Raw genomic sequence first — 286,395 nt, 5'->3', positions numbered from 1 at the left:
TAAAGCAGTTTCCACAGAACATCCCTCCAGGTCCTTGATCTTGGCTAGTTGACACATCCTCATTGATCCACAAATTGTCATTTAGCTGTAAAGGAAGAGGGCTCAAAGTTAGCACCCAAAATCACAAGATCTGACTTCGTTCCCCACATCTGGAGAAAAAAATCAGAAAATATCACTTGGCATGAGCTCATTCTTGCATCTCTTGCCTTGAAAAATGACTCCTTTCCCCAGGTAATGAATGGTACATCTGGAATCCAGGTGATGTGGACAGATCAGATAAACATCATCACAGAGTGTAAACAAGAAAGGAAAGCAAATATTACAACAGCAAAAAGATGAATGAGTTTTTTATTTGGTTTAAGAGGTTAGAGACGTACCTCCCAGTGAAAGCGCAGAGAACGAGAGGACGCCACACTTTCAGACGAATATTTGTTGCTCACGGACCAGGAGATTCCCAGTGGAGGAGCCCCACGGGTCGCCAGAGCGACTCTTGTGGCCGGCGCGGCGGTTTTGCTGGCACCTTAGTGCAGCAGTTTTGGTGCAGAGTCGGGAGGTTCCCGGGCAGAAAAGCACCATCAATCTTAACACCGCTGTTTTGGCTGGCGCAGTGGATTGCTCAGATTTCGGCACTGGGAATCAAAAGTTGGACATCCTCTCAGAGACCTACTTAGAAAGTCGGTAATTACAAAGACGACAGAGGGATAAATATATAATGAAGAGAAGAAACCAGCCTAAAAAGGCAGAAAATACTCAAAATCAGAATGCCTCTCCCTCTACAGGGGATCGCAATTCCTCATCAGTAACGGAACAAGGCTTAATGGAGAACGAGTGTGTTCCAATAACAGAAGCAGGTTTCAAAATGTGGGTGATAAACTTCCGTGAATTAAAAGAACTTGTTCTAAGCCAATGCAAAGAAACTAAGAACCTTGAAAAAAGGTTTGACGAAATGTTAACGAGAATGGACAATTTAGAGAGGAATATAAGTGAATTGATGGAGCTGAAAAACACAACACGAGAACTTCGCAAAGTATGCACAAGTTTAAACAATCGAATTGATCAAGCAGAAGAAAGGATATCAGAAGTCGAGGACCAGCTCAGTGAAATGAAACGAGAAGACAAGATTGGAGAAAAAAGGATAAAAAGGAATGAGCAAAGTCTCCAGGAAATATGGGACTATGTGAAAAGACCTAATTTACGTTTGATAGGTGTACCTGAATGTGATGAAGAGAATGAATCCAAGTTGGAAAATACTCTTCAGGATATCATTCAGGAAAACTTTCCCAACCTAGCAAGGCAGGGTAATATTCAACTCCAGGTAATACAGAGAACAAACACCACAAAGATATTCTTCAAGAAGACCAACCCCAAGGCACATAATTGCCAGATTTATTAGGGTTGAAATGAAAGAGAAAATACTAAGGGCAGTCAGAGAGAAAGGTCAGGTTACCCATAAAGGGAAACCTATCAGACTTACAGCAGATCTCTCAGCAGAAACCCTACAAGCCAGAAAAGAGTGGGGACCAATATTTAATATCCTTAAAGAAAAGAACTTTCAACCCAGAATTTCATATCCAGCCAAACTAAGCTTTATGGGAGAAGGAAAAATTAAATATTTTGTGAACAAACAAGTACTTAGAGACTTCACCACCACCAGGCCTGCTTTACAAGAGCTTCTGAAAGAAGCACTATACATATAAAGGAATAACCAATATCAGCCTTTCCAAAAATATATCAAAAAGCAAAGAGCATTAACACAATGAAAAATGTACACCAACTAATGGGCAAAACAGCCAGCTAGCATCAAATGGCAGTATTAAACTTATATATATTCTAATTGGATAAAAAGCCAAAACCCATCGGTATGCTGCATCCAGACCCATCTCACATGCAGCAATACACAAAGACTCAAAACAAAAAGAAGGAGGAAGAGTTACCATCCAAACAGAGAGTAAAAATAAACAAATAAACAAAAAGCAGGAGATGCAATTCTCGCCTCTGATAAAGTAGACTTTAAAGCAACAAAGATCAAAAGAGGCAAAGAAGGACATTACATAATGGCAAAAGGATCAATGTAACAAGAAGAGCTAACGATTCTATAGATCAACCAGACAGAAAATTAACAAGGACATCCAGGACTTGAACTCAGACCCGGAACAAGTAAACTTAATAAACATTTATGGAATTCTCCACTTCAAATACACAAAACATACATTACCACCTCACACCTATTCCAAAAGTGACTACATAATTGGAAGTAAATCACTCCTCAGTAATCGCATAGCATTTCATAGGTTTAAATGAAATATTGGTTGGCTGCTTGTTTGTTATTTTCTTCCCTTATTCCTTTCTGTCTACATCATTAAGTATAATTATTGATATAAAAGTGGTTTTCAATACCCATTACTAAATTGCATTCTAGCCTGGGCAAGAAAGTAATACTCCTATTCTCTCTCTCTCTCTCTTCCTTTTTCTTCCTCTTCTTCATTCTTTTTTTTTTCTAACAACAAAAAAAAAATTCTCAAAATGTTGCCATTGAGAATTTTCAGTTTTAACTTTAGCATCATTTTTCTACAATGTGCCTTTCTAATATAGTTCTCTCTTTAAGATAAAATCAGAATCATTATTTTCTCACACTTATCTCTTTGAATGATAAAACTTAATAGACAAATATGGATTATCTACCTATCCAAGGCAGTTTCTGATTTCTTAAAATTTGAAATATAGTATTTATTAAAGATGTGAGTTGACAAAAAGTGAATCAGTCCAGCTCACAATGAGTTATTTACAGTTCACTATTTCAATCAGAGCTATGTTAGTGAAAATTACTGTGTAGCTCTGAAGTTTACAAATGAGTTAATAAAGTAAATATAATTTAAAAAAAAAGAGGTTAGAAAAGGTGAAAAAGGGAATGTTGAAAAAAAAACAACAAAAGTAAGTAATTGAATATGTTACAAAACATTTATATAGAAAATGAAACAGTGGAATTAAACACTGTAGAATTAATTCTCCACTAATCCTTAACATAAATAGTTCTCATGAGAAGAGAGGCTGACTCCCTTAGGTTAATTCTAGACAGATTCAGCAAGTTATTTCACTGACTGCCAAACTTAAGAGTCTATCTCAGTCCCTGAATTAATGTCCTGTGGCACCTTCTCATACCCCAAATTAAAACACAGGACAAAGCAATGTCTGGTGTTTCCCAGTGTCTGGTTTTACTACACTTCCTTATGGTATTGTACTAGCTCATTGATAAGATGTAATGAACACTGATTTGTTCTCTCACATGGTAATATGAGCAACATTCTACTGGAAATGGCCTGGAGAGGAAAACCCATTGGTGATGAGGTGATTAACCTAATTTTTCAATAACAGAATAACTTCAAATTGTAGATTTTAATAGAAGAAAAGGAGACTGAATAAGAAGTGAGAATAGATCCCAAAAGGCATATTCCCACAGGACTAATTCCAAAGAGAATTTGAAAACCCAGGGAAGGTTTTAATAAAAACATCCTCGTAGCATTACATCTTCTTAAAGACCTTTAGAATCATTGTTGTCTACCTCTAACATGGTTCAGGCCACTTAGTAATACTGTCCTGTGCACTTTCCTTTTAGTAATTTGCAAAAGGTTACTATAAATGTCAGAAAGAGAAAGACTGGGGTGTAGATCTCTTAGTCTAGAAACATGGAATTTTACTTCCCTTCAGAAAAAAAGGAAAAGCAGATTGTAACTTCTTTCTGACTTGGAGAGAGAGCATTTTCTATAAATTTGAATAGTGCATTGTTTACCAAGACCTGTGGTTCCAATTCCATGCATCAGTTCTGATTGTACCTTCACCTTTAATTCATGAAGATTTTGACAATGTGTGTCTTAGTCCATTCCTGCTACTATAACAGCATACCTTAGACTGGGTAATTCATAAACAACAGAAATTCATTTCTCTCTTTTTTTTTTAGATGGAGTCTTGCTCTGTAGCCCAGGCTGGAGTGCAGTGGTGTGATCTTGGCTCACTGCAACCTCCACCTTCCACCTCCCAGGTCCCAGTTCAAGCAATTCTCCTACCTCAGCCTCCCAAGTAGCTGGGATTATAGGCACAAGCCACCATGCTCAGCTAATTTTTGGATTTTTTAGAAGAGACAGGGTTTTCCCATGTTGGCCAGCCTGGTCTTGAACTTCTGACCTTGTGATCCACCCGCCTCAGCCTCCCAAAGTGCTGGGATTATAGGCGTGAGCCACTGTGTCTGGCCAGAAATTCATTTCTCACAGTCCTGGAGGCTGGGAAGTCCAAGAGCAAGGTGCCAGCAGACCTGCTGTCTAGTAAGGGCTGCTCTCTGCTTCCAAGATGGCACCTTCTTTCTCCATCCTCAAATGGCGGGAAGACAAAAAGGATGAACACTGTGTCCTCACAAGGCAGAAGAGATGGAAGGGCTAGGTAGCTCCCTTCAATCTCTTTCATAAGAGCTCTAATCCCATTCACAAGGACTCCACCTTCACTTTCCAGAAGGCCCCAGCTCTTGATACTCATTGAGGATTAAGTTTCAAACTTGAATTTTGAGAGAACACAGACATTCAGACAACAGCAGTATATGAATCTGAAGAGCAATGTGAGAATAAGCAGGCACCTGTAAAAATATAATCCAATGAAAAGAGAGAAACTGAAATAGAATAGATTTTGGCTGATGCTTTTGGCAGAAAATTGCTGGTGCTGCTGTACAATGCCAGGAGCCCGGGAGTAGGCTTGGGTTTCTAAGGCAGAGCTGGAGGAGCGGAACAGAATGTTCTCTTTAACCACTGACCATGGCATAGAGCATGGAGGAAAACTGTTCCTTGGCCTCTTGAAGGTTCTCAGAGATTTTCATATAGCACAAAGCCAGCCAGATGACTGAGATTCTTTCTCTGAGAGAAAAGAAAGAACATTCAGGACATTTTGTTTGCTCTTTGCTTAATTCTACCACAGTTAACCTGGATCTTCAATCATTAAAGAGATATGTGATACATCTTACTCCTTTCCATTTGCAAAGAGTTGCTTATCTATTCAGGCAGAGCAGGAAAAAAAGTCCTTTTCATATTTGTTCTACTGCTTCTTAGGATGGTACAGGTCATTCGTTGTACTTACGTATAAAGTTAGGTCACACCATAACAAGGCTCAGGGGAGCAGATGGTGACTTTTACTCATCATTTCCCAAGATGAGGGAAAGGGATTGCAAACCTTTACTCTCTCAATGCCATCTTGGTTGTTGCTGTTATGACTGATGCTTCCGTCAGAGGAGATACAGATAAAGAAGAGAGAGGCTGAGACATCAGGCAGTCAGGCTGCCTCTCCATCCTGCCCCCATTACATTAATGTGAAAATGAGGTTCAGTTTGCTTTTTGCTGGACTTCAGTCAACAGAAGAGTAATTGCTTTATCCTAAATGAAAAACATGACTTCCTGATTATAGTAAATAGGGAGAAGGGGTAACAGGAGTAGGACAATCAGGTCTTTCACTGTAATCACCCAGCAAAACACTGCCTCCTGAGAGAGCTAGGAGCCCAGGGGCTGGTGGAAAAGAAGCTGAGGCAGCCAACAGGGCATTTTGAAGGTGAAAGTTGTCCCTATGCAGGAAGCTCCTGGTACACTGCCCATTAGGGTGGGCTGATCTGCCTCTGCCTGAATTTGGGGTAATTAAAAGAGTTAGAATGATATTTGTACTTTTTTCTTAAATGAACCCTCATTCAGTTAAGCATAATACCTACTTCGCAGTATTGTTAGAAAGCAGAGACAGTGCATGAACATGTTTCACACAAGTCCTAACACAGAGCAACTGCTCAACAGATGGCAGCTATTATTTTAATCTTTAAAAATGTTTTATTCTTGCAATTGTTTTTCCTTGACTAACTGGGACATTTGGATCTTCTTTCTGTCCTGCCTTTGATATTGCAGGGGTGACCTTACATGCTCATTGACAATGTCCCTAAAGTCCTGGCATCCTCAGAGCAAGATAAAAAGAGTAGGGGCAAGAGAAGGTAACCCCCAGTGGGGCTCTGGAAGTATGGAGGCCCCTCTCTTTTCTTTGTGTCTCCACCTCTGGCCAGCAAGGCAGAACTCACAGGCAACATCTGAACCTGGAGGAAAGTGTGGACACTGACTGAGGGCTTGCAAGGGTGTCCCTCTCTAGAAGGGTGCCCTTTCTGATACAGTGTGTCAGATGGGCCTTGGTGCACACAGGCAGGCACCCCAGGCTGGGGACATTCAGAGGGAGGCAGCAGTCCTCTCTCCTCCACTCCAGTGACTAATAAAAGCTAACATTGATGTAGCACTTACATGTCCCAGTCTCTGTATAATAAGCACTTTGAACATAGATGATCTCACTTAACTCTCACAACCATACTAGAGGGTAGGTACTATTAAGAGCTCCATTTCCATAAGGAGAACTCTGAGACTTAAGGAGGTTAAGTGATTTGTCCAACATCATCCATAAACACCAAAGCCAGGATTTAAATCCAGATCTATATGACACCTAAGTCCACGCTTTGATCACAATGCCAGTCCCCTATTTTAAAGCTGTTCCCATGGGGCTGGTTATCCAGAAACATCCAAGGAGCTGCTTACGTCATAGGTCTGGTTGGAGTGCCGGTGAGGTCCTCTTGAAGGGCGATCCCATTGCAGGAAAGCCACATGTGCTGTCCTATAGTTCATGGGAGAAAAATCAGAAATGATTACAGGCCTTGAGAAAAATTTTCCAGTTCCAAGATGCATCTATGCTGTGAGTAATCCTATTCAGAATCGAGAAAAATAGAACAGTTACCGAAAATAGGGTAAAAAGATACTCCCTCCATAGTGGAGAACTCCCTCATAAACAGTCATATGACCAAATCCAGGAACAGGCCATGAACATAAGAATGATGATTTGAATTTGTTTATTGCACAGGGTGTTAACCTGGCAACTCTGGAGATAAATAAGCTAGTAAAAATGATGTGTGGGCTGCTAGATGTTTGAATTATCTGCATTGTTGATTTTGTCTCCTGATACCTTCTTTCATAAGGTTGAATTAACTGATGTGCATTTCAAGTTCTCAGCTACCAGCAAGCAACTTAATGAATCTGGGAGAACTGCTGCTGTCACAGAGGCCAGAAAGCAGGTAGTTTCACTCTTATCAAAGTATCTCAAAAAAGAACAAAACTTTAGGATTTTTCAAAATATATATATTAAAAAGCACCCTACTGAATAAGCCCTACATTAGAAAGAACAATGTACCTCAAGAATGCATGTGGATATTCTGGGGGTGGGGTGGGGGAGGAGGGGTGTGGGAGGAGGGAAATAGTGGTGATTAGAAAACTAAAGAAAAGCAGGTGGTGGTGGTAGGGAAAAGGTTAAAGCTAAATTATTCAACTATTTCTAAGCATATCTGGACAAAGGCTTGGGTGGCCTCTATTTGCTTCACAGATTGAGAATCTTTCTGGGAAGAAGGTTTTGAGAGAGCTAGCTTGCTCACAAAGCAAGGCCTTAGCCATCAAACAAAGGGAAGGTTCTTAGCACAGCCTCAGGCAGGGCGTTCCTGTGTGCCTCCTGCCCCACTCATTCCCCAGCTCCCCAGATTCCCTTCCTCCATGAACCTGTAGCCAAATCCTATAGAAAGGAGGAGGCTATAAGTGAAACTTGGAAAATGATTTCACTCAAAGCTCTGTGATGCTCAGGCATAGATTCCACCCCTTTGGCACTCTTCTGACCAGATGGAATATATACAAAAGTAGGAGAGAGATGTGCTTTGGCACCTCTGGAGTTCCATGTTCTAGCAGGAGACTAGTGCCCAGAAGTGGTGGCACCCAGGAAAGTAAGGAGGAGCCCCAGTGGGAAAAGCAAATCTGGTGCAGAAACCATGGTAATAAGTTTGGATTTTGTTTTAAGAGCAATGAAAAGTATTTGTTATTAGAAGAGAGAATGATTTGATTTTCTGTTTTTGAAAGATCACTCATGGCCAGGTGTGGTGGCTCGTACCTGTAATCCCAGCACTTTGAGAGACTGAAGTGGGTAGATCACTTGGGTCAGGAGTTCAAGACCAGTCTGACTAACATGGTGAAACCCTGTCTCTATTAAAAATAAAAAAAAATTTAAAAATTGCCAGGTGTGGTGAAATGCACCTGCAATCCCAGTTACTCAGTAGGCTGAGGCAGGAGAATTACTTGAACCCAGGAGGCGGAAGTTGCAGTGAGGAAAAAAAAATCACTCAAGTAAGAACCGATTTAGAAGCCCAGATAAAAAGCAGGGAAATCAGTTTGGATATTGTTACAATAGTCGAGGGAAGAGATAATAGTGATTTATACACTAAGGCAGTGGCAGTGATGATGGAGGAAATGGATAGACTCAAGACATATTACGGGGGTAGAGTAAGAAGGCTTGCTGATATTTTAAATGTCAGAAGTAAGAAAGAGGGAGAAAACAAGAATGACTTTCCAGTTTCTGCTTGTATATCTGGGTAGGTGAGGAAGATTTAATGAGGAATAAATTTGGGGGAAAAAATCAGGATGTCTGTTTTGGATATTTTCAGTTAAACATGCCTAGGAGACAAGTAGGCAATTAGATAGAGAAGATAAAGAATCAAAAGAAGATCAGTGTTGGAGCCATGAACAAAAGTGTGCAATTTCCTAACGAGAAAGTGGTAGACAGAGAGAGAGAGGATGACCTGAGACCACGCTTTAAGAAAACCTCTCTTTAGAGGACTGGCAGAGGAAAATGAACTTGAGAAGAAAGCTGGCAAGGAGAAATCAAAGAAGCAGGAAACAAATCCAAAAAGGTATAGTGTCACAGAAACCAGGAGAAGAGCACCTGTCAGGAAGAGAGCATTCAGCTTTGATTAAGGCTCCTGAGTGTTCATGTGACTCAAGGATGAAAAACAGCCCATTGTGGCCGGGCGCGGTGGCTCACGCCTGTAATCCCAGCACTTTGGGAGGCCGAGGCGGGTGGATCACGAGGTCAAGAGATCGAGACCATCCTGGTCAACATGGTGAAACCCCGTCTCTACTAAAAATACAAAAAATTAGTTGGGCATGGTGGCGCGTGCCTGTAATCCCAGCTACTCAGGAGGCTGAGGCGGGAGAATTGCCTGAACCCAGGAGGCGGAGGTTGCGGTGAGCCGAGATCGCGCCATTGCACTCCAGCCTGGGTAACAAGAGCGAAACTCCGTCTCAAAAAAAAAAAAAAAAAAAAAAAAAAAAAAAAACAGCCCATTGGGTTGGGAACATGAACATCACTGGTGAATGTGGTAAAAGTGCAGTGGAGGGGTGGAGTCAGAGCCAGAGTGAGTGGGTTAATGAGTAGATGGAAACACATGCATCTCATTTTACTTGTTTTTGAAGCCAAACACACACAAACACTAAAGTGATTATCCCTAACATAAACTCATGAGGATGGTAAGAAGGGGAGATGACATAAATGCCACAAAATTTTGAAAGCTGGAAACCATTTGGAGAAGTTTTAACTAATGTAGTGGGCTGAAGAAAGCAGGATCCTAAGTCAGTAGTAAGGAAACTTAAAACCAACACAATTTACACCTCAAAGTTTTCAGTCTTAAGAGTTAGTGGCACCAGGAAACTTTAAAAGTGGAGGTAGGGCAAGGGGGTGAAAATTGGCATCAAAATAAGGAGAATTAGTTGAAAGCAATTTAAATTTACCCTACTCTGTTAAGAGTAGGGTAGGGGTCAGCAAATATAATTACTTTTAATTGTCCATCCCCATCCTGGCAGAAGACTGGATTCATTCTCTGTAAAAGATCAAACAATGAGTCTCTTGACTGAGATATCAAATAGGATGACTAAGAGACTGTGTGCCTACCTGTGCTGAGACTTTCAGGCTTCTTTCCCTCCTCAGGTAGGAAAGATTCCTTGGAAAACCAACCAGTCCATAGAAAACACCTAAAGATACATCAGGGCTATCCAAGGAAATAGTCAAGCCAGATTGACCTACTGTGAAGGTCACAGTAGGTAAGTTCCACTCAGGTGAACAAAGCTTTCAATCAGCTTTTTAGTTTCCACAGTCAAGGATAAGCAGACAGCAGGTATTAAAATATATCTGAAGAAAGCCTCTAATGCAAAAGAGCTGCTTGGAAAAAATAGAAACTATTTAAGAGGAAGAAAACTTCAAGAAAACTATATTTAATGTCCTCAGATCAGAAGAGTTGCTACAACCCTGAAAAAAGAACAGAATACAAATAAAATAGAACCTTTAGAGATCAACAATCACAAAAAGCCCTTGGAAATTAAATATATGATGGCAGAAGTAAAAAACTTAGTAGAGAGCTAGAAAAATGAAACTGAGGCATAAAAAGGCAAAACAAATAGAATATAGAAAAGAAAATTAGAGGATCAGTCTAGGAGGTCTAACACCCAAATAACAGGAATTCCAGAAATAAATAAGAGAGCACATAGGGGAAGAAACCACCGATGAAATAATTTAAGAAATTTTTCTAGAATTAAACTGTCAAATGGATTAAAGTAAACGTCCTCCAAAGAATGTCATCATAAAATTCCGGAAACTGGGGACAAAGAGAAGATCCTATAGGCCTCCAAAGAGAAAAATAGGTCACAGACATAAGATTAAGAATCAGAATGCCAGATAGGTATGGTGACAAGTGTCTGTCATGCCAGCTACTCGGGAAGCTAAGGTAGGAGGATCCCTTGAGCCTTGGAGTTCAAATCTAGCCTGGGCAGCATAGTAAGACCCTGTCTCTAAAAATAAAAAATAAAAGTCTTAAAAGAATCAGAATATCTTGGAATTCTCAGTCACAAGACTGGTGGCTAGAATATAGTGGACTGCAGTCTTCGAAATTCTGAATAAATTATTTTAAACTTATATATTTTTTATTCCTAGCCATCAATTAAGTGAAATATCCGAATAAAGGCAATTTTATTTGCAAGGTCTCAAAAATTTTACCTCACATGCACTTCTGCAGAAGTAACTATAAGATGTCTTTCATCAAACCAGGAAAGAAAAGTTTGGAGCCACGGCCCAGGCAAAGATGAAGGGAATTTCTAGACGAATAAAGAGATCTCTAAAGAACAGTGTTATATTCATAATAACAAAGACATAGGATCAACGTAAATGCCCATTAATGGTAGACTGGATACAGAAAATGTGGTACATACACAGCCATTAAAAAAGAATGACATCATGTCCTTTGCAGTAACACGGATAGAGCTGGAGGCCATTATCCTTAGCAAACTAACACAGGAACAGAAAACCAAATAACGTATGTTCTCAATTATAAATATGAGCTAAATGATGAGAATTCATGGACACAAAGAGGGTAGCAACAGACACTGGGGTCTACTCGAGGGTGGAGGGTGGGAGGAGGGAGAGGATCAGAAAAAATAACTATCAGGTACTAGGCTTAGTACTTGGGTGACTAAATAATCTGTACATCAGACTTCCATGACATAAGTTTACCCATATAACAAATCTGCACATGTGCTCCTGAACCTAAAATAAAAGTTAAAAGAAAAAAAAAGAGAGAACAAAACAAAGCAGTGCTACACCAGGTCTTGAGGGCAGTTTGGAGGAGGTCCAAATTGGAGAAAGTCAGAGGTTTTGGAAGAGATTCTTCAAGAGGACAAAACTAATAGCATAAATCTAGACGTTTTGAAGTTGGACTGGTAGTAAGTAGAAAACTAAGCAAATAAAAAGTCATTCCCAAGGAAAATTAAAAGTTGTGTAAGGAAGAATATGTAGTCTAAGTTTACTAGATGGTTTTGATCTCAGTATCACTATATAATAAAAATAAAGTAAACATGGATTATTGAACCAAGGAAAATTACGATGTAACCACGCAGGAACGGTAGGAGATGGGAAGAAAGTATGTGTGCACTGAGGAATGGGGAAAGGATGAGAGCTAAATCCTCCCCCTCTGTAGGCGCAGTCAGTAGCTACTGCTCACAATTGAGGGATCATTAGCATTTTATTCAGAAACACAGAGCTAAATGCCGAAAACGAAAAGCAGCTGAAAGAGTTATAAGTAGCTGTCTCTGATGGGGAAAGCAGAGGACCGTTGTTTTTCATAACAAGTCTTATAAAACTCTTGACTCTTTAAAATATGTGCAAATAACCTTGCTAAAAATAGAAACCAGGCCAGGCGCAGTGGCTCACACCTGTAATCCCAGCACTTTGGGAGGCCAAGGCAGGCAGATCATCTAAGGTCAGGAGTTCAAAACCAGCCTGGCCAACATGGTGACACCCTATCTCTACTAAAAACACAAAAATTAGCCAGGTGTTGTGGCAGTCACCTATAATCCCAGCTACTCGGGAGGCTGAGACAGGAGAATCACTTGATCTGGGGAGGCGGAGGTTGCAGCAAGCAAGATGGAGCCATTACACTCCAGCCTGGGTGACAAGAGTGAAATTCCATCTAAAACAAAACAAAACAAAACAAAACAAAACCATAGAAGCCAAATAAAAGCAAAGGCAAATGGAGAATAAAGAAGTAAAAGCGTCAGCTATAGACATATATTTTGAGAGATCTAGTTCTGAAGAGGAATAGAAAAGTGAATGAGGGTAGGTTGGGTCAAGGGTGGGTTTTGTTTGGTTTGGTTATGTTATGTTTTGAGACAGGGTCTTGCTCTGTCACCCAGGCTGGAGTGCAGTGCTGCTATCATGGCTCACTCCAGCCTTGACCACCTGGGCTGAAGTGATTCTCCCACCTCAGCCTCTCAAGTAGCTGGAAGCAGTGAGCAAGCAGAGAGGAGCAGAACTACCCTAACAGCAAGTTATGGTAGACGCACCATGATCCAGATCCTCACTCTTGGGCCAGCAGCTAGGAGGGGAAGTCAAACTTTAAGACCTTCATTAAACCAGAACTCACGAGGAGCTCTAAATGGTTCCAAGCTGGCAGTGACCCATGGCTCTCAGAAGCAGATGCAAATCTTCCCTAAAGAGAGCACCCCCAACCTAAGCCAGGAAGACTTCCACAGATGAAGAGCTAATAAATATAAGTACAGTCAGAGATCAGCAGGCCCAGGAGGGGCAACACCACCGTGAGTGAGAGTCGGCTGACACATTTTAAAGAAAAGATGGAAAAAGCAAATTACAAATGAAATAAAAAACCTATCTGTGGCTTTAAATATCACTTGAATAGTTACTAGAATGCACATTTCTGGGTCCCATTCCAGACCTACTGAGCCCAGAAATGTTTTAACACTCATTCCCCACGAAGGGAGAGGCAGACAGCTGGTCACACAGACCCGACTTTCCTTTCCACAATCATCTTCCTGTAGCTTTTGCAAAAGCAGCAGGCCCATCCATTCAAAGGCAAAAACAAAGCTAAGATTATAGCTACACAAGATAGCATTCCCTAGTGCCAGGAAGGTAGGAACCGACTTGGGTGGGTGCTCCCTGTCTACCGCAGAGCAGAGCTATGGCCCCAGACGTCCAGTCCACAAGCCCTGCAGGCATCACTGTGTGGGAATGAAATGTTGGTCACGCTTCAGTGACCACAATGCACTGTGATTGGAGATGATGGGAAGTCGGCGCCATAATAATAACGAATGTCTTAATAGCTTAAGGTAAACTGTTCACCGGGAATCTAGAAGTGCTTACGTAATCCATAGGAAACTGCAAAAGAGACCAAGAAGGGGCTGGGAAAAGAACTCATTTTTAAGAAAGAGAGTTTCAGACATGGGCTAGGTCCAAAGACAATGAGTCCATTCCAAATAGAAGAGCTAATTCTGAGTACAGTAGAGGCTGGTTTTAATTTACCTGGCCCAACCTCCTTGGCCCTTATCTTAGGGAGAGCACCTGACCAAAAAAAAAGGAAAACTGCAAACAAAGGATGCCAGTGCTTTGCAGTTCTGTAGCTTAAGGAACATGCTATTAGGCTAAGAGGAAAATGGGAAAAGGAAAATGCCTTGTGTGAAAATCGGTAACGACAGCCAGGCATGGTGGCACACACTTGTAATCCCAGCACTTTAGGAGGCCGAGGCGGGCGGATCACTTGAGGTCCAGAGTTCAAGACCAGCCTGGCCAACAGGATGAAAACCTGCCTCTACTAAAAACTACCAAAATTAGCCGGGTGTGGTGGTGCACACCAGTAGTCCCAGCTACTGCGGAGGCTGAGGCAAGAGAATAGCTTGAACCCGGGAGGTAGAGGTTGCAGTGAGCCAAGATCATGCCGTTGCACTCCAGTCTGGGCAAGAGACAGAGGAGAGAGAGAGAGAAAGAAAAAGAAAGAAGAAAGAAAGAAAGAAGAAAGAAAGAAAGAAAGAGAAAGAGAAAGGAAAAAAGAAAGGAAAGAAAGAAAGAGAAAGAGAGAGAGAGACAAAGTAAAGAATAACCAGTTGGCACCAGCCCTATCAGGCAGGTATTATTACTGTGGTTATGTTACAGATGAGCAAATGAGTTCAGAGAGTTGAGTAACTTACTGAACTTCACCCAGAGATAAATTGTGGAGGCATGCACAAGCACAGGACTTGCTCCACTTTATAGGTCATGTTCTTAATAGGTTTTTTTCTGATTTGATTGTTTAAAGAGGTGACTGAATTTCATGATTCAAGATTTAGGAAAATGATTACACAATGTTTAGTGAAAATTTCTTGTCTTATCACTGCCCCAGGCCCCCAGCTCCCCTCCTCATAGGCGACCAGCATCATTAGATGAGGTGTAATATTATCGAGATACTTTCTGAGTTTCACTTTGCTACACCATTCTGAAGCTCACATTTTTCACGTAGGAAAAGATCTTGCCAATCGCTCCTTATCAGTACACAAAGAGTTTCCTTGTTCTGTTTTCCAGCTGCAAGATTTCATTGTGTGTGGAGGGGCCATGATCCCACTCACCAGTCCCCAGTCAACAGACATTAGCCCCATTTCCATGCTTCACTTTAGCTGATGCTCTTTATTCTGAGAAAACTCCACTCCCTCCTGAGAGATCTGGAGAGTCTCCCATGACAATTAGACTCCTATAAGCTGCAAGACACGGCCACACTCTCGAGTTACTTTAGCCAGTGGGAGTGCATTGTGAGACACACAAGAACACAGACAAAAAAAGAAACAGGAAAGCAGCTTGACAAGGGCAGCGGAGAGCACCTCTGCCCGGGGCACCAGGCACCTCTGCCCATTTCCTGCCACCACCTGTGGCTGTGAGGGGCTCCATGAGTCACCCAGACACTGTCATCAAGTCTCCCGCCCCACCAGTTGCTGGGCTTCTGCAACTAATCAGCCTGCATCTAAAACAAGGTCACTTTAAGTGGGTTTCTGTGACTCTGGCCTTGCTTGCAGGAGAAGGGCAGGGTCTCTATCACATGGCCCCCTTGCTACCAGTGGAGGGTGTCCAGGTTCTTGGCATCTTGGACAAAGAATTGGACAAAACCACAAAGGAAGGAAAGAATGAAGTAACAAAAGCAGAGATTTATTCAAAGTGAGGTGGGAGTGGGCCCAAGCAGAGGGGCTCAAGACCCCAGTTACAGAATTTTCTGGGGTTTAAATACCCTCTAGAGGTTTCCATTGGTTATCTGGTGTACACGCTATTTAATGAAGAGGATGAAGTAAAGTTACAAAGACATTTACTGGGTTTATGCCCTATGTAAATGGTGCAGATATTTCCTGTAACAGCTAAAGTATTTCCATTTGATTTAGTGCTAGAAAGTCAGCATGAATCGGCCTTATGTTCCCTGCCTCCAGACCCTATTCTGTCTCACCCCAGGCAGGCATGGGGAGATGCTGGCTGGTCGGCTGGTCAGCTCCTCTGGGAACAGGGCCCATCCCAATTCCCACCAGGTGTAGCCAGGGTGGTGAGGTCATGTGGGAGAGAAGTGAGGGCCTGTGCATAAGGCCCGGCTTCCTCAGAAGGGGCTTAGGGCACTCAGGCATCAGGTACTGTACGTCCTGCCCAGGGACCCCAGAGCTGCCTGGAGGAATTTGAGCAGGCTGGAATTTCTGCTGAGCAAGCCATGCCAGAGACCCTCCTAAAGTGACCTTGCTTTTAGATGCAAGCTGATTCAGTGTAGGGAGAAAAATGACCACATGGAACCACTTATAAGGCTCTCTAGCTTAAAATGAACAACAACAACAAAAAAAACTATTATAGACCTTAGCTCACCAAAGTCTCAAGAAGCAGACATTATCAACAGCATTCCCATTTGGCAGATCAGAAGACAAGCTTACAGAGGTTTCCTGAATTGCCAGGATCACACAGCTACTCAGCAAGGAAGCTGAGACTCAAACCTGCGTCTTCTGACCCCACTTTGCACCTCCTTCTGACCACGCAGCCCTGCAGGCTCCAGAACCTCTCTCTTGCCGGCTCTCCTTCCTGTCGCCAGCTGCTGAATGGTGATGCTCCCAGGGTTCTCCGTTAGGGCTTGCATTTCTCTCCCTCTCCTCACTCTGGTTGTTCTCATTTACCTCCTTGCCTTGGTCTAATTTCAAAAATTCAGTGGCCCCTAGAACTCGCTCCAGCCCACATCTTTCTCCTGCGTTCCACACCCACATATCTAATGCCTTACTGGACACCTCCATGTGACTGTCCAAGTCACCTCAAGCACAACATTTCTAAATTGAAACTCATCTTTTTCTGTAAACTGCTTCTCCTTCTGCATTCCCCGAGTAGCAGTGACTTTCCACTTCTGAAACACAGACTTTGTTTCTGTTTCTGCTGCTGCCTGTGTATGCAGGTGATCCTTTGCTGGGTCTCTGAAATGGGTTCATTTTTTCAGAGTTTTTACTGAAATGATACAGTCCTCTTGTTGCACCTTGCAATGATCTAGGCCATCTATACTGTATTCCGATGAGCTACAGAAGAATGCCTGAGAGCCTTTCATATGAAAATAAAGACTGAATTATGCAATTACTATTGATAAGTCTACAGTAATCTATTGTGCAATTGTTTACCCAGTAGATTGTGTTTCTATTGTCTTTGGTACCATGTAATTTGTGACTTTTCATGACAGCGTAGCCAGTTAGGCCTAGGGTAGCAGGACTTCCGTACTGCTGAATCATGTATTACTCCACACCTCATTGAAAAGTGATTCATAAACTTTCCAAAACTGTTCAACAGAGAATGTAAGTCGTGCTCTGCCAACAAAGGATTCTGTTGTTGGGTGCCTGTCAGCGTATTAAAGGCTCAGAGAAAACCAGTGATGCAGAAACTAGAGCAATTATTCTCAGAAGATGGTTCTGTTCTGCGCATCCATTCATTAACATTTTCTGAAAGAGTTTTCCCTCAACAGAAGTTGGGGGAAGCATTGCGATAAAGTGCAGAGGCCCTGAATGCTTCTGGAATTTCTCTGACTCTGACATCAGGATGCAAGCACAGACCTACCACTCTCTGCCAGGAACACCACCTATGGGGCTGGTTAACTGTGTTATCCTTTAAGCCTCAGCTCAGATGTCACCTCTTCTGGGAAGCCTTCTCTGATCTGTCTGCCTATAGAAGAGTAAGTGCTCCCATGATACATTGTGTGCACCTCTATTTGTATGAGTGAACTAGGGTAGGATCTACCCTTTGCTAGAGGGTGGCTCCATCTCTAGCATTCCATGCAGGGCCTGGCATGCTGTGGACATTCAACACAATATTTGAATGGTAATGAATGGATGAATGCATGCATCATCATACACAAATGAATGCTTGCCTCTGGCACCCTGCCCGCCTCTAAACCCTTTCCCTTCTGGGTGTCTGTTCCATGTTTTCACTACCTACCTTCCTTCCTTCCTTCCTTCCTTCCTTCCTTCTTCCTTCCTTCTTCCCTCCCTCCTTCCTTCTTCTCTCCTTCCTTCTTTCCTTCCTTCCTCCTTCCCTCTCTCTTTTTTCTTCTTTCTTTTCTTTTCCTCGCCTATCGCCAGATGTCATTAAAACCTTCCAATAGGAAGACATCCTATAAAATCATCCTTAGTAAATGCAGATGGCCAATATGACATAGCATGTCTCCATCCACCAATGCCACCACCAATGAGTACTTTAAAAAAACAAAACAAACAAACAAAAAAAAAACCAGAACATACTCTTAAACCCAAAGGAATAAAACAATAATATTGGGGTTCAGCATCGGCTAGATCCATATAGCCTTGCTGGTACTGTCTGCTCACCCATCATGCTTCTCTGCTTCTGGAGGACAGGGCAATGGGTGTGTCAGGGTCAAAAGGGATGCAGTTACCCAGCAGAAAAGCAGTGAATATGGGAGCACTGCATGTGGTAGGGATTAGTGGTTGAGTGATCGGGGCTCTAGAGTCCCACTGTCAGGACTGAATTATGAGACTGATTATTATGTGACATTGGACAGATCACTTACCTTCTCTCAGGGTGGATAAAAATGCTTATCTCTGGGATAATCAGAATTAACTGAGGTAATCCCTGCAAAGCATTTAGCATAGTAAATCACTCCTCATCAATACTTGCCAAACAGTAACTATTGTATCCATTAGCCATTGCTACATAACAAATCAGCCCAAACTTAGTGGCTTCAAACCACTATTTATTATAATAAATGATGAAAATTTATTATTTATTATTACCTCATGAGGCTAGGACTGTAACTGTCTCATGCAGTTACAGTCAGATGGTGACTGGGGCTAGAATCCTCTGAAGGGTCCCTGGTGTGTCTGCACCTAGGATGGGAAGCCTCAAATAGCTGATGGCTGGACCTTCCAGGTTCCTCCAGCAACCCTCTCTATCTCTACGACATTTTGCAATGAAGACTATCTGGCACAAAGGCAGATGCAATATCACCTTTGATACCCAAGCATCAGAGGTCTCAGGTATGGCTTCCTTCGCGCTCTACCAGGGAAAGCAGTCACAAAAGCCCATCCAGTTTCAAGGGGAGAGGACATAGACTCCCCCTCTTTATGGAGATGTGGCAAGGTTTCAAAAGAATACGTAAAGAGGAAAAGATTACTAAGACCATTTCTGGAAAATACGATTGGACAGAGTATTATTAGTTACCATTTACTGAGCCACATGCCTTGTGACTTGCTTGTATTATCTTGAAGTATCTTAAAGCACTGGATTGGTTGGTTAAATTACAGATTAGGAGGGTATTTCTGAGCATGGAAATATACATAAGGCATGCATTCTCAAAGTCACAGAAAATAAAATCCTTTCTTTTCTACAGAAAGAAGAAGTGGGGATAGTTGTTTATTATCAAATACACAAGAGTTACACATAACCCCTAATTCAAATTACATGCAATTACTCAAAGCAACATTTAGCAAATTTTATTTCAACTGACTACTTGAGAAAATTAAACTAATTTATCTGTAACCAGCTACAAATAATTTGCTGTATTTCTAACAAATAGCGTCTGTGAAACTCTAGGGCTTTTTTGTTCTTTGTTTGTTTTATTTATTTATTTTTTTCACTCCTGAGCTCATTTAACTTTCCCAGTGGCCCAGATAAGAAGGCGTCAGAGGAAGAAGGAACATCCAAGCACCCATGTTTCTACATGTGAACAGAGGAGATGGCTATGTCTACCACATGAAAACCATGGGTTAGCTACTACATCTGAGATTTCCTCCATTTCTGACATTCCATAAAGGCCTGTCTAAGAAGTATGCTCATCTAAGCCAAGGAACTAGGTTATATGGGAGGGAAATATTTTAACTCACATATTAGGAGACTAGTTTATCTTACCAAAACCCGTGACCACTTATTGCTACCTATCAGAATGCAGTCCCTAGGGATATGAGTGATGGAATGGAAGGGGTGTAGGATTGGCAGAGAGGCATGGAGCCTGAGACATTGCATAATTGTGGTGGGTATCTGGGCATCAAGGCTCTGAAAGGAGTTATCTTGGCTCCAAGAACAAACTTTGTTCTTCACAATTTTTTCCACTGCCAGCTCTACATATGGTAATCAGGGATCTACATCAGTCAATAAAAAGGGATGTAGATTAGTTGGGGGCAAGTGAGGAAAATAGAAACCCCAGGAGTTGTGTTAACAGAAAATTAAAACAAGAATTAGAGGACTGAAAATTTCAAAAGAAAAACTGCGATTACATAGAGATAGTAAATGCAGGAGCAGCTATCATCCCTAAGGTGAAGGGAACAAAGAAAAGAGTTTGAAGTTGCCAGAAATTAAACGCTTAAAAGACAAACCCATACAAATGGCACAACAGAAAGAAGAAGGTCTGCCCAGCAGGTGCTGGTACCTCTAGAGGGAGAGTGTTGGAACAAACTGGAGACCAGACCACTTACGACTGTCAGGGGAGAGGCTACAGGGGAGATGCTAATGGAATGGTAAGCAAACAGAAAGAAGTCCCCTCTCTGTCCTTCAGTCTTCCAGTCTCCCTCTATTGCCCAAGTGGCAGAACCTAACAAGGAACTAGCTGGCAAAAAAGAAATGCAGTTTGCAGAATATCCACCCAGCATCACAGAGCAGAGAATAGAAGGGTGTTGGAGTGGGGGGATAAGAGATTAATAAACAGCCCAAGGTGAGTTTCAGGATATGTAGGTGCTGGCTGTTAGAGCCTCTTGCAGCATAATGTCACTACTCTTCAAGTGAGCAGCTCAGTTGACAATCCACCTGGTTTCCTCTGTGCTTTGGTAGACAGTAAACGTGGGGCTACACTTTGCTAAGTGAAAGTAGCCACCTTCAGATAGGATAAATTTTACTAGACTATCTTTAAATTCAATTACTTTCCGTTCTTTTCATCTCCATTCTGCTATTAAGCCCATTAATGACTTAATTTATTTCAAGTATGTATTTTTTCAGTTCTATAATTTTCATTTGGTTCTTTTTATTCTATTTCTCTGCTGAGATTTCCTCTTTTGTAAGTCATCACAGCATATTTTGTGTCATTTAGCTTAATTGTAATAACTGCTTTGAAAGTTATTTTAAACTTTTATGGGTCTGCTCATTCCAACATCTGGGTCATAATCTGAATCAACCTCACTAATTGCCTTTTTTTTCTTGAGAATGTGGCACATTTTCCTATTTCTTAGTGTGTTGCGTTATTTAGGGTGATATCATGGACATCGTGAATGCTGGGCTGTGCAGAGTCTGGATTCTGCTATATTCCTCCAGTGAAGGTTGATTTTCTTCTAACAAGGAATTAACTGCTTGACTGCAAACTCTGCCTCTTAGGGTGCAGCTCAAATCACAGTTCAATTCTCTTGCCCTTCAATGGGTTGCTTGAAATCTACATTATGTATGCATGATTTAATGGTCAGTCAGGAAATTGGCCAAAATATACAGAATTAGGGGCTCTCTGGCACTTTCCATTTCTGGATTTCCCTCCTTCACTTTTCAGGAGTTGTGGTTGCCCTGAATGTTATCATCTGATTCTTTAGGCCAGAAGGATTGTAGCTTTTTGATTGGCATTTTAGCTATCTGCTATGTGGTACAATGAGGCCTGCCTTTAGCTGAGAAGCCATCAAAACAAAAAACTCACCCCATGCTATTTCCATCTTCCAAGTCTTGTTGTCCAGAGTTTATAGGTACAATTTGTGGGAGGCTTGGTCTAATGAGAGCTTATTTTGCCAGTATCAGAAGCAGAACTGCAAATAGCCGTGCTTAGCCTAGACTCTTTTAGACATTTATCTCCCTGATGCCCTTCTTACTCGGTATTTGCTGTTTTTTGCCCTCATCTTACTGATTATATTTGTGCTGTTATAAGATGCCTTGAATCCTCTCCAAATGCAAATAGTATATACATAATTAATAAACAAATGGATAGGTTGTTAAAAAATTAAACCCTGCTGCTTTAGGGAGAAAACTACACATAAAGTAATTTCTTGCTCTAGGCCAATCGTTGTATGATTTGGTCTCAGACACGCAGACTAACTTGGTCGATGGGGAGAACAGTGGCTCACGGTGAAGGGATGTCATTTCGATTCCAATTCCAGGCAAGAAAGTGCCAACTCTGTGAATAAAGGAAAAAATGGGCGTATATTGGCTGAGGTAGCACTCTATTCCATCCCCTTCTGCTAGTTCCCCTTAGGGACGTTTGCCATTCTGTGAGGTCCTAATGGGACTATAGATCACTGTGCACCAGCCTCCCAATACAGAGATGGCCACGTCACTCAAGCTGGCCAATAAGAGCTTCCTATCTCTTGTTTCTGAGGTTTAATACCTCTGTGGACTCTGCCGAAACAAGCCTCCCTTTGACTGTGTTTGCTGAGCTGGGAAGAAGGGAACACGGGAGTCAGAGAGGACCAAAAGACATCTTGCACACCCTAAGAGAAAAGTTTGTTGAAATGAAGGGAAACATAACTAGCAGAGCTGAGACACAGAGAGGCAGCCCTATATTCAGCCATCTCTGAAAGCAAATTCACCCTTAGACTTCCCAGTTATATGAACCAATGCATTCTTTTTCAGCTCAAGCTAGTTTAAATTGGGTTCCTTTTACTATTAACCAAAGAAGTTCTGACAGATGCCAACAGCAGTATATATAAGATACAAGCACAAGAATTTGTGGTACTCAGAATACATCAGATTCTTTGTAAACTATACAGCTGTTCTAATAATATTCTATGATTTAATGCATTCCTATTCATTTCAAAGTGACTACAAACTTGTATGACATATGACACTGATACCTTAATCATAATCTCTTCCAATCATCTCAATTCACCAACCTCATGGTAAAGCACAATTTAAGAAGTAGTCTCATTTCCTTCTTTGAAGGCAAATAGCATTTCTTAAGTGGAGATTTGCATTTTTATTGCTAAATCAGGATTCAATCTAAATAAAAGTAATGAAGGAGAACAATGGCTTCTAATACTCCATATTTGATAACTGTTTAAAACATTTCCCTTAATTGAATATTCACTGGGCTACACAATCAGGAGAGTGGGCTCTGCTGATCCTTTCATTTCCGGGAAAGAAGGTTCCAAGGTTAACATTTACCTAACCACAACTTCCTTGTTGAGAGAGTAATATTCAGTAATGTACAAACAGAAAAAGTCTTGACTCTTTCTGACCTCTACCTCTTTGAGCAACTTCTCTTGCTTTTCCCTGCCCCTGGATGAATTCTCAGAAAGGTCCCAAAGCTTTTCCAGTCATCCCATTTATTAATGAATGATCTTCTTTTTCAGATACTAGAAAGTCCAGAATAGGGCAGAATGAGGCCCCATAAAACTATGGGATAATTCAATCTATTATGAGATATTTTGGTCGACTACCAAAGCTATAATCCCACATCCACTTCAAAACTCAGAACCAATTCGGGCTCAAAAACTCAACATATGGAAGGAGAAGCCTGAGGGCTTCTCTCCATTTCCTTGCCTTGCTCAAATACTCCACTGGCACCTCCAAATTTGGAGATGTGGATAAACAGCAGAAAGCTCCAGTGCAGTTTTTGATGACGCAGGTTTTTCTGGAATCAGCGCCCTGGGCAAGGCATGCCCACATGCTCACTCTCTCCCATGTGGTCTCCTATAGGTTCCTTGGAGGTCCCCGGTGATGCTCCTCAAGCTACATCATATATGACTCCCCCAGTCCCTGGCTTCTGAGGTCCACTCCCCTCTGAGTCACTCTGCTGGGATCACCTTGCCTTGCAGATGGTCTTTTGGGGCAGAGTCCCATTCAGGGTAACACAGCACCTGCTCTCTTCTGTGGGGTCCTCATCCAGCTGTGGGAAGCACCTCCTGCACCCTGTGGCTGTGAGTGCAGCTCACTGCATGCCCCCTCTCCTCATCCTGCCACCATAGGCCACTCTAATGAGGCTCGCCCTTTAGGATTTGAAATGTGGCTCAAGTATGAGCCTCTTTGTTCCTCCAACACCCAAGTGCACCTGTCAAGCTCTCTATGGGGTGTTTTGAAGCCTTAAAATCTTGCGAAGCTTGTTATGGGGGTGGGGGTGGGGACACAAAGGGGGCACGGGGAGATGCTCCTGCCTCATCCCTCCAACAGTTGTCATTCGAAAGAACTCCCCTCTGCCTGTCCCTTGCTCTGTCCCCCCAGCCTCTTCTTGTGTAGTCACCAGGTAAGTAAGGACCTCAAGGTCTCAAAATGGATGTTATAATCTCTTAGTATGTCTTGCATAGATAAGCAGCTATTTTTCTTTCCCTCTGGGGTCTCTGCTGAAACTGTGGAGTAACAGGGACGTTGCATCTAACATCTTGGTGGAAATGATTCACAACAAGCATCCAAACACAGGTTCCCCTGCTCCCACTCACACCCCGAGAGATGGATGGGCCAAATGTCATGATCATCCTCCCATGTGACACAGGAGCAAAGCGGCGATGCAAGTTACCTGATTAGAAATGGATAGACGGGGAGGCTGAACCCAGCTCTCTTGACTCAATCTGAATGTTCTTTCTGTGGCCAAAGGCCAATGTGCAGCTTGGAGTATCCCACAGTGGCCACTGGGGGGCAGTGACAGGCATGCTGGCCACAACAGCCCACAGCCCAGCCAGAGGGGTCATGGAGGCCCTCCCATCTTCTCACTCAGCACCGCCAGCCATGCCAGCCTTCCAATCTTTCTTCAGACACTCCAAGCCCTTTCTCATGCCAGCATTTATGATTAGCATCCTAAGGCCACAAACTGGGCACTTAAAACAGAAATCGATCCTCCTAGTTCTGGATGTATCTGAAATCAACATGTCAGCAGGGTTGGTTCCTGCTGAGGGAGAATCTGCTTCATGCCTCTCTCCTAGCATCTGGTGACAACAGGCAATGCTGGGTGTCCCTTGGCTTGTGGCTGCATCACTCCAGTCTCTGCTTTCATTCTCATGTGGTCATCTTATCTCTGTGTGTCTTTCTCCCCTTTTTAGGAGGACACCAGCTGTATTGGATTAAAAGCCTACCTTACTCCAATATGAAATAAAGTCATCTGCAACAATCTTATTTTTAAATAAGGTCTTATTCTGCAGGGAGTCGGGGGTTAGAATTTCAACTTATCTTTTGGGGAAGACACATTTCAAATCTTCTCTACTAGCTATTTTGAAATGCATAATACATTGTTGTTAACTATAGTCACCTACTGTGCTATCAAACATTAGAACATATTCCTCCTATCTCACTGCATGTTTGCACCTATTCACCAATCTTTCTTCATCTCCTTTCCTTCCCAGTCCCTAGTAACTGTGTTATCTGTTTCAAAACACTGAATTACAATTCAGGCCCATGGCTCCCTGCCCAAGCCCTTGTTGTGGGTGGGAAGCCCAGTCACCCCTCAGCGGATGGCATGATGCCCACAGGAGTGATGGGTCACATGACAAAGAGAGAAGCGAGTTTATTCTCCTTATCTGATAAACACTGACAAGAGTTAGGTGATTTTCCTACACATGACACTCTCTTGTTCTGAGAAAGGATTTGCCTTAACCAAATACAGCGCCTGACAGCTTTTTCTCTCAAGTGAATCAATAGGGAGGAGCTGAAGTGACTTTTTGTTTTTAAAGAAATGAAATATTTAAAGAGAGAGTTTTCTATTTTTCCCCTAGGAGAAGAGAGCCCTTAATATTCCCATCACCGATGACACATGTGAATCACAGCCCTTTCTTTCCTATAAAAGCATCATGATTCATCACAAACCCCGCCAGCTGTGGGCTGCATGTGATTCTCCTGACAGTGCGGCTTTCCCGGGAGAACTCTGGGAACACACCACTCCCGGCTGCGGGTTATTATGACCAGCTCTCTGCCCACATCTTTTCAGGGTTGGGGATGGGCTAGGGGTAACCCTTGTGAGGCACACAGAGGGCTCTGCAGAAGGGTCACTCTCCTGCCATCTGTGAACCAGGTCACCTTGGCTGAGAAAGCAAACTGCGTTTTGGTTTTTTTTATTTCAAATTTTGTGCATAGAACAAAAATGTACAATTGTTTGTTGAATAAGCTTTACAGAAGTATAACTTACATACAATCAACTATGCCCATTGCTGTGGACTAAATATTTGTGTTCTCCTCCAAATACGTATGTTGAAACTTAAGCCCCAGTGTGATGGTATTAGGAGGTGGGGCCTTTGGGAGTCGATTAGATCATGAAGGTGGAGCTTTCATGAATGGGATTAATGCCCTTGTAAAAAAGACCCCAGAGAGCTCCCCCATCTATTCCACCATGGGAGAACTTAACAAGAAGTTAAGAGGGCCCTCACCAGAACCCGATCGTGCTGGCACCCTGATCTTGGACTTTCAGCCTCCAGAACTGTGAGAAGTAAATTTCTGTTGTTACTAAGTCACCCAATTTGTGATATTTTGGGAGAGCAGCCTGAACAGACTAACACCCAATTTATGTGCACATTTTGAGTTTGCACAAATGATACATGTGTGCATCCTCCACCCTAACCAAGATATAGAACATTTCTGCCATCCCATAAGGTTTTCTTGTGCCCATTTGCAGTCAGTCTCTCTCACTCCCACCCTGGCCAACAACTGAGCTGCTTCCCCTCACTATAGCTTTGTTTGCCTGTTATAGAATATTACATAAAGGTGCACATGTATAGTCTTTTACACGCATGGACTCCCATAGTCTTTTACATACATTTTACATAAACGTGTGCAGTCTTTTGTGTCTGGCCTTTTTTAAGCTCAGCATGATACTTTTAAAATTCACTGATGTTATTGCATATATGTATAGCTAGTTTATTTGAGTGGCTGAGTAGTGTTCCATGGTATGCATATGCCACAACTGGTTTAGCCACTCGCCTGTTGATAGGTGTTTGGGTTGATTCCAGATTGGGGCTATCGTGAATAGAACTGCTGTGAACATTAATGAACAGGTCTTTCTGTGGACATATGCTCCCTTCTGTCTTGCACACATATTATACTTAGAAGTGAATCAAATATGATGATACAGAGCAGGAGCAGAGATTTGAGGGAAAGGTCAATATTCCAGGTGATAGAAAAGAAAACTATAATATAATAGAGTGGAAATCCATGTGGCCTGGGTTCCTGCAGAGTAGGTGATCAGGCAGCAGGCGCAGAGTGTCTTGCAGTACAGAGATTTAACAATTCCTTGCTTTTCTCCAGATTACGTGAGCTTAGACAAGCCCTTTACCTTCTGGGACCACCACAAAATGAAAATAATAATATCTGATTCTTCACCAAGCTTTAAGATCATCTCTTGGGAAATGTTTTGGTCCTTTACTTTAGCCAAGTTGACATACGATGTCAAATATGATGTAGCCAAGGTGACATACGTCGTACTTACAAATGTGGATTGAGTTCGGGAGACCGTACACAGAACAGACATATGTTAAGATCTGTTGGGGAAATATAACCAAAAACAAAATCTTCTCTCAACCCAGAAATCCTCTCCATAAAAGTAATAGAAAACAGAAACACTGAAATTATTGAATAAGCATGAAACCAGAATGTGGTGCGCATTGCAGGCGATCTGCTGAAAGGTTGCAAAGACAGAAAGAAATCTCATCCCTTTGTACAGTCAAAGAGGTATAATCCACACATACAAGTTTTCAGCATCAACAGTAACAATTGTCAAGTCAGAGGACTTGACAGAACTATTTGCCACACAAATTCATCCTAACCTTACCTGGTCATTGGAGTGACCATCTGTGTTAGTTAATTGGCTTTACTCAGAGGAAGAACAAATGTCCCTTATCTTTATGAGAGAAAGTGGTTTTGCAACTTGGAGCGAGGTGCCCACTGAGGTTAGGCCCCTCGCTTCCCTTGGAAACTGGGACATAGGGATACTACCTCCCTTGAAGATTATATTGCAAAGAGATGGCCTCCTGGTCCTTGAGAAAGACATTCCTAGGTCATAAAGCGGAGAAATGCCAATCTAGTCTTCAAAAGGATTTATATACATTTCAAAGAGAGAAGAAAGTATCTACAATGACAAGTTTTCTAAAGTAAATGCTCCAAGAAAAAGGAGGGGAGAGAAGTCTCTTATTTTTAACAGCGAGACTTAAGCCTCTTATTTTTTAATTTGTGTTTGTCCTTACAGTACCTGAGGAATGTTTCTTAAGATGATGCACACAAAATAAAATCATGTCTGGTTCCAGCTTTCAATCTGGAGCCTTAGGCTCTGGGATGAGCAAAGGTGAGGATGAAATTGAAGGCTCCAACCCCACCTCCCTCCCCTGCAACCTCTGTCCCGCAATGGATGCCACTCAGCATTTCTTTTCCTTTCCGATCCAATCCTTTCTCTCTCCTACTCATTTTTATTCACCAGGAAGCGGCTCCTAGGAAACCACTCTTGTGTTTCCCGCACTGCTAGCTCCAGGGCTTTGATTTTTGTTAGGGTCACTGCATTCCTTCAGAAGCCCCAGCAACTGACCCTTAACTGACCCTTTCCCTCTGGAGGTCCCCTGGGTTCAGGAAGGACACAATACTCTCCACTGCGCTGGGCATTGTTTTGGTTCCAGGAGCCAGCCCCCTGCACTGGTCACTTATTAGATCCAAACTGGGCCATGACCTGCACCCTCTTTCCTGGGCTCATTCCCTTATTGTTCTGTCTGGAAAAAGGCATCTGTAAGCTGCCCGGTCCAATTACTGCACTTCCTTTCTAAAATGCTACCCATTTCTAAATATTTTTAACTGAAATTGGGAGGCTTCCCTTTCTAATTAATTCAAATGGCCTCTTCCTTGATGGTGGTGGCTATAATTATAATCACTTAACTCCTAGAGGACTGTTTAAAATTTGAGGATGTGCAAGGTGACTTTTTAAAAATCACCCTTTGTTTACCTGGATTTGGTTTCTGGAGATGAGACAGCAAATTGCACAATAAATGTCATATTTTACCCTGTTGCTCAGAGAACTGCATGTGTTGGCTCCATTCATTTCAGCCCTGTGGAGAGTTGGGGCTGGTGAGTGTGTGTGTGGTGATGTGTGACACTGTAGGAGGAGGGAGATGATGATACTGTCATTATTTAAAATCACTTCCACCCACTGGGCTGAGTCACTGGAACGTCACTGCATGGAGTTTTGCATCAGTCCCAAAAATATACCTCTACGAAGCTTTCTGCTCTCTCTAGCATGACTTTTCCCTCATCAGACCCTCCTTAAAAGGAAGACTGCGTGCATCTTCTATATTGAGTGCGTGGATTCTTTGCCTGCGTCGTCCTGACCACAGTGATGCAGCACATTTGTGCAACACTCGATGTTGCCAACCTGAGCTCTGAGAGGAGCAGTGTGAGTATCTCCACATTACATGCAAATAAACCCCCTGAACATTCTAGGAGGCTAAGGATTTGACCCAAGCTAAGGAGAGAAGCCTGGGCTAGAATCCAGTTTCCTGCCTCCTGGCCTCATCCTGAAGCGACAGGAGAGGGAAAAGGACTTTGGGTCTAAAAACATGAACCTCTGGGAAAATGCCCCAGCAGTAGACAAAAACCCACTTTGGCTGAAAAGATTCTACATTCCATTCAATTTCAGATTTCAGAACAAATCAGACCATTTCCTTTTTTTCCCCCTTGTATTTCAGATCATGATACATATTCTCTCTCTGCTCCTCAAAATCCAAAACAAGAGTCTTCCTATAAGGGCTTGGCTGGTTTCCAGAAAACTAACTGTGCACAAGGAAAAGAGCGACTTTCCAGGCGTTAGGCAGCATGGCCTGGCCATTGGTTCTAAGAACACAGCTTTGGGGCCCAGGCAGGGTCGAGGAAGGTGACTTTGGGCAGGCGACTGTGATGCTGCATCTAGTTTCTCATAGTTGTTACCATCACAGCGTTGTTACAACAATGAAATGAGATGATGACTGTAAAGCACTTCTTAGCATGGAGCCTGCCACTCAGCAAAGCCTCTAGAAATGTGGGTGATAGCGATATTATGAACTTTTAATAATTATCATGCCACATATCTGGTAGATACTGGATACTGTAAGTAATTACTCTGGTCTCACTTTTTAGACAGCTTCTATAATGGCAGTCTTAAGATTTCCTCTGTAAAAGAATTTTAAGCATGTATCTTAAACTCAATGTCCAATCATGCTACCAAAACAAATTTGTAATGGAAACCTTTGCTTTAGATTTATCATGTGGGTGACTGGAGCCCCCTGCTGTCAGGGAAGCCATAATTACCTGTTTTGGGGAGGTTTTGTTTTGTTGTTTTGTTTTTTAAATCCAATTTCCAGATAAATTCTTGAGCGCCTTCTAGGAAGAGTCCTGGTGAGGTTCAGGAGGATTGATTAACCCATCAGGTCACAACCCAACAGGTCTCACACCACCAAGGACATGAGAAAAACTTCCCACTCCATAGTTACAGGGCATTCCCTCTAACAGCAGGGTAAGTTGGGATTTCTTGACACTTTTTGAGTATTTTAGAGTCCCCCTTCCCAAATAAGAATGTCCATCCTCCTCACAGAGATTGGAATCCTCTTACTGCCCTCTGTACAAAATGTGTCCTAGGGTTCTTTGCTATGTGGAAAGAACCAGAACAACCACGGCAGGTATCTCACTGTCCCTCTCCTGCCCTGCTCTGAGGAGGGTGGGGCCTGCAAGCCTCCCCCAGCTCCTACCCTTCCCGGATAAGTACTAATTGCAGGCTGCAGAGGGATCTAGTCATGTGGTATTGGCAAGGGTGGTAGCAGAGATGTGCCATCTGCCAAAAGGTGGCCTATATAGGATTCAGCCCAGCAACCCCACTGCTGATGAGCCACTCAGATGAAAAGCCTGGGTCCACCTGTTAGGTCATTTGGACCAGTAATCATCATAACATAACAACAATAAACAGACGTTTACATCGCACTTACTCTGTGCCAGATATGGTTCTGAGCACATTACATTGATTAACTCTTGAGTTCTGTCATCAGGCCCCAGAATAGACAGCATCTGAACTCCTTCCAGATCCTGGGGTGAGGAAGCATGCCAGGTAAGAGGAGGTTGGAAAAGAGAGAGCTTTCTCTGTTCCGAACATCTGCAGGCTTCAAGCCCTCCCCATCTCCTTGGAGATGTTTCTGCATCACCACAGTTAAGCTTTTCTCCTACTTCCAAACTCAGGCATCTCCAAAATATTTTTTCCTGCACTGACTGGGATCCCTTCCCAACATCTTCACCAGACCACCAGGTGGCCCTGGGGTCGCACTTACCTTCTCTGAGCCTCACTGCTTTTTAGATCATCGTCACCATCTCTAACCAGAGCTGCCTTCCTAACCTTTGGCCCCAGTAGAACATAAATATCCTCAATCCACAAGGAAAGGATCAAAATGGACCTTGGGGCTGGAGGATGAACCATCTTTTGAGCCCTTTCAATACTGCTAAAGAAAAAAACCCATGAGCTTCTTAGCATGGAGCTAAAAAGTTACAATATTTTCTTTTCTCTGTATCTCCTACAGCTAACAATGACCCCCACACAGCAGGCGTTCGGTAGATGTCTATTGAGGAATGACTGACATGATCATCCCACTCAGCACACTCAGATCTCCCCTAGAGAACACCAAGGTTTGGTATGTAGTTGATGAGCAGCTGGTGGGCATTTCTAACTAGAATACGGTACAAGTAATTAAGCAAATGTTAACTGAGCACAGAGATTGTGAAAAACAAAAACACTGACATGGTGGGATTATTCATTCCTTTGCCCATCTGCCAAGAACACTTTGAGGGACAGGTATGGATGATAAAGGCAGAAACAGGCTGTCCTAAAGAATCCCTGTTTATTCAAAGATTTTATATACCAGGTCAAAATTTCAGAGGCACTGCAGGTGGGGTCAATAGCAGACAATAGGAAAAGAAATGAACTTCTATCTGTTGTTCCCATCAAAGCTGCAGAATTCCCCAGCATGGCCTCCTCCCAGCCCTCAACCCACCTTCGGCAGACAGAGGCCCCTGCTGCACCATCATACCACCCAGGGGAAAGACCCAGTGTGACAAAATGCAAAGGGAGAGACGAACCAACGTAGGGAGCAGCAGGGCTTCCTGCTAAATCTGTTCCTCCACAAGAGAAGAAAAATCACCCACAGCGACATCCACATAGATAACAGACATGCCCTATCAATGCAGAGCAAAGAGAAGGGGCTACAGAAGCCAACCAAAGTGGTACGGTTTTTAAAGGATTGATGATAAGTGTATACTTTTGATGACATATTATTTTACCAAGATTTTAAAATGCAAACTTTGGTTTCCTTTTATCTGCAACAGCAAATATATACACATATGGCACATATTCAATGTCACTGTTGCCTCTGGAAGGAAAAATATCGCGAAAGAAGTGTGCCAGAGGGAAGGGGAGTGGTGGCTGCAACCCCAACGTGTTGGGAGGCTAAGCCAGGAGGACTGCTTGAGCCCAGGAGTTCAAGACCAGACTGGGAAGGAAGGAAGGAAGGAAGGACAGGCAGAAGGAGGAAAGGATGGGGGGAGGGAAAGAAAGAAAGGAAAGCAATAAAGAAAGAAAAAGAAAGAAAGAAAGAAAAGAAGGGAGGGAGGGAAGGAAGGGAAGAGAAGGGAGGGGAGGGAAGGGAGGGAAGGGGAGGGAAAGGAAGGGAAGAAAAGGAAGAAGAAAGGTGCCAGAGGCCGAGTACAAAAGAAGTAAACCAAATTCGATTGCCTAGTGCCTGAGGAAATGCCGTCTGATTTTTCAGGTTTCTCCAGAAATTCCTACACATCAGTTGCATGATGTGCAGGTGACTTTAAAATCAGCTCTCTTCTGCTTTGCTGTCTTGCACAGCATGGAATAAACCCAGAGGCAAGTTGGGACCTCCGACAACCGAAAGTATAGGATGTGGCATCAGTTAGCCAACCATTCAGAGGGAAGTAAACCAAGAGGCATTTTTCTAAGCTTCCCTTGCCAAAGCAGGGCCCTCCTCAGTCTGGCTGCCCATCAACTCTGGAACCTGGTCCCCTCCTACTTTCCCCTTGCCTGCTCCATTCCAGCCACACCAATATAAACTGTTTCATCCATGCTGGGAGGCCTCCTGCCCTGGGTATTTGCATTTGCTGTTCTCTCTGCCCGGGAGCTCCTATTCCAGGTATCTTCATGGCTTCCTCTTTCATCTCTTTGCTCAGCTTTCTCACTTTCTCAGGAACCCTGACATCCTGTTCAAAATGACAGCCTTCCCCCAGTGTCTTCTAGTGCTTCCTGGTTTTATTTCTCTCTTTCTTTCTCTCTTGTTTTATTTGTTAGTTGCCTTGCCCCTCTAGACTGTAAACTCCTTGATGGCAGGGATTTCTTTCTGTTTCATACACTGCTATATCCCTAGAACCTAGACCCTAGCACACAGGAGCTCTGCAACTATTTTTTTTTTTAATGATTGGAGCAAATGAAAGTTATTCATTGGATTTGAAAATGGCTTTGCCTTTCTGACAGATCACAAAAAGGAAAAGTCTGAAAGTTTTAAAATGTTATTTGTGAAATTACTCATGTCCTCCTCTAAATATTAAGACTGTGAATGTTCATGACAGGTGTCTCTAAAAAGACTAGTTTCACTATGGGAGGCCAAGGCGGGTGGATCATTTGAGGTTGGGAGTTTGAGATCAGCCTGGTCCAACATTGCAAAACCCCGTCTCCACTAAAAATACAAAAATTAGCTGGGCATGGTGGCAGGTGTCTGTAATCCCACCTACTTAGGAAGCTGAGGCAGGAGAATATCTTGAACCCAGGAGGTGGAGGTTCCAGTGAGCCAAGATTACCCCACTGCACTCCAGCCTGGGCAACAGAGTGAGACTCCATCTCAAAAATATATATAATAAAAATAAATAAATAAAAAAGCTAGAGTTTGAAACTGGGTACTAGGATGAAAATATTATTCCTCAACACTGTTTTCTTTCTGTTTTTTTTTTTCTTCTATCTGCCACATCCTCTGTCACCACCACCATGACCTTCGTCCACCCCACCCCTGTCCTCCTCTGCAATGGTATACGCATCCTCTTGGCTTTTTTGCCATTTAGGCATCTAGAATATTTTGTAAATTGAAAGATGCTATTGTAGGAAACAAAACAAAAAACAAGGTGTCTATTGGCTGGGCACGGTGGCTCACACCTGTAATCTCAGCACTTTGGGAGGCTAAGGTGGGGAGATCACCTGAGGTCAGGAGTTCAAGACCAGCTTGGCCAACATGGTGAAACCCTGTCTCTACTAAAAATACAAAAATTAGCTGGGCACAGTGGCAGGTGCCTGTAATCCCAGCTACTTGGGAGGCTGAGGCAGGAGAATTACTTGAACCTGGAGGCAGAGGTTCCAGTGAGCCAAGATTGCCCCACTGCACTCCAGCCTGGGCGACAGAGTGAGACTCCATCTCAAAAAAAAAAAATCCTCAAAAGAAGAGTCTATTATTAGTCCCAAAAGCGTAGGCTCTGAGAAAATTCAGAGCACAGAAAAATTATGATGAGTATGGGTCAGATTTCTACACCCCCAGACAATAGAGATTTCTTGGACTGTTGGAGGTAAGGACTAGGAGGGCAGCAGGGATGAAGGGAGAGAGGGAGAGGTTAATGGAGTCCAAGACAAGGGAACCTTATTCCTGAAAGAGCCATGGGTTCAGGAGCTGACTCAGCAGCCTCACCCTCCATCCTGGTAGGCACCAAACACCACCAAAGCAGAGAGCTTTCTGAAGGTCATTCCTACTGACTTCTTGTTACAATGCTTTTGGCTGCAAGTAACACATCTGTCTAAAGACAGCTTAACAGAGACAATTATCTCATAAGAAGTCTTAAGAAAGAGGTCTGAAGGTTGGTTTGGCAGCTTACTGTCATCAAGAACCCAGGCTCTATCTCCTGCTGTCTCAGAGGGATGAGCTTTCTCTTAGGCCGTCATCTCATGGATGCAAGTGGCTGCCACAGCTCCAAGCATCACACCCTCATGTAACTGCATCCACAGACAGAATCACAGGAGGAGGGAAGGAGTGCTATTCTTGTGCATCTTTACATTCAGCAAGGAGGAAAATCTTTCCTGGAAACTCTCAACTGACTTCCCCTTACATCTCATTGGTTAGGACTGGGTCACATGTGCCCTCCCCTATCTGTAATACAGCCTAGGAATATCTGGCATATTCTATCTCTATAGGGGGAAGTGAGTGCTACCCACAGGGATGAATAGAAAAGGAATGTGAAACTACTCTGTTTTGGAGAAAACCATCAATATATGCCACGACCCTTCTGATAGGTTGTCTTTCATCCACTAGCCATCCTCCAAGAGTGGCACCTGCCTGTGCCCAAGACTTGGACCCTTTCTGACTTACTTTTGATGTTGCAGGACATGCACAAAGCCTCTTTGAGGAGAAGAGGTCCCTAGAACCTCTCAGGGTAATGGCACAGGGAAGGGAAACAGCTCACACTTGTGTTTGAATAGGGCCAGCTGGAGGATTTGCTCTGGATTCAATTATTTGCTACCCCTCAAGCCAAGACAGTGGGGCACTCTGCAGCCCCCAACATACAAGCAGACAATCATAGTCGGATATCGAAGGTTCATAGCCACTTCAGGCCCTCTCACCAGAATGATCACTAGCAAAATACCATGTGAAGTGTGAATTCAGAACTGAAGGTTTTTTCCATCACAAGTCTACGGAGAATAGCCCAGGGAAATAGACTGGAAATAGAACTTGATTCTGAGAATGCTGGTGGGTGTGATTTAGTTCAGTAGTAAATAAGGCAAGGCTGGTTGTTGCTTTTCTATTTAAGACTTGCTGTTTCTTAGAGCTAAGTCAGCAGGCACACTGCTTCTATAGATAAATATAGATTTAAATAACAGAATCATCTATATATGGTTCCATTTCCTACTCTATGAAAAGGAAATAGCCTGAACACTTGCTTTAAAATTAAGAGTGGGTAATCAGACACACTAAATAAGAATGTGCTAGATAAGTGAAAACAGATTACCAAAAAGGACATTTTAAAAAATCACAACTACTCTATATATATACACACACACACTATATGTATACACACATACTACATACATACATAATGTAATGCATTATAAAAATAACATAATTGTGTGGGTTTATGGATTATTTGAATTGTTCTCTTCTGTGGGAAATAGAAAAGACAGAGAACTAAATTAATTCGGCTTTAGCCATACTGAAGCCAGAGTATCTCAGTGCCTCATTCACTCCCTCACGCTGAGGCTTCTCCAGCCCTGATTAAGAGCCTTGCACTGCAGCACATGCTTCTATGGCTAATGTGATCCGGCTCCAAGGGAAGATGGGTAAGGCAAGGTGACTGGACCCAGGGAAAGAAGAAGAGAAGACACAGTTACGTTTCCATGTTTAAACTTATGTGGTGTGTTCAGCTCAGAAACTTCTCTTATTCAACATATTCCATGTGATTAATACAATTCACTAGGTTTATATGGATATGTATAACTGATCATTGCACAACAAAGACAATATATGCCTTATCTTAGACAACATGACTTCAGAAAATCCACCTTCAAAATTCCTTCATCTAGATAATATGACTTCTAAGGGTGAGCGGGTGGGAGGGGCATGGATGATGAAAAGGTACTTAGTGGGTACAATGTGCATTATTTGGGTAATGGATACCCTAAAAACCCTGACTTCACCACTACACAATTTATGCATGTAACAAAATTGCATTTGTAATCCATATACTTATACAAATAATAAAATAAAATGGGGGAGTCATGTATTAAAAAAATAAAGGATCTGGTTGGAAGTAACAGTTTGAATATAAAAGTAAATTTTATTATCGTTATTTGAGACAGAGTCTCACTGTGTTGTCCAGGCTGGAGTGCAGAGGCGTGATCTTGGCTCACTGCAACCTCCACCTCCTGGGTTCAAGCAATTCTCATGCCTCAGCCTCCCAAGTAGCTGGGATTACAGGTGTGAGCCACCATTCCCGGCTAATTTTTTCTATTTTTAATAGAGATGGGGTTTCACTGTGTTGGCCAGGCTGACCTCAAACTCCTGGCCTTAAGTGACCCACCCTCCTGGACCTCCCAAAATGCTGGGATTACAGGCATGAGCCACAGCGCTCAGCCTAAAAGTAAATTTTAAAAAGGCAAATGGAAGGCAAAATAAGGCATGTGCTCTTTGAAAAATAATAATAATAATATGATTTCTGGGTTCTTCATTGACAAATCTGAAATATTCATGATTCTAAATGTATCTCTGTGATATTTTGCAATAGGAAATCTAGGCTAAAAGAAATTCTCGATGGATCATCTAGTTGCTGGCTAGTTTCCTCATTAGGTTAAAAAGTATGGTGCACTTTGGGGCCCAGGAGAAGCCTCTTAAATGCCTCACTTTGAGAGAGTCTTTGACTGTGCTAATGAGCCCAGGTAAGGGCAGAAAAGTTCATCCATCAACATTTACAATCTCTCCTAGTTCTGCTTTTCAAAGGTGAACTTAATGAGAAAATGGCAAGAATGAGCAAGAATAAACCTGCAGTGCTTTTTTTTTTTAGTGCTTGATTATTCAAGATAATGTACACTACAACTACACAAAAGAAAAATTCAATCTTGTTTTGCCACCTCGAAAAGTCAAGAAGAAAAGGGTTGAAGTCTGTGATTTTCAAAATTTTGGGGCCACAGCCCACAGCAAGAAATACATTTTACATCGCAAGGTTTTGCAAAACAATATTTGCCTTTATGGCTTGTATAGCATACCAATGCTTTTTATTTTATCGTATTCTCTTCTATTCTGAGGTCTTACTTACTTCCTCCTTCCCTCCTTTACTTTTTGTTTTTTTTTCTTGAGACATGGAATGCAGTGGCTGATCCTAGTTCACTGCAGTGTTGAACTCCTGGGTTCAAGCAATTATCCCATCTCAGCTTCTGAGTAGCTCAGACCACAGGGATGCACCACCATACCAAGTTACTTTTTTTATTTTTACTTTTGCAAAAACAGAGTCTCCTTATGTTTCTCAGGCTGGTCTCAAACTCCTGGCCTCAAGTGATCCTCCCACCTTGGCTTCCATGAGGCGGTGAGCCAGCATGCCTGACCTCTTTCTTTTTTTTTCTTTTCTTTTTCATTAAGGAAGTACTGATGGAAACCCCATACACTGGTCACACAAATAATAAATAAATCTAAGAATAATAAATCTAATAAATCTTAGTCTGCAGCTTGAAAAACACTAGATTAAATGGTAATTATAAATTAATGAGGATTGACACAAAGGATATTTTTCAAGTTAATTATAATCATTGTGCTGAGGAGAATAAAACAAATTTCCATGTTATAGAATATATTATAATAGCAGGTTTTTGTGATTTTTTATTCCTTCTTGCTTTACTTAAGAAAAAACTGTTTTGATTAAGAAAATAACACTAGACTTAAATATAGTGTCACTATAAAAAAACGCCCACCATACAGGTAGAGTAGAAGACCTTGCAGCCCTCTCCTCACTCCCACCCTGCATCTCTTCCCAGCAGAGAGTGCCTTCTGGGCCTTCCTTTCCTAGGCATTGACATACACATAAGTCTATTTAGAAAGATGGTAGTTTTGCTCTATGTTTTAATAAGTAGTTGAGGATCAGGATATGTTATCCTGAATTATGGCATCTTGGCATTTAAGAAAACAGCAGAAGTGGGAAGGTCACTCTCGCCTTCCTCTATCCTTCTCCCATGAAGCAAGCCATAAAAACCCAGGAAGGATTCTCTGATCTCCCCGTGAACACATAAGAGATGCCTTCCCTATCCTTGAAGGAAAGGAACATTCTTATCCCTGAAGACAAGGGGACACAGAAATGAATCTGAACAGCCCTTGCCCAATTTCCCCCAGTTCATTACCATTAGGTCTGTTGTAGGAATTATGTAAGAATCAAAATTCAATTCTTAACACTCTCTATATTAATAACTTCAATATCATTGGTGGCCTATGGCTGTTGCAGCTGGAGGCTATTAATTTGATCTCTTGTGTATAAACAAACCTCATTTTATTGCACCGTGCAAATGTTGTGTTTTTAATAAATTGGGGGCTTGTCACACTGCATGGATCAAGTCCGTTGGTGCCATTTTTGCAACAGTACATGCTTACTTCATGCCTCTGTGTCACATTTTGGTAATTCTCACAATATTTCAAACTTTTTCATATAATTATATCCATCACGGTGATCTGTGATCAATGATCTTTGATGTTACTGTTGTAATTGTTTTGGGGTGCCACAAACTGCACCCTATAAGATGGCAAACAATTGTAAGCAATGTTGTGCGTTCTGACTGCTCCACTGACCGGCTGTTCTCCCATCCCTGGATCTTCCTCTGCTCCAGCCTCCCTATTCCCTGAGACACAATATTGAAATTAGGTCAGTTAGTAACTTTACAATGGCCTATAAGTGTTCAAGTGAAAGGAAGCGTTGTACAACTCTCACTTTAAATCAAAAGCTAGAAATGGTTAAGCTTAGTGACAAAGGCTTGTTGAAGCTGAAAGCAAGGCCTCTTACATCAGTTAGCCAAGTTGGGAATGCAAAAGAAAAGTTTTTGAAAAAAATTTAAGGTGCTACTCAAGTGAATACATGAATCATAAGAAAGGAAACCGGGCTGAGTACAGTCATGCTTATAATGAATTAATCAAAACCAGTTACAGAATTCTTTGTTCCTTCTCCACTCCCACTGCTTCACTTGACATAAGAGAAATAGAGGGGAGGGCCGAGGGAGGGAGGAAGGAAGGAAGGAAGAAGGAAGGAAGGGAGAGAGGGAAGGAAAGGAGGGAGGGAAGGAAAGGAAGAAAGGAAGGAAGGGAGGGAGGTAGGGAGGGAGGGAGGGAGTCTTATTGTTCACATGGAGAAAGTTTGAGTGGTCTGGATATAGACCAAACCAGCCACAACATTCCCTTAAACCAAAGCCTAATCCAGGGCAAGACCCTAACTCTCTGCACTTCTATGAAGCTGAGAGAGGTAAGGAAACTGCAGAAGAAAAGTTGGAAGCCAGCAGAGGTTGGTTCACAGGGTGTAAGGAAAGAAGCCATCTTCATAACATAAAAGTGCAAGGCAAAGCAGCAAGTGCTGATAAAGAAACTGCAGCAAGTTATCCAGAAGATCTAGCGAAGATCATTGATGAGGGTGGCTACACTAAACAACAGATTTTTCAATTAGAAATCATGGCCTTCTATTGGAAGAAGATGCCATCTAGAATTTTCATAGCTAGACAGAAGTCAATGCCTGGCTTCAAAGCTTCAAAGGACAGGCGGACCTACTTGTTAGGGGCTAATGCAGCTGGTGACTTTAAGATTAAGCCAATGCTTATTTATTATTCCACAAATCCTAGGGTCTTTAAGAACTATGCTAAATCAGAGAACCAGGTACAGTGGTGTATGCCTGTAATTCCAGCTACTATAATTGCAACTACTTGAGAGACTGAGGTGGGAGGATTGCTTGAGCCCAGGAGTTTAAGACCAGCCTAGGCAACATAGCAAGACCACATGTCAAAAAAAAAAAAAAAATACACACACACACACTCACTCACCACCACTCACATATCTATTATATAGACTGGGCACAGTGGCTTATACCTGTAATCTCAGCACTTTGGGAGGCTGAGGCAGGAAGATCACTTGAGGCCAGGAATTCAAGACCAGCCTGAGCAACATAACAAGACCCTATCTCTACAAAAATCAAAAATAAACAAACAACAACAACAACAAAAAACAGTTAGTTGGGCATGGTTGCTCACACCTGTAGTCCTAGCTACTTAGGAGGCTGAGGAGGGAGACTCCCTTGAGACCAGGAGTTTGAGGTTACAGTGAGTTTTGATCACACCACTGCACCCTATCCTGGGTGACGGAGTGAAACTTTGTCTCACAAATAAATAAATAAATAAATAAGAACTATGCTAAATTCTGCCTGTGCTTCACAAATGGAAAAACAAAAATTGGATGACAGCACATCTGTTTACAGCATTGTTAACTGAATATTTTAAGCCCACTATTGAGATCTACTGTTCAGAAAAAAAAGATTCCTTTCAAAATATTATTGTTCATTGACAATGCGTCTGGTCATCCAAGAGCTCTAATAGGCATGTGCAAGAAGACTTAATGTTGTTTTTATGCCTACTAATACAACATCTATTCTGCAGCCCCCAGATCAAGGAGTAATTTCAACTTTCTAGTCTTATTATTTAAGAAATACATTTTGTAAGGCTACAGCTGCCATAGAAAGTGTTGAATCTGATGGATCTGGGCCAAGTAAATTGAAAACCTTCTGGAAAGAATTTACCATGCTAGGTGCCATTAAGAACATTTGTGATTCATGGAAGGAGTTCAAAATACCAGTGCCGGGTGTGGTGGCTCACCCCTGTAATCCCAGCACTTTGGGAGACCGAAGCAGGGGGATCACTTGAGCTCAGGAGTACAAGACCAACCTGGCCAACATGGTGAAATCCTGTCTTTACAAAAAATACAAAAATTAGCTGGACATGATGGCATGCACCTGTAGTTCCAGCTACTTGTGGGACTGAGGTAGGAGGATGGCTTGAGCCTGGGAGGTGGAGGTTGCAATGAGCTGAAATCACACTACTGTACTCCAGTCTGGGTGACAAAGTGAGACTCCCTCTCAAAAAAAAAAAAAAATCAAAAATCAATATTAACAGGAGTTTGAAATAAATTGATTCTAACCCTCATGGATGACTTTGACAGGTTCAAGACTTCAGTGGAGGAAGTAACTATAGATGTAGTAGAAATTGCAAGAGAACTAGCATTAGATAGAAGTGGAGCCTAAAGATGTGGCTGAATTGCTGCAATCTCATGACAAAACATGAATCAATGAGGAGTTGCTGCTTATGGTTGAGTAAAAAAAGTGGTTTCTTATGATGGAATCTACTCCTGGTGAAGATGCTGTGAACGATGTTGAGATGACAACAAAGGATTTAGAATATTAGATAACTTAGTCGATAAAGCAGCGGCAGGGTTTGAAAGTTCCACTACTGAGAATTCTCGGTACTTTCTTGCTACTTCTTGGCCTCTTTCCACTACCATGAAAGCCTCTCAATTGTGAAGATTGTAATATGACTGCCATTAATGAAATATATAACCCTACTGAGGAGATGGAATTGCATGTTTTATGTGCATCAGGGTAATTGGAGTAACTCAGAGAATTCTTGATAAATTAAGGAAGTATTGTGGAAAGAAAGCTAAATTAATACCTACAAATAAAATTGTAAAATAAATCTTGGCTTATGTTAAATTGAGTGTCATCTGAAAATAGTGGGAATCAGTGAACATATCCTCCTATAACTGCTCCTATTGATAAGACAGCATGGAAATGTGCTGCGACATGGTAAGTATTGTGAGAAACAATATCTAACACTAAGTCAGCTGATTCCATTTCTATGAGGCCTTTGACTGTAAATAAAAAGATAAACCCTAAAGGTCATAATATAGGTGGAGATCATTTAATGTTACCTCTGCATGGGGTTGCCAGTCAGCCGAACCGTAACTCCTGTGGGAATAGCAGTGATTATAGTGGCTGGTGTAAAATATGCTTGAGTGTCAATGTCTATCCCTATTGCAAATATATGATGAACCCATATAATAAAGCCTAGAAAACTAATTAATATCATGGCTCACACCATTCCTATATAACCAAATGGTTCTTTTCCCCCAGGATTATAGGTTATAATATGAGATTATTTCAAAGCCAGGGAAGGTAAGAATATATACTTCCAGGTGGCAAAAAAAAAAAAGAAAAATAATAAATAAACGTTGATATAAAATTAGATCTCCTCTTGCAGCTAGATTTTTTAAAAAGCAATATTAGGGTTTTAGTCTTTTAGAATATGGTTGCTAGTACAGGGTGGGAGAGAAATGATAATACAGCTGTGATTAGCACTGATCAGACAAATAGTGGTGTCTGAGACTGGGACGTAGCTAGTGGTTTCATGTCAATAATTGTTGTAATAAATCCATAGTTTCCAAGCTTAGTCGATGAGACACCAACTAGGTGCAATGAGAAAATGGCAAAGTCTACAGAGGCTCCTGCATGCCAAAGACTTTAGCCTAAAGGTGGCTAATCCTGTGCCAGCACTGGTTTCTACTTTTGAGGAAGCAAGCAGGAGTAGAAATGATGGTGGGAGAAGTCAGAAACATATTTATTCAGGGAGATGCTATATCAGGGCCTCTGATTAATAAGGGGACTAATCAGTTGCCAAATCCTCTCATTAAAGTAGGCATAACTATTAAAACGATTATTATGGATACAAGAGCTGATCAAAGTGTAAGCATGGAAGTGTAGAAGTTCTTCTATCGTAGGTGATATTGCATCTTGAAAACCTAATTGGAATGGGTATGCCATAAAGATATAGTGCCAGCCAGGCACAGTGGCTCATGTCTGTAATCCCAACACTTTGGGAGGCCAAGGGGGGTGGGTCACGAGCTCAGGAGATTGAGACCATCCTGGCCAACATGGTGAAACCCCATCTCTACTAAAATAGAAAAAGCAAACAAACAAAAAAACTAGCTGGACATGGTGGTGCACACCTGTAGTCTCAGCTACTCCAGAGGCTGAGGCAGGGGAATTGCTTGAACTCGGGTGGCAGAGGTTGCAGCGAGCTGAGATGGCACTACTGCACTCCAGCCTAGCGACAGAGCCAGACTCCGTCTCAAAAAAAAAAAAAAAAAAAAAAAGATAGAATGCCGACGACAGCATAAATTTAATTGTCACATAGCCAGGTGCAGTGGCTCACACCTGTAATCCCAGCACTTTGTGAGGCTGTGGCGGGTGAATCATCTGAAGTCAGGAGTTCAAGACCAGCCTGGCCAACATGGCGAAACCCTGTCTCAACTAAAAATACAAAAATTAGCCAAGTGTGGTGGTGTCATGCACCTGCAATCCCAGCTACTTGGTAGGCGGAGGCAGGAGACTTGCTTGAGCCCAGGAGAAGGAGGTTGCAGTGAGCCAGGATTGCACCACTGCACTACAGCCTGGGCAGCAGAGAGAGACTCTGTCTCTAAATAAATAAATAAATAAATAAATAAATACATTTGATTGCCACTTAATAGGACTCCTGGTTGAAATAGAATATATAGTGTCCCTATCTTTGTTGTTTGTTGAGAATGATCAAAGGTTAATGAGCATAGGTAGAAGATTAAGTAGCAGAGTAAGCATTGGATTGTAAATCTAAACACAGAGGTTGAACCCTCTTTTGACCCAGTCTTGAGGTGAATGTTCACACTGAATTGCCAATTCAAAGGAGCAGCTTTAATTCTGCCGGGTCTTCTGCCTTTTTTCCCTTGACAGAAGAGAAGTAGATGGAAGCCAGTTGACTAGGGTGTTTTAGCTGTTAATTAAGTTTTTGTGGGGTTGGATCTCACCAATCTAGTAAGGATTTCACTTAATTAAAGTGATTTTTTTTTGCATTCAATTGATATAAAAGTCTTGGGATCCTTATGTTTCAAGACTTAAGTATAGGGTCGGTATTTGCTTAGGGTTTTGACGGCTCTTAGTCTATCTAACCTAAATTGCCAGTTTGATGTTGAGAATATTGGTGAAAGTGGGAGGGAAAGAGTTGATAGTATAACACATGATGGGAGAAAGAATGTTTGTTTTACACATACATATTTTAATTTTTTTATTAAGACAGGGTCTCACTCTGTCACCCAGGCTGGAGTGCAGTGGCATAATCATGGCTCACCGAAGCCTGGATCGCCCGGGATCAAGTGATCCTCCCGCCACAGCCTCCTGAGTAGCTGAGATTACAGGCGCATGCCATCACGCCCAGCTAGTTTTTTGGTTTTTGTTTGTTTTTCGGTAGAGCCAAGGTCTTGCTATGTTCCCCAAGCTGTTTTATATTTTTCAATTGTCTTTTTGTTTTCATGTTGTTCATTGTTGGAAATATAGTTTTAATGATAAAGAATAATCATACATAAAAATATAAGTTGAGTAACACTATAATAGCTATGAGGGCAGGGGCAAGAAAAAAGAAAACAGTTAATGAATGTTGGCATAATAACATTCTTGAATGTTAATTCATTTGGGTAGAAATCCTGTAAGTAGGGGTAGGCCTCCTAAGTTATAAGATATATATATATATATATATATATATGATAGATAGATAGATATATGATAGATAGATATATATATAAGATAGATATATATATAGAGAGAGTTATAAGGATTACAGAAGTTATTAATGGTAGTTTATTTCATGTGTGCAATAGTGATAGTGTTGTGGTATTTATGTTTAAACTAAATATTATGAATATGGTAACCATTAGAATAATATAACTTAGAAGGTTTATGATTACCGTGGGAGATTATAAACAAGGATAGTTATTACTCAGCCTATATGTGCAGTTGATGAATAGGCTAAGAGTGTTCATAGTTGCAGTTGATTAAATTCTCCTCATCCTTCTATTAGAATAGATAATATGGCAATTATTTGTATTGTATTTAGATTAATTGATGATGATGATACTGAAAATATAATTGAACTTGGTCTCATTTTTGTCATGTTAAAGATTATGCTTGATATTAGTGAAATTTTTTGTGTTACTTCTGAGACTTAGAAATGGAATGGGGAGAGTTCAGATTTTATTATTAGTGCTATGGTAACTACTAGGGATGCTGTTTGGTTGGAAATTGTTATGACTGTTAATTGCCCAGAATATAATATGTTAATGATGCTGACTACCATTAGGGACATAGATATGGTTTCTTGTGTTAAGAAATATTGGGTAGCTGCTTCTGTGGATCATGGATTTGCTTTCTTCATTAAAATGGGAATAATGGCTAATATGTTTATTTCTAATCCCACTTAGATTATTAATCAATGTGAGCTAAATATTGTGGTTGGTTTCCTATGAGGAGAGTAAATAGAATGGCAGGAAAAATAAGGGATTAATTAGTATGGAAAGAATATAAACCAAAGTTTTTAGGGATATGGGCCTGGTAGCTTATTTAGCTGACCTTACTGCAGAATATGGTATATTAGGTAGCACAGAGATTTTTTGAATTTTTTTTTTTTTTTATATGGAGTCTCACTCTGTGTCCCAGGCTGGAGTTCAGTGGCTCGATCTTGGCTCACGGCAACCTCCGCCTCCCGGGTTCAAGCAATTCTCCTGCCTCAGCCTCCCTAGTAGCTGGGATTACAGACGTGGGCTACCACACCCAGCTAATTTTTCTATTTTTAGTAGAGATGGGGTTTCACCATGTTGGCCAGGCTGGTCTCGAACTCCTGACTTCAGGTGATCCACCCACCTTGGCCTCCCAAAGTGCTGGGATTACAGGCATGAGCCACCATGCCCAGCTGATTTTTTTGAATTCTTAAGAGTAAGTTTTTTTTACTCTTTTAATTTACTCTTAAGAGTAAATTCCTATCATTCTGGAAATAAGAGGATTTAAATCTCTATCATTTACTCTCTTAAATGAGCTATTCTATCAGACATATTTCTTACATGTGGTGGAATATGCAATGGTAAAACAGGTACTGAGATGTGTCATATGTATAAGGCTAGTTTGAGTGGTTAGAAATTTTTCACAGAAGGTACATGAGTTCATCATACTGGAATCATGGGTATAATGCTTAAAGTCAAGAACTCTAAGATAACAAAAGGGTGTTTATGATGAAGTTGAGTATGTGAATTTCTGGTATGTGAATATCTTGGGGTTCTTCTAGGTGATGGATAGTGGTTAGGGCATTTATTATAATGATGTTGGTATACTCTGATATATATATATATATATATATATATATATATATATATATATATTTAAAATAGGACAAATGGGCCTGCAGCAGATTGAATGTTAAAGCCTTGCACAAGTTCCGACACCTTGTGTCAAGTTGAACGAGGCTCCATTAGTTTTTGCTACTGTTGAAAAAATCATATTATGGCTAAGGATCATGATGGAAAAATTAGTCATATGTGTTCTCAGGTATCAAAGTTGGCAATGTAAATGATCTGCTTATTAAGAGAACTAATAACAAGATGATGGCTGGGATAACTTCATATAAGTTTGTTTGTGCTATTGCTCATAGTGCACCAATTAATGCATATTTGAAAACTGATGCTCATCCTGATTGAAGGATGGAATACATGGGTAGGCTTCATGTGGTTAAAATGAATAATGTCCCTATATTCATGTTAATTAGTTGGTACTGTAAGGTTAGTAAAATTCACATAGTAAGTGCAAGGGCCAGGGCCAGGGTTGATGCAATGGCTTATGATAGTGTAGAAGATGTTAGTGGTCGTAATGGTTCTTTAGTGAATAGTTTTATGGCATTAGTGAAGAGGCGATGTGGCCATAGGGGCCTATAATATTAGGTATTTTATGAAGCTGCATATAACCGAATACTTTTTATTCAGCTGTGAGCAATGCTATTGCAAGAGGGGGTGGGGGGGGGCGGGTAATAAGTAGATTAACTATAAACATGCTATTAAGAGGGGTTGAGCTGATGGTAAAGTTTTAAGTTTTATGCAATAACTGGGATCTGCCATCTTAATAAGTTCTTGTTCTCGGCAGGGCATTTAATAGTGTATTAGGTTGAGATTATATATCATCAAATTGAGGAAGCTTTTTGAAATGGGCTCTATTTCTCTTATTCTCTTGTACTAGGAGAAATACTAAATAGGTAGAAATGGATCTGGATTGCTCCAGTCTGAACTCAGACCATATATAGGACTTTACTTATTGAACAAATGAACCATTAATAGTAGTTACACCATTGGAATTTCCAACAACGAGGTTGCAAACCCTGTTGTTGATATGAATTCTAAAATAGGATTGCACTGTTAGCCCTAGGGTAACTTGTTCCATTGATCAAATTGCTTAGGTTAACAAGCGATTATGTTAGTCTAGGTTTTAATCATTTGGAGGTTGTATTGTACTCTGAGGTCACCTAAACCAAAATTTTTAGTCTGGTAGATTAGGTGTTATTCCTTTGAATAGTTAGCTTAAAGTTGTTTTATGTGGACTAACTAATTTAAGTTCCATAGGGTCTTCTTGTTTTATTTTAATATTCCTGCCTTTTTTGCAGGGACAAGAAGGTCAATTTCACTAATTGGTGTAAGGGACACTTGAACCCTCTTATGGTCCTTCATACAAGTCCCTATTTAGGGAACAAATGATTATGCTACCTTTGCACAGTCATGATAGTGCAGCTGCTAAACATGTCACCAGGCAGGTGACATACTAGTCTAATACTAGTTGTATGAGAGGTAATGTCTTCGTAAATAGGCAGCGTTTGTATTTGCTGAGCTCCTTTTAGTTTGTTTAATCTTTCCTTAAGTAGTGCAGTAGTAGTGCTTGCCTCTGCTAGATTAACAATTGGTCTTTTTTGTTTTTTAGAGACAAGGTCTCACTCTGTCACGCAGAATGGAGTGCAAGTGATGCGATGATGGCTCACTGCAACCGCCAACTCCTGGGCCCGAGGGATCCTCCTACAGTTTCCCAAGTAGCAAGGACTACAGGCACATGCCACCACACCTGGCGAATTGGTTTGTTTTTTGTAAAGATGGGGTCTGGAACTCCTGGCCTCAAGCAATCCTCCCACCTTGGACTCCTAAAACATTGGAATTATAGGTGTGAGCCACTGAACTCTGCAATATTTGATTAAATGAACAGTTGATTGATTGAATTTATTGAGTTGGTAACTATCAGCTAATATTAGGAATGCTATTTTATCTGGTATTAGCTTATGCAAGGATAAATTTTTTCTCATTACTTATATTAACAGAATAGCCTCTATTTATACATAGATTAATCCAGTAAAATATTAGGAGTTTATAAATAGTTGGAATTAAGATATGGATTGCTGAGCTTGAACACTTTCATAATCAGTAGCTGCTTTTAAGCCAACTGTGAGAATGTACTAATTTACATTCTACAAATGTTGTTTCCTGTTTCTGAAGAGTTGTACCTCTTTAGATGAACACTTAAATTTACATTGGGATTAAATATTTCTTTAGGTAAATTTAAGGTTGAAGTGAAATTCAGCTCTTACCACGCTCGATTGGCATTTTACCTCTACTCAAGGACCTTCTCACTATTTCACCGCATAGACAAGTTTCTTCTTATTACTTTCCATGAATAGCTCATCTGGTTTCAGGGTTTTAGCTAAAGTTCTCTTTGTAAAACTGATCTAGTTAATTCATTATGCAAAAGACATAAAGGTAAGCTTTGTTTTTTTGCAGTTTATTCTTTCATCTTTCTCTTACAGAACTTTTTCTATAGCATCTAAATAAATTCCTATCTCCTGTCCTCCCTGTTGTAAATAAATATTTTGGTTAAAATGTGTATGTAGTTGTTAAATTTTGTTAGTTTTGGCTCAAAGTGGTCAGATTAATATGAAATCTTCAAGGCGTAAGCCAGGTGCCTTGAGTTAAACTTCACTTTGGTTTGTCCAAGCACACTTTCCAGTACTCTTTGTTCTGACATCTCCTCTTATAGATGGTGTTAATTATAAACTTGGGTTTATTGAAGTATTTGAGGAAGGTAATGGGCTGTCTACGTGTGCTTCACAGCCTTATTCAATTAAGCTCTCTATTCTTAATTTACTACTAAATCCTCCTTTGGCCTGTGGTTTCATAAGGCTTAACATGGGTTGGGTGTACTTTAATTAGAAAATGTAAGTCATTTCTTCCCATCTCATAAGCTACACGTTGACCTAATGTGTCATGTAAGTACATGCGCTTATTTTATGACCTTTTTAGGGTTTGCTGAAGACGACAGTATATAGGCTGAATTGACAAGAAATGGTGGAAGTGAGGTTTATCATTGTTTATTATGAGCCAGGCTCCTCTGGGGGATGGAAGGCACCATACCACCAAGTCCTTTGAGTTTTAAGCTGTTGCTGATAATACTCTGGCGAATAACTTTATTTAGGTTTACGGCTAAACATAGCGGGGTATCTAATCCCCGTTTAGGTCTTAGCTATTGTGTATTCAGAACATATTAAAGTCATTTTTCTAGTTTACTTATATTTTAGCGGTGGCTTTTTGCAGCTTAGTTTAAATTTAGCCCCATTTGTGTATATCTGAAACACAAACGTGCTTCTCAGATTTTATTAATTTGGGTTTACGACTGTGGTGACTGACACAAAATTACTAACCCTAAGGAAAATTAGCATAGTTTAGTCAAACTTTCCGTTTATTGCTTTTTATCATTGCTGTTTCCTGCAGGGGTGTGGCTGAGCAAGATGTTGTGTGCTACCAATTAGTGTGCTTGATGCCTGCTCCTTTTGCTCTTTTGTTGATTACACATACAATGCAGATTCTTGCACATGGAATCTTACTAAGAATTACCAGAAGGGCCAGAACCAAACCTGTGGGTTTATGGAGTTACATAAACTCATCTAGGCACTTTCAATGCCTTCCTTTAGTGGATTGAGCTATATCTAGAAAACTCTCTCTTGGGGAAAAACTGCTAATTTTAAGTGCTATGTTAGTACTGGGGGCTGTCTTGGTAATCTTAGTAAGAAAAAAACTTTTAGACTAGTAAGCCTAATTTTTAATTTATGTTTGGATTTTTGAAAAATGCTTAAATTAGGAGTTGGGCTAACGCTAGATGAACTTTTAATTAAATTTGATAGCAGGTGAGTACGTATAGGAGCCTTAGCTAGCAGTCAATAGATACAAGGTTTCTTATTTGGGCAAGCTTGGCAAGAATAAAAGACTTATTCAGATACTATAATAGCTTAAGGAGGGTAGAGGGGTTTGCAAAGTTAATCATACACGGCAGGAAGAACTGTGTGTATGTGTCTGTGTCTGTATCTTGCTTTTATTATGTCCATTGAGCATGAATCAATTAGCACCATATGGTTTCTATGTGAGTAAAGAATATTCCATTTAAGCTCAGCTACAATCAAGTTGACTGTGTCAAGGCCTTGACGGCCATGTTGGATCACAGCACTCTCCAAAATTAAAAAAATACCAAGTGCAGGACACCACAGTTAGTTGTGATCATGTGCTAGTTATTCATTAGTCACCAAGATGTCTTTTTTTGGGGGGGGACAGAGTCTGGCTCTGTCACCCAGGCTGGAGTGCAGTGGCACAATGTCAGCTCCCTGCAACCTCTGCCTCCCGGGTTCAAGCAATTCTCTTACCTCAGCCTCCCAAGTAGCTAGGACTACAGGTGTGTGCCACCACACCCAGTTGATTTTTTGTATTTTCAGTAGTGACAGGGTTTCACCGTGTTAGCCAGGATGGTCTGCATCTCCTGACCTCGTGATCCGCTCGCCTTGGCCTCCCAAAGTGTTGGGATTACAGGCATGAGCCACCGTGCCTGGCCAAGGTGTCTTATTGAGATGGTTTCAAATCTATGCCCCTGAAGTAAGAACCAGATGCCAGGTATAGTTTCAAGTCTAGAAGCCCCCAAATTTTATGGGCCTAAAGCAAGAAGGACATTTCCAGAGCAGGTTTCTGGTTTCTCAAAGCTTGGTGGCAAAGAAATTTTATTGGAGGTGATAAGCATGTTGTTGAGGATTGATTTGACTTAATGTGCCATATATAATCAATGATATTATGTCCTGTGTAAAATAAAGGAATTAATGTACTGGACGATATCCATGTGTTGAATCTATTTTATGTAATCTTACAATATAACATGCTGTGCACTGTAATTAGTGCAATGTACATGTGCATATGCATGGAGAAATGGACCTTAATGCACAATAAAACATTTATGTACAATGTACAATCAGGCATGTATAGCACTAGTACATATTAGCAGGGCAAGGCCTGTAATGCAGTTGGAGGGCCTCTTTGGAGGTAAAAAGAATGAAGAATGTGGAGGGAAAGGAAAAGATAGGTAATCCCTCAAATGAGAGGGACACAGGGGGTCAAATAAAAGGTTTGTCTTTTTTTTCTTTTTTTTTTTTTCTGAGGCAGGGTCTGGTTCTGTTGCCCAGGCTGGAATGCAGTGATGTGATCCCAGCTTACTGCAGCCTCCACCTCCTGGGCTCAAGCCATCCTCCTATCTCAGCCTCTTGAGTAGCTGGGACTACAGTTATGTACCACTATGCCTACCTATTTTTTTGGTTTTTTTTAGAGATGGGGATCTCATTATGTTGCTCAGACAGATCTTGAACTCCTGGGCTCAAGCAATCCTCTGACCTCAGCCTCCCAAAGTACGAAGATTATAGGCATGAGCCATCATGCCTGGTGGGAGAGGTTTTTTTTAAATGAAAGAAACAGAACGGTGTTTATATAATGAAAATAAAAAGGAGGGAAATAAACAGAAAAGAGAAGAAAATTATAGGAGCAAACAAAGTGCCAAAGGCCTGTGTGCAGGGGTACAGGTGCTGGGTGGAAGATTGGAGCAGAGCGTGGCATGCAGAAGGGGCAGGGCATGCTGGCTGGAAAAGGACACACCCTCCCAGCATGAGGAGGACCCATGTGGGAAAGTCTGGGCTGTTTAGCATGTGGCACAGTGCCTAGCACCCAGCACCCAGCATCCAGCAGGCTCCCACAACTACCAAGACCAGCTGCTTCAAATTAAATCTCAGTCTTACCATAAGGCAGCTGTGTGACCTTAGCAAGGTAACCAACCTCTCCTATCTGGGAAGAGGCCAGATCTTAAGCAGACCATAAAGGGGTTGGAGTTTTGGGAAGGAACCCTGTGAAAAGGGGAGATGGATTCTTGTGAGGAATGGGAGACGGATGACCAGAGACCAGTAAAAAGAATGCGTACAAAATGTGGTGAAAAGGGCATCAGAGTGGTATAAATGTAAAAAATAATGCCACAGTTAGGAATTGAGATTTCAGGCCTTTTTCTTTTTCTTTGGGTTTAATTTGTTTATATATCAAAAAACAAATAACCCCGAAGCCAGAATTGGAGCCTGTTGTAACTGAGAAAGCAAAAGCTGCCTGAGATGTTCATTTTATGCATCAAGTGGACAGGGCTTCAGGGTGCCCAGTTGGTCAGACAAACATTATTCTGGGTGTTTTTGTGAGGGTGTATTAGACCGTTTTCACACTGCTGATAAAGACATACCCAAGACTAAGCAAATTACAAAATAAAGAGGTTTAATGAACTCACAGTTTCACGTGGCTGAGGAGGCCTCACAATCATTGTGGAAGGTGAAAGGTACATCTCACATGGTAGCAGACAAGAAGAACGAGAGCCAAGTGAAAGGGGTTTCCCCTTATAAAGCCATCAGACCTCGTGAGACTTATTCACTACCACAAGAACAGTATGGGGGAAACTGCCCTCATGATTCAATTATCATCTCCCACTGGGTCCCTCCCACAACACGAAGGAATTATGGGACCTACAATTCAAGGTGAGATTTGGATGGGGTCACAGCCAAACCATACCAGTGTTTTACATGAGATTCGCATTTCAATTAGTTGTGAATAAAGCAGACACAATGTGGGTGGGCGTTACCCAATCAACTGAGGCCTGAATAGAACGAAAGACTGACCCTGGTAAGACTGAACTCTCCTGCCTGATGCCTTCGCACTGGGACATCGGCTCTTCTGGGTTCTATAGCAGCTTCCAGCCTTCAGACTTAAAACAGGGACATCTGCTGTTGGAAACAGATGCTCTGTGCTGCAAAGAAAAATTAGCACTGAGACAAAGGATCACTCAGCAAAGCAATTTTTACTTCCTGCAGGAAGGGGACCCTCCCTAGCCATCTTGCCACGGAAGTACAATGAACAAAGGAAAAGCAGACATATTTATTCCTTACCCATTTGGGGTTGTCCTTACTGCTGTGTCTGAGCTCCGTTAATTGGAGCCAGACCTCAAAATTTAAACTAAAACCCGATTGGCTAACAACTTAAAACTTTTTTAAACAAGTTAAAAAAAGGAAGTCCAAATAAGGAAAGGGCACAGGCTGCGAGCTGGGACATGCCTGTGAGCATGTCCAGCACAAATATTTTGGTTAAAGTACAAGGACATAGAATGTACTACATGCCTGTAAGCATGTTTAACAGATACATAGGATAGGGCCTAACAAAGAGTTATTAACAAAAAGCAAGAAGGATTTATTTTTTAACAAGAAAGAAAACTTTGAAGAGGAACTTTTATACTTCCCACATCTGCTTAGCAGATTTTGGACTTGCCAGCCTCTGTAATTATGTGAGCCAGTTTCTTATAACAAACCTCTTCATATACTGACTCTTTTCTTTAGAGAACTCAGAACTCTGAACTCTTGTCTTTAGAGAACTAATACACTGTCTCACTGCATGATTTTATCATTTATTTTCCTCAACCTCATAAATTATTTGACATAGCTGCTTAGCTACATGAAGTTTCAGGCAAGTGGGCTTTCTTTAAAACTACAACCCTTGCAGGAAAAAAATGGCAGGTTCATTGGAAAGGAGTCCTGAAATGAAGCAAGGAAAGGGCAAGAAAGAATAAAAACAGAATTCCCAAAGTTAAAGAGGAACCAAAATGTTAAAAGAAAGATTTTGACCAACCAAAATTAAGAAGCAAAGAACAGAGGGGAGACTAGGAAAAGAAAACAAAGCCAAAAAAAAAAAAAAAAAAAAAATCAATGGATAAACAATGACAGCCTGGGCAACATAGTCTCTACACACACACACACACACACACACACACACACACAATTTTTTTGAGATGGAGTTTCATTCTTGTTGCCCAGGCTGCAGTGCAGTGGCACGATTTCAGCTCACCGCAATCTCCACCTCCCAGGTGGAGATTCAAGCTTGATTCCAGGAGAATCAAGCGATTCTCCTGCCTCAGCCTCCCTACAAGGACTACAGGTGCCTGGCTAATTTACAAAAAGCTTTTTAAATAGCTGAGTGTGGCTGTGGTCCTGCCTACTCAGGAGGCTGAGGCAGGAGGACTGTTTGGGCCTGAAAGGTTGAGGCTGTAGTGAGCCATGATGGCACCACTGCACTATACTCTGGGTGACAGAGCAAAACCCGATCTCAGAAAAAAAAAAGCGGGGGGGGATTAAAAAAATGAGGGATCTAATAAATGTTACTGTCTCCTTGCAACTCTAATGTGGGATTTATTGAGTGTTCAAAAGCTGCCGAGCAGGGACAACATTGTGTACCACCATGTAGCTGAAGAGTTAACTTTCTTAGGAGGAACTGAAGCTGTGTGTCTGGTTGTAAAGATAAGAGCCATCCAAAACATTTATTTTAGAAAAGAAAGTCTGACTCGAGGGCAAGCAGCCAATTAAAATCTGGAAAGCTGTGACTATGGAAAATTTTACATTTCCTTTCAGCATAAGTACCTAATGGCACAGGCCCCCATTCCAGAACTAACACTAACACTTCTCAAGCAACCAATTCATCTATTCCCATGTTCACGTCTCTCTAAAGTTGCTGTATTTCCCCTGGAAAATGAAAGGAATCCGATATAGCTACCCAAACTAATACCTTAAATGACTTAAGTAAAGGCAGGGACAGAGAGAAGTTAGAGCAGCGACGATTTATATGATAGACTTATTACAGGGTGGAGATCATCACCTCTTGTCTCTCAGCAAGCCTATAACAGTTTTCAAACCGCTAAAAGACAACCCTCCCCTCTAAGAAAAGTGGAAGTGAGAAATATGACATATTGGAAAAATGAAAAGGAAACCAGAATGGTCCCCACCCCCACATGCAAAATACAAAAAAAAACCCCAGAAAACTCTGTTGTCACGTGTTGGCTATTATCAAAAGACTAATGTGTGACTGATTTGCGGCTGTGGAGTCAGCCAGTTATGTGTCAAATATTATTTAAAATGTCAATTTGATAAACAGGTAATTGTGAAGTAATCAAGGCAGTTGCAAAAGAATTTAATAAATTTTACAAATCACTAAATTCTGCCTGGATCTTCACAGGCATTTGCAGGAAAGCATTCAGTATGTTTGCAAAACACTTTTAAAGTGTGAGAAGCTGCAGAGAACTGCCGCGTGCAGAGTCCAGCACAGTTCCGGGTTGAGTACATTCTCCGTGAATTCATCCGCCAGGTTCTTAGCCAGAACCCCGCGCCTGCTCTGAACGTGCCAAGCACGACGTAAGAAATTGGGGTTACAAACACACAAGTATGACCACTGCCGGGGTGATCCTTGAAACAGGCAAATGAGACTCTAAAATGGGTTCTCTTTGTTATAAGAAAAACGTCTGAGTTCTTCACCACGTTCTGGAAGACCCGGCCTTATGCGCATTTGCTGCACATCCACGCCCCTCACTCACCCAGCTGTTGCCATGCTGACTCTCTGTTACCCAACCTCTCTGAGCCAGTTCCTTCCCCTAGGTCTTCACGTGGCTGGCATCTTCTGGCGTACAACTAGACACCCCTCTGAAGCAGCTCTTCCCACCCATTCCCAGCCCAGATCAGTTCTCAACGGCCTCACAGGTGCAGAGGACGAAAAGCCTTACCTTGTTCACTATGTTTATTGCGTATTGCCCACCAGCAGGTAAGCTCCATGCAGACAGGGTCCCTTTTCTTATTTGGTTGCTCCTGCCCAGCTTCCAGGTATTCAAAAATTACTAAGTATTCACTAAGTGAATGAGGATTCTACCCTCAGTAAATGGTTGCTGAATGGATAAAGGAACTATGGGCACTTTTACCTAAGCCAGTTGTCAGTGACACATGTACTGAAACGGCAGAAAGATAGCATCAGACCAGCAAAGTTTCAGCCAGCCAGCCAGCTCTCTTTTCTTCAGGAACTGCTGACATGAGTGACTGCTAATGTGATAACCAGTGAGATGAGCTACTCTGGGACAGATTTGCAGCCTAGCCCCCAGGTGGAGGAGGCGACTGCAGATGGCTGCAGCCAAGGCCAGCTGAGGTGCTGAGTGGACAAACGAAAACAACAAAAAAGGCAAACGGACAGAATCGCCAGCAAGAGCACGGGACGGGGTGAAACCCCAAAGGGCAAACTCCTTACCATTCGTAAAAGGGAATTCAAATTAACTGTTAAAAACTATATCGATATAAACATATAAGCAAAGCATTAAGAGAATTTGTAGAAAATTTGAGCTAATTCCTAGGTTTTTTAAATTGAGAAATCATTCACCATAAAATTCACCTTCTAAAGTACACAATTCAGTGGTTTTTTTAGTGTATTCATAAAGTTGTGTGATTGTCAGCTCTATCTTAACTCCAGAACATGATCACCTCCAAAGAAACCCTGTATCCATTGGCAGTCACTACCAAATCTCTTCCCATCCTGGTTCCTGGCAACCATGAATCTTCTTTCTATACCAATTTATTTGCCTATGCCTGACATTTCCTACAAGTGAAATCACATGTGACCTTTTGTGTCTGACTTCCTGCACTTGGCACAATGTTTTCTAGGTTCATCCATGTTTGTGGCATGGGTCAGTACTTCATTTCTTTTTATGGCTGAATAATATTCCATTGTGCGAATAAACCAGATATTGTTTATACACTCATGCATCAGTTGATGGGCACTTGGGTTGTTTCCAATTTTGGCTATTATGAATAATGCTGTTATGAACTTTCACGTACAGGTTTTTGTGTGAACATACGGTTTCGGTTGTCTTGGGTTTACATGTAGGAGTGAACTTGCTGGTCATGTGATGCCAGCAGGTTTTTAATGGAGAATCTGCCTCCTAAACAGATGCAGTTAAAGGGGAACTAATTTCAACTCACATAAGATATGAGGCAATAGGCAAAAAAGAAACACAAATCACGTAGCATGGAAAAGGATAATACTAACAATAAGAACAGCAGTTAATATGTTGAGACCTTCCTCTGCGCCATGTACCTTGCTAGAAAATTTGGACCTGCGATTTAATCCTCATTCTCACAATACTCCTATAGTGTTATTCTAATTTTCCTTCTTCTACAGAAGGAATGATTCAGACCCTGGGATACTAGGCTGCCCAAGATTACACCCTGAGAGAGCACAGATGTGAAGCTGGCCCATGTGGCCCGCTTGGAGGAAGTAGAAAAGGAGACTACTGGAGCATCCCTAAGGACCATCTATAATCTAAATTCCTCCTCCAAAGAGGCCCCCATCAAATCAACAAACAGTAAACGATATTCTCCTTTCAGAGAACACATAGAGAAGCAATTCTAATGGGGAAAAAAATCCAGTTTGAACACAGACTGTATCCTGAGGACAAGTGAGCAGCTCTCCAGGATTTGTGAGCAGTGACTTGCCACTCCTCTGGCCCCACAGCCAGGGTGAGATGAAGGTGACCAGAGACTGGGGACAAGTGGCCAATTAGGAGGTTGTCAGAATAGACTAGGAAAGAAATATGGCCAGTGGGCAAGGCAAAGGAAGAGCCAGGAGTGCAGGATGGGTAGGGGGAATTCCAGAAAGCTTCACAAGCCTGAAGGCAGAGGGTGGCCAGCTGACAGAAGGAGGTAAAAAGCCATGTCACATGTCACTGATGGAAAACAAGCCTCTGACAGAGGGCTCTCCCTTTCTCATTTGCCTCTTTCCAGGGGCAACTGTGAGTTGCTAGACTTCTCAAACAAGGCCTGAATGTTTCATGAACCTCTTAAACTTCTCAGTCAATAGAGACAAATCATGTCATTCAAAAACTCGTGGTGAGCATCTCCCTGATGTCTCCATGCAGAGGCTGGAATAGTGAATGCCCTGCACACAATGGATGCTAAGTGAGCACTGATTGACAGAAGAAATTATATTCCCATTAGAACCACACAGCTGTGTTTTCAATTCTGCTGATTCAATATTTCCCATCAGAAACAGCTTTTGGTCTTTCAGTACGACAACCGGTTTACTCTCACACACATCAATACACAAAGTATATGTAGTTCTTTTGTTATCAGAGATAACAAAATGCTGTCCCGCATAGCAATCTGAGGCACATCAACAATGATTCCAAGAGCAATCCTTTCCTTTCTTTCTCGAGCTTGTGGTGATGTTAAAATCTGGCAAAGTAAACAGAAGCAAGGCTGGCTCTTCCCATCATAGAAACAAACAAAAAAGCCAAAGGATATGGGGTATATTAGAAACTCAAAGTTAAAAAGGCTTATTGGCCAGGTGTGACCAACTAGACCTGTATGCCCAGTGCAGTAACCGCCAGCCACATGTAGCTATTTAAGTTAAATAAGATTGGTCAGGTGTGGTGGGTTTTGCCTGTAATTCTAGCACTTTGGGAGGCTGAGGAGGGCCAATCACTTGAGCTTAGGAACTCAAGACCAGCCTGGGCAACATGGTGAGGAGTCTCTACCAAAAAAAAAAAAAAAAAAAGATAGCCGGATGTGGTGACGTGTGCTTGTGATCCCACCTACTGGGGAGGCGGAGGAGGGAGGATGTCTTGAGCCCAGAAGGCAGCCTGGGCAATGATGCCAGACTCTGTCTCAAAAAATAAAAATAAGATTTAAAAAATTCAGTTCTTCAGTCATACGAGCCACAGTTCAAGTGATCTTCAGTCACACGTGACTAGGGGCTAACCACATTGGGTAGCAGAGGTACAGAATGTCCATCATCACAGCAAAGTCTTTTGGACAGTGCTAAGCCAGACCGACTAAGTGGTCAAATGTGAAAAACAGATAAGTCTATTCTTTAACTCACTGACTGATACCAAAAGTTGACTTTTCTGGACAGATACCCTTAAATCGGTATATTTTCAGACTGTGGATTTCACAAATCAGTAAAATCCTCTTCCTAACTTGCGGCTGCTGGGTTTGTGTTTTGTCCAGTAAGACTGCCACCAGATCACCAGGCTGCATGCCCCATCAAGGCAGGTAGACACTGTGCCCATCTGACTGCTCGCATTCAATCCCCAGTGAATAACACAATGCCTGGTTCACGGCATATACTCAGTAACTATCTGCAGAATAAGTGCTTATATATGCACACACACATGCACAGACACGCATATATCCTTACCTTTTTCATTTGATCTTCAGTGAAAACTATCACTGGCTGGCACCGGTCTGCAGAAAGGTGTGTGAGTTTTATGCACACATACAGAGGCTAGATTGTTACAAAATAAATGAGTCGTCTAACATTTTTTGAGAACTTTATATTAATAAACGCTTGTAACAAAATATACCAAACCAGAATGCAGTGGAGTGTAGGCTTCTCTAAACTGACTGTCAGAACCAAAAATGCGGGGCAGAGAAACTACCTGTTTGCTTTTCAATGGCACGAGTGCCCTCTTGTGGCAAAATATGGTACCTGAGTAGTCACAATTTCTATTTAAAAAACAAGTGTCTTTATGCTTTTAACAATGCATAAAACCTGTACTGACCTATAAAGCACTCTAAGAAACAGCCCAAATATGTATCTAAATAGTTTATGCAAAATAGGACAAATTTGTCGCAGGACTATATGGTGAGGTCATCCACATCCTAGGAAATAACAAAATACATAAAAGCTGCTCTTGGGATTTGATATTCTAAATACTTCATCTTCTGGCTGAAAAACAAAAGACTTTCAAGTTCAAGGTGGCATCATACAGTTTATTCCTTCCTTTGTCCAACACCAACAATAACCTTTGCTGCCTCCAACTCCTTTTTTCACTTTCATCTTAACAGCCCTTTCCTGGCGGGGATGGGGGCTTCCTCACAGAAACCATTCTTTCAAAGTCTGTTTTGGTTGTTCCTTTTTACACTTTACAAGCAGTGATAAATCGTGTCCAGAAAGAGTTCTCAATTAAAAGATGAAAATGTGACCCTGATCATTTTAGAGTTTTTGTGAATTTCAGCTTGATATTCTACGGCCTTTCAAGGGCAAAAGACATCTTTATTGATCAATTTCTGCTGAGACAGAACTCTCCAGTTCTACTGATTTAACAACATGGAATATTTCCTCAAGTGACAGTAGGAAAAGCTGATTTACTCATGATGATTCTAGTAAGTGTGATCTCTGTAAACAGAGAAGAATCACTATTTGAATGAGACCTCAAGATGCTTACAAATTCTAAATCAACACCCCAATCTGAGGGTTCAGAAGAAGAATCTTTAAAAGGTAGTATCAGATTATAATTGACTAACCCCTAGCCTCTGATTCTCCTGGGTATTTGTTTAAAATGCAGGCAACTCCTCAGATCTATTTAAGACTTTAAACCACATCTCTATGGAGTTTGGTAATGAGCATTTTTATTAAATTCCCCAAGTACAAGCCTCGGTGTACATAATAACCAATTCAGTTTTGAGCAACTGCCAGGGAAGGAATGTCCCCCTTTGTGTTTGCTGACTGCCTTCTGGTTTGTTTTAAATCTTTTTTCTTCTTGCATTATCTTGACCATTCCTGGTGTGAAGGATGTTGCCATGTTTCTCCTCAGTTTCATCTCCTGCAGCAGCAACAAGGCCAGGAGGCAGTCTCTCACTGCTCGTGGCTTCCACGGCTTTACTCTGCTGCCTTTTTCTCTCACAAGCCATCAGCTCAGATCAAAAAATACTCAAGGGTAAATCCATTGGTGAATAAAATGGTTCCAATGTGCCATATTCCTTTTTTTAGAAAGCAAGAATTGCCTGCATATATGAATCTAAAGCATTAATTGTTATCTATGCTAGAAAAATAAAGACCATGAATAAGACTACAATATTGAAATGGGTGAACATCAATTTAGAGACAAGTACTAAATTAGGAAAGCTTTTGCTAGGTTTTCTCTAGAACATAATACCATTTATAGACCTTCTAGGACAAACCATCTTTTATTGACGTTAACAGGAGATGATAATCACATTTTTTATAAAGGCAGGCAAGGTTTTCATTATAAGTTGTTCCACAGCATTTGTATGTGATTTTTAAACTTGTGCATATGCTACTTTGATTTCTTCTTAAAAGAAAGGACAGCTGAGAATGAAGGAGAAAAACCTCATATCTAGACCAATGTCTTTTATTTTATTTCCAACATTTGGGACTATTTAATTTTGAAGTAAGAGCAAATAAAGGTTCACATTTGCTGAGTATTTGTGTACAAAGCATTACTTTAAGGGTACTACTGGATATGTACTCATTCAAAAAGCTGGACTAAGTTCCACAAAGATTTTCTGCTGAAGAACAACTTTAGCAGGGTAGTGTGAGAGGTAGAAAAATCTCCTAGGTTGAATAACTGAGGCTACTGACATTAGCATGCAAACAACTAGACACATTATCTAACCCATCGTAGAAGAAGCATTCTGGACTCCTGGGTTCCTACTAAATATAATAGCAACACAGGCCAGGCGCAATGGCTTATGCTTGTTTGTAATTCCAGCACTTTGGGAGGCTGAGGCGGGAGGATCCCTTGAGCTCAGGAGTTCGAGACCAGCCCAGGCAACATAATGAGACCTCATCTGTGCTAAAATTCAAAAGAATTGGCCAGGCATGGTAGCGACACCTGTATGCCCAGCTGCCTGGGGGGCTGAGATGGGAGGATTGCTTGAACCTGGGAAGTTGAGGCTGAGGCTGCAGTAAGCCCTGATTGTGCCACTGCACTCCACCCTGGGTGACAGAGTGAGACCTTGTCTCAAAAACAAAACAAAACAAAAACAAATAGCAACACAAGTTAACATCTGATTCTCCATATCTAGTATCTTTCCTATGCCACTGTCCATCTTGGACTCAGGTTAAGGAATGCGTCTGGCTCAGTGAGTGTAGGTAGGGAAGTATGTCACCCAGCAGTCAGAAACCTTAGGTTCAAATTCTGACTGGCTCAAAATTTGTGACTCAACAAAGAATTCACTTCTTTGACCTTAAGTCTCCATACATTAAAATGGGGACTGCCAGTCCTCCCACCATAACAACACAGGGAAGGGACGAGAGGATGATGTGGCTGTGAATGGTCCCTGACAGAAGCTCAGTAAATGTTTAATGAGTCTGTTATCTGAGCACTATCCTCGAGGAGAACCAGCAGACTCCTCGGGAAGGCAAGTGGCCTGGGACAGTCCCTTCCCAGGAATGGTGACCGTCACCAACAATATCAATAATCCAGCACAGACCAGAGCTCGAGGACACAAACTGCTCTAATGTTACGTTAGACACAATGAATTCCTTCTAACCTTCAGACTCTACAATGATGTGGACCTGGAATTTCCCAAATTAAACACAGTGAAAAGGAACTACATCTGTTCCCCAAGGGCTAAGTACCTACACCAGCCTCTCACCAGGCACCACTCACAGCACTTTCTGGCACGTGGAATCGCACTGACTCACCTCAACGTCCCTAATGAGGTGGGCACTCTAATCATGCCCATTTTAGAGAGGAGGGACTGGAAATCGGAGATCACTCTGCCCAGGACCACACAGCCCATCAGCAGCAGAGCTAGGGCCTGGCCTAGGAACACAAGCTCAGCCACTCTGCTATAATTTCCCTGGTGGAAACCACAGTTAAAGTCCCGTAGTTTCAAACATATGCTGGGATTTTAAACCTTACGCAGTCTCTACCTGTTCTCATGAGAACAACAGTAAAGTCTAAAACCTTAGAAGTCACTGTGTGGCTGAGCTTCAGGTTAGTGAAAAGCTTTTCTTAAAAGTCAATTTATTGTCAAAACATACCTCCGTATGATAGAGTAGCCCCATGTTACAGATACTAACACTCAAAGAACGTGCAAAAGAAGACAAAAAACCAGAATTTTCTGATATCAAAATTTTTTCACAGCTTCCTCTTGTCCAAGGAAAAACTGAAGATAAATCCACATTCCAAACATGTCTTTAGTTTAGAATTCTGACAGATGACTTGGCAGTGAGTGTCAAAAACTTAAATGTACATAACCTATGACCCTACACATTCCACTTCTGGGATCTTACAGAAATACCAATACAAGTATACAAAGAAATCTGTGCAAGGATCCTGACTGTAGCAGTGTTTGTTAAGAGCAAAAACTAAAAACAAGCAGACTATCACACGGCTGATGGCAGACACTCGATGGAATACCATGCAGCCGGTTAAAAGAATGAGGTAGCTCTAGCTTCACTGACATAAAAGATTATCTTAAGGATACTCTTAAGCAAAAAAAAAGCAAGTGACAGGATGTGTGTAGTATAATCCTGTTTTATTAAAAATAAATTCTGTGTGTGTATATGTGAGAGAGAGAAAGAGAGAGGGAGAGAGAGAGAGAGAGAGAGAGATGTAAAGATAGAAAAGGACCTAGAAAAATATATAAACTTCCCTTGGGAGGTGGAAATTGAGGGAGGGGATCTCTCATGTTCTACATTGTGGACATCTGTATTTGTTTGAAGTTATTTATGAAATAATATTAAATGTTGAAATAAAAAATTTTGGAGGCTAATTTTCTAAAGGAAATAGCATAGCTTAGAGATGCCCCTAAACTGAAATGTAAACTTCTTTTTCCCATTTGTAAACCTGTGAGTGCACAGTAAGGGAAGAGCATTGCCACAACATCCTCTTTTAAAAGCTCTTTCAGGACACTAAACTAATTCATTCATTTCTGAGACTAAAGGCCAACAATGTCTCTATTTTCAGACTACGTCACAAATGATATAAATGCCAAAATTATAGATCTTAAGAAGAAAACATGTAAAATACGGATTTAGACAAAACAAATGACTAAAGCTGCATAGTTCTGCTAGACTTTATCCAAAACCAGCCCTGCTTCTTAATTATTTGAGAGAACTAAAAGTCTAGTGTTCAAATGTAAATACCCATCATACACTGAAAAATAATCTTCAAATTTGTGTTCTGACCCAAATCGCACTGACTCACCTCAACGTCTCTAATGAGGTGGGCACTCTAATCATGCCCATTTTAGAGAGGAGGGACTGGAAATCGGAGATCACTCTGCCCAGGACCACACAGCCCATCAGCAGCAGAGCTAGGGCCTGGCCTAGGAACACAAGCTCAGCCACTCTGCTATAATTTGGCTCAATGAAATCATACGAAAGTCAGACAACACAAATGGTTACACCTCAGCATATAACAAAATCCTGGAAGCAGCATAGCAAGTTAGCTATGACATCACTTATTAAACTCTCAAACTGAACTGTAATCTTAAGTTACACACACCACAATACACCTTTGCACAGGTAATTTTATTCTCTCCTGTGGGTGTTGACAGTGCTCATTGATTGAAATCTGAAACTTTCAGAAAGCCCATACCTGCATATTGTCACATATTCTTTACATCACGATTCAATAACTATTCAACAGCTATGTCTACTAAACACAGTGAACAAAACAGTATAAATGTTTACACCATTCCCTTGTAAACAAGGCTTTGTGCACAATAGTAACAAATGGAATTAATGCATACCATGATATCAATAAGGAAAAGACCTTCTCTTTAAATAAACTATTCTGTTTATAAATAAACTCTGATTTTTTTTAGTACACATTTACAGACCTGATCAATAAGAAGAAACAATATATATATTTTTTCCTTTAAAAAGAAAACGAGATACAGACCACTCTGTGGGAGAATTCACCTAGGAAAGGGGGTAGGAAGCAAGCAAAGGATTCTAGAGCTAAAAGTACGACCATATTGCAACTTATTTCTGTTAGCACACACCAGCACAAGGACAGGATTGTCTGGGGAGGAGGCCATTTTTACTTGAATTCCAGCAAGTTGCAATCAATCTTGTAGTACACATAGGGGTAGTATTCTTGCTGACTCAGGTTTAAACCTGGAATATCCATAGGAGCCTATGGAAAAATAGACAATTATTCAATTATGTATTTACACAACTCAAAAAAAGAAAGCAAGTATTAACATTTACCTTTTTATTGAACACCTACTCTGGGCTAAATGTATGCACTTAAGGCTAATTTATCTGAGTTAGACATTATTATTCCCATTTTGCAAATGAGGAAACAATCTCCAAAAGACTGACTTGTCCTAGGAAACACAGAGAGTGAGTGGTAAAGCCAGGTTCAAGCATTCTGACTTCAAAGCCGGCATATGTATTCAGCATGATCCCACCAACCTTTTTTATGTATACTGTAAAAACTTAGTTTTTAAATCTTGGGCCTAGAATACTGAGTTTACGGAATACCAAGTTTACAAAATGAGGAGTAATAATAAAGCACGTATGATTTAAAAGCAACACTTATTCTATAATCTCAGCACTTTGGGAGGCAAGGCCTTAAGCTCAGGATGAGTTTGGGCAACATAGTAAGACCCCATCTCTACAAAAAATAAAAATAAAAACATTAACCAGGCATGGTGGTGCATGCCTATAGTCCCAACTACTTGGGAGGATGAGGTGGGAGGATCACTTGAGCACAAAGGTTGAAGCTGCAGTGAGCCATAATCATGCCACTGCATTCTAGCTTGAGCAACAGAGCAAGACCTGATCTCAAAACAAAAAACATGCAAGGATATAACACTTACTATATATGCATGTTACGAGAACTTACTGGTAGAACATTTGTGTATCAAATAGTTAGACCTCTTATTCATCCACAATTCCACCAAAGTGTAGCAAGTCATTTCCTACAGTTCCTTCTATCAAGATAAACTGTTTAATGCCTATGTGAGATACTACCATCCACCCTTAACTTTTTAAAGAGAAAAAAAGTCAGCAAGATATTTGAAACCAAAAATATAAAATAAAAGCCCATTACAATTTTAAACAGCAACAACAACAACAAAAAAAAACTCAAGTAACTCAGTTTATATATTCTTTTGTTTAAAGGTAACACTTTTGTTTAAAAGAAGATATAAACACACATAAATATATTTTTGTCAGTCTGTTTTTTTTTCTTTTTTAAGATGGGGTCTTGCTATGTTACCCAGGTTAGTCTTGAAGGTCTCGGCTCAAGCGATCCTCCCACCTCAGCCTCCTGAGTAGCTGGGACTACAGGCATGTGCCACCACACCCAGCAATACCATTTTAGAAAAATGATACCTACCTTGAAAATACTCATCTATTGATGCTCTCGCTTCCACTAAATAAAATTAAAATAACTGTTTATTTTCTGCCTCTCTGCAATTTATAGTTTTTGTAAATAACTAGTATCCACTGGTTTCTGTATTTCTGTAGCTATAAACATCTGATACACAGCAAGATAATTATCAGCTTGTAGAAATGCCAAGAAGTAAAACACAGCTATAATTAGCATAAAACAGGTAAATAATGTAAATTACTATGTTTATATAACAAGTTGAGAACCTCAAAGTAATAAAAAATAATTAAGTATCATATTTACTCTCCCTTTTCTTTCTGTCTATCTTCTTTCAATAATTTTTTTCTGAAATTCATTTCAATTCTTACTCTACTGGGCTATCTAATAATATATACTTAATATATATACTTGATAGTATAATACTTACATCAATAATAGCTGCTGCACTGCTGTCTAGATGTTTATACAATTCATGTAATACTTCTCTCAGTTTCTTCATAGTTTTCTTATTGGGCTGAAGGAGCATTGCTTGGAAGTTCACTGGCAAGCCGTACCTTACAAAGGAGCAGAAATAACAGTATGCCACAGAAGCAAACATGTAAAGAGATTTTCTTATCAAAGCAAATATTCTCATACTCTTTAATCATGGTTCACAGGGAGAGAGTATCTCACTTTACTTTTACAAGTTCAACTAATCTATATAGAAACTTTAATATACACAAAAAATGTTAATATAAATAGAAACGCAAACCTTTGGTCCTCACTGTCTGATAGAAATCTCTCTTGAAAATGAGCCGATTACCAGAAATTACTTCAATTACCATTCAATTTTTAAGGTAATATATGAATAGCCTCAGGAAATAATTACAGTAAGGTTAGTAAATACTTTTATGGTAATAGCATGAGCTTACCCACATCTACTTTGAAAATTTGAAGAAACATAAAAATAGTGAGCATGGTTATATATAAGTTTTGGGTTTTTAAAAACTATTTCTAATATGAGCAACACACACACAGGACCAGAATATGATTTTTTAAGTATCTCAAAATACTAAAATAGTTTAGGTTAATACAAAATGATTTCAATAAGTCATTAGTATATTATGTATCCAGTGACATGTAAAAACATCTGAAAGATCTTTCTTTTAAACAAATACTGGCTAATATTTAATCTACTTTTAACTTAAGTAACTACACAAGAGATTAACACTAAGGATACGGCAGCATTAATCTCTTTTTCTAAACTTGCTGTTAAACAACAAGACTAATATGCATTTCATAAGCTGTGTGATACTGACAACCTCTGTCTCATGATTGGCCCTTTGGTATCTCCAAACCAATTTCCTATTGCTGGACTGTGTAATGTAAGGAATCTATAAACTCTTAAGTTCCAAGTTTGGCAATTAACTTTCTTTACCTTAAAACAGACTCAACAAAAACCCGTAATGCTTTCACATGAATCCATGCAATAAACGCTTCACTAAAATTCACTTTCAGCCACCGTACAAGTGGTCCCTATAAAAAGAGAAAAAAATTACCATAAATCTGGTCTTAGAAATAGAAATTAGATAGACCAAATATATTTTTTTAAATGACTACCTATTAGGAATCTATAAAAGAATTAAGTCACATAATTCACTTTCTACATGTCTATTATTCTCATTATCTCAGATACTTCACCTTACATTAGATTATAAGGTTAGCCACTACTGGCTGATCTCAACAGACACTAAAATGCACTGAACCAATTCACTAGCACAGAAAAAGGCATATATTTTCATCAAAGTAGTTTAAACTGGTACAAGATATAGAAATGCCTTAGGTTTGAAAATCAAAATATAAAGATCTGAATTTACTACACAACACTCGAAAACATTTAATACATTTAAAATGAAATTCAACTTACAAACAACTTCTTAGTAACAAAGATAAACGGTTATGTAGGCAAGCCATTTAACAGCCCTAGCTCTTAGTTTTCCCATCTTTAAAAAAAGGGAGTTGGTCTGGATATCTAAAACCTCTTTACATTCTAATTATGTAGTATAAGTTCTTCGTAAACTTCAAATATTTTGTAGGATTAAACAGATTTCAAATACCTCCTCTTTCCATACTTAAAAGACATACATTGTCAGTTCTGTTAACACTTACTTGGATAACATTATTAGGCTCATTAGGATGTACCAACCAATTAATTTAAGCAAAAAGGATAGCAAAATGAAGTGAAAATCTGTGGTCAATCTATCTATTCTTTAAAAGGATTTTAGGTTTCCCCTAAAAAGCTGGTTATTTTGGACATTACTTGGTTAGAATTAATTTCCTTCTAGTTGATATGATATGACTTAAAAAGTATTTGGAACTAATTTTCAATATCGCCCCTTTATTTCCTCTCATATTATTAAGAGAAACACATTTTTACTCACTATATTTCCCTTTCCAAACAAGCTTTTAGTCTTCACAGTAACCCCACACTTGAAGATGGCAAGTTAATACCATCTCTTTCATTTTCACAATTCCACTCATTTCCCATTACATCTAGAATACACCAATTCTCCAATAGTTTCAATACAAACTGCTTCAATAAGAGATTGAGGCATGAAAAACACCTGCCTCAAGAAAGTGAAAATTCTTACTGAAAAGAACTTTGTTACTTAACTAAAATCGCCCTTCACGTACAAGGACATTAACCAGAATACTGCATTTAAAATTAATATCTGATATGGATTTAGGTGGAGTAATTTATTTTTAAGTATGTGTTTTAGGATAACTATTCTATCTACTTAAGATAGACCTAGAAGAAGCTTAGGTCTATCTTAAATAGAATAGTTATCTTTAGAATAGTTAAGCTTTAGAAGAAATTCATTCTAATCAATTAAAAAAAAACTAAAATCAAATGTCTTAAAACCAAAGCAGATTTTTACTTTCTTTTAAATCAAAGGAAAGCAATATCACTTCTTCTGCTTAATCAAATAATAGTAAATATTGAAAACACATACAAATTGTTTTTTCTTATCAGTAGAAAGCCTGTTCATTTCTTCTTTATCTGCTTTCATCTCCTCTTCATTATACTGGAAGTCACGAACAATGAATCTACATTTGGGGAAAAAAAACAAAATTGTTCACGTTGTATACAGCTGATGTAACAAAGTAAATAAACAAAAAATAATAATAATCTTACTTGTTTTCCCTGGCTTTGTGTCTGAAGTCATCAACTGCCTTCCTAAACAAGGTGACATTACACAGGTAACTATCTTGGTCCTCTGAGAGAACACTATGAAAAAAAAGTCCATTTAAAGATTTATACATATTGCTGTCTTTCATATTAAGGGCAAAATTCAGAAAGAGGTGGAAGAGAAAAGTGGAGTATAATGGCCCTTCCCAAATCACCTCAATGCTTTTCGATCTGGATTGCCTCAAACACTGAAGATACTTAACGTTTATGATATATTTTGCTTAAGCTACCTTAACAGTCTAATTACATTTATTTCTTACTAACCAACAAAATTAGACATTAACTCCAGTAGAGTATCCAAATGGTAAGAATCACACTTTTCAATCACTATCAGCGCCAGGCTCGTGTGTTTCCAGTGTCTCCTTGATAAGTACGCTCTTCTTTTCTGGAAGCCTAATTCTTCCTTTCTCCAGGCCAACTCAGCCCCACTGAGGCCCAGGGTAGCCTCTCTGCATTACCAGCACCTCAAACCTTGGATCTTTCCTTTGCTCCCATGATACCTCTTAATCGAAAACTGACAGGCTGGATGTGGTGGCTCATGCCTATGATCCCAACACTTTAGGAGGCTGAGGCAGGTGATTGCTTGAGCTCAGGACTTTGAGACTGGACTGGGCAATGTGGCAAGACCCTGCCTATATGAAAAATACAAAAACTACCTGGGCGTGAAGGTACATGCCTGTAGTCCTAGCTACTCAGGAGGCTGACGTGGGAGGATCACTTGAGCTGGGGAGGTTGAGGCTGCAGTGAACTGAGATTGCGCCACTATACTCGAGTCTGGGTGACAGAGTAAGACCCTGTCAAAAAAAAAATGACAAACACAACTGTCTAAATAATCTCTGAATAAATGTACTTGTGTGCACCTCATGGCTCCATTTTAGGCTTTTTCTAAAAGCCCAGTGAGGTCAGAACTTCGATTCAGTCACAGCTCCATGGACATCACTAGAAAGACCTTTCCAGACATAACTGCCAAGAAATTTTAATAGTCATATAAATCTGTAATACCTTGGGGGAAAGTCCACTGTTTGAAAGGTGAATGGTATAGCTTGTGTACAGTATGGTCCAAATTAGGCTTTAGGAATTTACCTACAGTGCCTCCTGTATAGAAGCTGAGACTGCACAGTACCGGCTCCACAGTAATAACCTTGGGGCAGGGGGATGTTACTGAGAGGAGTCTCTTCCCCTTTCTATCTTTCACATATTGGAGATCTTCTAATGTTTAGTTAGTGTTTTTTAAGCAGCTTTACTGAAATATAATAGTTATACAAAAAACTGTACTCATTTAATGTCTATAATCCAAAACGTGGACATATGCATGAAAACATCACCACAATCTAGACAATAAACATGCCCATCACTACCAAAAGTGTCCTGTGCCCTGTTGTTGGTTGTTTTCTTTGTTTTTTAGAGTTTAGTTTTTATTTACAATGTGGTATTTCTGAAATCAGAAAAAATAAGTTTTACAAAACAGAAAAATGCTTGTGGAATTTAAAGATACTATATTAAAATTTTATAAAAAGCATGTGTAGTTTTTCCTGATGCCTAAGAACCACCTGGTTAGCCAAGTAAATTCAGTAGGCAACTACAGTGTTTAATCACAGAATGGCTTTAAGTACTGAATCTACCCCGCTCCTGGTCAGCCAGCCAGCCGGGCCACCTCCCTACTGTATGATCAGCACACACCACTGGAGTACTGATCACTGTAATCGCTGACATGCAGAGAAAACTCACCTACTCTGGATTTAGAACATTGAAACCTCCTGTTAAATTGTGTCTTCTCAAAACAATTACCCTTAGTTCTTGCTCCTGGTGCCCATCAAACCAAATGAAGGGCAGCTACCAAGTGGACAGAGCTTGATTAAAAAAAAAACCTTTTAAGGATCTTCTGCTTTTGCCAAGATTTACTCAGTGATGTGTGAACTGCCTGAGATCAAAACAAATCCAAATCTAACTTGACAAGCTATTTCAGAGCCACAAATAATGTTATACCATTATCATATTAATCTTTTAAACTTATCCAATACTTGACTGTTTTGAAAAACCTTCCAAAAGCATTTGGTGCTTGACATGGCCCTGTGTTGATGAGCAGGTTACCTATTAAGCAGGTTCCTACCTATTGTGCAGATATCCAGGACATAGCAAATTCCTATGGCTTACCCAAAATCCTGATGGTGACAAAGGCCAAGATAAAACTTCCATCTTATCTTATAACTAAATCCTACTATGCCACATTGTTAAGAAAAAACAAATGCCACTTGCTTTCCCTCTTTCCCCTATGGAAAGGTGTTTCTTAAAGCTGTATAAAAAATAAATCACAGGTTATTACTATAATGGACTTTTAGTCATTTAACATGTACAGAGACTCTGTAATGCAAGCACTTGCTAGATATTAGTATAAAACTAAGACAGTATTTCCCAATCTCAAGGTATGGGTTTAGTAAAGGAAACAGACATAAACAGATAACTGCAATACAGAGTTGTAAGTGCTGTAATAGAAAATATATGTGATACACTGGGGAATTAGTAACTTTATCTGAAGGGATTCAAAGGACTTTCACCAAAGAGGTGATACCAGGTGGAAGTTTGAAAGAAAGGCAAAAAAGAGAAGAACATTCCAGACAAAACCCATATGCAAATAAATATAGAAATGGAATAGCACGGTGCATTTGAGGAATTACCAAAAATAAGTATAGATGGGGCTGGCCATGGTGGTTCACACCTGTAATCCCAGCACTTTGGGAGGCTGAGGTGGGCAGATCACTTGAGGTCTGGAGTTCAAGACCAGCTTGGCCAACATAGTGAAACCTCGTCTCTACTAAAAACACAAAAATTAGCCGAGTGTGGTGGCACATGCCTGTAATCCAAGCTACCTGGAAGGCTGAGGAGACTCACTTGAACCCAGAGCTTATGGTAAGTGGAGATCACTCCTCTGCACTCCAGCCTGGAGAGAGAGAGAGAGAGAGAGAGAGAGAGAGAGAGAGAGAGAGAGAGAGAGAGCGAGAGAGCGAGAGCGCGTGTATGTGTATGTGTACCTGGAATATAGGGTATAAGAAAGGTGTGTGTGTGTGTGTGTATGTGTGTGTGTGTGTTGAGGGGAGGGACAAGCAGGGTTTTAGACAGGGAAGTAACAGATCTATATGTTACAAAGATGAAAATGGCACCAATGTGGAAGACTGATGAGAGGAGAAAATACCAGAGAAAAGGAGACCGCTAAGGTCAATTACCATGGTCCAGGCAAGGGACGAGGGAGTCAGAGCTGGAACAGTGGCAATAGGTCTGGTGGGAGTGGGAAGAGTAGATTTAACCATATGAAATTGTTGATATTTGACCACAGGTTGATATTGAATATTTTACAAATAGTTATATTTTGTGAATTTTTGCATTCTTTCAGGTTTGAGGACAGTTAGAAGAATAGATTGAAAAATATTAGATTGAATATTACAGTGAATATTTTTCAATCTATTCTACCTCAAAATTACACTTTCATCTTCAGTGCTCCCAAGAATAATCACTCAAGTTATCATTCCAAAAAGTAATGTGTTACTACTACCTATAATTAATTAACTTAATTTGTGTAAAGCACGTAGAACAATGACTAACTCATAGTAACTACTCAAAAATGCTGATCGTGATAAGCCAAAAATTCAGCATCAAGTCATTGAGATCTTTCCTAAATAGCAGACAAAATTTCAGGCTCACCCAAAAAAGCCTATCTGCCCCTACATGAACTGCACATACTCTTCATGGTGCTATTTGGGCTAGTGCCATGTTCTCTCTAACTGAATTTAAACAGGTAAGTCTTTGAGTCAGTGATTTCAAATGTACTTTGAACTGAGAAATTGGTAGAACAGATGTTTTCACTGAGCAAGGAAAGGCTAGGAGCTCTCAGAAGGTTAGTGTGCACTTGCAAGTCATTTGCAAACAAGTCTTGACTGCATTAAACTGTTCCCTACCTGAAATCTTCCCCTTAAACTACTAAATTGACCATCCAAATATGTAAATTTCTGATGGAATATTTAAGTCCTCCTATCAGAGTAAATCTGAGCTTACGTAATAAGCCTACACACCATCCCCCTGGATATCTGGCTTGGCATATGTCCACCTCTGGAGGACATTCTGTATGCACAGGGTCTTCACTCTCCTCCTCCACCTGCCTCCTAGACACAGAGTCAACCTCTATGGCTTTAATGCCCTATAGATCTGTCAGTATCAACAGCCTAAGTGAGAAACTAATATCAAGACACAACTGTAGTCTTCAGTTTACCATGTGAAGAGCTGGCATGAGTGAAAGGTATTCCCTCAAATGAAAAAAAAAAAATTCATGATGAGCACAAGTTTGTTGTTTAGTTCTCAAAAGATCAACATTTGTGAAAATATAGTAACATTATCTTGTATTTTGAATACTCCATTAAGCCTTAAAATAACTTTATAATATATACAAGGAAGGTGCTATGCTCATTTACTGACAAAGAAAATGAGGCCCAGAGAAGTTAAAAGACTTACCCCAGGTCACACAGCAAGTTGGTAGCAGAACTGAGGCAGGAGAATAGAGTCTGGAGGCAGGGAACCTAAGGCTGTTTCACCCCGACTTCCTAGAACTAAATTGAAAGGAAAACCCTAACTTTCCATGCCTAAGTAACAAAAGGACCAGAGGCTACTCCCTTTGACCTTTCCTGCATGGCAGATGGGAAATTGGCTGTCTGCAACAAATTAGACTGATTGCCAAATGATTTTCATTTTCACATAAGTATAACTTTGTAACTTCACCCTAGCCTCTGACTGCTTTGCACAGGAGTGTGACCTTTGTAACTTCACTTCAGCCTCTGGTTGGCTGTTTTCTGCAACCAATCAAACTGACTGTTGGCTACCACTTCATTTACATGAGGTGAGCATGCGGTAGCCAATGGGAAACTTGTAGGAGTTATTTGGACCCAAGAAGATTCTGTATCTGGGCCCTTGAGCCACGGCTCAGGTCCGATCCCACACTGTGGAGTGTACTTTCTTTCATTTTCAGTAAATCCCTGCTTTCGCTTTTGTTGCTTCATTCTTTCTTTGCTTTTCTGGGCATTTTGTTCAATTCTTTGTTCAAAACACCAAAAACCTAGACAACCTGCAGTCACAACCCTACCAGTGACAGACCCTACCAGTGACAGACCCTACAGGTGACAGACTCTACCAGTAACAGAACCAGCAATAGAAATCAGATCCCTGGGTCCAGAACTCTTTTCATTATACTAAGCTACCTTCCATGTGACATAATGACTTTGAAAAAGAAAACATTTCATGTGCCTGACCTTACTAATTCCACTTCTTTATTGCCTCCTGTACCTTCCACATTGCTGCCTCCCCTTGAAGCATAAATATATAGATATAGTTATAGATGAATTATTTGGGGTAGAGATACATTGTATTTATATTTTCTCAAAGAACACCTGGTGTGGCAATGGCAGAAGATGAAAAAATGACATGGAATAGTATTAAAAGGGTACAGGACCCGGAGCTAAAAGATTTTGAGTTCTACCCCTAACTCTGCCACTCAACACTTTACACAGCCATATGCCTCAGGCAACTATTCAAGCAACTATTCTGACTTCTTCTATTAGAACAAGAATGATAACTGCCCATACTCCGTATTTCTTCACAGACTTGTTTTAAATTAATGCATGTTAAATCCATAAATTTAAAAACTGCTTAATAAAAACAGGGTTTTTTTTGCTTGTTTTTTTAATAAAAGGAACGTACAGATTAGGTAAAATCTAAGCTCAAAGTGATGGTGAACATTTGGAGTTCAACATGGCAGTCCAGAAGCCATTCTGGTACACTTCCTTTGGCAAGTAAAATGAGGAATTATAGACACATAGTAGGTATGCAATAGTGAATAAAGAATGTTCAAAAGGCAGCACAGTGCGGCAGAAAAAGTACTACACCAGAGACCTAGGTCCTAGTTCTAGCCCTGCCACGAATGACATGTGTGACTCTGGGTAAACTATTAATACCTCACTGGCCTCAAAATTCTAAGTCTATAAACGGGAGGTTGTCAGACTGTGCCAAGTCTCTTCTAGGTCTAAAATTATTGCAACTAGAGTTCACAGAACTCACTCATGAGGTTGATTTATCCCAAAGGCAAGAGAGCAAACATATTTCCTAAGCCAACATCCAAACTCTAAAAGGAATTCTAGGAAACAAATGGTTTTACAAAAACTACTACTTACTTGCTAGACCTTGGAACTACCATTTCGGCTAGTGTTTCATATTGCTTAATCCAGTCATTGTGGTTTAACCTGCAGAAAAGGTACAATACACATTAAAAAAGAAAAACAAGACCTACTTCCTGCCAAATCCAGGAAGAGGAAAAAAGTATGAGATAAATAGGAAATCTGGCTATAGTAAGTATACTTCAACTCTATTTAATAAAAAAAATTCAGGTTTCCTACTGAGAATAAATTTCAAATACACCGAGTAATGCAGGAAATTGGATGTCACCACCCAACATCCAGTAACTACTGCAAAAGAGGCACATCCTAGAACTAGGTTTGGAAAGGAAGTAAAGCAATGTATAGATTCTAAATTATTTTCAGACTAAATAGTTCATGTGTATTGTGCCTCATTTTTTTAAAAAGGTCATGCTGAAATTACTATCATTCCTGCTCAGTGGCCGTTATGAAGGACTGAATAAAACTATATCTATGGAAAGCACAGAGTACCATGAGGTAGTAAGTAAATGAAATGACAGCAAACTATGTTGCCACAAAGCACTGTGCAACAACCTTCTCTAGAGATCACTGGCTTCCCGGGATGTGGGGAGAGAGAACTATGTTTGAGAATGAAAACAAAGAATTAACAGTGTTTACAGGCCAAGGCAGAAAATAATTCATCATGTAAAGTAACCTAGGTCCTATGTTTCAACTACAAGGTACAGTAAACTATAAACATTTCTGGTTTTGAACCCAAGTTTTAAATAAAGGTTGAATGAGTCAAATATTTTATCTGGGCAAATGTTATTTTCCTACAAAAGCACAGATACATAGAATTTTGTTATTAACAATCAGTGTTTCAGTGTAACAGAGGAGAGTTATGTAACTAAAATACAAAATAAAGCTTCTGGAGTGAAACCCTTAGATTTAAGGCCTTCTCCATGTGCAAAGAAAAATTCAAAAGCCAGCGTACTGCAATAAGGGGAAAAAATGCAGAAGTCAGATAATATTGTAGCCACTGTAAACTCCATGGAGGCATCATTTTCTGGTATTCCCAATCTCTGAACCAGATAAAAATGTAGAGCACAGCAAGGAAGTCTTCATGCAATGATACTCTGAAAAAGACCCAAATCTCCCACCTGAATTTGGATCCCCCAAACATTCCCAGATAGCAAGACTTCAGTGTGTAAGTCTAAAGTGAAACCATTAATAGTGCTATACAGACACACACAGAGTCCAGATCTTCCTACTGGTACCCAAAGATTTCATTTCACTTCATTCAAGATTAACTATGATCAAATATTAAATAAAACAGAAGGCCTAATCCTAAGGAGATTTAAAAGGTTATCTAGTCCAGGGATTAGCAAACTATGCCACAGCCCCGCCTGTTTTGTAAATAAAGTTTTATTGAAACAGCCACATCCATTCATTTACATATCATCTATGGCTACTCAGCTATAACCACAAAGTTGACACAGTGGAGTAGCTGTGACAGAGAGCACATCATTTGCAAAGCCTACAATACTTACTATCTAACCCTTTATAGAAAAAAAAAAATTGCTAATCTCCGATCTAATCTATTCTTTGCTTCTTATAGGGCTTAATTCATCCTAACCAGTCATAAAGATTTTTTTTCAGAAAAAAATGCAAAGACCTTCCTATTTTGAGAAATCTAAAATCTGCATTTTTGAAACAATCGATAATTTAGCATTACTTAATGTTTGAATGAGCCAACTCTACCAAGCTACTAAATTTGATTTGGAAACTCTATTTATAATTGAAGTCTCCATTGCCAGGTTATGATCTAATTTCTACTTCATGTGCCACATGAGCAAATGTTGATTGACAGAATGAATGGCAAGGTTATATTCTTTTTACACTTGGATTTTATGGACAACTTCAAATTACAATACTAGATACTAACATTTTTCTTGTATTTTAACAAGTAAAACCTTTTGTAATAGACTTACTTGGGCACTACTACCAGTAATGTGACAAGATACTCTGAATCAAGAACAAAGTCATCCTTCTTCACAATTTCTGCTAGACTTCTAGTTAGCAAACTTCCCCTGAGGAATTAAAAAAAATCATTAGGCTGATAATTATGTGCTTCTGTAACACAGGTAAGGAAACAGCAGGCTCATAATATTCAAATATACTATACATACATCGAGAGGGATTAGTCTTAACATTTTTACTTTGTAATAAGTCATCATTTAGCTGAATATACCCTACCCTTACAACCAAAGAAATATCTTTTATCAAAATCTGCCTCTAGTGTTTGGTGTTTTCTTTAATTATTATAACTCACCTCTTCTCTTGGGTACATATATAGTATCTTGACTGGAAAAGTGCTATCTACTCATTAGATATCAACTAAAGTCTATTCCATCATATAATTATGAAATTATGTCATCTAAGCACAACACCTAAGAACACCTTTGGTGTTCTTCCCTCTCTTTGTGTATCATTTGATACCAGGCAATTCTGGTAGCTAACCCAATAATTAACTCTTTCAAATCAGTCTTCATTTGTCTTCCAGTAATCACTTTCCTATAATAAATACGTCTTGCCCTGTTTGTATCACTGATAATATCCAACCAACTTTCCCTCTAGGATATGAAGGCACAGCTTGAATACTTCCATGCTTACAGTTGCACTTGTAGGAGTCATAGTACAAGGGGATTAACCAAAACAATTCAGTCCTATTTTTAAAAACCTAATGAGTGAAAAACTTTAACTGAGAAAACAGATGAGAGAATAATTATTACATCATAAAAGGATTCTCCTATAGTTAAGCAATAGGTAATTGCTATGCAGTTATATTATGATTTCATTTAAAACAATTTTAGACTATTTTTCAGTGAAATATCAAATGGATAAAGGGATAAGCCAGGACCCAGTTCACAAGTATTATTTGTAAAACAAGTACAATAAATCAGCCTCCCATCTATTTTGACTAGTCTGAATTCTATAAACTTATCTTAGTGAATTTTCTCCATGCAGTAAAAGAAACACCACTTTGATTACAGAAACAACATAAACTGAAACTAACTACATCCCCACAATATCTCCTTCAGTGCATGCCAGTATGTTTCCCCAGTTCTTACTACTCAAATATACTTGATATGCTTACGCATTCTTTCTTTCCAAATTCTGAAGATTTCCTTTCAGGTTATTATATGCAGATGCTCGAGATTTCAGGTCATTATCAATCTGAGTTACTCCCTTCGAAAAAGAAAAACAGACAAAATTTTTCCAAATCCGCCTCTACTAATACCATCAATGCAGCTAAACTTTAACTTCTACAAAAAAACCCACCAGTTTCTAGTTTCTAGTGCAAGAATATTCTATTATTTTAAAAGCATGACTTTAGAAGGTTATTTTAAAAACAGCCTACTTCTTTTTAATATGATAATTTCCATATGAATATTTTCTATCAAAAGTAATGTTTTAGTCCACATGTATTTTAATTATTATTACTTCTTAAGCGATGGAAATGGAATCTAGGCTACTGGTTTTGGAGATTACTAATTACAAGGCTACAATTCAGAAGACTGAAGGATATTTTCCAAAATAAATTATATAAAGAGTTTTGACTACTGCAAACATCACTATTACACAGAGTATTTTTCTACAAAATTAAAACTATAGTTGAACTTATTCATGTTCAAAAGCTGCTTTTTTCAAAAGAAGACTAAAACTACTAACTACTTAGGAGAAAATATGAAGTAAACAACATTTGAAGAATTGACTTTAACATAGCTCTAGCATCATTAGCTGTGTAGCACGAGGGCAAGTCCCTTCACCTCTCTAAGCCTGCTTCCCTATCTACAACAGCATCAGGAAGCAGACGATCGAATCCTTAAGGATCCAGAAAATAAGGTGCAGTCATGGTAAGAACCCCACTTTATATTATCAAATAATAGTTTCTTAAACTATAGTCATAAAATTATATGATGACTTCAGTTAAAATCTTTGATAGTCTATTTATTTACATTGAACTATACAGCACAGTGCACAACTAAAGTTACTGGGAGCCAAGGAAAGTCTGTCCAATAATTTAAACTACACTTCTTGCCCCAGCCAGGTCAATAAGAATGCTTGCAAACAATTTACAGGTCCTTGTCTATCTGTCTCATTATAGTTCCTGTTAAGACTTTTATTCCACAAACAGATCTCGGGGGGAAAAAACAGACTTTTACATTTCCTCTCAAGTTCAAGGATTTCTCAATATAAAAGGAGCTCTTAATTTGGTGGGTTCACGCATCAGCTTCAAGGTTCAGAGAACCCACAGAGTTTAATGTTTGAACAAGTACTATATGCACATAAAAATACTTTAGTGACTACTATTACCTACCTGAATGACTAAGAAATCTTAGTAGATTCTAATTTCCTATTCTACACAATCTCAGGTACCTTTAAAATTTGTATAAATAATAATTACAGAATTTTCACACTTTCTTTCTTCAACATTGTTGATGTAATATTTAATTATATAACTAAGTATGTAACTTAGATAATCTACACATGGAAGCATTATACATTTTAACATATTTTAATGTCTAAAGCTGTAGTAAGGATACCTTCTATCTGTGACATACAATTAAGTTGCCTTATCAAAACCTACAAAGTATTTCATAGCAAAATTATAAAATAAGCAAAGCCACTAAAAATCAACGTGTCCTACTTGTCTCAAGTATTATCTTACCTTGGCAATTATTTCAGAAATGTTTTTCAGGGACTGCTTGATTGGATATTTGGCCATGTCCCACTGGAACCTTGTTATATAAGTAACCAAGTCCACTGAAATAAAGGAATTAATTAATTACTGAAGAGAAGCAATAGAATTGTTCAGTTTTTTACACAGCAATATATTTTAATGCTGAAATTGGCATTGAGGAAATAAGCAAAGCTGTCATTTCTGAAGAATCCTGATTAAATGTGAACTATATTAAGTAACAGGGATTAATCAAAATTTTACCTTGTAATCTCTTCTTACTCAAAATTTAATACATATTAAGATGCTCCTTCTAATTTGATTACTTTAAAAATGAAATATGTACATATTCCTAATATGCGTCATATGAAGGAGAGAGACACAAAGATTAAGAAACTACTTCAAATTGTCTTCTCAAGAAGCAGAATTTGACAAAAGTATGTTCTTTCTTTGATAACTTACCCAAACAAACCGAAAATAAACTTGTCTGTTAAAACCACGTGATGACTGTTTCCAGGAGTCCACACTTTAGTAATTTTCAAAACATGGACCCTTTCATTTTCAAATGGAAAGAATAAAACATGTAAAGCTAAAGAAATACTCAACAACTTATTCCTTGAAAGTTTAGTAATCAAAGTGACTTCACCTCTAGCAGGATCAAGGTCAGTGAAACGAAATGTTAAGTATGGCAGTGCTGACAAAAGTAATTCATATAAAAATGTCTTTCTCTTCTCAATACCTCCTTACATAATACCAGTGAGTCAACAACACAGATGGTATTTCCAAAAGCAACTCTAGATGCACTGCCCCTCTTGGTCAACCACCAATCCACCTACTAGACTGACTGCCCCATTTCATGAAATACACAGAAGATCAGTAAAGGCACCATAAATCTGTTCTTTCTCAAAACACAAATCAACAGACACAGTAAACAATCAGATCAGAATTACCTGATAATAAAGAACAGGAATAAGCTACTATATTTTTAACTGATTAAATATTTATTGAACAGCTATTATTTGCAAGAAAAAATGAGATTTCAGGAACACTGGATTTAAAATACAGTGACCTTATCAGAGCAGATGATCCCATAGAGAATGAAATGAAAGGCTCCCAGAAGTTTATTAAGCGGTGGGGTGGGGGAAAGAAAGGGTTATTTCCTTCTTTTTTTTTTTTTTTTTTAAAAAAGAGACAGGGTCTTGCTCTGTCACCCATGCTGGAGTGAAGTGGTACAATTGTAGCTCATTGCAGTCTTGAACTCCTGCGCTCAAGCAATCCTCCCTCCTCAGCCTCCTGACCAGCTGAGACCATAGGTATACACCACCACAACCAGCTAATTTTTTTTTCTTTCTTTCTTTTTGTTTGTTTTGGTTTTTTAGAGACAGGGTCTCCCTATGTTGCCCAGGCTTGTCCTGAACTCCTGCACTCAAGCGATCCTCCTGCCACAGCCTCCCAAAGTGTTGGGATTACAGGCGTGAGCCACCATGCCTAGCTCATTATTTCCTATTATAATGACATATCACTAAAGATGGGCTTAATTTTAAATGAAGCAAAATGCTAAAATGACATTTCATAAGAAAACAAGAAGTGCAAGTACAAATGACAACAATGGGGTCAGAACCATCTTTATAAAGTCATTACTACATAGAGCAAACGCTATGTAGATATTGGCTTCTAGCTACAGAGAAGTCAGTAGGCTATTTTCTAGGTATTAAGTAAAGAATACCAAAATGAAATGTGGGTGGACAGGGGCACTATTCTGCAATAAAATTAATAATTTCTGTTTTAAGGCTTTCACAGCTATACACTGTTAAAATACAAAAACCTATATAAGACAGCAGGTATTCAACTGGAACAATGCTGAGATATACAACTTACTTGTAAATGCATGAACAAATAGATCCTGGAAAGAACTAAGGCAAATCTTTACAACACTGCTCTTGCAAGAGACTTGACATCAAATCGTAAGCTATATTATATATTATGTAAGACTGTCTTCTACAAGATTATGTTTCAGGGGACAGCGTGTACCTGGAAGTATCACCAAATTCAGTAATAATAATTGTATTTTAATGGCTTTCTATTGTATTTAGCATCCTCTTCTATAGACTTTTTTTTTTTTTCTAAGACGGAGTCTTGTTCTGTCACCCAGGCTGGAGTGCAGTGGCACAATCTTGGCTTACTGCAACCTCCGCCTCCCAGGTTCAAGCAAATTCTCCTGCCTCAGCCTCCCGAGTAGCTGGAACTACAGGCACCCGCCATTGTGCCTGCTTAATTTTTGTGTTTTTTTTAGTAGAGATGGGGTTTCATCATGTTGGCCAGGCTGGTCTCAAACTCCTGGCCTCATGATCTCCCCGCTTCAGCCTCCCAAAGTGCCAGGATTACAGGCATGAGTCACCGCACCTGGACTCTACAGACTTTTGACATTACTTTTTGTTTCTGTAGCTTAGTCATTCGCTTTATATGAGTTAATAATAATTAAATCATGAATATTAGCTTACCTCCATTAGCCAACAGATTCTCTTGAACTTTGTCTTTACTGTCTTCCAATACATCAGCCATGTATTGAGCCACTTTCTTAACCACTCTGGAGAGGAAAAAAAATCAACAACCGTTTTCAGAAAAAGGATCTAAATTCCATTCTAGATGATGAACATATTATATAAAGACATGAATTTGACTATATATGTTCCCATTATACCTATCCATATAATATACGATAAATGGATCCTACCTTTTAATGTTTTAAGGATAAAATGGACCAAGCTTTTGTTATATGCAAAAATCAACAGAGTAACTGTAGGGTTTTAAGGAGACTACATGCAATGTGTCTACTAGTCTAGAAAGAAAGTGGGAAGCTAGTGAGAAACAGTATAAATAGCCATACATTTATATGCCAAGAAACTGGACAATGCAAGGACTAAGAACAAAGGAGGAGGCTGGGAACTAGCATTCACAGTGCTCCTATGACATCAAGACACTGCTTTTCCTTAGGAAGAAAGGGATCTGACAGGCAAGAGAACATAAGCAGTAAGTCATGATGAAAAATTAGGTCCTACATTATAAATTCATTAACTGTTTATTGAGCATCTACTATCTAAAAGGAGCTATGCTATAGAGGAAGCCACGCCAAAACTAATAGGTTGGTGCAAAAGTAATTATGGTTCTGGCCGTTACTTTCAAAATAAAAATTAAAAAAATTTAAAAAAAAAATGGCAAAAACTGCAATTAGTTTTGCACCAACCTAAACCAAGGTACCTACATACAACCTTGTCAATTCTTTCATTTATAAGAAAGAAACTGAGGTATAAGAGAATAAGTGACTTATCCAAAGTCACAAGACCAGTTAATGGCAGAGCGTTGTCTTGACTTTGGAGTTCAGCATTCTTTTCCTCATTCCACGTCTGCCTCCACATCTGCCTCTAGGTCCTGGGTGGGCTTCAAAATCATACAAGACAAAATCGCTACCTTCATACATTGCTTAAAATCTCTCTGGAAAGATTAAAAATATATGTATATATATTACTAAATAGAAAGCAATCTGAAGTCAGTGCCAGCTGAGATTGCCAGATTGCAGAAAGAGAGAGGGGAAAAGAGATCACTTGCAGCTACTGTAATCAAGAAAGCCCAAGGGCTCATGAGCAGGTGATGAAGGACAGAAATGGGTTTAAAAGAATGATTACATGGGAAGAAAGCATATTCTTGCCATGGGGCATAGTGTGAGTCAAGATAAGAGGTGGATAAGCAGTAGGCATCCAGAGAATGGCGAGGAGTCCAGACTGATGGGAGCAGCAGGCAGAGAAGCAGGGGAGCTTAGGCTAGGAAAGTGGGATGCCAGATTGCAGATGCATAGCCTCTGATGCCACACTCTAGACAGGGACCTAACACAGTCAAAACAGGCTTCAGGACAAGTATTCTGATGACTACATATGCTCAATGGCTAGGAGGGGAAACTGGAAGACAAATTAAGAAATTCCTCTAACTTTTTTTTTTCTTAAAAAAATGTGTGTGTGTGTATTTTTTTTTAAGAGAGAGTCTCACTCGTGTCACTCATGCTGGAGTGCAATGGTGCAATCATAGTGCATTGCAGCTTTGAACTTCTAGGCTCAAGAGATCCTCTTGCCTTGGTCCCTCGAGTAGGGGGGATTACAGGTGTGAGCCACAAAGCCTGACTTGTTAACAGTTTAAACAGGAACCAATAAGATGACAGAAGAGCTAAATGTAAATGACAATCCTAGGCTGAGTGGTCTCAAATCTAAAAAGTAGAACAATTTCAGAAATAATGATGTAAGCCATAAGCCTTCAACATGTTTAACTTGAGGTTTGTACATACACTTGCCTATGTCTCCAAAATTCACCCATTCCTTCAAAAAGGATAAACCATTCTCATGAAATTTGACAAGCATCGTGTAAACAGAACCATTTGCTATGAACATTCTAAAATGCTGCATGTTTACCCCACAGAAGTACTTCAGAGTATAGAATCATCTGTGTCAAATTTATAAACTTAACATTGAATAACTCAGAACCTCATGATCTCCCTTTGCCTATTTACAAGAGGATCTGTGTCAAGGTACACAATGTCACCTCAAAAGTATCTGCTCTAATGATTACATTTTTAAGAAAGTATAAACTATGATTTACCACATATATTCTACATGTTTGGACTTTAAAACTTGGAGCATTTAAGTCATTAAGCTATCGTCTGTCAATACTACCAAAGTCTAACAAGAACATGGCTTTTAAAATCCTCAGATCTTTCAGGATGACTGAGGAAGATGCACCTGTGGAACAATGTAGAAAAGAATAGCTGACAAACTGCACAGACAACTTTAAATTCTGCTCACCAAACTAACTACATTTGCCCTAAATACTTTTAAGATTCCTTCCCTAAAAAATGTGAGCTGGTTGGGCACAATAACTCACACCTGTAATCTCAGCACTTCGGGACACTGAGGCGGGAGGATTGCTTAAGGCCAGCAGTTTGAGATCAGCCTGCGCAACACAGCGAGACCCTGTCTCCACAAAAATAAAAATATAAAAATTAGCTGGGTGTGGTGGTGCAAGCCTGTAGCCTTAGCTACTTGGGAAACTGAGGTAAAAGGATTGCTTGAGCCCAGGAGTTCAAGGATACAATGAGCTATAATTGCACTACTGCACTCCAGCCTGGGGAACACCAAGACCCTGTCTCTAAAAAAAAATAAAAAATAAATAAAATTTAAAATCTGAGCAAACTTTAAATTATATGCAGGACATCCATTAACAATTTAAAGAAAGAACTATAAAGACATCAAGGTGACTAACAAGGGTACAAATAAATGTTAATAATTATATTCTCAGGAACCTCCTTTCTCAGTGTCTCTTTGGATGTCATAACTTGTAACTGTAATGAGGTAGATGAGACCTCAGGGAAGACTCACTTTAGGGATGACAACCAAAAAAAAGTTTCCTTATTTTCTTCATTAAAAATGTATAAGCAAGAAACCAAAAGACTATTCTTTCCATCAGTTAGTGCTTTGAGTGTATCATAATTATTTCTACTATATTTATAGTAATTCATAATAATCATTTGCTCTATATGAATATATGGAATTATAATCCTAAAAGTCACTTTTCCTTTCATCTTCTCTTTTCCATTCTAATGGTCGTGTCTGGTCCCAATTGAGCTTTTACTATCTCTTAACTAATCTACTGTGAAACTGTCTGCTAAGTGGCCTTCTTGACTCAAATATTAAAGGCCATCAATACATCCTAGATCTGTTCACCTCCTCACTACCTGTTGTTATGTGAAAAGATCTCTCCCTGCAACACTGACCTCTGTCTGTATTGCCACAGCCATTGCCTTGAAGTGGTTTTATCAGCTCAGAAAAGCATTTTAGCAGCAGAAATGAGAAAATCCTCTAAAAATCCTAAGATAAAAGCTTTGTATTCCCAGAGTTGAAGGAACTGTAGATTGATTCTGCCAACTAATTAAAATGCAGCTATGAAAGATCCTATAACCATTTTCAGCTCAAATAAACATGTACCTGAATTTTAAAAGTAATAAAAACTGCAGTTTAAAAAAACTCTTCCAACTGAATTTTTTTTTTTTTTTTTTTTTTTGAGACGGAGTTTCGCTCTTGTTACCCAGGCTGGAGCGCAATGGCGCGATCTCGGCTCACCGCAATCTCCGCCTCCTGGGTTCAGGCAATTCTCCTGCCTCAGCCTCCTGAGTAGCTGGGATTACAGGCACGCGCCACCGTGCCCAGCTAATTTTTTTTTGTATTAGTAGAGACGGGGTTTCACCATGTTGACCAGGATGGTCTCGATCTCTTGACCTCGTGATCCACCCGCCTCGGCCTCCCAAAGTGCTGGGATTACAGGCTTGAGCCACCGCGCCCGGCCCCAACTGAATTTTGAAGAAAAAAGCATAACCATCCTCAAATAAATGGGAGTAACATCCCATGTTCATGGATCAAAGACGATGATGCTACTCCCCAAACTGATACATAGATTCAACACTATCCTCATCAAAATTCCAGCTGACTTACTTGAAGAAATTTGACACTGTTCCTAAAATTCTCACAAAAAGGCAAAGAACCCAGAATAGCCAATCTTGAAAAAAAAAAAGTTGGAGAATTCAAGTTGGAGAATTCACACTTTCTGATTTTTAAACTGACTACAAAGCTACAATCGTCAATAATAATACAATAATAAAATAACCAATACAAACCACAATAATCAAGACAATGTGGTACTGGCGTAGGAGAGAAACACAGATAAATGAAACAGAATTGAGAGTCCAGAAATAAACCCTCACATTTATATTCAACTGATTTTCAGTAAGGGTAGCAAGACAATTCAATGGGGAAAAAAAGTCATTTCAACAAATGGTGCTGGGACAACTAGATATTCACATCCAAAAGAATCAAGTTAGGCCCTTACCTCACAACATACATAAAACTTAACTCAAAATGAATCAAAGACCTCAATGTGAAAGCTAAAACTATAGAACTCTTAGAGGAAAACACAGACATAAAACAGTATGACCCTGGATTGTGGTGTCCTAGATATGATGCCAAAAATACAAGCGACAAAAGAAAAAAATTAATTGTACTTCATCAAAATTTAAAATTTTCATGCTTCACAGACACAATCAAGAAAACAAAGACATGGCCAGGTGCAGCAGCTCAGGCCTATAATCCCAGCACTTTTGGAGGCTGAGACGGGTGGATCACCTGATGTCAGGAGTTCGAGACCAGCCTGTGCAGCATGGTAAAACCCCATCTCTACTAAAAAATACAAAAATTAGCTGAGTGTTGTGGCAAGTGCCTGCAATCCCAGCTACGTGGAAGGCTGAGGCAGGAGAATCACTTGAACCCAGAAGGTGGAGGTTGTAGTGAGCCGAGATCTCACCACTGCACTCCAGCCTGGGCGACAGAGTAAGACTCTGTCTCAAGAAAAAAAAAAAAAGACTACTCACAAGATAGGAGAAAATATTTGCAAGTTACTTCTGATAGGGGATTTATATCTTGCATATTCTGTATAAAGAACTCTTACAATTCAACAATAAAAAGACAAGTCAATTAAAAATCAGCAAAGGATCTGAATAGACATTTCTCCAAGGAAGAAAAACAAATGGCCAAAAAACACGTGAAAAGATACTCAGCACATCACATCACATCAGCCAACAGGGAAGTGCAAATTTTTTAAATGAGATATTATTTCATAACCCCTGGGATGGCTATAACCAAAAAGACAAATAACAAGTGTTGGCAAGGATGTGGAGAAATGAAAATCTTCATACACTGCTGCTGGGAATATTAAATGGTGCAGTCACTCTGGGAAAAAACTGTCAGTTCCTCAAAAAGTTAAACATAGAGTTACCATATGTCCCAGAAATTCCACTCTTAGGTACATACCCAAGAAAAATGAAAACGTCTAAGAACACAAACTTGTACACAAATGTGTAGCACAGCAGCATTATTCTTATAAGCCAAAAAGTGGAAACAAACTAAATGCCCACCAAGTGATGAATAGGTTAATGTGTTATGTGTGTGTATACATATACAGTGGATTATCATTTAGTATTAAAAAGAAATGAGGCCGGGTGCGGTGGCTCACGCCTGTAATCCCAGCACTTTGGGAGGCCAAAGTGGGCGGATCATCTGAGGTCGGGAGTTTGAGACCAGCCTGACCAACACAGAGAAACTCCATCTCTAATAAAAAAAAAAAAAAAAGAATTAACCGTGTGGTGGCGCATGCCTGTAATCCCAGCTACTCAGGAGGATGAGGCAGGAGAATCACCTGAAGCCTGGAGGAAGAGGTTGTAGTGAGTGGAGATCGCACCATTGCACTCCAGGTTGGGCAACAAGAGCAAAACTCTGTCACCAAAAAAAAAAAAAAAAGAAATATTGATATATGCAACAGCTTGGATGAACTATAAAACATTATGCTAAGCAAAAGATGTGAGTCACAAAAAAACCATGTATTCTATTCCATTTACAAGAAATGTCCAGACCAGGCAAATCTATAGTGGCAGAACAATTTGTGGGGCTGGGGGAGGGGGGCAAGGAGGGACAAGAAGTAACTGCTAATGTAACTAGGAATACAGGATGATGAAATATTTAAAACTGATTGTGGCAATGGTTACATAACTCTGAATACACTAAGAATCACTGAATTGTACACCTGAAATAGGTGAAATGCATGGCATGTAAACTATATCTTAACAAAGACAGTAAAAAGAGAATCAGTATTTTCATATTTCAAACAGGTGTATTTTATTTTATGTAAATTGTACCTTCATAAAATTGATATACAAAGGGAAAAAAGTCATTGTTTCTAAAACCATTCCAATAAGCAGAGTACATATGTGATAATAAACCCAATGTCCAGGTAGCCTGATAATAAGTGTCTCCCATTTTGCTCTACTCCATGCACGTAAGTACATTACCCTTCTACAAATGCATCCAGTTTAGCCAGTTCATCTGACAAGCCAACCAAGACATCCAGTGTGCCAACCTAAAAGGAAAATACATTCTGTTATTTAGGCGGCACCCTTTTTTTTTAAAAAAAAGATGATACGTCTTGATTGAAAGTTCTCACAAATCTTAAATTCTCCCTATTTTATTTCATAATGTGTAAGTGTAGTTAAAAGATATTTGCCAGACATTTCAAAGCTATTTATATGTACAAGATAATCCTTTAATTCATGGGTATAAGCACCACTTAAGACTTGAAGACTCCTCAAAGACAGGTCTGTGCTCGTACTGTTCAATGACACTGGATCATGTGAAGTCTTAGTTTACAACACCAGCTCTTAAGTAGGAGGTCCATGGATGTGCACTAGAGGGTCTGTAATTAAATTCTGCATGCAAAACTGTGCATAAGTGAGCACGATTAGGAGGAAACATCCTGTCTCAAAGGTATCTGTAACTCCAAAAATATTAAGAATTGGTCATTTTATTGTATTTGTTTATATTTTTGAGATGGAGTCCCGCTCTGTCGCCCAGGCTAGAGTGCTGTGGTGTGATCCTGGCTCACTGCAACCTCTGCCTCTCAGGTTCAAGTGATTCTCCTGCCTCAGTCCCCTGAGTAGCTGGGATTACAGGCGCCTGCCACCATGCCCAGCTAATTTTTGTATGTTTAGTAGAGACAGGGTTTCACCATGTTGGGCAGGCTGGTCTCAGACTCCTGACCTCAGGTGATCCACCCACCTCAGCCTCCCACAGTGCTGGGTTTACAGGCGTGAGCCGCCACACCCTGCCAAGAATCAGTCATTTTGAATATTTCTTAAATGAATGCTGCCTATGATTGCCCTCACTCAGTTAACCAGCAAAATGTCAGTATCATGATCTTTTCCATTCTTTACAAATGTTCTATCAGTTGATTACTGGACACCTGCTTCACTTTGAGGCTGCTAGATTACTGATCTTTAATACAGTAATCTTAAATAGATGAACTAGATTAAATAAGTGGGTTAGATTTGCCAAGTGTGATTAAGTAGGTGCTATGGTAACACATTTACAACATAATATAAATTTAGTAACAAAAACTTCACTACGATATTTAAGAAAACATATTACTAAGAGTTTTCACTTCTGAAAATCACATTTGTGAATGTAATACATCAAATACTTTCATAAGATTTTTCATTGCCATTTAGAAAAGCACAAAAAGCCTAAGTAGAGAGACGTTATTCATTTTGGTAGTTTACTTCTAAAATTTCAAAGAAGTACATTTTAAATCATGCCAATGGCTGGAGAGGAGGTTTCCTTTGGAAGGAATCTGGGTATCTCATTTCCACTAAAAGAGAGAACCGGCCCTCCCCTAGATGATGAACTCATGCAATTTTGCACAGTGCAGCTTCACCTTTAAGTCAGGAATATTGAACTTGGAAGAGACAGCGAGATTATTGTTCTTTGAAGTTGCCGCGTGCAATTTCTCCCATGTTTGCTGACAGGTTTTCTCCCCAGGAGCAGATATAAGCCAGAACTCAGTCATGTTTGTTACTGGGTATTTCCTCAAAAATCAAGAGAGATTCTGAAATGTAAAACGAAACAAAACCAAAAAAAACATTTAATATCATTTGTTTCTAAAGTATTTCAGAGTCACAGAAGAAGTTATAACAAATAACCTGTTTCAAAACTAATCTAATAATGGCATACGATCTCAAGCAAAGTGAAATTTACCGACCTAGAAGTAAATCTATATAAATGGTGAAAAGATGATTTATTTATGATACTACGAAAGAGTGATAAAAACCTTATATGTAAAGTACCTACTTTTTTTCATTATAAAACATCCTTAATGTGAAATAGTCAAGAAGTGAGATTACCCAAAATACCAGCCACCAATAGTTTCCTTCAACCAACAAAGTTGAAGAGTTACAAATTTATAGGTTTATCTTAATTTTTTTTTTTTTTGAGACAATGTCTCACTGTTGCCCAGGCTGGAGTACAGTGGCATGATCTCTGCTCACTGCAACCTCTGTCTCCCAGGTTCAAGCAATTCTTGTGCCTCAGCCTCCTGAGTAGCTAGGATTATAGGCGTGTGCCATCATGTCCAGCTAATTTTTGTATTTTTAGTAGAGACAGGTTCTTGCCATGTTGGCCAGGCCAGCCTTAAAATCCTGGCCTCAAGTGATCCACCGCACCCAACCTATCTTAAACTTTTAAAGCATACAACCAAAATAGGAAATTTTTTTTAAAAGCCTAATTTTAATCTTGGAGAAAGAATTTAATTTAATCAATGCATTTATAAACAGCAGTCACCAAATAAATTTGTCACACTGGCTTAGTAAATCCTACAAGGCTAGTCAATTTGGTGGTTAATTCTAATCCATAGTCAACCTAGAGAAATCTCCTCAAATCTTCAATAAACACACTTAGTTGCCACTGAACATTTACAAATTTGCGATAACAACAAAAAAAATCTTGCCAATCTGCTTGGCTATTTTAAAATATAGGGAGTTGGGAGAGTGGCATTAATGTGACATTTTTGGATCTGAGAGGCGGGCTGCAGATCTCCCCTTTCAAAGAGTCCCATTAAGATTCATCTAAGCCTCTTCTATAATTTCTTTTCCTCCTCCTCCTCCTCCTTCCCCTTCCCACACACACAGAAGTTGGGGTGGGGAAGTACAGAGACAAATCTAATCAGAATCTAAGTGGGTAAAGCATATATACACAAGTGATAAAAATCAAAGTGTTACAGTACCATTATTTCCACTTTAATGTGCCTTCATGAGAACCAACACAAGCCTTCTGCTAACACTACTTATTCAGCCTCTCCCGAAACTAATATTCAATGTCTCTAAATTGAATGTAACTATCTTACAAAGTTGTCCTGAGAACAAAATCAGATAATGAATCTGAAAAAAGTTTGTAAATGTAAATTTTCTTTAAAATGTAAAATGTTATAATCATAATGGACCTTCATAATTGCTGTAGCCCATTTTAATTAAAGTATCTGCTTAAATTACCTATAATGAGTATGTAATTAATCCCACCTACTCATTATAATACCATTGAAAGTGAACTTAACATAGATGCCAACCTATATACTTGTTAATTTTCTAACTACTGTTTATAGAGGATCTCCCATATAAAAAGTACCGGTCTAAATGTCTTATTATCTAGATTAATCTTTCCAACACCTCTATGAGATAAATATCATGCTTCCCATTTACAGATAAGAAATGGAGGTTAAACTGGTACAGATGTAGATGGTGGAATTAAATGAATATGTTAAGAAACCATAGAGAAAATTTTTTAAAAAAGAAACTGTACTGTGCGAGGACTTTTCTAACGTTACTGATGAAGTCAAACCTTTATCAGCTTTACCTATACTTTCTGAAATGAAAGAGCTACACTTTCCCAAATGGCCAACAAGCTAAACACAAGCTTTTTAGTGATGGCCAGTCTGGCCAGAGAACAGCACAGCTTAACTGGCCATCTAAGGATAGAAGCTACTCACGAGCACCACGCTCTAATGAGGATATCCAAAGATAAGATTTGATACCAAAACAGAAGCAAAAGCAAAATCCTCATTAGCCTACCCAAGAAACTTCAAATACTGAACTTTAAGGTTATTTATAATATACTACCATATTCTTTTCCAACCTGATTTTTTCATTCAACCTATTTTTAGAATTATCCAGTGATCATTAATTTTAATTGATATACAGTATTCTATTATATGAATAAACTAAAATTTACTATCCACTTTTTCCTGGAATGACTGTTAAATTGTTTTTATGTCTTTGCTATAGTAAACAATTCTGCTATGAACAATGTGTACATGTCTATATCTGTGAAAGAGCTTCTCTGGGATAGGTAAAATGGCTGAATTACAGGATATGTCTTCAAAGATAGACATGACATGTCTTTCCATGCTCCTATGCAGTGTGACTTTGCCTGTCCTTCTAGCAAAAGGTGGAGCTGGCCTTGCTACTTGGCTTGACCAGCGAAATACATGGAAGCCATACTGTGAGTTCAGGGCTCAGGCCTCAAGAGGTCGTGCAACTTCCACTTCTGTTTCTTGGACCACTGCCCTCAGACTACCACATAAGGAAGTCAGTCTAGCCTATTGCAAGCGACAAGGCCTCATGAGAACCACAACCAGCGTGAACTACCAGACATGTGACTGAGGCCATTTTGAGCCCTCCAGCCCAGCGAATCTCCCAGCTGAATGCAACTGTATCAATGAGCCCAGGCAAAACAAGCAGAGGGACCACCCCAGCAACTTACAGAATTAGGAGAAATAAGAAATCACTGTTTTAAGCCACCAAGCTTTGGGGTGGATTATTGCGCAGCAGGAGACAACTGACACAGACCACTGCCAACTCTTTTGGGTATTGCCAAAGTGTTCTCCAAAGCCCCTACCAACTTAAGTTCCTACCAGCAGAGTAAGAGTTTCTATTTCCACAACTGAAAAAACGCACAATGGTATATATTGTTCATAGTTACATATACTTACAGAAAATACTAAAACAGGCATAGATAGGAGCTTTAGTTTTGTATGTAAGATTTCATTAAATAAATCTGGGGCAAATATAGCAAAATGTTAATACTTGCTAAGTCAGCATGGATGTCATCAACTGGCAATATTTAAAATTTTTCTGTACATCCGAAATACTTCAAAACTAAATATTTTTTAAAATTGTTACAAGAATCTAATTTACAAATTAAAACATAACATTGCATAGCAAATTTATTAAAAATAAAATTTCAGTGAACTTTCAAATGGGATATTCAGAGAATAATCTAGATACCAAATTAATCCTGAAAGTACAACCTTTCTGTTTTACACCTAGTAGAAATGCTTACTGGTCTGTTTATATCTTCTTATGACCAAGTATAATACATTGTAGACAATACTTTTGGAGTCTGGGATTTGTTTTAAAAGTATTTTTGGATCCTGAGGCAGGAGGATCACTCGAGCTCAGGAGTTCAAGATCAACATATTTTTATTTTTTATTTTTTATTTTTTTATTTATTTATTTATTTTTTTTTTTTTTTGAGACGGAGTTTCACTCTTGATACCCAGGCTGGAGCGCAATGGCGCGATCTCGGCTCACCGCAATCTCCGCCTCCTGGGTTCAGGCAATTCTCCTGCCTCAGCCTCCTGAGTAGCTGGGATTACAGGCACCCGCCACCGTGCCCAGCTAATTTTTTGTATTAGTAGAGACGGGGTTTCACCATGTTGACCAGGATGGTCTCGATCTCTTGACCTCGTGATCCACCCGCCTCGGCCTCCCAAAGTGCTGGGATTACAGGCTTGAGCCACCGCGCCCGGCCTATTTTTATTTTTTAAAAATAAATTTTAAAAAGTATTTGGGGGTCAATACGTTCAACAATCTAATTGTATAATGTTGCAAGGGTAGGAGCTCAGACTACACCTGTACTAACTCCAGAACCTGTCTCAAGAAGTTGCTTTTTAAAATAAATTCCTGCTGAAATGTCGTGGGCCCATCTCCTGGCTCCTTGTCATCCTGTCTCTGTTCTTCGCAACACGTGGATCACCTGACCTGAGCTGCTCCAAAACTGGCTACCCTCTTCCCTTTCCTTTGGCCACTTTGATCTTGGCTGTTTCCCTATCTCTGGTTTCTTCCAGTTAATACTCCTGCACTTACCGAATCAGCTTTTTTAGCACAAACATCCCTCACAGGACTACCTTGAACTTTAACATTTTCAGTTATTAGAAAATTTAATAGCATCTTTAAACCTCTTTTAGTAATCTAGATCTTCTAAGTGATGGTGGTTTCTGGAAAACTGAGGTTTCATTATAATAATCTTATGTAAGTGGCTTTCCGTTAAAGTATATTTTAATGATACATTTTTATACCTCCTCTCCCCCGAAAATGGCAAGTAATAAAATCAAGTGTTAAATTCTTCCTGATAGTGCTAAATTATCTAAACTGCAGCTTCTTCAAAGATTGTAATCCTATGAGCCACTACAGTAGATGTCTCTATCATACTACTTAGAGTTCCAGAAAATCTTTTCTTCTAGCAGGCTTCCAAAGGATTTCAAGGAATAGGAAAGAGGACCCCATTTCTCATCTATAAATAATATTGCCCTATCTACTTCACTGAGCTTTTATCAGGATCAAAGGAAATAATGTCATGACAAATTCTGAACAAAACATCTAGGAATATGATAGAAGTATTCTAATTTAGCTTTTTAAAAAATTGCATTTTTTGTAGAGATGGAGTCTTGACATGTTGCTCAGGTTGGTCTCAAACTTCCAGCCTTAAGTAATCCTCCTGCCTTAGCCTCTCAAAATGTTGAGATTACAAGAGTCACTGTGCTTGTAATTCTAGCTTTTAACTGAGCCCTCACTTGAGCCTAGTTACTGGAAGATGAAGAGGAAAGGAAAAGGTGCCTAAGTCTGATGTTGTGCTTTTCACTTCTCATACATCTCATTTTAGTCTATTCTCACTACAACCCATGAGATAGGTAGTAATACACAAGAGAGGTTAGTAGTCTACCCAAGATCACACAAGTGGCAGACGGGGTTCAAATTTAGTTGTGTTTGACTCTAAAGGCCACATTGTTGTTGTGTCACACTAGAAGAAAAAAATGTTCTGTGCTCTGGTGTGCCTGGGCTCTCATACTTGAAGAGAGATCCACATGTAACCTTCAACACCTTCACCCAATGTTCCAGGCTCAGAGCACCCTGTTGGCCAGGGAATTCTGAAGTCTGATAAAGGGATCCAAGCTTCCTTTCCTTGTTCTCTTCATCCAGGATCATCACAATTTCTAAAGCAGCATCACCCAGCATCTAAAACTATCCTACCTCCTAGAAGAACAAATTCCTCCAAACGAAAAGACACACACGCACAAAATTCGAGATTCAAAGTATACTTTGAGATTAGAGATCAGATGTTAGAGATTCGATGGACCCGCCAGATCATGGAGGACGGAACACAAACTTTGGAGTCTTGCAACAGTTAAAACTGACTTTAGCCCCTTACTAGTTTCCTCATCTGTAAAGTGGAAATACAACACATCTCTTCACACAGCTGTTAGAAAGAATGAATAAAATAATGTACCTAGACTTCCTCTTTCCATGTGGCTGCATTTCCCAGGGGTGACTATATTAGCTGCTGCCCCACCCCATCCTACCTCCCAAGACTCTCCCCCGTAACCCAGATGGGAAATATCCTTTGCTTACTTATACTTTATAAATGCCCCTACTATGCACTCATCATAGTCTCCCTCATTTTTATAACATATTTTCATCTACACCTTACTGAGAAATCCTGAAGGGCTAGAATCATATCTTCTCTGTGAAACCCTGAGAGCCAGCATACACTAAATTCCTGGCAACAGCAAGGACTTAATAAATGCCTGTTGAATTAATAAATAAAATGCAAATATAACAATGACAGAACCAATCAAAAAGTCTCATTAGAGATAAAACAAAGGCAAGAAATATAGTCGTTTTTCAAAAGTGTTTTTCAGTCTTCAGAAAACCCTTATTTTATAGTAAAAATTAAAAATTGGTAAAGTTGCAGGTTCCTAAGTAAGCCTTTGTCTTTTATGTCAAGGGTGAATAAAGTCAAAAATATAAAAAAAAGGGCTTCATAAAGAACTATCTGTGCTTCAGGCAAAGCCATGGCCTCAGTTCTTCTACCGCTAGTCAAAGCAAACTAACCCTAAGAAAAGAGCCTAATAGGAAAGACAAGCTACTTAAGTACCTACGGAAGAATGTAAGAACCACCTATGACAGTAACATCATAAGTATTTTGCAAAATCTGTTTTCCCAATTTTTAAACAATGTCCACTGTCAACTTGTCACTTAGACAAGTCACGTAAAAAAATTTCTCCTTGAGGCCGGGCACAGTGGCTCACGCCTGTAATCCCAGCACTTTGGGAGGCCAAGGCAGGTGGATCACCTGAGATCAGGAGTTCAAGACCTGCCTGGCCAACATGGTAAAACCAAGTCTCTACTAAAAATACAAAAAAAATTAGCCGGGCGTGATGGTGCACGCCTGTAATCCTAGCTACTCAGGAGGATGAGGCAAGAGAATCACTTGAATCCAGGAGGTAAAGGTTGCAGTGAGCCAAGATTGAGCCAGTGCACTCCAGCCTGGGCGACAGAGCGAGACTTCATCTCGAAAAAAAAAAAAATTCTCCCTTAAATTTAACAACAATTTAAGTTTAGTTTCAAACAAAATTTTTCTTTGCAGATGAATATGTATGTTTTTATTCATCGGAAAATGGAATCCATGTTGCTAAACATATTTCCCTTTTTCTCTCAGCTGCAAGGAAACAAACTGTCAAAATTGGTGGCCACTTGTTACCAACTCACCAAGAACCTGACACCACCTCCTTCACTGCTTGTTTTTATTCCTAATTATCTCCCTTTATTTTATCTTGAATATGAAGGAAGTCAGGCATAAATGTAGCAAATCATATGCTAAACAGAGGAGATGATGATCAGAAAAGCACACTGACTAAAAGGTAGAGTTCCTCGGGGCTCAGAGCCAGGTCTATGTCCTTTTCTTTGTGTGTGTGTGTGTGTGTGTGTGTTAATGCGTGTGTGTCAATGTGTGTGTTAATGTGTGTGTACAGCACCTTTCTTGATGATCTCCTCTACACTTGAGGCAATTCTAGTCTAGATGCTGGACACTTTCTGAAATGTATGTCTCCAGCCCAGGGCCCTCTGCAGCATCTAGAGTTATATCCAACCAGTATCCACATCTGACAACAAGACATTTTCCACTTGGATGTTTCAAAAGCAGCTAAAACCCAACACTTCTAGTCAAACTCATCATCTCTTCCCCTATATGTAGCCCTACTCCAGTGTTCTCTTAGTACAGGTGTACCCCTGCAACGTTACACAACTAGGATTGTCAAATGTTCGTAGCAGCCAACGCTTACTGGGTGCTTCCTACCTACTAGCACCAGTCAAACCACTTCCCATGTATTAACTCATTTAGTAGTTAGAGAAACCCCATTAGAGAGGCAGTAGTTACAGAGAAACTGGGGCACGTAAAGCGCCTTATATATTACACAAGATAGATTATGTAGTATGTGTCACATGATATATGAAAGCATATATTATATGCTAAGGATTAATGTATTATATGCTCTCATAGCACCTTCTTTGCAGTATTTCCCTGGGAGGAACATTTTACTAATGTCTGTCTTTCAAATAAACTGCCCAGGAGGGTAAATGAAAATCATGATAGTTTTTGCTCACCACTTTCTCCTCAGTACCTGGCACAGAGACCAGTATGGTAGAATCTCAAAAGGTATTTGTTGTATATTCTTGAATAAACAAAAACTACCGTGAGGACTAAATGAGATAACATCAAGCACCTGGCTTATAGTTGGTTAGCTTCCCTCACTTTCCGTTTTGTCTATAATAAAATCAACTTTATTAAAATATAAATTACATAGAATTAAATGCATCCATTACAAAAGTTTGATGAGTTTTTGACAAATGTATACACCTGTGTGAGCTCCATCAAAAGCGAGATTAAGGACACTTCTATCATCCCCAAACCTTCCCTCACACTCAGGCCAGTCAATCCCTACCTCACTGCCAGCCCTGGGCAAATGCTGGTCTGCTTTCTGTCACTATAGATTAGTTTTGCCTGATCTAAAATTTCCCTGTAAATGGAAGCATACATTACCTACTCTTTTGTACCTGGCTTTTGCTCGGAAAGTCTTTGATATCTGTCCATGTTGTGTGTATTAGTAGTACAATCTGTTTTATTACTTAGTACTCCACTGCATACATCTACTATAGTCTGTTCATACATTCATCAGTTGATGAACATTTGGATTGTTACTACCGGTTTGGGACCACTAAGAATAGAGATTCTATGAACATTCTTCTACAAAGGTTTTTGTGAAGGTATGTTTTTCTCTTGGATAAAAAATTCTAAAAGCAGATTTTCTAAGTTGAATGATTAATGTATACTTAACTTTATAAAAAATTAGCCAGGTGTGGTGGGTCCCACCTATAATCCCAACACTTTGGGAGGCCAAGGCAGGTGGACCACTTGAGGCCGGCAGTTCAAGACCAGTCTAGCCAACAGGGTGAAACCTTGCCTCCACTAAAAATATAAAAATGAGGCTGGGCACAGTAGCTCACGCCTGTAATCCCAGCACTTTGGAAGGCCGACATGGGCAGATCATGAGGTCAGGAGTTTGAGATCAGCCTGGCCAACATGGTGAAACCGTTTCTACTAAAGATACAAAAAATTAGCCAGGCATGGTGGTGCACACCTGTAATCCCAGCTACTTGGGAGGCTGAGGCAGGAGAATCGCTTGAACCCAGGAGATGTCAGCGGCGAGCTGAGATTGAGCCACTGCACTCCAGCCTGGGTGACAGGGAGAGACTCAATCTCAAAAAAAAAAAAAAAAATTGGGTTCACTTATTGAGTTGCACAAAATTTTTATCTAACCTTGACACAATTTCCTTGTGAAATACATATATTTACATATTTTCTCTCAATCTGTGGCTTGACTTTTCTTAATGATGCTTTTGAATAAAAATCTGCAATTCTGCCAATGTCTGATTTATCAATTTTTTTAAATATATGCTTTCTGTGGCATGTGAAAAATCTTTCTACCCCAAGGTCACAAGTATTTACTCTGCCTGGAGTTTGCTGAAGTTCTTGAATCCATTCATAGTTTTCATCAAATATGAAATGTTTTCAGCCATTGTTTTTCCTCACTTTTTTTTTGCTTCCTCTTCCTTCTTTTGAAACAAGATCACATGTACTTACTTGATACTGCTCCACAGGCACTGAGCTTTCAATCATTTTTCTCAGTTGTTTTTCTCACTGTGTTTTAGTTTGGATAGTGATATAGTTTGGATGTCTATCCTCCCCAGATCTCATGTTGAAATGTAAACCCCAATGTTGGAGCTGGGGCCTTGGGGGAGGTATCCGGGTCAGTGGGGCAGATCCCTCATAAATGGCTTGATGCCCTTCCTGTAGTAAGCCATCTTAAAATCTGATTGTTGAAAAGACAGTGCCCTCCCTGTAGTAAGAAGTTACCATGAGATCTGTTACCTTTCCCCTGACTCTTGCTCCTTCTCTCGCCATGTAACATTCCTGCTCCCCTTCCCCTCTGCCATGACTCAAGAGCTTCCCAAAGCCTCACCAGAAGCTGAGATGTGGGTGCCATGCTTGCACAGCCTATAGAACTGAGAGCCAAAAAAAAAAAAAACAAACCTCTTTTCTTTACAAATTACCCAGTCTCACAGATTCCTTTATGGCAACAAATAAGACTAACACAGTCTCTTGCTATATCTTCTAGTTTGCCGACCTTTTCTTTAGAGTATCTAATCTGTTATTCTTCACACCAGTGAATATTTTACTTCTTACATATTTTTCTGCTTTAAGTTCCATTTTTAAAATATCTTCCATTTCTTTCCTCAATATGTTCATGCTTTCTGTTAAAATACCAAGCATATCTGTAAAAATGTTACACTGTTTGTCACTGGACTTTGCTGTCTTCCTTTTAAGAGTGTTGTACTTTGTTCTAGCGGGCAGGTAAGTTAGGGGAGGATCAGCTTGATCCACCCAAGGCTTGCTTTCAAACATTGTTGGGATAAATCTAAGGCCTTACTCTAGGGCTAACTTAGTTTCTAATACTAAGGTCTGACCTTTTGGGGACTCTGTTGAATGTCCCAGGTATTCAATAAGGTCTCTCCTCCATAGCTGGTCAGAACCCAAATGCTTCCCAGGACCATAAGCTCTGGCAACTGTTCAGTTGAAAGCTCTCTGGTCATTCTTTGATAGAGCTCCTGCACAGCTCCCACTATAAGTTTCTGGTATTTATTTCTCTGCCTAGCTCGCTCTCTTTGTCAATCCCACCTGCTAATTCCAGGCAGATAAACCTTCCCCAAGTCCAGTCTCTATTCAGCAGGACCAAGATGCTCTGCTCGGGTGTTCCCTTCCTAAAACATGGTGCAGAGAGTGTCTACAGAGAAAAGCAGGAGAAATTACACAGCTCCTTTCCTTTTTCTCTGCTCCTGTGCTGCCTGTTGTCCAATGTCTGGAAGCAGTTTTTTAATATATCTTGTCCAGATTTGTAACTGATAATGGTGGGAAAGCAAATATGGTACCAGTTACTCCATCACAGACAAAAACTGAAGTCTCATCTAGTTTTGTTGTATGTATTATTCACAAGTTTTCAGTTTTGCTAATTGTTGTCTGTTTCTATGCAGGGATTCAGCCACAACTTCCCAGCCTCTCTCAGCTCCACGTTTTAGCATTTAACAGAAAACAGGATTGACAAAAATAAATGCCAAAAATTTAACAAGTCTAGGCTAAAAGACGGGAGTACTACTCTGTGAAAAGTGAAACACAATGAACATGTATTACTTTTGTATGAACAAGGAAAGTGTTCGTTTTTGTTTTTAAAAAATGAAAGAGTTGCAGCTTGAATAAATGTCTCCAACATTCACTTATGTGCCATTGATTTGCAAATGTATAGCGTGCTATCTTCATGAGTAAAATACAAATGTATTTAAAAGCATTAATAGGCCAGGTGCGGTGGCTCACACCTTTAATCCCAGCACTTTGGGAGGCCAGAACAGGCTTGAGCTCAGGACTTCAAGACCAGCCATGGCCAAGATGGTAAAACCCTGTCTCTACTAAAAATACAAAAAATGGCTGGGTGTGGTGACTCACGCCTGTAATCCCAGCACTTTGGGAGGCCGAGGCGGGTGGAAATAAGGATACATATAGGTATAAACATTAAATTTTTTTAAAAAATTGTTAATAATTACCTCTTGGGAGTGATTATGTTTGGTTTCATCCTTTCTGTATATTCCTTTTTCCTAATTTTTTAATAATAAATTATTAACACCAAAAAAAAAAGCCCACCACATCTTTATTAGGGCAGTATCCTCATATTTGAAAACAATGAAAAGTTTAGAGAACATTAAATGGCATCATAACAAACAGCCCTGGAGTTAATACAAAAAAGAAGGGCAAAGCTGGTTAATTGTAGCTACGTTTGAAGATGTGATCAAAGTTGGTAAATGGCCCTTTTACCTCACTGGGAATCATAGCCAGAGAAAACCCAAATGCCAACTTCAGGAAGCACAATGTAATGGCCAGAGCACTGCTCTGAGGATATGAAGGCTTCAAATCTAATCCCAGTTCCACATATAATTGTCTGCATAAATATCTTCACTTGTAAAATGAGAGGATTGGATTACGATATCCAGGATCCTCTTCTGCTCCTATACGCATTACCTGAACCTATAGTAGGTGAGGCTCAGGATTCTTTTTCCCTATTTTCTTATTAAGTCCCTCAGGTAATTCACCCAAATTTCAGAACCACTGTACTAAAACAGGCATTTCTATGATTATATAGTATATTTAATGTTACAAGAAATGTCAATACTCTCGAAGGCTACAGATAGAAGGCTGAATAACTCACAAAAACATACACCCCTAGTTCTGCTTCTTTCTTGGAAACAAAACTCAAATCTGCCAGTCTTCACCGTGGTCACTAGTATCCCTGAGTGTTTCCACCTAATCCTCACATTCCCCCTGAGCCCTTTATCCATCTTGACCTCAGGCCTCCCCTAGTTCTCTTTCCTACTCTGCCTTTGCTCGTTTTGCACAAAACAAACTTTTCTCTTCCAGTTTAAGCCAACTGAAGCCTCCCTTAACAAAATGATTTTCCCAACTAAGTCCATCCATGCACCAAACCTGTTAATATAATTCCACTACTTCTCCCACAGGTCCACTTACATTCATGTCATTAACTGCATTAGGCACACATCTCATCTGACTGTAACTGTTCTCAATTTAAGCTCTTATTCATCTCACCAAACGTTTTGAGTGTTTAAGTTCCCAAAACCGTGGTAGGCTCTGAGAAGCAAAACAAATAAAATGTAGCCCCTGTCCTCAAGGAGCTTACAATTGCAGGTGGGAGATGGTGGCAGCTCTGTGTGCGTGCAGGGAGGGGTGTGAGGAAGACTTCATGTAGATGCCAAGACAGAAAAAAAACACCAAAGAATACAGGGAGGCAGAAGGGAAACACTAGCCAATTTTGTAGACACCTCTATTTTTTCTAACCGCAGTAAGTGTGCTGCTGAAGAAAAAAAGTAATAATTATTTTTCAATATGGAAGGGGACAAAGTGTGAGAAAACGGGGGAAAAAAAAAATGGATCCAAAGCTCTGGGAATGTTAACTTCATTTACTTTATCTCCCACTTCTGGGAGTTTGAAGGCTATGGATTATTTTCCTACCACATGTGATTTACATATAAAATAAAGACAATAAAACAGCAACTATTACAATATAAAAGGTGGGGGGTTATAAGCCTCAACAAGACATCTGCTAGCTCTGCTGTGTGAATGGAAGGTATGGGATTGACCCAAGATAGGGGCAACCACAGAAAACAGCACGGCACTCCACTAAGTGCTCCCACAGTTAACTGATTTTAATGCTTTCAAGAAACCCAAACCGTAGTCTCTGAAATGCAATCAACTTTCATAGTAAATTATATTTCACAATCAATTAAGCCTGGAAGGTGGTCTCCATGCAAAACACAGTACCTGAAAATATCAAGTTTACTGGAGCAGCTTATTTTAACAAGTAAAAGAAGGCATATCTCAGATATCAGTGAAATATCACATAGCCTTCCAAATGTGCACATCGGCTTTTAACCAATTGATCTGTGCGAAACATTTACCACAATGCACTCAGTTAAAAAGCTGCCACATCCTCCCCTAGAAATCACTAACACCATCCAAAGTAAAAATAACTTGTTTCTCTTTGAATGTAAAAATTCTATCCTTCGAAACAGAAGCATCTTAATTGGGACGGTGGGAGGGGCTTGTTCATAATACAACTTGTTTAAACATTTCCAGTAACTAAAAGGGGGATTTTACTTTTCAAGGAATACTTCCGTGATTCATGTGAAATGAGACTGTAAAACTGTCAGAAGACATGCCTTTCTGAAATCTCAAATATTCCATGTTTTGTTTTCAATGGAAACATATCTATAAATGCTCTATAATCCTAAGACTATCTAAATTTCTCACCATAGATATACTTAAATATGAAAGACAATTTCATCTTTATTAGATATATTTTATCAACAACTATCTTTTTTTTTTATTTGAGACGGAGTCTCTCTCTGTTGCCCAGGTTTGGAGTGCAATGGTGTGATCCCGGCTCACTGAAGCCTCTGCCTCCCAGGTTCAAACGATTCTCCTGCCTCAGCCTCCTGAGTAGCTGGGACTACAGGTGCATAGAAATTAATCTAAAAGCAAAGCCTTACTTTCACACAGATGCCTATCACAAAAACGAAACACATTGTGGAGTGGGGGGTTGGAGATGTAATAAATAATACAATGTTGGAAAATTTCTGGTAACTTCTGGTAAAGCTGCTGAATTGGCAGATTTGGCCAGGAGGGCCCTGTCGTACACCAATTACTGCAAGTAATCACCAAAACCTTCTCAGCTTCTAGAGACTCCTCCTCTGCACAGGCAACTCAGCAGTGACCCAGAGGGCGAATCATTCCTTCCATGCCAGGGGATTCCCTCGATCTACACTCGTGGCTCCCAAAACATTACTTCCCTTTTCTCCAAAGCTGTTAGTTTATAACAGTGACTGGACCACGGAACCACATTGTGCTAGAAGGTGCTGATATCTCCAACACAATGTGTATTGGCCTGAAATTCAAGACTTTAGGATAAGTTCGTTTTCTCCAATTCATGACTCTAAGTAAGCTTGAGATTCTGTTTACTGGTAATGACAACTACTGAATATGTAACATGTGTTGTGCCCAGTGATAAGCACTTCCATCCACTAAAGCAATTTTGTACTTAATTCCTTCAAAATAGATGTTATCACCACCTCCACTTGCAAATGAGGGAACAGCTGGTGAAATTAGTTGCCCACAGTCAGAGACTACATTTTATTGGGATTGAGGGAAATCTATTTGAGTTATTAATGCAGTTTTACAAAAGACAAGCGCCTCAAAGACATATCAGGATATAGTTTTAGTAATTTTATACTAAAGGAATCATATTAAAATATCAAAAACTGGATTTTAAATTACTTGAATTCAATTAAATGCAGTTTATTAAAATATTACTTTTAACCTCCATATCCCCAACAACTTAATATTTGTCCAACAAATAAACAGTGACACCACATGCACGTTTTGCAACCAAATAAATGGTGCCTCTTTCCTCCAGGAGGAGTTTGGAAATACATGGGAGCGTTTGGGTTGTCCCAGTGTGGAGACTGCTAATCAGGATTTAGTGGGTAGGGCGAAATAGACCTCCAAACTGCCAATAGCACCCACACAGAAACACTAAACTATGGGCTGATTCAAAAGGAAAACCTTTCATGGTAAAGTTAAACCACCTGTTCACACATCTAAATTTACAACTTCCTATTCATTGATAGTCTGTTTAAAATACCTTAAAACATACATTGATCTCTTTCTATAAAACACCACTTACCTAGCATTTTATTTTCAAATACACACACGTACTTGCACACAGACACACACACACTCCACATTTTAGATATACAGTTAATACTCTTTTATCCCCTGATATAACCAAAGCACTTCTCCTCCACTGCCTACCTGGCTCATTTTTTAACTCAATAAATGCATAGCACAGTTGCACACGGTATAATGTTAGAAGCAGATGTCCTGCTGGAAAAGAATTTTGTTTCAACATCAAGAATATAGTTTAAAATTTCTAGTTCCAAGAATCACTCACGTCAATAGGAAATTTTAGACTGCTCTTATTCATTGACTGAGCTTCTCAAAGGCACTATGCTAATGTTTATACTGTCTGTCTTAAGAACTTGATGAAAAACAGACATCTAACATGAATTAATTTATAAATAAAATGATATATAATTCCTCATCCAAAGAGTGAAAAAGATGTATCCTGTAGATAGATTTAAATACGTACAAGAGCAAAATTTAAGTACTCCTAAGCAGAATCAAGTTCAAAGGACAACTTACTGCTTAGGGATCAGTAAACTACATGGAGACCTTTGGCAAAGGTTTACTTTGGCATTCCAGTTTTGTTCTTTGGCCAATGGTATTATCTCACGAGTTGTGGAAATAATCACAAAATCAGATTTTTGAAGCCCTAAAGCTTCTTTTTAGGTTGCAAAAACTAATGTACATGAGGCTCCTAAGACTAATATACCAAAAAATAAAAATAGGTATTTTGTGCTGAGTTTTAAAAGCTGGCTTACACTATCCAGTTCTCAGCATTTAGTTAGATCCTGTGTACTGTTTTCTTTAGATTTTATCTAGTCCCTGAAAGGTATACCAAAAGAGAAAAACATCCAGGACAGAACCCTGAAGCTCAGTCTTCAGCATAATTTGAGATTCACTTGTTGCCAAAGAACTGTGATTGACAACTTGAGCACTTTCAGTTCACCTTGCTGTTCGTCATCTCCTCCAGATGAACTGTAAATTAACAGCTCTACCCAACACTATAGATAAGACGCAGCCCACCACTGCCAATTCCTCTGAAGCTGTTCTACCAGAAAAAGTTCAGCAAAAGTGCTGAATCTTCAGGAAGAAGTTTGCAAAAAAAAAAAAAAAGTGCTGAATGAAAGACTACTGTGCACTTCAAAAGATTCACCTTTTTCTCTAGATGCGACTGTGGTTAGTACTGTGTAGATAATCAGCAGGAATACATCAGCAGTCAGAAAACTGTGGAAGTTACTCCAGACTCAGAAAAATCACTTTACCTGTTTCTAGTTCCAGGGGTCTAATAGGTTCCCATCTATACAATGAATAGCATTTTCATCTACTGTCTTTCAAAGAACTGTGAGAACAAAATAAACATGAAAGTGACCCTCCCTGTAACTAACTATATTTCAATAAACGATACTCTGAAATAGATGACCTTACAAAAGGATAAATCTGAAAAGCTAAAACAAACTTTTTCGAAAGAGCCTCCCCTATGTATGTCAGGACTGCCTCGAGGGTATTTATAACTACCCTGTGAAGGGTGCAAGTAGAATCTAATCATTCTTTCCCTTCCCCAACTCCTGAACCCTCTATAAGTGAGTACAGTTAAACATTCTCCTGAAGTCCTCAGTGGAGAAAGAAGGTATCCTGCCTTCAAATCCTTCAGTGGATTACAACAATGTTCCCCTGAGCAGGTCTCCACTCATTAACTTTTGCCACCTTCCACATTACTCCCAAAATTATCTTTTCAAAAGCCACAGTCTGACTCACTCCACTGCCTGTAATCTTCACTGGCTTCCCTCCTTTTTAGGATAAAAGCTCTGGTCGACCTGACCCCAGCTTTCTCCACCTGCCTCTCCCCTTCTCCGTTTCAGCCATGCTAGCCTTTCAAAAACTCTCAAAAGCTTTTTTCCTCTTCACATTTCAGGGCCTTGACATATGCTGTTCCTTCAGCCTGAAATGTTCCTTTTTTTGTTTTTCAGAGACAGGGTCTAGCTCTGTTTCCCAGGAGAGAATGCAGTGGTGTGATCATAGCTCACTGTAGCCTCGAACTACTGGACTCAAGTGATCCTCTTGCCTCGGTGTCCCAAGCAGCGAGCAGCTAGGACTAGAGGCATACACCACCATTCCCAGCTAGCTATTTTTTCATTTTTTGTGGAGATGGGGGTCTCACTATGTTGCCCAGGCTGGTCCTGAACTCCTGGCCTCAAGCAATCCTCCCACCTGAGCCTCCCAAATGTTGGAATTATAATCATGAGCCACCCTGCCAGGCCTGGAATGTTCTTTTCATTCATCCCTTCACATCCCCTTCTCAGTCTCTTTTCAGATCTCAGGTCAAAAGTCACATCCTCTCAGAGGGAAAGGGTTTGAAGAAAATAAATATATTTTTTTTTAATTTTTAAGAAGTCATATTCTCAGCAACACCTTTTTTAAATCTTCCATAGTACCCATGCCCCTAGTATACTCTTTCATACCACTGTTATTCCTTTAAAGCACATTTCATGCTTGCTTTTTAAAATCCATCCCCTATTTGCCTGTAACCTCTACAAAGACAGAGACAATTTTCTAAACCCTACCATCAGCACTGTACCTGCAACAACACACATTATTTGCATGAGTAAACGAATACCATTCAAAAGTCCTCGTTATCTGATCCCCAACTTTCTTTCCCACTTCTCCACAGTGCAATCCACTATAAAGCTAGACTTCTACTCCCCCAGAAGCATTCCCCACCCCTCATCTTCAGGTTTTCCTGTAGCTTTCCCTGCCTGTAAAATTATCCCCATTTCTCTCAACCTATTCAAATCCTATGGGCTTGCCCAGACTCAAGTTTTCTTTCCTCCAGAATATTTTCCCATAGTGCCAGTTTATACACGTATCCTTTCTCCAACACTTGCAAAGAACTCCGCATTCTCTTTTTGGTAATTATATATAAACTGCATAGTCCTGTGTGTGACTTTTCAACATTAGTGTGAACTCGTAAGGATGGACTGTTACATCCCACCCCTCCACTCCCAGAGCAGTGCTAAATACTGGGCTCTCAATGATTTTTCCCTAACATATCAGAATTTTCCTCGGTAAAGAATACTAGGTACCCCCCTCACTCCTCTTGTTTCTCAAGTGATTCAATATGCCTTATGTGACTTTCCCCAAGTTCTCTTCTAGGGTTTTGTTTTTTGCCTACCCTTCCCCCATCCTACTAACACATTGTTGACTTCTCTGGATTCCTGTTCTTTCCCATTCCTAGACGGACCCTGTTACTCCGTGAGGGCTCCGTGCCTGCAATGAGGGGCTCCTAGGCCTTTAAACTGTCATCCCACCACCACACACACACGTGCGCACACACACCCAGGGAAGGCACTTGCGCTAGCTGTGATCTCACACACACCACCCCATAGCCTCACCTGGGCCTCTCTGTCACTTCATCCCCCTCAATCAGGCGGCATATATTCTGTGACCCCTACCCAAGAAGAAAGGTCCCAGATCGCGGTCTCTCTCCTTTCTGCCTCTGTCATCAAGTACTCACAAGTGCTCTTTCTCTTTCTCCCTCCTTCTCTTCCCTAGAGACGGAACCTAGGCCCAAGACGGTGAACTGGCTCCGAGAAAGCAGGGACAGCCACCCAGCCGGCTCCAGCTCCGACGCCACGGTCTCTGCCCCCGCACCCACCCCCATCCCTCCCAGGCGGCGACCGCAGCGCAAGCTTTGGCCTGGCCAGGACTCCCCATCCGGGGACAGCCATCGCTCACTGACCCAGGAAGGTGTCAAACGAGGAAGTAGCAGCAGTAACAGGTACGGAGGCAGGCAGCCAGGCAGACGCTAACGGCTCAGCGCTCCATCCCTTCCCGACCTTAGCTCCACACTCACTGCTTCACCGACCCCAGCGCCCAAAGAGTAAGTCACGTGCCAGCCGAGCAGTCAGCTGACCGCGGCGCTCGCCGCTCCGCCTACGCGCGCCCCACTGCGCAGCCGCAGCCGCAGCCGCAGCTGCTGCCACTGTTTGGGCCTCGGGAGAGGGGCAGGACGAGGAGGCTACGGGCGCCAGTGGGACCCCGCAGTCGGGGCCGATGGTTGTTGTTTCGGAGTAGGTGGTTTTCTGCTTCTTCCAGTGTCGCATTGGCGTTTTGTCCACCGCTTGTAAACGTTACCGCCACCAGGCCTAACGGCACCCCACTTCAGGTTTCTGCGGATCAAAAATTGTTTCCAGCCCCCTACATGAGCTTCTCCACTTTCTTCGTCAGCCCGGTTTTCTACCTAATATCCTGGCTAATGGTTCATTTCAGCAGATTCACATTTTCCTTGAAGTCCACTTGGACTTAATTTCATAAATGGTCCATGGAGCATTTACTGTGCGCCAAGCACTGCGCTCGTTTTTAGGATTGCCTCCTGGAGAGAATCACTCCTTGCCACGAGAGCGCCTCATAAATAGCTGAAACCACATTAAATAGTGGGAAACCAAAGGTTTTAGGACAGAGGCATAGACAGGGGAAAGCACGTCCTTTGGAGAAAAATAGGTAGCAAGCTGCTCTCTGGAACTCTGCATAGTTCATTAGCTTGGGAAGATAGATGGTAATGTCCTAAGTTAGAACACAGAGTTTTAGAAACAGTAGAAAAAAATTAATCCTTTCAGATTTACAGATGAGGAAAGTGAAGAATCAGCGGACACAGAGTTGTTTAGCACAAGGGAATAGACACCAGGTGTTAAATCCAGGCTCTCCTACTTACTAGTTGTGTGACTTGACACCTCCGAACTTCAGCCTATTCACCTGCTAAGTGGTGTTAATAATAAATACCTGACTGTGGTATTGTGAGGATTTAATGAAGCATGTAGTTAGCACAGTGTCTGGTACATAGGAAACAACCAATTAATGCTCGTCATTATTCCTATATATTGTAGGACCCAGGTTTTCTGACCTATCCTATACCTTTTCTGCTGTGTCTGCCTGCAGAAATGCGCCACAGAATTTATTAGAGCCTCAGTATTAGGGTGAACAGAAAGTAGCAACCACCAGACTATCCCCAACGTGATGCTTTCACCAGTTTTGGATGAAGTTCACGCAATTACAATAACCAGTTCTGTAACATCGCTTCAGAAACTTGTCAGAATTCCAGAGGCTTTTATGTGCAATCACAAAATAAGCCTAAAGACAACTTTTTTGTTAGATCCACTAAAACTTCCTGCCATGATGCAAATATTATCGTGTGCTGTCTGTACGGTACCCACTAGCTACATGGAACCGTTGAGCACTTGAAATATGGCTAGTGTGACTTAGTAACTGAATTTTAAAATTTATCTCACTTTAATTGAAATTTAAATAGCCACAGAAGGCCAGTGACAACAGCTTTAGTGCGGTTTTAAGGTCTATGCTTGAAATATCTGGATTTCTTCATGCTTGTGTGTGGTCGTCAAGCAGACTTTTTGTCTTGGATTCTTAATTCCTAAACTGAAATATACCTCGCACCATTTTCCAATGTTTTTGGGGTTTTTGTTTTGTTTTTGTTTTTTTGAGATGGAATTTTTGCTCTGTCGCTGGAGAGCAGTGGTGTGATCCCAGCTCACTGAAATCGCCTTTTAGGTTCAAGCCATTCTTGTGCCTCACCCTCCTGAGTAGCTGGGACTACAGGCGTGCACCATTACACCCGACTAATTTTTGTATTTTTAGTAGAGGTGGGGTTTCCCATGTTAGCCAAACTGGTCTCCAAGTCCTGAGATCAAGTGATCTGCCCACTTGGGCCTCCCAAAGTGCTGGGATTACAGGGGTGAGCTACCGTGCCTGGCCTCCAGTGTTTTAATTACCATGTTATATTTGGGGGGCAGTATAACAGAGTCCTCAGTAAATGTTAGCTCTAATTTTTTTTTTTTTTTTTTTTTTTTATTAGACAGAGTCTCACTCCATCGTCAGGCACCAGACTGGAGTGCAGTGGCGCGATCTCTGCTCACAGCAACCTCCGCCTCCCGGGTTCAAGCAATTCTCCTGCCTCAGCCTCCCAAGTAGCTGGGATTACAGGCGTGCTCCACCACGCCCAGCTAATATTTGTATTTTTAGAAGAGACGGGGTTTCACCATGTTGGCCAGGATGATCTCAATCTCTTGAACTCGTGATCCGCCCGCCTCGGCCTCCCAAAGTGCTGGGATTACAGGCGTGAGCCACGGCGCCCGGCGTTAGCTCTAATTTTTATGAGGTTTAGTGTATCTCACTTTAAAATCTAGCAAACATAGCTGGGCATGGTGGTGCATGCATGTAGTCCTAGCTACTCGGGAGGCTGAGATAGGAGGACCCTTGAGTCCAGGAATTTAAGGCTTCAGTGAGCTATGATTTCACTATATACTCCAGCCTGGGCAAGAGAGCAAGACCGAATCTCAAAAAATCAAATAAAAAATCTAGTAAAGATGTTTAATATAAGCAGGGCATGATTTCTTTCCAATGGTGTCTAATAGTAAAGTAATATGTTTTTACAGAGAAGCAACTCACTTTTCTGTACTGTACTATGCATAGGAGCATACTAGGTATCTATGGGCATGCCACGCCTTTTCCTCCATTTCCATCTAGCTAAACACTACTTATCTAGAAACATCTTCTAAGTTTAAAGCACTCCTGAGATGCATAGGAAAAGATTTATTTTTCTTACAACTTTTTCAAGGGAAAAAAAATTATTTTTTCCTTTATTAAAATATTGAGCCTATTTCATTTGAATTTTTTTGTCTTCCCACCATTTCCATTTGTCTGACCATGGCTACCACTATGTCCTATGATAATACTGCATACATACATATATACGTAAAACCAAACAAAGAGCCAGGCGTGGTGGCTCATGCCTGTAATCCCAGCACTTTGGGAGGCTGAGGTGGGCAGATCACTTGAGACCAGAAGTTTGACACCAGCCGGACCAACATGGTGAAACCCCATCTCTACTAAAACTACAAAAATTAGCTGGATGTGGTGGCACACGCCCGTAATCCCAGCTACTTGGGAGGCTGAGGTAAGAGAATCACTTGAGCCCAGGAGCCAGAGTCTACAGTGAGCCAAGATCATGCCACTGCCCTCCAGCCTGAGTGATAGAGTGAGACTCTGTCTCAAAAAAAAAAAAAAAAAGAAAGAAATAAGCAAAGGATGGAGTTTTATCTTTAAAAACTAAAGGGGCATTTGGACAACACAGTTTTGGCAATGGAACCTGACTATATTTATCGAACATGGTAGGGAACTTCTCTGCACTATAAAAAGGACAGTTAGATATCAACTGTCATAGAAATGAAATGACAGATAATTTTTGCTTCTAAAAGAACCATTGGGTTAAAAGACTTAAAAAAGAAAAGAAAAAAAAGATAGAAAATTTTAACAAGCTGTTTAAACTATTTTCTTAAAGAGACTTCTTCCACTGCCAGAGATCGTGAATAGCCTCCTGGTCAGTCATCTAGAAGCAATTCTTCACATAACTGATGCACTTAAAATTGAATCATACAACAAATTATAGTCGCATTGCCACTTTGAGATGTCAGCTCTGTTTGATGCAGGGCAGGCAAGCCCCAAAGTGGAGCTTAGCCCATGAGGGTTCTTGGCTTTTCCCAGGAAAGAATTCAAGGGCAAGCCAGAGGTAGAAGAAAACCTTATTGAAGTTTTCTTCAATAAAAGCTTTATTGAAGAGGCAGTGTTATAGTTCAGTGACTGCTCCTGCAGAGCGAGGCTACCCTGTAGGCAGAATAGGGCAGTTTTGGTCATATTTATAGCTACTTTTAATGGCATTCAGATTAAGGAATGGTTTATGAGGAAATTTCTAAGGAAGGGGTAGTAACTTCTGGGTCATTAGGTCACTGCCATAGAAAGAGGTGTTAACGCCCAGCTGTTGCCATGACAGCGGTTAATTGACATAGCACATAGTGGGTGTGTCTGATTGAAAGCTGCTTTTGCCCTGTCCTGGTTTAGCTAGTCCTCCATCCAATTCTGTGTCTGAGCCCTGCCTCTGGAGTCGAGTCCCACCTCCTGCCTCAGGTTCACTCATTAGCTAGGAGATCTCAGCTCCTGTATGACAACCTCGTAGTGAATTTCCGACTCGACATAGTCACACGTTTCTACAGATCATGTCCCTTGACAAGAAGATTAAAAACAGAAATTGTTATATCCATAAATGTCAAGTATTTAGTGAATACCAGCTTTTTTTTATTTCGTTTTGTTTTGGAAATGGCGTCTCGCTCTATCGCCCAGGTTGGAGTCCAGTGGAGCTATCTTGGCTCACTGCAACCTCCCCCTGCAGGATTCAAGCGGTGAACACCAGCTTTTGAAACCATGTTTTTCTTTATTCTCATTATAACAATTAAAACTTACTGTTTAATAATAGGAAGGTATGGACAAGCAAAAAGAAGAATTAAACATCACCCATTATTCCACCACTCAGTGAAAATGACTTGGATACATCCTTCTAGAACTTTTTTTCTTTTTTCTGAGATGGAGTCTCACACTGTCGTCCAGGCTGGAGTGCAGTGGTGCCATCTTGGCTCACTGCAGCCTCCACCTCCCAGGTTCAAGCAACTCTCCTGTCTCAGCCCCTGAGTAGCTGAGACTACGGGCACACACCACCACATCCGGCTAATTTTTGTATTTTTAGTAGAGACAGGGTGTCACCATACTGGTCAGAGTGGTCTCAAACTCCTGACCTCAGGTGATCCACCCACCTCTGCCTCCCAAAGTGCTAGGATTACAGGTATGAGTCACCACGCCCAGCCTCTTCTAGAATATTTCTATTCATTTTCATGCACATATGCAACCCGCACCATGGGTTCAGTAAGTTAGTAAGTGGCAGGTATGAATTCTAAACCAAGGGCTGTCTGGCCCCTTGGTCCATGCTTTAACATGAACCCATGTCCTCTGCAGTATAAAGCCTCGTCTCACCTCTTCCTTTTTTTTCTTTTTTGTATTTTTAGTAGAGATGGGGTTTCACCAAGTTGGCCAGGCTGGTCTTGAACTCCTGGCGTCAAGTAATTCACTCACTTTGGCCTCCCAAAGTGCTGGAATTACAGGCATGACCATGCCCAACCTCCGTTTTTTCTTTTTCTTATTTATTCATTTATTTATTTTATTGTCTCTTAGACATACTCCTTTTATACTCTGAATTCTCATGGCACTTTTTGGCATTTAGCCACTTGCCCTATATTTTATCAGCATTATCAAGGCCACCTTGTACCAGAGAGTCTTGAATATGCATTGTATATGGTAAGCACTAGGTAATGGTAGCTGAATAGATTTCATAACCAAATGAAAGACCAGGTTTCAAATATTTTATGACAGAGGATGGGGAAGGGAGGAGGTCCTGTATTGTCTGAGTAGTTAAACCTGCCCATCCCTTTCCTCTGGTCCTCCTAGTCTTGGTCCTTGAACTAATAGAAACCATCATCTTTGTTATTACCTCCTTAGAAATGGTCTGAAATCTTAGGAGCAGCAAATGTTGATAGAAATAGGAAGATATTTTCTTAAAAAATTAGTTCTGTCCTCCCACCTTCATTTCAGGAATGTGTTCCCTTTATTACTACTTTTTACTTTGCCTATATGACACAGTGGGAAAGATTTTGTACTATGCTGCACTAAGAAGTGATCGCCTCTGGACTAAATCTATCTAATTTTCATCTTATTTACACCAAATAGTCTAAAAGTGACAGAACTGGAAGTTAGTGTCCAGTAGTTATACCAATCTGATTTTCAAAAAAGAGAGAAAAAAATTGGCAGGGCAAGATCGTTCATGCCTGTTATCCCAGCACTTTGGGAGAACAAAATAGGAAGATTGTTTGAGCCCAGGAGTTTGAGACCAGCCTGGGAAACATAGCAAGACCTTGTCTTTACTAAAATTTAAAAATTAGCCAGACACAGGGGTGCACACTTGTAGCTTCAGCTACTACAGAGTCTGAGGTAGGAAGATCACTTAAGCCAGGAGGTGGGGGTGCAGTGAGCTATGATTGCACCACTGTGCTCCAGCTTGGGTGACAGAGTGAGACCCTGTCTCTAGAAAAAAACACAAAACACTGATACACTGTATTTAATGATTATAAGCAGCATCCCTTTAGTACCCTGTATGTTCTTACACCTAATTCCTGAATTTACAAACCTGTCTTGCTAAATAGTTAACGATACATAGGGCAACTGATTTACTGAAGTGGAGGGTATGGTTAAAAAATTATTGGGCGCAGTGGTTCACGCCTGTAATTGCAGCACTTTGGGAGGCTGAGGTGGGTGGATCACGAGGTCAGCAGTTAAGAACAGCCTGGCCAAGATGGTGAAAACCCATCTCTACTAAAAATACAAAAAATTAGCTGGGCATGGTGGCATGCGCCTGTAATCCCAGCTACTTGGGAGGCTGAGACAGAGAATTGCTTAAACCTAGGCAGCAGAGGTTGCAGTGAGCTGAGACTGCGCCCGTGGCTGAGGTGGGTGACATGAACCCACTGGTGACATGAACAAACAGGAGAGTTTGGGCTGACTGCCCTCAGGCAGTTCCTCCATAAATAAGGACTAGATTCAGTTATTCAAAGTGACCTGAGAACTCTGATTTAACAGCTGACCTGGAGGTCACGTTGGTGATACTGTCAATCTGTGCCCACTGAACAGTGTAAGTCTCATTTGGGGGATCCTAACAATTGTAAACATCACTTTCTTTTTTTATTTTAATTTTTTTTAGCAATGGGGTCTCACTCTGTCAGCCAGGCTGGAGTGCACTAGTGCCATCATAGCTCACTGCAGCGTTGAACTCCTGTGCTCAAGGGGTCCTCTGCCCTGAGCCACCTGAGTAGCTATGGCTTGCACCACCACGCTGGATGATTTTTTTTTTTTTTTTTGGTACAGATGGGGTGTCACTATGTTGCCCAGGCTGGTCTCAAACTCCTGGCCTCAAGCAATCCTCCCATCTTGGCTTCCCAAAGTGCGGAATTACAGGCATGAGCCACCACACCTCGCCCTGTAAACAACACTTTGTTCCCAGAGCTGCCATGTGCATCCCAGGACTGTATGGAAGGCAGGCATTATCTTGACTGTCTCCCCAAAACATGGTGACTTATACCTTACAAGTCATCATAAAAAACCTTCAAGTGTACACCACTAGTAGATCACATAGCCCTCAAATGACTGTAGAGATTACTCCAAAATGAAGCTTCCTTTGATTACCTGGAGGAACTCCCCAAAGTGATAACAGGCTTGTTATTTATGCACTGTCAGTGGCCACTTGTTGCTACAATGGAAGTCATCCCATTAGAAAAAGCAGAACAAAATTTGTCCCTGGCTTCAGCTGAAGTGATCAATGATACCAGCCAGCTTTGCCCTTGAAGGCATGTGCATTTGCCTCAACTGAGTGGCCAGGTGTGTTATACATAATACAGTTGCTTTCAATTTCTTCCTTGTGGATCAAGGCGGGGGAGTCTGTACAATTATTAATACAGCCTGTCGTGCCTTCATTAATGCCTTGGGCTGAGGGAAAAGGTCAGCACAGAAACTTAAGGAGCGATCCCACTCCCTGATTCTTCTTAAATGAAACTCAGGTGGTTTATTAAATTTGTTCAAGGAATTGATTCTGAGACCCTGAGAGGCATATTTGAGGTCAGTGCCACAAACAACTTCCTCCTGCTTTGTGGATTCTTGTTTGTAGTAGCCTTAATAAGATGCCGTATTCAACAAATTAAACAGATTTGGTCCCAGTCTTTGTCAGCTAGGTTAATTGGAGAATGCCAGTGGCTTATCTATGGGAATCTTCACCAGAAGCGAGACCCTGTAAAAAGGAGGGTGAGCTGCTGCGCCTGGCCAGTTTTCTTTCAATAAAAAAAAACTGGCAATCCAGGAGGAAATAACAGTCTCTCTCTACAGCTATAAGGTTGTTGGCTACTATAAACTGTAAAGAAATCCGATGGAATAAATTGATGTTAGGGAAGAATAAGTATGAGAAAATGTTTTCCATTTCTTATCAAAGAGCAACTTGATAATTTTATGGGATTGTATTCTAAAGTAAATACCTTCAACACTGAAAACATTGTTTCATTATTAAGACATAATTCACCTTTTCATCAGTCAATAACTATTTAGGCCCAGAAGGAAAGAGTTGCACAATCCTTTGTACATATTGTTATTTGATAAGAAATATTAAACACAGGCCAGGTGCAGTGGCGCCCTTCTGTAATCCCAGAACTTTGGGAGGCAGAGGTGGGTGGATCACCTGAGGTTAGGAGTTTGAGATCAGCCTGGCCAACATGGCAAAACCCTGTCTCTACTAAAAATTCAAAAATTAGCTGGGCATGGTGGTGGGCACCTGTAATCTCAGATACTTGGCTGAGGTGGGAATACAGCTTGAACCAAGGAGACGGAGGTTGCAGTGAGCCGAGATTGCTCCACTGCACTCCAGCCTGGACGACAGAGTGAGACTCCATCTCAAGACAAAACAAAACAAAAAACTATTAAAGCACTGTTTTTTGGATCTTAGCAATCACTTTACAAATATCACAAGGTAAACACCTAGGTCTTTAATTTGATGATTCATTACATGATTTTGGGAATGGGAAAACAACACCTATTTATCCTAACCACACCCTGCAACTACCTTCCCTAACACTAATGGAGGTTGTACTGGAATTCTTGTTAAATCTGCAGCACATGAGAACATTTAATCCAAGTTTTGGAGGTTATGGCCTGAGTATCTGCATTGTCACAGGACCTCACAAAATTTGATGAATCATTGCACTAGAACTTTTTTTTTTTTTGAGACAGAGTTTTGCTCTTGTTGCCAAGTCTGTAGTGCAATGTAGAGGATCCTGGGTTCAAGAGATTCTCCTGCCTCAGCCTCCTGAGTAGCTGGGATTACAGGCATGTACCACCATGCCTGGCTTATTTTGTATTTTTAGTCAAGATGGGGTTTCTCCTTGTTGGGCAGGCTAGTCTCAAACTCCCAACCTCGGGTGATCCACCTGCCTCAGCCTCCCAAAGTGCTGGGATTACAGGTGTGAGCCACCGCGCCCAACCATGCACTAGAACTTCTTGAGTAGTCAAGGCTCTTCTGAGCCTCTGTGGCATAGCTGTGTTATTTACTTAGCACCCAAGGTGTAATATTAGTATGTGTTCATTCATTCAGTGAATACTTTTAGGTGCCTACTATGTGTTTAGAACCTTACTAAACATTCTGTTGTCATTTTTTGGTGTGCCTCCCCACAACTAGATTAAAAGCCTCCTTCAAATAGAGATCCTAAGTAAACATGTCTTTGTAGTCCCAGAAACTGACAAGCAATGTACCCTCCACCCAGGGTCCCACCTAGAGTCCAATTCCCTCTTCTTCCTTTCTAACAGAACCGCAGTTTTGTTTCGTGGGAACCCCCTGATTTTATAAGTGGTTGGTTATGTAGCCAAGGGCATTCTAAAGTTAACCTGAAAAAGTAGTTCAGGCCATGATGCGAAGAGAGAGTTAAACTTGCCTCATTATACCATCCTCCCTTTTGGAATTCAGACATGGCTGACCAGCATTAACATTGAAACAGATCTTAAGACTGACAAAACAGACTCTTTGTAGCAATAAGACATCAAATTCCAGCCTGACTATACTGTAGCATCACATGACAGATAGTAGGCCCTGAAAGAAACTGAAGTATTTTACCCCCAAAATTATATTGTTTGACATATTTTGAAATGGCCTTGTAAAGCTGCCTCTTGTGAGGAAAAAATCTACATTTTGTAGAGAATCCCCATTCCTTCTTTTTCCTTACCCAGGAGAGAATCAACTCAACTCTGATAAGAAACATTTATGATCTATTCCCTCTGAAGCCTGCTACCTAGAGGCTTCCTCTGCATAATGGCCATATCAGTCTCCATAACCCCTATCATAACCCAGACATTCCCTTCTATTGATTCTAGGTGTTTAGACGATAACTTAACCCTTTCAACCAATTGCCAATCAGAAAATCTTTGAATCTACCTATGACCTGGAGCGCTCCCCACTTGCCCCCGACTTCAAGTTGTCCCACCTTTCCAGAACGAACCAATGTACATCTTGCATGTATTGATGGATCTCTTATGTTTCCCTAAAATGCATAAAACCAAGCTGTAGCCTGATCATCTTGGGCACATGTTCTCAAGATCTCCTGGGGCTGTGTCACAGGCCATTGGTCATTCGTATTTGGCTCAGAATAAATCTCTTCCAATATTTTACAGAGTTTGACCCTTTTCGTCAACAGAAGTACAGGTGGCCCAGACTTTTGATTGGCATCTAAAGTGGGAATGAGCCCTTAACCTGTGGGGTCTGTGCTAACTCCTGGTAATTAGTATCAGAATCAAATTAAATGGTGGGACATCCAGCTGGTGTCTGGAGAGTTGAAGAATTGGTTGGTGTTGGGGAAATAAACCACACACCTATTTGGTATCAAAATTAGTGTGGTGTTATTAAAATGTATCCTAGAAGTAGTACCTTCTGATATACCATCCGGAAGCAGGGAGGTCAGGAGAAGATGAGTGTCCCCTACAGATGTCTACTGCCCCAAGCGTTCCTCTTCATTTTTGATCACTCCCCATCCCCTGGCTTGACTCTGTCTCCTCTCTTGACTTATGTGATGCTACTCTCTACGTCTTCTCTTCCCACATATCACGCCTCTCCTCCTTCTCCTTCAATGGCTCCCTTCCTCCTCTACCCACAAAAAGATGAGTCTTTCCACACAATAGATTCTCCATTCTTCTGTTCTCCTAGAGTTTACACTATTTACCCATCCTCCACTTGCAATTGCGTAGGAGACAGTTTCACTGAGATGATCCACTCTAATCAAAATCATTGTGTTCAAAGTCAGGTCTATCAATTCATATCTAAAAACAATCTCCCTTTTCTAGAAATGATACTACCATACTTTCAAGATTAAGACCTTGATACCCTCTTTGATTTCTCCATCTTCATAATTTTCACCTGATGTCAAGTCCTAACAATCCTCTTTCTTAATTTCTTTCACACATACCCCTTCCTCTCTGTTGTTATAGCTGATATCCTGGTTCAGCCTCTGACTCTATTACTTTTAACCTGAAATAACTGCAATATTGCTAAAACGCATTCCTCTCCTTGTTCTCCTCCCACCCCAATCCTTCCTGCATACTCCAGAACAGCTCCCCATTCAGAAACATTAATGTGAGTTCCCACTGTCTTTAAATTCATGTCCAAGCTCCCTGGCCTAGCAAGCCTCCAAAATTAGACCCAAAGTAATCTTGTTAGGCATGACTCCAAATAAGCCTGCTGTATACAAACTCTTCATTTCAGACAAGCTACTTTACTCCTAATCACCCACACACTCCTAGAGCCTCCTTTCTTCAACCTTGGGTTTATGTAAGGTCAGTCTTTGGCTCCTTTTACCCCCATCTGCTAAAACTGAACCTGTTTTCCAAGGCCCAAGTCAAAAATCTGAAAGTTTCCCATCAACTCACATGGAAGTTATTTATAAAAGTAATAATGATGATTAAAAACAATAGCTAACATTCTTTGGGCATTTACTCTGTGCCAGCCAGGGTAAAATCCCGTTCTAGAAAATGTGGAAGAATCAATGAGCCCATGTACATAAAGGGCTGAGCCCAGACCCGGGGGTATGTGGAGGGTGCCCAACAAAAATTGGCTGAGTTGTCACCAGTTGTGCCATTGAAATGTAACAAAGACATTTGCTAGCAGTCAAAAATGCCATATCCTGTCCACCTGAAAGAGAGTGAGCACTGAGGAAGTGGTTTGGAAAAGGGAGCCAGCCAATTCCTCCCAGCATCTCCTGGCACGACTTTCTGAGCCTTAGGCAAATTAAAATATCTTTGTTCCAAATTACATCTATCGTTGGGTGGTATGCTTGTCTTTTACATTTCTATTATGTGTGTCTCTTACGTATCCCTTCACTTCCCTGTTCTGGCACTAAAATGCAGAACTCAGACAGCATTAGTAAAAAGAGAAGTTGTTTCCAATGTGATCTATGGTACACAGTCATGTGGGAGACTCAAGAGAAAGCTCTTTCCTGGTGGGCAGAGGTGCTCCATAAATTCTCATTCCCTTTGAAATCAACAACAAAGTTCCCCACTAGTGCTGAATTTGTTATTGCTGTTTCTCAAACCAAAATGCAATTTAAGAGAGGGTTATTACATAGGAATGTTAAATACATGGCTTTCATGCTAAATCTGTGACAATCTTTCCCCACATTCCAGTGCCGGGAAATTAGCAATTTAAATCTCTCTTCGAACTGTATTGTGGCTTCACTCCTCAGAGCTCCTAAAAAATACAAAAAACTGTATTCAGTTATACTAATGTTAGAATCTTGTGATTTACATCATAAGTATCAATTAATAAGTAAGTATCTTACTTTTATAAGACAGGGATGGGAAACATAGTTAGAGCTCAGACTTATTTTAAAAGATTCATCTAGTCCCAGGAAAGCCCCAACCTAGGGCTTTGAAAAACATGGCAGCAGACATTAATGAATCACACAGGGATTAAAACTCCTGGGGGTGGAAGGTCCACCTGCCCCAGTAGGGAGCTGGATTATAACCCCTCAAGTGTTGCAATCATCATTTCTTGGAAATTTAGATACAAATTAGCATGTCAAGGGCAGCTGAGATTTTCCCTGGAAAACTACAGCATTTTCTTCTATCCCAACATTCTCATGTAATCAAGATCCTCTACTTAGGTTTTATCCCCAAATCACCCAGGTGCTTGTTAAAAATACAGATTCCCAGGCCAGGTGAGGTGGATCATAACTAATCCCAGCACTTTGGGAGGCCGAGATGGGCGGATCACCTGAGGTCGGGAGTTTGAGACCAGCCTGACCAACATGAAGAAACCCTATCTCTACTAAAATACAAAATTAGCCGGGCGTGGTGGCAATGCCTGTGATCCCAGCTACTTGGGAAGCTGAGGCAGAAGAATCACTTGAACCTGGGAGGTGCAGGTTTCTGTAAGCTGGGATCGCGCCACTGCACTCCAGCATGAACAACAAAAGCAAAACTCCATCTCAAAAAAAAAAAACAAAATATAGATTCCCACACTTTACATCCCATTTCACCTATTCCATTTGTGCCCCCAGGCCATCCCATCTCCATCACCATCCTCTTATTGTAAAATCTTCAGCTGCTCTGAGGACTTCAGTGGACCAGGCTCCCCTTTCCCTTCGATATACCAGCTTGATGCTCCAGCTTGTGCCTGGTTCACTCCCTCCACTTCAGTGTATTCTTCCCTCTGTGTTCCAAAAATACTGCTATCCCCTTGGGGAGCTTACCTGGTTATGGTCACCAGTCTGTCAACAAATGCTTACAAAACCCTTCAGTGGTCTAATCCCATGAGGGATACAGAAAAATCACTATTTCTCTTGCCCCAGTGATCAGAAAGCATGCAAATAATTTACTTACTCCTTAGCCACAGGTGTCAGTGATAGACACTTTGGAAAGTTATTTAGCTGCAACCTCACTGTGCCAAGGCCACGGCCCAGCCCACTGTCTGACTGAGTGCCCTCAACACTCACCCACATAAAACATGTTCTTACTATCCTTTAGAGAAATTATTTTCCATGTTTTACAAAGAAACTTAGATATAAGAGGCTCAATAACATGTCCAAAGTCAAACCATGAATCAGCAGCGGATCCAGGATTTTAACCAAGGTTTTCTGATACCCAGATCTCTACCGTAAGTGCTCAAGAAGGGGTAATTGTTAGAAAGGGGATTGCTTATACACTGTTGGTGGGAATGTGAAGTAGTACAGCCACTATGAAAAACAGGATGGAGCTTCCTCAGAAAATTAAAAATAGAATCACCATATGATCCAGCAATCCCACTACTGGGTATATATCTGCAGGAAAGGAAATCAGTTTGTCAAAGAGATCTCTGCACTCCCAGGTTTACTGCAGCAGTAGGCACAATAGCCAAGATATGGGATCAACCTAAGTGCCCAGTGATGCATGAATGAAGAAAGAAAATATGGTATATGTAAGCCATGGAATAGTATTCAGTCATTTAAAAATGAAATCCTGCCATTTGCAGCAACATAGATAAAACTGGAGGCCATTATGTTAAATGCAATAAGCCAGGCACAGAAAGACTAATATTGCATGTTCTCACTCACATGTGGGAGCTAAAAAAGTAGATCTCATGGAGACAAAGAGTAGAATTGTAGTTATAAGAGGCTGAGAAGGGAAGGAGGAGGAAGGTGAAGAGAAGCTGGTTAAGGGGTACAAACATACAGTTAAATAGAATTAGTTCTAGTGTTTGATAGTACAGTAGGGAAATTATAGTTAACAATCATTTATTGTACATTTCAAAATAGCTAGAAGATTTGAAATGTTCCCAGCACAAAGAAATGATACACATTGGAGGTGATGGATATCCCAGTTACCCTGCTTTTATCATGACACATTGTATACCTATATCAAAATATCACCTGTACCCCACAAATTTGTACAACCATGATATTGCAATTTTAAAAAATTAAAGTAAAAAGAAAATGTGGTTGTAATAATAATAATTCCAGAGTTGGTGGTGGTTTCTTTCATTTGGATTCCTAGAAACAGATTCTGAGACAAAGAAAATGCATATGAAAGTGGTTTAAATAGAGAACATTCTCAGGAAAAATCATTAGGTGAGTAAGAAAATGGATCAGCGGCCGGGCGCGGTGGCTCAAGCCTGTAATCCCAGCACTTTGGGAGGCCGAGGCGGGTGGATCACGAGGTCAAGAGATCGAGACCATCCTGGTCAACATGGTGAAACCCCGTCTCTACTAATACAAAAAATTAGCTGGGCACGGTGGCGCGTGCCTGTAATCCCAGCTACTCAGGAGGCTGAGGCAGGAGAATTGCCTGAACCCAGGAGGCGGAGATTGCGGTGAGCCGAGATCGCGCCATTGCGCTCCAGCCTGGGTAACAAGAGCGAAACTCCGTCTCAAAAAAAAAAAAAAAAAAAAAAAAAAAAAAAAAAAAAAAAAAAGAAAATGGATCAGCAAAGGGAAGAGGCCAAATAAAGGAATGGGGTGACAGCAAGCAGAGCTGTCTCAGGGATGAGGTAGGTCTCATCTCAGAGTTGTCCCCTCAGAGAAAAAGGAACAGGACATTTTGTGTGTGTGTGACAGAGTCTCTCCCTCTGTCACCCAGGCTAGAGTGCAATGGCGAGATCTCAGCTCACTGCAATGCCCACCTCCTGGGTTCAAGAGATTCTCCCACCTCAGCCTCCTGAATAGCTGGGATTACAGGCACCAGCCAACAGGCCTGACTAATTTTTGCATTTTTTGTAAAGACAGGGTTTCACCATGTTGGCCAGGCTGGTCTCAAACTACTGACCTCAGGTGATCTGCTCGCCTCGACCTCCCAAAGTGCTGGGATTACAGAGGTGAGCCACTGTGCCCATCCCAGAAATTGAAATATTTCTATTCCATACCTGTCAGTCATTGACTCCGGGCTGCTTTAGGGGATGCGGAGAGGGATAATCCCCAGGCACACGGGGCTCCGTTATGATCACAGGTAATGTGGGCTCTGGGAGAGAAGGGTCAGAGTGGGAGGAAGGCATGCTCAGAGCCAGTGCACGCTGATGGCATCCGCTACAGTGATCTTGAAACTGGACTAGCACCATGAAAAGAAGCAAGGCTGTTATCTTAGTTTGTTTTATAGCCCGAAGTATACCACACATATCATTCAGTGCTGAAGAGAAACCTGAAGGGAGAAACAAGCACCATCCTGTGTCAGGAGGCCTGGGTTTTGGTCCCAATTTTGCCAGAAATGAGCAACATGACCTTGGGGGAGTCATTTAGTCCCGTGGTCCTCAGCCTTCCCTCAGGACCACTGGAGCCTCAGAGGCAATGCTGAAGACGCTAAGTAAACATTTGGTGGACTGAAAACATTTTATTATTTCAGCATGTTTGGAATTCAGGCCATGGTTAACCTCCGAGCTCCTCTCCTGCTGGGTCTCTAACCCGTGAGCCTTCCTCTCATTTTTCAAGTTTCTATTATTCTCCTAGGGGAGTTTGCTTTTGTAGGTATGATTCAGCTCTGCAGAGGGAACCTATGACAGTCATGTGAGATGTGTTTAATTTTGTACAGTTTAATTGCATGTTAGTAACAGGGTTTACTAGATGACTCTGCTTTTCCAGTGATACTGGAAAGGAAAAATCATTCCTTTTTTTTTTTTTAATTAAACATTTTCTTGTGTGTGAGACGGAGTTTCACTCTGTCACTCAGGCTGGAGTGCAGTAGTGTGATCTTGGCTCACTGCAACCTCTGCCTCCCAGGTTCAAGTAATTCCCTTGCCTCAGCCTCCTGAGTAGCTGGGATTACAGGTGCACACAATCATGCCTGGCTACCTTTTTTTTTTTTTTTTTTTTTTTGTATTTTTAGAAGAGACAGGGTCTTGCCATGTTGCCCTGTCTCGTCTCTAACTCCTGAGCTCAGGCAATCTACTCACCTTAGCCTCCCAAAGTGCTAGGATTACAGAAGTGATCCACCAAGCCCAGCCTTTTTTTCTAGAAGATTCAAAAGAGGAAAATACACATGACTATTCTTTGTGGGTATCCATGTTATAATAAAGACATAGGAAAAGTTTTTTTTCAAAACTGCGTGAATAAAGGACCCTTTCTTTTCCACTTAGGATGAGATTTATGCTGCTAGACTTATACTGTGGTTCTATATTATTCTACAATTGGTTTGCAACTGGAATGAATTTTTGTCAGTGTTGCTATTTGAGGCAAAGCTGGGTGTGAGGAATGTGACCCCCAAAATATGGTAGACATAAAGCCGTGTCATCCAAGTCCTCCTTCAAGCAAAGGCATGCTGCTCAGCTGTGTGAGTATGGTCAGCAAACAGCTTTCAGCTGTCAGTTCTGTTAAGGTCAGCCTCAGCTGTGTGAGCCGCTTCATCTGAGGTCACGCCCAGGACAGCCCGAAACCCGTGACTGAGGGAAGTGCGAGTGTAAAGGCACAGCCATTTTGACCTAACTGGGGAGGCTCTGAAAAGCTATACCTGCTCCAGATTTTTCGGCTGGGTTGGCCAAAGGCTTTGCTGGGCTGACATCATAGTCATCTTCTTTGTTTATCTTCTTCAGCACAATCCTGCTTCCTTTCACGTTTTTTATAGGTATTGATCTCTAATAAATATAAACCAAATTTCCAGTGACTCTAACCTGAAACAGGTGATATCAAGAGTGGTCCAAGAAAACAGGCAATAAGATGGTTTTGGAGGTGGATCACACACCACTGGATTGGCTGTGAGGACCCCGTCACTGGTGGCAGGTAGAGCCCAGGCACCATTGACACAGTGGCCATTCAGTTGTTAAATTTTTCATCATAACAACTTGGAACTTAATGCACTCGCACGTACAATAAATGTATCAGACATCCGAGACTTTGAAGGGAAAGGTGGACATAAGGATAATGGGATTGGATGGGTATTGCTAAGTGACACTGATGTTTCACAGAAAGATGGAGCCGCTGAGGGTGAAAGCCAGGTGTGAAATTCAGGTGTGAAAGCCAGACTTGGTGGATGCATGCAAAGCTCCTTCAGCCTCACAATGGCAGCACAGAAAAAGTGTAGGGCTAATAGTCCAGTGGCTGAACTTCAAAAAAAAATAGGCAGGTCTGTGCTAAGGTCAGGGCCCAGGTTAGAAAAACCCTAACAGATGGAATGGAGACATGTTGGTAGATAGCCCTAAGGATTTTAACATCTCAGTCTCTGAACTTCCTAAGCCATCGGCTGCCTTAGGACTGGCATGGTGAAGGCATAAATGGAGTCACCACAATGACAGAAATGGAAGCCGCATATACTTCCAAGAGCATATAAAAGCAGTCCTTGGCTGGACGCGATGGCTCACACCTGTAATCTCAGCACTCTGGGAGGCTGAGGCGGGCGGATCACAAGGTCAGGAGTTCAAGACCAGCCTGGCCAACATAGTGAAATCTCATCTCTACTAATAATACAAAAATTAGTCAGGCATGGTGGCGCATGCCTGTAGTCCCAGCTACTCAGGAGGCTGAGGCAGGAGAATCACTTGAACCTGGGAGGCGGAAGTTGTGGTGAGCTGAGATAGAGCCACTGCACTTCAGCCTGAGTGACAGAGCAAGCCTCAGTCTCAAAAAAAAAAAAAAAAAAGCAGTCTTCACTTGCATAGTAGTGTGGGATGGTAAAAATAACTGTGCAACCTAAAACTATGCAAAAAACTTTTTTAATGCAAATTTTTTAAAGTTTATTTATTTTTATTTGAGATGGAGACTTACTCTGTCACCCAAGTTGGACTACAATGGCATGATCTTGGCTCACTGCAACCTCCACCTTCCAGGTTCAAGCAATTCTCCTGCCTCACCCTCCCAAGTAGCTGGGATTACAGGCACCTGCCACCACGCCCAGCTAATTTTTTTGTATTTTTAGTAGAAATGGGGTTTCACCATGTTGGCCAGTCTGGTTTCAAACTCCTGACCTTGTGATCCACCTGCCTTGGCCTCCCAAAGTACTAGGATTACAGGCATGAGCCACTGTGCCCGGCCTTAAAAATTTATTTTTAACGGACAAATAAAAATTAGATTTATCTATGGCAGTGGTCCCTAACCTTTTTGGCACCAGGGACTGGTTTCACGGAAGATGATTTTCCATGGACCAGAGAGGGGATGGTTTCGGGATGATTCAGGTGCGTTACATTTATGGCACTTTATTTCTATTAATATTACATTGTAATATGTAATGAAATACTTATACAACTCACCATAATGTAGAATCAGCAGGAGGCCTGAACTTGATTTTCTGCACTAGACGGTGCCATCTGGGGGTAATGGGAGATAGTGTCAGATCATCAGGCATTAGATTCTCATAAGGAGCGTACAACCTAGATCCCTCGTATTCACAGTTCACAATAGGGTTCGTGCTCCCACAAGAATCTAATGCTGCTGTTGATTGACAGGAGCAGAACTCAGGCGGTAATGTGAGCGAGGGGAGAGCGAGGGGAGCGGCTGTAAGCACAGATGAAGCTTTGCTTGCTCGCCCGCTTCTCACCTCCTGCTGTGCAGCCTGGTTCCAAACAGGCCTCGGACTGGCACTGGTCCATGGCCTGGCACTTGGGGACCCCTGATCTATGGGACACAACATGATGATTTGATATATGTATACCTTGTGGAATGTCTAAATCAAGCTAACACATCTACTGTCTCACTTTTTTTGTGGTGAAAATGTTTAAAATCTTCTATCTTAGCAATTTTTAAGTATACAATACGTTGGCAATGACTGCAGTCACAATGTTGTACAATAGATCTCCTGAACCTTTTCCTCCTAACTAAAATTTTATTTTTATTTTTATTTTTTGAGACAGAGTCTCACTCTGTCATCCAGACTGGAGTGCAGTGGTGCAATCATGGCTCACTGCAGCCTCGAGCTCCTGGGCTCAGGTGATCCTCCCATCTAAGCCTCTCAAGTATTATGTTGATGCGAAAGTTATTGCAGGTTTGCCATTAAAATATTAGCAAAAATCACAATAACTTTTGTACCAAGCCAATAGCTGGGACCACATGAATGCACCACCATGCTGGCTAACATATTTATTTATTTTTTGTAGAGATGGGGTCTCCCTATGTTGCCCAGACTGGTCTTGAACTCCTGGGCTCAAGCAATCCTACTGCCTCAGCTTCCCAAAGTGTTGGGATTATAGGCGTAAGCCACTGTGCTCAACCCTGACTAAAATGTTATATTCTTTAGCCAACATCTCCCCAATCCAACTCTCATTCCCCAGACTCTGGTAACCGCCACTCTACTCTTCGTCTCTATTAATGATTTTAACTCTATTATAGATTCCACATGTAAGTGGAATCATGCAGAATTTTTTTTCTTTATTTTCTTTTTCCACGTTTGAAAGAATTTCTCTTTCTGTGCCTAGCTTACTTCACTTATGTGTCCTATAGGTTCATCCACGTTTGTCACAAATGACAGGATTTCCTTCTCTTTCAGAATGGAATGCTGTAGAGTATTGCATCGTGTGTATACACCACATTTTTTTTTATCTATTCATTTGTTGATGGTTACAGCTTGATTTCATATCTTGGCTATTGTGAATAGTGCAAAACAATCTTAATAATCAGTAGGAAGAATTATGATTATTCTGCAAGTTTTAAAAAGTTTTGTCAAAATATTAAAAACTGTCAGTTACGAAAGAAGAAATTATAAATCATAGTAAAACTAATATTTACTTAGTATACTCTTTTTTTTTTTTTTTTTTGAGATGGACTCTTATCTTGTTACCCAGGCTGGAGTGCAGTGGGACGATCTCAGCTCGCTGCAACCTCTGTCTCACAGGTTCAAGTGAGTCTCCTGTCTCAGCCTCCCAAGTAGCTGTGCTCACGGCTCTCTTGTTTGTAACTGGAGGCTGTTAATTCCCTCTCAGACTGAGTTCCATGAATTATATTTTGAGCTCTCTAGACTTCATTTGAGCAAACAGGGCCCAGGATCAAACTGAACTTGATAATTAACCAGATTGGATCCAGATACACTTCTTGGCTAGGTACCTGTTGACAGTAGGTTCATCTGAATCAAAGGAGTCTGGCACTCTGTCTTCTGGAACTCCAGCAAATTTTATGTGTAAGAATTATGGACCCAGGACTTGCACATTTTTAGAAAAATGAGTTAACCTTACAAAGATAACTTAGAATTAAAGTGGCCACTACGGGGAAGTTTTAACCCAGATAAAATCGTTCACTTGTGAGGCACATTGGAAAAGAAAAGATCCAAAATGCAATGGGATGTAATTTTCAACTGGTGCAGAGAAACATCTAGAAGATAAAATTAATAAAAAATTGCCTCCCTAAAAAATTTCTTACAGAAGGCAAAGGAAAATCTTCAGCAAAAACTCAGGATGTTAAAAAAAAAGGACTGACTTAACCCTGACTGTTCCTTCTCTTTATCTGTCCTTACCTCAATGCTCTGAGCTCACTGACCCTTTTGCCCAGCTACCCTTTCACTCTGAAGACAATGAAAAAAGGAAAGTTAGGTAAATGCTTGCAAAATGAGACCCTCTGATTAGGCAGGCATGCCTGCCATAATCAACTCTACTTCATAGTCTAAAATTGAGCCTTAGAGACATTGTAAATGACTTCCCTAACCCCAAGAAAACTCCCTGGAAATGTACTAAGGAATTCAGAAACCTTATTGGAGCATTTAATCCAGGACTCCCTCATCTTTACCAGTTTATTCAGATGCTATTGGGACTTGGTAAGGCTTGAAAATGGATAGCAGCAGTGGAATGGGACCAACCTAGGGAGGATGTGAAAGACTCTCCAAAACCTCCTGAAAAGAAAGGCAGAAAGAAGCTGACAGAATTGCTGAAGACCTTTCCAATTCAGTTCCTAAGATATTTCCGCAGAAAGTTGATTGGTCTATCATACAATCTTATAGACAAAAAAAGATGAACCAATTTCAAATTACAGAGCCCATTTAGAAACACTATTTATAAAACATGCTGGATTTGAAATACCACAAGGGGCGCTTCCTGCAGAGACTGAAATGGCATTAGCTTCTCTGTTTGCAAATGGACTCATCCTAAATTTAGTGGTTTAATTAGAAAACATACAGCAGGATGGAAAGTTATAGATATGATTGAATTGGTGGCCCTATTTGAACATTCTGAGAGGATTCTAAAGCAAGAGAAAAATCAAAAGGCAAATAAAGGGCTGTTAACACAGAGAGACCCCATCTCTACAAAAATAAATGAAAAAATTAGCCAGGCACAGTGGCATGTGCCTGTAGTCCCAGCTTCTAGGAGGCTAAGGTGGGAGGATCACTTGAGCCAGGAGGTTGAGGCTGCAATGAGCCATGACTGTGCCACTGCACTCTAACCTGGGTGACAGAGCAAGACTGCACTCTAACCTGGGTGACAGAGCAAGACTGCACTCTAACCTGGGTGACAGAGCAAGACCTTGTCTCAAAAAAAAAAAAAAAAAAAAAAAGGAAGATAAATAAACCCATGTCCTTATGTTACCAAAATGCCAGGGGTTTGGTTTAGGTCCTGCTGCTCGCTGCACAGAAAGCCAATCACTGAGACAGTGAGTATTCCCAGAGAAGAAGGTTTTAATCAGGTGCCACAGCCAAGAAGATGGGAAATTAGTCTCAAATCCATCTCCCTGACCAAGTAAAATTAGAGTTAAATTAGAGGTTTATATAGCAGGGAAGAAATGTAGCCATGTGTGGAAAAACAGGAATTAGGAAGAGGTAAGGAGGAGAAGTTGGTCGATAGGAAGCAGGTGGTCACTTAAGCCAGCAGTCCCCAACCTTTTTGGCACCAAGGACAAGTTTCATGGAAGACAATTCTTCCACACACGGTGGTGAGGGTGGGGTGTGGGGGATGGTTTCAGGATGAAACTGTTCCACCTCAGATCATCAGGCATTAGATTCTCATAACACACAGGCAATCCAGATCCCTTGCATGCACAGTACACAACAGGGTTCCTGATCCTATGAGATGGTGGTACTGGTCTGGCTCAGTTGGTAATGCTCGCTCACCCTCCACTCAGTTCCTGATGTGCAGCCTAGTTCTTAACAGGCCATGGATTACAGTCCATGGCCTGGGGATTGGGGATCCCTGAGTAGGCAATTGTGATGGGTGAAGGGTCTGGCATTTCATAGCCCAGACGTGGTTATCTGGTAAGTTTCAGTTCCTTGATACTATCTGGGAGCCCTGATGGTTAGTTTCCTGAGAAAGGAACTTAGATAAGACAAATGTAACTTTCTTAAGTTTCAAGACTGGGAGGTTCAATTTCTTTTTCTTTTTTTTTTTTTTTTTGAGATGGAGTCTTACTCTGTTGCCCAGGCTGGAGTGCAGTGGCATGATCTCGGCTCACTGCAACCTCCACCTCCCAGGTTCAAGCAATTCTCATGCCTCAGCCACCCGAGTAGCTGGGATTACAGGTGTACACCACCATGCTCAGGTAATTTTTTTTATTTTTTATTTTTTTGGTATTTTTAGTAAAGACAAGGTTTTGCCATGTTGGCCAGGCTGGTCTCAAACTCCTGGCCTTAAGTGATCCGCCCACCTCAGCCTCCCAAAGTGCTGGAATTACAAGTGTGAGCCACCACAATTGGCCTGGGAGGGTCAATTTCCATGTTTATTCAGTAGAAACCATTAACATCAGTTCTATGGTTTAAGTAATAGTCACAACAGCTACAGTAAAAGTAGACATCTCGAGGCACAAGTTTCTTTAGTTTGGGACCTCTTAGTATTGATTTAAAATACATGGATAAACAGGGGGAGGACCAAAGAAGAAACTTGTGCCTCGAGATGTCCTCCTTCATTGTAAATAGACAGGCCACTGGAATCAAAATTGTCCAGTCTTTTTTTTTTTTTTTTTTTTGAGCTAGAGCCTCACTCTGTTGCCCAGGCTGGAGTGCAGTGGTGCAGTCTCGGTTCACTGCAACCTCCACCTCCTTGGTTCAAGTGATTCTCTTACCTTAGCCTCCTGAGTAGCTGGGACTACAAGCACAAACCACCATGCCCATCTAATTTTTGTATTTTTAGTAGAGACGGGGTTTCTCCATGTTGGCCATGGTGGTCTTGAACTCCTGACCTCAGGTGATCCACCTGCCTCAGCCTCCCAAAGTGCTGGGATCACAGGCATGAGCCACCACGCCTGGCCAAAATTGTCCAGTCTTGTACCAGCTGTGTAATGAACCCATTTCTTTTGACCCAGACATTTTTCCTTCCAGATGAAGCCCCTGAAGGTTTGACACCTGGAATAAAAATCAACACTAATGAGGCTCCAAAGGGTTCTTCCCATAATACTTATAAATGAACAAGGGAAAAACGAAAATTAAGATTAATGGGAAAAACAAAAACAATAATAAATAAAATAAAAAGATGAATGGGAAAAAGCCAGGCAGGGTGATGCATGCCTGTAATCCCAACTATTTGGGAAGCTGAGATGGAAAGATCACTCAAGCCCATGAGTTTTAGACTGATTGAATCACTACACTTGAGCCTGGGTGACAGAGGGAGACTCTGTCTCAAAAGGAAAAAAAAAAAAAAAAAGTAGATAAAGTGGCTCCAGTATTTACCAAACCTGTATACAATTTCCCATTAATTTTTTTTTTTCAAGAGACAGAGTGTCACTCTGTCACCCAGGCTGGAATGCAGTGGCGTGATCACAGCTCACTGCAATCTTGACCTCCTGGGCTCAAGGGATCCTCCCACCTCAGCCTCTCGAGTAGCTAGGACTACAGGTGCATGCCACTGTGCCTGGATAATTTTTTTAAAACTTTTTTGTAGAGATGGAGTCCTGCTATGTTGCCCAAGATGATCTCAAACTCCTGGCCTCAAGAGATCCTCCCTGCCTTGGCCTCTCAAAGTGCAGTGATTACAGGTGTGAGCCACTGTGCTCGACCACCTTATGTACTTCTTAAAAAAATTTTTTTTTTTGAGATGGAGTCTCACTCTGTTGCCCAGACTAAAGTACAGTGGTGCAATCTCAGCTCGCTGCTACCTCTGCCTCCCAGGTTCAAGCGATTCTCCTGCTTAAGTCTCCAAGTAGCTGAGACTGCAGGCACGCGTCATCATACCAGCTAATTTTTGTATTTTTAGTAGGGACGGGGTTTCACATGTTGTTCAGGCTGGTCTCCAACTCCTGACCTCAAAGCGATCTGCCTGCCTTGGCCTCTCAAATTACTGGGATTACAGGCCTGAGCTACTGTGCCTGGCCCACCTATGTACTCTAAACCCTTGCAATAAAAAGAACAGTCTCATGGTGGAGGTTTCAAATGAAGTCCAAAATGTCTCCATGTCTAAACCTGTCCAAATGATACTTAACCGTTTTCAGAAAATCATGCCTTCTTACTTTGTGATGCTGCCCCAGTGAATCCATGGGGACAAGACTTGCTCTCTGAATTAAAAATTTACAGAAAATTATCTTCAGAAGGAGAGATAATCTTATAATTTCCTGACTCTCCTGAACTTGAACTGCTCTATTACCTACTGGCAGAAGCTGATAACACCAAAACGCAAATTATAAAAACCTGTTCTTTCTGAAGAACCTTTGTGGGCTTCCTCCTTAAGTGAGATAGAAAATATTTAAAGTGCTAAACCCGCAAAAATCAAAACAGAAAAAAAATCCCAGTAGATCATTCTAAGCTGCTACCTAAATTACCTCAATATCCACTAAAACCAGATGTATTCAGGGGCTGTCACCAATTGTACCGGAACTAATTATACAAAGACTTCTAATTTTTTGCACTAGTCCTTGTAACACCCCAATCTACCACTTTAAAAACCCAATGGACAAGGTTGGAGATTTGTTCAAGACCTACATGCAATAAATAAGATTGTAATACTAAGGTTGTCAGTAGTTTCAAATTCGAATACCTTGTTGTATAATGTACCCAAAATTTAAAATGGTTCACAGTGATGAAACACAGTATTCCAGCTGGTAAAATGAGTCAATACTTATTTGCTTTTCATTGGAAAAAATCAACAATGTAATTGGACTGTAATGACAAAGGGATTTACCCAGGCCTCTCTTATTTTTCTCAGACTCTGCATCAGGTTTTGCCCAATTTGGGATTTCCTAGGAATTCTGCTCTTATTTAATATGTTGATAACCTACTGCTATGTTGTTTCTCATACTAAGGAAGAGTCAGAAAGAGATTTAACTTATCTCTCTCTCTCTCTCTCTCTGTGTGCGCGCGCGCGTTTGTGTGTGTGTGTGTGTGTGTGTGTGTGTGTGTGTGTGTGTTGGAGTCTTGCTCTGTTGCCCAGGCTGGAGTGCAGTGGTATGATCGTGGTTCACTGCAACCTCCACCTCCCAGGCTCAAGTGATTCTCGTACCTCAGCCTCCTGAGTAGCTGGGACTACAGGTGCGAGCCACTATACCCAGCTAATTTTTTGTAGTTTTAGTAGAGAAGGGGTTTCACCACATTGACCAGGCTGGTTTCAAACTCCTGACCTCAAGTGATCCACCTGCCTTGGCCTCCCAAATTGCTGGGATTATAGGCATGAACTATGGCACCCGGCCCTCAATCTACTTCTTACAAGAATTAGCTTACAAAAGCCATAGGCTTCCATGGAAAGATCAGTTTTGCCGAGGAAAGGTCCATTATGCCTGCAGAAGAAACTTTTCTCTCACCTGAAAGAATGAAAATTGTTCAAAGTTTTTCTTGCTCCATGTCTAAAAGGCAAGAGGTTCCCTTGAATTTGCAGGATATTATAGGCCTTAGGTCCCAAATTTTTCCTTGTTGGCATCTCCCTTGTATGACCTTGTACAAACACTGACCCAGAGCCTTTAGCTTAGGAGGATAATTATGAACAGATTTCAGCCAACCAAAACTGGCCCTACCACAATCTCCAGCCTTAGGACTCCCAAATTATAACAAACAGGTATCACTTTCACCTCGTTCATTCATGAACATAACAACAAGGCTTTAGGAGTTCTTACTCAAGAACATGGAGGAAAACAGGTCCATCACTTAATAGACTGCAATTAGACTTTGTAGCTAAGATGTATCTCAGTTGTGCAAAGGCACAGCCAGATTGGTTGGTAGCAGCAGCAGCCAGATTGGTTGATGTTTCGTCTGAGCTGATTTTAGGAAATGAATTTTATTTGCAAGCTCCACATGCTGTGGAAGGTCTATTAAATTCCAGTCAAACTCAACATTTCTCAGCAAGTAGACTAACATGAAATTCTTCTCCTGTCTCCTTCTAATCTCATATCAAATCTTGGCCGGGCATGGTGGCTCATGCCTGTAATCCCAGCACTTTGGGAGGCCAAGGCAGATGGATCACTTGGGGTCAGGAGTTGGAGACCTGCCTGGCCAACATGGTGAAACTCCATCTCCACTAAAAAATAAAAAATTTAGCCAGGCATGGTGGCAGATGCCTGTAATCCCAGCTACTTGGGAAGCTGAGGCAGGAGAATGGCTTGGACCCGGGAGGCAGAGGTTGTGGTGAGCTGAGATCACACCACTGCATTCCAGCTTGGGTGACAGAGAGACACTGGTCTCAAAACAAAATAAAATAAAATAAAATAAAATAAAATAATAAATAAATAAATAAAATAATGCTGCAATCTACTTAACCCTTCTACCCTACTACCCTTACCTGACAAAGGTGAGGACCACAACTATGTAAATCTTGTATCACAGCTATTGATTTATAACATGCCCATCAGATACCTTGAGATAATACATTTTGTTGATGGATTTTATGCTAAAAATGCAGAAGTAAAATACCAAGCAGGACATGCCAGGACTACCCAGAATGAATTAACAGAAAAGGGAGCTCTTCCCCAGTTGAAGTCAACCCAACCAGCAGAGTTACATTCTCTCACTCAGGGAGAGAATTGTCAAATATCTCAGGGCAAATCAGACAACATTTATACAGACAGTAGATAAGCCTTTGGGGTAGTCCATTATTTTGGCATGTTTTAGAAGCAAAGAGCATTCCTCACTTCTAGTGGGTCCACCACCGAAAATGGGCCACAGGCAAATGAGCTTTTTTCAGCTATTTTGCTGCCCTCATAAGTTGCTATTGTTAAAATTGAAGCTCACTTGCAAAATGCACCTGAATATCGAGAAAATGCCTTAGTGAACTTCCACAATAAGGTAGCTGGCAATAAACGTGCTAGGATATGCAATTTGTTTGACCTCCATAAGATTAGTTCAGATCAAATCACCTATGATAATTTGTTCAATAAATGATTCTATGTACCTGAATTAGAAAAACAAAATGGGCACTTAAAAGGATGCAAGTACTAAACGTGAACTCACTGAGGGCCCTAATGGCCACCTAGTCCTCCCCAAGTCCTTAAAACTACCAGTATTAAGACTCTACACTCCACAGCTCACCATAGTGTAGACAAAATGGTTCAAATTATGAAAAAGGATTGGTGGAGTAATTGTTCTAAAGTTGCAAAAATGGTTTATAACCAACGTCTGATTTATCAGATTCATAATTCTGTGAAAAACATTAACCGTTCAAGCAGTACATTTCTACCACCTGCTGGACCATGTGAACACCTACAAAAGAACTTCATTTAGTTGCTACCTCAGTGGGCTATCAGTATGTTCTTGTAACTGTATGCCTGTTCTCAGGGTGGACTGAGGCCTTGCCATGCAGGAAGGCTGATGCCACGACAGTAGCAAAAAACAAAAAAGACCAAAAATAAAAAACAGAGAATGTGTTTCCTTTATGGGATATCCCTAGAAAGATTTCCAGTGACAGGGGAACTCATTTTACTGGACAAATAATGAAATAATAATTATTATTATTATTATTGAGACAGAGTCTCACTCTGTCGTCCAGGTTGGGGTCCAGCAGCATGATCTCGGCTCACTGCAACCTCCGCCTCCTGGGTTCGAGTGATTCTCCTGCCTCAGGCTCCCGAGTAACTGGAATTACAGGCATGCACCACCACACCCAGCTGATTTTTGTATTTTTAGTAGAGACGAGATTTCACCATGTTGGCCAAGCTGGTCTCAAGCTCCTGACCTCAGGTAATCCACCTGCCTCAGCCTCCCAAAATGTTGGAATTACAGGTATGAAATACCGTGCCCAGCCTACTGGACAAATTATTAAATAATTTTTTAAAATTTTCAAACAAAATAGCATGATCGTTGTCCTTATCCTTAGTCTTCTGGAAAGGTTCAATGGACAAATAGTATCCTAAAATTGGCCAAAATGATGGAATCTACTGGATTTCCTGGCCAAAAGTTTTAACACCGGGTTTAATGGCAATTATATATACCCATACTGAAAAGCTCAAGATGATGCCTTATGAAATAGTACTGGAAGACCCATGCCCTTAATAATAGAGCTCCATATTTGTAACCTGTGGTATGACTCAATATAGCCAGACCTTGATAAATTATGCTGAAGTATACAATAAGTCTTCACAACATCATTGATCAGCTCTTGGAAACTGTGACTTTAAACAAAACAATGCATAATAAAACAAATTTTATTTTTCTCATCAATGTTAAAATGAAACACGTTATTCAAGGAAGATTGTTTTGCTTAATACCACTGTTTCCAAAAAACTATCGATGACAACATCAATTGAGGACTTACTGTATTTCCATCAGGTAATAGTAGCTATTGATGATGGAAATACACTGCCACTGATTGATGATCAGAATTCAGTGGTCTAAAACTTGGAAACTGGGTCTTTTGGAATTGATATCAAAGAATGTCTGCCCTTGAGTCTCACTGGAAGGGACCACACCAACTTCTCACCACTTACACTGCAGTAAAGCCTTGAGTTTTGGACCAAAGTTTCTCAACTCAAGAGAGCCCTTCCAGACTCTTGGAACTGAACACCAGTTAGGAACACCTAAAGTTGACCAGGAACATCTCTCCCCAGAAGCAGATGGCATCTTGAATGTAGACAGCTTTCCCAAGATCAGAGATCAAGAACCTCCTCTTCCTGTCATGGAACCCCTGTTCTCTCTTTTTCTCTCCTGTCTCGTACTCTTCCTTTCTATCTGTGTATGGCATGATAATGCCATAATTAGAATCTCACAGTCTATAGCTTCTGTAGAAAGTTTAGGTAGATTCCAGATTTTCCATGCCAAGTCAAAATACTTGCATGACTTTTTAGAGACCCTTTAGACTATCTTGTGACTGAATTTGCCAGAATCCCAAATGCACCAATCTGTTTAGATTATACTGTTGCTCCCTTCTATAGAGTTAAAACTTCTAGACCCCTTTACTCTTACTTCTTGTTTAACCCAACCACGGAATAGGATGGCCAGGTCTGCTGACCACATTGCAAGGAGGCTATGCAACAAAAAGGAGAATGTTAACAGACCTATTTGCAAGAATGCCTATCGACACAGGCATTTGGCAGCCTTCTAGGACATAATAACTCAGTATCAGTCTCTTGGTTAGAAACTGCTGATGCCAACTAACTACTCCATAACTGAAGTCACCCAAGAAGGAGCCTTGTTCACCCTAGGTACATCTTCTCCCTCGTCCCTCCAAACCAACCCTAAGCTTTCAGGAATGTCCCAGGTACATCTTTATCAGCAGAGAATTTAACTGTCATCAGCCATATGCTTGGGGCACCCCATACCCTGACAGATAGAGAATGAAAGGCCAATGGGGACTAGGGATTTTAATGGTGCCATTGTCACTACATAACCAGTCAGAAGCTAAACATTGGTCCACCTCTCTAAACCAGCAGCATAGATTAAAAAGAAACTGACCAGAAGATGACAATCCTGCCACAGGGGCATCGTATGCTAGGTCCATTTTCCAATGGCTTGGGATGACTACAAATGAAATGGTGATCAAAAATTTTTCTTTGACATTAGTTACTATTGCAGGTTCTACAGCTAAGGCTATACCTATCCAACAAAAATACCTAAATTATCTTACTCAAGTAGTTTTAGATAATAGGCTTGCAGTGGACTATTGGCTGAACAATGAAGAGTCTATGCAATAAGCCCATTTTATCCTGATTCTCCTGTTGTGTCTGGATAAATACCTCTGGTATTAGAAACTCAATCACAAGAAATTAACAAACAGGCCACCTGGTTAAAACAGGTTGACTCTTTCTCTGGGTCATTTCTTGATTTATTTGATTTTAGCTGCTTTGATTCATGAGGACCTTGGCTAAGGAGCATACTCCAGTCTCTTGGTATTACCCTCCTGATGGTCATCATTGTAATCTCCCTGGTTTGCTGTATTCTGTCTTAAATGCATGCTCTCACCCATCAATGGTGCATGAGATGCTCTCACCTTGATCAGAGTGACAGTAATGATGTAAACAACAAAAGGAATCTTTCTTCAATGAGCCTGACATCATGACTTGTGAGTTCCCCAGAGACAAAGACAACTTACCTGTGATAGTGACAGGGAGGGGTGCCTATGCCTAAGTATTGTTCAGTCTTTCATAAGAGGCTGACCAAAAGCAGAGAATAATTGTTTTTAACAAAAATTCTAACACGGAGGGCATTAGACTATTAAAGCAAACTAAATATGGCCTGAGAAGGACTTTGTACTTCTTTCTAGATTTGAGTCCTCGTGGACAAACTATAACCTAGCCTAATGGGCAGACAAGATTGAAAACCTAACGTATGCATCTATAACAATAGCTGAGTCTTAGCCAATCCCAGCAGCAGCCATATTTCAACCCCTTATAGACAGTGTTCAAACTGTGTTCAAATAAGGCAAACACCAACCTGTAACCAATCCAGCTGTTTCTGTACCTCACTGCTGATTTCTGTACGTCACTTCCCGTTTTTTGTTTGTAAATTTATTCTAGCCACAAGGCATCCCTGGAGTCTTTCTGAATCTGCTGTGATTCTGAGGGCTGCCCAATTTGCAAATTGTTCATTGCTCAATTAAACTCCTTTAAATTTAATTCAGCTGAAGTTTTTCTTTTAACAAGACAGAGGCAACCCTAGTGCTTTAGGTTCCTACATATAAGCAGACTGGAACCCGATGTTAAGAGTAAAACCAGAGTAAAACCAAACTAAAGACTACCAATAAGAAAACACCAGCTAACCTCTAACTAGGGTCTTTCCACCTAAACCAGTGAAGTACACTTTCATCTTCCCTTTGCATAAAAGCTCACTGCCCACGCTGCTGCAACAAAGCCTTCTGAATTTCTTTTGATTCTGAGAGCTACCAATTCATGTATTGTTCTTTGTTCAAATTAAACTATTAAATGTATATTATCTAAGGTTTTTAAACATTAGTAATTTAAACATTAGAAACATTAAATTTCTATGTAAATAACATAGAAAATAAATAGCAAGAGTAGGCCAGGCATGGTGGCTCATGCCTGTAATTCCAGCACTTTGGGAGGCTGAGGCAGGCAGATCACCTGAGGTCAGGAGTTTGAGACCAGCTGGGCCAATATGGTGAAACCTCATCCCTACTAAAACTACAAAAATTAGCTAGGCATGGTGGTGCACACCTGTAATCCCAGCTACTCGGGAGGCTGAGGCAGGAGAATCTCTTGAACCTGGAAGTGGAGTTTGCAGTGAGTCGAGATTGTGCCACTGAACTCCAGCCTGGGTGACAGAGTGAGACTCCATCTCAAAAAAATAAATAAATAAAATAAATAGTAAGAGTAAATAAATTGTAAATGAAACAGCAAGAGTCATGTGGATAGTGCTTACCTTCTTGCTGTGTAACTTATGACATGGAGAGGGCATCTTTTCTCAGACTTGATGAATTGTTCTCCTTTCTAAGACTGGATCGACTTGCAACATTTTATCCTTTGTGCTTTCAGTGTCATGAAAATCTCCGAGTTGCTTCAATGTGAAGTTTCTGCCAAGACCACTTCCTCTGAGACACCATGCTTTTCGCCACACTTCCTTCCTCAATTAGGTTAAGTTTGCCTTTTTAAGTTCCTCTGGCTGCATATCTAGGGCCTCTTGAATGATGCAGCATCCACATTCTCACAGCGAACTGTTTTCTGTAACTGATTCAAGTTCACCTCCAGTGTTATCACTTTTTGGACTTTTTGCTGTACTTTCATCTTTGTTGGCCAATTTCTTCTTTTGAGTATCCATTATTGTAAACCAACACACGGCCTCACTCACAGGAAAACCAGCAACCCAACTGCATGCTTTGCTGTCTGTGTATAAACTGAACATATGTGCAGTGGCCAATCATCAATGGACTTTGAAAGGAGTGGTGTGACTGGTTACTGATCGTGATATGCATCTGTTATTTGCATAGTGGTCTGTGGACTGAAGAGCTGACAGTGAGGTTGTACTTTGTGTAATTGTGCACAGTTAATAACACTGTTGTAACTGAAATTTCAACCATGTTGTTGGGGTTCTGGTGTGATTTAACTAAACGGTGGTAACTAAGATTTGCGCATATTGGGACCATGCAAAGTGAGGACTAACTATACTTCCAGCACTTACCAAGACTGATCCAGCAGCTGCCACTGTCAAACGTCCGATATATCTGCAACAGAGATCGACACTGAGCCCTGATGTGGCACATTCCTCAATGAGACCAACGGGCCACTTGTTGGAAGTTGACTACCTGAGGTCTCTTCCATCCTGGAAGGGTCAGTGGTTTGATTCCACAGGATATATTCAGGTTATCAGATTTCCTATATAAATATAAATGTCTAAACATAATTCTTTGTCACTGAATAGAAAGATTCGGAATATATATATAATAATATTATTTAGGAAAACATTTAGATAATATAAAAACAGTATTAAATATTGATACATATATAGAACTTTTAAGTTAATTTTTAATATATTGATTAGATACACACTACACGCTCTGCAAGGTTTCAGGTGGTAGAGAGTAAAGGCAGTGAAGATCTCTTGCTTTGCAGAAATATTTCTTGGATTTCATATACTTTTAAGGCTGTATTGGAAGCTGGCAAAGATCCCACTGAGTCCTGGTTGGTAAGTAAACACAGCCTGCTTTTTAGCTTCCAGTTCTTTGCAGAGAACCATGATCCTCCTTTTCCTTTCTCCAGGCCTAACCCACTTCTTCCTACGCTCAGATTTCTGATTCTGGAATACAAAACATACACTGTGAAAGCCTGAGGGAAAGGAATGCCCTCCCATCCCCACCCCAGCCCTCCTATCCCCTCAGCCCCCACGCCTGTCACAATTTAGCACAGCGGCAGTGAGCATTAGGACCCAGCACTTGACTACTCCAGTGACCCTCTGTCTGCAAGTGGGTGAAGACCCACTGAATCTTTCTTGTTTTTTTTTTTTATTTTTATTTTGTTTGCTTTTTCTTTTTCTTTTTTTTAAGAGACTGGTGTCTTGCAATGTCGCCCAAGCTGGAGTGCATGGCACAATAATACCTCACTGCAGCCTTAAATTCCCGGGTTCAGGCAGTCCTCCTGCAGCAGCCTCCTTAGTAGCTGGGACTACAGGCTGCGCCACAGTGCCTGGCTGAATCTTGTTGAAAGGAGCTTAGTCAGAACCGGAGGCGTACTGAAAATCACTCTAGTGAATGAGGCACCGGCATACTAATGGTGCTCCACTATCACCCAACATCCCAGCATTGGGGTTGCTGATGGTATCCTTCTACCCTGTTAGGTGTGGGATGAACACTGAGCTCAGGGAGGGGCAAGAATGCACAAGGACTTCATGTTTTCCAGTCTGGGCAAGGAAAGGGCAGACTGTCTCAATGGCTTCTTTGGAAAGAGAGGATTTGGCCCTCCCTTTTTGCATAAACTGCTGAGACATGCAACACTGTAAGAATATCCAGAATTTATTGCAAACTCTCCAAGATTTGGTTCAATCTGATTTATCATTTTCAAATTCCACTTAATAGTGTGTATTTCTTCCTGATTTTATTTTATTTATTACCTTGTCCTAAACAGAATGCTTTTGAGTTTCCCCTGATGTTTTTTTTTTTCTTTCTCTTAGGTTGAAATTATCAAGGAGTTTGAGATCTTCCTACCTGTAAGAGTTTGCAACCCAGCCAATGAAAGGAGCAAAAAAATATAATGTCAAAATATTTTACATACCGAATTTCAAAAAGCAATTATTTGAGATTTTTGAGACACTAATGTATTCTTTATGCCAACTTCAACCAAAGGGATGGCAAAAAGCAGGGAAGATTGTTTCATTATTGAGGATAAAGATCTATTCTATTTCACAAGACTGGGATCTTTGAGAATTAAGTAAGACAAGGTTTGCAAAGCACTTGGTACTTTGCCTGGAACATAGAAGGTGCTTAATAGCTCAGCTGTCATTATGTTTTATATGTACCACACTAACTCTATAGTGCAGTTTAGGAAGACTCTCGCTCGCTCCAAACCAGCCCTTCTCACAGGTTAATATGCAGTTAAATTACCTGGGGTTTTGTTACATTGCAGATTCTGATTCAGTGTGTCTGGGCTGAGGCCTGAAAGATGCATTTCTTTTTTTTTATTTTTTGAGACAGGGTCTCATTCTGTTGCCCAGGTTGCAGTGCAGTGGCATGATCACAGCTCACTGCAGCCTCAACCTCCCAGGCTCAGTTGATCCTCCTGCCTCAGCCTCCCAAGCAGCTGGGACTACAGGTATGTGCCACCAGACATGGCTAAGTTTTTGTATTTTTTGTATAGACAGGGTCTCATTATATTGCCCAGGAGGGTCTCAAACTCCTGGGCTCAAGCAATCCTTCTGCCTCAGCCTCCCAAAGTGCTGGGATTACAGGGGTGAGCCACAGCACTCAGAAAGATGCATTTTTTTTAACTTTTAGGTTCAGGGGTACATGTGCAGGTTACATAAATAAATTTGTGTCATGAGGATTTGTTGTACAGATTATTTCATCACCCAAGTATTAAGTCTAGTACCCATTCGTTATTTTTTCTGATCCTCTCCCGCCTCTCACACAATATGCAATTCTAACAAATACTGCTGGAATGAGACCCACACTCAGAGTTATAAGGGTTCTACCTCGTAGGTTGAAGTGATCGTTCCTGCTCATTTCTACCCTTACAGTTGTATGTCGTTTGTTTCATCTCACGTGCCTTGCTTTGACCCCCAACCATCTGTTCAGATCCCACATAACATCCACGATACAGTTTATGCTCCACTCCCTTGATTAAACCTTTCTGCCAAATTATTATCATCTTAAGTGATTAGTATTGTCTCTAAAACCCTGAATCAAATTTAACTGGATTCCTCTTAGCAGAATTGGTAAGAGATTGGTTATTTAACCTAAAAAGTTGGTTAAGGCAGGCAAATCATAATTTAAACACATTTACTTTAAACATGTAATAACATTTAAATATGCATTTCTTGGCCAATTTTTTGATATGGGGCCTAGGCCTTTTGTTTGAGTAGATCTCCCTTGAGAAATGTGCTGCCTCTTCCTTCTTACACAAGCCATCCCTATATATATTGTTTAATCCTCTTGAGTTGTGCATTATTTTCTAAAACTTTCAAAGATTTCCTGGCCACACCTAATTTGACCACTTTTTTTTGAGATTGTGTCTTACTTTGTCATCCAGGCTGGACTTGAATACCTGGGCTCAAGCGATCCTTCCTCCTCAGACTCCTGAGTAGCTGGAACTACAGGCACATGCCAAAATACCCCATGTGACCGTATTTATTTAGTGACTTACCTTAGTTCATTTTATTTATTTTTGCATACACACTACAAGTCTTTCATTTTGCCCTCAGATTTCATTGGTTTCTTAATTTTTAAAATTAGTTACAAAAACAAACACAAATCAAGTCCAGAAACAAACCCAGCCAACCATTCTTAGGCATACAGCTCAACTGTGGGAGGAGAAGACAGGGGTAGTATCTGTGGTAGGTACCTCAAAGATGTTCATGTCCTAATTGCAGAAACTTATAAATGTTTCTTATATGACAAAAGGGATTTTTTCAGGGTGTGATTAAGTTAAGGATCTTCCCTAAATTCTCTGGATGGGCCCTATGTACTTCCAAGAGTCTTTGTAAGAGGTAGGCAGGAGGGTCAGTAAGTAGTAGGAGATGTGACTATCTTCATCTTTTTCTGTTACTATAAAGGTATACCCGGTCTGGGCCCAGTGGCTCACGCCTGTAATCCCAGCATGAGGCAGTGGAGGCCGAGGCGGGTGGATCACCTGAGGTCAGGAGTTCAAGACCAGCCTGGCCAACGTGGTGAAACTCTGTCTCTACTAAAAATACAAACAATTAGCTGAGTGTGGTAGCAGGCACCTGTAATCCCAGCTACTTGGGAGGCTGAGGTAGGAGAATTGCTTGAACCTGGGAGGCAGAGGTTGCAGTGAGCCGAGATCGTGCCATTACACTCCAGCCTGGGCAACAGAGCAAGATTCTGTCTCAAAAGAAAAAAAAAGGGGGGGGGGCTAGATAATTTATAAAGAAAAAGAAGTTTAATTATTCTAAGTGAAGTAACTCAGGAATAGAAAGCCAAATAGCCTATGTTCTCACTTATGAGAAGTTGCTAAGCTATGAGGATGCAAATGTATAATAATGATAATAATGGACTTTGGGGACTTGCGGGGAAGGGCAGGAAGGAAGTGAAGAATAAAAGACTACACATCGGATACAGTGTATACTGTTCGGGTGACAGGTGCACCAAAATCTCAGAAATCACCACTAGAAGACTTATCTATATAACCAAAAACCACCTGTTCCCCCAAAACTATTGAAATAATATTTTTTAAAAAGAGGTTTATTTGGCTCACAATTCAAATGGTTAGAAAGTTCACAATTGGACATCTGCATCTGGTGAGGGTCTCAGGCTGCTTCTTTTCACAGTGGGAAGTAAAGGGGAGCTGGCCTGTGCAGAGATCCCATGGTGAGAGAGGAAGGGGAAGAGTGGGGGAGGTGCCGGGATCTTTTTTTTTTTTTTTTTAAGACAGGGTCTTGCTCTGTTGCTTAGGCTAGAGTGCAGTGGCACCATCACAGCTCACTGCAATCTCAAGCACCTGGACTCAAGTGATCCTCCTGCCTCAGCCTCCCAAGTAGCTGGGACTACAGGTGCATGCCACCATGCCTGGCTATCCAGGCCCTTTTTAAACAACCAGCTCTGATGGGAATTAATAGAGTAAGAACTCACTTGCCCCTGAGGGAGGCCATTAATGTATTCATGAGGGATCCAGCTTCATGACCTGAACACCTCCCATTAGGCCTCACCTCCAACACTGGGGATTAAATTCAACATCAGATTTGGATGGGACAAATATCCAAACCATAGCAATGAGGATAGAAGCAAGAGGTTGGAGTGACACCAAGAAGGAGCCATGAACCAAGGAATGCTGGCAGCATCTTGAAGCTGAAAAAGGCAAGGAAACCAATTTTTCCCTCAGACCTCCAGAAAGAAACAGCCCGGCAAGACTGGCCTGAATTTAGCCCACTGAGCCTTATTTTTGACTTCTGAGCTCCAGAACTGTCATGTGACAAATCTGTGTTTTAAGCTATCATGTTTGTGATAATTTGCTACAGCAGCCAAAGGAAACAATACAGTACCCAAATGTCCTGCTCTCCAGAGGCACTCAGAGTGCAGTGTAGTACTAAGGGAATGTGTCCATCTGCCTGGCAGCTGCAGTAAGTGAAGGGTAATTGAAAGCACTCCTGCAGTTAATCTGGGACTGTATTTTTGTTCACTAGTTCTTTCATATGTCTGACTAGACAGATGGCAAGTTCTTCGAGGGCATCAACATGATCTTTTGCTGACTTTGCATTTTGAGAGATAGTATTTTAAGAGGACAACTGATCACTTGAGGTATTTATAATTTTAAAATAGTCTGTGTAAAGCCAGACACTTGCCTGCAGTTCTTGTAGTCCCAGCTCCTCGGGAGGCTGAGGTGGAAAGATTGTTACACCCAGGAGTTTGAGTCTACCGTGGGCAACATAGTAAGCCCTTCATCTCAAATAAATAAATAAATAAGTTGGAGTCGAATTTTTGTAACTTAATCTTTAGTGTGTATTTAAGGTTTTACTTCCTCCCTGTCAAGACAATTGGATTCTCTACTGTGCTTTTTAAAAATCCTTTAATCGGGCCAGGCACGGTGGCTCACACCTGTAATCACAGCACTTTAGGAGGCTGAGGCAGGTGGATCACCTGAGGTCAACAGTTTCAGACCAGCCTGGCCAACGTGGTGAAACCCTATCTCTACTAAAAATACAAAAATTAGCCGGGCATGGTGGCAGGTGCCTATGATCCCAGCTGCTTAGGAGACTGAGGCAGGAGAATTGCTTGAACCCGCGAGGCAGAAGTTGCAGAGAGCTGAGATTGCACCATTGCACTCCAGCCTGGGCAGCAGAGTAAGACCCCATCTCAAAAAAAAAAAAAAAAAAAAAAAAATCCTTTAATCCATAAGATGTGAGATGGAGAAAACATAGCAAAGGTTTTAGAGTCACACTGGCCTGCTTTCCGCTCTCACCAACTCTGTGGACTTGGATTTATTAGGAAACTTCCCCGACTTTAATTTCTTCATATGTAAAATGGGAATTATAATAGTATGGTCTTAATTTGTTCAGGCTGTTATAATAAAATATCATCAACTGGGTAGCTTATCAATAAGAGAGATTTATGTCTCACAGTACCAGAGGCTGGGAAGTCTGAGATCAAGGTACTAACAGATTCAGCCTGGTGAGGGCTTTCTGGTTCATAGATGGCGCCTTCTCACTGTGTCCTTACATTGTGAATGGGGTGAAGGAGCTTTCCGGGTCTCTTTTAGAAGAGCACTAAATCCACCCTCATGACCTAATCACCTCCCGAAAGCTCCACCTCCTAATACCATTAACACAGGCGTTAGGATTTCAACACTTGAGTTTGGCGGGGTACACAAACATTAGACCACAGCGAGTACCCACTGATAGGTTTTTCGGGAGGAATGAATAAAGTACAAAAAAAAAAAATGCTTGGCCCATAGTCACCTAAAAATAATAGTGATTTTTTTTTTTTTTTGAGTCTCACTCTGTCGCCCAGGCTGGAGTGCAATGGTGCAATCTCAGCTCACTGCAACCTCCGCCTTCCAAGTTCAAGCGATTCTCCTGCCTCAGCCTCCCTAGTAGCTGGAACTACAGGTGTGTGCTACCATGCCCGGCTAATTTTTGTATTTTTAGTAGAGACAGGGTTTCACCATGTTGGCCAGGCTGGTCTCGAACTCCTGACCTCAGGTGATCCACCTGCCTTGGCCTCCCAAAGTGCTGGAATTACAGGTGTGAGCCACTGTGCCTGGCCACCATTGTATTATTGATAGGGGCAATGCCCTAGGATGGTATAAAGGAGTAAAAGGACACTGACCACAACAATGAAGATCATCAGACCTTATAGATTTTAAAACTAAAAGGACTCTCCAAGACTACCTATTAATAGAATAGGGGTTGGCAAACTAGGGCCCACAGGCTAAATCTGACCTGCTTTCTGTTTTTATAAATAAAATTTTATTGAGACACAGCCATGCCCATTTGTTTAGCTATTGTCCATGGCCGCCTTTGCACTTCAATGGCAGAACTGAATAGTGATGCCAGACTTTATGGCCACAGAGCCCAAAATACTTACTATTTGTCCTTTTACAGAAAAAGTTTGACAACTCCTGCTCTGGAACACCTAATTTTACAGATAAGGAAAAAGACCCAAATAAGATAGGTGACTTTTTCCACAGTCATATGGCTAGTTAAGGACAGAACCAGAACAAAAACTTGGATGCCTTGACTCCCAGTTCAAAGACTGAGATAGAAGAGATGACAGTTTTCCTCTGAGTCCAGTTCAAAATGGGGTGCTTGACGGAGTTTGGCTCTGATCTTGGCTTCTAGGAAAGAGCTGCCAAGTGCCTTCCCCAGACACCCCTAGGTTGGTTTCCACCTCCTTGTCCTGACGTGTGCAACTGGTAGACCTACCCTACAAGCAATGCCGAAGGGAGTCCTTTAGGTGGAAATGAAAAGGTACTAACAGTAACTTGAAACCATGTGAGGAAATAAAGAGCACTGGTAAACGTAATTACCTCGGTAAACACAAAGCCAGTGTTACTGTACTTCTGGTTTGTAACTCCTTTTCTTCCCTGTATGATTTCAAACACAAATGCATAAATAATAATTATAGGTCTATATTAATGGGCATATAGTATCTAAATATGCAATTTGTGACAATATTAATAACATAAAAAGGGGATGGAGCAGTCAGGTGCGGTGGCTCATGCCTGTAATCCTAGCATTTTGGGAGGCCGAGGCAGGCAGATCACCTGAGATTGGGAGTTCGAAACCAGCCTGACCAACATGGAGAAACCTCTTCTCTACTAAATATACAAAATTAGCTGGGCATGGTGGTGCATGCCTGTAATCCTAGCTATTTGGGAGGTTGAGGCAGGAGAATCGCTTGAACCTGGGAGGTGGAGGTTGCAGTGAGCCAAGATTGCGCCATTGCACTCCAGCCTGGGCAACAAGAGTGAAACTCCATCCCAGAAAAAAAGAGGGGGTGGGGATGGAGCTATAGGAGCGGAGTTTTTGTATATGATTGAAGCTAAGTGATGTGAATTCAAAATAGATTGTTGTATGTTTAAGAGTTGAATTGTAACCTCCAGGACACTCACTAAAAATATAACTAACAAAATACAGAAAAGGAAATAAGAAAATAATCAAAATAGTACACTACAGAAAAACAATTAAACACAAAACAATAATGAAGGAATAGAGGAACACTGTTTTTTGTTTTGTTTTGTTTTGTTTTGTTTTTGAGACAGAGTTCAGCTCTGTAGCTCAGGCTGCAGTGCAGTGGTATGATCTTGGCTCGCTGCAACCTCTGCCTCCTGGATTCAAGCAATTCCCATGCCTCAGCCACCCAAGCAGCTGGGATTACAGGCGTATGCCACCATGCCCAGCTAATTTTTGTATTTTTAGTGGAAACAGGGTTTCACCATGTTGGCCAGGCTGGTCTCAAACTCCTGACCTCAAGTGATCTGCCTGCCTCTGTCTCTTTCCAAAGCGTTGGGATACAGGCCTGAGCCACTACACCTAGCCAAGGAACATTGATTTTTTTCCCCCAGGTTCTGCTCTTGACTTAGCCTCTATCAGGCTAATGACTGCAAAATAAGATGAAATGAGATGCTCCTTATTTAAGAATATTTGGAAACGCTTCTCAAGTGACTGAGTATCACAAGACAGCAGCCATCATTGGTTCCCCTTTGGCTTTCAAGTTTCTTTCAGTGGGCTCCTGGGTTGCTTGTTCCTTACAGTGGTTCTGTAGAGCAAAACCAACACTGATTTAATTCATTTCTTCAGGTTTTATTGTGCTGTTTGACAGATTTTTGAGTTCCCTTTTTGTGTTATTTTTTACCATCTTCTTACACATACATTGAGAAAAGATTCAAAATACCCAAAGAAGCTCAGACAGACCCTCAGTGAATGAAGAGAAACTGGCTTGTTACATCAGAATATAGCAATATGAACGTTTGAGATTATTGTGTCCTTTTAAATAAAATTAGCTGTTATCACAACAAAATTTGGAAAATTAGGGCTGCTTCTCCATGTGACAGAAAACCCAACCTAAGTTAAGCCAAGTAGAAAGCCTGATGGTTTAAGAACTGAAAAGTCTGGGCTGGGTGCGGTGGCTCACACCTGCAATCCCAGTACTTCGGGAGGCCAAGGCAGGAGGATCACTTGAGCACAGGAGTTCGAGATCAGCCTTAATGAAACCCCATCTCTACAAAAAATTTTAAAATTTGCCAGGCATGGTGGTGCACCTTGTAGTCCCAGCTACTTGGGAGGCTGAGGCAGGAGGACCTTCTGAGCCCAGGGAGGATAACCCTACAGTGAGCCATGATCAAGCCACTGTACTCCAGCCTGGGTGACAGAGTGGGACCCTGTCTCAAAGACAAACCAAAAAACCTGAAAAGTCCAAGGCTTCAGGCATTCAAATTATGTCATTGAATCTGTCTATGTTTCTCCAGCTCTTGGCTTTATTGGCTCCTTTCTGAGACAGACATTCACTCTCCTTTGGTGATAAGATGACTGTGGCACAACTAGCTCCACAGCCTTCCAGCTGCAAGTGGAAAGGCGGTCTCTTCCTGGGAGAGCAGAAGTTTTGGGATTCACTTTGATTGGGCCAGTCATGGGTCCTGGGCTGGAGTCTGAGTCAGAGCTCCCCCACCCCAAGCACATGGACAGAGAGTGCATTCCCCTAAAGGAACGCAGAGTGCCATTATACTAGAAGGGAGCATGGCTGCTGAGTGGTCTCTATACTCCTTCCCCACACAGAATGCCAGATGGCAAGAAGACCACCAATATTCATATATTTTTTACTCAGATGGCCTTAAGTGGAAAGGTGGTGGGGGGTGGGGGGGAAAGAGATTGATCAAGAAGGGAGTCAGAGCCCCAGAATGTTTGCAGTAGCCACATCCTCAGGCGTCCTCTAGACCACTGTGCAACTGGAGAAACTGAATCCAGAGAAATTAATGACTTCCACAAGATTACAGCTTTTTTTCTAACACTATGGGGAAAAAGATTTAGGCATCCTGTTCCCTCACTGCAGACCACTCCACTAAGAAACCCTAGTAGGAAGGGGTAATTAGTAGAACTTCCTAAGGACTTAGATCAAAAATCCTTCTCAGAAATTGACAAATATTATAACTTATATTTTCTCTACATCCCCATATAACCAATAAGATTCTTGCATATATGACACACACACACACACATGATGATATATTAATATGTATGTGTATATAGGTATGTATATAAATATAGGTATATGTGTACAGATATATATGTGTAGATATATACTGAGAAAGAGAGAGAGGTTGATTGCATTTTAGACTCAGGTCTGACTAGGAACGCTTAAGAAGAAACATTTTTTTTCCTTCAAAATGTGAATTACAGGATAATTATTGTTCAACTCCAGGGAGAAGGAATTGATTATCTTCACGTTCCCCTGCAGTTTGTGTTATCTTTATTGATTTTTCTAAAGCTCTTTTCCCAACATCTGAGTAAATACGCAAAATAAATCTCTTAAGTCATTACTATTGTCGCTGGTGCTGGAAGCCAGGCCCTTGCCTCTGTGAGTTTTCCCACATGCATCAGCAAAGTGCCAAATGAACAGATGGATTGTGTGCTCTGCTGAAACATCTGGCAAGCCTGGATGTGTTTGGCTAGATTCATGCATGTGGCTGGGTGCTGCATTACACCAGAGGCCAGTCTCAGCACAGCTCCATTTGACTCTATCATTCTGGGACAGAGCTAAAGACCCAGAAACCAAAGCATGAACACAGAAATCTCACCCTTGAGACAGAAGGATTTTTTTTCTCTGCTTTAAGCAACACCAAACGAATCTAATCCAATAAACATTGGAACTAGGCCCAACATTTAGCTTTTTCTTCCCTAGAATAATCCAACATGCAGCAGACCCCACCAAAAATCAGCCTTGTTAAGACCTTCATTGATAAGTTGGATGCTCACCTGGCCTTTTCACTCTGGTCTTCAGTCTGAACTACAATTTGTAGGTGCGGTGACTTCTACATTATGGGTATCTAAAGAGGTTTTTGGACTTAGACCTTTTTCAATATAAGCAATACAATGAACTCTATGCAATAGTCACCAGCAAACTGGTAAAAATCCTCAGACATTGTCATCCAGAAGGCTTTTGTTCAACTCAGCTCCTTTTCTTCTGTGGTCCAGCAACCCTTCTCTGCCTCTCAAGAGTTTGTGCTGTCTGGTTTTCCACTCCAATTACAGAAAATTCTCAGTCTCTCCATTTAGACATACACCAAGTTCATTCTGAGTTCAGCTGTCTCTTTGTCAATAATATTCATGTATGTTGGTTATGGTGGGAATTCATATAATGCTAGAATTTAAGAAATGGGCTGGGCATGGTGGCTCACACCTGTAATCCTAGCCCTATGGGAGGCTGAGATGAGAGAATCACTTGAGCCCAGGAGTTCAAGACCAGCCTGAGCAACATATAGTGAGACCCTGGCTCTACAAAAAAAAAAAAACAGAAAAAATTAGCAGGGTGTGGTAGCATGGGGCTATAATCTCAGCTACTCAGAAGGCTGAGATGGGAGGATTGCTTGAGCCCAGGAAGTTGAGGCTGCATTGAGCCATGATCATGCCATTGCATTCCAGCCTGGCCAACAAAGCAAGATGCTGTCTTAAAAGAAAATTTAACTAAAGAAATGTCTTCTTTTTCAATACTTATTTTCACAGCTCAGGCTTCAACAAGGTGTCCTGTCCTCCCCTTTGCCTGGAAACACAGCTCTCCACTGTCCACCTGAACCGCAGGAGAGTACTAAAAGGGTTTTCACAATCACACACTCTTAAGGAAGTGAAGAACTTCCAAGTTGAGTTCCAGGTACTTTCATTACCTGGAAGAGTTTCCTCTGTTGCTCAGAAGTTCTTGGACTCTATGAAACTTCCTGTTCAATACCATTAGCTGTTTCCTCTGAATCTGACATTCCTCTTGACTCCCCAAATTGCCATAAATCTCTTCCCTACTTACCACCTGGATTCTGGAATTCCTAGCATTAAATACTTTGGTTAGCCCTCTAAATAGGAAGTATATGGTCCTGGGGGTGGGTAACTGAGAGAAGGTCAACGTGTCTCCTTAGGAGCCTCCCAGGAGACTTGTTGGGCCTTATGCCAATCCCACCTCCTTCCCTGACCTGCTCAACTGGACAGACTGCCTGAGTCCCAGCTCAAGGCCACTAGCCATAGGTCAGTAATTATTTCTATTCCTTTCTGCATTTTAAAGAAAATGTTTTGCTGGGCACGGTGAGTCATGCCTGTAATCTCAACACTTTGGGAGGCCAACGTGGGCTGATCACTTGAGGTCGAGTTCGAGACCAGTACGGCCAACATAGTGAAACCCTGTCTATACTAAAAATACAAAAATTAGCTGGTTGTGGTGGCTCACACCTGTAATCCCAGCTACTTGGGAGGCTGAGGAAGGAGAATCGCTTGAACCTGGGAGGCGGACGCTGCAGTGAGCCAAGATCGCACCATTGCAGTCCAGCCTGGGCAACAAGAGTGAAACTCCGTCTCAAAAAAATGAAAATGTTTTAACAGTCATACTTTAATGTCAAGAGCACAATTTTGAAAACTGCATAAAGAAGAGTTTTAGATGGCAGATTTGGGTTGAGCTAAGTGATTTTCAGCTTCTGCTGTAGCAAATTATCTGAAGGCTGCTGCTTTTAAAATTCACTCTTCATCATTGCTAGGACTTCATTAGGGCAGCTGGCCACAGTTGGCCAAGTTTATTATTTATTGGCTAGAGGTAAAATATTCAAATGATTATCCAGTACATGTGACTATTTGCTACCAACCTTGGTGTCTGCTAGTGGAGGAAAGGATGAATAAAATGGGTGGATTGCACACTATGGAATCTTGTGCAGTGACAAAAACAAATGATCTCCCTCCAGACCAGCCTCCCCAGTGCTGCCCTCGTGGGCCTCAGTCTCTCCCAAAGCTTGCTCCCCAGAAGGCAATAGAAGCACCTCATCCTGGCATTTAGCAACCGTGGGAATCCAGCCCCACTTTCTCCTTCCCGCCTGTGCCTGCTGCCTCCGCCTAAATGTAGAAAGACCTACATTTCCTAGTGGCTGTCATCCATGCAGGGCTATCCCTGGGGAGCCCTTCCCTTCCCCACCTCCAGTGCACCTACGGGGCCCCTACTATTAATAGCAGCACCCCTGCCTGGGGTCCCCGAGAGGCTGGGGTGGGAGAGAGGCAGTCCAACAGGCAGAAATCCATGTCCCCAGATGGTGGCAAGTGTGTGTGAGGTGTGAGTATGTGCGTGCATGTGTGTGTGTGTGGGGGGGGGTAGAGGTTTCTGCACCATGGCAGAAGGAAAGCAGAAGCAGTCCTGGGATCCAGGGCAGAAGAGGCTCCTCTGTGTCCGGAGCTCAAGGACACTCCCCAGAGTGCCAGATATCTCAGCTGGGACTAAAGGGACAGGAGGGCACGCAGTGCAGGAGAGTAAGCAGGGGACTCCAGGCAGTGGGGACTGTGTGTAGGAAACATGATGGCCTGACCCACACGGGCATGGGCACACAGGGTGGTCTGTAAGGCAGGGCCGTGGGAAGAACAGGCTGCCCAGGTGAGCCCTGGTGGACAAGGAGGAGGGCTTCTCCTTGAAGGTCTCAGGGCCAGCCAGTGGGTGGTGTAGGCCAGAGGTCGCTTTTCCTCGGATCCCTCTGGGAGCCTGAAAGGAGGGGCGTGGGTGGGGGAGGCTGGAGGCAGTGAGGCTGGTGAGGAGGTGAAGTTCAGTTGAGCCCACTCCCAGGTCAGGAGCGGAGTCAAGGTCTCAGGGCTGTGGCCCAGCGAGGGGCTCAGAACTATTCCACAGCCCCGGCCCTGGAATACAGGCTCAGCCTCTGTCCTGGGACTCGAGCGCTCCCAACCTGGCCCCAGTCACTCGTTCAGACTAGTGCATCCCTCCAGAGAGCCACCCTCAGTCATCCTGGGCCTTTGCAGAGGCTACCCTCCTGCCCTTGTCCCTACTCACTTAGGCGACCCCTCCTCACACCGCAGGGCTCAGCACACTGGCATCCAGAAAGCCCCGCTTCCTCCCTCACCAGTGCTGACCTGTGGCCCAGGCCACTCTTCTCTGGCCCCCGCTTCACCTGGTGCTCCTCATGCTGAAGGAGCTTTATGGCTGGGGGGCCTTCCTGATGAGGCTATGGGCTCGTGGAGGGTAGGCTATGTCTGTTTCCTCTGTGTCCATTACATAATGTCAAGCACATGAGGAAGGAAAAACCCTACAAGGAAAGGAAAATATTCTCTCCCTTCTCAATAGTTGAGACCAACTGTTCAGAGACGAAAGAAAAGGAATTGAATATTTTGCATGTAGACATTAGGAGATCTTCAAAATCCAAAAGCTATTTCAGATTTTGAAATTACAAATGACTGAAAACCACCATGGCACCTGTAAACCTATGTAACAAACCTGCACAATCTACACATGAACCCCAGAACTTGAGTATAATAAAAAAAATTATAGAAAAAGAAACTACAAATGAAAATGCTGTTGAAGTGTTGTACCAGTTTAAATAGCTAGGAAACTAAATATGAATCTCTATAACCCATCTAGACAAAAGCACTTTTCTTTTTAAAAGAGGAAGAAGTTTTGGGGACCAAAAGTGAGAAAACCTCTGTGAATGATCCCCAGCCATGACTGGCTCATGCTCAGAATTCTGAATGATCCCCAGCTGTGATTGGCCCCTGCTTTGCTCTGATGTCATGAAAAGCCTTTGTGACGGAATCACAGGGAGGGCCTATATAAGGCCCTGGCTGGGTCATGGTTTTTGGTCTAAGATATCCCTGGAAGCTTCTTTGGTGACCTGTGGATTCAGACCAGCGATTGCGATTTGCGAGTTGTGTGTGTGTGTGTGTGTGTGCGTGTGTGTGCGTGTGTGTGTTGTATCTGTGTGTTTCTGTGTGTGGAGGGGGTTGGGTGTGGGGGGTTTGTTTGGGGTGGGGGGTGTTTGGGGTGGGGGAGGGTTTCTGTGGGAGGGGGGTTGGTGTTTTTCTAGTTAGCATTGTTAGTGTAGTTAGTATAGTTAGTATCGTTGCTTAGTATTTTAGCGTACTTTGGTATAGTCAGTATTGTTGCTTAGTATTTAGTCGTGTAGTTAGTGTAGTAGTGTAGTTAGTGTAGTGTAGTTATCTGCCCCCATCAGGCACCATGGGGCAGATATTGGCCCACACCCGACCTGAGCAGGGGCTACGGTATTACAAAATATTACATCTTATTGGTAGTGGTGCCTTCGGCGAGGTGAAGCTGGCCCACCACTCGCTGACTGGCACCCAGGTGGCCGTGAAAACCACTCGCAAAACTGGCACCAGCGTCGCCAATAGCGAGACAGAGCTGACTATTTTAAAATCTTTGCACCACACCAACATCATCGAACTATATCAAATAATTAACACCAGAGAGGTATGCCACTTAGTGATGGAATTCGCATCAGGAGGAGACCTGCACCAGTGGCTGTACAGCAACTACGTGACAGAGGAGGAGGCCCGGGTTATGTTCCAACAGATGCTGTCAGCAATGGAGTACTGCCATGCTCGGAGAATAGCCCACCGAGACCTGAAGCCGGAGAACATCCTGTTGGACGGTGAAGGAAAGATCAAGATCGCCGACTTTGGGTTAGCGACAACTTACGATGAGGGGCAGTGGCTGACAAGACGTTGTGGCACCCCCTTGTACATGGCCCCAGAAGTCATCCTGGACCAGGCATACCAATGCCCCGCCATGGATGTTTGGAGCCTAGGCGTCACTTTGTACGAGATGATGTCCAGGGATCTGCCCTTTTTCTCAAAGTGTTATACGGTCCTCAAAGAAAAAATTAAATCTGGAAGGTATGTTTGCCCGGACATCTTTTCAGAAGGCCTTAAAAGTCTAATGAAGAAACTGCTAATCAGAGATCCCAGGGAGCGGCCCACAGTACAGGAAGTGCTGGGGGACCCGTGGGTCAGCAACGGCCAGCAGTTGCCTCTAACTCATGAAGAGCAAATCCTGCACCCAAATCCTGAAACAATGCAGCTCTTGGTGGCTGTGGGATTCAGGGCTAAGGAAGTCACCAAGGCAATTAAAAACAACTTATATAATTATCCCATGGCCACCTACCTTATTTTTGATAGAATAAGAAAGCAAGCCACCAACAGACGACAGGCCCTTGCTCCTGGGGATTCCACCTGTTCTCCATCCACTCAAGTTTCCAGTTCACCTGCTGGCCTGAAGAGGAAGGCAGAGAGTTTTAATCCAGACCCCCAGCATGCCCCCATGGCCTCCCCGACCATCAAGAGCTCCATCAGCAATTGTGGAGATTTAGAAACCTCGGCTCAACAAGCCCTCCAGCATGACTCCGTGGCCTGCTCCATTGGGAGCTCCAACAGCAGTGGTGGGGATTCAGAAACCTCATCTGAACAAGCCCTCCAGCATGACCGTGGGGCCTCCTCCATTGGGAGCTCCAACGGCAGTGGTGGGGATTTAGAACCCTCGGCTCAGCAAGCCCTCCAGCCTGACCACGTGGCCTCCTCCATCTGGTACTCCATCGGCAGTGGCGGGGATTTATCTGAGCAAGCACTCCAGCATGACCGCGTGGCCTCCTCCATTGGGAGCTCGAATGGCAGTGGTGGGGATTTAGAACCCTCAGCTCAGCAAGCCCTCCAGCCTGACTGCGTGGCCTCCTCCATCTTGTACTCCATCGGCAGTGGTGGGGATTTAGAAACCTTGGCTCAAGAAGCCCTCCAGCATGACCGTGTGGCCTCCTCCATTGGGAGATCCAACGGCAGTGGTGGGGATTCAGAAACCTTCTCTCACCGAGCCCTCCAGCCTGACCGCGTGGCCTCCTCCATTGGGAGCTCGAACGGCAGTGGTGGGGATTTAGAACCCTCAGCTCAGCAAGACCTCCAGCCTGACCGCGTGGCCTCCTCCATCTGGTATTCCATCAGCAGTGGTGGGGATTTAGAAACCTCAGCTCAGCAAGCCCTCCAGCCTGACCACGTGGCCTCCTCCATTGGGAGCTCCATCGGCAGTGGTGGGGATTTAGAAAACTTGCCTGAGCAAGCCCTCCAGCATGACCACGTGGCCTCCTCCATTGGGAGCTCCATCGGCAGTGGTGGGGATTTAGAAAACTTGCCTGAGCAAGCCCTCCAGCATGACCACGTGGCCTCCTCCATTGGGAGCTCCATCGGCAGTGGTGGGGATTTAGAAAACTTGCCTGAGCAAGCCCTCCAGCATGACCACGTGGCCTCCTCCATTGGGAGCTCCATCGGCAGTGGTGGGGATTTAGAAAACTTGCCTGAGCAAGCCCTCCAGCATGACCACGTGGCCTCCTCCATTGGGAGCTCCATCGGCAGTGGTGGGGATTTAGAAAACTTGCCTGAGCAAGCCCTCCAGCATGACCACGTGGCCTCCTCCATTGGGAGCTCCATCGGCAGTGGTGGGGATTTAGAAAACTTGCCTGAGCAAGCCCGCCAGCATGACCACGTGGCCTCCTCCATTGGGAGCTCCATCGGCAGTGGTGGGGATTTACAAACCTCGGCTCAGCAAGCCCTCCAGGGTGACCTCGTGGCTGCAGCCTCCATCAAGTGCTCCAAGGGCAGTGAAGATTTAGAAACTTTGGCTCAACAAGCCCTCCAGCATGACCTCATGGCCGCCTCCTCCACCCAGAGCACCACCCAGAGAACCCTGGCTCAAGAATCATCACAGAAAGCCGGCATCCTCCAAGCTAGGCAGCCCGAGGCTGTGTTGGCCCAGCCAACAAGAGGCCGGGGCTGCCGCAGAGCTGCCAGGCGATGCATTTCAATACTAATGAGATGCTTCTGCCTGTGCCCACGCAAGAGAAGAAGCCGCTCAACATAGTTGGGCGGCTGATAAAATCAGGTAGGTGGGGCGGTGAAGCCTCACTTCTTGCATTTTACTATATTTATTCTGTCTTTATTAGTATTGTTTTAATTGGCAAATCATGCTTGTACATTCATGGGATGCAGTGTGAGGATTAGATAGATGTGTGCACCGTGAAATGAGGAAATCCCACTACTCGGCATCTCCACCACCTCAGAGAGACCAATTCCACGTGATGCCCCAGAAGTGTCGATCTGAACAAGTTGACCCCACTGAAGTAGCCAGTAGATGGATGGTGACCCGGGGCCAGAGAGTGGCAGAGGGAGGGAATGGGGGGTGTCGGTCAAAGGACCAAAGTCTAGACAGGAGGAAGAGGTTTTGGCTCTCGTGCACAGCAGGGTAACCAGAGTCAATAAGAATGTATTGCATTTTGCAAAACAGGTCCGTGTCAAATGCCTGCATGTAGAATGGAGAGGACGAAGGCCCTGAGATCCAGGAACATTGAAACCTGACAGTGGATGCCAATGGCTGTGGGGAGGAGTTGGGTGAGATGCCCATGTTGGAGCAACGTCGGAGCCTGCAGCACTTCTCTGCTCAACAGTCATCACAGGAAGCCAGCGTCCTCCAAGCTAGGCAGCCCGAGGCTGTGTTGGCTCAGCCAACAAGAAGCCGGGGCTGCCGCAGAGCTGCCAGGTGATGCATTTCAATACTAATGAGATGCTTCTGCCTGTGCCCACCCAAGAGAAGAAGCCGCTCAACATAGTTGGGCGGCTGATAAAATCAGGTAGGTGGGGCGGTGAAGCCACACTTCCTGCATTTTACTATATTTATTCTGTCTTTATTAGTATTGTTTTAATTGGCAAATCATGCTTGTACATTCATGGGATGCAGTGTGAGGATTAGATAGATGTGTGCACCGTGAAATGAGGAAATCCCACTACTCGGCATCTCCACCACCTCAGAGAGACCAATTCCACGTGATGCCCCAGAAGTGTCGATCTGAACAAGTTGACCCCACTGAAGTAGCCAGTATATGGATGGTGACCCGGGGCCAGAGAGTGGCAGAGGGAGGGAATGGGGAGTGTCGGTCAAAGGACCAAAGTCTAGACAGGAGGAAGAGGTTTTGGCTCTCGTGCACAGCAGGGTAACCAGAGTCAATAAGAATGTATTGCATTTTGCAAAACAGGTCCGTGTCAAATGTCTGCATTTAGAATGGAGAGGACGAAGGCCCTGAGGTCCAGGAACATTGAAACCTGACAGTGGATGCCAATGGCTGCGGGGAGGAGTTGGGTGAGACGCCCATGTTGGAGCAACATCAGAGCCTGCAGCACTTCTCTGCTGCCCTATTTTATCTTTGTTAGTAAAGATGGTTCCTCATAAATGACCATTTCTTCCTTCTTGCAAATCTTGTAGTAGCGTTGGAAAGGTGGCATGTGGGTTGCAGACACTCTGCTGCTTTGCACCCTCCCTGCACAGGACCGGGGCTAAGAGAAGGGTACCAATAGCTGCCTTTGTTGAAAGAAAAGCTGGGATAATGAAAGGATGTGGAGGAGGACGTGGAAGAGGGCAAGAAAAAAATATAGCTAAACCAGAGTCTAAAACCCGGCCCAGACTGGAGAGAGATCAATGTGTCTATAAAGATCAATGGTCTATAAAGATCATGGAGTTTATCCCCATGCAATACCTAGTGGTGGGATATTATCCAAACTGGTGGGTCACTGTCTTACACTACTACTATTGGGGCTATAGGAATATGAGGTAAAAACAAAAACAAACCCTTTTGCCAGTCAAAATATGTCACTGGAAGGCAAGAGGTGCAGCACAAGTTCTATATCTTCCCAGCTGCCCTGTTCCTTTGTTGGGGAGGAATCTGCTCCAAAAACTATAAGTACAAATTTCTTTTAAGCCTAAAGATAACATGACTTTAGATTTTAAGTAACCAAAGGCTATGGTATTAGCCTTCACGGTACCACAAGCTGAGTGGCAGTTATTTGCTAGGGGTATGAAGGGACCTATAAAGCAAACTTGGGGCCAATGAAGGAAGTTATATTGTCAGAATTAATTAGTAAATTCCCAGAGGTACGGGTTGAAAACAATCCACCTGAGCTAGCCATGAATCATGCTCCAGTGGTAGTAGAACTCACAGTGGGAGTCAGCCCAGTCCGGCTACACCAGTATCCCATACCACAGGAGGCTGTTTTAGGTGTAGCAAAGCATCCAGAGTGGCTAAGAAACATGGCATTTTGGAGCCATGCCAGTCACCCTGGAACATCCCACCCTTATCAAAGAAATGGCTGCCTAGTAATAAATTGTACCATATCTGTGATAATTATAGGCCAGGGCCGAACCTATGAGCTGTAAACCAAGCAACAGTAACTATTCACCCAGTAGTTCCAAACCCATACACTCTGCTCTCCCTAATTCCCTCCAATGCAGTATTGTTGACTGTTTTAAACTAAAAGAATCTTTTCTTCTGCCTTCGCCCCCATGCCAGTCAGTCGAGCCATCTTTGCCCTTCAATGGGAAAATCTCCAGTATACTCGGACCAAGCTTCCCCAAAGGTTCAAAAACTCTCCCACAATTTTCAGTGAGGCCCTAGCATCAGACCTTAATGCTTACACCCCACCAGATAAAAACTGTGTCCTTCGGCAGTATGGAAATGACCTTCTCCTAGCAGCATCCACTATCAAAAATTGCCATGAAGGAACCCAAAACCTCCACCTTCTGTGGAAGGCAAGGTATAAAGTATATAAAAAGGAGGAAGAAAAAGCCCAGATTTCCTGCGAAGGAGTCACATACTTGGGGTTTGTCATAAGCCACAGACAGACAGCATGTGTTAGGCAGCGCATGCAAGGAAGCTGTCTGTAGAATTCTCACCCCAACCTCCCAGCAACAAGTCACAGTGTTCTTAGGGGCAACAGGGTTCTGCCATATTTAAATCCCAAATTTCTCACTAATGGCAAAATAATTATATAAATACACAAAAGGGGGGGAAAGAAAACCCTTTATCTGGGGGCCTGAGCAACAAAAAGCATTTAATACAATCAAGAAGGCTCTAGTTGAGGCACCTGCTTTAGGACTGCCAGACATAACTAAACCCGTTCTCCTGTATATTCATGAGCAGAAGGGAGTGGCCATCAGAGTTTTAACCCAATCTGGGAATCATGGCATCACCCAATAGCCTGCCTATCAAAGCAACTGGACTCGGCGGCTCAGGACGGCCATCCTGTTTCAAGGCTCTTGCTGCTACAAGTGCTGATAAATTAACTCTGGGAAAGCAGTTAACTGTATGGGTACCACACTGTTTTAACACTAATGGAGCAAAGAAGGCGCCATTGGTTGTCAAATCCTAGAATGACCCAATATCAGGGCTTTTATGTAAAAACTCCACATAACCTTAGAAACTATAAACACTCTCAACCCTGCCTCCCTCCTCCCACTGGAAACAGAAGCTCCCCTATATAACTGTATAGAGACAGTAGATAAAGTATTCTCAAGTAGAAGGGATCTTACAGATCAGCCCCTCCAAAATCCAGATGTCAAGTACTTTACAGCTTGTAGCAGCTTTGTAACAGAAGTCAGATGGGCAGGATATGGAGTTGTAACTCTAAATTCAGTGGTAGACGCCCAAAGCCTGCCAACAGGAACCCCAGCCCCCGGAGCAGAGCTAATAGCTTTAACGCAGGCATTGCTGTTAGCAAAAGGTAAAAGAGTCAACATATATACTAATTCAAAGTATGCCTTTGCTATGTATGCTACATGTACATGGGAGCATATACAAGAAAAAAGGACTCCTAACTGCCCAAGGAACAAGTGTAGGGTATCCAGAAAAAATCCTACAACTTTTAGATGCAGTATGGGATCCTAAGCAAAATAGCTGTTATATATTGCCAAGGCCATCAAAAACGTGGGACCCTAGAGGCAAGAGGAAACAGGAAAGCAAATGCAGAAGCTAGGTGTGCAGCAATGAATACTCCACTTTCCAGCACGGTAGGTAGGAAGGCAGCTACTGCCATGCCTCTCCTCCCAGAACCTTTGCCTAAAGAGAAGCCAAATTACTCCCCAAATGAGAGGACCTGGTTTGCTCAGGAAAACAGAGCTTATACAAAAAAAGGCTGGTGGAGGTTCTCAAACAGAAAATTAGTTTTTCCTGAAGTAATAGCCCTCAGGTTTGTAAAACAGTTCTACCAAGAAACTCACATGGGAAAACAGCACTAGAAACACTAGTGGGGTGCCACTTCTATGTGCTACTGCTCACTGTCATCTCCCGAGCCGTCTGTAAACAATGCTTAACCTGTGCTCAGAACAACCAACGGCAAGGGCCATTTTGGCCCCTGGGAATTCAAAAAGTGGGAGTAACCCCATGTGAAAACTTGCTTGTAGATTTTACTGAAACGCCCCAAGCAGGAGGCTCTCGGTTTATGCTGGTGCTTGTCTGCACCTACTCCGGCTGGGTAGAAGTTTTCCCCACCTGCACTGAAAAAGCCATGGAGGCAACTCAAGCATTACTAACAGATAGTATTCCTAGGTTTGGGCTGCCTCTGACTCTCAGGTCTGACAATGAACCGGCATTTGTAGCTGAGATTGTTCAAAATCTCTCTCAACTGTTGGAAATCACACACTGCCTGCCGTCCCCAGAGTTCGGGGAAGGTAAAGCAAATAAACTGGACACTGAAACAATTCCTAAAGAAACTCTGTCAGGAAACCCACTTACGGTGGAATCCAATCTTGCCCATGGTCCTTCTCCGAGTCAGATGCACCCAACCAAACAGACCTAATATTCACCTTATGAAGTTTTGTTTGGGAAACCACCCCCCACAACCTGGGTAAAAGAAAATCTTTTTTTTAAAAAATAGGAAAAATAAACATTAAGGAGATAAATGCAGGCCCTAGGTAAAGCCATGAAACAAAGCTGGGTACAAAAAAGAATACCCATAAGTTTAACAATTCCAATCCATTCATTTAAACCCAGAGACTCTGTCTAGGTTAAAAAGTGGAACCCAACCACATTGGGCCCTTTTATTGTAACCTTATCCACCCCCATTGCTGTTAAAGTTGCTAAAGTTGTTCTCTGGATTCATCACAGCCAGTTAAGCAGCAGCCCCAGACAAGTGAACCAGTCAGCCGGATCCAGAATATCCCACCAGGCTAACCTGGAGACATGTCATCGACAAGGACCAGGACCAGCTCGGTCCGGTTCCAGATGCAGACGACCCTGAGAAACTGTCGAGCCCTGCTCTAGTCACACAACCAGAAGCTGACTAGTCAACACACGGCCGAAGCTCGAGGAAGCTCCACCGGATAAGCAAACATAAACTAAAACCTTAAGCAAAATCTTAAACCTTGTCATTTTAATAATGTTAAGCATCCTCTTACTATGTTGACATTGCTGCAAAGCTTTGCTCCCAGGAGAAAGCATTCCTTGTCCAGTCTTAGTGTAAAAATGTTACCTTTCATTTTGCTCATGTCAGCCCTTATGGTAAATCTACTAAGTGACAAAGTCCTGTATGGGTGTCCTATGTGCACCCACACTACACAAATAGGGAATACACAAGTTAAAACTTTACTATAGCAAACACATTATGAGTGTAAAGGAGCTTCCCTAGGAACTTGCATGTATAATCGAACTACCTATTCAATTTGTAATCCAGGTAATAAGAAGTCCTATGTGTGCTAGAACCCCAAACTTTTACCTGGGGTATGGTTTGAGCTCTGTAAAAGAACAGGAAAAGAAACCCTTTACAATCTAACTCGGGTAACCCATTCTCATTAGGGAAGTGTGTCCTTAGATGCCTAACAGGTAGGAAAAACACTTCTTCAAAATAAAAAAAAATACTTGTAGCCCCAACTTGTTGTAACACCCCTATTAGGAAAGTTCTAATTAGGTGTGCACATGACATAACTGCAAATCCTATAACCCTCAAAAAAAGCAGGCGGTGCTTACTCAAATCCCACTTTGGATTAGTGATGCTCTAAGCTGATACAGCTATAATAAATGTACAAATAGGAAACTGAAAAAAACACAGACTGGCCCCCAGAAAAAAATATTTATTATGGCCCAGCCACTCGGGCACCAAAATAGGGCATGGGGATATCACACTCCCATCTATATAATTAACTGCGTCATTAGGCTGCAGGCAGTTCTAAAAATCATAACCAATGAAACATCCAAAGCTTTAAATGTGCTACCTTACAAATTTACAAGCCACATAGATGAGAAATGCCATTTACCAGAAAAAAACTAATATTACATTGTCTTACAGCTTAGCAGAAGAAACTACTTAAGGTAAATAATAGCACTGTTCCTGGAACCACAGCACTCTGCAGATCAGGCCCCGGGCCTGTGTTTACTCAAATTCCAACTTTTGAGCTGTTGCCCTGGCTGGCCCTGGGTAGATGACTGGTTAGCTAAAGACAGGTAAGATTCTTCAAAGGAAAGACAACCTAAGACAGGCACAGGCACAAAGGAGCCATCAGGCCTAAAAGATCATTTTGTGCCTCTCATGGCAGGAGAGAAACTCTCAATCTCGTGCTAAAAATTCAACTCAGTGCTGTACGCTTACCATAGCTAACACACTGGCCTGCTGTCCACCAAAAATACAAAGGCGCTCCCAAAAGGGCTGTCTTCAAAAGCTCTGCAACACACCTAAGCCATCGCCCTGACATCCAGCTACAAAAACCAAACAGGCATAAAAGTAATAAATAAGCCCATAGGAATACCAAGTGACCTAAACCAAAATTAACTTCCAAATACTAGTGAATGCTGAAAGCAATGCGGTTGTTTCCTATTAAAGAGTTAATAAGAAGCAACAAAGGGGGGAAATGAAGAGGGAAATTAAATAATAACAATGGTAGTCTACAATTGCTGCATAACACAGTTTACTGTGTTGTGTTCAATATAAAATCTAACCCCAGCTCTGCTTATAATTAACTCCTTAAAACCTATCTTATCTATTCTGCCCACATTCTCAGCAAAGTTCCTAGACATCTCAAGACTCCTGTTTTTCTTGCTGACCAGCTGCAAGGTCACAGGGCAAGATAACACCCAAAGAATGTGTAATGCATTTCTCAAAATGCTATTTTTCAAATGTCACATACATCACAAGACATGTTACAAATTAACTGTCCTTTGTTGTGGCTTCTGCAAACCTGTGTTACATCATCCTGGATATATAAAAAGTATACCATTTTCTTTCTCCTTTGCTCAATCTTGGGATGCTAATCTGCTGAGTCAGTGGCCACCTTAATAAAATCCTCCTGTTTCACCCATTGGTCTCTCTGGTCCCCTGAATATTCTGAAACACCCCAGGTGTGAGTACTGAATCTCCCTCTAAATGCCAGTTTGGAACCCCAGAGAGAAGGTCTCTGTGGGCCCTGCATGAGCTCCCCAAGAGCCCCTCTGAATCTGTCCTTCTGCTAAGCTGCTGTGTCCCCCCTGGAAGTGCCACCACCGATACCATCGCCCGAAGTGGAAAAGTCTGGCTTCCTCTAAATAGGTGCTGGCCAACTAAGGAGCAGAGTCTGATTTGAGGTTGTCACGGCAGCTTCAAACTGTGGGCTCTTGGGCCATTTGGATTATACTCCAAGTCTCATTCCCAGTCCAGTGCTCCCACACCCAGCAGCTCCCATTCATCTGTCCATGTGCCAAAGAAGGGCCCAGGGCAGTGTGCGGGGCTCAGGGAGGGAGAATGCGGCTCAGGTACATAACTGGGATTCATAACTCATATTTATGCTGAATGTTAGGAGCTGACTTCAATGAAAGAGCATTAGAAAATATATCCTAGCTTTCAAAGAAATATATATCCAAATGTTAAAATCTGTATGCACTGGCATATGAAATAACCATACTTTATTAACAATTTTTGGGAAAAAAATATATATGGAGGGCCAATGACACCAGTTATTTAATTTATGCTCATACTTTAATTTTTGTGACAGAGTCTCACTCTGTCACCAGGCTGGAGTACAATGGCATGATCTCGGCTCACTGCAACTTCCGACTCCCTGGTTCAAGCAATTCTCCTGCCTCAGCCTCCCAAGTAGCTAGGATTACAGGCTTGAGCCACCACGCCCAGCTAATTTTTGTATTTTTAGTGGAGACGGGGTTTCACCATGCTGCCCAGGATGGTGTCAATCTCCCGACTTCATGATCCGCCCACCTCAGTCTTTCAAAGTGCTAGGATTACAGTCGTGAGCTACCGCACCTGGACTATGCTCATATTTCTTTAATAAACTGTGAGGTGTGAACTTTCTCAATGCACTGCCATGTATCAACAACTTTCAGAGTCAATCATGGGTAGCTGTATGGACCTCACCTAGCAGTAGAGGAAAGCAAAATCCAAGACACAGCATTTAGGAAGGTCTAGAAAGTGCCTGTTCTGGCCGGGCACAGTAGTGGCTCACGCCTGTAATCCCAGCACTTTGGGAGGTTGAGGCTGGCAGACAGCTTGAGCTCAGGAGACCAGCCTTAGTAACATGGTGAAACCCTGTCTCTACAAAAAAAAAAAAAAAAATGTAAAAATTAACTGGCTGTCGTGGTGCAAACCTGTAAACCCAGCTACTCAGGAGGCTGAGGTGGGAGGATGACTTCAGCCTGGGAGGCAGAGGTTGCAGTGGGTTGAGATGGCACCACTGGACTCCAGCCTGAGTTACAGAGTGACATCCTGGAAAGAAAGGGAAGGGAAGGGAAGGGAAGGATACGGGAGGGGAAAGGAGGGAAGGGAGAAAGGAGAAAGGGAAGGGGAAAGGAAAAGGAAAGGAGAAAGGAAAAAGGAAAGGAACGGAGAGAAAAAAAAACAAAAGGAAGGGAAAGGAAGGAGAGAGAGAAAAAGAAAAGAAAAGAAAGAAAAGAAAGGAAATAAAGGAAAAGGAAAGTAAAGAAAAGGAAAGAGAAAAAGTAAAGGGAAGGGAAGAGAAGGGAAAGGGAAAAGAAGCTGATCTAAGTTTTTCTTTTTTCAGTCTTCCTTTGTCTTTTTTCCCTCTTTCTTTCATCCTTTCTTTCTTAGAAAAAGAATCCAAGGAGCCCCACAAAGAGAGATTTCACAGAGAAAGTGGATTTTGTGTTCAATGTTATAATTAAGCTAAGAGGCTACAATTAGGACTCTTAGTAATGAGGGGAAATCCATATGCCTGTTATGTCAAAAATGTAAGTAAGCCAATTACATATTCTAGCACAATAGATCTGTGCTAGAAAGTCAGACCAAATATGAGACCAAGTAACATGAGGCACGACTTTAAACATAGAATGGATGATAAATCTAAACACCCGTTTTCACAGGAAGCAGTTTGACGCAGGGCTGGTATGGATTCATTGTGTCCAATCTTAGGTCTTGGATCCACAGGAGGGATGTTGCATAATGATATTAGCCTAAATGCTAGTTATTTGTTTCACTTATTTATTTTACTTTTCTGAATCAGCACACAAAGCATGAAAAACTTAATTGTATTTATAGAAGACATAAAAAAAAAAAACAATTTAAACAAGCGAGAGCTGACAGAATTTGGAGGATAGGTGGGCCAAGGCCATGGAAAGCTGTCAGTGGGGTCTCGGCCATACCACCCTGAACGCGCCCAATCTCGTCAGATAAGCCAAGTCCAGGGTGATTTTGAGGTCAGCAAGGCGTGTGAGGTTGGTCCAGGAGGAGCCAGTGGGAGAGTAATAAGAAACCAGGTTAGGAGGGCAGCTGGGGTCCAGCCTTTGGGTTTTATTCTGCATGTGATGGAAAACAGTGGAAGCTGAGGGGGCTGGGGAGTCACATGAAGTGGCTCCTGATGGCAGAACAATGAGAAGACCGCTGGGTGCAATGGCTCACGCCTGTAATTCCAGTGCTCTCGGAGGCCGAGGCAGGCAGACTGCTTGAGCCCAGAAGTCCAAGATCAGCCTGGGCAACATGGCAAAACCCAGTATCTACTAAAAATACAAAAAATTAGCTGGGTGTGGTGGTGCGTGCCTGTAGTCCCAGCTACTTGGGAGGCTGAAGCAAGAGAATTGCTTGAACCTGGGAGGCGGAGGTTGCAGTGAGCCAAGATTGCACCATTACATTCCAGCCTGAGTGACAACAGGGAAATGTTGTCTATATATATATATATATATTATATAGAAATAGGTACTCAATACTCATTCAGATTTAAGTAATCCTGCCTTGTATTTAGGTAATTCCTTCCAGTGTTTTTGTGTGGTGGGTGGAGGGGGATAAGACTTCAGGAGGTTAAGAACAACTGTGAGGGGGCAGGGTTTCTAAGGAAGAATAAGTAACAGTTCCCTTGGTGAACTGCCTTGCGGGAGGGGAGCTTAAAAGGGAATGAAACATTTGGTAAACATTGTTTCTAATTCTTTGGGAAGAGTTAGCAGAAACCTTTAAGGTTTCCATTTGTCCCTTCCCTTGTCTTCCCACCCAGCAGCCATAGCCCTTTTCATCTTCAGTCTTTTCTTCTGTTTTTGAGACAAGGTCTCACTCTGTTGTCCAGGCCGCAGTGCAGTGGCGCCGTCATGTGTCACTGCAGCCTCAACCTCTCAAGCTCAAGCAATCCTCCCACCTCAGCATCCCGAGTAGTTGGGACTAAAGACAGGCACCACCGACACCCGGCTAATTTTTGTATTTTCTTATAGAGATGGGTTTTCGCCATGTTTCCCAGCCCGGTCTCAAACACCTGGGCTCAAGCGATCTTCCCGCCTCAACCTCCCGACGTGCTGGGATTACAGGCATGAGCCACCGTGCCTGACCAGGTAAAATTAATTTTTAATAAAACCTGTTTTTGAAAGCAGCTTTAGGTTCACAGAAAAACTGAATACAATGTATAGAGTTCACATATACACCCTGTCTCCACTCATGCACAGCCTTCCCCTCTATCCACATCCCCACCAGACTGGTGTGTTGGTTACAATGGAGGAGCCCATGGTGACCTCACAGTCACTCAAAGCCCACAGCTGACCCATCCTTGGCATTCCACATCCTATGGGCTTAGGCAGATGGATAACTTCACACACCCACCATTACAGTATCCTTGAGAACAGTGTTGCTGCCCTGAGAACCCTCTGTGCTCTGCCTAGATAATAGATAATATACATTGGCACACACCTCCCAGTTAGTTGGGACTACAGGGACACACCACCATGTCTGGATAATTTTTGTATTTTTTGTAGAGATGAGGTTTCACCATGTTGCCCAGGCAGGTCTCAAACTCCTGGATTCTTCCATTATTATATATATATACGTGTGTGTATATATATACACGTGTGTGTGTATATATATATATACGTATATATATACGTGTCTATATATATATATATATATATATATATATATATACACACACGTGTCTATATATATATATTTTTTTTGAGATGCAGGCTGGCTGACACCCAGGCTGAAGTGCAGCACAGGATCTTAGCTCACTGCAACCTCTGCCTCCCGTCTTAGAGTGATTCTCCTGCCTCAGCTTCCCAAGTTGCTGGGATTACAGGTACGCACCATGACACCCAGCTAACTTTTGTACTTTTGGCCAGGCTGGTTTCAAACTCCTGACCTTAAGTGATTCACCAGTCTCGGCCTCCCAAAGTGCTTCGATTAAAGGTGTGAGCCACCATGCCTGGCCCATTATATATATTTTAACACAATTTTTAAAATGGAAAAGAATGTGCCTGGCATGTGTTTGTAATTCTTATGTTATTACTATTGTCAATAGATTTCTGAATATTAACTTGAAAAATGACAAGAGTCGGAATCTGAAGCTTCTTGCCGTTACCACACTGTTCTCACCTATGCAGCTTTGTAGGAAGTTTTTGAAATAGGGGATTGTGAGACTTCCAACATGACTGTGAGCTTTCAAGGTTATTTTGGCTACCCAGGGTCCCCTGATTTTCCATATGAATGTTAGGATGAATTTTTCTTTTTTGTTTTTTTTTTGAGACAAGGTCTCACTCTGTTACCCAGGCTGGAGTGCAGTGGCACAATCATGGCTCATTGCAGCCTCAATCTCCTGGGCTCAAGCGATCCTCCCATCTCAACCTCCCGATTACTTGAGACTACAGGCACACACCACCATGCCTGGATAGTTTTTGTATTTTTTGTAGAGATGGGGTTTCACCATGTTGCCCAGGCAGGTCTCAAACTCCTGGACTCTTGCAATCTTCCTGCCTGTATATGCTGGGATTACAGGCGTAAGCCGTCGTGCCTGGCCAGGTGAAATTAATTTTTAATATTCTCGAAAGCAGCTTTAGGTTCACAGAAAAACTGAGTAGAAAGTATAGAGTTGGCTGGCCATCAGGGCTCAAGCCTGTATTCCCAGCACTTTGGGACGCCAAGGCAGGCGGATCACGAGGTCAGGAGTTCAAGACCAGCCTGGTCAATATGGTAAAAACCCAGTCTCTACTAAAAATACAAAAATTAGCCAGGCGTGGTGCCACACACCTGTAGTCCCAGCTTCCCAGCTCCTTGGGAGGCTGAGGCAGAAGTGTCGCTTGAACCCGGGAGGTGGAGGTGGCAGTAAGCTTAGACTGCACCACTGCACTCCAGCCTGGGTGACAAGATCAAAAATCCATCTTAAAAAACAGAGAGAAAATACAGAGTTCACATATACGCCCTGCCTCTCTTCGTGCACAGCCTCCCCCTCTATCCACATCCCCACCAGATGGGTGTGTTGGTTACAATGGAGGAGCCCATTGTGACCTGACAGTCACTGAAATCCCACAGCTAACCCACCGTTCGCATTGCACGTCCATTGGGTTTGGACAGATGGATGTCACACATCCACCATTACAGTATCCTTCAGAACAGTGTCACTGCCCTAAGAACCCTCTGTGCTCTGCCTAGTCATCTGCCCCACTTTTTTTTTTTTGAGATGGGGTCTCACTCTGTTGCCCAGCTTACTGCAGCCTCCAACTTCTGGGCTCAAGCTAGCCTCCCATCTCAGCCTCCCGGGTAGCTGGGACTACAGGCACGTGCCGCCGCACCCAGCTAATTTTTATATTTTCTGTAAAGATGGGTTTCTGCCATATTGCCCAGGCTGGTCTTGAGCACCTGGGCTCAAGACATCCTCCCCTTTTGGCCTCCCAAAGTGCAGGGATTATAGGCATGAGCCATCCGTCTCCAGATTTTTTTTTTTTTTTTGGAGACAGAATCTCACTATGTCACCTAGGCCTGAATGCAGTGGACTGATCTCAGTTCACTGCAATCTTTGCCTCCTGGATCCAAATGATTCTCATGCCTCAGCCTCCTGAGGAGCTGGGGTGGGTTACAGGTGTGCACCACCACACCCAGCTAATTTTTGCATTTTTAGTAGAGACAAACTTTTACCGTGTTGGCCAGGCTGGTCTGGAACTGCTGGCCTCATCCACCCACTTCATCCTCCCAAAGTGCTGTGATTACAAGCATGAGCCACTGTGCCCGGCCAACAGTTTCTGATGTTAGACTGACAACACAGGTGTGAATTCCAGCCAGACATTTTACTGACTTTTGCCTTGAGCGAGATACCTGAGCCTCTGTTTTTGATCTGACACATGGGCATCATTTTAGCTACCCCTAGGGTTGTTTTGAGGCTTAGATAGATAATGTGTATGAACAGGCTAGTACATAGTTGGGGTTTAATAAGTAACAATGCCTTCCCTTGATGAGCAGTGTTGGCTACCTCACTAAGACTGGGGGAGTCTGTACCTCTCAGCAATAATTTCTTGCCTCAGAATTCTGGAGGTTGGCTGGGGATGGTGGCTCACACCTGTAATCCCAAAACTTTGAGGGGCCAAGAAGGAAGGATCACTGGAGGCCAGGAGCTGCCAACTAGCCTGAGCAAAAAGGAGACCTCATCCCTACAAAAATTTAGCTGGGCATGGTGACGTGTGCCTGTAATCCCAGCTACTCAGAAAGCTGAGGTGGGAGGATTGCTTAAGCTCAAGAGTTAGAAGATGGAGTGAAACACCTCAGCACTCCAGCTTGGGTGACAGGAAAAAACCCTGTCTCTTAAAAAAAATAAACTAAAAAAATAATGATAATTCAATCAGTTTTTGAAGTAACCAATATTTTTTAGTCATATTCTACAAAAACCAGCAACAGTAATTAGAGCAATTTTTAATAAAACTTACTCGTAATTTTTTGATAAAAGAAAGCAGTTCACTCCGACAAAACAAAAATTTTTGAATACACATTTAATAATAGAAATCAAGAAAGAAAATTACAGGTGAAGGTTTATTCTTAATGCTCCAATTCTGCAAGTATGAAAAAGAATGTAATAGTCTATTGCTATACTAACCTAGTAACATTTCTTCCCTGTTTTAATCACATGTGAAGTCTTTAATACTATTCAACCTGAAACACTGCTGATTTTGAATTCTAGTTAATTAAATGATTTCTTAAAGTGACATATAAACAGAAGACATTTCCAAAGGTGGCCACGGCACACAGATGCATCACAGACGAATACTACAGAACTCCTAAGACTGTCCATCTTTATGATACACAGAATAAAAGTTGATGTTCTTGAAATCAACCTTTAATAGGTTAATAGAATAGGATAAATAGTAAGAAATCAAATGCAACTGACAGAAATATACCAATACATACCGATACATGATACCTGGCGTAGATTCCCTCTGCTTTCTTAAACTAACTCTGCCATCATTTCCTCGCTTGTGCTGACTGGACACATTGCAAATTTGAACAACAACTTCCCAAAGGTCTTTGGCTGTCCGTCTACTTTCTTTAGGGCCTGGAAGCTCTTTGCATGCAGCTGCTAAAAGCTGTCCAAGCTATAACATGAAAAACAAAAAACACAAAAGATAATCTGTAACGTTATGCATATTAGCTCTATTATCAAGGCACACTGGAGGAAAGATGCAACGACTGACTGCCCAGACAGACTAAGCACAGTTATTTTATGTTGTGCATTCTGTACAACTGAGGAATTCAGGGCTCGCTGTCTACTGACAGATCTGAATCTGAGAAAGATCCTCTGGTTCAAGCAGACAAACTTTGTCTCTGAACAATTATAATCTAGTGAAAATGAAAATGAGACAATGCAAACAGACACCTGATTTATCAAGTGCAGAAAAAAACACAAGTTGCTAAATACACATACTACGATCCCACGTTAGTTACACAGAAAAAAGAAAAGGTGTAATGGAAGGCATACACCAAGATTTTAACTGTAGTAAAAGCCCAGGGGGTGAGATTAAAATAATGCTTAGATTTCTCTCTCTCTCTCTCTCTCTCACAAACACACACACACACACACACACACACACACACACACACACACAGAGCTTTTAATCACTGAAAAAAATTGTTTGAATGAGAAAAGTAAGGAAAGGAATAAGGAAACTGAAGTTGCCAGAAATAAGAGATACTGATTTAAAGCAATTTTTCTCTAAGAAAATTAGTAGTAATTGGGAATGAAGCTACTGTTCATCTGAGGAGGACAGGTAAGTAAGGCAGGACAGGTTACATGAAACGACTGATGTGAATAAAAGCAGCCTCAAGGACCTAAGATGTAGGGAGCACCCAGAAATAAAGAGTGGAAAGGCTAAAAGCAAAAAGCAGAGAAAGACTGACTTACATCAAATAAAGAATTTTTTTTTTTTTTTTTTTTTTTTTGGAGACAGGGTCTTGTTCTGCACCCAGGCTGGAGTATAGTGGCATGATCTTGGCTCACTGCAACCTCTCCCTCCTAAGCTCAAACAATTCTTGTGCCTCAGCCTCCTGAGTAGCTGGAATTACAGGCATGTGCCACCATGTCCAGCTAATTTCTGTATTTTTGGTAGACACAGGGTTTCACCATGTTAGCCAGGCTGGTCTCGAGCTCCTGGCCTCAAGTGATTCATCCGCCTCAGCCTCTCAAAGTTCTAAGATTACAGGGATGAGCCACAGCACCCAGCCAAATTCAGAATTGGGCCCCTTTATCCTTGTTCTTACTAACTTTTACACCCCATGCCTCTTGTAGAGGGTGCAGTAGCGAGCAATTTTGAATTCATCAGGAATCCCTGGTTCCTACTGAAATGGACCTACAAAGTTTTCTAGGGGTCCCTATTGCTTAAGGTGGCTTTTTTAAGGAGGTGGCAAGATTGTGATAAAGACAAAAACTGGCAGTTCTTCCCACATTCTTTTATTATGAAAAATTTTAAACAGAAAAATCAAAAGAATAGTTCAATAAATACCCGACACATTGTGACTATTCTGCCATGCTTGCTTTATATATCTACATAAATTGTTTTGTTAAACCATATTAAACTAAGTTAGGCACAACATTTCATCCCTAAATGCTTCCATATACATCTTCTAAGAACAAGGACATTCTTCTCCATAGCCACAACTCTGTGATCATGAAAATTAACAAGAGTATTGTGGCTTTCCAAAGCTAGTGACAATGACATAAAAACCCTACCTATACTAGGTGAATGGACATGGACCAATAGCCTAGCAGACATTTCATCCAGCATGCTCCCCTAACATACTCGTCTCTGACAACTGGGATCACAATACACGCAGCTATTTACTGCAGTGTAATGCCAGGGCTACGGTAGCTCTTAGCTCAAACACATCTGCCGTTGTCAGTGATCACATGCTTTAGGTCACTAAATTTATTTTTTTATATACTTTATAGCACTTTAGGTCATCAAATTTATTACGTAAGTTTAAAAGAATTTTCAGGGCCAGGCACGGTGGCTCACGACTGTAATCACAGCACTTTGGGAGGCCGAGGCGGGCAGATCACCTGAGGTCGGGAGTTTGAGACCAGCCTGGCCAACATGGCAAAACCCCATCTCTACTAAAAATACAAAATTAGCCGGACATGGTGGCGCACGCCTGTAATCCCAGCTACCCGCGAGGCTGAGGCAGGACAATCAATTGAACCTGGGAGGCGGAGGTTGCAGTGAGCTGAGATCATGCCATTGCACTCCAGCCTGGGCAACAAGAGGGAAACTGTCTCAAAAAAAAAGAATTTTCAGAGGTCTTAGGCCCCAAACCAATTGAATTCCACAAACATTCTTGAGCACCTACTATGTGCTGGGCATCATGGAAAGCACAACATAAAAATCAAGTGCCCTGAAGCAGCTCATTATTGAGAAGACAAGTGAACAAATAACTTAGTATTCAGCATAAACACAACAAAAGAAGTACCTCAACGGTACAACAGCAGCGCATCAGGACAACAGTACAAAGGCAGCAAAGAGAGGAAGCAAGTCACTCATTTACACAGAAAAGAATATGAGAAAGCATCAGAGAAACCACACGAACAGGCGAAGCTGGGAAGGACATCCAGGCTAAGAAGACAAACATCATGTGCACAGGTGCAGAATGAGAAACATGGCATGGGCACGCTAGTGCTGCCAGCACAGGGCTGGAAGGTCAAGGGGCAGGGGAGCTACACCTGGAGAAGAAGCACGCACACCTTAAGAGGCCTGGCAGGCCACAGGAACAACCTAAGGTTTTAGCCTACATTAGCACCACTGTGACTGCCAACCCCTCCTACTGCTACCTAGAGTTTTACCATGAAAGTGCCTATAAATCCTGTGCCCTTCCCATTATGTGGCACTGCCTCCCACTCTGATCCAAGGGGCACACTAGACAGTGTCATATTATTTCAAAAGGGTGTATTTTAGTCACACGCTTACAAATTTTCTGTTTCTATTTGTGATTACATAATACAAATTCGAGTAAGAAAATATGTAACAGAATAGAAAACATTAAAAGCACCTAATATCCCATTATCCAGAGATAATGGCTGTTAATATCCTTTCAGACTTTTTCCTACATGGGCGTGTGTGTGTGTGTGGGGGGGGGCGTGTGTATTCCACACTACATTGGAAGTGTGGAAACTGATTCAAATTGTATTTTTTTCAAAACACAATCCCTCATTCTAAACTTCTTTCTCTAATTCCTTTTTCCTTGACATTAACAAGGCAGTGAGGCCAATTATGTATGGAAGGTGGCACACAAAACCCTAACCACCAGATGACATGAGGAGACACCCAAGTGACTTTTCTTTAACAAAGTCACCACGCATCCTTCCTCTTTTGGACCAGATCAGGGGAACTGCAGGAAGCAGTGAGATAGCCTCTCTCAGAGTTAGGCAACCTACCAAACAATTTCCTGTGTCCTTACACATTGCAGACCCTCAAGCATTCATTACACAATCATATGCCTATCTCTCCTGCTGCACAGCTCCACAGAATTCACTGCCAGAGGTAAAGAGAAAAATTACTACACTGTCTTAGCACTCAACAACAAGCTACAATTCTACATGTAAATGACAGTAACGTTGGAACAAAATGGTTCCCTCATCTGATTTTCTTAAGGCTAAGAAAAGACCGTTGGGCATAAGAAGACAAGTGCCCAAGATATTAAGAACTCATATGCCAGAAAGTTCACTAAAGAGATAGGTATGATTCAGGCCAGGCACAGTGGCTATGCCTGTAATTCCAGCACTTTGGGAGGCCCAGGTGGGTGGATCACCTGCAGTCAGGAGTTCGAGACCAGCCATGGCAAAACCCCATCTCTATGAAAAAAAAAAAAAAAAAAATTAGCCAGGTGTGGTAGTGCACACCTGTAAACCCAGCTACTTAGGAGGCTGAGGCACAAGAATCACTTGAACCTGGAAGGCACAGGTTGCAGTGAGTCGAGATGGTGCCACTGTACTCCAGCCTGAGCAACAGAGAGGACTCCGTCTCCAAAAAAAAAAAAAAAAAAAAGAGAGATAGATATAATTCAATGTCTGAAATTTCAAAGAAAAGGATAATTCAAGTATGGCAATTTTCCTGAGCAAGTGTAAAGACGACAAAAAGGGGGGTGGGGAAAACTGAAGAAATCAACAAACTCTCAATAAATCCTCAAAGGGTACAAATGAAATGAGCTCAGGTTTTAAAAGGACATACATGAAATATGAAGGAAGAAACAAGTAACCAAACAGAAATGTTACAAAGTGGTACAGTTTTACAAGAGTTCCCGGATAAACACAGATTTAAAGGATTAAGTATTATTAAAGACAAGTTGGGGCAAATAAGGACAAATAACAAAAGGTAATAGCAACAATTAGAAATAATTAGAAAATATGAAGGACCAAATACACCCAAAAAGGGAGAGAGGGACTTACTATGTGAAATCCCATGTTTTATTTTTTTAATTATAAGACCAGAAAGTGAGAAAAGTCCACTACTTATTCAGAGTGTGTATAATATTAACATATGAAAGATACAATCTTAGCAAATACCTCCAGTTTCTCTTTAGTTTTGGTATTTTCTGTACTCAGAAGCACTTTAGGTTGCAAAGGATATAATTAAGACAACAAAATAAACAACTTACTACTGATTTGCTAAATAAATTATTTCATTACAGGAATAATTACTAATAGCAAACTTGTTAAGAGATTCAGACATATCAAACTTAGAAGGGTAAAATTCTAGAGGGTAAAGTGTTCAAATGGAAACAAGAAGAAGTGCATCCCTGATGGTATCCATCAGTTCTAGAGTATGATTATAGCAACCAAAGCAAAGAAAGTGAATCTCTCACTACCTTAGGATTACACCAATGTGTTCTCTGTCAACTAAATAATCTGTGACTACATGCTCATCAACTATATGGTATTAAAAAATATATTAGAGCACGATGAAATGCATGAATTATCAAAAACTATCAACAAGCATTTGTCCAATCATTTGTATCATAGAAATTAAGACACATGCCCAAAGTAGTGTAAAGTTAAACAAGTATAATACTACTATCCTAATAATCCTTTTATTTAAACATTAATTACCTTCACATATGGATTACTCTGAAGCAAAAATGCAGGAACTTGGAGTGTAAGGTTTTCATTTTCCCTCCAGTTTAACATAAAGGCAACACACTCCTCAGCTATAACCTGACGAAGAGGAAGATCTAAAAAGCAAAGAAGAAAACAGTTGGAATTACTATCACAACACTAAAGTCAGAACAAAGCAAATACTTGCCCAGAGTTCAACTGAATAAAAAAACTGGCCAGCTATGGTGACTCATACCTGCAATGCCAACACTTTGGGAGGCCAAGGCAGGAGGTTCACTTGAGGCCAGGAGTTTGAGAGCAGCCTGGGCAACAGAGTGAAACCCTGTCTCAAAAACAAACAACAAAATTTTGAAGAGACAGGGTCTCACTCTGTCACCCAATATGGCGTACAGTGATGTGATCATGGATCACTGCAGCCTTGACCTCCCAGGCTCAAGTGATCCTTCCATCTCAACCTCCCCAAGTAGCTGGGACCACAGGTCCCACCACACCTGGCTAATTTTTGCATTTTTGTAGAGATGGGTTCTCATTATGTTGTCCAGGTTGGTCTCGAACTCCTGAGCTCAAGAGATCCACATGCCTCGGCCTCCCAAAGTGCTGAGATTTCAGGTGTGAGCCACCATGCTTGGCTACAAAAAATGTTTTAAAAATTAACCAAGAGTGGTAACATGTGCCCGTATTCGGGAGGCTGAGGCAGGAGGATCTCTGGAGCCCAAAAGTTTCAGGTTACAATGAGCTACGACCATGCCAATGCAGTCATCCTGGATGACAGAGCAAGACCCTGTCTCAATCAATCAATCAATAAAATTTGAAAACCAATAGCTACAGAAAAAATAAAAATAAAAAAATACTAACATTTCACACATTTCTGCAAAATTTCCCAACAACAGATTGCATGTTTCCCCCCATTAATCAACAAAATCACCGATCGTTAGGAGTCAACATTCCTTTGTGCAAATCTAAGAGTAGACACTTATCTTCCAGAAGTTTATCATTCAAGTGAGCAGACAACAATCACACAAATAAAACAAGTACAAAATAGTATGGAATAAACTTTCAGCACATTTACAGCAAAGTAGGTAAACCATATAATCAAACTGTAATAGAATCTGAGTTGACATATTTATCCTATTTGTTTTTCTGATTAAAATACTCATAAGAGACAAGTTATTCAACAAACATTTACTGCACCAGAAACAATTTTAGGTAAGTAATATGAAAAAAATAACCCAGGCTTATTTTGAACATTACTTCCTTTGAAATACCCTAATATATTGTGATTTTTTGTGGCTCAACGTATGTAACATCAGGTTTTAAGGTACTTCAGGAAAAAGGCAAAGAAACCAAAATGAATCCTGAATAACAATGTTAAGGCTGAAAATGGGGAGATTTATTAAACGCCTCCTTTTCTAGGGTAACTATATTTCTCAGTTTTTCTAAAAAGATAGGGCCTATGACTATTTAACTCTCAACTTACTCCAAAAGAAAAAAAGATTTGACATAACAAAAAAGATGCATAAGAACACAGCAAAATAAAAATACATTATTTGCATCATCTTCTAAAGAAGGAACAGGCCAGGTGTGGTGATTCACGCCTGCAATCCCAGCTACTAAGGAGGCTAAGGCAGGAGAATCACGTGAACCTACGAGGTGGAGGCTGAAGTGAGCCGAGATCGCGCCACTGTACTCCACCCTGGGTGACAGAGTAAGACTTTGTCTCAAAAAAAAAAAAAAAAAAAAAAAGAAGACAGAAGTGAGATTAGTTCCCCAAATACATGCACATCATTGAGTTCTATACATTTTGCCAAAAGGATTCCTTTCATCATTGGGCACTCTCACTCAAAGCTTCATCACCTGACACTCTGATTAGTAATGCTGGCTGACTAGAGGAATAATTTTTTTTTTTTTTTTTTGAGGTGGAGTCTGGCTCTGTTGCCCAGGCTGAAGTGCAGTGGCACGATCTCGGCTCACTGCAACCTCCACCTCCTGGGCTGAAGTGATTCTTCTGCCTCAACCTCCCGAGTAGCTGGGACAACAGGCACGTGCCACCACACCTGGCTAATTTTTGTATTTTTAGTAGAGATGGGGTTTCACCATATTGATTGGCCAGGCTGGTCTCGAACTCCTGACCCTGTGATCCACCTGCCTCAGCCTCCCAAAGTGCTGGCATTATAGGCACAAGCTACTGTGCCCGGCCTAGAGGAATAATTCTTAAGGGAGAATCAGAATCTAGAAACGGGTCCATGAGTTTGAGACCAGTCTGGGCAACATGGCAAAACGCCATAACTCCATCGCTACAGAAAAATACAAAAACTAGCCAGTTGTGGTGGTGAACACCTGTAGTCCCAGCTACCAAGGGAGGCTGAGTTGGGAGGCTTGCTTGGGCCCAGGAGGTGGAGAGTGCACTCCAGCCAGAGGAATAGAAAGAAGGCCTGGCTCAAAAAAAATTAAAAATTTTAAAATTTTAAAAAAAGGCATCCTACTTAGCTACAAAGGTATTAAAAGTCAAGGTCTCTCTCCAGACAGATAACTGGTCTTACAATAAATTTGTAGCCCCCTCATCCTACCTTTTTTTTTTGAGACAGGGTCTCGCTCTGTCACCCCGGTTGGAGAGCAGTGGTGCCATCTCAGCTCGCTGCGGCCTTGATCTCCCTGGCTCAGACAATTTTCCTAACTCAGCCTCCCTGAGCCTCCATGATAGCTGGGACTCTAGGTACACACTACCATGCCCAGGTTATTTCTGTATTTTTTTTGTAGAGACAGTCTCACTATGTTGCCCAGGGTGGTCTCAAACTCCTGGCCTCAAGCTGTGCTTCTGCCTCAGCCTGGGATGAGCTGGAATGATTACAGGGTGAGCAACCACGCCTGGCCCCTTATTTCTATAGTAACTAAAAAGCTGAATTTCTTGTCAGTTAAGATCACTTTTTGTTCCTGATAATAAAGCCAGGTCAACCCATGTAAAAGAGTGCTTCCCCTTCTGTGTTCTACAGAGGGGCATGCATCTAATTCATCCAGAAATCGGCCTTCTATCACTAGGGAATTTTTTTTCTTAAAGGAGAGCAGAAAAGGTGGCAGATGATGCTCTCCATGGAGAGACCATGCCTATCAACCCTGACGCTTTCAGCGGTACTGGAGTACAGAGCTGTGAGAGCATCACAGCCACGAGGCTATGCCAGACTCAGACAGCTTAGTCTGTAATTGAGGCCTGGTCGAAGTCAAAGGCAAGAACCGTACCTGTGGAAAAAGATCATTTTAGTGTTCTTCCTATTTGAAACAATAGCACCTTTCCCTCTTATTTTATTTGTTTTTTTTTTGAGACTGAGTTTCACTCTTGTTGCCCAGGCTGGAGTGCAGTGGTAGCGACATCAGCTCACCACAACCTCTGCCTCCTAGGTTCAAGTGATTCTCCTGCCTCAGCCTCCCCAGTAGCTGGAATTACAGGCATGCACCACCACACCCAGCTATTTTTGTATTTTTAGTAGAGACAGGGTTTTTCCATGTTAGCCAGGCTGGTCTCAATCTCCTGGCCTCCAGTGATCTGGCCACCTCGGCCTCCCAAAGTGCTGGGATTACAGGCATAAGCCACCACATCCATACTCCTTCTTATTTTCAGTACTGTTTTTTTTTTTTTAATTTTCGGTACTGTTTATAAGCACAAGCTACAGGACAAGTTGCTGAACATTTAGTAAGTTAGGAGTTTACAAAAATTAGATGCAACGCTATCAGTCCTTTACACTCCCTACGCCCAAAAAACTGATGTGAACTACAAACTGTTAAGCTGAAACGGTAATACAAAGACTAATTATTTTAAGGCATTTTCACCCATTTCAAAGAGTAAGCCCTCCCTATCCCCAAAAAACTGATGTGAACTACAAACTGTTAGGCCGAAACGGTAGTACAAAGACTAATTATTTAAAGGCATTTTCAACCATTTCAAAGAGTAAGAGCATAGGCTTCAAAGCTCGGCTGACAGAGTAAAGCCATAGTTCTGTCTCTTTCTGTGTGACTGTGGGCAAATTCCTCAACCTCTCTGCACCTCAGTTTCTTAGTTATAAAATAGGGATACGGAAATAGCAGCTGCTTCATGGAGCTGCTACGAGGACTAAATGAGTTATGCACCTAAAGCTTAGAACAATGCCTAACACGTAGTTAGCACTCAACGAACAGGGTTTAAACATTCTTTCTGATTTTAGAAAAATCTTGTATGGAAAACCTACCTCACCTACCTCCTGCTTTTAAAAAGTAAACATGTATATCAGTAGCATGTGTGCTTTAATGCCAGCATATTGTTAGATCAATTCTCATGAAGACATTATAACATTTAAGAGCACTGATGTGTTAAAGGTCAAAGGTGTTCTCTCTATAGGGTACTAAAAAGTTGGGATCTATGACTGCATGACCCTGCTGGAAATTAGACTTGAACTCTCGACCTCAGGTGATCTGCCCACCTTGGCCTCCAAAGTGCTTGGATTACAGGTGTGAGCCACCATGCCTGGCCTCGGAAATTAGACTTTAATTAGAAATTAACCCAAAAGACTCAAGACGGTATCACTTGTTTCTAGCACCTTCCTTTACAATGCAATTTCACTGTTTATACTATTAAGTGTGTACAGTATGATTTAATTGCTCTAAATACTCCTAAAATAGAAAAGAAAGAAGCTGCTTTAACTAAGAAAGATTTATATATGTCATAGATGATTGATTTATATATGTCATAGATGATCATTTATATGGTAAGCCCCTTTTCATAGTAAGACATTTACAATCAGAATTAAGCACCCAAGATCTGTTCCTAAAGTAGACACAGGTGAATTTCTAGCTCACTGGCAATCAGTGTGAGGGCATTTTGTGGCTGTTAACGAGAAAATAAAACTTCAACCTGTACACTCAAGGACATTCTGATTCTTTCAAACACCGGAAAATTGCAATATAGTTTCTCTACTGTGTAGAAGTATCCCCCAAAATTGATGTGTACTTGGAACCTGACAATGTGACCTTATTTGGAAACAGTCTTTGCAGATGTAATTAGATATGAGGAGGTCAGCTGGATTAGGGTGGAACCTAGATCCAATGACCCACCGGTGTCCTTATAAGGAGAGAACACAGACATACACAGGGAGAAGGCCATGTGAAGACAGCAGCAGAGACTGGAGCAATGCAGCCACAAGCCAAAGATTGCTGGGCCACCAGAAGCTAGGAAGACGCAAAGCAGAGTCTTTCTTGGAGCCTCTGGGGGCAGCACAGCCCTGCAGACACTTCGATTTCAGACATCTGGCCTCCAGAACTGGGAGAGAATACATTTCTGTTGTTTTAAGTCACCCAGTTGGTGGTACCTTGTTACAGAAATCCCAGGGAACGAACAGTTTCCTTCATTTTTCCCAATGTTCTCAAGTGAACACCAAACCCAAATTCTGTTTTAGGAGTGAAATAAATTTTTTTTAAAAGATGACAGACTCAAGTGAATGTTATTTTAAATTTTCCCCCACAATTATTTGAGTACTGAGTTTCAGAAATTTGTCTTTGTGAAACAGTCTTACCAGGAAGCCTCATTTCCAGATAGCCTCGGACCCTACTAATAAGGTCGGATGGCGGTCTCTCTCCTGCCTGCCCTGTCCCAGCTTCGTGTGTGTGAATATCCAAAAGCAACATCTCATTCAGCATGACCTGACGAAGCTTTGGTGAGAACTCTGTTACCAACTCCAAACAAGCAGCAAACAGCTGTTTAGCATGGGAGAAGTCCTAGGAAAAGAAAAAGAGCAGCCTGGGTCACCCTTCCTTTGGAGCCAAAAAATGTGTGTCTTTATGATGACAGAGCAAAGAGGAGAAGGATTAATTCAAATGGTTAACGTTGCTTATCTCAGGTAGTGATGCTAGACTCTCTTTTCCTCATCCCTGTATTATTTAGTCCAATAAATATTAATACATTTGTAATTTTAAAAATCCAATAAACAATATAAAATACATGCTATATTGTTAAACAAGTTTTATAAAAGTTATAAAATAACCAAAGACTTCCATATTTATATGGGTGTAAAATTCTATTACAAGCACCCTTCTCTATCCAACATATTCAGAATTAGATCATAGACCATTCAAGGGTTGCACATTCTAAAATCTTCGCACACCACCCTACTAGCCTATAAAATTGGCTAACAAATCAAGTAAATTAAATCAGCTATGATCCAAGTCCTTTCCTACTCATCTTACTCACATGTTTCCAAAGACTAGATTCTATTTCTCCACATACTTCACTCCAATCATCTGGCTTCTACCCTCATCTTTACAAAGAAATAGCTCTCATAAGCCAAAGATCGTTTAATCGCCCAATCTACTGAACGCTCGTCTGTTATCTTACAGGAATGAAGAGCTGCAACTCGGTGCTATGTATCATCCTTTTCCTGACATTTTCTTTTCCCCTAGCAATTACACCCTCTACATCTGTCTGCTCCTCACACCCATCACACCACTCTTTCCTGGACCTAGTGTTGCATTCCCTAGGGTCTCATGCTCTTTATATTCTCTCTGGGTGATCTTTGGTAACTCCCAAATCTGTAACTCCAGTCCAGACCATTCTCCAAGCTTCAGGCTGTTTCCAACCATAGCCTCAAATTAAAAATGTAAACATAGACTCATTATCTGCTCTGCAAAAATGTGCTTTTGCACATTCACTTGCTGGCATTGCCACCTCTTCTGACTCCCAAACCAGAAGTCTGAGCATCATGCTCAATTCTTTCTCCCTCTCTTGCCTTCGACATTAAATCAGTTACCAATTGCTTCCAGATTTTACCTCCTAAATGTTTCGCTAATATGTTTTCTTCTATCCCTTCTAACACTTGTGACACTTACTAGCTGTGTGCCCTTGGAGAATGTAATACCTTTAAAATTGAGATCATACCTTTCACAAACTTTTCGTGAATAAATGAAATAACAAATGTATATGAAATTGCAGAACAGTCTCTGTGCCCAGTAAATGTTATGTGAGGTGTGGGAGGAGAAAAGCTGCTAACTACATTCCTCTATTAAAACTTCTCAATGGCTTACAATTGTCTCATGATGCACTGTCCAATATGGCAGCCACTAGCTAGATATGGCTGTTGAGCATGTGAAATGTGACCAGTCCAAATTGAGAGATTCTATAAAGTATAAAATACTTACTGGATTTGGAAGACTTACCACATATATTTTTAAAAGAATGCAAAACATCTCAACTTTTTCTATCAATTACAGGTTGAAATGATAGTTTAGACATATTGAGTTAAATAAGTCATTTAAATCAACCTCACTTTATGAAATTATAGATTACATACATGGCCTGCATTATGTTTCCACTGGACAATGCTGGTCTAGAGCAGCAGTTCTCAAACTTTAGCATGCAACAAAATTACTTCGAGGGCTTATTTTAAAAGATGTTGTGCCCCATCCCAGAATTTGATTCATTAGGTCTAGGATAGGGCCCCAGAATTTGTATTTCCAGCAAGTTCTGGCCATGTTTAGTGGCTCATGCCTGTAATGCTAGCACTTTGGGATGCCGATGTGGAAGGACTGTTTGAGCCCAGTTCAAGACCAGCCTGGGTAATATAGTAAGACTCTGTCTCTACAAAAAAAATTTATTTCAAATAAGCTGGGCATGGTGGCGCATGCCTGTGGTTCCAGCTACTCAGAGGGCTAAGGTGGGAAGATCGCTTGAGCCCAGGAAAGTTGAGGCTGCACTGAGTCGTGATCGTGCCACTACATCCCGGTCTGGGTGACAGGGCAACACCCTGTCTTAAAATAAAAGTTATCAAATATCACAGATGCTGCTGGTGTGGGGACATAGATAACTTATTTAACTCTCAATTTTAGTTCATTTCTGCCTTCCAAATGCTGTCTTTAACCTTCCTACAGAAGTTAGTGTATCATCAGTCAAGCAACTGCACTATTTTATATGATTTGACATTCCACTTAAGTCTCAACATCCCAGACTGCAAACTCATGTAAAATACACTACAAAAGTAACTTTAAACATTTTGTTTTTTAATCTTGGAACACAATCTTTACTAACTGAATTCTACAAGTAATATCTTTGCATGTTCTCTAAACTTTTAAAAGGCACAGAGCAGTATCCATTTATTTGATCAAGACCATTTTAATTATAAGGGTAAAGGAAAAAGAACAAACCAGAATGCCCGTTCAAATATCCTTTTAGGCCATGATTGTAATTTCAGAGATTAGGAAAAGAATTTCTGGTTCCTGACTTCCTGCTAAAATTAGTAAAGCATATACTTTTTTTTTTTTTTTTTTTTTTTGAGATGGGAGTATTGCTCTGCCACCCAGGTTGGAGTGCAGTGACATAATCTCAGCTCATTCTAACCTCCACCTCCCAAGAGATTCTCCTACTTCAGACTACAGAGTATTTGAGATTACAGGTACCCAGTTAATTTTTGTATTTTTAGTAGAGACAGGGTTTCACCATGTTGCCCAGGCTGTCTCGACCTCAGTTGATCTGCCTGCCTCAGCCTCCCCAAGTGCCAGGATTATAGGTGTGAGCCACGGCACCTGGCCATAAAGCATATTCTTCTACCCACCTTGGCCTCCCAAAGTGCTGGATTACAGATGTGAGCCACCGCACCTGGCCCCATAAATGCATATTCTTAACAGGTGTTTGATACACACTTTTACTCACCTTAACAGTACTGCAGTGCAAACCTTTGGCCATAAGAATATAAACCAAATCTCCTGTGAAATTGTCTTTAATTCCCAGGATAACAGCACTATAGACAGAAGGTACTTCCCACTAAAAGAAACAAAAAAATACATATATACACACATACATACACACACACACACACACACACACAGAGAAAGCCAAATCTAGATAAGAATCTTTCTATAATCTTTAATCGCACTAAAAAAAATAATTCATAGGTGGTCTCTTAAAGAGAAAGGAAAATGACAGCCATAATATAACGCTGATGAAAATGAACATATTCACTACAATCAGTGCGTAATAAATAATGGATTGGGACTTTCTGAAGGATTACTGTTAGGAAAAAAAGACACACAAAGACTAGGAGTTTTATATATATTAATTCAGGTAATCCTCACAACAATACTAAGGTGAGTACTATTATGCTACTATTATCATTTTGCAAATGAGGAAACTGCAACACAAAGAAGTTAAATAACTTGCTCAAGATTATACAGCTATTTAAGTATGAAGCTGACATTCAAACTAAAGCAGGCAGTTAATCCCAGAATGTCCTATAATAACTATTATGCTATACTTGTACATCTTTAAAATTTTTGGTTTTTGCTTTTTGAGACAGAGTCTCACTCTGTTGCCCATGCTAGAGTGCAGTGGCGTGCTCTCTGCTCACTTCAACCTCTGCCTCCCAGATTCAAGTGATTCTCCTGCCTCAGCCTCCCAAGTAGCTGGAAATACAGGTGTACACCATCATGCCCGGCTAATTTTTGTTATTTTTAGTAGAGACAGGGTTTCACCACATTGGCTAGGCTGGTCTTGAACTCCCGGCCTCAAGTGATCGACTCACCTCAGCTCATCAGAGTGCTGGGATTACACGAATGAGCCACTGCATCTGCCCTCATCTTAAAAATTCACACTAATAAATAGCATCAATGCCAAAAAAAAAGCCCAACTAATTCTTAGAGCAATTTTTTTCCTTTCTCTGTACTTGTATGTTTAAACCCTATATAAAAAAATACAGGCTGGGCACAGTGGCTCATGCCTATAGTCCCAGCACTTTGGAAGGCTGAGTTGAGTGGATCACCTGAGGGTGGGAGTTTGAGATTTCCCTGGAGAAACTCGTTTCTACTAAAAGTACAAAATTAGCCGGGTATGGTGGCACATGCCTGTGATCCCAGCTACTTGGGAGGCTGAGGCAGGACAATCACTTGAACCTGAGAGGTGGATGCAGTGAGCTGAGATTGCGCCATTGCACTCCAGCCTCGGCAACAAGAGCAAAACTCTGTCTCAAAAAAAAAAAAAAAAACGTATTTCTGGCTGCCTTTTTACTACATCTTCAGCAGGGGAGGAGTAAGTATAGAGTTAGTTAGGAGCATTACCATATTGCTTTAATTTCTCCTGTATCTGTAGATTACTTCCTTTCTATCTTTAAGCTATATTCCACTGAAATGGTGCCTTAAAAACTACTTCCATTTGCACTTTCTATGCAGGAAAACTTTCTAATAAATAAACTCAGAAACAGGTAAATATATTAGCTGGGATTTTTTTAAAGGAACATTTAAAACCAAAAATGTTCTATAATGAAGTATTAATGAACTAATTCCAAACTGTAGGCTTTAGATTTCAAGAGGGTATTAAAAAACCAAAAATAAAATACCCTATACAATACACAGCATGTACTGGCTACAGACTGCATAAATAATATACCATTTACATATATTTACAATTATATTTAAAATGCAGCCAGACACGGTGGCTCATGTCTGTAATCCCAGCACTTTGGGAGACCGAGGCAGGCAGATCACTTGTGGTCAGGAGTTCAAGACCATCCTGGCCAACATGGTGAAACTCCATCTCTACTAAAAATATAAAAATTAGCTAGGCATGGTGGCAGGTGCCTATAATCCCAGCTACCTAGCTACCTGGGAGGCTGAGGCAGGAGAATCACTTGAACCTGGGAGGCAGAGGTTGCAATAGACCAAGACAGCGCCACTGCACTCCAGCCTGGGTGACAAAGAGAGACTCCATCTCAAAAACATAACAAAATGCAGGTAGATATTTTGTCAACAAATGGAAAATCTCATTTTTAGATGCTACTCAACGGTATCTTTTTGTTTCTGACATTTTCTACTTTCTCTGTCAATGGATGTTTAAAAATGCAATTATGGTCATGTGAAGGTCTTAAAACTGTTAAGCAAAAGAGGTCCTTACTAAAAAGGTCAGGGAACAGCTTTTCTACTAAATTACCTAAAAAAACAAGGGCAATTTTCGTATCTGGTCTTGACAAAGGTTTTCTTACCTTATTAGACACTGTCCAGAATTGGCGCTCTGAAGTCATACCATGTAATTCAATTAAAATCTGTCTAATCCTCCAAGGATCCACTGACAATATAAGTTGATGCTCTAACCAATGTTGACACTTCCTGAGGCTAAAACAAAGATTTATGTTTCAACAATTTAATTCAAAAATACAGCTATGAGAATGACAATTTACTTAAATTATTATATCTATAAATTAAAAGCTGCTATCATCTTGAGAACTGATCAATTGAACATAGTGTATATTACATATTAACTTTATCCTCACATAGATAACCTAACACAATTTTGTTATATCTACATTTAGTAAGTGCATGCATTTTAAAAATAAAGATAACGAACATATAAACAAGATAAAAATATTAAGTTCACGCAAAGCAACTAGGTGGAATATATGAAAAGAGTTAACATATAGGTTCCTACTTTTGAACATAATATACTAACAAAAGTATTTATAAAATGTTAATTTTGAGTAATAAACATTAAGCATGTGTTTTCTGAGAGAGAAGGGGGCATGTTCTTCCCAGAGACCCAAAAATCATTACCAAAATCCCTAATTACAGCTCAGCTATCAGAGGCAGTCTTCAGTAATGCATTTCCAGCAGTTCTGTATGTGTTAACCTTACCCTTTTCCTCTACAACTGGACATTCAACCAGTTTAAATCTAGTGAAGATCAAAGAAGCTAAAATTGTGCTTTTGTAAAACCAACTGAATTCTCTCTCATCTATACTAAATTTTGAAGTTTATGTTTCTTATTTTAAAATAGCATTGTGTGGCCGGGCGCGGTGGCTCAAGCCTGTAATCCCAGCACTTTGGGAGGCCGAGGCGGGTGGATCCCGAGGTCAAGAGATCGAGACCATCCTGGTCAACGTGGTGAAACCCCGTCTCTACTAATACAACAAATTAGCTGGGCATGGTGGCACGTGCCTGTAATCCCAGCTACTCAGGAGGCTGAGGCAGGAGAATTGCCTGAACCCAGGAGGCGGAGGTTGCGGTGAGCCGAGATCGCGCCATTGCACTCCAGCCTGGGTAACAAGAGCGAAACTCCGTCTCAAAAAAAAAAAAAAAAAAAAAAAAAAAATAGCATTGTATTTTCTGCTTGTATTTGTAAAGGCAAAAATGGGAAAAAAAAAATCAAACAAATAAGCCAAAAATGGCAATACTGCCAAAGCAGTTCAGCCAGCAGATGCTAGCACAGTTATACAGACTGACATGCACGAACGTCTGTCCTCTTTTTGGTCCCAGCATCTCTCACCACTCCTCTCCCCATTTTTGTTGTTACCTGCATGAACATATTGGCAGCAGTGTTACCGTGGTCTATTTCCCCAGCTAAAATTTTTCACGTATCTAGGCCTGATTCTGCACTAATCATTGGGTCGGCCGAGCTCGCACATAACTGCTTATACAGAAATCTGATATGAAAGAGAGGTGAATTTCTATTAATTACCAACAAAAGTGTTAATTACAACAAATAAGAGAGAATCCTCAAATATGCTTCCATGGTAATTTGAATAGAGGGACAAAACATGCCAACATATTAGCTGGCAGACTGGAGAGCTAACCTGGGATATCATAAAATGAAGTTACAGGTTTAATGCACAGATTTACTCTAGGGGATCTCTTCCTCATCTGATCAACAAGTAGCTTTCGTTCTTCATCTTTCAACAATGTAATGAAAAGCTCATGTGAAGAAATCATGAAAACATACTGCAGATCTTCCAATCCCAGACACACATTCCTAGATCAGTAAGAAATACTGTAAAATGGCCGGGCGCGGTGGCTCAAGCCTGTAATCCCAGCACTTTGGGAGGCCGAGGCGGGTGGATCACGAGGTCAAGAGATCGAGACCATCTTGGTCAACATGGTGAAACCCCGTCTCTACTAATACAAAAAATTAGCTGGGCACGGTGGCGCGTGCCTGTAATCCCAGCTACTCAGGAGGCTGAGGCAGGAGAATTGCCTGAACCCAGGAGGCGGAGATTGCGGTGAGCCGAGATCGCGCCATTGCGCTCCAGCCTGAGTATCAAGAGCGAAACTCCGTCTCAAAAAAAAAAAAAAAAAAAAAGAAATACTGTAAAACAAAAAAGTGTGTAATTTAGTTTGAGAGAAACAATCATATCAACGAACTTTAATAAGTCATTTAAAAAGGCAACATTACATAAACTGTATAATAATATTTTGAAATAGGTTTTAAAATTTCCCTTCAGTCCTTATTTAAAATTGTGATGTCAATGCCACAATATACAAAAAAGGTAACTATAAAATCCTAACATCTTACATGGCTACACAAATTTGAACTTAATGGGTTCTCAAACCCGTTACTGCCTGGTTGTAAGACACCCAAAACAAAAACAAAAGTAGTAACACACAGGACTAAGTTCACAGTTAAAAAACAAAAAAGAAAATAAAGGTACTTACTTCAGAAAAGCAGCCATGTTTCCTTTCAAAGACTCTGAAGCTTTTTCTAAATTTATTGATCTTGAACATACCTAGGAATTTTAGTAATTTTCATTTGAATATGGGTACTTTAAAAAATGTGGATTATAATTTGAAAAGGTTAGATTTAAAAACAACTGAATTTTTCTTTTTCAATCATATACCAGTGACAGATTTGGTTAAGTAACTTAACAGGAGATGAGACCAAGGAGTAAGAATCCATTAAAAAGGGGGAATGGAATCTGACCATTTTAATAACTGCAGGTGTATACACACAGTAAAGAATAACCTCGCTACCATGCTGTACAGTTCTCGCAGAATTTATTAAGTATGTTGCCAAATTATATTAAGTGATAAACCACAGAAATCAGTAGCTCCTGTCAGAAGAGCTGAATAAAAAATTTTTAAAAACAAAAAGAAAATGGTTGAAAAGAATGACTGATTTATCATGAAAATAGGATTAATGGTTTTATATTCATGAGTAGCTCATGAATAGTTAAAAAGATAACCAAAGTATAAAAAGTAAACAATGCAAACAAAGAAAAGAAACTAGTCATGGTTATATTAGTCATCTACAACTAATATTTTCGTAATATTATTTTGAATTTATTCATTAGATGAGGATGCTTCCCCATGCATTATTCATAAGAAGCCAAAATAGCGTGAAAGTCCATAATCTCAAGAAATTGTTAAATATTTTCTACGTTGACACACACACATAAAATAGAATGCTCATAGAAGTAGTATTCACAGTTGCCAAAAAGTAGAAATAACCTTAAGTCTACCACCTAATGAATGAACACACAAAATCTATGGCACATTCATTCAATGAAGTATTATTCAGCCATAAAAAGGAATGAAGTACTGATACATGCTACAATACTGAAAACATGCTAAGTGAAGGAAGCCAGTTATAAAAGACCATCTATTTCATAGTTCCATTTATATAAAATATCCAGAACAGACAAAACTATAGAGATAGAAAGTAGATTAGTAGTTGCCTCAGGTGGTGGGGGGCTGAGGGAAAACAAGGAGTGAGAGGTAACGAGTAAGAGATTATCTTTTTGGGGTGAAAAAAGTGAAGTGATAATTGCCCAACTCTAGGAATACACTAAAAAGCACTGACTTATACACTTAAAATGTGTGAACTGTATGGTATGCGAATTATATCTCAACAGAACTGTTTTTAAAAAAAAAAAAAAAAAAAAAAAACAGGCCGGGCTTGGTAGGCACTTTGGGAGGCCAAGTGGATCACCTGAGGTCAACAGTTCAAGACTACCCTGGCTAACAGGGTGAACCTCATCTCTAATAAAAATACAAAAAAAATTAGCTGGGCGTGGTGGTGTGCGCCTGTAGTCAGCTACTCGAGGAGACTGAGGCAGGAGAATCACTTGAACCTAGAAGGCGGATGTTGCCAAGTGAGCCAAGACCACACCACTGCTCTCCAGCCTGGGCGAAAGAGAGACACTCAATCTCAAAAACACAAAAACAAAAACAAAGCCTAGTATTTAAAAATTACTGTGTTGAAAAAAAAAAAAATTTACTATATTCAAATACCATTTTCTGATTAACAAATTAACCTATCAGTAAATAACATCTGAGTATCTTGGAGTATATGAAATATACTTACATTCTAATAATTTTGCTTCTTTGCTGCCACATGTAAGATATTATGGTGAATAATAAATATTTGAGTCTCCTTTTACAAAAGATTATCTATTCACATAGTAAGATGCATTGTACATGTGTTATGGAATAATGTAGGGAGCACATGTTAACTTTTGTTAAGCAACAGATCATGTTATGTGAATTTCACTCACCTCAATTTTTAAAAAGAAAAACTCGAACTAGTGGGTATCTCTGTAGATGCTTTAATATTAAAAAGATAAATTCTGCCTGTAATCCCAGCACTTTGGGAGGCTGAGGCGGGTGGATCACGAGGTCAAGAGATCGAGACCATCCTGGCCAACATGGTGAAACCCTGCCTCTACCAAAAAAATACAAAAATCAGCTGGGCCCACGTGGTGGTGTGTGCCTGTAGTCCCAGCTACTCGAGAGGTTGAGGCAGGAGAATCGCTTGAACCCAGGAGGCAGAGGTTGAAGTGAGCTGAGACTGTGCCACTGCACTCCAGCCTGGTGCCTGGAGACAGAGCAAGACTCTGTCTCAAAAAAAAAAAAAAATGATGAATTTTAATACGAATAAACTGTTGATGAAGTGAACAGATCCTTAGAAAATGACTTCTTTTTTTTCCTTTTTTTTTTTTCTACTTAAATTCTGGTGAGGTAGAAAATAACTTCTTAAAACTAAGTCTAGAAAAATGAGAATATAGCTCTATAATCACGGATCAAAAACCTTCCCACAAAAAAGTTACCCAGGCCCAGGCTTTACTGGTAATTCTACCCAAAACTGAAAGAAGCAATCACTTCATTTTTACACAAACTTTTCCAGACAATGAAAAAGACAGATGTCTCAACTTATTTACAGGACAAGGATGACCTTGACACCAACATCAAAGGCAAGACAAGAAAGAAAAAAATAAGTGCACTGGTCAGGCGTGGTGGCTCACACCTGTAATCCTAGCACTTTGGGAGGCCGAAGTGGGAGGATCACTGGAGGTCAGGAGTTTGAAATCAGCCTGGCCAACACGGTGAAAACCCATCTCTACTAAAAATACAAAAAAAATTAGCCAGGCATGGTGGCGGGTGCCTGTAATCTCAGCTACTCTGGAGGTTGAGGCAGGAGAATCACTTGAACCTGGAGAAGGAGGTTGCAGTGAGCCAAGATCGCACCACTACACTCCAGTCTGGATGACAGAGTGAGACGCCATCTCAAAAAATAAAAAATTAAAACATGTGCCTTAATCTCATACGTGAATATAGGAAAAAAAAACCCAAATATTAGCAAATCAAATCCAGCAATTTCTATTAAAAAAAGATCATGACCTAGTTGGGTTTATTCGAGATATGCAAAGCTTATCAATTATGCTTTATCACAGTAACAGGTAAGAAGAGAGAAATTATGTGATCATTACAATAGACATAGAAAAAACATTTATAGAATCTAAAAATAATTCATTATTTTAAAAACAGGACGTTCAGTGAACTAAGGAAAGAAGGAAACTTCCTTAATCAGATAAGGGATAGCTACAAGAAAAACCTACAATAAACATCATTCTAAATGGTGAAGTAGTGTAAGTTTCCTTCTGAGACTGGGAGTGAGATGAGGCAGTTCACTATTCATACTTCTGGACACTGTAGGTAACAGCCAGCATGTTAAGTAAAAAGACATCAAAACTAAAAGGTTAGAAAAGGAATAAACAAAATGCATTTTTAACAGATGACTGACTGCATGCACAGAAAAATGAAATAATTCATGGATAAATTAATGGAATTTTTAAAAGCTAAGCAAAGTTGTTGGATACAAAATTATTAGAAAGTTCACTTATACTTCTATATCAATGCACAAACTATTTTCTTTTTTTCTTTTTTTTTTTTTTTTTGAGATGCAGTCTGGCTCTGTCATCCAGGCTGGAGTGCTGTGGCACGATCTCAGCTGACTGCAACCTCCACCTCCCAGGTTCAAGTGATTCTCCTTCCTCAGCCTCCTGAGGGCTGGGATTACAGGCACGCTCCACCATGCCCAGCTAATTTTTGCATTTTTTGTAGAGACAGGATTTCACCATGTTGGTCAGGCTGGACTTGAACTCCTGACCTTGTGATCCACCCACCTCGGCCTCGCCAAAGTGCTGGGATTACACGCGTGAGCCACTGAGCTCGGCTGCATAAGCTGTTTTCAAGTCTACGTTTAAAGAACTATGAAAAAAAAATTTAAGACTTCTATGTAAAAATGAGAAAGCTCTAAAGGACACTAAAGACTACCTAAAAAGAAATCAAGAGCCATACCCATTCATGGATTAGGACACCCAATAATGTAAAGACGTAAATTCTTCGGGGGTCTTCCTGAGCATACCTTGGCTTGGGAGGCTGTCCATTAATTTTATTATAAAAAAAAGAAGCTTAAAAAAAAGACATCCTTTCTTTCCAAACTGGGTTCTAAATTTAATGTAGTTGCAAACAAAAATTCAACAGATTTGTGAAACTTGACAATCTGAGTCTAATGTATACACTTAAAAATACAAAGGACAAGAACAACCAATGTGACCTTGAAAACAAGGTAGAAGAACTTGCTCTCGATGCTATCAGGACACAGACATAATGAGGTACGGACAGACAAATAGCAAAGTGGTACAAAACGGCTCAGAAACAGGCCCATACAGGTATAGACACTTGGCATACGATAGAGATGGCCCTAGAGATTGGTGGAAAAGATTAACCTTTCAATAAATGGTGCTGGAACACTCCCTACTTCACCCTACTTCACACAAAAGCAACTGTAGGTTGATTAAAGACCTAAATGTGAAAGGAAGGCTACGCTATAAAACTTTCAGAAGATATAACACAGAAGAAAATCTTCATGACATGATAGAAAAAAAGCTTTCTTAAACAAGACACAGAAATCACTGTCATAAAGGAAAAATATGGTAAATTTGATATTAAACTTTGGAACAATATAAAGAAAATTAAGCTGGGTGTGGTGGCTCATGCCTGTAATCCCAGGACTTTGGGAAGCTGAGGTGGGTGGATCATTCAGGAGTTTGACACCAGCTTGGGCAACATGATGAAACTCCATCTTTACCAAAAATACAAAATATTAGCCAGGCATGGTGGCACGCACCTGCAGTCCAGCTACTCAGGAGGCTGAGGTGGGAGGATGGCTTGAACCCAGGAGTTGGAGGTTACAGTGTGCTGAGATCGAATCACTGTACTCCAACTTGGGTGACACAGCGAGATCCTGTCTCAGAATAAAACAGAGAGAACTAAAAGACAAACTCAGAGAAGATACTTGCAATATTTAAAATTGGTTAAAAAAAAAAACAGAATAAAGATCTACCAAAAAAAAAAAAAAAAAAAAAAGCTACTTCCAGAAAAAAAGACAGATACTTCCAGAAAAAAAGACAGACAATCTAATAGAAAAATGAGACATAACACAGCTGGGTGCAGCAGCTGATTCCTGTAATCCCAGCACTTTCGGAGGCCAAGGCAGGAGGATCACTTGAGGTCAGGAGTTCGAGACCAGCCTGGCCAACATGGTGAAACCTGTCTCTACTACAAATACAAAAATTAGCCAGGCATGGTGGCGCATGCCTGTAATCCCAGCTACTTGGGAGGCTGAGGCCTGAGAACTGCTTCAACCTGGGAGGCAGAGGTTGCAGCGAGCTGAGATCAAGCCATTGTACTTCAACCTGGGCAACAAGAGCAGAACTGTCTCAAAAAAAAGAAAAAAAAAAAAAAAAAAAAAAAAGAGGCATAACACTTGGAAAAGGTACCTCAAAAAACAAAATCCATGAGTAAAAACTGAATGAAGAGTTGTAGAAATGAAAACCTCAATGAGGTACTGTTAGAAAACCACCTCACAGGTGATCTGACAATAGCAAATGTTAACAAGGATACTGAACGATGAGAACACTCAGGCATGCTGGTGGTACAAACCACTTGGATACTAAAGAGTAATGTTGCAGATCTATTTTTCCCTAGGTATATAATGTAAACTGGTGCATATGTGCACCTAGATACATGTACAAGTATGTTCCAAGCAGCAAAAACTATAAACACAAATATTCATCATCGTATGTGTATACAGCCATAAACTATAAAAAACACAAATGTCTCCCATCATAATAATGAAGAAACTGTGGCGTGGTCCATATAATATTCTAACATCTTAAATCAATGAAAAAAATTGTGTTTATATACAACTTGAATAAATCTCACAAATACAATGTTTAGTGAAAGAAGATAAAGAGCACATATTGTATGATTCCATTTATATGAAGTTCAAAACAGGCAAATTAAAGATTGTTCTTTCAGGATGCATACAGAGGGGATACAACTGAAAAGAAAGCAAGAAATTGATGATCACGGAAGTCCAGGACAGTGGCCGCCTCAAGGGAAGGCAGAGGAGGTTGTAAAGACCACAACAAACGCTTCTAGAGAGCTGGCAACACTGTATCTTTGGAAGTGGTATTACCTGTGCTTTATATATTTCTCTCAATGTCTGTAACATTAAGACTGTTAAGACAGAGGTAGAGTGATGCAGCAGAAACACAGACCCCACAGCACACAGGAGAGACTAGAGGTTTGATTTGGGAGTTCTTAGTAAACAGCTGATGAAACAAATGAGTGAAGCTTTGGAAGTGAATAAAAAATGAGTGAGCCAAAGATAAAAGTTCTATAAACAGAAACACTAAAGGAAGAGCAAAGAAGAAGTCAATGAAAGACTGAGGAGAATCCAATAAAGATTCTGAAGAAACATGGGGGAGAACTAGAAAAAGAGTTACAGTAGAAGACAAGGCAGAACGGCATAATCTGTCACAAGTGCCAACTGTCGAACACAGAAAGGCAGGGCAGACAGAAAAAAAGGCACTGGATTTGGCAATTAAGAGGTTACTGGTAAGCCTAAAGCAAATTATAAATCAAAAGGGGAAAGAAAAACATGTCCTACCTCAAGAAGAAAGTCTATTTTCTCTTTATGAGGTCTAAGAAATAGCTGGTTGAATTGAACACTAATTGTTCTGCCTTCCAGTATATCACGGACTGTATTACAGGCATACACTTTAAAACAGATTTCATCTAGAGCTTCATTTCTGTAGAACACAAAAGTAGATCAACTAGCGTTGTTTTTTGTGTAAAAGAAAAGTGTATATTACAAAATTATATTCACAAGAATGAGCCATTTGTTTTTGAGAGGTAAAATTTTAGGATATTCAAGCAATTCAAGCATACTAATAAATATATACCAAATTGTGGGGAGAAAGCAAGCAGACAGGTTTTGAGTCTATCAAGGGACAATTTAGTTACATATCAGGCAACAGAATGAAATTCTGCTATACATAATTTTTCCCCCAAGCATTTTTTTTTTTTTTTTTTTGAGACAGACTCTTGCTTTGTCACCCAGGCTGGAATGCAGTAGTGCAATCTCAGCTCACAGCAACCTCCACCTCTTGGGTTCAAGCAATTCTTGTGCCTCAGCCTCCTGAGTAACTGGGACTACAGGTGTGCACCACCACGCCCAGCTAATTTTTATATTTTTTGGTAGAGACAGGGTTTCACCATGTTGGTCAGGCTGAACTCCTGACCTCAACAGATCCACCCACCTCGGCCTCTCAAAGTGTTAGGATTACAGGCATGAGCCACGGCGCCTGGCCCCTCCAAGCACTTTTAGAATGGACTAGATAGAGGAACACCAGAGTGGCTCCTCTGGCTATGTTTATTTCTCATATACTAACAACATGAAAATAATGTCAGAGTCATAAAAGTAATTCGAAGGTGTGGTTCTGATAAGCCAGAATGCATTGCTATTTTATTCAAAAACCAAAAAGTAATGTTTCAACTTACTCACTTACCCCTGTTGAGCTTTCTGAAAGAGTTCTCTTAGTACTGACTGTCGGAACTGGACAGGTAAACTCAAAGTTAAGTTGTCTTCAATGAAAATCTGTATTACCTCCTAGAACACATACAAAAAGTTGCACCCACTTCAAAAAATCATGGCAAAGTTTTGTTTTTATTTTGTTTTTTACTTTAAACAAGTCTTTCTATAATGGAAAATACAAGTTGAAAAAAAAAAATCACAGAAATAGTTTACCTTTTCTTCCTAAATTCTAAAATTTGGTTAAGGGCAAAAACAGCCCTGCTACCCCTTTTTTAAAATTGAAGATCACAAACCAAAAATTAGAGGTAAGAAAAGAATCAGTCAGTAAGGGGCAATTCAGCTATGTTATCAGAAAAAAATTTTAGGCTGGGCATGGTGCATCACGCCTGTAATCCCAGCACTTTGGGAGGCCAAGGCAGGTGGATCATGAGGTCAGGAATTCAAGACCAGCCAGGCCAACATGGTGAAACCCTGTCCCTAATAAAAATACAAAAATTAGCTGGGCGTTGTGGCGTGTGCCTATAATCCCAGCTTCTCTCAAACCCAGGAGGCAGAGGCTGCATTGGGCCGAGATCGAGCCACTGTACTCCAGACTGGGCGACAGAGCAAGACCCCATCTCAAAACAACAACAAAAAATTCTCTCTAACCTTAAGGCCGCCGCCAGGAGTCTGCCATCATCTGAGCCTGTGACAGAGCTGAGGAAGCAGGTGGAGAGCATCGAACTGAAGAACCAGCGGCTCAAGGATTTCCAGACCAAGATCCAGGAGTTTCGCAAGGCCTGGATCAGCTGAAAACATATGCTAAGAAGTGATTCTAATAAATTTAAATGATTTAAAATATATTATCTGTAGACTACAAAAAAAGAGCCATTGTTACAGACTTTTTCTCAGCTCCTTCTCAAGCAATGGAAGAGTAGGAAAGAAAGAAGGGGTGCTAGGGAGAGAAGGGGGAAGGGAGATTTCTGAAAATGAAGCTAATCAGCCACACTACCAGGAAAGTACTGACAAAAGTGGTTTCAAAACTATGGAGCAAGCACTAGCTTCACCTCCGTAACAAAACACAAGCAACGCAGAGCTCTACAGGAGCAACACAGCAGCTTCCCAAATGTGAGAAGACACACCTGTTACAGCTGCTCAACTACGACTTCATCAGCACTAAACAAAACTCACATCGTTCATAAAAACACAAGCCCATTCGAAGAAATACAATTTGTAAGGGATGAATCTCAGAGTTGCCACAAAACTGTTATTGCCCCCTTCTTAGCTACCCATTACACTATTTTCTGATTTACATATTTTGGAACTTTATTACAGTCACAGTGACATGTGCCTATCTCTGGGTGATATTCCTAAGGTCTCATTGGCACAGGTCTTACCACTCCAGTGAGGCTTTTTTGTTTTGTTGGGTTTTTCTTTCGTTTCATTTTTGAGGCAGGGTCTTGCTCTGTCACCCAGGCTGGAGTACACTGGTGCTATCATAGCTCACTGCAACCCTGAACTCCTGGGCTCAAGCGATCCTCCTGCCTTGGCCTCCCAAGTGCTAGGATTACAGGTGTGAGCCACCACATCCAGCCAACTTGTTAAAGAATCTGTATTTTATGATAATTGACCTCACCCTTCATAAACCTTCACTAAGGAGATATAATTGAAAGCTCTCTAGTCTTTATTAAATTCACTTGTATATGTATAATTAAACTTCAAGAAAGTTTAATTTTCTTTCCTAGAACAAAGCAATACTTTTTTTAAAAAAAAGGCCAAAAATAGGGGAAAGAAGTGCCATCTTATTTTCTCTCTTCCTCTATTTTCTGTGAAAAACAAAAAATCCCCTAGATACGAAAACTATAAAGCTGGAATCATACCCAATTGGAGACACAAAACTAAAAGTCAGTTATGGCTTTGTCATTTCATGATTCCTATTTTGAGTTAAACAACATGAACGAATGCACTGTTTCTTCTTTAGAATGCTTTCCAACAAAGACTTTAAAAGCATAATTCTAATTCCCAGTGATTTTCATAATAAAACTGAAGATAAACACCAAGAGGTGGGGGAAGGGAGGCAACAAAAGTCTCAAACGACTCATAAAGGCCTTTTCATGAACCAAACTGAGATGGTGAGTAGGCTCAAGGACAGGCGGGCTCTGTCTGCAACAGACCATCCAAACCCACCAGAACTGCCATGTTTGCTGTGCTCCCTTTCTCCTTCAGTCTTATTATTTGGAAGGGCTAATAAAGCTGGGCTACAAGCCATACATCCAAAAGACACGAGACTTAATGTTTTGTAAAACTAAAAGCTATTAATATATTAGCAGCCAACAATCCCAGCTGCTAAACAAACACACACAACTAAAGGCTGTCTACCTGCAATTTTTTAATGTTAAAAGTTCTGCTTACAAGTATTTCTTACAAAATGTATTTAAAATAGGCAAACTTTATACTTTTAAGAAAAGATAATAACAATGAAAAACTAACACCTGCGTAATGCTTTGCCTTAGAAATTACGAACTATAACTTCTCACTAGATTTTCATAAAATCTCAGGAAATGGGAAAATTATTACCATTATATTACAGGCAGGTCTGACAGTGTAAATGACTTGCCCCAAGTCGCATAACCGGTAAACTGGTGGCGCCAGGATTCGAACTTAGTTTTGTCTGGCTTCCAAAACTTTTCAACTACACCAGCGCATCCCCCGTATAAATCTTACCTGATAGCTGCCAGATCTCAAACAAATATGGACTTGACTATATGGAGTCAATTGTTGAGATGTACTATCAGAAGAAGGTACAAGAACATCACACGCTTGACAGTAGCCAGCTAACCGCTTCTCATCTCTCATCTATGGTACAATGAAGAGATAATGAACCTATCTGTAAAGTAAGAGGTATACACCATTATCCACTCATGTAATATGAACAATAGTCTAGCACCACCTTAGCATGTTTTAGCAGTACACGGAAATGCTAATAAATTGCTAATAAAAAATTCAAAATTGGAGGAACCAAAAAACAAAGATTAAAGGTTTAGAATAGGGGTCAAAAACCTGTTGCCATAGGCCAAATCCAGCCTATAGTCTGTTGTTTGTCCTTGGAGCTAAGAACAATTTCTGTGGGCTATAAACTACTCAAAGGGGACAAGAAAATACTAAGACTATGCAATAGAGACTGAATATGGCCCAGAAAGCCTGGAATATTTAGTAGCTGGCCCTTTACAAAGAAAAGTTTGCTGAAGCTTGGTATAGCGTTTTCAGGCCAATATACAAAGGTGGACGTCGTTATCATACCAAGTAGGTATGACAAGACATTAGCAAAGAACAAATGGTGTTAAAATTAAAGACAAGCTTAAAGGATTTAAAAGACATATACCAGACAGAGATTTAAAGGAGAGAGCAGGCTGGGCAAGGTGGCTCACACCTGTAATCCCAGCACTTTGGAAGGCTGAGGCAGAGAGATCACAAAGTCAGGAGATCAAGGCCATCCTAGCCAACATGGTGAAACCCTGTCTCTACTAAAAATACAAAAATTAGCTAGGTGTGATGGCATGTCCCTGTAATCCCAGCTACTCAGGAGGCTGAGGCAGGAGAATCGCTTGAACCAGGGAGTTGGAGGTTGCAGTGAGCCAAGATCATGCCACTGCATCATTCCAGCCTGGCAACACAGTAAGACTCTGTCTTAAAAAAAAAAAAAAAATGGAGAGGGCAAAGAAAACATAATCATCACTCAATTGGAAAGAACAGAAATGCATTTACCCAGAGAATTCAAAAAAAAAGTTTGAAAAAAACATGAAAGTTTTAAATTATTGTATCTGAAATGCCACAAAATTAGAAACCTGATGCATTTCCCAGGCAAAGTAAAATGGGGATTTCTAGTGGGTCTAGCTAGAATAACGAAAGCATTTAAACCTCTAGGGCATTTAATCAATATCTCTACTAAGGACAGCAGAGATTGAAGCGGGAATTTTTCCAGGCACCAGGCATACAAAAACCTAGTTGTACACTTCACAATTCAGTCATCTGAATCATAAAAATAAAAACACAAATCATAAACACAGTAAAAATGTTTACTCATATTAGGAATTAATGAAAGGCAAGTTTATAAAAGATACCATATTTCACTCATCAAGTTAGAAAAAAAAAAATTTTTTTTTGAACACTAACTGAAGTGCCCTGAGAGAAATGTACCTGGAAAGTAGTAATTTGGTTTGATAAATTATAGCCTCGAAAAAAAAAAAATAACCACTGACATGGTAATGCTTGTAGAAACTTAAAAGTATCTGAAATCTGAAGAAAAATTTAGGTTTGAAGATACAAACATCGCAGCTTTATAATAAACAACCTAAACGCCCAAGCATAAGGGAAATGAAGTCAGAGTACTTCCACATGACACATTTATAATGCCTAGTCAAAGATTTAAGCAAGATACAGAGTATTTACAATGAGCTTAACTGTACAAAAACATATTAACTAGAAAAAAAAAAATGGGAAGAAAATATATTAGATTTGGAAAAGGGGTTATTTTCAGGTTATATTACTACAAATTTTTTAAAACCAGTTTTAGCACTTTCTTGAACATTACAAATAATGAACACATTTTTATTATCCCAAAAATCAAAGCCAAAAAAATGTATAGATGTTTTAAAGAACTGCATATTAAGTGCCTATCATGACTGGATTTACCTCTGCAATTAGTTCTTTGGTTCTAAAAAATTTTTCCCTGGCATTTTCATAAACAGCTGAATTTGTGGAGCCTTGCTGGAAGTATGCTGCACCCAAATCATAGCACACCTGAAATAATAATAAACACCAATTTGCTTAACAATTTCTCAGGTACTTAAGAGCTGACAGAACCAAAATTCTCTTTATCTCAGGAAAACAAAGAAAAAAAGACACAGAAAAACACATATTCCAAGGAGCGGTGCTACTGTCAGTGTTCTTAGTCACAAGCAACATAAACCAATTCTGGTCAATTTAAGCAGAAAACCGATTTACTGAGATTTCAGGTTGCCTACAGAATTGTTAGAAAGGCTAAAGAATCTGACTAGAAAAAAGGGCAAGAGAGGCATGCAGTCAAGATGAGAGCCAACACTGGTCTAATGAAGACACCACTGCAGACAATCTCAACACAAGATTCCACAGCTCCTGTCACCTGTAGCCACCAGGAGCAGACCCTGAAAGCAGCAGCTCCATTCCCGCAAGCGCTGCCCCTGGAAACCAGATTTTACTGTCACTGTTGCCACTACGTACCACCACAATGGATTCTCCACCGCCCTCAATGCTATGACTTACTAGGACTAGCTCCTGATTCAGTCTAAAAGAAGCGTACCCATCTGTTTTGTAAAACTTATGTGATATGCCTGCCCTTGAGTCAGATAAGGTTAGAGAAAGCTAGTACTGGAGTTTTCAGTTTATTTCATAAGAAGCAGGCTCTGCCTCCTACAAGTCTGAAAAGATCGGAAATTCTTCTAATACAGGAGAGGGAAAAAAAAGCTAGGGAGCCCCGCAAAAGTGAAGGTGGTACACATCTAACATAACATATTGGTTAAATTAAGAAATCTAAACTAGAAAACTTTTCCAGTCGTATGTTTCTATGACAGAAGTTGTATGTAAGATGTGGACAATAGGCAAAAAAGAAAAGAATTTATTTATATGTTTTTCCAAAAGCTTTCTTAGATTGACACCTGGAATTACCAAATGCAAAACTCAAAAAAGACTCAGATTATTTAGTTCAACTTGGCCGTTTTATGGATAAGAATACAAAGGCCCAGAAAGTGACATGAAAAGCACGCAAGTAGTGGCAGAGCCCATGTTTGAACTCAGATTCCTAAACTCCTCAAATTTATTCTACACATGGCTGACAGATCAAGTCTTCTTAATCTGACTGACTTAAAAAGTCTTTGCCAGGTGAGGTGGCTCATGCCTGTAATCCCAGTACTTTGGGAGGCCAAGGCGGGTGGAGGTCAAGAGATGGAAACCATCCTGGCCAACATGGTGAAGCCCTGTCTCTACTAAAAATACAAAAATTAACTGGGCATGGTGGTGCACATCTGTAGTCCCAGCTACTCAGGAGGCTGAGGCAGGACAATCGCTTGAACTCAGAAGGCAAAGGTCGCAGTGAGCCGATATTACGACACTGCACTCCACCCTGGCGACAGAGTGAGACTCCGTCTCAAAAAAAAAACAAAAAACAAAAAACAAAGTCTTCAATTATTCCCCAAAACAGAAGAAAGTTCAAACTTCTTCCCCTGCTATGTAAGGAGCTCTGAATCTGGCCTAATCTCTCTTCCTAAACCTTTCTACCGTACTCTATTTTAATCATACCAGTCTTCTCAATTCCCTGTTCACACAAGATCCTAGAAATAAGCTTCATTCCACATCCCTTACTCCTTTTATATCACCAAACCAACCTCTGGCAACAGATACTTACTCCTCTTCCAAACTCCTACGCCATAATCATGCCTGGTGTTCATCATGAAACCACTCTTTAGTGATAGCTTTATAAATATGGTTCTGTGCAATTCAACGAATCCAGGTTAATTCTTTTTAGCCTCTACAACATTGCTTTACACTATTTAGACCACACTACATGTTTGGCTGATTTTTTCTTTCTTTTTCTTTTTTCTTTTTTTTTTTACAGCAACCTCCTCCTCCTGGGTTCAAGCAATTCTCCTGCCTCAGCATCTCGAGTAGCTGGGATTACAGCTAATTTTTGTATTTTTTGTAGAGACAGGAGTTCACCACATTAGCCAGGCTGGTCTCAAAACTCCTAACCTCAGGTGATCTGCCCGCCTCGGCCTCCCTTGGCTGATTTTCGTTCTAGAGAGTTCATCCTATCTGGAGTAAAAGGATGCTAAAAGAGCAAAAATTACACACACACACACACACACGCACACACTTATTATAGTTATGTGTAAGTCTGCTTTCCAGGCAAAGATGGACTGCAAAATACCAAAAAGATATTTTCAAGTATTACTCTAGTAACTGACTAGCCACTACAATGAGTTTAGTAGTGGTCAATAGGTGGTCGATAGATTTATTATAAAAACAAAAAAAAACCTGATAATGAAGCTGCCCTGAAGGGCAGTAAGACCTGGTTTTATTGGGGAAAAAAATAACGATTTTTCTTTTAAGTCTCAGGTAAATTTTAATAAAGAACCTACTTTAAATATTATCATGCCAGGAAATGAGTGTTACCATCAATTTGCCTTTCAAAAAACAGGAACTGTCACTCAGCTATGTAAGTAAAAGAACAGTTGATAGTTTACCTAGCACATATAGATGTTTTACAGAAGTTTTGTTTTCAGGTTGTATCATCCACCATATTGTGAAAATCAGAAGTGTTATCAACAACTTTTAAACAAGTTTTGAAAAATCATGAGAAACTATGCACCAGTAACACTACTGTATGCAAGATCATCAGTGATTTTAAAAGGTTACCACCAAGTATCCTGTAATCCCAGTACTTTGGGGGGCGGGGGTGGGAGGATCCCTTGAGCCCAGGAGTTCGAGACCAGTCTGAGCAACATAGGGAGACTCTATAAATAATTAAAACTTTAAAGAAAAAAAGGTTACCAAGTCTCAATACTTCATTACTCCTACTCCTGCTGTAAACTCCAGCTCATCAGGCCTTAAATAAATGATTACCTTCAGCTCTGGAAACAGCTCATCTATTCAGACACCTTCCCAAAACTGTCATAACTATTTTTACACCTTTCCAGAAAAGGAATTAGTGATAAAGAAGCCATGCCAACTCATATGACTGAAGAAAGAGAATACAATTTAGAAGGCATGATTCTAGTAGCACTCTCTAGGAAATTGCTGAATACTTTAATATCTCTATTTTACTCAAGGTTCTATTCTAGAAAGTAAGACACAGAACATTTATAAAAAAAAAAAAAAAAAGGAGATGTCAAAGAGTTTATAATCCAGTAGGGAAAAAAGAAGACATAAACACATAAAGTAATATCCGACAATAAGCATCAACTGAAAGCTGTGAAATGAGTGAGGGGCCCAGAGTTAGAGAAAGTGGGCAAACTTAAGATCCCTGAAAAGCTACACAGTGTCTCCTGAGGTCTAGATTTTTCAAAGTCCAGCACGTTATTAGTTTTCATTTTCTTTTGTTCTGATTACATTTCTCATAATATGAATGAACTGCAAATCAATTATATATAACCGTATTCTCGGTACTTAAACTCTGTCTCCTAAATACAATCAGGAAACTATTTCAGAGACAATAGATCACATAAAATTTCCCTTCCATTTCTTTCAGAAAAATGTCAAATCTTATAAATGTATAAAAACAATGCAGCTTTAATAGCATCTTAAGAGACAAAAGCAGAAATAAATTCTAATTAAAAATAGGAGGATAACCTCATATAAGATTTTCCAAAAAAATTGCCATACATTAATTAAATATCAAACAAATACCTGGCACTGCATTTCTTCGGTTCTGACTTTCGATCCAGCAGTAGAACTCTCAGTTTCTCCATTTACCATGCCTGGTTCCATGGCCAATAAATCTAGAGTTCTCATCGTAGGGACATAAGGATCCTTGTTTAATTTTAGGGCTGCCTCTAGTACCAAAATAGAATCAGTAGCTTGTTCTTTCAGCTACAAAAATCAATAAACAAATTAAAATACAAAAATAGCAATTGATTATACTAACCAAAAGTATGTATAGTATATTTAGTAGCTCAGTCGACTAAGCTATTAAAACAAATTTAACACAGCAAGAGTACAATTAAATTTGTTGTAATAAAGTTACCTTAAAGCAAAGAAAATAAGTTCCTACTGTGAGATTAGAAAATATGAAAAACAGGAAAGACTAGTATATCTTTTTCTGTAGAAAAGTTAATGCTTTAGGCTAGGTGCAGTGGCTCATACCTGTAATCCCAACACCTTGGGAGACCAAGCAAGGTAGGAGGATCATTTGAGGCCAGGAGTTCGAGACCCGCCTAGCCAAAGTGGAGAAATTCCGTTTCAACTAAAACTACAAAAATTAGCTGGGTGTGCTAATGCACACTTGTAATCCCAGCTACTTGGGGGGCTGAGGCATGAGAATTGCTCAAACCCAAGAGGCAGAGGTTGCAGTGAGCTAAGATTGTGCCACTGCATTCCAGCCTGGTGACAGAATGATACTCTGTCTAAAAAAGAAAGAAAAGCTAATGCTTTGAAGATTTAGCTGGACACAGTGGCTCATGTATGTAATCCCAGCACTTTGGGGGTCTGAGGTGGGTGAATCGCTTGAGTCCAGAAGTTTGAGAACTGACTGAACAACATGGCAAAATCCCATCTCTACAAAAAATACAAAAATTAGCCAAATGTGGTGGCACGTGCCTGTAGTCCCAGATACTGAGAACACTGAGGTGGGAGGATCGCTTGAGGCCAGGAGGTGGAGGCCGCAATGAGCCAAGATCAGGCCACTGCACTCCAGCCTGGGCAACAGAGTCAGACCCTGTCTAAAAAAGATTTGCACTATTCCACTTGATTTATTCAAGAAATGCCTGTGCTTCAACATGCCAGCCATTTTATTAGGAACTAGATAACAAAACTTCCACATTCCTAAATAATAGAGCATATTTGCTATACAAGAAAATACAGATCGTTTCTTATCTTTTTCTCTCCTTGCCCAGCCCCTACACCTCACATGGTAATCTGGAACACTGTAGGTGTTAATTACAGAGATCATTTCTAAATTACAGAAACTCTCAGGTTTCTAATTTTCTATTATGTAGATCAATTTAAAAATAACTGCTAGGCCCGGTGCCGTGGCTCACGCCTATAATTCCAACACTTTGGGAGGCCGAGGCAAGCAGATCACTTGAGGTCAGGTGTTCGAGACCAGCCTGGCCAACAGGGTTATACCCCATCTCTACTAAAAATACAAAAAATTAGCTGGGCATGGTGGCACAGGCCTATAGTCCCAGCTACTCGGGAGGGTGAGGCTGGAGAATTGCTTCAACCAGGGAGGCAGAGGTTGCAGTCAGCCAAGATCACATCACTGTCACTCCAGCCTGGGCGACAGAGCAATACGCTATCTCAAAAAAAAAAAAAAATTAAAATTAAAATTAAAAACTGCTATAACTTATTATAAAAGTAATTTTTAAAATATAAAGTATACGTTTGTCATAGTGTTTTTGGAAAATACAAAAGAATATAAAGACATCACCTGTAAAATCAGTTTCTCATATCAACGAATGTATCGTGAAATAGTCAATTTTTAAAATATAAAGTATACATGTTTGTCATAGAGTTTTTGAAAAATACAAAAGATACGATAAAGACATCACCTGTCAAATCAGTTTCTCATATCAACTAATGTATCATGAAATTTACAAATAGCGGTAAAGTACTCTACTATTAGAATTGAAAGTCTATGTGTGATTTAGAATAATACCTATATCCTAATAGTAAAAACCTTAATGTCACTGCACTTAAGACCTTCTCAACTCTTGCGTCCCCCCAGATTAGAAGATGCATCTCTGAGGTCCCCAACCCCTAGGCCACGTACTGGTACCAGGAACCAGGCTGCACAGCAGGAAGTGAGGAGCAGGTAAGCAAGAGAAGCTTCATCTGTAACCAAGAGAAGCTTCATCTGTATTCACAGCCGCTCCCCATCACTCACATTATAGCCTGAGCAACACCTCCTATCAGATCAATGGGGTCATCAGATTCTCATCAGAGCACAACCCTATCGTGAACTACACGATAGGTGTGAGGGATCCATGTTGCACGCTACTTGTGAGAATTAATGCCTGATGAGCTGTCACTGTTTCCCACCAGCCCCAGATGGAACCACCTAGCTGCAGGAAAACAAGCTCAGGGTTTCCACTGATTCTAAGTGAGCTGGATAATTATTTCCTTATATATTACAATGTAATAATAATGGAAATAAAGTGCACAATAAATGTAATGTGTTTGAATCATCCTGAAACCACCCCCACCCCGCCCCCCATTCAGTTTCCTGGAAATCGTCTTCCCCAAAACCAGTCCCTGGTGCCAAAAAGGTTGGGGACTGCTGCTCTAAAGTTGTTCCTCAAATGTTACCGTATAACGGGTGCCAGTACATACCACTTTCAAAATGTTTTCCGTTAGCTCTTTTTCCTGTTGCATGTGATTCACACTAAAGAAAAACAATTGAAAACAAAAGTATTAAAAGTTACTCTCAAGACTAAAAAAAAAATCTAAAGAGCATCATTCTTGAAAGTCAGGTTCAGTTTAAATAAGACTGTTTTTAATGTTATTTATTTTCATGTTTGGAAAAAAACCTCAACTATTATGATGCTCATTAACTTACCAGTATTTTCTCATTTACTTTGTTTGGGTTTTCTGCTTTTCAGACGGGGTCTCCCGGTCATCCAGGCGTACAGTGGCACCATCACTACAACTTCAACCTCCTGGGCTCAAGTAATCTTCCCACCTTAACCTCCCAAAGTGTTAGGATAACAGGTGTGAGCCACAGCACCCAGCCTCATTTACTCAATTTAAGAGCAAAACTTAACAAAAGCTCATTTGTATCAAGTTAGAAACTATGCTCTCTAGCTCCAAATTTGGGTAAGCTGCCACATGGAAATTAAGATCAGGTTTAAAACTCTATCCTTCTCCACTCCCACAGCTTCACTTGACTAGCCTTAAAAATAAAAAATCTAGGCCAGGCATGGTGGCTCACACCTGTAAGCCCTGCACTTTGGGAGGCCAAGAAGGGAGGATGACAAGGTCAGGAGTTCAAGACCAGCCTGGCCAACATGGTGAAACTCTCTCTCTACTAAAAAATACAAAAAAAAAATAGCCAGGCATGGTGGCGTGTGCCTGTAGTCCCAGCTACTCAGGAGTCTGAGGCAGGAGAATTGCTTGAACCCAGGAGGTGGAGGTTGCAGTGAGCTGAGATCATGCCACTGCACTCCAGCTTGGGCAAAAGAGTGAGATTTCGTCTCAAAAATAAAAATTAAATTAAATTTTAAATTTTAAAAAAGAAAACCTCCAGATACAACCAACCACTCTAATTGTACTCTAATATTTACATATATTAATTTCCCCACATAGAAATGTATCTTCTTCAAGACAATTTAATTAAATGAAAAAAATAGCAGGCTGGGTGCCATGGCTCACACCCATAATCCCAGCACCTTGGGAGGCCAAGGGAGGTCACCTGAGATCAACAGCAGCCTGGCCTACATGGCAAAACCCCACCTCTACTAAAAAATACAAAAATGAGCTGGGTGTGGTGGCGAACACCTGCACTCCCAGCTACTCAGGAGCCTGAGATGGGAGAATCACTTGAACCCAGGAGGCAGAGGCTGCAGTGAGCTGGGATCGTACCAATGCACTCCAGCCTGGGCGACAGAGCGAGTCTCCATCTCAAAAAACAAAACGAAACAAAAACTCAATGCTTTCAGATAAATGGCACAATTCCCAAAGTGCTTCCCTTCTCAGAGCTCTGTACCTAGCACACTACCTGACTCTCTAGTCTCTCTAACTCCTTCAAACAAACCTTCATATAGGCCTTCTGCCCTCCTATTCTTATTCTACTTCGTATAACAGGTTATTAAAAACTTGCAAACATTTTTAAAACTCTAATGAAAAAAGTGCCAGGAAGGGTCATAGCTGTCAACTTACACACTTAACTGAGGGGGTCCAGGATTTGCCTGTTCGACTGGAAAACTACTTTGAACGATCGTCCTAATTGCCCTGAAAAAAAGACAGGAAAAAGAAAATTTAATACATTATAAATGTCATTTCAATTATTTCTTCAAGTACTCCTCAGGTTTGTATAAATTATCTGAAGCATTAAATGGCATGTGGTAAAGCCTTCATAAATCATCCACATTTTTATTAGACTGCTTTTCATCTATGCAGTCACAAATTTTCTCCACCATCAGACTCACAGTTCCCAAGATCTGAGAAATCTCTGCAGCAGAACGGGTCCATTAAAAGCATACCCCTAAAAGCCACAGTGCAATAAAAGAGAGGTTGCCCAACACCTTCTGGGTTTATGAAAATATTTACCATCTACTGTAGAGAAGTATAGCCATGGCAGTGGTTGGAGGTACAGTGGCCAGATCCATGTCTACATGCTTTGTCCCAGGAGGAACTTTACTGATACAGAGTAGTTCATTTAGTAGCATATTCAACACTGGAACAGACAAACTTAAAAGAAGCAAAACGTACATGTTTGCATGTTAACTGTGGAAGAAACACAAAACACATACAACAATTCCATATCCTCACTGAAAATAGCTACATTGTCAAGGAACCACATCTTCGGGTTTACCAATCAAATATGGAAAGATGTTAAGAACTTTTTATTATGAAAAAACTTAAAACATAAATAGGCAGAATATTGCCAGGTGTGGTGGCTCACACCTATAATCCCAGCAATTTGGGAGGCCGAGGCAGGCGGATCACCTGATGTTGGCAGTTCAAGACCAACCTGACCAATATGGAGAAACCCCATCTCTACTAAAAATACAAAACTTAGCCAGGTGTGGTGACACACACCTGTAATCCCAGCTACTCAGGAGGCTGAGGCAGGAGAATCGCTTGAACCTGGGAGGCGAAGGTTTGCAGTGAGCCAGGATCGTGCCATTGCACTCCAGCCTGGGCAACAAGATCAAAACTCCGTCTCAAAAAAAAAAAAAGAGTAGACAGAATATAACGAACCCCTATGTAACCATCATTTAGCAGTTATCATCTGATGGCCAATCTTATTTCATCTCTACTCTTATCCACTTCCCAAATCATTCTGTCCATAAATATTTCAGAATATATCTCAAAATTCACTCTTAATCATGATATTAATTTCACATCTAAAAAATTTAGACTTGCTTACTGAACAGCCTATCAGTGTTCAATTTTCCAGCTGCCTCGCACATGCCATACTTCTTTGTACTCACTGCTATCTGTTGATGTCTCTTCAATCACGTATGGGTTCCCCCCTCAAATTAAAAATACATTTCAAAAAGTCTAATATTTAATGCTGAAGAATGTGGTTTAAAAGGGGGGGTTTTGAATACTACTGGTTAGAGTATAAACTCTTTTGGAATGCAATGGGCAATATGTATCTGTCTTAAAAATGTTTATACCACATGATCCAGCAATTTAAGTATCCTAAGGATACAACTCAAAATACAGATAATTTTATGAGCAAAGATATTTAAGGCCCTGTGATTTATAATAGTGAAAAACTACAAATCAACTGATTTACTGTTAATTAAGGAACAGTTAACAAATTATCCATACAACGGAATCCTCTCCAAAAAATTACAAAGGGGAAATGTTCATAGGGTATGATCACAACTTTAAGCCTATGGAGAGGAAAGAACAAAAATTACATGAAAATGTTTAAAAAAAAAAAAAAAAAGAAAAGAAAAGAAACCTCTCCCTCCCCAATTATTTCCTGTTTTCTGAATTTTTCCCAATTTCCTATAAGGTATTTAATTGTGATGAGAAGGGGATGAAAATAAATCATTTCCTAACCACAGGGTTAAAAGTATTTTTAAGCAAATAAGCACTGATTCTAGATCAGCTGTTTCAATAGGAGATAGTGATTTATGACCAGTAAAATTAACTCAATTATTCAATAGCAAATCATCCATAATACTACACATCTACCATTAATTTTTATTCATTGTCTTCAGATACGTAAGTCAATTGAGAAATTTACAACAGTTTAGGCGTGGATTTTCTCTCGTTATCACATTAAAAGTAATGTTATTCCTGCATATTTTATCAAGAATATATAGTCTTTATTTTATCATTATTTTTTTCCTGAGTCTCACTCTATCACCCAGGCTGGACAACCTCAGCCTCCCAGGTTCAAGCAATTCTCGTGCCTCAGCCTCTCAAGCTGCTGTGATTTCAGGCACCCACCACCACACTCGGCTAGAAATGGGGTTTCATCCTGATGGCCAGGATGGTCTGGAACTCCTGACCTCAAGTAATCTGCCTGCCTTGGCCTCCCAAAGTGCTTGGGATTACAGGCGTGGTGCTACGGCGCCCAGCCTGTAATTTTTAAGAGCCAGTATCATAAAAGCATATATAGAAATAAACTAAGACATTTAAATAGTACATCAGATGAAATTTCACTGAAATTTTATGTACCTTTTCTCTAATATGTCTAAGTCCCACTTCAAATGTGCAGCAACTTTAAGAGCAAATAGTTTTAAAATACGATTTCTCTTGTTATCAGGCAGAGGTTGAACTTGGTTTTGTTCATCAACTGAAGGTTTGGAAGCCTGTTCCAAAAACTGAACTATAAGTTGAACCGGTGCAGGATCTAGGATTTAAAAGAATATAAATTCTTAAATTTAAGTTTTAATTATGAAGATACAAAAGGATTTTTTTCTGCCCCAAAAGGAGTCCAAACAGCTGTGCTGTTATAATGACTAAGAAATACCATATGTAAAAAGTGTGCTTGGGAGTTAAAGAGGAAGATCAGGAAGAGTGGTAAGGAGGAAGGGTAACAGATCAGTGTAGAAGCAAGCAAAAACAGCACCTCACAGGGTAGCACATGATAGTTATAGATTTCTGGTTCTGCAAATAACCACTGCCAATTAGAAGAATGAGATACAAGCATTAGAACTATTATTTTGACACTTAATTACGGAGACCTCCATCAAGTTACCTCTGCACCTGTTTCCTCCAATGCAAAATAGAGGATATTACCGACTTCACATGATCATTATGAAGACTGAGTTAAAGGAGGTCACAGATGTGAACAATTAAGCACAGTGCATGGCACCCTGTAAGCAGTCAACAAGTATCTTTCAAAAGGAATGAATTAGGGCATTATACAGCTGGCAAAACTGCCTAAGTACGCAAACTACTTACACGGTGGTCTCTATCACTTAACGCCAGTCTATGAGACCGAGTAAGCCATATACAGATTTGAATTTAGCAAAATGCTGTCTGAGGAACTTACCTTTCCGTGCCAATACCTTTTTTGAGAATGCCTGGAGTCTTCCTCCTTCCCTAATCACAACCATTTAACTAGGTTATTAATCATTATCATCAGTATAAAAAACCATCTTACAAAAGTGCAGCAGTTCCTGCTTTAAAATATTTTCTTATTTACGACCCGACTTTGGAATAATTAAGAGTCAATAAAATTCCTTCATTGAAAAACAAAATGTTTAGGAACCTAATAACTAGCGTCAGAATCAGCATCCCACAGCCGATTCTCCCCATTTCCCTGAATTTATTCCGCTTGGGGTTCAGTGAAGGAGGGGTCCGGTCAGCCTCCCCGACCCAAGCAACCACAGGACGCGCCTCGCAGGCTCAAAACCCCAACAGTAAAAAGGACAGAAGGGTTTGGGCTGACAGCGCCAAGCCCGCCCCTGCAGGGGTGGGAGAGCCTTTGTTTCCAGCTTTTCTTTGACCCTCCACCCGGGCACGTTTTAGGCAAGCGAAGAGCCCCGCCGGAGCTGGGCTCCCTTGCGCGCCTCCCAGGCCGCAGCTTCGGTGGCCGAGAAAGCGGGGAAGGGAGGGAGGCCGGGCGGGCAGCGCCGGTGGCGGCGTCCCGCTCCCCAGGTGCAGACGCCGTGCTCACCCGGGCAGGTCTTGCGCAGATGTTTCTCCAACAGTGACTCCTCCAGCAGGAACTCAAACCAGCAGGTCTGCGGCGGGGTGCAGGGCCGGCTGGAGGTGGCCGCCTCCCGGTCCGCCGCCTCCGCGCTCATCCTGCCCCCGCCGCCGCCACCACCAGGGCCGCTTCCCGGCTCCAACCTGACACTTGGATACGGGCCGGGACCAGCGGTCAGCGGAACCCGGCGGGAGAGAGGCCACGCTCCAAACGCCCCGCAAACTCACACAACCCAAAATGGCGGCGCGGGCTAGCCGGAGCAACGGTCCTGGATCTGCCTCCTCGTGCCACCGCCGCGCCTTCGGACCAATCGTTGTTAGGGTTGGAGAAGGAAGGGGCGTGACTAACCTTCGAACCACGCCTCCTCCCGGTTGCCATAGGAGACGGCAACGCGTGAAGCCGGGTCGCGGGTGGTGGTAGTTCTGTTTCCTGCTAGTTCTCAAGAGAGAAAATGAGACAGCCTCATCTAGGGTTGCAGCGGGCCTCAATATTTTCGTAAAGGCGAATGCGACGGGTTCTATTTGTGACCCAGGCTAACTTTATCTCCGGTGCTTTCAATTTCCCGGTTCCCATTTCTGAGATTTCCTAGCACCTGGGTCCTCTCCGCAGATGCTCCCGCTGTCCTGCAGTGGGCACGAGCGTCCTGCCCGCTTCCTGGACGATGGCTGCACGCAGTGAGATCCAGCCTTTCTCCTGCTTCTTCTCAGGGCTAGTTCCCGATACGCAGAGCCTAGTTAATCCTTTTGATGTCCCCGCTAGAGGCGTTGTTAACCCCATCTTAGATTTCCCTCCGTTCTGTGATGTTCTTGTATTTTTTATTAACAAACGATTAAAACTGAAAAAAGGTACATTCACAGATCGTGACCTGATTAAGAGTGCAACCTCTGGAGTTCACCTTCTAATACTTTGGATAGGCTATTTAACCTCTCTGAATCTTAGTTTCCACATTTGTAAAGCAGGGATAATAATGCCTAATTTTAGAGTTGATCAAAGAATTGAAGCAGAGCTAAAGGATAACGCAGGTAAATGAGATAATACAGGTAAGCTGCGGCTGCTGCTGCTGCTTCTAGACGAAGTTTCAAAAAAAAAAAAGTCTCACCATAACCTCTGCTCACCATAACCTCCGCCTCTCGGGTCCAAGCGATTCTCCTGCCTCAGTCTCCCAAGTAGCTGGGATTACAGGCATGCACCACCACGCCTGGCTAATTTTTGTGTTTTCAGTAGAGAGGGGGCTTCGCCATGTTGGTCAGGCTGTTCTCAAACTCCTGACCTCAGGTGATCCACCCGCTTCGACCTCCCAAAATGCTGGGATTACAGGCATGAGCCGCCGGCCAGGTAAGCTTCCTAAACAGGTCCTGAAACCTTGAAACATTAATAAATGTTAGCTAATATCATATAGTGCTTTTAGATGTGCAAATCATTTTCATGCACAGTAGTCCCCCTTTATCTACAGTTTTGTGTTTCAGAGTTTCAGCTACCCGCAGTCAAACGAGACTGGAAAATGTTAAATGGGAAATTCTAGAAATAAACAACTTATGAGTTTTAAATTGTGTGCTGTTGTCAATAGCATGATGGAATCTCCCACCCTCCATCCGTCGAGGACCATGAGTCATCCCTGTATCCAGTGTATCAAGCTGTCTACACTACCTGCTGTTAGTCACTTAGTATCCTCTCAGTTACTAGCTTTATAATCAAGGTATCATAGTGCTTGTGTTCAAGTAACTCTTATTTTACTTCATAATAGCCCCAAAGCACAAGAGCAGTGATGCTGGCATAGGGTTATAATTGTTCTATTTTATTATTAGTTATTATTGTTAATCTCTTACTGTGCCTAATTTATAAATTAAATGTTATCATAGGTACGTATATATGGGGAAAAATATACAGAGCTAGGTACCATCCTTGGCTTCAGGCATCCATTAGGAGTATTGGAATGTCTCCCCCTAGGTAAGAGACTACTGTACATGATTCTGATATTCTCTTACAGACACTCCTTTATACACCTTTTAACCAATGAGAAAACTAAGGATTCCAGAATGTCATTTCCCCGAGGTGAGCCAGGCCTTCTGGCGATCATTCCACTGTACTCAGGCTGCTGCCAACATTGGATAGAAAGGACACGATCTATACCTTATAATCTTGCCCAAAATGAAGAAGGAAAGTTTGAACATAGTTTTAGGAAAAATAATGAAAATAGTTCCTTCACAAGTCAAAGTAAACAGAATGCTTCAACGGCAACAATTGCTTTGTTCTCCTCCTGTGCAATCCCTTTCCTTGGCTCTGAGCTACCTCTTCCCATCTCTTTCATTCTGGTCTAATGAACTCAGAAGAGTAGAGGGCCCTGTCTCTGGAGTTAGAAACATGGGAGCTGTCCATTCTCCCATTGCTTTTTATGCCTAATTGGTGAATAAAACATGCCACATCTACCACAAAAATATCGAATCTGCCTCGTTATTTTTTAAATTTAGGCCCTCATGATTGTATTAGTCTAACTCATGATTGCTTAACTGCGTTCTTCAGAGCCAGAAGAGTTTCTTGGTTGGGAGGAGCTGAGTGTGTGTGTGTGTGTGTGTGCGCGCGCGCGCGCGCGCACGCGCGCGCAGGGTCTTGTGCAAACAGGGCTTTGGGTTGAGCACCCTCTATTCAGCCGCAGCTTATCTATTTTACATATTGGGTATTAGAAGAACCCATTAATCAACAAATGTTTAAAATGACTACTTTGAACCAGACAGCATTCGAGATGCTAAGGAGGCAACGGTGAACAAGACAGCAGACCTGGCCTCTGTGTCTGCTCACAGTGTTCACACAGAGCTCACAATGTAATCGGGAAAGCCAGTCATTAAATGTGAATCCTGGCCAGGTGCAGTGGCTCATGCCTATAGTCTCAACACTTTGGAATGTTGAGACCGGAGGATCGCAGGAGCCCAGGAGTTGAAGACCAGCCTGAGCAACATAGTGAGACTCCCATCTGTATATTTTTTAAAAAGCGAATCCTGAAATTGCTAAATCTTTTTTTCTTTGTTTCAATTTTTGAAATTGCTAAATCCTAACAAAGAGGAAGCGTAGGATGTTGTATTTACCAAGGAGTAACCTAGTTTGGAGAGTGAAGGAAAATGTAAGTGGTGAGTTTCAGACTATTAAGCAGAAATCTGAAAAAGAAGTAGACGTTACCTCAGGTAAACAGGACAGAAGAAGCTGCTGGGGCAGCACTGTGTGTAGGGAAAGCATTCCAGCAGAATTTGCAGCATTCATATAGAGGCCTGAGGAAGGAAAACGCCTGGAATGTTAGGGAAATCAAAATAATTCTGATACAACCAGGACATGGAAAGGAAGGAACAGAATGTCATGGGAAGAGAATGAAGAGGTCAGTAGAGGCTAAGTTTTTGTTTTGGTTTGGTTTGAATTGGTTTGGTTTTGTTTTTCTGCAGCCTCGAACTCCTGGGCTCAAACAATCCTCCTTCCTCAGCCCCCCGATTAGTGGAGACTATAGGCAGGTGCCACAACAGTTGGCTAAATGTTTTAATTTTTTGCAGAGATGGGATCTTGCTATGTTGCCCAGGCTGTTCTCAAACTCCTGGCCTCAAGCAATCATCCCACCTTGGCCTCCCAAAGTGCTGGAATTACAGATGTGAGCTGCCATATCTGGCATCTTAGGCTAAGTTATCTAAGACAAAATAAGCCTTAGATAAGGTTAAGATTTTGGCCTTGTCTTTTTTTTTTTTTTTCAAGATTATGATGGTGTATGGAAAACTGTTTGGAAAAGAGTAAAAGTGAAAAGCTTTTGGCAGGTTCCAGAAACAGATAGGGGACAGGCGCACTGGAGTCCAGGGAGCCAGGGAGAACAAAGAGAAGGAGAGGTTGAGGGAGAGGGACTAATCCTGCGGAGTTATCCATCATAGTTGGGATTTGGAATTTTATTCTACGAACAACAGGAAGCCCTGGAAGGCTTGCAGGAGGGAATGACATGATGAGACTGACCTTTGCAATCCATCACTCTGACTCCTGTATGGAGAATGGATTGCAGTGCGTTAGTGGAGGTGGGGTTCAGGGAGATCTTGTCCTTCATTTTCTTATTTTTCTTGTTTAGTAGGAACGGTCTGACCATGTTCAGATATTGATGGTAGAGATCAGTAGAGGGAAAAAGTCGAAGACACAGAAGTGTGAGGAGATCATCTATGAAGCCAGGATGCTGGCTATTGATTGAAGAGGTGTGTCTTTCACCAGAAGAAGAAGAAAGGAAGCACCTGGGCCTGGGAGGGATTTTAGTGTAGCCAGTGGTTGGTGGAAGGTTCCCATCTTCTGGCTTGCATTTTCTCTGAGATAGGGTGGACCAATCGTCCTTTTTTTTCGTGTCCTTGGTTATGACATTTTGCCTATGCCCATGAATCTTCTTTTCCAGAGGACAGTATCTTCAACTTGTCTCTACAAATTCCCTGCACTGAAGGAAGGAAAAAGAAGAGAATAAACAAATGGAAGAAAGGGCGGGCGGGCCAGGTGCAACGGCTCACATCTGTAATCCCAGCACTTTGAGAGGCTGAGGCAGGCAGATCACTTGAGGCCAGGAGTTTGAGACAGCCTGGCCAACATAGTGAAACCCTGTCTCTACTAAAAATACAAAAAGTTAGCTGGTTGTGGTGGTGTGCACCTGTAATCTCAGCTACTTGGGAGGCTGAGGGAGGAGAATCGCTTGAACCCAGGAGGTGGAGGTTGCAATGAGCTGAGGTCATACCACTGCACTCCAGGCTAAATGACAGAGTGAGACTCTGCCAGAAAAAAAGAAAGAAAGAAAGAAAGAGAGAAAGAAGGAAAGGAAGGAAGGAAGGAAGGAAGGAGGGAAGGAAGGAGGGAAAGAAGGAGGGAAGGAAGGAGAGAAAAGGAGAGAGGGAGGGAGGGAAGGAAAAAAGAGAAAGGAGGGAGGGAAGGAAGGGAGGGAAAAGAGAGAGAGAAGGAGGAAGGAGGGAAGGAAGGGAGGGAAAAGAGAGAGAGAAGGAGGAAGGAGGGAAGGAAGGGAGGGAGGGAGGGAAGGGAAAGGAAGGGAGGGAGGGAGGGAGGGAGGGAGGGAGAAAGAAGGACCACATGCAACAATTGTGAAGGCCTTCCTCCCCAAGCCTTTAGATAGAGGTTTAATAACAAAATGAGAGTTAAAACTGGAGCAAACCAAACTGTGGCCAGACAAATCTCAGCTAGGGGAGTTTCTTTGTCATATTAATTAACCAATAACAAACAATCATCTTGCTTAACCGCTAATGTAATATCATGATGAAGTGGTTTAAACACAAAAAGTTTAAAAAATCTGTCCACTAGTAACAAGCAGGAGAAATTACAGAGTCAATAAAAAATATCAAGGTACGTGAAATTCATAGCTATCCATATGAAAGAAATATGTTGCAAAGACTGTAATAATTTTTCATATTACTAAGGTTTAAGAAATCAGCACAAGCTGGGCATGGTGGCTCATGCCTGTAATCCCAGCACTTTGAGAGCCGAGGTAGGAGGATTGCTGGAGCCCAGGACTTCAGGGCGTCCCTAGGCAACACAGTGAGACCTCATCTCTACTAAACGTTTGTTTTGTTTTGTTTTGTTTTGTTTTGAGACAGAGTTTTGCTCTTGTTGCACAGGCTGGAGTGCAATGGCACGATCTCAGCTCACGGCAATCTCTTTCTCCCGGGTTCAGGTGATTCTCCTGCCTTAGCCTCCTGAGTAGTTGGAATTACAGGCATGTGCCACCACACCCAGCTAATTTTGATATTTTTAGTAGAGACGGGGTTTCTCCATGTTGGTCAGGCTGATCTCGAACTCCGGACCTCAGGTGATTCACCTGCCTTGGCCTCCCAAAATGCTGGGATTACAGGCATGAGCCACCATGTTCAGCCCACATTTTTTTTTTTTAATTAGCTGGATGTGTTGACATACACCTATGGTCCCAGCTACTCAGGAGGCTGAGGTGGGAGGATCACCTAAGCCTGAGAGATTGAGGTTGCAGTGAGCTGTGATTGTGCCATGCACTTCAGCCTGGGCAACAGAGTAATACCCTGTCTCACAAAAAGAAAAAATTAAAAATTGGGAAAAAAAAGAAATCATGGCAGATTAATGTGACATTTTTATATTTATATTACATATATAAAATGAAAGTGTTTTAATTGAGAAAGAGTTCATTATTTTACCGCCATCTAATACAATAACCACATTATACAGTTTCAGTAAGTCCCTAGGTGCTTTATTTAGACTCAAAAAATGTCCTACCATAAAAGTGCTACAGGTTAAAAAAAAAAAAAGTGTTACAGCACTGAACTCCTTGTTTCAGAGTGTGTACTTAAATACTTGAAGGTTTACAGAGATCTTGAAGGTTTTTAAATCAAACCTAGAGATCATCTCTTAGAGGGAGTCATAGTTTAAGACTTCATCAACATTGGAGGAGTCTCATGACCTCAAGTTTCCAGCCAGGGACTCTTGTCCCTCTGATGCAGGGCAGGTGAGCCCCAAATTGGAGCTTAGCCCCAGAGAGTTCTTTGCTTTGTCCAGGAAAGAATTCAAGAGTGAGCCAGTAGTAGAAGAGAAGAGCATTATTGAAGTGGCAGTGTTCCAGCTCTGTCACTGCCCCTGCAGAGCAGGGCTGCCCACAGGTAGTGCGCTGACAACAGCAGCTCAGGGCACTTCTACAGGCATATTTATACCTACTTGTAATTGCATGAACATTAAGGGGATGTTTATGCAGACATTTCTAGGAAAAGGGTGGTAACTTCTGGGTCATCGGGTCATTACCATGGAATGGGGTGGTAATGCCCAGGTGTTGCCATGGCAAAGGTAAACTGACATGGCACACTGTTTTTTGTTGTTGTTTCTTTAAAGATTATATATTTGAGAATCTCAACAGTGAACAGGCAAAGAGAAAGGAAAAGGCTGAAATTCTGTCTTGAAAGAAGTAGCCTTCAAAGGCGACCAGGACTAGAACAGGGAAAATCCAGGTCTTGGAAGAGGCTGCTTAACTCTTTTTTCTTTTTTAAGACGGGATTTCACCATGTTGGTCAGGCTGGTCTTGAACTCCCGACCTCAGGTGATCTGCCCACCTTGGCCTCCTAAGTGCTTGGATTAGAGGCGTGAGCCACCACGCCCGGCCTTCTTTTTTATTTTTCCTTTCTCTCTCTTTTTTTTTTTTTTTAATTGCATTTTAGGTTTTGGGGTACATGTAAAGAACATGCAAGATTGTTGCATAGGTACACACATGGCAGTGTGATTTGCTGCCTTCTTCCCCATCACCTATATCCGGCATTTCCCCCCATGCTATCTCTCCCCAACTCCCCACCCCCTGCTGTCCCTCCCCTATTTCCCCCCCGACAGACCCCAGTGTGTGATGCTCCCCTCCCTGTGTCCATGTGTTCTCATTGTTCAACACCTGCCTATGAGTGAGAACATGCGGTGTTTGATTTTCTGTTCTTGTGTCAGTTTGCTGAGAATGATGGTTTCCAGGTTCATCCATGTCCCTACAAAGGACACAAACTCATCGTTTTTTACAGCTGCATAGTATTCCATGGTGTATATGTGCCACATTTTCCCTGTCCAGTCTATCATCGATGGGCATTTGGGTTGGTTCCAAGTCTTTGCTGTTGTAAATGTGCTGCAATGAACATTCGTGGACATGGCACACTGTTAAGCACGCCTTATGGAAAGCTGCTGCCACCCCATCCCTGTTTTAGCGAGTCCTCAATTTGGTCCAGTGTCCAAACCCTGCCTCCAGAGTTGCGTTTCACCTCTTACCTCACCTCTGAGCAGTATGTCTGCAGGGTGTCTGTCAGAAGACCCTGAAAATCACCAGTTTCTTCTGCTCTGATGCAAAACACATATTCCGTGAAGCCTAGAATCCTAGCTGTGGCCAAGTTTGCTTGCCCAGGTCTGGAGTGACACGCCTTTCCTTGTCAGTGTGTGGCAATCCTGGTGTGGGCTGAGTGTTCTTGAAAGGTGTCCCAGAATGTCCAAAAGCCAAGGCTTCTTCAACTTGCTATGTCTTAGACATTCAGAAACAACAGAGACAAAGAAAATATTTACAATTTCTATTTAAAAAGTAATACACTTGGGAAGATACCATCAGGAAAGTGGAATGACAACCCACAGACTGGGAGAAAATACGTGCAAATCATACGTCTGATAAGGGACTTACATCCAGAATATGTAAAGAACTCTTGCAACCCAACAATAAAACAGTGAGTAAAGGATTTGAATTGGCCAGATGCGGTGGCTCACGCCTGTAATCCCAGCACTTTGGGAGGCAGAGGCGGGTGGATCACCTGAGGTCAGGAATTTGAGACCAGCCTGGCCAACATGGTAAAACCCCATCTCTATAATTTTTGTATAAAAATACAAAAATTAGCCTGGTGTGATGGCAGGTGCCTATAATCCCAGCTATTTGGGAGGCTGAGGCAGGAGAACTGCTTGAACCCAGGACACAGATGTATGTATCCACGAGAAAGGAGAAACATGTGCCCACACAAAGACTCGAATGTTTAGAGCAGCAGTATCCACAGTAGCCAAAAAGTAGAAACCAAGGCCTATGACCTGGTGAATAGACAAACAAAATGTGACATATTCATCGTATCTGTTTCACGTGGCTGCTGTTACAAATTACCACAAACTCGGTGGTTTAAAACAACAGAACCTGGCCAGGTGCAGTGACTTATGCCAGTAATCCCAGCACTTTGGGAGGCTGAGGTGGTGGGAGAGTTCAGGAGTTCAAAACACACCTGGGCAACATAGTGAGACTTCCGTCTCTACAAAAAAAATAAAAATAAAAAATAAGCCAAGCATGGTGGTATGCGTCTGTAATCCTGGCTACACACGAGACTGAGGTGGGAGGATTGCTTGAGCTCAAGAGGTTGAGGCTGCAGTGAGCAGAATCGCACCACTGCACTCAGGTGGGCAACAACGTGAGACCCTGTCTCAAAAAAATTTAAAAAATTGAAAAAAGAATGAGAACATGAGAAGAGACTGTGGTCATTCAGACTTGGGTATTTAACAGACATTTTCTTGAACAAAGTGAGCCTGTCATGTCACTTCATGGAAAGGAACTGACGGCATTTGTGGCCAATAATAACATCCAATTTTTTTTTCTTTTTAAGACAGCGTTTCGCTCTTGTCACTCAGGCTGGGGTGCAATGGTGTGATCTCCGCTCATGGCAACCTCCTCCTCCTGGGTTCAAGCAATTCTCCAGCCTCAGCCTCTTGAGTAGCTGGGATTTACAGGCACGCCACCACCACACCTGGCTAATTTTTGTATTTTTAGGAGAGACAGGGTTTCGCCATGTTGCCCAGACTGGTCTCAAACTCCTGACCTCAGGTGATCGGCCTCCCTCGGCTTCCCTCGGCCTCCCTCGGCCTCCCAAAGTGCTGGGATTACAGGCATGCGCCACTGAGCCTGGCTAACATTCAAATTTTTAAGTAAAAATTAGAATTTTAGAAAACTGTAAACTTGGGAGCTTCCCAATACTTGACAAGACATTTCGGATGACATCAATGGTGATATTAAGAAACGTTGTATATTTAAACGTGTCAACTTTCAGATGAGCATCACAACTTAATAAACCAATCAATATTTTCCTGATATATAGCTAAAAGATTTATTTTAATTGCAAGACAAGCCGAGCATGGTAGCTCATACCTGTAATCCCAACACTTCGGGAGGGTAAGGTGAGATGATCACCTGAGCCAGGAGTTGGAGACTGCAGTGAGCTATGAGCATGCTACTGTACTCCAGCCTGGGTAACCAGAGCGAAACTTTGTCTCAAAAAATAAAAATAAAAAGTAAATCAATAAAAAATTTCGGCCGGGCGAGGTGGCTCACCCGGTGGTGGGTGCCTGTAATCCCAGCTACTCAGGAAGGCTGAGGCACGAACCCTCCTTGTTTGAACCCAGGAGGCGAAGGTTGCAGTGAGCCGAGATTGAGCCACTGAACTCCAGCCTGGGTGACAGAGCAAGACTCCGCCTCAAAAAACTTTTTTAAAAGACAGATTGATGGATTGTAATGGAATGGAATTTGAAAAGTTAATTGATGATTTCAGATTTCAAATTGAAACTAATCTTTAAGAAACTGCCACTTTCTCAGGTTGTGGTATAATATCGAAGAAGAAAATCCACAATTATCTGAAACGATTTAAAATATTTCTTTTAATTCATATTTTCAAATCGTGCATAAATAGATAGACAGTATATCTGCAGTATTAAATTTTCTTGGAGGAGGCCATTACAGAAAGAATGTCTAAAAAGTCGCCTGCTGCAGGCTCACTGGCTACCAGATCGACATCACTACGGAGAACCAGTACCTGACCTCGCTGTATGCCGAGCACCAGGGCAACTGCCTCATCTTCAAGGCCACCGGCCCCTCAGGCTCCAAGATGAAGCTGCTGGAGACCAAGTTATTGCGCATGGTGGGCGAGCTCATCGAGGTGCACCTGCGGCACCAGGACAGCATCCCCGCCTTCCTCAGCTGGCTTACCCTTGAGCTCTTCAGCCGCCAGACCATGGCCTAGCCTGCAGCCTCAGGAGTGCAGCCACTGTGCTCGGCCTAACCTGCAGGTCCCCTGCCCAGCAGCCATAGGCTGGGTGCACGTCCTGCCTCTCCAGGCCAGCGGCACAGCTGACAGACATGCTGGGACCCACCCACGTCGGACATCCTGCTAGGGAGCGGCACCCTCCCACACGCAAATCCCCTGCATCCCAGAGCCTGGCGAGTGTGGGTCCGCCACTGGCCTTGGCTTCTCACCTTGTGAAATAAACTTTTATCCTGCAGACAAAAAAAAAAAATTAGAATCACCTTGGGAGCTTAAAAAACTACCAAGATGCTGATTGATTTGACCTGTGTTGGGGGCCTACATATCAGGAGTTTTAAAACCTTCCCAGGTGATTCTCATGAGCAGCTTCTCTGCAGTATGACTGCTTTAAATGTAAACTGAATGGCTTGCCTGACTTGTGGTTTTTGCAAAGTACAGAATATTTCAGAATCGGCTGTAGGTTAAGACTTCAATATCTTTTTTTTTTTTTTTTGCTTCTGGACTGTAGGTAAAACAACTCTAAAATGACTTGATGTTCTTCCAAATTACTGTGTAATTAACTATCACTGAATGAACTTCTTGTAAGACTTTGCAATGGTATATTCCAATATCCTGTTCAGTCACAAACTGAGAACCAATTTTCCAGTGTGGGGTAAACCTTAGTTCATGGAAACTGATTACTACAATCACCCGGTGGCCCAGGAAGGAAGGAACAGAGGTTACAAAACTAGTCCGTTAGAGAGGACGGGAAGCTTGGAGCAGAGCTTTCCAAATTTTAATGTGGACACGAATCAGCTGGTGGTGGGCCGGGGTCTTGTTAAAACCCAGATGCTGATTCAGTAGGTCTGGGGAAGGGCCTGAGAGGCTGCAGTTTTACAAGCTCCCAGGTGGAACCAATTCTGCTGGTCCAGGGACCACATTGGGATAGCAAAGCCTTGGAGAAATCTGGCTTACACAGCTTTTAAAAATTTGCAATGCCTAAGCCCCACCCAGCTCAAGTGAATTAGAATCTCTGGGAGTAGGGCCTGAGCATCGGTGTCTTTTCAAAGTTCCCTGACCAATTCTTATGTGTAGCCAAGACTGAGAAACCCATCTAGCAGATGAGGAAACTGAGAGTCAAGTGAAAAAGTAAAAGAGCCAGCTGCAAGGGTGGTCCCCACGTTTTGAAACCAGCACCCAAGCTTCTGGCCACAAAAACCTTCTTCCTCAATTCTATAGAGACATAAAGCATGAACCCAGGAGGTGGAGGCTACAGTGAGCAGAGATCATGACACACTGTACTCCAGCCTGGGTGACAGAGCGAGACTCCGTCTCAAAAAAAAAAAAAAAGGCTGATACCTGATTGGATATGCACTAATCCAGGAGTGTTTCCAGCTGAGTGTCCTTAGCCCTTAAAAGTCACCCCACTCTCCATATACCATTAACTACTATGGTTTTGTGACCTCCTGGGACCTCCATTCTGTATGGGCTTTCAGCAGCAGTGTGAAATTTGGGGTAGAGTTATCAGCCTTCAGTCACTGTCAGATTACTCAAATCTCAAAGGTAGACACCCTGCACTTAGGGGAAGAAGACTTTTCTCCTATGCAAATTAGGGCTACAATAAGATTATTTCCTTAAGATGACTTTTCACCTTCTATTTCCAGGGACAAGGAAATAGGAAGTAAAATTTTTTCCACAGAACCCATTAGTATCATTTTAACATATTTAAGGTCCATGCATATTTGTATTCAATAGAAGATTAAATATCAATATTATATATTATGTAATATAATATATGGTAAAATATATCAATATAAATCTTATATTTATTATTGGGATCTGCCTAATCTTATATAAGATTTTATATACACAGCTTTAAAAAATTTGTAATTCCTAAGCCCCACCCAGATCAATTGAATGAGAATCTCTGGGAATAGGGCCTGAGCATCAGTGTTTTTTCAAAGTTCCCTGACTGATTCTTATGTGCAGTCACATAATCTTATATAAGATTAGGCAGAGCCCAATAATAAATATTGGAGAGCTTTTAAAAATTCTAGTGTTGGCGGGTGCAGTGGCTCAGCCTGTAATCCCAGCACTTTGGGAGGCCCAGGAGGGCAGATCACAAGGTTAAGAGATCGAGACCAGCCTGGCCAACACGGTGAAACCCTGTCTCTACTAAAAGTACAAAAATTAGCTGGGTGTGGTGGCACATGCCTAGAGTCCCAGCTACTTGGGAGGCTGAAGCAGAAGAATCCCTTGAACCCGGGAGTTGGAGGTTGCAGTGAGCCAACATCGTGCCACTGCACTCTAGCCTGGCGACAGAGACTCTGTCTCAAAAAAAAAAAAAAAAAAAAAAAAAAAAATCCAGCCAGGCACGGTTGCCCAGCACTTTGGGAAGCCGAGGCAGGCAGATCATGAGATCAAGAGATTGAGACCATCCTGGCCAACATGGTGAAACCCCGTCTCTACTAAAAATTCAAAAAAATTGGCTGGGCGTGGTGGCGCACACCTGTAGTCCCAGCTACTCAGGAGACTGAGGCAGGAAAATCGATTGAGCCTGGAAGGCAGAGGTTGCAGTGAGCCGAGATCGTGCCACTGCACTCTGGCCTGGCGACAGAGTGAGACTCCAGCTCAAAAAAAATCCTAGCGTTTAGACCAACTGATCAGAATCTCTGAGACCAGGCATCATGGTAACATCAGTACTTTTTAAAGTTTTTCTTTTTTAAAAAAAATTTGCTTTAAGTTCTTTTTCTTAAGTTTAAGATTTTATATAAGATTAGGCAGATCTCAACAATAAATAGGTTTAGAGTGATAAACACTTGGCAGCCTGCAGGTAATTGGCAGATGAAAGTATTTAAAAGTAAAACATATTTTTAACATTTCATCCTAACTGAAATAGGTGAAGACATTATTAATCTTATAGCAAAAAGTGGAGAAGTGGCCGGGTGCAGTGGCTCACACCTATAATACCAGCACTTTGGGAGGCTGAGGTGGGCAGATCGCTTGAGGTCAGGAGGTCGAGACAAGCCTGGCCACTATAGCAAAACCCTGTCTCTACTAAAAATACAAAAATTAACCAGTGTGGTAGTGTGCGCCTGTAATCCCCAGCTACTCGGGAGGCTGAGGCAGGAGAGTCACTTGAACATGGGAGGCAGAGGTTGCAGGCAGAGGTTATAGTGAGCCTAGATTACACTACTGCACTCCAGCCTGGGTGACAGAGTGAAACTCCATCTCAAAATATAAAATAAAAAGGTGGAGAAGTGAGGGATAAAATGTCAGCATGGGATCTGGTTGTGTGTCTCCTTTTTCAGTTTTACCCAAAAGGGGTTTCAAAAGACTCAGGCTGACAGATTCCAGAGCATTCCTCACCTACCTGGAGGGACAGTCTATCCCTTCAAGTTAATTCCTGGAGTGCAATGTGAGCCAATCACGAGAGCATTTCCCCAGTCTCTGGACTCAGACTAATTGTTAATCCACACACAATTTCAAGGCTGTTAACCAACAGAGGATTTCTTTATATACTCTCCTCAAAAACTGTCTCCAAGAAATGGAAATGTGAAAGAAGAAAGCTGTAATTATTCTTCCATTGCTTCAGTGAACACAGAAAGTCTTAACGGATTGATGTTAAGTCAGGTATTCAAAATCATTTGTTTTCTCGGAGAGTGATTTCCAGTCCACTGAGGTTACTTAAGAAGTCCAGATAAGGGCCACATTGGTTCTGTGACATCTTTGATCTATTTGTAAGAGAAATCAGACACATAAACAAGATTTTTCCCTGTCTGTTTCTGGGACAGGCTAGGATAGATCCTTCTCATCCAAAGTGTGGTCCATGGACCAGACACCTGGCACCACCAGGGAGCTTATTAAAAACGCAGAATTAGCCAGGCATGTGGCTCACACCTGTAATCTCAGCATTTTGGGAGACTGAGGTGAGCAGATCACTTGAGGTCAGGAGTTCCGTATGTGCTTGTGATTTTTGAATGATTTAAACCAGATGTGTATTGCTTAGCATTTCCTGTTGTTGTAAGATTTAGACTTGCCACGTGCTGTCACTGTCCCCAGCATGCTCCATCCATCATCTGCCCAGCTGGGAGGGGCACAACATCCCCTTGCCGCATTCCCCATCCTGTAGGGGGCCTTAGCACCTTTTAAATTTCCTTTTAACCCTTTTCTGATTAGTTCAAGAAGGAAGTCTCTGTTACATACTATTTTGCCTTTAAGATTTCTCACTTGCTACTCTTTTTTTTTCTGATGAGAAAAATTTTAATTAAAACAATGTAAACAAATAGCAATAACCATAACAATAAGCTGGTTGACAAATATCAGCACATCGAAAAACCCAGCCATCAAAACCAGGAATCTGATGCTAAGCTTTTACAATTAAGTCATTATTCATCAACACAACAAAAGCAGAAACATACAGCAACTGTTTATTAAATATTGCCTCAGATTAATCATGAATTTAATAAGAGTTATTTTTTTTTTCTTAACAAAATACAGTCTTGGGCTCAAGGCCTATAGTTGGCAACGTTATCTAGTTGAAATTTAATGGCATTCTTTTGTCTTTATTGTACTTCTGATCTTTATAGTCAGCAGTAAATGTGTTATCCACTTAAAGTGGTGACAGTTTCCTTTCCAAAACAAATGCATTTTACATTAATAAAATGCAAGTGACATGAAGTGATGTAATAAAGACACAGGTGTATTTAGGTTTCTAAAAGTCAACTTATTTAAATGAAAACATTAGGTAAACATTTACTGTCTATGTGCAGAAGATACACACATATTTCAAATTGTGATGCAATATGAGAATAACTGAAATAAAGAGAAATCATCCTGGGAAGAAGGAACAGCAAGATATTGTAGCCCAAGGATGAACAAGTGATAGAAGCCCAGGCACAGACAGCTTTTTAAGAGAGGTGGTAGGAAGATGAAGATGAAGAAGGAGGGATGGAGATGGCTAGGCAGGTTGAGAGGTCAGTACTGACAGTCATTCCTCCAATCCAATTAAAAGACTGCAAAATTTAACTCTTTAATTCCCTACAAAAAGAATTAAGATTCGGCCAGGCATGGTGGTTCATGCCTGTAATCCCAGCACTTTGGGAGGCCAAGGTGGAAGGATCATTTGAGGTCAGGAGTTCGAGACTAGCTGAGCAACATAGTGAAACCCCATCTCTACTAAAAATACAAACATTAGTGAGGCGTCGTGGTGTGTGCCTGTAATCCCAGCTACTCGGGAGGCTGAGGTGGGAGGATCACCTGAGCCTAGGAGGTGGAGGCTGCAGTGAACTGAGATCATGCCACTGCAGTCCAAGCTGGGGAACAGAGTGAGATTCTGTCTCAAAATAAATAAATAAATAACTTGTAATTTTTTTTTGTTTTGTTTTTTTGAGATAGAATCTCGCTCTGTGGCCAGGCTAGAGTGCAATGGTGTGATCTCTGCTCACTGCAACCTCTGCCTCCCAGGATCAAGCAATTCTCCTGCCTCAGCCTTCTGAGTAGCTGGGATTACAGGCAGCGACCACCAAGCCTGGCTAATTTTTGTATTATTAGTAGAGATGGGATTTCACCACGTTGACCAGGCTGGTCTCGAACTCCTGACCTCAGATGATCTGCCCACCTTGGCCTCCCAAATGCTGGGATTACAGGCGAGAGCCACTGTGCCCAGCCATAACTTGTAATTTTTATAATTAATTGTTAAGTACATATTAAGAGATTAATAACATCTCTTAAATATATAAGGAACTCAAACAACTCAAATGCATGAAAACGACTTGATTAAAAAATGGACAAAGGACCTGAATAGACATTTCTCAAAAGAAGACATACAAATGGCCAACAGATATATGAAAAAAATGCTCAACATCACTAATCATCAGGGAAGTGTAATTAAAACCAAAATGAGGCCAGGCACAGTGGCTCACACCTGTAATCCCAGCACTTTGGGAGTCTGAGGCAGATGGATCACTTGAGGACAGGAGTTCGAGATCAGCCTGGCCAAAATGTCCAAACCCCATCTCTACTAAGAATCCAAACATTAGCCAGGCACAATGGTGCACACCTGTAGTCCCAGCTACTCAGGAGGCTGAGGCAGAAGAATCTCTTGAACCTGGGAAGCAGAAGTTGCAGTGAGCCGAGATCGCGCCGTTGTACCCCAGCCTGGACGTCGCAGCGAGACTTGGTCTCAACAAAACAAAACAAAACAAAACAAAACAAAACAAAACAAAACGAGGCTGGGGACAGTGTCTCATGAAAAGTGTAATCCCAGCACTCTGGAAGCCAAGGAGGGTGGATCACTTGAGATCAAGAGTTCAAGATCAGCCTTGCCAACGTAGTGAAACCCTGTCTCTACTAAAAATACAAAAATTAGCCAGGCATGGTGGTACATGTCTGTAATCCCAGCTACTCGGGATGCTGAGGTGGGAGGATCACTTGCCTGGAAGGTGGTGGTTGCAGTGAGCCGAGATAGCTCCACTGCACTCTAGCCTGGGTGACAGAGTAAGATCCTGTCCGAGAAAAAAAATTCACATATACTATTCATTCAAGTTTTAGTTTATTCAGATTTCCTTAGTTTTTACCTAATTTCTTTTTTCTGTTCCAGGATCCCATCCAGGATCTCACGTTTAACCATCATGTGTCCTCATCCTCCTCTGTCGCAGTTTCTCAGTCTTTCCTTATTTTTGACGACCTTAACAATTTTGAGGCGTTCTGGTCAGGTATGTTGTAAGACACTCCTCTGTTGGAAGCTGTTTGATGTTATTCTTACACATATACTGGGGATATGGATTTTTGGGAGGAAGATCACAGAGGCAAAGCACCATTTTTATCACATCATATCAAGGGTATATGCCATCAACATGATTACTGTCGATATTGACATTGATCACCTGGCTGAAGTAGTGTTTGTCAAGTTTCTTCACTGTACAGTTACTTTCCTCTCCTTTCTATGTTGTACTCACTGGAAGGAAGTCATGCTGCACAGTCTTCCTTTAGGATAGAATACGTACATAAATTATTTGAAATTCAGCACAGGACGTTTATAATGAATTTTAAGTGTGGAGGTGATAACTGCATTAGGCAAAGTTTGTAATTAAATTTCATCCACTTTTTGCTCCAGGGAAAGAAAGAAAAGGATCAGAGGCTGGGTGCAGTGACTCATGCCTGTAATTCAAGCACTTCAGGAGCCCAGGCAGGCGGATCACCTGAGGTCAGGAGTTTGAGACCAGCCAACATGGTGAAACCCTGTCTCTACTAAAAATACAAAAAAATTTAGGCAGATGTGGTGGTAGGTACCTGTAATCCCAGCTACTCAGGAGACTAAGGCAGGAGAATCTCGTGAACCCAGGAGGTGGAGATTGCAGTGAGCTGAGATCATGCCACTGCACTCCAGCCTATGCAACAGAGTGAGACTCCATTTCAAAAAGAAAGAAGAAAGAAAGAAAGAAAGAAAGAAAGAAAGAAAGAAAGAAAGAAAGAAAGAGGATCAAAACACCTCTCTCCCCTCTTTGAAGGAATAACTACAAAATTTGCTGTAGGGGCTGCTGGGACCAGCCACTTTAATCAAATCGTGAGTGAATAGTGCCTGCTTGGAGCTCAGGGATGTTTTGTCTATTGGTCCATTTGTGGAAGACTCCTGCCTCTGGGCAGGGCATTGAAAATCACTTGGGTGAAGTCTTAAAAGTGTTCTAACCCTAGCATTTAATAGGGAGTAAACGGCTTGGGTAACTTGGATTGTCTTTTGTCTCTTGAGGATCTGATCAAAGTATGGGATTATCCAAAACAAGATATTTTTAAATTTAGTATTCCTTAAAAGATAGTGATGGAACAAAGGGATATTTTAGCCTGGTTTTTCCAACTGGGTTGAAGGAGAGAGAGACTGGAGGCCACTGTGTTACTCCAAGCATAAGGGGATAAGGGTCTCAGGGAGCATGGTGGCCATGAAAATAAAAAGCAGTAATTTCATGTTAGAATTTAGTGACTAATGAAATACGAGGGAAGGGAGGAAGACATGGTGTTTCTTTTCTGAAACTTTGTTGAATGAAGGAACATGATTCCTAGAATACAGGAACAGAAAGAGTGCCAGTAGATGTGAAGTTTAGTAGCACATATCTACTCAGAAATGTTTATCAGAACATCAAAAAAAAAAAAGGGTTGGCTCACACAAGCTAAGGGTATAGCTTTTGATTTATCTATAAAAGGCAGAAGGAATTGACGGATTCTTCAAGAACGTAATATATGTAGAGAAGAACAGAAGGCTAGAGTGGAAGTATGTGATGCTTGATGAAGAGCAGAAATGCCTTCTACAGCAACTCAAAAACCAGAGAATGGTGGGATAAAGGATGAATAGGTTTTCTTGTCTGGAGGCCAAATACAAGCCTGTTTTTGTTTTCTTTTGCTTTGTGTTTTGAGACAGGGTCTTCCTCTGTGGTTCAGGCTGGAAGGCAATAACTCGATCATGGCTTACTGTAGCCTCGACCTCCCAGGCTCAAGCAATCCTCCCTCAGCCTCCTGAGTAACTGGCACCACAGGCATGTGCCACCTTGCTAATTTTTAAATTTTTATTTATTTATTTTTTAAGAGGCAGAGTCCCTCTATGTTGCCCAATCTGGTCTTGAACTCCTGGGCTCAAGCAATCCTCCTGCTTTGGCCTCCCAAAGTTTTGGGATTTAGAGCCCAGAACCACTGCACCAGGCCCAAGCCTGTTTTTTTAAAAATATATATATTTTAATTTCTTTATAAAAATAGAGATGAGGTCTCACTACATTGCCCAGGTTGGTCTCAAACTCCTGGGCTCAAGTGATCCACCCAGCACTTTGGCCTCCATAAGCCACTGCTCCCAGGCCAAGGCTGGTTTTAATGACTGATTCAGGTTTGAGGGGATAGAAAGGTGGCCAACTCATAGAAACCCTAGAAGGGCATGATTAGCAGAGTTCATTGGCATTGAGAAGAAACTGGAAGCTTAAGGAGGAGCAGCCTGTGGTGTTCAGGTACTACTATGCTTCCAGTGTAGTCATTACAAGGTTCCTATCAGAATTTTCTATTGGAATTTAAATGGGGAAGGGGAAGGGAGAGGGTCAGGGACTGTGTATTTAATTCACTTCTTGCTGTGCCAAAGCGTCCTGGTCACATGAACACCTGCCACTGTTTGATAGCCTGATACAGCTGGGCTGATAATTTATTAAGAGTAGCAGAGAAAGACATGTAGGGTATGTTTCTAGAAAAAAATGTTCTTAAGTCTCCTTTAATATATTTACTATTGAAACTAGACAGGTGTCTATGCTTGTCTTTTAAATAATGAAGTTTGTTTGATTTTGTAAAAATGACTGCAATAATCTTTTAGGACTTAGATGCCTAAATGTTTTGTCTTAAAACTCAAGTATTGTTAATCCTTATCCTAAACTCAATCTGTTCATTTTTGAAAACCCAACTCCTCAATGGCTTAGAAGGCCTTCCTCAATTTACTCCTTCCTCTCACCCTCCATTTCCATTACCTCTCTAACTTGACCACCTACAACTCTCACCTTTACTTTTTTCTTTTCTTTTCTTTTCTTTCTTTTTTTTTTTTTAAATAGTGTCTTGTTCTGTTGCTCAGGCTGAAGTGCAGTGGCTTCATCATAGCTCACTGCAGCCTCATAATCTTGGGCTCAAGTGGTCCTTCTGCCTCAGTTTCCTGAGTAGCTAGGACTACAGGTGCTCACCACCATGCCCAGCTAATTTTACCTTTAGCCTCTTCTATCCAGCCCAGTGGCCCCCTTGCTGTTCTGTAAGGATGCCTGGCACACCCTCAACTCAGGGCCTTTGTGCCTGCTGTTCTGCTAAGAGGGTCTTCCTCCCAGCTCCCACTGTGGCCATTTCACTTTTGAGGGGGTGTTGGTCAAATACCATCTTTTCAAAAAGACTTTCTCTGACTGTACTATTTAAACGGTGACCCAGCCCGGCACAGTGGCTCATGCCTGTAATCCCAGCACTTTGGGAGGCCAAGGCAGGTGAATCACCTGAGGTCAGGAGTTCGAAACCAGCCTGGCCAACATGGTGAAACACCATCTCTACTAAAAATACAAAAATTAGCGGGCATGGTGGCACACACCTATAATCCCAGATACCCGGGAGGCTGAGGAAGGAGAATTGCTTGAACCTGGGAGCCCAAAGTTGCAGTGAGCCAAGATCACATCTCTGCACTCCAGCCTGAATGACAGCCTGAATGACAGAGTAAGTAAGACTCCATCTGAAAGAAAAGAACCAGGAGGAACAGAGAAGTCCAGGCATCATCTAATTTATCCCTAGCAGCCCTTTAACCAATGTGGAAACTAAGGCAGTGGAAATGAGCAACTGGTTTCAGATTACTGCTGACACACGGTATTGGAGAATTGAAATCCTGATCAGAATACTGACCTTGTTGACTCTGTGCTGTCACAGCTGGCCACCAGAGTCTTATTTGCATGAGAGGCCCCCTCTCCCCAGGGAGAAAGAGGTAGGGAGGGCTCATAATAGATGCTGAGGTTTAAAGAAGAGGAGGAAATAAAAGAGGAGACTGATCAGGGATCTCACCTTGGAAGTTATTTTTAACTCTTGTCAAAGGTTGCTGAGAAACTCATCTACCAAAATTGCCTTCCATTTGGGACAGAAAAATGATGCCTCTTTGCAGCTGTGGGAAAAGTGGTGAGTAGGAGGTGGTTGGGATTGCAGGCTCACGTGGCCAGACTCCAGGGGACCCTTTCCCCCTAACCCCTTCAGCTTCAGCGCTACCAGGCCTCTCCCCACACTCCCACACAGCCCTCACTCCAGCAGGACCATTACCTGCTGTTTCCTGAGCACAGCAAGCTCTTTGAGGCCTTTGTCCAAGGCACTGGCTGTTCCCTCTACTGCAGGACAGGGAGCAGGGTTCCTTCCAACCCTTTACCTGCTGGCAACACCTCCTTCGCCTTTAGGACTTAGCTCTAAAATTAGCTTCGTTGTGAAGTCTTCCCCGCTCCCAGGCAGTATTAGTCACCTTTCTGTGTTTCCAAAATGTTCTGTTGAGACGTGAATTACAGACTTCGCTATCCCTGTTTTTCAGGCAGGGAAAATCTGAGTCTATCAGCAACTGAACTTGGAGAAAAAGTTGTAAGACTGGCAGTGAGCCCTAGAAAATTCTGTATCATAGGAGCCAGATGGGGCAAGAGAGTCCCTGATGAACTCTCAGGAACCCCTGCAGACCCGACCTGGTGAGGACAGGGGATCCAGGAAAGATGGCAGTGAAGGCAGAAGAAGGGAAGGCCCATTTGAGAGGCTACATGGGTCATTTAACTCTACTTCTGAAACTTTTCCCTACTGAGATTCACAAATTAAAATTCTTTTTTTTTTTTTTTTTCTTTTTGAGATGGAGTTTCACTCTTGTTGCCCAGGCTGCAGTGCAATGGTATAATCTCAGCTCACTGCAGCCTCCACATCCCGGGTTCAAAAAATTCTCCTGCCTCAGCCTCCCGAGTAGCTGGGACTACAGGCACATGCCACCATGCCCAGCTAAGTTTTTGTGTTTTAGTAGAGACAGGGTTTCACCATGTTGCCCAGGGTGGTCTCAAACTCCTGAACTCAGGCAATCCACCCACCTCAGTCTCCCAAAGTGCTAGGATTATAGGTGTAAGCCACCGCGCCCGGTCTAAAATTATTCTTTGATGAGTCTTTTCTCTGGAACGACTAAGAGGGACCATGGCCATGAATAACTGACTCCATTTGTCTGCTTTACTTACGAAAATCCTCACTGTGGCTCCACCAACATATCCTTAATTAGTCTTGTGTGTCTGCACATGACACTATGTGAACCAAGCTAAAGAGAACAATTCCCTGCTTATAGTTTCACTGGATTCCTGTTAAAGTTTGCATCAATAGCAACTCCCACTTTTGTAGCACTTTACAATTCACAAACTACCATATTGTTTCAGTTTAATTTTCACACTGCAGGGACCAGGGGAAAAATTCCCCTCTGCCCTCTAAAGGTTCACTGAAAGTCACTGACAAGAGGCAAATTAATAGGAGAAAAGGCACACAAATGTATTTGATCACAGTTGTATGTGACATGGGAGGCTTCAGGATGGAGACCCAAAGCTACAGGGGACGCTACCCATTTTTATGATCAGGTTCAAAGTATGTACGCAGTGTAGAAACATGATTGGACGAAAAGGGATGATCTAATGCTCATCGACTGGGGAAACTGAGCCAGCCCTGTCTAGATCCTTCTTGGCCTCTCTGTGCAGCATTCCTTCCTTCTGGTATGGGGCAGGGCCCTCTCTGGAATGAGGATCTAATGACTTACCATTAAATAAGACAGGTCAGATAACTTCTTTAAGGCCAGTTTTTACACAAGAAAGGCTGGTGTGGGTAGGGAGGTAGGGTTAGAGTAATATTTTTAGGTTTTATGGCAGGCTTTGGGAGAAAGGGGTTCTGGTTTCTACGATCTGTCTTGGAGAGGAGAGCTTCTAGTTTCTTTTTTGTTGTTGTTATTGAGACAAGTCTCACTCTGTTGCCCAGGCTGGAGTGTAGTGGCACAATCTCAGCTCACTGCAACCTCTGCCTCTCTGGTTCAGGCGATTCTTGTGCCTCAGCCTCCTGAGTAGCTGTAATTACAGGCATGTGCCACCATGCCCAGCTAATTTTTGTATTTTTAATAGAGACGGGGTTTCACCATGTTGGCCAGGCTGGTCTCAAGCTCCCGACCTCAAGAGATCAGTCAGCCTTGGTCTCCCAAAATGCATGCATGAGCCACCATGCCTGGCCAGAGATTCTAGTTTCTATGACTAGCCTCATGGGAGAATAAGGCGCCAGGGACAGAACAGGATAAGATCAGAGAAAAACTTTTGCTTCTGAGGCCTTCATTTTGGGGTAACCTTTTCTGAGATCTAACAACACAACATCAGAATAATGCTACTGTACACCCATGTGATAGATGAGAATATTGAGGCTCAGAGAAGTACGGTGTCTAGCCTGGCAGCCACCCTGACAGGAAGTAGCAGAGCCAAGACTTCACCTACGCTTCACCAATTTTAAGTCCAGTACTTACCTAAGAACTTCCAACAGATGCTCCCCTGAGGCAAAGACTGGTTTCCAGGATTCACTCTTCTACAAGCCTGAGAAAATGCTAATTGCTTGACCTTCAGAACTCAGGAAGACCTTTATTGACTGTGGTTTGTGTCCTGGCCAAAAAAAGCATTATTACAGGGGCAGTTTGGAGCATGCCCTAACCAAACCAGGAAGAGCTCCATCACAGGTTGATAAATAACCCTGCTTCCATGAAGGTGAGATGATTCCAAAGAAAATAAACATACAGCAAATTGCTCCTTGTAGTAGGAAAGTTCCAGTGTATGGGCATAAGAAGAAGTGTTTCCTAAGGAAGGAAGAAAATGGTGTTGGGAGATAGGAATAGAAGGTATTATGAAAAATAACTAATAAGAAACATGGAAGGCGCAACAATCAGGATGAAATCATTTGCAAAAAGAAAAAGTCGAATGTGGTCCAAGGGAAAGGCCATTCAATTCAGAAATAAATATTTATTCAACAATACAAAGGTAAAAATGAAGAAATGTGTGATTCTGAAATGAATTAATGTGCATTGAATCCCATGGGGTGATTGTGCCATGGGAGACACCAATGACGAGAGAGGAAAGTGGCCATTATAGCCACGTTTATTAATTCTTGCTATGTGCCCTGTGCTTTCCTGTGACTTTAAATATATAATCCCATTAAATGTGCACAATGACACTCTTAGCATTTTGCAAATTGTACAAATGAGAAGCTAGGGCACAGACAATTTAAGTATCTTTTGCAAGGTCACTTAGCTATTTGGTGATGAAGGTAGGATTTGAACCCAAGCCTCTAGAGCTGAAAATCTTTAACCCTATCTTCTATCACTTCATGGAGAGTTGCCTGCTTCAATGACTTAAAGTTTACATATTTAATATTCAGATTGCTGCTTAAATCCAATGAATTCTACAGTGATCCTAGCAAATGTATGTGGAGTTGGGGCGAGGGTGTACAGGAGGATTCTCTGGATGAGAAGTGACAGAAACACAACTTAAACTTTAGCTTAAGCTTAAGCTAAAGGGAATTTTTGTTTTATTTTTTGAGATTGGGGTCTCACTATATTGCCCTGGCTGGTCTCAAACTCCTAAGTTCAAGAGATCCTCCCACCTCGGCCTCTCATGTAGCTGGGATTACAGGCATGAACCACTGCACCCACCTCAAAAGGAAGATTTTTGGTAGCAGGCTGAGGTGGTTTCCAGAATGAAGGGTGAATTTGACAGCTAAGCCTTGGGAGGTCAGGAAACAGAATCTCTGAGGTTTCAGCTCCTGGAATCAGGAATTTGAAAGCTCTCGGGACCCTCCACTTCTCACCCTGTTTCTCTCCTTGGGTGGACTTCTTCTATTGCAGGAGGGTTCCTTCATGGGGTAAAGGATGGCCTCTGATAGCTCTGGACTTCCAGCCAAGCAAGCAACTCCACAGAGGAGGAGGGCAGGTGGAGGGGAGGTAGGGGGAAGCCCTCTTCTTTCCCAGCTTCGTTTCCTCTTTTTCCCAAGTAAAACCTTTCCGAGGGAAGAACCATGCTTGGTCCATCTTGGGTCGTGTGCCCAACCATGGGCCAATCACTGTGGTTCTGGGGACAAGGTTCTATGATGTCACCCTCCCCACACACTAGGGTCACATGCAGTTTTAATGGAGCCCTTCCCAGAGGAAGCTGCTGTTCTGAATAGTCAAAACTGTAAGTGTCCATGAGAAATTGGACTACCAGCAAGAAAATTACAAACATCAGACGAGATGCAAAAAGAGGCAAGATCAAACAGTTTAGTAGCAGGAATAAAATGCTCAGTAGACTTTGGAAACTCTATATCATGAAAACAGGATTTGGGCATGAGGAAAGGAGATTTATTTAACAACATAGGGGGTATAAAAAGCAATTTAAGAGATGAATTAGGATGCCAGCTCTGAAACCTCTAAATAGTTCTATTATGAAGGGAGATGTGTTCTTGGAAAGTTTACTAATACAGGGTTCATGCTCCTGGTTTGTGCCTACTAAATGTTAATTCGTTTTGATAGCAGGTTTTATTAAGAATTATTGCTTACACCACTTACATATTTATAACACTTTTAGCAGAGTAATTTTCATATGTAAAGCTCTGCATAAATGCAAATGATAATAACGACAGTGTTGTTGGGCTTATATTTACTCTTTCATACATGCATCTATTCATTGATCTTTTGTCTACTAACTGGATACTCTATTCCAGGCACTCTGTTGGACATTCCTGGTTTCTGCCCTCAAGATGTGTCTTAGTTTGCTCAGGCTGCTGTAATGAAATACCATGGATTTGGTGTTTTAAACAATAGACATTTATTTCTCACAGGCCTGGAGTCTGGGAAGTCTAAGACCCAGGGGCTAGCAAACTCAGTGTCTGACCCTATCATGGGGATACCATGCTTCAAATGGTATGGCCCTGTGTCCCCACCCCAATCTCATCTTGAATTGCAATCCCCACATGTCAAGTGAAAGACCTGTAATTTTCATGTGTCGAGGGAGGGAGGTGATTGAACAATGGTGGTGTGCCCTCCATGCTGTTCTCGTGACAATGAGTGAGTTCTCATGAGTTCTGATGGTTATATAAGGGGCTCCTCCCACTTCATACACAGGCTCTCTCTCCTTCTGCCTTGTGAAGAAGGTGCCTGCTTCCCCTTCTGCCATAATTGTAAGTTTCCTGATGCCTCCCCAGACATGCAGAACTGTGAGTCAATTAAACCTCTTTCCTTTATAAATTATCCAGTCTCATCGGCGCCGGGGTCGGGGGGCAGTGGCTCACACCTGTAATCCCTGCACTCTGGGAGGTGGAGACAGGCAAATCAACTTGAGGCCAGGAGTTCAAGACCAGCTTGGCCAACATGGTGAAACCCCCTCTACTAAAAATACAAAAAATTATCCAGGCATGGTGGTACACACCTGTAATCCCAGCTACTTGGGAGGCTAAGGCATGAGAATTGCTTGAGCCTGGTGGGTGGAGGTTAGAGTGAGCTGAGATTGTACGACTGTACTCCAGCCTGGGCAATAGAGGAAAAATAAAATTTTATTTTATTCATTTATTAAAAGTAAATAAATTATCCAGTCTCAGGTTTTTCTTTACAGCAGAGTGAAAATGGCCTAATATAACCCTCATGACCTAATTACCTCCCAAAGGCCTCACCTCCAAATACCATCATATTGGATATTAGGACTTCATCATACAAATTTTGAGAGGATACAAACATTCAGTCCAGAGCAAGGTACTTAGAGTACAGTGAGGGAGACAGAGCTATGAACAGATTATGTCTAGATAGGTCTAGAGTGGACACTGTAGTGCACTGCCCAGATCACCACTTCGTGATGAGACACTCTTCCTCCCTATGCAGACTTGCCCATTAAAGACTCACATTGGCTGAAGGGAGCTGTCTTCCCCAAGGTTACTGCCCCTTCCTGGGATTGGGGCAGTCTGCATCCAATGACTGGCCAATGACTGGTCATTGAGGGACTACCAAGGCCAGTCTCCTTGCCTCAGCTGGAATAAACACTGAAGGGCTACCCAGTCAGCTGAGGCCTCTGCTGCAATTTCACTACAGGTCAGCTCTTCCTTTACCCAGTTCTGTTTCTCTCACTCCCTTATAGATGTTGTTCCTGAGAACACGCTCTAAAAAAAAAAACCCATCTGCCTATAAATTCCCATCTCTGAGTCCATTTTACAGGGAACCCTGCCTAAGACATAGTGCAGCTTAGAAAATTCTTATTAGGAAAAGCCAACCTAGTCACAGGTTGCCAGAACCTACTTTCCAAATAGAAAACACTAGTTACCTTGGAAGAAGTCTTTGGAGAAGAATCACCAGGATGGCCTCTTTACATTGTATAAATGTAGGGAAGAAGGCACCCATTGCCCTGGAGAAAGAGAGAACAGAGTATTTGTAGTGTGAGAAAACCTGGACCTCTCAATTGTCCCAGTGTTCAAAGCTGGTCTGCTGAGGAGAATGTGGATAATTTTGCACAGAGGACCAGAAGCTTCCTGGGAGGGGAGGAATGGAGACCTGGAACCCTCTCTCTTTGAGGATTATATAACTCCTCTGATAAATGGGACGGTCTCAACTGAGGTCACCTGTTGAGAAAAGAGAAAAAGGCTCCAGAGAGGAACTCACTAGGAGCAAAGGGGAAGTCCCTGGGAAGTCCCCTCATGTCCCAGTCGCCCTGGTGTGAAAAGTGGGCTTTGGAAAAAAGAATGATCATAAGATTGCAAGTTAAAGAGACCAAGAGGGAAAGATTTCTGACAGGACAACACTGAGGCCGTGGGATTATCTTCCTTCTGAGGACCTCTTGGCCAGTGAGGAATATTAACTTGCAAGACTCTCATCTCAGCAGCAGGCAAGCACATACTGGATTCCAAAACCGACTTTTAACATGAGCACTGTAGAGTAGTAACAGAATCAACCACAGTGGAAAATAAGGGCCTCCTGGAAACTGGTGAGAATTTCCAGTTCTATTTCTCAAATGTGAGCTACTAGAGTTTCTACAAAGTGGTGAAGAGAGGCTGTTACCAATTTATTTAACACTCAAAAGGAATGTGGTTTTATTGGTACTTTACTCTCGTGAAGGGGATCATATGGTTACAAGTAATTCTGAAACAAAGTGAATAGTACATTAGGAAGAGGAATGGCTGGGCATGGTGGCTCATGCCTATAATCCTAGCAATTTAGAAAGCTGAGGGAGGAGGATTGCTTGAGGCTAGGACTTTAAGATCAGACTAGGCAACAGAGCAAGACCATGTCTCTAAAAAATATTTTTTTAAAAATTAGTTGGGTGTAATGGTGCACACCTATGGTCCCAGCTACTCAGGAGGCTGAGACGGGAGGATTGCTTGAGCCCAGGAGTTGGAGGCTGCAATGAGCTGTGCTTGTGCCACTGCACTCCAGCCTCAGCAACATGGTGAGAGACTTTCTCAAAAAAAAAAAAAAAAAGAAGAGGCATGACTATTGCCAAGGAGGAAATCTTCCCAGAGGAGATGAACCAAGCTAAGTCCTAAAGGCTAAGTCCCCAGGGGATGATGAGGTGTGGCCATTCATCAGATGGGCATCCTAGACTTTCCAGGACCAAAGCACAGAGGTGAGAAGAAACACTGTCTCCTGTAAATAATCTACATGGGGTCAGGTGTGGTGGCTCACGCCTGTAATCCCAGCACTTTGGGAGGCCGAGGCGGGCGGATCATGAGGTCAGGAGATCAAGACCATCCTGGCCAACATGGTGAAATCCTGTCTCTACTAAAAAAAATACAAAAATTAGCTGGGTGTGGTGGCACATGCCTGTAATCCCAGCTACTCAGGAGGCTGAGGCAGGAGAATCGCTTGAATCAGGGAGTCAGAGGTTGCAGAGAGCTGAGATCGAGCCACTGCACTCCAGCCTGGTGACAGAGCGAGACTCTGTCTCAAAAAATAGAAAATCTACATGGATCAGGAGGCACTGCAGGCAGGATGAGATCATGGAAGGCCCTGGCAGCCACGATCAGACATGTAAACTTGATTTCCTTGACGCTGGAGTCCAAGGCCTGAATGATAAGTAAGGGAATGAATTAAAAAAAAAAATTTTTTTTTAAATAAATAAAGGAAAAAAAATTTTATAAATAAATAAATAAAAGATGAGTAAGGGAATGAAGAAGGCCCCGCTGGGATCGAGGCAAATCTGTCAAACCGAGTCTGTTCCCAACGAAAGGAAGGAACTGTCCCCAGGCTTCTGCCAGTTGTTGCCATGGAGGTGGGCAGGCCTGGGGTTAGCAAATCTTCAAAGTTGTCAAGAAAAGCTGGAATTCCCAATATTTATATGACAGACCCAGATTTTTTAAGTTGGCAATTATTCCAAATTAAAAACAAACAAACAAAACACTGTGGGGACTAAACAAAACACCTTTAGATGCAGTCAGGGCCTCCAGTTCACCACATCTGCTGGACTGAAGGGAGCGCTCAGGCAGAGAAGTGGACAGATTTGCATTTCAAAAGTCACTCTTGGGCAGTATGATTAGAGAGAGTAAGAGGCTAGAGACAGGCAGACTGGTTAATTCAACAACAGACTTTTTGAGACCTCTGTGTGTGACAAGAGCTGGAGTCACAAGAGTAAGGTTTTGGAACCTCAAGCTTGGTGTGGGAGACCAGCTTAATGAGGAGTCCCACAAAGGCGTGATCACATACTACGCATATATTCCGGGGAAGAAAAGAGGAAGGCCCAAATTGTGGGGGAATATGGAAAAGAACAAATGAAAGAGCTATTTTGGGAAGTTTGGCAACAACTTAGATGGGGGAGAAAAGAAAGGGCATTTCAAGGTCTTACCCGGGTAAGTGGGTAGATGGTGTTTTGGAAAGAAGCAGAAAAAAGACCATGGGAAACCCTGTCACTATTGAGAGTTACATAAACCAAGGAAAATGTGGTTTAAACAGTTGATGCAAAGGAATAAGTGAAGTCCTACATTTTCATTTTTGTCCTCTTATGGAGGCTTCCAAGCTGCCATAACTTGCTTCTTTCTGAAGATAAACCTGCCCTGCCCATCTCACAAGGCACTTGTATTAGTCAGGATTCTCCACAGAATCAAAACAAATAGGATCTATGTTCATATCTATGTCTATATTTATTTGGGGTAAGGAATTAACCCACATGATTATGAAGGTTGATGAATCCTTAAATCTGTAGTCAGCAAGCTGGAGACCCAGGAGAGCCAAAAGTGGGACGCTGGCAGGTTGAAGACTCAGGACAAGCCAGCATTTCAATTCAAGTCTGAAAACAAGAAAAAAAGCCACTGTCCCAGCTTGAAGACAGGCAGGAAGAGTTCTCTCTTACTAGTGGGAGAGTCAGCCTTTGAGTTCTATTCCGACCTTTAGCTGATTGGATTGCATCCATCCTTATTGGTGAGGGGCAGTCTGCTTTACTCCATCTACCAATTGCAATGTTCGTCTCAGGCCGGGCATGGTGGCTCACTCCCGTAATCCTAGCACTTTGGGAGGCCAAGGCAGGCAGATCACTTGAGCTCAGGAGTTCAACACCACCCTGGTCAACAGGGCAAAACCCCATCTCTACAAAAAATACAAAAATTAGCCAGGCATGGTGGTGTGGCTGTAATCTCTGCTACTCAGGAGGCTGAGGCAGGAGGTTCACTTGAACACAGCAGCAGAGGTTGCAGTGAGCCAAGATCATGTCACTGCACCCCAGTCTGGGCAACAGAGCCAGACCTTGTCTAAAAAAAAAAAAAAGAAAGAAAAACCAGTTAATTTCCACCCAAAACACCTTCACATACACCCCTAGAACACTTGACCAGATGTCTGGGCCATCATATTCTCTCTCCTGGGCTACTGCCATGGCCTCCTAACTTGACATGATGCTGTCTGTGCTGGTGATTTATCTGTGATCTCCAAGATATCCTTCTATGCTCTTCTCTGTAACCCTGGGGTTGGGATGATGCAAAGTAAATCTCTCCACCTCTCAGCTAGCTGGCTTCCTGTTAAGTTTTCCATCGTGAGGTATTAGAAGGAGATAGGAAAGCAGAAGGAAAGAGGGGACTTCTACCTTGTTTTCACTTCCTGTTTTTCATTGCTACTTCAGTAGCAGCATGTAAGTGGCCCTAGCTCCAGCTTCTGAGTATTCTCAGTACCATCCTTGCTGTGCCTCTCCTCAACCCCCAGGTGCCAGCAGCAGCCATGCCACACCCCCTCACCTGCTGGGCTGCACCTGAGGGAGGTCTGAGCACCTGCAGAGCCACATCCCTTCAGTGGAAGCACCAGCCAGACAGCAAACCCCTCATCAGAGGTCTGAGCGGGGCAGAGCCACCCTCAGAAATCCAAGCACCAGCCCCATGGGGCCCCTCCTCCAAGCTCCTCCATACAGGCAACTCCGCCTGTTCCCTCCTGTTCCTCAGCCTTGGGAGTGAGAGCTGCTTCCTGAAGTTATGGATCCCTAGGTTACCTAGCCTCTTCCTTTCTCCTTTTACTCTTTCAGCCTTCCAATGCCTGCAAAACCAATTCTTTATATTTACTGAAGTACCTTATAGGTGTGAGCCACCATGCCAGGCCGATATATTCTTACGATTATTTGTCTTCCCAAGAACTGTGGCACAGACAAGTCTGTTATAAAAGCATTTCAGACAGCCATCAAAATGGTGTTAAAATTATATATGTATATATATTTTTTAAATTATATTTTTATGTGTGCATGGGTACACGATAATGTTCTTTATGAAGTACCTACAGTGTCTTCTGTTTCTGATTGGCCAATGGCTGATAACCCTTTTAATCCATTTTCCATTTAGCAGCCTTTTGAAATCCATTTTCCATTTACCAGTTATCTTTTGAAAATGTGGCTCACTCCCCTGATATCCTAGTCAAGGTACTGGGTTTCAAACAACAACTTCTGGCTAATGTTTAAACAGAAGAGGGATTTATTGAAAGTGACCAGGGAGCTCAGAGAATCAGAGGAAGACGGAGAACAAGTCACCAAGGAAGGCTGCCGCAGCAAAGCTCTCAGCATGATTTGCTATGCCACTGATACATATGGGCAGCCAGGTGTCAGCGGACATTTGTTGCCATATGCTGGACTCTGCTGCCCCAGCACACTCATTCCTGGGTGCTCCTGATTCCACCACAGCCACCCTACTAATTTCTAACTGACCTTATGTCTTGGAAGACAACCTCATGATTCAAAGTCCCAGGTAGGAGCATCTGATTGACGTTGTTCTAAGTGCCAGGGAGAGGGGGAGAGAAACTATCTTTTCTATTCCCCTCTAAGTTGTGGCTTCGATAGTGGAACTGATGCCTGATGTCCCATAAGTTTTGTGATTCCCCAAAATAAGACCCAGGGTGATAATTATCCAGTATGTTGCCTAAAACCATCCAATAGCTTCTCCTCTCACTTAAAGTCCCAAAATTGGACTTGATGTCTGGTATGATCTGGCACCACCTAACTTTCTGACCTCATCTCATGCCGATCTTCTGCACTCATGTTTCTGTCACATGGGGTTTCTGTCTGTCCCTTGAGCATGTCATGCTCATTCTGACACCAGGGAATCACTATTCCCTCATTCTGGAAGATCCTTCCTTCTTGCCTCCAAGCATCGGCTCAAATATCTTCTCCTCGGTGAAACCTTCCCAAGGAAGCCTCTACCACATTCGTCTTTTCTTCATAGCACTTGTTTGCATGTGATCTTTTCTTGTGTGTTTCTTTGTTAATTACCTGCCTCCCCTGTCTGGAATGTCAATTCTGTGATATCTATCCATTGCTCCTGTGTCCCAGCACCTAGGAGAGTGGCTGGCTCTGGGCAGGTACTTACTGTTTGTTGAATGAACAGATGGCTAGATGGCTCAATTCTGTTTATTAAAGAGCCCTACTTGATAAAAGAAAAGCAAAACAGTGTTATAATGAAAACAATGGCAAATGAGATTCCATGGATGCTGTTTAAAATGATTAACTTTTTAGAATGCATCCATGACATTTCTTTTGGAGGTTTCACTAAGAGTTAGGGCTTTAAGATGGACCCCAATGAGGGGCTGTTTTAATCTTCCGGAGAGACCATGGTTTCCTTCTGGCCACTAGCTAGGAGTCTTTCATTTTATAAATTAAAGCAGAAGGTAAGGTTTAGTTAAGGAAAGCCACAAAGCATACCACATTGGTTTTTGGTTTTTGGTGTGTTTTGAAACCGAGTCTCATTCTGTTGTCCAGGCTGGAGTGCAGTGGTGCAATCTCGGCTCACTGTAACCTCTGCCTCCTGGGTTCAAGCCATTCTCTTGCCTCAGACTCCCAAGTGGCTGGGATTACAGACATGCATCCCCACACCCGGCTAATTTTTAAATATTTTTTTAGTAGAGATGGGGTTTCACCAAGTTGGCCAGGCTGGTCTCGAACTCCTAACCTCAAGTGATTCATCCACCTCAGCTTCCCAAAGTGCTGGGATTGCAGGTGTGAGCCACCGCACCAGACCTCATACTGAGTATGTAAGAGGCCATATAGCATAATTGTTGTCAGCATCAATCTAGGTATGTGGAGGCACCAAGGTTGGTTCTGAGAATACTCAGACACTGGAGCTAGGGCCAGTTATGTGCTGCTACTGAGGTCTTTTTTTTTTTTTTTTTTTTTTTTTGAGATGGAGTCTCACTCAGGTGCCCAGGCTAGAGTGCAGTGGTGTGATCTCGGCTCACTGCAACTTCCACCTCCCAGTTTAAAGTGACTCTCCTGCCTCAGCCTTCCAAGTAGCTGGGATTACAGGTGTGCACAACCACGCCCGGCTAATCCGTTTATTTTTAAATAGGGACAGGGTTTTGCCACTTGGCCAGGCTGGTTTTGAACTACTAACCTCAGGTGATCTGCCCGCCTCAGCCTCCCGAAGTGCTGGGATTACAGGCATGAGCCACTGTTCCTGATCTGAAGTCTTATTAACTATGTGTTGTTGGCTCTGCCACTTCTCCCTGTGTGACCTTAGGCAAGCCATATATCCTCTCTTTGTTTCAATTTCCCATTTGCAAAATGGGAATAATAACCGCATGTACACAGAAGGCTGTTATGGGGAGTGGATGAGTCCGTATATAGAAATCACAAGAAAAGTGTGCAGCATATAGTTACCTTTGATAAAATATAAGTAATATAAGCATAAGCCAGTATTATGGTTTGGATCATATTTGTCTGTTGATAAGAGCAACTTCAACAAGATAAAAGCTTATATATCTTTCAGGGGCTAGGAGCAGTGGCTCATGCCTGTAATCCCAGCACTTTGGAGGCAGAGATGGGCAGATCACCTGAGGTCAGGAGTTCGAGTCCAGCCTGGCCAACATGGTGAAACCCTGTCTCTACTAAAAATACAAAATTAGCCAGGCGTGGTGGCATGAACCTGTAGTCCCAGCTACTTGGGAGGCTGCGGCAGAGAACTTCTGGAACCTGGAAGGCGGAGGTTGCAGTGAGCCAAGATCGCGCCATTGTTCTCCAGCCTGGGCAAAAAGGGCGAAACTCTGTCTCAAAAACAAACAAACAAAAAGTTTATATATCTTTCAAATAAAAAAAGTCAGAGACAGGCAGCCCAGGGCTGGTATAGCAGCTCTTGGTCACTGGGGGCAGAAGCGCCATCTTCCACCACCCCTCCATCACCATTGAATGCATGCTTTATATTCTCAAAGTCCAAGATGGCTGCTGAAGCTCACATCTGCATTGTAGGCATCAGAAAGTAGGATGGGAGAAGGGTAAATAGGGACATACCTCATGGCCAAATCAATACCCTATAAGAAACCTTCCGACAGGGCCCAGATAGTCCTTTCATTTGTGTGTCTTTGGCTACAACTTAGTCACATGGCCACACATAGCTGCCAGGGCTACAGGGAAATGTATTTTCACTGGATGTATACACTCCAAATAAAACTGGAATTCCATTACGAAAGAAGAAAGAAAAAATGGATACGGGCCTTGTGCAAGTTATTTAACTTCTGCAAATTTTAGTTTTTTCCTTTTAAAATGGGGACAATAGTCCATGCCTCATACTGTCTGGAAGTTTACATGAAAAACTGCTAGCACAGCCATGACACACACTAAGTAAACATTAGCTGTTATCACAAGAAGGAAAAAATTTATCTCTGCATGCTTTTAAAAACAAGATTCACAAAACCAAACAGAACAAGAAGAAGAAAAAATATTCCCACACAAAACAGTGAGTAACTTCAAAGAGAAACCTACTCTCTCTGTGCGTTTCTTCCACCTGTTTGTTGCTTTGGGCTTCTTTCTCTCAACTAACTCTCAGCTGACAAACTTCCAGTTTTAAATATCACATCTCCCTGCTTCGCTGCTTAAAACGGGCCTCTGTGTCCGGGCGGGCCGTCTCAGACTCACTGTTCTGAATCTCTTCAGTCTTGCTCACCACCCAACTGCTTTCCAACTGTGCCCAGTGTTCTCACCCAGTGGTTCATAAACCTGGCTGACCTTAAGACTCACTTACCTGAAGAGTTCTGTAAAAATACAGACTCCAAGTTCCCACCTCAGGAATCAGCCCAAAACATTCCCCTAAAACTGCCTCAGCTGTATCAAACTGCCTTGGGCTTTTCTTGGACTAAGTGACTCAGCAACTTGAATGTTTATAGGGTACAGGTGAATATATCTTGTAACACAAACTAAGTGTTACTAGGAGTCAGGCACTGTTCTAAAGCACTTTACATGGACTAACTCATTTAAGTTCTATTATTCCCCTTTAAATAGATCAGGAAACCAAGGCACAGAGAGGATAAGCAACTGCTCAAGGTCACACAGCAAATGGGGAACTGGGAGCTGAGATTTAAGCCTCAGCAGTCCGATTTCTGAGAAATCGGAAAGTACACTTCACCTGTATGTTCTACCACCCTTCAGTCTATATTAAACAGCTAAGCCACTCCAATACAAATTTTAAAAAAAATTTAACAGACGTCCTCCTAGCATTTATTAAGTAAACTGACAAATATTCATATATATATATATTTCAGATGGAGTCTTGCTCTGTCGCCCAGGCTGGAGTGCAGTGGCACAATCTCAGCTCGCTGCAACCTTCACCTCCTGGGTTCAACGGATTCTCCTGCCTCAGCCTCCCGAGTAGCTGGGATTACAGATGCGTGCCACCACGCCTGGCTGATTTTTGTATTTTTAGAAGAAACAGGTTTTAATATGTTAGCCCAGATGGTCTTGATCTCCTGACCTCATGATCCGCCCTCCTTGGCCTCCCAAAGTTCTGGAATTATAGGTGTGAGCCACCATGCCAGGCCGATATATTCTTACGATGATTTGTCTTCCCAAGAACTGCGGCACAGACAAGTCTGTTATAAAAGCATTTCAGACAGCCATCAAAATGGTGTTAAAATTACATATGTATATATATATTTTTAATTATATTTTTATGTGTGCATGGGTACACGATAATGTTCTTTATGTAAAGAAATATATCTGCACAAACATACATACACGTACACACTGTTTATGCCTATAGATCTTCTCAGGGGAAACACAGAGAAGTGTGACAGTTAAGTATGGGTGGTAACATTTTGGTGGATATTTCTTTCCCTCTTTAAATGTATTTGAAATAAACATTTGAATTTTGTGCCTTTTCCGCCCCCAGCACTGCTGGGCCTGCAGGTCTGTTGAGCAGCAGATGCAGGTCTCTGTTCCACAGGATAGGGTTTGTTAAAGTTAAGAATAAGGCCTACTTTAAGAGATACCAAGTGATCTTTAGAAGACAATGAGAGGATAAAATTGATTACTGTGCTCAGAAATGCTGGGTGATACAGGATAAAAATAAATACAACGCACCTAAATACAGAATGATAGTTCATGTAACAGAGATATCATTTGTCAGATTGCTCGTGCCCGTATAGAAGGGGATGTGATAGTCTGCAGCATATGCACACAAACTGCCAAAAAACAGTGTGAAGGTTGGCCTGATAAATGACGCTGCAGCGTATTGTACTGGCCTGCTGCTGGCCCACAGGCTTCTCAATAGGTTTGGCACGGACAAGATCTATGAAGGCCAAGTGGAGGTGACTGGTGATGAATACAATGTGGATAGTACTGATGATCAGCCAGGCACCGTTACCTGCTATTTGGATGCAGGCCTTGCCAGAACTACCACTGGCAATAAAGTTTTCGGTGTCCTGAAGGGGGCTATGGATGGAGGCTTGTCTATCCCTCACAGTACCAAACTGTGGTACCGTGTTATGATTCCCTGGTTATGATTCTGAAAGCAAGGAATTTAATGCAGAAATACACCAGAAGCACATCACGGGCCAGAATATTGCAGTACACATGCTACTTAATGGAGGAAGATGAAGATGCTCACAAGAAACAGTTCTCTCAATACATAAAGAACTGCGTAACTTCAGACATGACAGAGGAGATGTATAAGAAAGTTTCAGCTGCTGTAGAAGAGAATCCAGTCTATGATAAGAAGCCGAAGAGAGAAGTTAAAAAGAAGAGGTGGAGTTGGGGGGGCAGTGGCTCACGCCTGTAATCCCAGCACTTTGGGAGGCTGAGGCGGGTGGATCACAAGGTCAGGAGATCGAGATCCTCCTGGCTAACACGGTAAAACCTTGTCTCTACTAAAAATACAAAAATTAGCCAGGCATGGTGGCATGCACCTGTAGTCCCAGCTACTAGGGATGCTGAGGCAGGAGAATCACTTGAACCCAGGAGTCAGAGGTTGTAGTGAGCTGAGATTGTGCCACTGCACTCCAGCCTGGGTGACAGAGCGAGACTGTCTCAAAAATAAATAAATAAATAAAAGAGGTGGAACCGTCCCAAAATGTCTTTTGCTTAGAAGGAAGATCAAGTAGCTCAAAAGAGGGCAAGCTTCTTCAGAGCTCAGGAGTCGGCTGATGAGAGCTAAACCAAACAACTTCCGTGAGGATTTTTCAGATAAAGACAATAAACTTCTTGACAGCAAAAACAAACAAAAACAACCCCCCCCAAACTTTGAATTTTGTTTAATAAATAATTTCTAAATTTAAAAAATAAGATGTTTTGTGTATTTTGAAGCAAAGCTTTGTAAAACAATAAATAATGCCTGTCTGTTTTCTTGGAGAGCCTTGCAAACCCTTCATTTAAAATTTCTCGGCCTCGGCAATATAGTGAGACCTTGTTTCTACAAAAATAAAAATAAAAAAATTAGGGGCAGGGCACAGAGGCTCACGCCTGTAATCCTAGCACTTTGGGAGGCCAAGGCGGGTGGATCACAAGGTCAGGAGTTCGAGACCAGCCTGGGCAATATGGTGAAACCCTGTCTCTACTAAAAATAGAAAAAAATTTTCTGGACGTGGTGGTGCATGCCTGTAATCCCAGCAACTCGGGAGGCTGAGGCAGGAGGATCTCTTGAACCTGGGAGTCAGAGGTTGCAGTGAGCTGAGATTGTGCCACTGCACTCCATCCTGGGCGACACAGCAAGACTCTGTCTCAAAAAAAAAAAAAAATTAGTCAGGCATGGTGGTGTGTCCCTGTAGTCCCAGCTAGTTGGGAGGCTGAGGTGGGAGTATTGCTTGAGCCCTGAAGGTGGAGGCTGCAGTGAGCCAAGATCCCGCCACTGCACTTCAGCCTGGAAAGCAGAGCAAAACCCTCTCTCAAAAGAAAGTAAAATTTCTCCTTTAAGATAGGTTAGAATGAAATTTGATGGACATACTGGATTACAGGTATGCTTGCACAGTGGTGAGGCTATTGGTTTTAGAGTCTAACAGATGTGGGTTTAAATTCTGGCTGTGAAACTTTCTGGCTGAGTGACAGACTTCAAACAGGTCACTGAACCACCCAGCCTCACTCACACACTGTCTGTGTAAAGATTCAAGGACCTGGACGTTTAGCAGGGTCGAACAAGTGTATCTCAGTATCTCAGTAACTGATACAAGCTTAACCATATGGTTAGCAAGAGTCTGTCATCATCAGAACATAACTCCATGTTATTAAATGCCAATCACAAAACTGGCACTTGTTTGGATAATAATAAAAGTTATAAATAATAATTTACTATTGAAAGCTCAGCCTCCACTCTTTCAAAGACACTTGAGAAAGGAAAACGTCAGCCTGACCTCAGGGATCCAGTTGAAGTTGGTTTAAGAAATCGTTTCTAGGCTGGGTGCAGTGGCTCCTGCTTGTAATCCCAGCACTTTGGGAGGCTGAGGCAGGCGGATCACTTGAGGTCAGGAGTTTGAGACCAGCCTGGCCAACATGGTGAAATCCCATCTCCACTAAAAATACAAAAATTAGCCAGGCGTGGTGGTGTGCACCTGTAATCCCCGCTACTTGGGAGGCTGAGGCAAGAGAATCATTTGAACCTAGGAGGTGGCATTTGCAGTGAGTTGAGATTGTGCCACTGCACTCCAGTCTGAGTGACGGAATGAGACCCTGTCTCAAAAAAGAAAGAAATCATTTCTGGTTCAACGCACGTATGTTATTAGGAGAGGGCAAAAGACTGTCCTCTTCTGAACTTTCTGTTTTCCAAAACAGATTTATTATCTGCAGTCCTACTTGACCTTATCTCCCTGTGATGGTTCATTTTAGATATAAACTTAACTGGGCCATAGGGCGACCAGATAGATATTTGATTAACCATCATCATTCTGATCATTCTGCGTGTATCTGTGAGTATGTTCCTGGATGAAATCAACATTTATAAAGCAGAGCAAAGATCCAGAGGAAGAAAAAGGGTGGGAAAAGAAAGTAATCTTGGAACTAGTAGACTGAATACAGCTGATTGTCCTCCCTAATATGGGTTGGCCTTATCCAATCAATCAAAGGCCTGCACGGAACAGAAAGGCTTACTCCCCTACAGCAAGTAAGTGGAAACTCCTCCTGCCAAACTGTCTTCCAGCTGGGATGTTGGATTTTTTTCCTGCCTTTGAACTCATTCTGAAACATCAACCCTTCTTAGGTCTCAAGCCTGCTAACATTGAGAACTGAAACTACATTATCAGTTCTCCCAGGTCTCCAGCTTGCCAACTGCAGACCTTAGGACTTGCCAGCCTCTATAACCACTTAAACCAATTCCTTAGAATAAATAAATTTCTCTCTCTATCTCTCCTTTTCTCCATAAACACACCCACCCACCCCACCCCACCCCCACCCCCCACACACACACTCCTATATTTTTTCTGGGAAACCCTGACTAATGCACTCCCTTTCTGCTGTCTCCGGATGAGGCTGCCTCCATCCTACCCTCAGGCATTGCCATCCCTTGCGCTTTCATGGAGAGCATTTGCTCTCCTCATTCTGCTTTATCTGGCTTCCTCCCCAAATGCTGCTAAAACTGCTATCTGGGAGGTCACCAGTGACTTTCTTATTGCCAAATCCAGGGCTCAGTCTTACCTTCCTGAACCTTGCTCTGTCAGACATTGCCTCCGGAAGTCTCCAGGCACCTTTCTTTTTGTCTATAAATGTGTTACAATCTCCAGTAGCCTTGAGTCACTCTCCAATGGCCACATTTCTGGAATCCCAGCTTCTTACTGGTCAGGAGTTTGGTTTCTTAAGCTCTCAGTTCTGCCACTTCTACCTGCATGGCCTTTGGCAAGTTGCTTAACCTTTCTGTGCCTCAGTTTCCTCATCTGTAAAATAAGGCTATGGATAATGTCTACCTCTCAGGTTGTTGTGATAAATAAATGCGTTAACACAGAGCTTTGTCATACAGAAAGCGGTCTGTAAATGTTAACTCTTATCTGAGTGCATTCTCATCTCCCTTTCACTCCTCAGTATACCAGATCCTGTCTCAGGCCCTACCACTCCTAAGAAACCAATTCATCGAGGCTGTTTCTGCCCCTCTGTTGCACTTGACGTCCTCAATAACCTCCTCCTTCCCTCATTCGCTGCCATGTCCTGCTGCACACATCACGTCCTAGTTAAACGTAATGAACACACACACCCCTGGCTTTTTCTCTTACCTCCACTTGTCCCCGTCACCCCACCTTCTCTGGTTAACTTCCACTTGTCCTTTAAGAGTTTCCTCACGCGTTGCTTCCCCAGGAATCCCTTCCTATCCCCTCTCCCACCAAAGCTGGGTTAGGTGGCCCTTTCTGCTGCTCACATAGCACCCACATACTTCCCACACTGTACTGTATTTCTGTCTCTCCAAAACAACTGTAAGCGCCTTAAATTCAGAATAATTTCTTATTCCTTTCTGAGTTTCTAGCATTGACATGGTGCCAGACACATACTGGGGACTCAGTAAATGTTTATGGAATGAAGTAATCAATTAATAATGTCAACACCCATTTAGGACAACTAGACTTTCAGGGAGTTAGAGGATTAGAAACGAACCAGAAGGAAGGGGAGAAAAAACCCGCATACAATTTTGCAAAGTGTAGTAAGGAAGCTAGAGACTGGTAGTGTTTGGCAGGATTATAAGAGGGCTTTCCATACAGAGAAACTCTCAAAACAGAGAAGCAGTGCCCATTGGAAGGCTGACTTCACATTCCTCTAAGCTGTGTAAGTTCTCTCACAAAATTGCTAGCTAAATAGAAGGCAGAAGAAACGTGAAGAAAATGTGTATCTACTCTCCCTCTTGCTTCTTTCCCAAAAAAGCACAGTTAAATCCATATGGCTCATAAAGTTTCTTCCAAATGCATGTTAACTATGCATTTTTATGCTAGAAAAAAGAAAAAGAAAAAAATTTGTTTTCAAAAACTTGGGAGAAATTCAGAACATTCCCTGCCAACTGTTATAGATTCCCACGGGCATAATCAGGTTATTATCTCCTTGTGAACAACTGCCTTGCAAGCCAACAATTACATCATCAAGCACAGAACCCAAAGAATGCCTGGGTTTTTAGTGCCTTTGTTATCACTGCTGTTGTATTTGACATTAGTTGTTATTGAGAGAGATTTACTATTCACCATTCCTAGAACCAATCATCACCTAATAGGTAAGAAGCATTGAACATTAGTACTCATAATTAAGTTTTTAAAAATTGAAATCTTCACCTTTTTTTAAAACAGATAATACAGTCACATGGTTCAAAATTCAAGAACTATAAAAGAATGTACAATAAAAACTTCTCTGTCCTTTCAGAGAGGTCTTCTGGTTATACAAAAAGACACGTGCATACAGTTATACATTTTTTCCCACAGCCTGCTTTCTGTTATATTCTGCTATATATACAACCTTGCACCTTGCATTTTTCTTTTCTTTTGTTTTTTTTTTTTTTGAGATGGAGTCTTGCTCTGTCACCCAGGCTGGAGTGCAGTGACATGATCTCAGCTCACTGCAACCTCTGCCTCCCAGGTTCATTCTCCTGAGTCAGCCTCCTGAGTAGCTGAGATTACAGGCCTGCGCCACCACGCTCAGATAATTTTTTGTATTTTTAGTAGAGCCGGGGTTTCATCATGTTGGTCAGGCTGGTCTCGAACTCCTGACTTCATGATCCACCCACCTTGGCCTCCCAAAGTGCTGGGATTGCAAGCGTGAACCACCGTACCTGGCCACATTTTTCATGTAACGATCAATTTGGGAAAGTGTTCTCCTCAGTATACAAAGGAAGTTTTTCATTTTATTTGTTACATTGTTAAATAGACCATGATTTATTTAACCATTTCCCTACTCCTGGACATTTAGGGTGCTTCCAATATTTTGTTAAGCAAATAGTGCTGAAATGAATAACCTGTACATACATTATTTTGCATACATGCCAGGATATCTGTAGCATAAAATCCTAGAAGTGGACTGGCTGGGCCAAAGGGCATGTTTATTTGTAATTTTCTTAGCTGTTGCCAAAGTTCTCTCCATGGAGGGGGCTGTACCCATTTACCCTCCCGACAGCTTCTCTGTGTTCCACCAACAGTGTCAGCCAACTTCTCGGCTCTGCCAATTTGGAAGATGAAGAATGACATTTTGATGCACTTCTAGTTTGAATTTCTCTTATTATCGTGTATGGCTGTGCTTCCCCCACCCCCTCCCCCTGGCCCCCCAAGATAAGGTCTGGCTCTATCACCCAGGATGGAGTGCAGTGGCATGATCTTGGCTAACTGTAACCTCCGCCTCTCAGGCTCAAGCCATCCTCTCACCTCACCTCAGCCTTCCAAGCAGCTGGGACTACTGGTGCATACCACCACGCCTGGCTAATTTTTGTACTTTTTGTGGAGCTGGGGTTTCACTATCTTGCCCAGCTGGTCTTGAACTCCTAAGTGCAAGCAATTTGCCTGCCTCCACAGTCTTGAAAAAGGCTAGGATCACAGGTGTTAGCCACCACACCAGGCCTTTTTTTCTTTTTCTGTTTTTTTGAGTCCTCAGTGCTAGTCTTCTCTCTCTCTCTCAGTATAAAATAATAACAATAATAGCTGACACTCAGTGGCTTGCCATTTGTCAGATATGTTGTAGGTCTCATTTAGCCTGTCAACAGTCCTGTGTTGTAGGTACTGTTCTCACCCCTGGTATACAAACAAGGACATTGAGGCTTACTGTGTTTAACTGACTTGCCCAAGGTTTCACAGCAATAAGTGGCAGAGCCAGGGCTTAAACCCAGGCTTCTATGACCACAAAGACAATTTTCTTAAAAATTAGGCAACTTTGGCCAGGTGCAGTGGCTCATGCCTGTAATCCCAGCACTTTGGGAGGCTGAGGCGGGTGGATCACTTGAGATCAGGAGTTCAAGACCAGCCTGGCCAACATGGTGAAACCTCATCTCTACTAAAAATACAAAAATAAGCCAGGCATGATGGCATATGCCTGTAATCTCAGCTACTCGGGAGGCTGAGGCTGGAGAATTACTTGAATCTGGAAGGTGGAGGTTGTAGTGAGCTGAGATTGCACCACTGCACCCCAGCCTGGGTGACAGAGTAAAACTCTGCCTCAAAAAAAAAAAAAAAAAAAAAAAATTAGGCAACTTTGTCTACCACTCAACAACAACAAAACTAGAGGCCCTCAGGCATAATTCAAGGATTCTCTCCCCAAACTTCTAAAAAAGTGACCCACTAATGTCCTTTCCCACTCCTGCCATCTTTTCAGGGTAATGTCTTCTCAAGTTCCTGCCTCCTTTTGAGATATGCTCTAAGGGGACTACATTAATATGTGGACCCAGGCCTCTGAGATGAGACTCACACGGCTGGAGGCTTCCAGAAATGTAGCCATGTGAAAGGAGTGAGTAGGCATTTGAATGAACACTAGTTCATAAATCTTTCTTTCTTTCCTTCCTTTTCTTTCTTTCTTTCCTTCTTTCTCTCTCTTTCTTTCTTTCTTTTTCTTTCTTTCCTCTCTTTCTCTCTTTCTCTCGCTCTGTCACCCAGGCTCGGGTGCAGTGGCACAATCTCGGCTCACTGCAATCTCCGCCTCCCGGGTTCAAGTGATTCTCCTGCCTCAGCCTCCTGAGTAGCTGGGACTACAGGTTCATGCCACCATGCCTGACTAATTTTTTTGTATTTTAGTAGCGATGGGTTTAGCCATGTTGCCCAGGCTGGTCTCAAATTCCTGAACTCAGGCAGTCCACCCACCTTGGCCTCTCAAAGTGCTAGGATTACAGGCGTGAGCCACTGTGCCCAGCCTGAATTATTATTTCTTAATAGCAACTTCAGGCCTACAAGTAAGGAAGAAGTGAAGTTTATTCATTCAACAAATATTTAGGGAGCATCTATGTGCAAGGCACTGTTCAAGCATTTGGACACAGCAATAAACAAGACAAACTAGGTCTCATACAAATTATATTAATGGCCAGGCGTGGCAGCTCAGGAGGCCGAGGTGGGGGGATCACTCGAGCCCAGAGAAGCCGAGGCTGCGATGAGCCATGATCACACAGTGCACTTGAGCCTGAGCAACAGAGTGAGACACTGTCTCAGAAACAGAAAAAAAAAAAAAAAAAAAAAAAGACCAAAAATATTACATCAGATATTAAAGAAGAAAATTTGTAAAAATTGATAGTAGTAAGTGCTATGCAGGTTAAAACTGCATATTTTGTAAAAAGGAGCTTCTTTGGGTTTGTTCATTGACATAAGGCCTCTCTAAAAGGGGTGCCAGTTACACTGAGAAGAAAATGACAGGAGGAACCAGCGACTGAAGTTCAAGGGAAGAGCATTTCAGGCAGAGGGAAACGCCAGTGCAAAAGTCCCAAGTCAGGAACAAGTTGATGCACTGTGGGAGAAAGCCCGCTGAGCTGCGGCGCAGAGGAAGGGAAAAGGAGGTTTTGGCAGAGGCTCTAGTGGTAGGTGTGGTCAGATCTCACCTCAGGACTCTGTGGGTCAGGAAGGAGAACTTGGATTGTGTTATGTCCAAGGGAAGCCATGGGAGATCTTAAACTGGGCGACAGAGGGTATACATGTGATATAATCTGATACTGTTTTTAAAAACAATCACTCTGGCTGTAGGGGGAGAACAGATTCTAGTGGGTAAGTGAGTAAGTAAGGGGAGCAGTAGGAGGCTATTGCAGTGGCGTGGACTGGAGATTATGAAGGCACGAATCAGAGTAGTGCTTCTCAAACCTGAGCAGGCATCAGAATTCTCTGAGGGGTGCCATCCCCAGAGTTTCTGATTCTGGATGGAAAGGACCTCAAAATTTTGCATTGCTATTAAGTTCCCTGGTGATGCTGATGTGGCTGGTCTGAAAATCCAACCTTGAATAACATTGCACCAGACTGGCGATACAAGAAGCGGACTGATTTCAAACCATTTTGTAGGTAGACTCAATAGAATTTACTGACAGACTGCATATGCAGGAGAGAAGAATCAAGGTTGACCTTGAGTTTTTGATTCAGCAACTGAGGGAATGCCAGTATATCTGAGAGTGGAAAAGCAGAAGGAGGTGCAGATTGAGGAGGAAAAAAAAAAAATCAAGAGTTCTGTTTTGGGCATGTGAAGTCTGAGATACCCTGTGAGACATCCAAATGGAAATGTCAGTCACGCAGTGGGGAGTGCTGGTGTTGGAGCAGGAGGTCAACACCAGAGATGAAATTTAAAGTGATAGACTAGACGCAGTGGTCTTCCGAGAGCATGTACCTGGGGAAGAGAAGGCGCGTGGGGCAGAGTCCTGGTATCCAACCTCTAGAGAGCAGGCACAGGAAGGGAGACAGTGGACAGGAGGAAACTTGGAGAAGAATGTCATAATGCTCAGAGGAGAAAGACTTTCAGGAAGAGGGATGTCCAGCAATGTGGAATAACTGGAAGCAAGGTCAATATGAGAGAGCCAGGGAACAGAGGAGAGAAGCCTCTGAGAAGGGGAAGAAAGAATGAGCAAGAATGACTGAAGATCTTGTGAGAATCCACAGATCTTTGTAGCTGCAGCTGGATTCTTCATGCATTGTGATTAGCCATTAGCTAGAAACAGAAAGAGGCCCCATGCTTTTCCTCTGGGACAGTGAAAGAGGTGGAAACCTCAGCTGTCCCATCTCATTCTCCAGCTAGCCTCAAGTTCTGGGGTGGAGGCAGCATTCAAGAGGGGGACAAAACAGATTGAGTCCTGGGAAGTGGGATGTAGGCAGGAGGCTGTCATGGGAATCAGAAATGACCCTAGGTGGCTTCTCAGACAGGCCTGCGTCATTCTGGAAACTTCTTCACTTTGGCCTCAAAGAAACAAGCATCCCTCATCCTATCTAAGAGCAGTTCCTCACCCAGTGTTTGTGAGCCCTGGGCCGCCTGCTGGAGCAGAGCCCTGGCTCCACTGCCCGCCTCCTCCCTCTTCTGTGTTTTTGATGGCTTCCTCTAGCCTGGCTCCTTCCCCTCAGACTACAATAATGCCACTCCAGCCTAAAATAAAGCTCTGCCCTCCACCCTTCCTTCCCTGTGCTACTGCTTTCATTGCTTTTTCCCCAAACTTCCTATGTCAATGCTTGTGCTTCCTCACTTTCTTTTTCATCTGCACCCACTGGAATTTGGCTTCCACCCCTGCCACTGTCTCAAAAGCCACAGCCCTCTCCTAATCATCAAGTGAGGGCCCTGCTCCTGTTAGCCTTCACCTCCGGCCATCTCTCTGCTGCTCTTCACACAGTGGCCACCACTCCTTCTGGAAACTCTTGCCTCCTTCTTTCATGCCCTCACCATCCCACACAAAGGCTTTCCTCCCCAATGCCCCCAGGGTCCTGGGTCCATGATTCCCCGTGTTCATCACCCTTTCGGCTCCTCTCTATCCTCTCCTGGTGATCTCATCCACGCACTTTCATGATCACCTGCTTATGAATTGGTGAGTTCTAATTGCTCTGGTATTTTCAGGTGCCTATGTGACATTTCCATGTCTCACAGGCACTTTAAAAATGTCCAAAACAAAATCTCAACCCACAGTTTGCACTTAATATGTGTGTGTGTGTGTGTATGTATGTATGTATGTATGTATGTATTGAGATGGAGTCTCACTCTGTTGCCCAGGTTGGAGTGCAGTGGCACGACCTCAGCTCACTGCAGACTCCACCTCCCTCCCAGGTTCCGGTGATTATCCTGCCTCTGCCTCCCTGGTAGCTGGGATTATAGCCACACACCACCACACAAGACTAATTTTTGTATTTTTAATAGAGATGGGGTTTCACGATGTTGGTCAGGCTGGTCCCAAACTCCTGACCTCAGGTGATCCACCTACCTCGGACTCCCGAAGTGCTAGGATTATAGGCATGAGCCACCTCGCCTGGCCAATACATGTACTTTAAGTATATGTTTGTTGAATGTATTATTTTCTCCTTGCCCACTCCTGCCTTTTACATAGTGAAGAAAAAGTAGCAAGCAATAAACAAAACACAAATGCCTCCTCCCCTTTTGGACCAGCTCACACCGTTTTCCCTCACTACATGTAATTGGTTGCTTGGTCTGACTGATTCCATCTCCAGAGTGTTCTGAATCTTTCCTCTCCTCTTTTCTTCTTTCTATTCCTCTTCTGCTCTTCTCCTCTCTCCAGGAGTCTAACATTGGAGGCAGTCAAATGGTTCTCAAAACTGGCTATACATTAGAATCCCCGGAAGATGTAAAAAGCCTGATGCTCTGCCTGACCCTGACCAATGGAATCAGAATATGTGAGGGTAAAGCTGGGGGCAGCAGGGTTTCTAAGAATCTCTACAGGTAATTATAATATACAGTCAGATTTGAGAACCATCCGGGTGGAGCGGCTCATGCCTGTAATCCCAGCACTTTGGGAGACCAAGACAGGAGAGTCACCTGAGGTCAGAAGATCAAGACCAGCCTGGCCAATGTGGCAAAATCCCGTCTCTACTAAAAATACAAAAATTACCTGGCCGTGGTGGTGGATGCCTGTAATCCCAGCTGCTCCGGAGGCTGAGGCAGGAGAATCGCTTGAACCTGGAAGGCGGAGGTTGCAGTGAGCCAAGATTGTGCCATTGCACTCCAGCCTGGGCAAGAGTGAGACTCTCTCAAAAAAAAAAGAAAGCAAACTTCAGATGAGAGCACAGAGCAGTTTTAGGACAGTGAAACTACTCTGTATGATACTATAATGACGGGTATGCATCATTATTGATGTGTACAAACCCACAGAATGTACAATACTAAGGACAAACCCTAAGGTAAACCATGGACTTGGGTGATTATGATGCCTCAATGTGGGCTCACCAGTTGTAACAAATGTACCATTCTGGTAAGGGACATTGATATCATCAGGGAAGTTATACATGCATAGGGGTGGGGAGTATAAGGTAAATCTCTGTATCTTCTTATTTTGCTGTGAACCTAAATCTGCTCTAAAAGAAATTAAGTTAAAAAAATTTGAGAAGATTCCCTATATCTTACAGCAGGACTCTTATCTTGGAATCCAGTTTCAGGAGATAATGTGAATCCCTTAAATTCTATACAAAATAGTGCGTATGAGGAGAGGATTCATTCATTCTCAAAGGAATCTGATTCAAAAAAGATAAGGAAATATTACTGGATGGTAGTTAATAGTTAGCACTAACTATGTGCTAGGCACTGTACTAATCACTTTATATACACCAGATAATTAACATTCAAAACTAACCCAGAAAGATGAGTATAACTTCTATTTTACAGATGATGATTAAGTAACTTCCCCAAGTCAGCAAGTTCTTGGAATTTGGATTCCACACCTAACCAGATCTGCTCTTTACTACCTCTGTGGTTTGCAGAACTAATTCAAGTCTTTTTCTAAATTTTTTTTGAGACAGAGTCTCGCTCTGTCACCAGACTGGACAGTGGTGTGATCTCAGCTCACTGCAACTTCCACCTCCCAGGTTCAAGCGATTCCTCTGCCTCAATCTCCCGAATAGCTGGGACTACAGGCATGTGCTACCGTGCCCAGCTAATTTTTGTATTTTTAGTAGAGATGGGGTTTCACCATGTTGGCCAGGATGGTCTCAATCTCTTAATCTCATTTTCTGCCTGCCTCAGCCTCCCAAAGTGCTGGGATTACAGGCATGAGCCACTGCACCAGGCCAATTCAAGTTTTCAGCACAGCGAGCAAGTCTTTCCACCATCTGCTAATCAAATGCATCCTTCCTTCTCCCTCTCATTCTCTGAAGAAATCATTTAGTCCAAGCCTCATTCCCTCTCACATGCTGCACCCATTCCCTGGAATGTCCTCCCTTCACTTCCCTGCCAGACAGAATCCTATTCACACTGCAAAGGTCTGCACACACATCCTCTGCAGCTCTCTGAAACCTTCTCTCCTCTCCCTCATTCTCCCAGAAGACATTGATTATGGCACTTTTAGCATCTGATAATAGTGGTGTACGTGTCTCTCTGCTGACAGATGGAGTTGAGGGAAGCAACTGTGTCTTGTTCATCTGTAGCTCTCTAATGTCTTGCAATGCCCACTGGCCCATAGGCGGGGCTCAATAGACATTTGTTGAAAATAATATAATTTAGCTGGGCGCGGTGGCTCATGCCTATAATCCCAGCATTTTGGGAGGCTGAGGCAAGTGGATTCCCTGAGGTCAGGGCTTCAAGACCAGTCTGACCAACATAGTGAAACTCTGTCTCTACTAAAAATACAAAAAATTAGCCAGGTATGGTGACAGGCACCTGTAATCCCATTTACTTACTAGGGAGGCTGAGGCAGGAGAATCACTTGAACGTGGGAGGCGGAGGTTGCAGTGAGCCGAGATCAACCATTGCACTCCAATCCGGGCAACAAGAGCGAAACTCTGTCTCAAAAAAAAAAAAAAAAGAAAGAAAGAAAAAGAAAATAATATAATTTAAGTATGCATTCGACTTATTAGGGAGTACCTAGGTTTTACACTGGGAAAAATAGACCTTTGTCTTATGAGAATGACGTTTAATATTTTCTTATGTGGCCAGGATATCCCTACTGATCTCAAAGGGTTATTGTTAAGATTATTAAAATAATTATTTAAAAGCACTTTGCATTGTTAAACACTAAGAAAAAGAAGGCTTGATTATTAACCAACTCTCTGCCCACATCCAGTGGCTTAGGGACCATTATGCATGCTGGTGGCTGTTAAATCTGCAAATCAGGAAATGCAGATTTAGCAGCCACCAGCTATATGCCTTCAAAAAGTCTGTCATCACATTGGCATCTCCTGCTTGGAAACAGTTTCCTCATTGCTGTGGCATTCTGCACAGCTGAAAGGGCCACACCAGGAAAGCCCAAATGAATGAATACTCACTTCAAACTGCTTTTGCAAAACTGTCTCCAGAGTCTTGAGAGGTTCAAACAAAATTGCCCTTACAGAGATGAGAGAAGAGAGAGGTACCTGAGTGCAGTTGTGCACACATGAATCATGAAACTTCCCAATTTTGATAGCATTCTACTATGTCCGGCCTAAAATACAACATGTGGGAACAAATGGCATTAAATTTGTCTTTTAATGAAAATAATCAATTTGTGGCAAAATCATGATGTTTGATGTATCCTAATTTTAAATGTTCTCCTATTTTCTAGGTATTCTTTTTTTAAAAAAGAAAGAAAGAAACAAATGTTATTTTGTATATTTAAGGTACACAGCATGATGTTATGAGATGCAGCTAAACAGTAAAATGGTAACTATAGTGAAGCAAATAAACATATCCATCATCACACAGTTACCCCCCTTTTTGTAGCAAGAGCAGCTATAATCTATCCATTTAGCAAAAATCCCAAATGCCATGCACTGTTGTGAACTCATGCTGCACATTAGATCTCCAGACTCGCTCACCCTACTTGTCTGCTGCTTGTATTCTTTGACCTGCATCTCCCCTCTTCGCCCCTCTACCTGCCCCTGGTAACCACTGTTTTATTCTCTTTTACTGTAATTTGATTTTTTTCTTTAAAGTCCACATATAAGTGAGATCCTATAATATTTTTCTTTATATGTCTGGCTAATTTCACTTAGCATAATGTCCTCCAGTTTCATCCATGTTGTGGCAAGTGGAAGAATCTCCTTCTTTTTTGAGGCTGAATAACATTTCATTGTATATATGCACCACAGTTTCTTAATCCATTCATCTGCTAATGGGCACCTAGCTAGCTTCCATATCTTGGCTATTTTGAATAATGTCACAAAGAACATAGGAGTGCAGATATCTTTACAAGGTGGTGATTTCATTTCCTTTGGGTATAAACTCAGGGATTGTTGGATCCTACAGTGGTTCTATTCTTAATTTCCTTGGGAACCTCCATGTTGTTTTCCATAATGGCTACACCAACCTACATTCCCACCGATATCATATAAGGGTTCCCTTGTCTCCACACCCTGGCCAACACATGTCCTTAGCTATCCATGGGTGTGAGGTGACATTTGATAGTGGTTTTGATGTTAAGCATCTTTTTGTATACCTGTTGGCCATTTTTATGTCTTCTCTGAAGAAATATCTATTCAGGTCCTTTGATCATTTTTAAAATTGGGTTATATGTTTTCTTGTTATTGGGTTATATGAGTTCTTTATAAGTTTTGGATAGTAAGCATTTAACAGATATGTGGTTTGCGAATATTTTTTTCCCAGTCTGTAGGTTGCCTTTTCATTGTGGGGATTGTTTCCTTTGCTGTGCAGAAGCTTTTTAATGTGATGTAGCCCCATTTATTTTTACTTTTGTAGCCTGAGCTTTTGGTATGATATGCCAAAAAAAATCATTGCTAAGGCCAATGTCAAGGAGCTTTTCCCCTGTGTTTTTTTCTAGGAGTTTTATTGTTTCTGGTCTTGTGCTTAGGTCTTCTATGCATTTTGAGCTGATTTTTGCATGTGGTATAAGGTAAGGATCTAATTTTAGTCTTTTTTTTTTTTTTGACAGAGTCTAGCTCTGTGGCCCAGCCTAGAGTGCAGTGGCACGATCTCGGCTCACCACAACCTCCGCCTCCCAGGTTCAAGTGATTCTCCTGCCTCAGCCTACTGAGTAGCTGGGACTACAGGTGAGTGACACACACCTGGCTAATCTTTGTATTTTTAGTAGAAACAAGGTTTCCCCATGTTGGTCAGGCTGGACTTGAACTCCTGACCTCATGATCTGCCTGCCTTGGCCTCCCAAAGTGCTGGGATTACACGTGTGAACCACCATGACCGGCCCATCATTTTATTCTTTTATCTGTGGAAATCCAGTTTTCTCAGTACCATTTATTAAAAGACACTGTTGTTTTCCCAGGTGTCTTCTTGTTGCCCTTGTCAAAAATTAATTGACCATATGTTTGGGTTTATTTCTGGGCTTCTAAGTATTCTTAAAAGTTACCCTGGCCAGGCATGGTGGCTCACACCTGTAATCCCAGCGCTTTGTGGGGGGTGAGGCAGGTGGATCATGAGGTCAGGAGTTCAAGACCAGCTTGGCCAACATGGTGAAACCCTGTCTTATTAAGATACAAAAATTAGCTGGGCATGGTGGTGCATGCCTGTAATTCCAGCTACTCGAGAGGCTGAGGCAGGAGAATCACTCGAACCCAGAAGGCAGAGGTTACAGCCAGCTGAGATCACATCACTGCACTCCAGACTGGGTGACAGGGAGAAACTGTGTCTCAAACGAAAAAAAGAAAGAAAGAAAAAGAACAAAACGTTACCCTGGTTTGCCCCACTTGCTAATGAAAGGAGAGAAAGTTTCATTGGTGGGGAGTTATTTCCAAGCCCAACTCTATAATCCGATGCAGAAAAAAAATCATAAAACTGATGATAGCATCATATACCAAGCATCATAAAGCATGAGGCATGAGGAGGAAGGAGAGAAGAATAAAGAGAAGAAAAAGAAAGGCATGCACACAAAAAAGTACTAGAAATTGAAAGTCTAGAAGGAGAGAATGAAAGGCAGTGGCTTATGTCTGTAATCCTAGCAGTTTGGGAAGGAAAGCAGGAGGATCATTTGAGCCCAGGAGTTTGAGACCAGCCTGGGCAACATAGCAAGAGACCCCCCAACTCTACAAATCAATTTTTTAAAATTGATTTTTATTTTTTGACTACAGGTGGTGTACACCTGTAGTCCTAGCTACTCGGAAGGCTGGGGTGGGAGGATCTCTTGAGCCCAGCAGGTCAAGACTGCAATGAGCCAGGATTGGATTGTACCAGTGCACTCCAGCCTAGGTGACAGAGTAAAACCCTGTCTCAAGGCCAAAAAAAAAAAAAAAAGGAAACATTATTTGATTCCCCATCAATATCAAGCAACTTTCACGTAAGAGTTGTAATATTGTGGCAAGGGCAGCTACAATCTATCCATTTAGTAAAAGTGTATGTGCATACATGTGTTCATGTGCTCAAAGTAGATTATTAAAAGAAGTCTCAAACTGTAGAGAAAGACCTTACCAACTGTGGACCTCATTTAATTCTTCTAGAAAACAGCATAATGAAGATTATGATTAAGAGTTCTGGCTTCTCGGGAAATAAAGGCCCCTAAAAAAAAAAAAAAAGCGTTCTGGCTTTGAAGTCAAAGTGTTGGGTTTGAATCCCAGTTCTACTTCTGACTGTGACAGAGATTCCTATTTGTTTTCCAGTACCCATTCTCCCCCTCTTCCCGGAAGTTTAGCTGCAGTGAAATATGAGCCCAACTTCAAGGCTATGCCCTTAAAGGGGAATGTTGTGTCTTCTACTTCCTCTCATTCCTCCCATTGGAATGCAGAGGTGGCATTCCTCCATCTTTGACAAGGTGGTCTAGGGTATTGGAGCAACAAAAAAGAAGGAAACTGGGTCCCCAACAAGACTCAGCTGTCTTATCAGCCCTGGACTACTCATGATGAGACTAATATGAGAGAGAAACTCCTTCTATCTTGCCTAAGCCATTGTGACGTTATGCCTTAGTAGTCAAATTGATTTCCTTAAAAGTAACAGTGATTAAAAGTAAGTTACTTGATCTCTATGGGTCTCCATTTTTTTTCTTTTATTATTTTATTTTATTCTAATTTTTTGAGACAGGGTCTCACTCTGTCACCCAGGCTGGAATGCAGTGGTGCAATCTCAGCTCACTGCAAGCTGGACCTCCCAGGCACAGGTGATCCTCCCACCTCAGTCTCCTGAGTAGCTGGGACTACAGGCACGTGCCACCAGGCCTGGCTAATTTTTGTATTTTTGTAGAGATGGGGTTTTGCCATGTTGCCTGGGCAAGTCTCAAATTCCTGGTCAAACCCAACCTTATTTTATTTTTTGTAGAGATGGGGTCTTGCTTTGTTGCCCAGACTTGTCTCCAATTCCTGTCAGCCCTCCTCCTTTATTTCAATCCACTTTACTCACCAAAAAGAGCTCAGCCCCGATCATGTGAGTTGAAGAACCTAACTGTGTCCCCAAGACTTCTGGGCTGAGATGCTTCTGGTATATGAAGTGTGCTGGCAGTCCTCCCAAAGCCACCCATGTTTGCAAGAGGCAAAAGAAGCTTCTGAAAGGAAGCAGTGAGACCTAGAGTCTCTCCTTTTATTTCAAAGTAATGTAATATCTCTGCTGTACTCAGGGGGTGCAGACTTGGGTGGCTTGGGCTGAGACTGGCTGGCAAGAAAGAAGAGCAACGCTTCTGAAGAGGCCCAAGGTTGAGGCCTGTCCTGGAGAGCCAACTCCAGGAGCAGCATGCAGCTGGTCCCTTATGCCCAGCCCTCTTCCCCCATGGCTGCACCTGGGGAAAGTGGCTGAATGTAATGGAAGAATCATCACTGAGAATGTAGGCCCTCTTGGCTGTGGAGTCCCATACAAGCACAGCACAGGCACTCTATCCTCAGTGATGCCTGCATTTCCACTGCATTCAAGGGTCTCACCCACACTGCCTGGTGCAGGCCAGCATGGGCGCCTCAGTTACTTCAGTAGGTCCAGGAGTAGATGGGGGCCTCAGCCATTGTGGGGCCTCCTGAGGCAATCAGGCCTTGCCCCACTGAAAGGCTTTTTGTTTGGGGCCCTTATATTGTAAGGTATTGCAGAGGAAAAGGGCTTAGTAATAGACAGTGGTAACCAGGACTGACTCCTTAGGTCTGAAAGAGTTCCCCTGGGGCTCCCTAAACTTATCTTAAGCAGGACCCACTCCCCCAAGAAGGAATAGAAATAAAAGGAGAAAAGGAAGAACATAAAATCATATTTGCTTGACTATAGGCTTACAAAAATCCCTGGAAGAATACGTAAGAAACCAGTAACAGTTGGGCGCAGTGGCTTACACCTATAATCCCAGCACTTTGGGAGGCCGAGGTGGGTGGATCACAGGGTTAGGAGTGCAAGACCAGCCTGGTCAAGACGGTGAAACCCCGTCTCTACTTTTTACAATACACAAATTAGTCGGGCATGGTAGCTGTAATCCCAGCTACTCGGGAGACTGAGGCAGAGAATTGCTTGAACTCGAGAGGAGGAGGCTACAGTGAGCCAAGATGGCACACTGCACTCCAGCCTGGGCGATAGAGCAAGACTCCATCTTGAAAAAAAAAAAAGAAAAGAAAAAGAAAAAAGAAACTAGTAACAGATCTGCCCACCTCAGTCTCCCAAGTAGCTGGGACTACAGACATGTGCCACCACGTCCAGCTAATTTTGGTATTTTTGTAGAGATGGAGTTTCCACGTGTTACCCAGGCTGGTCTTGAATACCTGGGCTAAAGTGATCTGCTCACCTTGCCTCTCAAGATGCTAGGATTATAGGTGTGAGCCACGAGGCCCAGCCAGTGGTTACATTTTGCAGGCTGGGGTGGGAAATGGGTGGGTGCAGGGTGGGTGAGAGGAACATTCTTTACTATCTTCTTATACTTTCCTGGTTTTTGAAGTAGTCATAAAACTGAGACAAAAAATAAAATAAAAATAAATTAAAATGGCAATAAATTAAAAGGCCAAGTTTTCAAATGGTTTAAGAAGGCTGAGTAAGGTGCCCTAGAGAAGAGGAAGGAGAGAGAAAGCAGCTACAGGCCCCATCCGCATGGCAAGGCTGAGGCTCCTGCAGCTTGGCCACAAGAAGGGGGTACAGGAGGACCACCTGCCCTTCAGCTCTGTGGGCTTCACCTTGCTATAATTCCAAGGTGAAAGGAACGGTGACTTCATTTTGAACTTCAATCTAGTAAAATAGTTACAATTCTTGTCTCTGCTGCCTCTGAAATAGCTCTTGAATCTGGGCTTTGTTCACCTCTCACCTGGATTGCTCTGACAATCTTCCAACTGGTCTCCTTGTCCCAAGCTTCAAATCCATCCACCAGACTTTAAATTTCTTTCTCAAAATGAAAACCTGATCATGCCCCTCCAGGCCCCTTCCACACTTAAAACCCTTCAGCAGTTGCCCATTGAGCTGAGATAAAATCTCAGTTCTTTCTAAGTCCTTTCAGGATCTGCCACTCTCCTACTCGCCTTTGCTCTACCCACACACAGCTGCTTGTGGTTTTCTGCGTGTCCCATCCTGCCATGCTTTGAGGCTTTGCATATGCAGTTCCTTCTACATAAAGTCCATTTTGTGTTTTGTCATCCAGGAAAACTCCATTCTTCCTTCAGGATGTGACTCAAATGCCATCTCATCTCTGCGACCTTGCCCCTGACCCTGAGCCCAGTCACCCAACGCACTTTGAACATGTGCTGATTAAAACTTATTGTACCCTATTTGCATTATTTCTACATCTCTATTCGACTTTCAGCCTCATGACAGACAGCAGGAGTTATGCCTTATCCACCTTTATATTTCCAGTTTACAGAGAAAACTTGGGTTATAAATGGATGACCATTTTGCTCTGAAATAAATCCTCAGGATCAGCCACATAGAACACTGCTAAGGTACCCTGAGGTTAAGCTTGCCTTCCAGAATTCTGTAAACTTGGCTCTGTCCCTGTCTAAATAATAATGCCGTTTAAACACTACAATTGGCTCTGTCCCTGACTAAATAATGATTGGAGTTTAAACTTTAGCCAGATAAATCCTTTGCTCACTTTTTTTTTTAATGCGGAAGTACTTGAAGATGTGGCCTTATAACAAGGAGCATAAAAGTGGCATTATTCACTGTGTAAATGCTTTGAAAGTCAGAACGTGTCCCACTCCTTAGTAACACAGCACAGTGATACTGTAGCAACAGGTAGGTTCCAATAGCAACCATGTGTGGACAAATTCACTTTGGGGAAACTCCAAGGAGTAGAGTAATGGTGTTTTTAGTTCCAGCTCAGAAGGCCAAGTGTGGTATTCACATAGTATGCCTCTCTGTAGGGTAGCTGTGGCAAATGTGAATGGACTTACGAACTGCTAAAAGATTAAACCCCACAGAACTTTTTAACTTTCTACATAACATTTTTCGGTGATTTTTAAAACTATAGTGAAATGTTCATAATTTACCATTTTAATCAATTTTAAAGTGTACAATCCATTGGCATTAAGTATATTCACAACATTGTGCAACCACTATCCATTTCCAAAATGTGTTCATTTTCCCTGACAGACTCTATGCCCATTAAACGATAACTTCCCATTTCTCCTTTCCCTCTGGTCCTGGTTGTCTGTTCTACTTTCTGTCTTTATGAATGTGCCTATCCTAGGTACCTCATACAAGTGGAATCATGCAAAACTTGTCTTTCTGTGGCTGCCTTATTTCACCTTAGCATGTTTTCGATGTTCATCCGTGTTGTCACATGTATCAGTACTTCATTCATGTTTAGGGTCAAATAATATTCTGTTCCATGTGTATAGCACACTTGGTCAATCCATTTATCTATTGATGGACATTTGGGTTGTTTCCCAGTAATCTTTAGGCTATTGTGAATAATGTTGCTATGAACATAGATGTACAATTTCTAAATACCGGCTTTCTTTTCTTTTTTTTTCTTTTGAGATGAAGTTTCACTTTTGTTTCCCAGGCTGGAGTGCAATGATGTGATCTCAGCTCACCACAACCTCTGCCTCCCAGGTTCAAGCAATTATCCTGCCTCAGCCTCCTGAGTAGCTGGGATTAAGGGCATGCATCACCACGTCTGGCTAATTTTGTATTTTTAGTACAGTTGGGGTTTCTCCATGTTGGTCAGGCTGGTCTTGAACTCCCAGACTCAGGTGATCCATCCGCTTCAGCCTCCCAAAGTGCTGGGATTACAGGCATAAACCACTGTACCTGCTTTCAATTCTTTTGGATATATATCTAGAAGTGGAATTGCTGAAGCATATGGTAATTCTGTTTACCTTTTTGAAGAGCAGCCAAACTGTTTCCCACAGTGGCTGTACCAGGTGGCATTTCCACCAGCAATGCACAGGGTTTCCATTTCCCCACATCTGTGTCAATACTTGTTATTTTTTATTTTTTGATAACATTCATCCTAATGGATTTTGCAGTTTTGATTTGCACTTCCCTGGTGACTAGCGATGTTAAACATCTTTTCATGTGCTTTTTGGCCATTTGTATATCTTCTTTGAAGAAATGTCTATTGAAATTCTTTGCCCATTTTTTTTTTTGTCAGAGATGGGGTCTTACTTTGTCACCCAGGCTGGAGTGCAATGGCATGATCATAGATCACTACAACCTTGAATTCCTGGGCTCAAGTGATCCTCCCACCTTGGCCTCCCGAGTAGCTGGGACTACAGGAATATGCCACCACACCCAACTACTTTGCCCTTTTTTTAAAATTTCCAACTTCTATTTTAAGTTCAGGGGTACATGTGCAGGACACTTTGCCCATTTTTTTAATCAGATTTTTTGTTGTTGAGTTGTAGTTCCTCATGTATTATGAATTATGTATTATGAATATCAATCCCTTATCAGATACAATATTTGCAAATATATTTGCGTAACTCTTTTTTGAGATGGAGTCTCACTGTCTCCCCCAGGCTGGAGTGCAGTGGCATGATCTCAGCTCACTGCAACCTCTGCCTCTCAGGTTCAAGCGATTCTCCTGCCTCAGCTTCACGAGTACCTGGGATTACAGGTGCCCACCACTACACTCAGCTAATTTTTTGTATTTTTAGTAGAGACAGGGTTTTGCCATGTTGGCCAGGCTAGTATAGAACTCCTGACGTCAGGTGATCCACCCGCCTCTGCCTCCCAAAGTGCTGGGATTACAGGCATGAGCCACTGCACCTGGCCGTGCCTGACCTCTGCATAACTTTTTAAACTTCATCCAAAAGAAAGTAGTAATGTTATAATTAACAGCAATCAGAGTGGTGATGCCCAGCTTTTTGGACGCTAAAACGAAACCTATGCTGCTGAGAGACACCCTTCCTGTCAGTGTCTTAGAAATGGGGGTGAGCGGCTGGGCGCGGTGGCTCACGCCTGTAATCCCAGCACTTTGGGAGGCCGAGGCAGGTGGATCACGAAGTCAAGAGATCGAGACCATCCTGGTCAACATGGTGAAACCCCGTCTCTACTAAAAATACAAAAAATTAGCTGGGCATGGTGGCGCGTGCCTGTAATCCCAGCTACTCAGGAGGCTGAGGCAGGAGAATTGCCTGAACCCAGGAGGTGGAGGTTGCGGTGAGCCGAGATCGTGCCATTGCACTCCAGCCTGGGTAACAAGAGCGAAACTCCGTCTCAAAAAAAAAAAAAAAAAGAAATGGGGGTGAGCAACCAGCAGCAACAGGTGGCAAGAAGGAGAGTCCAGTAGGGTCAGTGTGGGAGCCAAAGGATGAACAGGGATAAAGTCTTGTTTCCAGAACAAGAAGGTCAAGCAACAGACCCCGGATTCGCCTTCTGCCATGAATGTTGACTGTGGCTATTCCTGCTTCTTTCAGTCATCAGTTACTGAATTACAACCTGGTCAGATCCTGCCCCCACCCTCTCTCCTCCCAACCTTGTTCCCTAATTGGGACTCAGCAGTTGTTTCAGGCCAGGTTTTCTTTTCACTTTGTTTCTAAGGGCTCCTTCAAGGCTGAAAGTGATATGGCAATAAGACAGCTGAAAGTTCTCACCTCCCCGAAATAAAGCACAGGGAAGGACATGGGTTCAGCTGCCAGTTGTAGCACCATGTTTGAGCCCAGTCTTTGAAGCTGCTGGCTGTGTTGGAATCCTGGATCCCCTGCTTATGAGCCTTGTGATTGTGGGAAATCACGTCCCCTCTCTGTGCCTCATTTTCTTCATCTGCCAACGGGGGGTAATAATAGGATCTGCATCAGCTGGTTGAGGTGAGGATTAAATGAGGTAGTTCCCAGAATGTGCTTAGACCAGAGATGGCATATTGTAAGGGCTTAATACGCATTAGGTATTATTATCCTCACTCCCTCCACGGTCCCTCTTAAGCTCTAGAATTGGCATGTTCCTATGGAGTCATTTGGGGAGTGACCCCAAATACTGCTCCTCTTATGGTATTCTGCTGTGTCCCTTTCCAGGAGGGCTGACTGCATGTTCTATGAATAGGCAATGACGCCACCAAAGGTATCTAGCACTCGTAGTTGATAACCTTAGAAACTGAGTCACAGTGCCCAGATACAAAGCAAGTGAAGAGGGTGTCCCAGAGAAAGGTGAATCGCTCAGAGTCACCCTATGGAGAACATCAACAGCACTCTGTGATACTGTCCTTGACCACCTAAAATAGCAACACGCTCACCTGAGAACCTGATATAATTTCAGAGTTGCAGCCAAGAGCCAGTTACAGCAGCAGCAACCCAGCCATGGCTAGGGCTAGCATGCCCAGGAAGAGATGTTTGAATGAAAATATTGACTCATGCTAGAACCACTACAGCAGAGAAGCAAAGGATTAGGCAGCCTAGATTTCTACTCATCAGCTGTGTAACATGGGCAAGTTATTTAACTTCTGTGGGCCCCAATTTTTAACATCTATAAATGGGAGATAGTAGTACTACCCACTTTGTGCCATTTTATGAGGACAAAAGAGTTAAGACGTGCACGGGACTTAGAACAATGCCTGGCATATAGTAAGTTCTCCCTTAAAAATGTATGTAATTTTCATCTACCCATTCAGATCAAAGAGAAAAAAATAAATTTTTAAAAAATGTATGTAATGCTCTGGGTTCATCCACTGCCAAACACACAGTGATGGAAGAGAAATGTAACTATCAGGGAGAGACAGATGGAGAGGGTGACCCCAAATCCACCAAGCAGCCCTCCTGGCTGTGCGGTGAGGGAGAAGATAGCTTGGTGCCATGTCTTGGTGTTGGTGCTTAATCACAGTGGTTTGCCTTACTATCACCCAGAGACACGCAGGTCTCAGCAGCAGTGTAGGAAGCTGAGCGAGGAAGGATAAGGAAGCCTTACTGGGGCTCGTTTGGGTGTAGGTATTGGGAGGTACCCAGAGGAAGGGCATTCATTCTATTCCAAACATCTTGAAAGAAGACCGGTTTACAGTTACATATAACTTAAGCAACATCAGCTTTTTTTTCAAGCAGGCTTTAGCACAGAAATTACATTAGAATAAATTCTAAAACCCATCCATGGCTCTCCACACCTCTGCAATTTTCAAACAGTTCATGTCAGGCAATGGCCAAGGGTGCTATCTTTTTATGCTCTAAGTAAGCAGGCAGAGTTTGCTATTAGTGACACAACTCAGTGTCCCATGAACACCTCCACACAGCCCGTGGTTTTGCGGTAGTGAACTGCCAACTCTCAGGTTTCAACCCCTTTTAGTTTTGCATTTTGGCAGTTGTTCCCTTCCTGTCTCACTGGCATTTCCTGGTACCCGCTCTTGCTAAATTCACAGCTTGAAGCAGCAGTACAGCATGAGGATGAAAAGCGCAGTGCTTGAGAATCAGAAGGAAGTTCAGACCTGCTTTCAGTGCTTACCGGCTTTGCGAGTTTAGACAAATTCCTCCATCTCTTATAATCAAAATAGGAATCACCTGCACCTTCCAGAGCTGTCACCGGGATTAGAGGCGACAAAGGAGAAGTGCTTAGCACATACCTGGCAGAGTGAGCGCTGGCTAAAATGGGAGCTATTATTAGCAGACAGGGGACAGCAGATCTGAGCCCTGCAGCTGCTCTTTTGAATTCCCACCCCTCTTCTCTCCTTCCTCCCAGTTGCCAGGTTTTAGGAGTAGGATAATTACTAATGTGTGGAAATCTGGGTGGGGCACAGGTACATTTAAAATGACAAACCATCTGTGACTAACCATTTCAGCTGTGCAGACTGCAAAGCACCATGTGCCCTAGGAACTAATTATTGCTACTTGGTGAAGAAATTTGGGTTGGGAACTGGAAAGGAGGAGGTCCCGACAGAGGGGATCCCTCCATGGCAGAGTCTCAGACACTGTGTGTGATCTGGGAAATAACTCTATCAGCACCCACCCAGGGGAAGGGGAAGTCCGTTGCTCTGTTCTCTGTGTTCCAAATGGATCACTTGAGATGGCTGGGGACAGTTGAGCCAGAAACAGGAGGTACTAGGATTTGTTTTTGGCACCAGGGAAACCGGACCCTAAACTGAACATCATCCGTTCTTGCAAAATAAAAACAACAAACAGCAAGAAGCAGAAAACAACCCCAGGTGTCTTTGATCATTACTAAATGGTATGTTTTCTTCCTCTGAAGCAAGTTCACAGAAACAGTTACTACAACAAGACTGCAGGGGATTTGGTGACCTTTGACAGAACTGGAATGGGCTCTACTTGTCTTCCAGGCAGAAACAAAACAGAAAGATCTTTGGGTTCTCTAGTTCTAAAGAAAATAGACCTTATCACTTTGAGGTCGCCCTTCTCTCTTCTGTCTAGCTATGTCCAAATGAAGGACACAAAAGGGTCAAACGTGCCCATGCTTATCTCTTAGCCAAATCCCGACTTTCTTCGTTGAAAGCAAGTTTTTAGCACAGGCGCTTTCCATCAGTCTCAGGTGAAGCAGATCTTTCTCCCTGGAGTTCCCTGGGACAGCCATCCAAGAATCTCACCCCACAAACTCCTCCTCACCAGGAAGTGTTAAGTTCTATCTGCCTGGCTATGAAAGTTGATGTAATATGGCTGTGTTGTAGTTCCTGTGTTGCATTTGAACCAAACTGAAGCTTTCTCTTGAATGGGAGTGGGCAGAGAGAAAGGGAAATTGGGGAACTCAAAAAAAGCAAAAAGCAAAATTCCCTGTGGCATTTCTTTTTTTTTTTTTTAAGGCAGAGTTTCACTCTTGTTACTCAGGATTGAGTGCAAATGGTGTGATCTCAGTTCACTGCAACCTCTGTCTCTCGGGCTCAAATGATTCTCCTGCCTCAGCCGCTCAAGTAGCTGGGATTACAGGTGCGCACCATCATGCCTGGCTAGTTTTTGTATTTTTAATAGAGATGGGGTTTTGCTATGTTGGCCAGGTTGGTCTGGAACTCCTGACCTCAGTTGATCCACCCCCCTTGGCCTCTCAAAGTGCTGGGATTACAGGTGTGAGCCACAGTGCCCAGCCCCCTGTGGCAATTCTAAGTGAGGTTGTAATATACACACACAGAGAGATAACATTTTCTGCTCTAAAAACAAAACTTGTAATTTTTTTTTTAAATTTAGATCAACCTTCCTTGGAAAATTTCCTAACCTGTTTCTTTCTTTGGTATTGGCTTTTCCTTCTTTTATTTCCCTTTCCCTTCATTGTTCCTAAGTCTTCTTTGCTCTTCTCCATGGACATTTTTGGAGGAAGGCAAACCAGCTCTACTTGTCAATTGCAAAGCCCGAATATGGGAGTAAACAAGGTCAGATGACCAAACTGTGCCACAGCTTCAAATCTTGCAGAGTATTCTCTCTGACAGCTAATGCCTCTGAACAGAGATGTCTGGGAACATCAAGAGAAGTCTTGAGCCACTGGCTTGTGAACTCTTTTCATTACTTTAATCCTCAAGCCTACAGAGTCAGGACGATACTAAAGGGAGGGAGTAGGTCTGCAGTTTGGAAGAGCTGCTGTGCCCAGACTCTAGTGTAGCCCAGCTCTCTGCAGGTCTCCCGGGGTGTTCCTGGAAGCCATCCACTTGACCCAGCCCTCTCTGCTCTGTCCCTCCATCAGTGGTCCTGGAATGCTGACATCCAGACTAGAGCAATTAAAACATGGTGGGTAAATGTAAGTAGATATGGTCCGTGGGCCTGCAGCTGACCAGGCGACATGCATCTGAGCGTAATAGGACTGGAAAAGGAATAAAGGAAGGAGTCCCAGAGCCTCCCCATGCATAAGTTCCAGGTTGGAAATCTACCATGCACGTACTTTGTGAGTAGCAGCTTTTCTCCACGAAGTGACTGGGTGCATCCTTGACGATTTCTACCTTGAGGGGAGATTTGAGAATTCCCTTGGTCTACAGGGAGCAAATTTCCCTGGGCTTCTCTTGGGTAACTGAGCTTTGGAATTGGAGGGGAATTGGAGCTTTGGAAGAGGATGTTGGAATCATTCTCCCTCACCTCCCCTCCACCAACACCACACAGATCTAAACCTGCCCAAGAAGGAAAAATCTTTCCTTTTCTTACATATGGGAGCCTTGGACAGAGAATTGGTTTTCGTTCATCTGGTTTTGTTTTGTGTTGTTTGTTTTTCCATGTGTGCGTGAGAACCAAAAAGGAAAAAAAAAAAAAAAACCCAGGAGGTTCACTTTGTTGTTATTGCTATAGAGTTGTTTATTCTACAGTTAAATAAACGCATAAAGGAACTTTTCTAAACTTTTTGCTCAGAGGACCGAACTTGAACTTCAATCGGTGAAGGAATTCTGGAATAGTGTTCAGGGGAGCAGGGCATCCCCACTCATATCCTCTCTCTTGCCCCTCTCCCCTAAGGGTTTTGATCTTTGCTGCCCACTGTTCTCTACGTACACTATAAATAGACAGTGTGTCCCAACCCAAGAAGCTGAAAGTCTTGTGAAGTTCAATCAGAAAATTGTCTTAATAGGCCAGTCGCAGCAGCTCACACCTTTAATCCCAGCACTTTCAGAGACTGTACAGGTGCATCACTTGAGGTCAGGAGTTCAAGACCAGCCTGGCCAACATAGTGAAACCCAGTCTCTATGAAAAATACAAAAATTAGCCAGGTGTGGTGTCAGGCTCCTGTAATCCCAGCTACTTGGGAGGCTGAGGCAGGAGAATTCCTTGAAACTGGGAGGCAGAGGTTGTAGTGAGCTGGGATTTTGCCACTGCACTCCAGCCTGAGCAACAGAATGAGACTGTATCGCAAAAAAAAATTTTTTTAAAGAAAGAAAATTGTCTGAAGGCTGCTGAGAAGAAACAGAGAGTAGCAAGGCCTCAGAGAGGCCAGAACTAATCAAACTGACAGTAGCTCCCACTGTTTTGCATGCAGCCACCATGCCCCGTGCTGTAAACGGATTATCCCATTCAAATATGGCAACACCCTAGGGAGGAGGTGCTACATCTATTCCCCCTTTTACAACTCACGAAACAGGCAGTGTAGGATAAGGATCCAGTGCTCAGTTTCTAGCTTCACACAACCAGGTGCAGGTCCTGACCTTGGCAGACCAATTCTCTATCTTGTGCCTCAGTTTTCTTCTCTAGAAATTGAGGCTAGCAATAGTACCAAGAGTTTCTGCGAAGAGCAAGTGAGATAAGAAACACAAAGTGCTTAGGGCAGTGCTGGATACACAGTAAATTATATTTTATCATCATAACCTCATTGACTCAGTTGGGAGGCCATGGAACCAGGAACAGAACCGCATCTGGCCACCAAGACATCTGGCTCCTGGTTGTGCAGTTGGATTCCAGAAAGCAAGGAGCCTCTGACAAAGCCCAGGAGGCATGACCTTGCTTCTCTTGTAGCAGGTACCTGCTGCTTACGCAGGTCTGGGTTTTCCCTCCACATGAAGGCTGGGCCAAGGCTCGGGTGCCTTCTGACATGAATCCATCAGCAGTGAACCACAAACACACAGACAAAATCTTTGAGTTCCCAACTGTATTTGCAGTGGCCAGTCTGTGACGCAAATCTGTACTCTGAGAAGCGATTCTGGGAGGCCTTTGCTGTACCTTTCAGCCCTGGTGTCCTGCCAAGCGCTGTGCTGGAGGCAGCCTCGTTCTTGAGCACTGGCCTTTTGGGCACCACTCTTTTCTATGAACAATTCAAAGAGCTCTTTCTTCAGCCCAGCCATGCATCAGCAAGGCATGACATGGGCTTGGATCAGCATTCCCAATCAGTGGGACTGCTGGACTCCAATCACCAGTGAGGCTGGCCCCCCTCCCACTGGCGGCTCTTTCTGGGGTATTCCCCTGGCTGGTGAGCTCACCCTGGTAACAATTCCCAAGGGACCTCTGTGATCGTTGCTAGAGCAACCATCCCCCACTCTCACAGCCCACTGTCAGGGCCTCCCTGAGCTTAGGGAAAGTAGGCCCCGGATTTAAGCCCATGTCACTGCTTAGTGGAGAGGATTGAGGGACACCAAGGAACTACTGCCCCCAATGTTTTCCCCACTGGTTAGCATTCAGCCTGAGTCTTTTCATTACAAGCCTTTCTTTAGGTTATACTTAGCTTAAACCTGTGTTCCAGGTTGCCAGGACACACCTAGTTGATACCTGTTGTCCTGGAATAATTGTTAATAGGGCCCTTTCAGTCTCAAAAGTGTTTTCACTTTTTCGCAATAAACTACATGGTCCTCCCAGCTTCAGTAAGTGTTGTCTCTGGGAGGGTCCAGTTAAGATTCACATGGTCCTTGGGCATTGGCATTTACTCTCTACCCTGTGCTATCTAGTTTAAATAACTGAGGCAGAAAAGTACTTATGGAGATTTGGAGGAATTGCTCCAGGTTTGTTAGTCAGGTGTGAGGGTTGAAGAAGGAAGGGGACAGACTTCAGATTAACTAGGTTTAAGAAAAGACCTGAGGCTTCTGATATGATTTGACTGTGTCCACACCCGAAATCTCATCTTGAATTGTAATCCCATTAATACCCATAATCCCCACATGTTAAGGGTGGGACCAGGTGGCAGTTTCCCCATGCTGTTCTCCTGATAGTCTCACAAGATCTGATTTAGATGCTGTCATTGCTGCTAGTTATTCAATCACCCTAAAAGCAGTCCCACTGAAACAAAGCCAGAGGACTGGAACTGCACCTTTTAGAGAGTGTTGCCATCTTGTTGTGATGTATTTTTCCTTCTGCAAGCTGCCTCTGAGGTTCCATGTCAATGAGGTTTATCTCCATGGACATGTTGGAATGGGAGAGGAGGCATACAAAGTGATGTGTCCCCGAACTCACTCATGGTCATGAGTTCTTAGAAAATAAGGCCGAGGCCGGGCACGGTGGCTTAAGCCTGTAATCCCAGCACTTTGGGAGGCCGAGGCGGGTGGATCACGAGGTCAAGAGATCGAGACCATCCTGGTCAACATGGTGAAACCCCGTCTCTACTAAAAATACAAAACATTAGCTGGGCGTGGTGGCGCGTGCCTGTAATCCCAGCTACTCAGGAGGCTGAGGCAGGAGAATTGCCTGAACCCAGGAGGCGGAGGTTGCAGTGAGCCGAGATCGTGCCATTGCACTCCAGCCTGGGTAACAAGAGCGAAACTCCGTCTCAAAAAAAAAAAAATAAAAAAAAAATAAGGCCGAGTACAGTGGCTCACACCTGCAATCCCAGCACTTTGGGAAGCTGAGGCAGGTAAATCACTTGAGCTCAACACAAGCCCGGGCAACATGGCAACATGGCAAAACCCTGTTTCTGCCAAAAATGCAAAAAAATTAGGTGGGCATGGTGGTGTGTGCCTATAGTCCCAGCTACTCAGGAGGCTGAGGTGGGAGGACCACTTGAGCCCAGGAGGCAGAGATTGCAGTGGCCTGAGATTGTGCAACTGCACTCCAGCCTGAGTGACAGAGTGAGACCCCATCTGTAAATAAGTAAATAAATAGAAAATAAGGTAAACAAATTATATGAGTGAGAGGATGCATTAGGTGTTTGGGAGGGGCTTACAATACAATTGGTTGCAGAAAGTGGGGCTGGGTGGAGAGGTGGCAGAGCAAATATGAAAAATGGGAAGAAAGTTCCAAGTGCACTTTCATATGCTTTGCAGAATTCCAGGCCCAAGATGATAGCTACATTCCCTATATAATCATTTTAATGTCCTATGAGATGGGGTGTTACCCCTATTTTCATCTGAGAATACTGTGGGGAGGGTGGCTAGATAACTTACCTAGGGGTCTATAACTGTTGAGAAGTGGCAGTGAGATTCACCCCGGATCTATCCCAATCAGACCTTATACACACTCTTCCCACAGCACCACCTTGGGACCGGGAAAGCAAAAAGATTCTGGGATAGGGTGGCTGATTTCCATCTCCTGACCCAAGCTATAAGAAGTGAGACACCACTAGGCTCACCCTCAGCATAGGACCTCACCCACAGTAGGCGCCCAGCAAACATCAAATGACCAATGAAAACTGAGTTCAGGCATACACTCGTCAGGCCGTGGGAGTAGGGCAGACAAGTGCCAAAACTGGAAGTATCATGTGTATTGTTCCTAGATGCTCTTTATTTTGCTTCTTCCACAGAGATCTTGA

At 41.8% G+C, this 286,395-nt stretch overlaps 2 protein-coding genes, 1 long non-coding RNA gene and 1 pseudogene across 7 annotated transcripts; 1 reads left to right on the top strand and 3 right to left on the bottom strand.

Moving 5' to 3' along the window:
* Nucleotides 1-61,349: 61,349 nt before the first annotated feature.
* ATP6V1C1 (ATPase H+ transporting V1 subunit C1) lies at nt 61,350-109,781 on the bottom strand. 3 transcript variants are annotated; one of them, XM_064384475.1, is made up of 14 exons: nt 109,634-109,781; nt 90,806-90,976; nt 89,388-89,455; nt 82,954-83,039; nt 80,444-80,538; nt 78,869-78,960; nt 77,703-77,801; nt 75,751-75,819; nt 69,488-69,580; nt 69,306-69,399; nt 67,730-67,827; nt 66,740-66,866; nt 66,319-66,354; nt 65,041-65,109 (listed from the first exon to the last, which is right to left on the bottom strand). In XM_064384475.1, exons 2-13 carry the CDS (start codon nt 90,935-90,937, stop codon nt 66,334-66,336), a joined length of 1,074 nt encoding a protein of 357 aa, XP_064240545.1. In that variant the 5' UTR covers nt 90,938-90,976; nt 109,634-109,781; the 3' UTR covers nt 65,041-65,109; nt 66,319-66,333. The 3 variants fall into 3 exon arrangements, with proteins under 3 accessions (XP_021531410.1, XP_021531411.1, XP_064240545.1); XM_021675735.2 differs by lacking the exon at nt 66,319-66,354 and having other exon boundaries at nt 61,350-65,109; XM_021675736.2 differs by lacking the exons at nt 66,319-66,354; nt 69,488-69,580 and having other exon boundaries at nt 61,350-65,109.
* Nucleotides 109,782-126,828: 17,047 nt separating this feature from the next.
* LOC135278044 (integrator complex subunit 8-like) lies at nt 126,829-217,899 on the bottom strand. The gene is given in 22 exon segments (XM_064384474.1): nt 126,829-126,952; nt 128,561-128,617; nt 141,943-143,313; nt 175,099-175,283; nt 180,284-180,405; nt 185,827-186,028; nt 188,952-189,062; nt 191,272-191,378; nt 191,381-191,401; nt 192,855-193,030; nt 193,711-193,781; nt 200,291-200,432; nt 201,192-201,292; nt 203,921-204,052; nt 204,054-204,083; nt 205,889-205,996; nt 209,636-209,818; nt 212,279-212,330; nt 213,824-213,895; nt 214,214-214,354; nt 216,308-216,482; nt 217,755-217,899. Coding segments are annotated over 20 exon segments (2,490 nt in total). The 5' UTR covers nt 217,885-217,899; the 3' UTR covers nt 126,829-126,952; nt 128,561-128,617; nt 141,943-143,084.
* Nucleotides 217,900-220,545: 2,646 nt separating this feature from the next.
* Nucleotides 220,546-249,299, bottom strand: LOC110569302 (uncharacterized). Of its 3 annotated transcripts, XR_010345601.1 has the most exons (5): nt 247,981-249,299; nt 245,149-245,229; nt 241,341-241,664; nt 225,543-225,789; nt 221,294-222,225 (listed from the first exon to the last, which is right to left on the bottom strand). It is a non-coding gene; the product is annotated as an uncharacterized LOC110569302 (long non-coding RNA). The 3 variants fall into 3 exon arrangements; XR_010345602.1 differs by lacking the exons at nt 241,341-241,664; nt 245,149-245,229; nt 247,981-249,299 and adding exons at nt 220,546-221,047; nt 228,098-228,965 and having other exon boundaries at nt 221,766-222,225; XR_010345600.1 differs by lacking the exons at nt 241,341-241,664; nt 245,149-245,229; nt 247,981-249,299 and adding an exon at nt 228,098-228,974.
* Nucleotides 249,300-252,482: 3,183 nt separating this feature from the next.
* Nucleotides 252,483-255,691, top strand: LOC135277929 (large ribosomal subunit protein uL18-like; annotated as a pseudogene).
* The last annotated feature ends 30,704 nt before the right edge of the window (nt 255,692-286,395 follow it).

Source organism: Aotus nancymaae, unplaced genomic scaffold (genome assembly GCF_030222135.1).
Source record: "Aotus nancymaae isolate 86718 unplaced genomic scaffold, 86718_ANA_hifiasm-v0.15.2.pri h1tg000036l, whole genome shotgun sequence".
In the NCBI taxonomy this organism is placed as follows: domain Eukaryota; kingdom Metazoa; phylum Chordata; class Mammalia; order Primates; family Aotidae; genus Aotus; species Aotus nancymaae.
This window is presented reverse-complemented; position numbering and strand designations above follow the sequence as displayed.

Excerpts from the sequence above, each read along its gene's own strand:
- ATP6V1C1 (XM_021675735.2), bottom strand. The coding sequence starts at position 90,937 with ATGACTGAGTTCTGGCTTATATCTGCTCCTGGGGAGAAAACCTGTCAG. Across the intron at positions 69,581-75,750 it reads GTAGTTCCAAGGTCTAGCAA|TGTTCTCTCAGAGGACCAAG; the intron begins GTAAGTAGTAGT and ends TTTTTTTCATAG. Across the intron at positions 69,400-69,487 it reads CACAAAGCCAGGGAAAACAA|ATTCATTGTTCGTGACTTCC; the intron begins GTAAGATTATTA and ends CCCCAAATGTAG.